This window comes from Alternaria hordeiaustralica (genome assembly GCF_023758085.1).
Source record: "Alternaria hordeiaustralica strain BMP 2776 chromosome Unknown scaffold_13, whole genome shotgun sequence".
In the NCBI taxonomy this organism is placed as follows: Eukaryota; Fungi; Ascomycota; class Dothideomycetes; order Pleosporales; family Pleosporaceae; genus Alternaria; species Alternaria hordeiaustralica.
Window position 1 is genome coordinate 529,384 of NW_026056785.1, and position 205,411 is coordinate 734,794.

Below are 205,411 nucleotides of genomic sequence, written 5' to 3' on the forward strand. Positions count from 1 at the left end.
TCGGCACGGATTCCGCTCTCGCGTTGAATAGGAGGATGAGAATTGAGGTATTTGATCGCCGAAGAAAGCGTCCAAGCTCTTATTCTGGAGAGTTTCTTTAATAGGTAATCGAAACGTCCACGCTGCCAGTTCTCTTTACGATCCCACGATGAAGAGGAAACGAAGTGAATGTCGTTGTGGGTGAAGGCAATGCCACGCGTCTCTTTACTGATCTGTAGATTTACTAACCTAAGACTTAAGTCAATTGGCTGTGAATCTACAGAGACGAGCTTGTTCGTTGAAGGATTGAGAGTATAACCGCCCTCAAGTTCGAAATAGTGTCCGTAAATCTGGTCTCGCAGCTCCCGAGGAATGGTGAGAAGCCCTGGTCCTCCCATGACTGCTATTAGCGACAATGATCGCTCAAATCGACAACAATTGGTTTGACTGTAGATGTCTGTGGTGATGACAGCTAGATGAATATTTTGCAAGACGGGCAGCAGCGCGGGGAAAATTAGTGCATTTCGGGCCGGCCGCTTCGCCACTTAATTGGAACGTGTGCCCCACGACGAGATCCCGTCCCCAGGTTTTGGTGAACATAGAATGTGAACTGGCCGCTACAGCATCTGCAGGTGTGGCGTCTGCTGCCGTTCATCGTGCATTGTATATACGCTCGACGAAATTCTGTACTTCTTATCGCTGTGCGCGTCTAGTTGCGGCATAGCGGCTACAAGATATGATGATGAACTTACTCGAGCTCACCATAGATGGGACCACCCGTGAGAGCACAGTGCGTTATCTCCAGACAGCAAGCCATTGTGTCGCCATTCCGTAGCGCGCAGGGGGGGTTTCTAGGTGCGGTGCTGTCACTATAGCTACCCCTGACATACTCTTATCGCTGTATTGCAGGTAGAGTGAATGTTCATACTCTTTTGCGCTGTTATAGTGTTGATTTGTAACATGGTGACGGTTTGGGAGACGATCTCAGGGGCAAAACAATAACAACGCAGTGTTCTGCTAACACAGTGTTGAAAGCTAGCACAGTGTTGAAAGCCAGCGCTGTCAGGGGTTATTTGATGGGGTAAAGGCCTTGGCAGAGGGCGCTAGCGTGCTAGTACAGTGAATGTTCACTGTACAAGCCTGCAACCATGCTCAGAAGGTGCAGCGCGCTTACAAATATATAGAGGCAGCTACTCCCCCTGCATCTACGTGATGGTGACGGTGAAGGTGGTTTTGGTGGTGCTGCTGGTGCTGCTGGTGCTGCTGTCGCTGCTGCTGTTGTTGAGATGGAAGCCACGGGGCTGCTCTTGCCTCTCCCACCCCTGACATCTTTGGCCCGCAGCACTGCGTCAACACTGCGTCAACACCGTGTTCATCTGACATCGTATCGGCTGCTCACAGAGATATCGCTATATTAGGCTTAACAGGCTGTTCAGGATGGTCACGGTGAAGGAGCTGCCAAGACATTCTATCCTAGACCCCCCCCTGCGCGGTACGGTTTTCTGCTATTAGATCATTAAGGCGATAAGCCACTCATACCTCAAGTAATCCAAACTATAGCAATACGAAAAGGGCCGCGGACGCTACAACATGTCCAATGGGCGCAAATTCCTGCGTCTTCGAACGTACGTGAAATGTCTCTATGGCAAAACATGCCGCCAACGAAGTACATGCCAAGGCAGTAATAGTGCTTCAGTCTGCAATGCGAACGGAATGTGCATGCTCTACTGTATACCCCAATCTTCCGTGCCTCTATTTACAATGACAACTATAGGTAACCTGGGGTTTTTTCTGACCGCTCAAGTGGTCCCTGGATCTTACCATAGATATTGAACGGCGAATGTAATGGGAATCTACATCGACTGGATCGTGGTCTGTGGAAAGTGTGCCTGACGAATGATTTCCGGCAGCTCGCCGACAGAAACTTGACGCCTGGGCGTGTGCAATGTCAGGTGCTAGCGTGATTCGCGGCGTCTGTGGATCGTGCCGCCGGAGCGTTCGTCAACCTTCCGGAATATTCTACGTCATCTTCATATCTACCCGCGCACCTCCCGCAACGCCTGCACACTTCCACGAGGCGTAATATTACCTAGTCACTGTCATAGCCATTACAAAACCTTCTCCAGGATGGACGTCCAACTGTATGTGTATGACCTTTCTCAAGTAAGTGGCTGGAGCAGATGTACATACGCGATCTTTCGCGGCGCTTTGTAGACGTGTTCGGAGCTGACGGCATCTAGGGTCTTGCGCGAAGCATGTCGCAGCAATTCCTGGGCATACAGGTAAGCCGAATATCTCTTGATACGTGGTGCATCTGCTAAGACATTCTTCCGAACAGATTGATGCCGTGTATCACACCTCAATCGTACTCGACGGCGTAGAATACTACTACGGATCAGGCGTGCAGACATGTCGGGCGGGCACTACTCACCATGGCCGGCCAATGGAAGTAGTTAAGCTGGGGCAGACTGTGCTTCCTATGGAGGTCATATTAGAGTACCTAGAGTCTTTAAAGGAGATATATACTGCCGAGGTAGGGTGCCTGTCGCATGCATGCTCTGGCTATGCTAACAATTTATCCAGTCGTACGATCTTTTCGCGCACAACTGCAACAACTTCTCGAACGACTTCGCCATGTTCCTTGTCGGCAAAGGAATACCAGACCACATCACTTCCCTCCCACAGACCGTCTTGAACACGCCGTTCGGACAGATGCTCAAACCGCAAATCGACGCCGCTATGCGACCAATCGTCCAAGCGCCCACACCGCAGCCGGTACAACCGCAACCCCATACGAAAGCGTCGAGCGCAAGTACATCCAATGGGGTCTCTTCTGGGGGCAGTGCTTTGGAAATGAACACGGGCAGGGTCAACAACATAACAGCACTGAAGGATGTAGACCGCCTTCTCGATCTCGCAAAAGACCGTTGCGCCATCATCTTCTTCACGAGTTCCACATGCGCGCCATGCAAGTTGGTGTACCAACCCTACGACGACCTTGCCGCCGAGACTGGCACCAAGTGCGTCTTCATCAAAATCGACTTTACCCACGCCGATCGCTCCATCAGCACCCGCTACCCGAACGTTCGCGCAACTCCGACATTCATAACATACCTTAAGGGCGAAAAGCGAGACGAGTGGAGTGGAGCTGATCCGAGGCAGCTGCGGAACAACGTGGAGATGCTGGTCAACGCCGCGTTCCCAGCGCACCCACATCTCGAGAAGAGCACACCCATGCTGTTGCGGCAAAGTCAAAGGCCTGTCAAGTTCACCAAGGTGCCGCCACTGGAGAAGCTTGTCACGAAGATGGGAGATGCAGGACGGGAGCCAGCTGTGTCGTCAGTTGTATCTTTCATACAGACCCGCGAACAATCTGGGGCCATAGAAGCACCTTTAGGGAATTTGCCGCAGTTTGCTGATTACCTAAGGAAGAGCATCTCAGTACTCCCTCCAGAGCTTCTGTTCATGGTCATAGACCTGCTCAGGGTATCTCTGACCGACGTTCGTGTAGCAGGCTTCTTTGCGGAAGAACACAAAGGAGCAACTGGTACACCTGCTACGATACACTTTCTGCTCGGCCACGTTGACAAGCTCGGCGATTCGGCGCCTTATCCACTTAGACTCACGACATTACATCTCGCATGTAATCTCTTCTCATCGCCGCTCTTCATACCACATCTTCTCTCTCCGCCGCTCTCATCAACGCTAATCTCGATCTTGACAACTGCGCTCCTTGACGAGAAACACCCCGCGCTCAAAGCCTCGGCTCTCAGCCTGGCAATGAACATGACGTCTTCGAACCATCAAGTGCGCATGAAGAAGCACAGCGCAAATCAGACACAGTCTTTGTCTTCGGAGACTGAAATACCGGAAGCGGAGCAAGGCGAGCTTCTAGCTTCGCTGCTGGAGATCATTGGCACCGAAGAGCAGTGGAGTGAGAATCAGAAAATGACTATTATATGTATTGGTTGGTTAGTGTATGCTGCCGACATGCATGGTGAGCTGAGAGATACTTGGAAAGTCATGGATGCCGTCGGTACGATAGGGAAGGTTCTAGCGAAGGCTGGTGAGGATAGCTTGATGGTCAATGAGGTGAAGAGTTTGTTGGAGGTTTAGCGACGGATATGGAGTCTATCGAAATACTTCAATCGCTGGAATGGTTCTCCGTCCAGAGAAGAGTCTTGCTGTTCGCATCTTGTTTGAGTCATTGCTTCGACACACTGCATACACGGGCCTGGCAAATACCACGGAGTGCGACAGGTTGACTGCGACAGGTTGACTGATCATTAACATATATACCGCCTCCGATCTCCTGCAGCGCATATGGGCTGTTGGGAGGCTGTCATTCCGGAGTACCCTGCCAAACTTTCATAGATCATGGTTCCAAAGCGCGACAGTATCTGGAGCTCGGTGATACATGCACGAAACGACCCGTATGCGTGTAATAATTGAGAGGTGTTGGGTAACACGTCCGCATTAGGCTTAGCTCTCAAATCATGTGATGCTGTCCCGAATCGTTGCCCCGCGGTTGAATGGGCGTGTGCCTCGGCATCGGCGCTTACCGCATCGCGCGAATATGTGAGCTTCATTGCAAGAATGCATTTTCCCGGTACTACATTTTTTATTTACCGTTCAATACACGACCCCTATTATGAATGAAGGTCCGTATCTTTGTTGACCTTACCTACGCTGACTAGCTCTGCGCGAAGCTGCAAGCTGGACTCTGAGCTCTTTCGAATGGACCTCGGAGTCGTTGAGATCAGAATTTGTCCATCCAAGACCGCGCAGGCTCGAGTGAGGAGCCCATGAAGTCATCTTACGGGATCCTGCAGTCAGTGAATTGGCATCCTGAAGATCACAGGGTGTACACTATTGACTCGGACTACGTCGGAGGATACACTCCTCCCAGTCTGAAATCCGAACACACTATCACAACCGTAAGATGACGACCGTTAGGATCTTCCAGCATCATCAAAGCAGGCGGCTGACACAACTAGGTATCGACACACGGCTACACAAAAGCCTTCCACACCCTCGTTGGCATCATAAACGAAGAGCGATCTGAATGCTTCACCTTCTTCGGTAACACGGACGACACTCGCATCATACCCCGATCGCCTACGAAACATGCCGTCGAATCCTTCGAGCTCGTGACACCAACCGGCGATAATGGTCACGCGTCCTTGTCTATCAGCACCCGATGGAAGCTGGTCGATGGCAACAAAGAGCTCTACATCCACCGCTACTGTGATGAAAGGCCCTCATGGACACCTGCCAGGCACTGTTTGAGACGGTGTTACGGCGAGACCGTGCGTAATGCTGGCCTCTGGTCGGACTACGTCCGCTTAGGACAGAAGTTTCCCTTCATGCGCCTACCGAAAGAGCTTCGCTACATGGTCTTCGAAGCTCTAGTAGGACCGGTCCTGCGGCCCCGCATCCGTCAACCGCAGTTTAGCTGGAAGCCGATAAAGCTGTTAAGAACACCTGAAGGCGAGCTGATAAATGAGGGAACGTCCACTCCCGACACGTCGCAGGGTCCTATAGATCCCCGTCTCGTTTGGCCTTTGAGGCTGGATGTCGAGGACCCGGAATGGGATAGGGTGTCCCCACGTGCATCCTTCTGTCCGGCCCGATGCCCGTGTACCCTGCAATATCATCAAGCCAGCAGCGTTGTACCGCTATTGCTAGTTAGTAAGACGTTCACGATCGAATTTCAGAACATTGTATGGGAAGCTACCACCAAGCACTTTGACCGCGTACACGACATTGTTGAGACCATCCCGAAGATGCAGGCTCTTCCATTCATGGCCCTTCGCCGGATATCCCTCAGATTGGCAAATCTAGACTACTTCCGGCTACTCAATTACAGAGATGGCCCTGCAGAAGATACGGGCCCACTGGGGCTGGGGCTGCTCATGGGCTTGGAAAATCTGCAGTTTTTGGAGATCGAATTTACGACCGGCCCGCCAAGGTGGCGTCCAGGTCAAATTCGAATTCCGAGTGATGAAGGATGGGCCGATCCATTCTCTGTGTACGAGACCTCATGCCAAGCTGTACTGGTTGACTGGTTCTTCATGGGGCTGTACATGAAGTTCGTAGAGGCGAAGACGGACACTCGCCTCGTCCCGCATATCACGTTCACTGGCCATGTCAAGCACAGTACTCGCGCTATATGGGAGCCGATTTGGCGGGGTTTGAAGTGGGGTGTTCGCCACGACTTCTCACGCAAGATTGCGAGAATCAAGGCGACTCCTGTTCACGAACTGTAAGTTACGTTGTCCTCATCGCATCCATTCCACTGACTTGGATATAGATCACTGCGCTGCGATTGTCCCCGTCGATGCGACTTCTGGAACGGTTTCGGGCAAGGCGTCTCTGAGTTCAGTTGCGGAGACTACCTAGGTAGCGCGGATGGGTCTAACCTTGATGTTTCAGTCGTACCCAATGCATGAAGTACATGCCATGCTAGTAGATTGAATAAGATCGACAAACCCGTTCTGATCGCTCATTATTCCAACCTGGGTTGGGCGTTACATCTCGGCTTCCGCTATGCGGGCTTCCTGGGCGGTGACGCGGTGGTTGGCGCCTGGCTAGTTGCTTCTTTCGAGTATATACACGATTCAATGCCTTCTTGTCAATACGTAATATATTCCTCCGCGTTTGAGAGTGCGACGAATTTCCCGCGGAGTGGAGCTGCGCTCCGAAGGCTCGAATGACCAGCATGGGTCGTGCCTAGGCGGTGTCGGCACGAGATCAGCATCACCCGCGAACAACATTAAAGCTATCGCAATCATACGGCATACCAAAGTACCATCTCAATGACCAGTCCGACCTAGAACCAGACCGCAGTTCGAGTCCAAGGCGCACTCTCTTCATCGGGGTGGGGTCATCGTACGTGAGAGCTGCTGTGAAGCCGAGATGAGCCCGGGCGCGGAGCGGGAGGCGACACGCTGAACCCTTCTGGGATTGTTGCCGCATCAACCAACCTCTCGGACCCATCGCCGCATGTGCTATGATGTCCAACACGACGACACATGATCGCGTGAGACACATAATCGCGTGAGCACCCCATGAAGTAGATTCTGAGCTCATCCGGAGAATTTTAAACATTCCCTGATGCCAACAGAACGTTTCAAAATGGAACATGAGGTGTTTGCGTCTTTTGAAAGCCCAAGAGCCGGGCCATCGTGAGTTGAGCACGGAGCAGAGCGAGGCTTCCGCGCATCTTTTTCCGGCAACAGGGGCGTTCTTCTCCAAATCTGCTGGGCATCTCTGTCGAAAGTGTTCCGGCCTTCATTACGCATCGTTCCAAGGCCACCTGGTTCTCTGCTGACATCTCCGCCCGCCTACTTCACACTTACAGCAGCATGTCTCCTACCTACCAAGATTCAGAAACCGAGGAGCTCAGCGCTCGTCTTCCTTCCGACTATGCACTGCGTAGTCTTGTCGAAGGGCTGGGATCAAATTCGCGAGATGATGACTGGGTCGACGACTATGATCTGTTCGAACTCTTACTTGAGTTTCGCCTACATCAAGATGAGGTCATTAAAGCACTTTATGGGCCCGCGACGCTACTGGTATGTATGAAGTGATATGATCTTGTACTCTTGCTTACATTAGCAGCATCCATTGCTCATTCGCTTACGTTCCATTATCGAGGAGGAATGCAGGCGTAGCCCGACTCTCGCTGCGAACTTCGTTGACTATCTCCTCATTCCGTCCGACGACATCCATTGCGATGAAGCCTCCAACAGATTCCGCTACAGATTGCATCTACCAGCCTGTAGAAAAAGACATATCTTTGTTGTTCGGCGTGGGCCTCTTCAGAACTTATCGGAACTCGAGCTAAATGACTGGGAGGAACACGATCATCCCCCTTACCGGCGAACATTCTCGAGAGACGACTGCTGCTGGCAATCCGTTGGTGGATGGCTGAAGAAGATGTATGGCGAACACGAGGTCCGACAAACTATTCTGGAAGAGTATCACAACAGTGCTGGCATTCCTTTCCGATTATTGGAGCTCCCTGTAGACCTACGATACATGATTTTCGAGTTTGTGGTTGGGAAGCAGATCTGGCCACATCTCCCGTCCCGGAAACACGGGCGGATAATTTCTGCGGACATCGACGACGACTCCGACTCCGACTCCGACTCCTCCGACTCCTACGAGTACACTGGTCCTTACATTCAAGACGACGCCCGTTATCACGCCTACCACAACAAATTGACTCTCGATGGAGAGTACAACCACCTTATTGCCTCCGCCGAGATGTATTACGATTCCATTCATGATGCTGCTCTCGATCAGCTCAGTGCCGCTGGTTACGACGACTACAACTACGCTGATGCTCTCGATGAGTTTAGCGCAGATGGTTGGTATAACGGGATATCAACCGGCGTCTATCCCATCCCTTTCATGTACCGCCAAGGAACCCGTTTCCAAACGTCCTATGAAGGCTCGCCACTCAGCAAGTATATCGGCCTGGGTCCTACTCAAACACAGCAAACTTCGGCAATGAGCTTACTCCGCGTCAGTCGTTTAGTGCGTGGAGAAGTTGCGGATATATTATGGAGCAAATCTATAAAATGCTTCAACAGGTTGAACGATCTGACGGCCGTCGCACGGTATCTTCAGAAGTACTGCGCCCAGCAAGAACTACCAGGACACGTATTCGAACCTCGAGACCCTTGCGTACTAAGACGCGTATTTCTGAGTCTCCCAAACAAAAAGTACCTCCCGTTTGTCGGTTACTCTGCCGAGGACAACGGGGTCACGAAGACGAAGTGCGACTTGCGATCCAGACCTGGCGGTTTGAGGTTGCTGAGCGAAATACGTACCCTGGAGCATCTGAACCTCCAATTCCAGGTATTAACAACGCAACGCGATTCTCTCGAACCCGACTATTTTAACCCGTGGAACCCGTGGCCTCATCATTACAGAATGTATGACGTTTGTTGCCAGAAAAAGTTCGTCGACATGATCATGACTTTGGGCTACGAGTTCCTGCGTGACATCAGAGAAGTCACAATTTCTGGACACGTCAAAAGCTCAAACCACAGGAGATGGGATCCTTTACTGCGCGACCAGACGCGCACAGACGAACCCAGAGAAAGACGCGACATGACAGCCAAAGTTGCCAAGATTTTGGCCGTACGCGATTCTCGTTTGTTGTAAGTCGCTTCCAATACGTAGTCAAGCTCATGTGCTAACCCTTTGTCAGTCCACTGATCTGTCGTTGCTCCACGCCATGTGCATGGTGGGACATTCGATCAGACGATGGTATGCAAGAATTCTCGTGCGAAGATGAGGACAGTGAAGCTGATGAAAGCGACGACGAGGAAAGCGACGACTACGAAAACGAGGACTATGAAAATTTATTCAGGGGCTTGATTGCCGGCCAAAGCATCTAGCGGGCGGTTGATGTAATTGATGTGAATGGATAGTTGTTTCTCTACAAATGCGACGACACGCGCAAGATTTCGTGTTATCTCCAATGGCAATGTCTTCAAGAACCTTTGAGTATTGTTCTTTTGTCATTTTCCTCATCTGGGTATATACCATGGTTTAGAACGGGTGAATGTCTTGAACTCCGTGCCAAAATGGCCTCACAAGCTGTCGAGATGCGAGGCTATCTAAATGCGCGGGGTAAAACCACGTTTGTGCACACGCGCACGGCGCAATCGTGGTGACATAGCCTGAATCCCATTATGAACTTCACCTTCATTATCTCCACCTCCACGCATGCTGTCGAAAGTTATCTTATAAAATACTGCAAATGGAGTAGGTACCACGGCTATAGCAGCGCCTCAGTCTGGAACTCGCGCGGCTCACGAGCTACCCAACCCTCTGGACAAGCGCGCTCACTCCAATAACAGATGCAGGTAGCGACATGGGCTTTTGTCCCGAAGAGGCGTTGCCAAAGTTGAATAGATGCGCAGGTTTTGACATAGCTTGGTGGCAGGTAACTTAGTGCCAACCCGTCTCATCTCAGCATCACCCTAATAGCCGATCTCGGGGGTAAACTTGGAAATGTCCCTGGTCCCTCAGCACCTGGCACCGTCGATCCAACAAATATGTTTCGCCAACCCTTGGATATTCTTACTTTGGTCATGTCTCTTCGCCGAGGGAAGTCATTTGTCAGACGACACGGCCGATACGGTCACAGACAAAATGAGTGGTTTGGTACTTTCACCTTCTACATTGGCGCTGAGAACTTGGAGGTGGTCTCAAAGAACAGCTCCAATTGCTCAATGACTCTTGAGGCGTCGCAGAGGATTCGTAGAATGTGCAGTAATATGTACATGAGGCTAAGTATGTTGATGTCATTCGAAACCACTTTTCCACAATGATCAGTTTTCGCAAAGGTTTTGGAGAACAATGAGCGAATAAAGCATTGCCCGAGTTTAAATTATACTGCATTGCTGCCAAGTCAGGTAGTCCTACTCTGATTTAGGTAATTAAATGATCTCACAAAGCATGCCTATGGCCTCGTGAACTTTTTGACTGAACTAATTGCTGACGATTGCTAGACCTCTGTCGAGGACACCGAAATAACGTCACCTGCATCACTCGCCGCCCGAAACGCGTCAATAACCTCACCAGGAGTATATGATCTTACTTCGTCCACTCCGAATTGCACTCGTCTAGCACCTTCGGCTTGCCTCCCTGGCTGCGCTTCTTGCCCTATACCCAAGGTGGGTTGAGCTGTACTGACTTGCATCGGCTGCTGCGGCGAAGGCTGAAGTGGGCGTTGGGCTGGGGGATTCATCTGGCGTCGAGCTGGTACACCCGCCTGGTGTTGAGCTGGTGCGTTCGTCTGGCGTCGAGCTGGTACACCCGCCTGGTGTTGAGCTGGTGCGTTCGTCTGGCGTCGAGCTGGTACATCCGCCCGGCGTTGAGCCGGTGCATCCGTCGGGCGATGAGGTGGCCCATCACTCATCAGCCTTGGCTTAGGGTACATCGCCTTGTGTTCTTCGATAGCTCGTTTTAGCGCCAGCCGCTCGGCCTTGCTTTTTGGGCGAATTCGTCGAGCAGTCTTTCTGTTGCGCTCGGCAGTCTGAATATTCTTTAGGTTCTTCTGCTGCTTGGCTTCTTTTCGTTTCAAATCCACATCGTCGATAGGCACGAGCGCCTCCTCCCCATTTGGAAGCTTAATCAACTTCTTCCCACGTGGAAGAGGGTTCCAAGCGCTCGACATGCTTGCTGGTTCTTCGCAATATGGTGTGCCATACCGCCGCAACCATTCACGCCTGGTACATATTAGTGACCGTAGTCTGGTGCCTGTATGCAAGACTTTACAACGTACTCTGCTCCCTCTGCAGCTAGTCTATCAGCTGCTTCGTTTCCTGGATAGCCTGAGTGACCCTTGAGCCAGCGGAGGTCCGTCGTTGCACCGGAAGCCTTTCGCAGTACTAGAAGCTGGAAAATCGGTTCGATAAGATCAATATTCGGAACAGGTTTTCCCTCGGGTGTTTTCCAGCTGTTCCGCTTCTGTGTGTAGTACCTCGATGTTGGTGCGAACATAGCGTACTCTGAATCGGTGTAAATGGTGGCATGATCCGTGAATTTGATTCTCGTGAGGCCTTCCCAGATGGCTGCGAGTTCTGCGCGTTGATTCGTCTGAGGGTCGGGGCCTAGCGCGCCTCCGTAGTTCCTATGATCATGTCAGTTGAGCGCTTGCGTTACAAGCAGCACAGAGCAAAGTCTTGTGCAGCATCCGCTTCTTCACTTACCTTGGGTCGTTTGGGGCGAAGAAGACTCCACAACCGGCAGCCCGTTTGCCCTTTTTCTTCGGTTTGCCAAGCGAGCTGCCATCAGTGTAAAACACTATGGAGTTCCGAATCACGTTGTTACTCATATTCCAAATATTGGGGCTGATGAGACCGGCGTATGACTGTTGTAGGGTGCCGTGGTCCTCTCGTGGGATACGTACTGGAGGTAGGTAGAAGCTCCTTGTGACGCGTCGTGAGGCAACGCGACGCAGCGCTCGGCCCTTCCGATTGCCCAACCTCCTCGGACCAGCACCGCATGGGTCTAGACGTGCGAACACGTCCTACGCTGAAGCTCACGTTTCGTGATAAGGGATTTGCAGTGTACCACTGGTACTCAGGTAGCAGAATAGTACGTGGATACCTCCAGCCTGTAGATGTCTTCCCAGCCGAAACAATACCTAGGTAGGCTTTCGAGAGCAGCGCTATCGTGAGTTTTACACCTCCAAGAATGAGGCATTGTATGGGAACCGTCAGTGGGCCCTCCGGTAACAAGCATTTCATCTGAACCAATGCGTACTACTGCGCCTAACACTCAGAGAAGGTTATCTTTCGTCAAATTCCTGCTATGTAGACAAACGCTTACATGCAGCTCCGATGAACACGACTAGTGTTTGGATGATGAAATCCTTGTCCTCTGGTCATCCACTCATTCCGAACGTGCTGGCCAGGTTGGCGAGTCATAGCGTGCGCCCGTTGTCATCGGGAGGCAATGCTTTGGCTTGACCCGGCCTTCTGATGTTTCTCCGCCACCGTTCGCTGAGGCCAAAGCAATAATGTGCGATCTTGCGTCAGTTTCACAATGTCAGTTTCACCATAGCAATAACGATATATCAAGTCAGTTGAAGTGCCAGATCACGTTCATAGTGCAGAGCATTGTACGAGCACAGACAACCGAAAGAGCATATCGAAATTGACTTTACATACAGATCTATCGAAAACCTCCCATAGATGCAATGGTTTGACTTTCATGACTAAGTCTTACTCAGGCTTACAAAATGACGTTACCCCAACGCAGAAGGTGCCATGGGGGCAGCGGCGCCTCGGTCTGGAACTCTTCCGGCTCATGTCTTGCCCAGCCTTCCTTCCAGTCCTGGATGGACCATCCTTGATTCTCCCGTAGTAGCCGCTCGACGTCATATGATTCCGCAGAACCAAGAGGGAAGTTCGTACGAATTGGCGAGCTGTTGGGCGAAAGCGTGCGAACCACTTCAGGCAGTCCTTCATACATGTACCCTTGGTTGATTCGTCGATCAAACCAGGACGGTTCTGCTAGTATACCACGGACGTAGCAGGCGTCGAAGGCGTCTTGCCAGGCCGCATCGCGCTGAAGCGTGCTAAAAACGTGGGAGGTGTGTTCCGGGATAGGGTCGCCATCGAGTACCAACGTGAAGGAATCTTTGGGCATACCCAGTGCAAACAGAGCCATGGCCTCTTTTATCCACATACCCACGGCCTTGGTTATTTCACCAGCAGGGCATCGTTCGTCATCCAACAATCCTTTCGTAACAAGGTCCTGGCTGCCGTATAGGAAGTCCCGCATGCTGGATTTTGCAACAGGAAACACCGTTTCCCAGAGACAGACCAGGCGCTCAACTCGCATTTTCGGATGAGATTGACAGAGAGTGATGTACCCTCTGCCGTGACTTGCGGGGTCCGCAATGGACTGATGGTCTTCTAGCAGCACGATTTTCCTGATAGTTTCGCGGGTAGAGTTGGAAAGAGAGTCGAGGAACCGAAAACTGACTGTTGCTGCCGAGTAGCTGTACTTTGCGTTGGGCCAAGTATAGGGTAGACCATCGCATACGTACGTAACCTTCTTTTGCAGCCGTTCAATTTCTGTAGCGTCCACGATACACCAAGGCTCAAAGCAGGCGTTGTTCAGGTCCATAGCATCATCAAAATCGTACGGTCTCCAAAACTGAGACCCTGCTTTGGCTTTCGCAGCGAAGCCTGGATTTTGGGACACCAGGTTCAAGGTGAACGCCACGAAATCACGCCAAATTGACGGCGCTTCGCCACAGTCTACGTCGCTCCTATCGAGTATACGAAGACCACCATGAGAGCGCCAGATGTCAATCATCGGGGCGAATTGCGGATACTTGATCTTTATTGTCTGTGCATCCTCCGAACTGAGGAGGTCTGGAGCCGACGCATTTAGTAGCGACACTTTGCGTTTATTGATGCTTTCATGAGTGGCGTGGAGCAGACCGGCCTGCACCTGGGTGGCGTCTGAATGAAATGTCGAGAAGCGAAGTGTGTTGATACGTAGCCCAAGTGCGCGTGTTTCGTCGGCGATCTGCCTGCACACAAGCACCAAAGAAAGCTCAATGTTTTGACCATCCGCCTGCCTGAGTTTGTTCGATGCGAAATCGTGTACGTATCCGCCGTCGACGCTGAAGTAGTGATCGTAGATGAGATCGCGTAACTCGCGGGGCAATTCGAGAAGGGTCGGCATGCTCGAGGTTTTGATGCGTATTGAGAGGTCCTCGGCGTGGGCAGCTATATCAAGGGTCAGCTGCATGCTCAGCCAGGCGCCGCCAGAGGCTTTGAGCTCACTTACAGTCTTGTGTGAGCTGACTCTCTGAAGCTTGGTCGAAAGCTTGTTGTCGTATGCGCAGGTTGATCCAAGCTAGGTGAAGTCTTTGGCTTCTGTGGTGTTCAAGCGATAGATTTGGTCAGGTGGATGGCTGGCGGTGGGGGAGTCGCAGTTAATGAAGAAAAATTGGGCGACGCTTTGGTGCGATAGCATGCAAACCAGTCCATGGTACAAGGCGCTCTAGCCTTCGCCAAGGCTGCGGAGTGCGGAGGTCGGCGGGGCTGCCGCAGTCCGCGCCCGGCTGCGAACTGCTCAGCGTGCCAGCCAGCCCAACCGCACCGGCTACAGCAATGTCAAAGCCATCTCGTCACATCACGATGGAAGAGCACATGGAACGAAGTTTTGGTGAGCGAGGATCACCACCGCCACGTAATTGTATTCATCGATCTGGTGTTGCAAGCAACAGTATATAGGTATATAAGGATAAGTATGAGGTGCAGGGCCCCCGCAGCCTGCTCGCGATTGGATGGTAACTGGAGAGATGTTGGTACGGTTCGAAGTTGAGTCGCAATGCGCAAGAAGACTCACATGATGTGGGGCTCGGCGCGCCGAGCCCCGGCCGATATTTCAACATTTTCGATTTTTTGCCAAAGATCACTTTGGTCTGAGATGACGTGTGGTTAGCGACCGATGGCGACATGGATGGCGATACAACTCACACCGCAATCCATCAACGCGACGCCCATTCGTGGGCGTCCGTTGAGACCTCCTGCAGCCGCGTTAGTGGACGCGATGATGATGCATTGGGATGTGGAGCTTACCATGGAGGGTTCTTGGTACCGAAATGCTTGGGTGCGCTGTCCAATAGTCAGCCACCATCCGCAAGCCAGATGGAGTCGAACGTACCACACCGGGCGCGATAAATGAAAGTTCTGAAGGTCTTTGCGGCAAAACGTCAGTGAGTGCGACCACGTCAGCGTTTCATGAGCCTTACATCCTCCTGTCCTCCAACACCCGCTTCGCCCACCACATCAGTGAGTACTGCGCGCGTCAATATCGCGGGCAGCATAAGCGGAGACGCTCAAACTTACCTCTCCTCCATCTACTGTACATCGCTGACTGAATAGCTGTTTAGGCCTTCAGTTAGCTCAGTCCACCGCGAAGCGCACCAGCAAAGTGCGGCAACATGTAGACACACCCGAACGAGACAAACAACAAAGAAACCACACGGCGGCAACGACGGCGCATTAGAGCCCAAGGCAATACGTAGCAACATATAGACACACCCGAACGAGACAAACAACAAAAGAAACCACGCGGCGGCAACGACGGCGCATTAGAGCCCAAGGCAATACGCAGCAAAAGTTACACCACCATGGACAGGTGCAGCGCAGAAACAGCGGAAAGCGCATAATAGCAGCATGGCATCTGCGTGACGCCGAAACACCGCGACGAAGAAACAACGCGACAGAGAAGATGTATCTAGCGGAAGGGAACACACGGTGAAGAAGTCATCGCGGCCTGAGCAGGTACAGCGCATCGGAGAAGTACAGGATAGCCCAGAAGCACGTTGAAGGAGAGCACGTTGAAGGAAAAGTACAGCGCGTGGCGACGAAAATGATACAGCGCATGCGGACAAGGGCCGAGAAAGAAGAACAGGCTGCAAAGAAAAACAGGCTGCAAACAAGAACAGGCTGCAAAGAAGAACAGGCTGCAAAGAAGAATAGGCTGCAAAGAAGAACAGGCTGCAAAGAAGAACAGGATGCAAAGAAGAACAGGATGCAAAGAAGAACAGGATGCAAAGAAGAACAAGACAAAAACAGTAGAGAGGAGACGTACATCATGTCGACACGCTTCGACAACCGCCAGGCAATCCTCCTGGATCAACTCCTCGACGACCCCAACCTATCGCCCACTCCTGCTCTCCTCCTCAACGACAAGACACTGTCCCTATGGTTGCAGGACAAAATCTTTGCGTGCATTAGCATGATGCACATGAGCGAACGGCTACGCTCAAACGTACCAAAGAAATCTGTAGCCACGACATCAGCGGCAACCCTGCGTCCGCATTCAGTGCTGATGTCGCCAGCATTGAACCGGGGGTTGTTGATGATGTAGTCGTGGCTTGGGTTAACGTCAAGGAAGCCTGCGCTGCACACGAAGTTAGATATTTGTCCTTGGAAGAAGTTGATCGAGCGTCGAGATCTTGATGCAATCCAGGTCCTCTGAGTCTGGTACGATACCCAAAGTACTGACTCGACCACCAGAAGTCAAGCTTCGTCCGGGTTTAGCAAAGTGGAACTTACTCGTCTTGGAAACCGGCTGGCTCATCCTTCTGCAGGTCCTTCATCTCAACCAGGGCAACTATAGGGATGGGGTGTTAGAGAAGATCATCGGGCAGCAGCTGCTAGCCCTCAACAACTTCCAACGTGAAATGGGTACAAGAAAGATCATGAGCAAGGGGGATGTGGACTTCATGAAGGAGCTGTTTGGGGAACTAGGGATGTTAGCATGGGGAAAGCCATGTTGTTGGCGACAGCATACGGGAACAAGGCTTGGATGGCCAGGGTGCTGCGTCAATGTGCCTAAGTCTGGCATGGGCACGGGAATGCTGCGCGTCTGTTAACTGTGTGGACCTCAGTGGCGGCGACATGGGTGAGAACGTACGGTGAATGGCGCATGTTGCGCCGGGAACTGTGAGCTGTTAGTAAGAGTCAGACGTTGGCAAATCTCTGCCGGCGCGTCTCGCCGTCTTGCCGAGCGGCAATGAGGGCGATAAAGATGTTGAATCTTGAGGCGACGGTGACGAAGCGGTTCGGGGGCTTGAGGTGACGGCAGTATCGAGGCGACGGCGATGTCGAGGTGACGGCGATGTCGAGGTGACGGCGATGTCGAGGTGACGGCGATGTCGAGGTGACGGCGATGTCGAGGTGACGGCGATGTCGAGGTGACGGCGATGTCGAGGTGAGACGGTGATAGTGATGTGGTGGTAAGATGGTGATAGTGAGACGGTGATATTGCAATGATCGGCGATCAAGTCTTGAGCCGTGGCTGAAGCCGGAAGTGTGGCGGAAGCTGGAGGTGCTCGCGATGTTGGTGCGTCGTGGATGCCAGAGGTGGTAGAGGTATTGGAGCCGGAAGCGTGCGGCATCGGGGAAGCCGGTTGAAGCCGGAGGTGCTCGCGATGTTGGCGCGTCGTCGATGCCAGAGGTGGTAGTGGTGTTGGAGCCAGAAGCGTACGGCATTGGAGAAGCGGGTTGAAGCCGGGGGTGCTCGCGATGTTGGCGCGTCGTTGATACCAGAGGTGGTAGTGGTGTTGGAACCGGAGGTGGTGTTGAGACCGGGGGTGGAGGGGGTGGAGGGAGTAGATGGCAACATACCGAGCGAAAGCTGCAGAACTTGTCAGTCATCGTGAACAGAGCAACAACATACTTTGGGATACCCACAATGTTAGTAATGGTGTAGTGTTAGTCATCAATCGAAACACTGTCGAATAAGTGTCGATTCGTCCCCTGGGGTTCCCCTCAACTGGGCGCCACCACCTAATGTTAACAAGATGACATTGATGAAGCTACATACTTATTCTAGACTATCTGCACCTACTTCTTCCTAGGCTGAACCAGTTGGCGGGGGAAGGCATACTTCTTCTTGTTCTTGCAATGATTGAATTGCTCAAGACGCATGAAGGAAATGGACCATGATGCTGCCATCTCCGTATATTTGGGGTTACTAAGAAACGAGCTGAAGTCCTGGTGGCCAGCAGCTTCAAAAAGAAACGTCCGCTGGATAGCGAGCTGCGAGCACTTCATCATCAGATGCTCGATAGTGTGATCCTTCTTGTTGCATAGCGGGCAGATGGTCTCGAAGCTCTTCGTGGCGAACTGGTATGTTGGATTGGTCCTCACACCCAAATTGCCGGTTCTCATGCCGAGAAGCTTCGTGCCCTGCGCAGCGTCCAAACCCACATAGAGCTTGAGGAAATGATCACCCCAATTACCTTCATGGGCCGCGTGGAAGACTTTGTTCTTGTCCGCTTGTTCGTTTTTCCAGCGCTGCCACCAGCGTTCCGCAAGTCTGAACACGAGGTTCGCAGTGAACTCCTTGACCCAGGCTTGTCGCTTCAGAGGGTCGAACCACAAATCCTCCACATTGTTGATGTCCACGACTCCTGTTGAGGTGCGCTCTCCGCGCTCTTCTCCGCCGCTTTCTTGTTCACCGCCAGGTACATACTCATCGTCCAGTTCGCTGACGTTGATTGTAGTAAAGTCCTCCTCTGGCACTACAAGCGACTCATGCATCTGACCCAGCAACTCTATCTCGTCCGAAATCTTCAACTTCCGCGGCACTTTCGCCTGACATTCATTCCATTTGGCTGCGTAAGTCATGTCGAGGTACTTCTGGGTGAGTTTGTCAAGTTCATTGAAAGGAAAGTCTCCGGATCGCGCTTTTCTTCCACGGACGCGCGCTGCACGCATGATATTGTACTCCTCGGACTTGGCCCATTTGCATCGGTGGTTCATTGCAGTTCCGTGCAGCTGGGCCAAGATCGGAATAACGTGTATCTCTTTCTCAATAATCTCTGAGACCGTGTACTTCCAGGCACCAGAGAGGGTAGTTAGGATCTCGGTTTGAAGTGTCTCGAGACGTTTCAACGCTGTGGCGGAAATCGGGTACTTCAGAGAGTCTTTACCAATCTCTTCGCTTGGATCATGAATGTACCAGCCAGCAGCAGCGTATTGAATCTTGGGCAGCATTTGGCCCCAATAGAGTTGACGCTTTCCTATGACATCAAGGCCATGGGTCGGACCGTTGAAGCGCTTGAAGGCTGCCAGATCTGTACGAACCTTTGCGACAATCTAACAAAGGTCAGTTTGTGATAAACGCGAATGAATTGTTCAGTCACATACGCTTTCCACATGTGCCTCAAAGGTGAGGCGCCGATCGAAGACCACTCCCAATACTTTGACTGTTGGCGCAAGAATCTTGTCCTTCTCCTTCTGGGTAAGACCCCGAAATCCCGGAATATCTGGCAGGAGGCGTAGTTGATCAGCAACACGGGGCTCCTGCTTGTGAGGCCGAAGGAAGTGCATGACGTTGTACTTCGTTGGTGAAAACCGCAGGTTATGTCTCTCCGCCCACTCATGGAGTTTGTTGTGGGTGTCGGCCAGGAGCTTGACGTTGTTTTCGTAGGAGTTGGATGTAGCCACAATGTAAGTGTCGTCGACATAAGAGAATACTACGACTCCATGACCCTGATTGACTTCATCGAGAAGGGGAGCTGCGTATATCAGAAAGAGCAGAGATGAAAGAGGACTTCCTTGAGGCACCCCAACGTCAATCCAATACTCATCGCCTTCATATCCTGGCATGTGAATGTAGCTGCGACGGTCTGAGAGGAACGACCAAATGACTTTGACGAGCCAATGTGGAAAACGCTTGTCGATCATGGACTCCAACAACTTCGTTCGATCGACGTGGTCGTAGGCTCCACTGAGGTCAAGTCCAAGCAAGCTCGCACTACGGTCGTTGTGCCAAGCGGAGTGGATGGTATTCGTAAGGTACTCTACGGCCAGAGTAGTGTTCCGCCCCGGCAAGCCAAATTGTAAGCCCTTGATCAACTTCTGCTCGACTATGAGTTCCTTGCATCGATCGGCGAGGAGACGTTCATAGAGCTTTCCAATCGTGTTCAATATAGCAATTGGTCGGTAAGACGTCGGCTTGTCTGAGGGTTTGCCAGGCTTCTTGATCACGATCGTGATACAGTCCTTGAAGTGCTGAAGGTGGCATCCCAAATCATTGCAGGCCTGAAATATCCAGGTCAACAAGGGTGTGATCTCATCCATACACATCTTCAGTGCCTCATATGCGACACCGTCATGCCCAGATGCTTTACGTAACGGCGCGTGTCTCAGAAGCTTCTTAACTTCCTCCTGCTTGATGTGTTGAGGGGACTCGTGAGGCGGCTCGTCGCGTATCATGCTGGGCAATGGGAAGTCGGGCTTCTCGCTAGACTGAGGCGGCTCATGAGAGGCGGACGGGATGCTCTAAGAGGTGTTAGTGTACCGTGATGTTGCGAAGCGATGATCATGTGGGCAACACCATGGTCATTGTATGGACGTACCGAGTTGCCTGGAGTAGCGACCCCAGATTGTGTAGCTCTAGGTGGGCCTTTGTGTCTTGTGTGAGTCCAAGTCGAGGTGACATAGCATTTCACTTTATCGGGATTGGACTTGATGGGGCCAGTTCCGACGTCGAAGTCCGGAGTGAAGTCCATCTGCCTAGGCAGACCCCACTTACAGGCCTTCTTGGCGACGTGATGAACGGTTTTGGCGCGCTTGATCATTCTTTTTACGGCACGACGCCAAGATCGGGTCTTTTGGGTGGGGGTGGTAGGTATAGGAGATGGCTCTTTCTCCTTAGGTTCGTAGACCATGATAGTGGGGACTGCTTCGTTCACAGCTGGTATGATGGCCCGCTGTAGAAGTTTAGACAGTACAGCACCTACGTTGGCCTCGTCGCGATGTTCTGGAAGTTCGATGTCCTTCAAGCCCTCTTTGACACGTTTGATGTATGCTTCCTTGTCGGTTCCGTTCCAGTCGTGGCGGATCCCGGTCCTTCGTACCATGTTCATGTTGACAGCCAATTCGGAGATAGCATGGTCCGACTCGAATCCACGAATCGCCCGTGGGGGGAAAAGTTGGTAGCGCACCTGGCCCTCGAGTACCTCCCCGATCAGCACAAGGTCAATTGCGGTCTCCCCGCTAACCGCCTGCCCACCCGCCTGCCCATCACCTGCCTGAAAATCCTGGCGTAGACCACTAGCATAAGTATTGACGCCTTTGGTGTTCATGCAAAGTAAAGGAACCTGCAGTGACGCCATTGCGGTGACAAGCTGCTCAGCCTTTGAGTCAGCCGTCACGCTGTCACCGCCCCATAATGGATGATGTAGATTGAAGTCGCCTACGCATACATGCGCTTCGAATTCGTCGCAACAAAGTGCCATGAGAGGGTCGATAGCCAGGTTCTGCAAGTTGTTGTAAACGTTGTGAATTGCGAGGGAACCTTCGCTGGTCTCGAGATGTAACGTAGCAACTATGCCGCGATTAGGTTCATTGGGGTCGGGTTCGGTGACGTGCCATTGTTGGATAGAGCCATGGATCAAGAACGCAACCTTGGCTAGCTTCTTCAAACGCGACAATCCAGACCGTTTGTCTTCCGCCCACTTGGCTATAGCTTCTTTCTCTGCCTTCTTCGGTTGTGGGGGTCTGTAGGGGAAGTAGGCCGGGTTGTCCTCCTTGGTCATCTCTTGTACCTTTCCGTCGTCGCTATCTTCTGCGTGGAGCCAGGTCTTGTATGGTGGATATATTGTGAACGCCATCTTCGGTGGGGGGTCTTGGATCGCGATGACGTCGGGTGGGCGGGGAAGCGCGTTGATGTGCGCGAGGAGCGAGACCATGCGCAACGAGGCCATTTTGGCGTTGACGGCCCAGATAATGCATTCATTGTCATTGAAGACGTCGATGTGAATTGCCTCCTCGTCAATATGGTCTAATGCGTCTGCTTCGTCGGCTGGAAGCAGTTCGAAATTCGCGTCCAAGTCGAACGACTGCTTGAGTTAGTAGACGAGACCATGAAGGCGGGGTGTAACCATGCCTTAACGAATGTCTATGGTAACCTATTAGTCTACTGCTGATGAACAAATCGGCCAGTCCTTACCTTGTTGCTTGGGATTTGATTGCTTGGGATTTGATGTGTATCCGACGGCTTGCTCTGTCTTGTGGACGATGCCATGAAGAGGTCGTTGAGGATAGCGACCCGCTGCCGCTATCCAGCATGGGAACACCTGGGCCAGAGGTGTGACGTTTTGAACGAGGCGCCTCCTACGGCATCGGAATCGTCGTTTGAGGGTGTCGCCTATCCAAAATCGCGTGCGGCGGGGTGCCAGTACAAAGTAGCAGCCCAACGGCCACGGCGTATACCGCCATTTCGCAATGCCGAGGCGCTATTCCACCACCGGCGTGTGAGAAGTGGAGCACCTGCGGAAGAGATTGACATGTTAGCCGACAAGGTGGTCTGAGCGGCCCTCAGGAATCCATACCTATCCTTAGCTCACCTGCCGCCTATTTGTCCTTGCGCAACTTCCAAAGTGTGGGGTGTGGACTTTACCATCGCCATAGCTTGTTGCTACACTCATCAATTGCATCTTTGCTACTCAATCTTTCACCAGCCCAACATGGCTCAGCCATTTCAAACTTTCGGTCATCCAGCGTCGAGTCCATTTGTCTCGGCGGCTGGTCCATACGGTCAATTTTCAGCTACGGCGCCACCTTCGTTTGCCTATTCACCCGCCTATCAACCCGGCTACAACGAACACCACCCTACTTGGGGCCAGCAACCGCACTTTGGGGCAAGCAATCCGATCAATGGCGGGTTCTTCCCGCAACAGTATCTGCAACCCGGTAGCCCGCCCGGCCAACAACCACCTGATCCAATGGACACCCTCCTCCGGCGATTGGACGATGTGATGAAAGAGCGGAACGATGAGATAAAAGAGCAGCTCGATCAAGTCGCGCTACAACAGGAACGCCTTTTCGCACAGCTGAAAAGTCATGCTGTTTCCATCAGCGAGCAAAAGCAGTCGTGGATCAAGTTCCACAACAACATAAACCGCTTGAGCAATATTGTCGACGCCCTAGGAAACCCCACAAATGACGACGGCAGCCGCACCGTGGATTCCATCAGCCCTAGGATCTATGTCTCTCTCAAGAATGAACTGGACTATCTAAGAGTGAAGAACATGCCGTCTCACCAAGTCGTAAATAGTTTGAGAGCGCAAAAGGGAGCTTACTACCACATCCGAGCTAGCCATGTGAACGACAGAAACCCCGGCAAGCGTGAGCTCGTGCTCACCCTGGATTCTTGGACGGCACACGATGATTTCATCAATAAGAATAACTACGAGCCATTGCGGAGGGCGTTAGGCACACCGAAAAAACCTCTAAGCTTCGATTGTAGGTCCGTGGAGCGAACACACTGGGTTTCTTTAACTGGTTGGACTCTTCCAGACAAGACAGTTTTGAACAACTATACTGCCGAGGAGGAGAAATTTTACAAGGCAAAATGGAGCGAAGAGAACGATGGTCTTAAGATCGACAAGCTCAAATTCTCCAATGGAACTTATCTTCTCTGGGGCTTCGCAACCGTCGCCGAGGCCTTCAAAGCCTGCAAAAGTCCCCTATATTTCGAGGGTACTGTTGCAATTGGAAAGTGGGTCGCATCCGGTAATCCTACAATATCGCTTTGCTAATGGTAGACAGACCCATTGACCAGAAGGCCATTCCAGTTACATGCAGAAAATGTACCAGGCATGGGCATGTTGCTACTCATTGCCCGAATTGCGAGGAAGCCATGGCGAATGAACTTTGGCCATGTCTCAACTGCGGCCAAAAGCACAGAAAGCCAGGGGAAAAGGGCTGTCCAAATAACAAGCTCTGCATCACCTGTAATCGAGGCTGGCCTTTGGACAACCCTAATCCTGACGCCCGGGGTCACGCATGCACCGACCCTAACTGCCCAGACAAAGCACTGCAGGACTATCACCAGCGGTGCGCAGATCTGCGGAAAGTCGGACCAACGTGGGCCCAAGGCCTGGAGTTGCCGTCTGTGGTTGAGATGAGAAAACTTATGGACGTACTTGTCAAGTTCAACGACAAATCGAAGACTGTGAGCCCTAACGACAGTTTGTACGACGACGGTAATGGTGGTGATATGTCACTCCCTAGTCGCGGAGCGCCGCCTGAACCGTCTGAGAAACGACCGACCGACACGCCGGGCAAACAAAAAGAGGGGTCTATTCCAGGAACAAAGGCCCCGTCCCGCGCTTCTTCCCAAGGATCAGCGACGTCTCGTAAGACCAAGCAAGCGTTACTTGACGCTTGGGTGAAAGGACCCGGCGGACAGGATTCATCATCGGTGCCACCGGGTTCTGAGGGGGCTGCAGACCCAGCAGAACCCACTTCTCTCGACACAGGTACAGAGGCCGAGATGCAAGATGATGATGATGGCTCAGCCGCGTTTCTTCATTCCACGGCAATGACACCTAACGAGCAAAGTTTGGCCCCTACATCACCATCGGTTCCAGTCTCCGCTACAGAGCCAATGGTACAAGCCGTCTCCGTCTCTAATTCACACGGACCGACACTGCACAGCAACAACGAAGCCCCTCTCGCTCCATCCAATGTCTTCACGTCGGCCCCCAAGTTTGGGCTTTCGAATCCTGGCTCATCGAACGTAATGGACATACGTTCAAGGAGCGCGAGCCCTTCGAAGAGGGCGCGACCCAAGTCTGATGACTTCACACCCCGCTCGCCTTCGAAGAAGAGGGGTGATTTAAATATCTACCCAGTTTTACCCACCCAAACCTCGTCCGCTGCACGCACAGGTCCGTCCAGGGCGGTCTCACCCATGCGGGGACGCCATGGTGACCGAGTACGTGTACCAAGCGCCACTACCAATGCACGAGAGGCAGTAATGGTAGAAGAGACACCAACAAGGGATATGACACCAACAAGGGATACGACACCAACAAGGGATATGACACCAACAAGGGATATGACACCAACAAGAGCGGCGACACTGACAAGGGAAGAGGAAGAGCAAATGGACCACAACAATACTGAACTTGAGGGAGACATTGATCGTTCTGTAAGGTCCAGTTCACTTGATACACTCAGTTCATCTATATTTAACGGCATCGACGATGACGCCGTTAGTACATTTTCTGATGCCATCAGTATGTTTTCTGATACCGATAGTATACACAGCATTATTCATGTCTCGGCAAAGCCCACCTAGCGTATTTATAGCACAATATTCATCTTCCTATCTCTTATGCTACTCTCCAAGTGAGCACCTGAGTGATGATACTGATGAGATGATACTGCAGGTTGTTTTGCCTGATCAACAAGAGACGACTAACAAGCAGCTTGGGTTGTCAAAGTCTTGCCAGTCCCATACCAAGGTAATGGTACACTTCATAGGCTCGTGCATTGCGTATCTAGCGTGATCACGCGTGGTATCAAAGGATATACCTAACCGCCCCGAGCCAGAAGTTTTAGCGAGGCAACAAGCAGAGAGAGAGAGAGAGAGACCTCGGGAGGTGTCATGGGGAGCAATTGAACTAGTTCAAAGTCTATGCTGCCTACTTTGAAGCACTCTCTTTCGTGAGGCCACGGCGCTTCTCGACGCTATCTTGCCGTCTTCTCAGAAGGCTGAAGGGTATGACGGCGGCCATGCTGAACAACGGCTAGCAGCTTCCACGCATCGAGTATGTGCGTAAGTCACTTTCACCAAACAGAGTCATAACACGCATCGGCCTTTCCGGCGCGTATATTTAGACCTCGGGAATCACGTGGGGGCTGAGCAACGGAATGGTGCAGACCCTGCCGCGGTTCATCCCGATCAAGCTTTGCCCAGTGGCCGACCCCGGTTATCATGCTCGCTTCGATGCAGCGGTGTTGGTAAACGCCAGCACGATCATTTTAAATCTCCACGCTGGGCGGCCAAATTACAGTAACGTGATGCGGCTGTGGCGATATGCGGAACGAATATGTACAGGTGTACCCTCATACAATGTTACATGACTAAATCAGAAAGCAAAGGCAGCCTTTTTCCCTCACGCCTGTTTACGTGCCGAAGAGTGACCTGTCTTCGCCGCAGCATGGGTCGTTAGCCATGCCTGACTTGCGAGGCGTTGGAAAGTGCCAGTCTGCTACGCAATGGGGGCCACACATCCGACTATCGGCCCTAGGTGCATGCAAGAGACGCCGTACGTGTCTTCTCATTGCAATAGCTTCGCGTACTAGAGGGTTTAGGCAAAGCTTCAGTTGTTCGCGAGGGTCGAGAACGTAGTAGAAGAGCGGTGAAGAGCTCGACAACAAGACACAATCCCACATGATGCTGCAGAAAGCTGTACGGCATACTTGGCGTGATGTCTCATTGGAAGATTCTGCTTACAGCGAGACCTGGAGGGCCTTTCAATGTCCTGAAGGGCCGCTCAATGAAGTCCTCGGTTCAGCATGACTACGATCTCGACTCAAGTTGTTCCTTCCGATGAGCTCACTATGATAGCGCGTACTCCAGCGACTGGATGATGCGCGCCTTCGAGTTTCCGACTAAGAAGGCGCTGTCATGAAGGGCCGATGCGCGGCTCTCTGGTTGGACCAAAAGAGGATGGCAGAGGTAGCTAGTTTCCATGCACAGTTCGGGGAAGGCCACAGTTTCTCGCGGGCAGTCTGATGCCCAACAAACCCACGGATGCCGGCAATCTGAAAAGGGCTTGCAAAATCATGCTCACCTTACGATGAGTCTGCGGGCCGTCAGTGCGACTTCGTTGATGTTGTCTAGCTAGCACACCATACCTTCATGTGAATCATTAGGTGAGAAACGTGACAATTCACTTGAGACCCGTGCGTATGCATCGCTATCCTTTCGTTATACAACCACAGCATCCGCACCCTGTACTCATATGCTGCGCAGCACCTGTAGTGCAGTATGCTCGATGTCAGCTTCTACAGCGCCATTGCTCCAATATCCCATGCAGATCATCATGGAAAGTATCAAGCTCACTCGTGCCGCTCACACTTTCACGAGCTTCATTGTGCCCAGCCTCTAAGCCAAACTCTGCGAGTTTACAGACATGTCTAACCAAAGAAGCGCGCTATTAAGAAAGAGCGATGTATGAAAGCTCTCAGCACTCGTTGTGGGGCGATGCGAACGTGTAGTGGGGCACAGTCTCGGTGATGGGATACGATTGCATGGACCGATAAACGAGACGATGGAGAGGGGATACGTGGCGGGCGGGGAACCGCTGGGATGGCGAGACAGCCGTGAGGTTGAAGAAGTTCTATCGTGACGATCAGCGACTGCAACATGATGGTGGATAAAGCATGGACATACTGTTACAGCGATGCCGCCTGTGCATCTCGTCTTCCTGCTAAGACATTGGAGCTAGTGACACCGTCACAGTAGCCGTTGTATGTATAACGGTCGGCGGAAGCCTGTACGTATGTAGGCTCAAACCCGAGTCCAGACGGTCGCATGGCAAGCGATGCAACTTTGGCATGCGCCCAATACGAGAGGAAAGCCGACGCAACGACAACCAGACACAGGCTTGATATCCTTGGCGCGCTGTCACTGCGACAACTTTCTGGTCTCTAGTATCCTCAGCTACCCTCTCGTGCCTCGTTCATCGCCATCGTGTCGCGTGCCGATGACACATACGTCAGGACGACAACGACTGTATAAACTGGACGGTTGCCGCTGCGGGCGCGGTCCGTCTTTGCGACACGGGTGGGTACGAAGTTGATGTACGCGACGAAGGGGGCAAGAGCTGCGAGGACGGACACGGTGCGGTCGGCGGTCGGCGGTAGGAGCAGGCGTTTGTACTTGTGCGGGAGCCGGAGGCCGATCCGTAGACCGGAGGATGAAGTGGTAAGAGCGCTCCAAGACTTGACAAAGAATCTGGACGTTGGCGGGTAAAGGGTGATGGTGCTTAGATACGGCCAGCATCACTCTTGCAGCCGGCGAAGTTTGGAGATACAGACCTCGGCACACTAGCCACACGGTAGTTTACTAGCCACATTCCCAGGGTCCATCATCACAGTCCGCTATGTTGCTCTGTCGCCCGCCGTATTGCCTATCCGCGTGCTGCTGAATGTATTCTTTTACGCTGGCGATAGAAGATTAACGCAATCAAAATTTGATAGGTTCTGCAATCTTGCGCTGGTTCTCCCAGCAGCTCAATGCGGTCACAGGTTTCTTCAGCTTCGCTAGATGGCCACCATTATGATCATATGTCCGGTCATAGCTCTGGCAGTAACGACCGCGATCGAATCCTCCAATCCAACCACAAACAGCAGCGTCTCGCATATTCCTACGATGCAACATATGGGTTGGCGGGACTTACCAGACAAGGCTAACACGGCCGATGTGCGGCTCCTCCCGGTTCTGACTTTGGTACTTCGCGCTCGACCCAGATGCCCGCCCAGGTGCGTCGGTTCGCATGTGACTTTGGCTGGGTACGTTGCTGGTCATCCTCATCCGACTCTCCCTTGGTATTAGTGCCTTGCTAATGTGGCATGAATACCTAGATCATCATCGCGGCCTCGAAGACGGCCGCGCGAGACCGACGCCCTCCTTTCCAGTCGACATGCATACCAGCTCGCTTGAATGCCTTGCCCGCGCTCGACGATACTACGACACCGAGACCTCCAACGTGCTACCATCCTCCCTTCGAACGCGACTATATCCCTTGAACGTGATCCCTGCGACCCGCTCTACCCGCGATTCATCACTTCAGCCATCGGGCAAAGGTCGCTCGAAGCTTCCGTCTCACCCTCCCTAGGGACATGGCTAAATGGTTATACACATTCATTGTCAACGGAGATTCAACAGCGGAGTAGAAGTCTACAATGCTTTAGAAAGTTCAGGAAGGCGCAGCCTAGCAGGCTGGGCTGGAGCGTCTCGATTATACCCGCAGCTCTCTGCCCGCGCTTGATGGGTTAGACCGCCATCTGCACGCGGCATACCACTACAAACGGCTCAATAACGCTGTAGGAGGGCTAGCTATCTGGACATGATCCGCTTCTTCAGCACATCTTTGGCCGCCCTGGCCCATGCCAGAGCCAGTTCTGGAGTCAACCCTTTGTCACCCTGACAGTATGAGCTTCGGTGGCAATATGTGCTCGGCTGGGAGTATCAGGAACGTGAGTATTAGGAACGTGAATCCTGGCCCATACACAAGCACGATGCCAATGGAGGCAGGAACTGAAAAGTAAGTGGATACAATGGAAGGAAGTGCTGCAATCACAGGGTCGAATTTCAAGTAGTCACCTTTCTGCAGTCACGCATTTAGCCATTGAGATAAATATATACGATCTACTATAACACAAGCATCTACCAGGAAAAGTCAATCCTAATGCATTCAGTCTCTTCAAGCATCTGCTCTTGGTATCAGAATGCACGCTGATCTCACGAAAAGTCTGCTCCAACGAGTAGAGCATGGAATGGTACATTACGCCTGGTGCTGAGCATTCATCATCCGTACCGCTCCTTCACCATCTTCAAACGCCATCCGTTGTTCGTTCCATCCTCCATTTTCACGTACTCTCTCGGCTGTTGCGACGATAAATAGAAGTTTGAGAGATACGGAAGGAAGGCAAGCTATGTGGAGTGAATGCGAGATGATGCAATGTAATTACACGTCCGAGCTCTGGTTGTCCTCACAGGAGAACTCCCGGCATAGGACAGGGTCCACATGGCACTCGTCGTCGCCCTCGTAGAAGTAATGCCTGTCTCCGTTCCAGGGCAATCCGGTATTCCACCATTCGCATCGTGGGAAGCATTCGCATTTGAGCGGACTAATGTAAGTTAGCATGAAGATAGAGGTAACCAGAGGCTGAACATGTGACACTTACAGCTCATCGGGACGTAGGGCGAGGTATTCGGCGACTTTGTCGTCTAAGTTGAGCATCTCCCTCGTTCCTTTGCCCAGGCGCAAATCCCATGTGTCGTGGTTAGACTTTTTGACATGGCCTGAGATGGTAACTTCGGCAAAAGTCTGGAAGACCTCATAGCCCAAAGTCAGCACCATATCAACAAACTTCTGTTGGCACGAGACTAGTTGACCGTCCTGGTGCCGCCCTTCGACACGTGCTTGCCCGACGAAAGGATCCTGGTTGACCCCTACTACAGGGGTCAGAACCATGAATTCGAGATGCAAGTGCTTCAATGTAGCTATTTTGGATAGCAGATCCAACCCACGTGCATGCGACTGGCCGAGGTATCGTTTGTTCGTTAATCGAAATCTACCGTCCTCGTACGCAAAGCCAACAAAGTCGAGATAGTCGATGTTGGTCATACTCAACCAGACCTTGCTAAGTATCTTTGGGTTAAAGTTCGACAACGTCCCATCCGGCTTTGTATATGGAAGACAGTACAGCGTGAGGCTGTGGACCGTCTGATCAAAAACATGAGGCTTGTTGAACCGATACCAACTTCCTCCCCACAAAGAGTCCTGGAACTCATGCCGAAGTTCTTTGCTAACAAGCAGCATGTTCATTATCGATGTCTGTTCTTCCAGGGTCGGGCCGAGACCAACATGGGTGTCTTCCGGGGCGCTGAAAGCCATGGGGTCTTTTTCCTTCTCGAAATCATAATCATGGTATCCAAAGCCATAAGAAGGCCTCATCAATCTTTCCCTCGTATACAGATGGCGCTCGGGACGGCCATTTGCGTAAGGCGCATGGAACGGAATCGTAGGACCCAAGCTCCTATATGATTCTATGGCAGGGTGAGAGACATCATAGTAACGGTAGAAAGGACCACCAGGTCGATGGGGATTCCTTATATTCCGCTCGTCGCAATGATCGCTTTTCATGTCCTTCCGACAACAGCAGGTGTGAAGGTGGGGCCAGATCTGCCCTCCGATTACATATTGGAAAATCCTGCATCTCAGCTCGGTGGGCAGGTTCATCAGTGAAAAACGCATGTTGCTTTGCTTCCGAAACGTCTCCAGTTGAAAGTGTCGGAGGGTGTATTGACCAAAACGGTCTCTTAGCCAGTACCGAGCACTTTGCCAGCTCGGAGGCGGATTCCGTACTCCAAAACGATCTTTCGTATCAATAACTTCAAGTTCAGATTTGTCATGTATTGGGCCCGGCCGCACAAGTAAAACAAGCTTCTTCCTCAAGACTGGAAGGTAGAACCTGTAACACATCACCCAGCAGTCCCATAGAGCGAAGTTGTGGTCGGTGGGCAGGATGATGAGGTTAGTCAGACTCGCAGCCATAGTTGGGCTTCGTCTGCATTCGTCATCTATAAGAGAGCGCAGAAGAACCAGATGAGGCTGCTGCGAGGGGTCAGTGGCTCGTTCCCGTAACTGCAATAGTGTACGTACCTCAATCGATTTCGGGCCGCGGTAAATTCGAAGTACGTCGTTCTGATCAAGATTGTTGGACAAGATCAGATCACAGACAGAGCCGCTGAGCGAACGAAGTATTCCATCCATGGTTCGATTGCGGAACTCCTCGATGAGCGCCGTCTTGATGGGATGCGTGATATGAGGAAGGATCTCGTCTGGTATTTGTGCTGATACTACTAGAGGCTGCGTGGTGATGATATCGTCTATCATGCCTATCTCATTGGGAGAGGAGTCGGAGTCGGAGTCGGATTTGGATGATGTGCAGGGTTGCGTGCCAGAAGGGGGCATCTCGTCTGATGTTTGTGCTGATAGGGACAAGGACTGCGAGACATAGACATCGTCCCCACTATCTTGATCATCAGGAAAGAAGTCTGAGTCGTAATCAACTGTCCAGGCGAGACCCATTGGTTTCTCTTCCGGGACCTCCTCGTATGGATACAGAGGTCGCGAAGGCAAAGAGTTGTCCATGACCTCGTCTTCGATCTCGTCTATGTTATTCATGTCATAGGGATCAGGGCCTACGGAAGGAGAAGGAGAGGGACAGTAGCTACCCCGATTACGCCAAAAGTCTCGATAGTAGTCGATCTCGTCTTCGATCTCGCCTATGATGACACTATCATAGGACTGAGCGCGTGGGCGAGGTAGGGTATAGTAGTCGTCTGTCAACGAAGGAGAGGGGGCTTCAGGGTCTTTCCACGAATCACGCCCTATGGAAGGAGGAGTACCGGGGGAGCGGCTACTCCGAGTACGCCAATCTCCTTGATAGCAGATGACCTCGCCTTCGATACTGTCTATGATGTCCATATCATAGTACCGAGGGGGTGGGCAAGGAGAGGCTTCGCGGTCTTTCCACGAATCATGCCAATCAGGTTTTCCATAGTCCGAAGATTGAGGCGTACTCGCGAGAGATCGGGGTGTACTCGGGAGTGGAAGGGGCGTACTCTCGGGCTGGACGTTTGCTTGGAATAACATGGTCCGCATCCGATGGGGGTTTCTTGACGAGGGAGGAGTTGAGAGTGGCTTACGTTCTTGCAAGAGAAAACGAAATCGCAAACATGAGATGGAGGCTAGTTGCCAGGGGCAGCGCGCTGAATCCACATATGCTACCTAAACATGCTCCGAGCTTTGCAACGCGTCTAGACTTCATACTGCAGTTATATGAGAACTACAATCTGTCTAAGGGGTCTCTTTTACACCCACTTCGCCTCAAAGCCGAGCAATTTCTTAACACCGAAGGACCTGAAACCAGAGACTGTTACCCGGGGACTTGTGATGTGGTGATCGAGGCTGTATGGACACGATGCCAAAGACGTGCCCACTTGGGCAGGCGGTAATGAGGTGGGAGTGCATGCGCGACGCGTGCCGTTCGACCTTCGGATTCTTGCCTACCTAGACACCCGTGTACTCCAGGGCTGTGTCTCAACGAAGAATATAGTACGCCGTTGACTCCCGAGGTCAGACCGGGAGATTCATATTCAGCGACGTCTGGAGAATCTCAACACTGGCGCTTGGTATGCTCATCGCGCAATGCGAAAGCTCGCAGGTTCACGGCTCTTCAGCGTTCCATATTCGCTCCACCAGGCATTGGGAGCCTCGGTAAGCCGCCCCTGAGAAAATCCCCAGGGCACCCTGCGCTAACCCTTCTGTCGCAATCTCAGCATCGGACCGATTCTCTGGTTTTGGCGCATCACTGGCACGTATCTGAGTAGACGCGGCACGAATACACAAGATGTAGCATACATTTACAGCCTTTGCATGCTTGACCTGAACGTACAGCACGACTGCTATCAGCGTAAGTACATCTTCTCACCGCCTAATCCATCTGCACCGCGAAATTGTCCACCTTCATGCTTCAGCGACACACGAACCATTACATCATCAACGTGGTGAATGGCCTACCTAGGTTCATGACCGTCTCGAATACCCTATGATCACATAAGATTATACTAGTGCTACTTATGATTCTATAATGACTATCTAACGTTGTTAAGCATGTGTTTCCTCTTGACGGAAGCTTTCAAATACACAATATTTCCCATTAAAATGCGGTTGAAGATCCTTAACGCCTTGATTAGATTGGCCTTCTAGCTACGAGCGACAGGTAAGTGCTGTTATTGCTACACTAATAGCTATGTACCGTACCATGAAGCTACAACCCTTCGGTAGAGTATTTTTGTACCTGTGCGACACCCAGCAATGCTAGCGTAGACGCTGTGTCCGAGAGACCACCTGCACAGTGTGACTGATTGTATCGACTCCGACTATTGCTGCTGCGTATTGTCGGCCATGCGAAGCGTGCCAGTACGAGGTAGACATTTTGCCGAGAAGATGTTTACAGCAATACCGGATACACCTACCTATACTGGCCTTGAGGGCAACGCCCAAAAGCCGCACGGTAGGTAGAAGGCCATGTCTTCACAGCACAACGTCGCAGCCGCGATCTTCCCTGCTACGCAAATTGTCCCTGCTTCTGATGCGTGTTTCATCCTCCCCCGCGACGGTGAAGCAAATCAACGACGCCGGTGGCGTGCACCGAGTACCCACAATGAAGGGCCGTCCTACTGCAGTAGGTATTCGTTCTTGAGAGGTGGGTGGGTATACGATCGATCTAGGTAAGGAGGACGATACGGAGGTGCGATGAAAGTTGCTGCGCGGTCGGCGGTGAACTGGCTCGTACTTGAGAGACGATTTGTATGCCTATATCTACTAAGTTGTTGTTATCAATCGTAGCTGTGTGCAGACATGTCCTTGTCAGCTCATTCGTTGGGGCTGCAAAGTACAAAGGAGCTCGTTTTCTTTCAACTCATGCTCATAGTGACACTGAACTACGCGCTTAGGAGAAGCTGTAGAAGAGAGTGCAGTATACAAAGTAGCTTTGGCGCGCCGGGTACGGCCCGGGAGAAACGAGCTTCTTCGTAGATGCCGAAAGCGCGGTTCGTGGTTGGTGGTCCAACTCGCTACATGCGTCGTGACGACAATGCCGGCGGTGAGAAGTGACTCGATTTGTATACATTTCTTTGCGCAGGCAGCAGGGGAGCTGACACTGCAGGGCGCGTCGTATGATGATGTTTGTTGTATTCTCTAAGCCCACGGCCTCGGTGAAGTCTGGCGCCGCGACACGCGTTGCCCAATCAGGGCTAGTGGGCGCGAGGCCTTCATCTACGGGAGATCGAGCCGCCAGGGTGTTTGAACCAACGCGTCGCGCTCTCCTCCGACTCCCTCAATCGAGTACGACAATGGAGCAGCAGCCAAAAGCCAAACGTGTTTGCACCAGCCGCTCGGCGACGACGACGATTATTCCAGACACCAACTCTCCGCCTGCCCTTCTCCGCCTGCCGCGAGAGTTACGCGACAACATATACGAATACTGCGTCAGCGCGGATGGTGGTTACATCTACGACCCCGACACGGATAGCCTTAAGCAAGCCAACGGCTCACCTATATCGCTCTCGTTGGCTTTCGTGAATCGTCAAATTAGATCTGAGTTTGAAGCTCTTCCCCTAAAGCTCAACGCCATTACCTTCACCTCCGCTTTCTCAGCAGCTAGCCGAAGGAGTGCAGCAATCCACAAATGCATCGTCCACAAGACTATTTCCGAAAAAAAGTCTTTGGTCAGTAGCATGATATCGCAGCTGCTTACTCCTGAGATGGCGCAGACCATCGCGATGGCGTTTCCTCAGTTTGCTCCTATTGTCGATGGGTGGATGTCGGGCGAAGATGATGCGCACACAGCGCCAGCCGGAATTCGGTTTAGCTGTGGTGAAGCACCCTCAATTTGGCACGATTTCATCCATTACGTCTATGTTCGGTTGACAGAACACCCCGACTTCGCTTCTAAGACCCAAAAAGAAGACGACCGAGACGACACACTGGAAATATGGTGTTTCCAGGGGTACAAGTTCAGCATAGGTCGAGCATTGGAGTTAAGTAGACATCACCCGGATCCATGGAAAATTTTCAATGACACTGAGCTGAAGAAGCTTGCACCGATCAACAGATTCAAGCCGACCAATCCCTACTATTATCCGCATATGAGATATGGGTATTCTGCCGCTGCCCTAGCACTACGTTTTCTGAACTCCCTCCCTCAGAAGACTCGGCAATTTGTTCGTAACATTATATTGAAAGAAGACCGCGAATCGGTGTCATTCCCAGCCTGCCACGGACGAGGCTTCATCGCACTATGCCAAGAAAACCCCAAACTCCGTGTCTGTCGCTTTGCCGATCTGTGGAAATGTGTTTTCAGTGTAGGAACCTCCCGGATTTCGTGGATTCGTAGTATCTATAAAGGACTAGGGAGTGCTTCCGTCGCCGAACATGAGCACCAGCTTTTATCAAACGACATCACTCAAGACGTTGGCGAATGGTTGACAGAAGCTTCCATACTCCCTTCGCTAGGGATGCCAGAAGGCTCCTACAGGCTTGTTCTTGACGGCGGACCTACACCAGAGTACACTTCCAGTGTTTTCCAGACCGTCCACCGAGACGTGGCTTGGCACCAAGCGCTAGATCATGCATACGCCCGCGGCTATCTTCCTACGCCATCATGGATTACACGGCGCACGTATGGCATCTACCGCTATCAAGATCTCGCCGAGATCGTAGGGAAGATATCAAGGACTTCCCAACTCATTCGGTGTAATTTTGATCCTGGTTCGTCGCAGGATCCCGAGACCCTTGTTGAGGATCATCGCGGGTGGTCTTTCGAGCGTTGGGGTATAACGTGGGAATTGCTGAACACCGAGGTTCCAACTCAAGCTCCGTTGCCTCCATGGCATGAACTCCGATACGACAACGTTCTGAATGAGGAACGGTAGCGACATCAATTTTTGCTAGTCCACCAACGTGCTCAAAGTCAAGCCGCAACCACACCTTCTGCCTGGCCAAAACTTGGATCATGCATGGGCTGCGCGCCGTATGCGAACATCCCCCTACTGCATCCGCTGTTGTCGACGTCACGTTTTCGCTCATCATCCACTGTAGGCCTCTGTATTGGCTTTCAGTCAGACACAACTTATGGAAACGCGCATTCTTGTACACATAGTCACGCATTAATATATTGGAATTCAGAAATATGATTGAACTACATGATTGTAAAAACCCGAAGACCACAGTCGCAATATCAGTTCTCCACTCAATTATACCGCAATGGTAATGCAACTGTAGCTGGCTGTTGGCTAATGTCTCAAATCTGGTACGGTGTACTAACAGCCGAGAACCCAATGCTAGCGTCTTTTCGGTACCCTACGGGCTTTCTTGTATTTCCCATCATTCGTTTCAACACATCTCTGATTCCGCGCTGTGCCCCCGAACATCATGGAAGCCATCGTCGTTGCGGATATTGGTGCCGCCGGTTCGCCGATGTGGCGGACTCAACCAAGTTAACGCCACTAGTTGTATGGCGTCGACCATCCAGGCGGGCGTGCATGAACATGGAAATTCTGCTTGTTCTTTGGGGCTCATGTATTGGTCTCTTTGATATTTATTCGCCGAAATGATGTGAGTACATTGGATGCACCATGACTTAGCATGCTGAGCGTGAGATCGAGATGCGATAACCGCAAATCGTTAGCATATAGATCAAAGAAACCCTGGGAGAAGACATCCGCTCCCGTAACTTGCTATGGGGATCAAATACAACGCCACAGTCCCTGGACATGCTAGTCCGGGGTTTGAAAGACGCCCAGCAGTGGTTGCACTGCCACGGTGCCCACGCGATGCAAACTTCCATCTAGTGGGGTCTGAGACCTGCGCAACGCTTACGAAGTCCAAGAGATGTGAGCGCCTAAGATGTATGGCGACATTTCATCTTGTAAGGACATAGCCCCATCGCAGGATATGCCAAGGAGGGAGTGGCGGCTCTGTCTGGAATTTGGCCTGCTCATAAGAGTTCCAACGAGACACCCAATCATTATCATCCCATCCGCGATGATCTTGGCCCAGCTTCTTGGCGCTGTACGGGGTACCAAGGCTGAAGTTGCATCGAATAGGCGCATCCTTTTTTGAAAGGTTTGCGACGACGTCTGGAAAGCACTCCGTGATGTACCCGGTTTTGAGCCGCCGCTCTGACCACGTGTGATGAGGAAGCGTGCCTTTTGTGTAAGCAACATCTAGGGCTACTTGCCAGGCAGCATCTCTTTGTACCACTTGAAAGGCACGCGAAGCTTGTTCTTGATTAGGTGCGCCGTTGAATACGAGGGTATGCGACCCCTCCGGCATTCCAAGATCTTGCAGCGCTTGCGCTTCCGTCATCCAAGAACCTATGGCATCACTAATTGTCGCAGAGATCAAACGATCTTCGCTCATAGTGTTCGCATCGTCGCCATTTTGACTTTTTCTGATATAGTCGTACATTGCTCTGGTAGACACGGGAAATGCGTTTCTCCACAGGTCGACGACACGCTCAAAGCAGAGTTCCTTGTGTGTCTGGCAAAAGGGAATCAGGCCTCGTCCATGACACTGTGGATACGCCACAGATGGACGGTCCTCAAGTAGAATGACTTTGCGTATCATTTCGCAGGTCGTTGCAGGAATCGATTGTAGGAAGCGGAGAGCTGCATGTACTGCAGAAAAGCAGTAACGGGTACTGGACCAATAATCCGGCCGCTCAGGCTCAACATTCACGATGTCCGCGAGTCGTTCCATTTCGACGATATCAGGAATTGACCACGGTTCTAGGCAAGCATTTCTTAACCCGGGTACCTTACATCCTTTACGCCTTGTGTGAAGATCAGAAAGTGTCTCCAATACTTGGAGGAACTTAGGATGTCTTGAAAGTAGAGTTAAGATGAGCTGCTTGAAGTCTTCCCACACGGAACGGGCTTCACCGCCAGTAAAGTCCCAATTGCGTAGCGCGTCGATGCTTCTTCCAGGCTCCCACTCGTCAAAGATTTGTTCAAATTGTGGAAAAGCTTGACTAGCTTCCTGTGCCATGTCTTCTGTAAACAGAAGTGGTATTAAATGCCGTATCAACCCTCTTTTCGCGAGCGAGATGCTTTCCACGGTGCTATGAAAGACGCCCGCATCTTTGTTTGTTGACTTCGAGAAATACGTAGAGAATGTGATCGTGTTATACCTAAAGGGAAGGCCACGAAGCTCGGAAGCAATTTGTCGACAGGACGCGGTAAGCGCGATAGAGACGGGGCGACCATCGGCTTCCCGGAGTTTGTTCGATGCATAGTCGTATATGTAACCGCCTCCGATGCGAATGTAATGTTCATAAATGAGATCCCGCAGCTCGCGTGGCAGACGGAGGATGGCAGGCCGTACAGTTGAGTTGGGCGGTTGGACATCATCCTTGGGGCTGGGCAGGGCTGCACCTTCCGTAGCGGGCAACCCAGCTGCTTGTCTTGGCTGAATCATCGAGGATGAGAAGTTGCATCAATTGTAAATGCGTTGTGGATGCTAAGAAGACTTTCGCGACCCTGCATCGAGCGCCGGTGTTATGCGGGGTGATGCAACAGCTTTTGCGACTCGGTGGCCACGTACCAGTCCAGCAGGTTGCTGTCTCGTAAGACCGTGTTGGGCAAGCGCGAATGCGATGCGGACAAACAATGAGGTACCCACGATCGGGTGGTGACGAGATGAAGTTCCAGTGGGAACTTTAGGACCCCATACCTAGCGTCATCGCGCACAAGCTATCAACGGCTTACCTCGGTACATCATAGTTTTTCGAAAGCTCCCACAGCCCTGTTGAATGCTCGCGCATCAACCAGTGATGGATATTCACGCTTTTCGTTGCACATGTTGGGAAGTCGATGGGTACGAGCGACGGCATGTGGCTTTTTGCGCGGTAGCTGACCATCTCAGTACTATCTCAATGAAGCCGCCTTGCCGGATCCGGTATAGCTCACTCGCGGACCTATAGATGGCATACTTCTCGAGGCGATGACTCCCCTTTCGCAGACAGTACAGGCGCGAATACTACCCAGTGTCACTGTTGTGAATTGCTAAAATTGCACGGTATTCATTGCGACCGTGAATGGCGTTGCTTCTCGTTAGGCGCCTCCTCTTACTACCTCTTTCATTTGCAACCTCTCCTGCTTCCTATAGATATACAAGTCAAGTATAGTCTTGCATATTCCACTTTCACCCTCCTCTTACTTTCAATCATGTCATCAGATCTACAGTGTACCTCATGCCTCCTTCCCCAGGATGGCGAACACGAAAAGCGACGGAGCATGGCCAACGTCATATACCTAGAATGGGATGAGACTTGGGACAAGCGCTATGCTTCTCAAGGTTGCTCGACTAGAGATGGCTGTCTTGAAGAGCGCACACCTTTCCAAGTATGTTCTAGTGCCACCCCTATCCTCAGAGTACAAGTCTGATGACGCAGGCTTTCGACTTTATGAGACTCCCTACCGAACTGCGATTCACGGTGCTCGAGACTTTGATCGGACCAGCTATCTGGCCACGAGCAAAAGTTGAATGCCGCAATTGCTATTCCGACGACAACAGCAGCGAGCCGTGCTGCGCGCTGCTGAGATCACAAGGAGAACGTAGTACCGTTGACGACGAAACCATCATTTATGACTCGGAAGACGAAGAACTTCCTGCGCTCATGAGTGTCAGCGATATTGAAAAGTCCGAAACTTGCGTTCACGTCGAATTCCTGGAGAACGAGCCTCGAAGACTTGCAAGTCTTGCTATTGAGACCGCTGGCTGGCCCAAGACTATTGGCATTGATATACCCTACGAAGTCACAAAACCCACGTACGGTTGCCGCCAGCCGCATCGGCTGGGACCTGATGCATTTAACACTGATGGGCTGTCAAGGAAAAATGCACATTGGATGAGGAGCCTGCTTCTAGTCAGCCGGCAGTTCAGCTTCGAGTTCCAGAAGATGCTCTGGGAGTCCACCGTAAAGCGCTACACCCGCCTCCACACTATGGGCGCATCTATCCCGCTACTTCAGTCTGTGAAGTCCACAACCGGCTTCAACACCCTCAGTCGGTTAGCACTGAGCATGAGCAACAGCCAGCTATTCCGTCTCTTAGGTTTCCGAAGCAGTTGGAAGCGCGGATTCAAGCCTTGCACTTCGTCTAGAGAAGTCACCCTTGACATCCTCACCAACCTAAACCTTGACCACTTGCATTTTGACTTCCAGATCCCCAAAGCTCCATTCAGCGACGAGACTTTCAGTATCAACGACCCGTGGCGCCATGTTCACGATATGCTCCGCAATACGGCTTCCTGTCAGAGGAAGTTTGTTGACTTGTTCTTCGTGTTGGCGTTCGATCGCCTGAGGAATGTTCCCAAGGTGACCTTATCTGGTTACTTCAAGGAGAGCAACCTAGAAACATGGGAAGAAATCTTGGCGGTATCGCGGAGGACTCTCGATTGCGATATGACTCCGAAGATATCAGCGATCATGTCGATGCCTGCCGACAAATTGTGAGTTCACTACTCGTGAAGAGTATGTCTAATATGCTGACTTGAGACTAGTCCTCTGAGATGCGATTGTCGTGTTCGATGTCATCACTCAGTGCCGGTGGAGGTTGAAGGCCTGGGATACACCGATGGGCTGGAACATATATTCGACGTGTTATGAGTATGTTCCTGAACAGCTTCTCTCGCAATCATCTTGTATTCGGAAAGGCCGTTGAACACTAGGGTTTTGAAACTATGGCGCAAAGCTAGGTACATGAAAATGTTGAGAACTCAGAGATTACTAACGCACGATGATCGCTTCTCTCCACATAGTGATTCCACACCGTAGTTCGATTGCTCGAATCGCCATCACACTACCACATACTGCCATCGTTGCTCATGCCATGGAGGTAGCGAAGCCTCAGTTTGGTACCTGCGTGGGGAATGCGTGTCCCACGACTTTTCCCAGTCCCGAAGCGTCCACCCCCGACGTTCATCCAGGAGCTTGTTGGCGTCGTGAGGTTGGCCGGGATCAAAGTTACAGCGTACGAGCGGGCTGTCTGTCGAGAGCGTTTGGATGAAGTCCGGCAGAACGTCAAAGGTGTATCCAGTACGAAGCCTCCGATCACTCCATGCCGGTGCCGGCAAGGAGCCAGTAGCATATGCAATGTCGAGTGCTGTCTGAGCACAGCGTCACTCAACCACGGTACGATCAGAAGCACCGGTGAGGTGGCCTTTGCAGCAGGCGCTGCGTCGTGCAGTATAACCTGTACACAAGGAAGTGAGTATGTCCAAAAGGTGCACAAGTCCGATGTAGCCCTCGGCCATCATTACGAGAAGTCGTGGAAGAAGTGTGAGTGCAACGTATCTTCGGCTAGGATATCGCACGGGGGGCCTGTGGTAACAATGCAGACACCCGCAATCGACAGCTTTTGGATACTTTCCCGATCTGGACAGCATGCCAAGCAACGCTCATCACTAGCTTCCCGTCTAAGACCCGAGATCAGACCCGGTCTCGCAGCTCAGTGTCATAATGCATCACGTTCAACATTATTTTATTTGCTACTTCATCGTCGTGGTGAAGCCCACGTCAATACTACAGGCTTGAAAGGGACGAATCGGCAAGAGTCCAAAATGATGCTTCTATTACTATGTTTTCGCAATTCCAGCAAGCGCACAGGAGATCGCTCCTTCCACATCCCTCCATTCATGTCTGATGTACATCAAGAGAACATATTCACCCTAACATTTTTCGCACTCGACTGGTCCTCATACTGCAAAGACGTTAGCGCAATATTCTCTCTCTTTCCTTTCTATGAAGATTTCGACAACTTACCTGCAAAAACCCCGTGACATCCACCAAAACCGTCCAACAATCCACCAAATCGACAATATCCTGCTGCAGCTCCTCGCCCATCCCACTACCCACATTAACACTTCTCTTGAAAATGCTGACCATACTATGTCTATTATCCTTCAAGAACTCTCTCGCCTGGAACACAGTCTGGTCGTTTTGCCTTCCCCTCGCAATGACCGCTGCGTTAATAACGCGCAGCACAGCGAGCATAAGCTCGTAGTACTTGCGCAGCGCATTGGAGTCGTCAAACTCGAGACCGATGTCCGGGTCTACGGAGAAGAGCTGCGAGTCACGGATGGCGGGGAAGAGACCGGCGTTGAGGACGTGCGCGGCGCCGAGCCGAGACTGGCACACACGGAGGAGGAGAGCGAGACTAGCGTCGTAGTACGAGAGGAGGACGGGGACGAGGGGTGCGGCAGCGGCGGAGAGTTCTTCGGGGATGTGCTTGATGTTGTCGACGAGGACGCCGACGAAATTAAGCGAGACGAAGCTGTCGAGGATGTATTTAGAGGATTGGCGTGTTGCGGCGGAGACGAAGGCGTTGAGGAGGAGGAGCGCGGAGACTTTGCAGGTTCCTTGGCCGCTGTAGGCGTCGTCGCAGATTACTTCGAGCATGTTGGTGCCGCAGTTTTTGATGGCACTGAGGGTGTGACGGCCGAGGAGGGAGTTGGGCGTTGCTTTGTTGAAGGTACCGTGGATGTAGCGGAAGCAGATTTGGTAGCAGTACTCTCGTAGTTCGGCGGTGGACACGGGGCTGTATATGCCGATGAGTGCCGCGCGGAAGAGCTGAGAGAGGCGGTCGTTTGCAAAGTCTCCTGTCTTGTCGAATGCAGTTGACTCAAAGTCGACCTTTTGGATGAGAGCCTCTGCTAGGCTGGCGAGCTGGAGAGCCGTGAAGATGTCGGAGGAGTATGACTGCTCCAGCTTCGGTATGATGACTTGTAGCGTCTGCATGATAAACGAGCTGCGCGCGCCGTTGTCGAAGTCGCAGCTGTGTACCGCGACCATGACGACTTGGACCCACGACTGTAGAATGTCCTTGTGGTAGCGGAGAAGTTGTGTGCGACGGTTCCAGTCCATGAAGATAGCCATGAGCAATTCGGCTTGCTCAACGAGTTGTTCTTCTTGCTCCTGATCATTCAGTATGCCTTCCTTCCGCCAATACTTCATCTTGAGACGAATGACTTGTTCCAGGAGTGGCAAAGAGTAGAGAGTGCTACCCTCTTTTTCTTCTTGACATGAGGTCAGGTTGACACCTTCGAAAAACTTGTGTTGATCTGGCAGAGCGCGCTCAGGATAGGTCAGCTCGATGAAGTCAAATAGATCGAAGATGTTCGGGTTTGGCATTGCGTCCTCGCCGGGCCGGATCGTGGTACCGAGAAGGACAGATTGGATCCTAGACTTCATAGTCGGCATGCTCTCTTTCACTGTCAAGCGCAGCTCTCTCGACTCATAGTCGAGGAAAGCAGCGCGTCTTTGAAGGAAGCTCTGGAGGGCGAGTGCTGGTGGTCCTGAGAAGAATGGAGAGTAATCGTTAGGCGTGACCTCGAGCCCTTGCGCAAGTGACATTCCGTCCCAGGGTATATCAAGGGTAATGGGAGTTAGTTGCGGAGCCTCCACAAAGAGCAGCTCGTTGTCACGGAGCTCTTCCATCACAAGCGCGCTCGTCAGCGGCGACCGCCAGAGCTTCTGCAAGACATCCCAGCATCGGGTCTTAAGAGCAGACCGCCACGCTATGAACTGATCGCCGTCATTGTCAGGATACTGAACCCCAAGAAGTAGTATGCTGTGGAACAAGGCTTGTCCGTTTGACCAGAGACTGTTTTCGGCAACGCGGACAGTGTTGGGTCCACATGAGAAGCCGAGAAGGATGTGCGCTATGGTGGGCCGGAGGGACACGGCAGCTAGACAGCTGTTCAAGAAGTCCAATACGCGGAGCTTGACAACATATCCGGAAGCATCCTCGCCAGCTTCGAGCTCTTCGGCGCTGAACCGCATCAGACCTGAGAGCGACCGACCGATGCGCTCGGCTTCGTTGTCCTTCTCCAGTATGCCGACAATCTTACTGCGCCCTGATCGTTGTCCGAAGCCCGCAGGCGAGACTGCAAGTTTTCGCGAAGAAGCCATCTTCTCTAGCAGTTGGAGAGAGGCAATGGTCAAGGCTTCGTGGCCGGTACCACAGTAGAGTCCCAGGTCGACGATAACCTGCAAGTTGTTCAAGATCGCATCTTCGAAAGATGCAAGCGACAAATTCGATACGGGAGAATGCTGGAACGACGTTTGTTGCTTGAGAACTGGCTTGACGATATCCAGGTATGTCGCCTGGAGCTTCATCACGAGATCCATCACCTCAATGCTAAGCATCAGGGATTGGATCAACGGTGAGTCAGATGGAGCAGCGTCGACCTCGGTCACGTCGTGATGCGATGCAACAAACAGAGCTTTCAGAACCTTGTCGTTGAAGAGCCATTCCATGACGCGTGCAAATGGGTGAAGCGCAACGTACACAGCAAGTGACGTGGGGTCGATGACCGAATCAACAGGTATGCTAGACTTGTTCGCGAACACGACGAGATTCTCATTGAACGTGGAAAGACATGTTACCATGAAGCGCAAGCATGTCCATTGCATGACGCTGCGTTGTAGCGGATCAAGTACGTCCAGAGAACGTTCTGCAAACACCTGCTGCATGACGAAGTCAATGTAGCTTTCAATACCCGGCATCCTGCGCGACGAACCCAGGCCCTCCGGGAATGGTAGACTGTCGTTCAAGCCTTCGTTCTCCGGATATGGCTCTATGAGCGAGTGAAGGAAACGAACCAGGGCGATAGACTCGTCGTATCCGTCGGCGAGCGTTGGCCACAAATCATCTCTGGGAGTAGCACCCAAGGCGTTGTTTTGCCTGGATCCAGTATAGAAGCCATTAACCGTCCACTCATCCAAGAGACTCCACATGGCATCTGCACGGGTGAAGTCCTTGCCCACAAGTAGAGCTGACAGAGCGTCGTAAGCGGCTGCTCGAAGCCCGCTCTCAACTTTGTCGGTGCATAGACCAAAGCAGATGCCAGCAAAGGAGTACTCTTTGAGATCCAGGATCCACATCCGCGCAGAAGAACTTTGTCGGCAAATGTGTGCAATGAGTCTCAGGTAGCTTTCCAGCATAGTTGCGCTCTCTGGTTCCACAATCTGGTCGATTGGGTTCATGGTCTGAGCGTAGACGCCGCTTTGGATAGGCTTCTTCGGCTCGTGAATGTCGTTCTCGAACTCGCGTAGCTCGTTGAAGATGGTCGTGTAGCTGAGCGAACTCGTTCGTCGGATCTTTCCGGAAGCAGATGCTCCCTCTTCGAGCAGGAAGCGATGCGCCGCTTCGGCATTTGCCTCTCCAGAACCAATGGCGCGTAACATCTCGCAGAACATGGCTATACGGGGTGTAGGTTGGCGCTTGGCTGCCCACTGCAAGAATCCATAGAGGTTGCTCTCTTTATCGCTCCAAAAGTCTTCCGCTGCGTCTGGAAACCCATCGAAGGCGTATGCGACAATGACCATGAATCGTTCGAGGTGGAGCGGATATTCTCCAGTCGAGCGCTGGAAGTGGAGTTGTAATTGTCGTCGCTGGTCGTCCTCTTCCGCTTTTAGTTTACGTAGAGTGTCTGGCATGTGAGTAATGAACGAGTCCACAAAGGTCTGCAGCTGCTCCATGAGAAGCTCCTTGAAGAAGTCCTCGGGCTGTGGCGAATCTCTGCTCAGGACCGCGGTGTCCTGCAAAAGCGTCGATAACATGCTCGTCTTCTGAGGGTCGTACCAGCGCGTGGGGCGCACATCCTGACTGACCGATAGCATGAAATGAAATGCGCCGTCGCCGAGTGCTTTCAGGAAGATTTCAGATCGGGTGTTGGCCTCCTCCTCAAAGTTGATGCCCTGCAAAGCAGCGTCTTGCGTGTTGGGGTCCATGTACCGCCCACTGTACTCCGCCAACCACCACGTCAATGTCGCTGAATGCAGATTCCTCAGCGCCCAGTTGTCGTTTTCCCTTCCGGCCATGAGCGAGTCGTGAAGAGCGCGCGCTTCCCTCAGCATGACGTTGTTGCCCTCGGATGCAACCCACGATGTGAGACGGAGGAGTATCGGGACATAGTGGATGGTAATGAGGTCGTGTCGGTCGAGAGACTTGGCTCTGGTGAGTAAAGCTTTGTAGTTGTCGAGATTGACGTATCCGGGCTTGATCATATGCGTGCATATCGCGGCTAGGTTCTCGTGCTGCCGTGTGAGACTCTGGCGCTGGTAGTCCATGATCTCGACAAAGCCAGGGAGAGGCACTTGGCCAACGACCTGGGTGCTCTGGACGCGTTCGGCGACGGACTGCAGCCACTTCTCGACCGCCTCCATGCTGGTCAAGCACTTGGTCCAAAAGCCGTATGCGTTGGACAGATTGGTTGTGCCATGTACCCCGACTATCATCTGGGCAGCCTCCTGCAGAACGGGCAGTCCCTCCACTTCCGAGTCGCCATTGTCCAGCGCAGTCTTCATCAGAATGCGCACGCAGAGCAGAACATATTCGCGGCGTCGGTGGAAGCGGATCACGGCGGTCTGGAGCTGGGGTCGGTCGAGCTCCTGGGCTTCGCTCTCGGCGCCCAGAAAGAGGGCAGCGGCGTCAAGCTCGTCGAGATTGAGGGCGTCGGCGAGTTCGAGGGCCTTCTGCTTGAAGTCGTCGTTGACCTCATACTCGTTGTCGTCGATCCTGATCTTGCCTGGCGCTGTTAGCACCTTCCTTGTCTACACCTCTGTTTATGTAATACCAGAGCTTAGCGCCTGCCTGCTGGCATCATTCTTGGGCTTCTTGTCCAATAGCGTCTTCAGCTCTTCCAGATGCGCCTCTAGATTCAGCAGCAGTCGCTCCAGGACTGGCAGCTGCAGGTCGATGTGCGCGCACAAGTCGCGGTGTAGGCCCTGGAGGGCGGCGAGGCTGTCTTCTTCAGCCATGGGAGATTCGTGAGGTCGTCGTGCGCATTATACGCCGGGGGAGTGGCGGCGGGTGGGCGGACGTGTTCCGTGTGTTTGGGTGTTGTTTTCTCAACAATGGAGCGAGAGCTTGCTTGCTTGACTTTCGCAGAACGCGAAGGCGCACGGACGTAAACCCTGCGACGCGCTTTCCCGTCACGACTCACCTCCGCCATAACTCCGCATCCGTAGGACCTACACCTACTCCATGTAAAAGCGTTCCGCCTCCATATTCGTCGCGTAGTTGCCGCGACATGTTACGCGTATAAATATTTGGCCATGGGGGCGACCAATATCCAGGATGCAAAGCGTAAGTCCTTGGAGGAACCATACGATGAAGGCGGGAGGTAGTCGCGACCTGTTGCGTTCACATCTGCTAACTCAGAACCTACTGAGCACCTCCCGACTGCACCGCACTCGCAAGCCAACCTGGGAAAAAATTGAACACCCTGGAGCCTACATCGACGTTAGGTCACCTACTTTGCATGCTCTCATGTTGATGTAGGCTCCAGAGTGTTCGGTTTTTTGTCACAGTTTATACAAACGAACTTCGCATAGGCCTTCTACTAACGCTTGACAGTCCTGATCGAGTCCTCACGGGTAGTCGACCGAACGAGCGGTCTCAAAGACCTCATCCACATCCTCAAGCACAATCGCGGGAAGCCTAGTCTGGAGGCTCTTGGGAACAAATCATACCTGGCGCTATGCGAGACGCTTTTCCAGTGCCTACACGATGGGCGCACCGCCTTCTTCCACGGTAAGACCAAGGCGACGAAGGCTGGTTCTACTGCCGCCCTCCTTCCCCTCTCGGCATCGGCCCTGCGTCACGTCATTGCCTCGGGCGTGCGGACCATCAAGAGCTCTACGGTCGAGATGATCATAGACACGATAATTGAGGTGCTTCCCGCGACGACTGGACTGGTTGAGCCGCTTCTGGAAGCCCTCCCAAAAACGTTGCGATCCCTCTTAGAGTACCAGCCCCACGTTGAGCGCCTATCAAAGGAGTGCTGGGATGCTGCCGTCGATTTCTGCATCGAAACTCTGGCCGGCTTCTTCCAAGAGTCCCCCGCCGAAGGTGAGCCACAGAACAGCTGGAGCACTAATGTTTCAAGCCGCGCCCGCACTCCCCTTGAAGCCGACTTCACGTCCTCTAGAGCCTCTCCACGCTTGCAAGTGACCAAGACCAAGTCAACCCCTCCAGAGCACGTTCGCGCAACAGAAGACTTTGTCCATTGCCTGCATCATCTCGTCAAGGCTTCCAATGCGCCATTGCTAGACAAGGCTGACGCCGTTCTGGCTGTCTTACTAAAGTTCTTGCAACAGAGGACTACCCGTGGAAGTACGGGCGTGGCTGCCCTTACCGCTGTCAACGCGGTCCTCGCGCGCATCACATTGCAATCTGTCGAGTTGACCAAGCGTACGGTGCAAACATTGCTCCCGCTCCTCAAGCTTATGTGGTCCGAGGCTATCCTACGGGATGAGATTATGATCAGTCTGATATACACTGAGGCACACATTGCGAGCCTTCTCACTGACCCAGATGACGAAACCACCAGCTCTGACCTGGAAAGCCTCATTGAGACCATATATGGCGACTACCGACGCAGGCAAGAAACTACCGCGCACCAATATCTTGAAGAAGATCATCTCTGTTTTCGACACTTGGGGCCTGCTCGCAACGAGACTCATCCCCTGCACACATGCGCATTCTCCATGGAGACTGAACATCAGCGATATGAAGGACTATGGTCTACAGTATCCACCATTGCGCGGTTTTCATTTATGCTTGATGAGCGAAGGATGTCCATCGCCCACGACCGTAGCGACAGCGAAGAAAGCTTTACCAAACGCGTTCGCATTACTCAATTATTCCCTGAATACCTTCGTCATGTGTCTGAGCCCAGGTCGAATGCCAAGCGAGCAGCACTACAGGTCGTTTCGTTCATGGTTCAGGAAGGACCATATGACGAGGAGGAACTTCAATCGCTGTTGGAGAAACTCACTTCATGCATCTCAGATGAGAACCCAGTACATTCGGTGTGGGCAATGATAGGTTTGGCAGGGTAGGCATATCATAACATTACATACAGCGGACGTAGCTGACGTTTGCGCAGTGCCGCGCTTCAGCAATCAGCATCCCACTCAACCCTTCTTCCCTATTGGATTTCTGCATGGCAAAGCGCGTCCCGCGCAGTCACTTCCGTATCCATATCCCGCGCGGCATGTCATCTCATGGACGTTCTCCTACGCCTGAGCATCGTTCCCTTCTCAGCAGTGTCTGAGACTGTCCAGTCTCTGCTATTGTCGATAGAACTAAGCGGGCCGGCTTTACTCACAGAGAGCAGTTCATCGCTACTTACCACCATTCTTCAAGAGCGAATCAAAGAAAACCCGACGCATTTCAGTTCGACAGCTGAGCGGATCCTTAACTGGCTCCTCACCAAATGGACTCCCAGTAAGCGCTATCAAGCTTTTCCTGAAGCTGAATTGACATCATACAGGTTTATGGTCTGAACGGACATACTCGGCGTTGAATGCTCACCACTGCAACGCTCGTGATGTACTGCGCGTACTCTACACCTGCCTGGACGCACCCTACAGCCCGCCGGAGCCGGCCTCTTATTTGGTACTTGGACCTATCGGGCAAGCTCGGACGCAAATGGCGCGTTACAAAGACCTCGCACAGTATCTCCTGCTTCTTCGACCTGTGAAAGATTTTGTAGCCAACATCGAACAAGGACCACGTCCCTCATCCGATGAGCCCACAGGCGAACTCTCCTCTACACAACTTGGAAGCAGGATTCTTGATTTTTGCGTATCCGAACTCGAACGAGCCCAGCATCGTTGGAAGGATATGGCTACGTCAAACATACAAGGCATCACCTCAGATATGATGCGCATCGTCACAAATCTGTGCATCGTCGCGCCAGCTGTTGCAGCTCTGAGCGATCCTGACGACCGCCGGGTGCGTACTCTCCGATTGTCCGCAGCTGCCCTGATCGAGTCTTTTGCCGCTACACTGGCTAAGCCTCAGATGGAACAATACAAAGTCGATGCAGTCCTCGAGACGTGTGCAAAAGGTCTTCCTGATATCAGCTCTTCAAAGCGAGTGAGCTCCGGCGTATACGAATTGATAGGTATGGACCAGCTGGCTCAGCATTTACCCCGGGCTCTCCAGCAACGCAAAGAGGTCAAACAATCGTTCTACGCGGATGAGGATGACTTCATGGATGTGGACGACGAGCCTGACTCACAGATGACTGCTGGAGCCACAGTTCCTGACATCGACGTACCTCGACATGATGTGCAGGCAGAAACCGACCTATCTTCTCTGCGTGCATGTTGTCTAGCACACTTGCAGTTTATTTCGTCTCTGGCCAAACGCACTGAGTTGGAAACTGGAGCAGTACCCCCGGATTTTGTCGATTACCTTGTCTCTCTCTCGGAGAACGACCTTATTCGTTCGCGTCAATTCCTCCGTTCTGTATGGAACAGCAACCTGACTATATCCAGGAATGATTGCCTCAATCTCCTTGAACGATTCAGCGAAGCTCTTATCGATCCTCGTGCTCGTGAATACAACACCTCCGAAGTCGCCAACGGCATGCTTGTCGAAGTTCTGATTGGAACCACGCTCGTTTGGCTACCTGATGCGGCCGATCGCGAGGCTCAGGATCTCTACGATAACGTAGAGGCCCTGTATGTCTATTACGTCAAAGAGATGGAGAAATCGAAAGGAGGAGTCAGGCGTTCAGCAAACTTGCAGACAACGATAGCAGTCTTTCTACATGGCCTACTGAAGCATCATCCTGATTTTGCGCAAAATCGCAAGGTTCCATCAGTACGGACTAGCCTTTTCGAGCTGCTGTCAACAGGCGAAATGACTGTCAAATATCACATCGCGGAGCACTTGCCAAGAATGTTCGAAGATTTCGTTCTCTCCGAACACGACAAGATTTTGCAGGATGTCGATAGCAGCTTGCCTGGAGACGACGAAGGTCTTGAGGGCATAGCAGTTCGGTTGCTCGTCCTGTCGCGACTGGCATCCAAGTGGCATACGCTGCTGCGTCACAGCGTATATCGAATCTTCGCCACGGCAGGAACTATCGCAGGCGCTACCTACCACGCCGAACGATGCATCTTGAACGTGGCGCAATCAAGAGGTCTCGGTGATTCACAAAGCCTATTCCGGCTTTTTGCACCACAAGTCATATTCACCTGGCTCGACCGAGGCCAAAAGGTCGGCCGTATTCCTTTTACTATCTTCGGTTATGCGTCGCTTTCCGACCTTCTTCGTGACATTGAAGCCGAAGTGGTGGGCCAAGCCATAATGTTCGGGCGCAAGGATGAGGTGGAGTTTCTGGCTGACCATTTGGACATGTCAGCACAGGAGATGCTGTCGAGAAATATCGGCAAAGCAGCCGCATATACAATAGCATGGGACACTTGCAGGGGCTCCGCCCGTAACAAAGCCGACTCCAGCTTCGGCAACTTGCTGAAAGACATGGTTGGTAGCGACAAATACTATGGCCTGGTGCAGAAACATTTCCCTCAGGTGTTGGGCCACATGTTCCAAACCATCGATCACGAGGAACGTTTACCCAAGTCGCTGGAGAAGAAACCGGCCTTCAACCCCGCCGCTGCAGTTCTAGCCGAAATTGCCGAAATTGGCCAATCTGCACAAGGCCTCAACATAGGTATTGAGCCTTCGTTCTCCGCCTTCTATCTGCCTGATCAGCTGGAACGCTTGTGTAGACGGACGGGCGACAGACCGGCTGGCTTCTGGTCACCGAGCACATATACATATGTGATGCGCTCCCTGCTCGATCGCATCCACCCTGCTCTCGGCTCGCTGTATGCCCGGTCAATGATCAGGAAGATTCGAGTCATAGTCGCGCTGGCTGGACCTGTAGCACATGAAGGGTACCCACTGCAAATGACGCTGCAGTCTTTGCGCCCTTTCCTCACCGATATGCAATGTGCTGAAGATACTGTTGGCATCATGCAGTATCTTTTTGAACACGGCGCACAGTATCTTCGTCAACAGCTCAGCTTCGTTACAGGTATCGGCCTCTCGATTCTCATCTCTCTTCGAGTATTCCTAGGCTCCTCTCAGGATAGCACCACACAACAATCCCAACATCTAGCGACTATGAATGCAGCCAACAGATTCCATGCTTGGCTTACTGAGTATCTCAAGGCGCACGCGCAGGCAATCACTGGTGTAGAGCGCTCTTCCGCCATCAAAGCGTTCAAGCTCATCACCGCGACCGCTGCTCAAGTCAATGCCGAAGGCAACTCGTTGCGAGGTAGTGAAGAGAGTAAGCTTCTTCTTGAGATACTGGACGACGCGAAGTCAGGACGCAAGTTATTGAACAAAACGTCACGCGATGTCGCACTAGACTTGCTTTGCCAGAACTTCGAACCAGCTCCAAACGCCCGAGATGACGTCCTCGGCTTGGATCACGATGCTGCAGAGTATGCACCCCTCGTCTGGGAGTCGTGTCGCAGAAGCAAGGTGGGCGAAGGTTATTTGTTATGGACCGCACGGGTCCTAGGACGAGCATATAGCGCCTACGGAGAAGTGAAGCAGAGCTCTGCGCAGGCTCGGCCATGGGCATCGTCAGTGCAGACTTCCAAGTCGGTTCCTGGAAAGTCATCACGAGAAGCTATTGTTAACGAGGTTATCGATCTATTCTACAGCGACGAACGAAATGAGGTCAGCCTTGCGGAGGATGCTGTACGACGCTTGATATCTCGATTGGTGCCTGATTCGCAGTACATGAGCGAGATGCATCGAGTTATTCCGGAGGCCATCGGTAAAGCCCTTGTGTACAAGCCCCCGGAGCCAGATACCACCTCGCCTCCTGTGACGGATGGTCTTCGCGAAGCCGTCTCACCTACACCGGTCCAACCTGTATCTGACTGGATTAGAGACCTCACAATGGCACTATGCAGAGTTGCAATCGACGACCCCATCCTGGGGGCTCTTCCAGACTTGCTCCGCGGTATCAACCACATGGCGGAGAAGCTTCTGCCCTACATACTTCATCTCGTGCTACTTGACGAATATGAAGCGGAGCGCAATGTTCATGACATCGTATCGAAGGCGATGGCCACTTGGTTCCGCGATTGTAGCCCAGATACCGTACCGCACGTCCGCATCCTTATCCAATCCATCCTCTACCTCCGAAGCCAACCAGTCCCTAAGGAGGTTACCAGAGTGGAGCGAGATAAATGGTTAGACGTCGACTATCTAGAGGCTTCACAAGCCGCGAACGACTGTGGCATGTTCAGGAGTGCGCTTTTGTTTGCGGAGACATCTTCTGGCCAGCCAATCATCAAGAGCAGCACCAGGAGATCGTCTGTTAGGGTCGACCCTCCAAAAGTGCCGCTGCAGCTCCAGCTTTCTATCTACAAGAACCTCGATGAGCCTGATTCGTTCTACGGTGTCGATCGGGGTTCCAGCTTGTTGTCAGTGCTAGACCGTCTCGACTACGAGGGTGACGGGGTGAAGAGTCTGCTCTTTCGTGGCGCTCGTCTAGACAGTCAAATGCGCCGGCGCAACGAATTTGAGGCGGTAGACTCCAGAGGAACACTCAAATCTCTCATCATGCTGAACATGAACAGCCTTACGCACTCGTTACTCTCCAACGACCAGTTCCGCGATGCTGGAGACGACGTCGTTGAGAGTACGCTGCATACTGCGCGCAAACTGGGCCAGTGGGATATCAAAGCGCCGGAAGTAAACCATACGGAGGCAAGCACCTTGTTCAAAGCCTTTCAAGGGCTGCATTTTGCGAAGAGCGCTACAGAGGCTCAAGAGAACTTCGACCGCCAACTACAGGTGACGATGAACTTCCTCTGCGGAAAAGACACTTCATCGATATCCACGAAGACTCGCCTGCGCACGCTAGGGGCGCTCACAGAAGCAGACGAAGTGATTACAGCTGAACGTTCGGAGCATTTGTTAGATATTTGGGATCGCATGAAGGCTCGAGAGAAGTGGATGCGGGCTGGCGAGTAAGTATCGCTCAACCTTTCCAAGACCGTATACTTATCATCACTAGATTTAATGACGTACGCCAGCTACTATCATGTCGTGAGACGCTCTTCAACGTGCTCGGTACAAACGCCGCTCTCGTTGACTCGCTACACACCCGGACTGCGACTGTGCGAGGCATGGAGGTAGAGGCTCTAGTTTCATCGTCCAGTCTCTGCAGGAAGCATGGAGCACTCCAAGAGTCGCTCGCAAGTGTGACCTACCTCTCCGACATCGTACCGGAGTGCAAGGCTATAGGTCTTGACATTGAAGCTACAGCTCAGCATGAGGTAGCTAATGTGCTGTGGGAACAAGGTGAAACTGAGATCTCAATAAGGATGCGTCAGCATCTAATTGACAACGCCGATTTCGACTCGCAGAACGTTGATCTCAGTTTGCCAGTACTGCTTGCTCGACTGGTAAGAATACCGAATAGCTGCACACATCTCTCGACTAACAATACCAGGGACATCATCTAGCTGAAGCTCGCCTCGCCAAGCCAGATGCAATCATGAAAGAGTACCTAGAACCTGCCATCCGTGAGCTCAAGGGCCAGAAAGAAGGCTTGGGCCCAGGCCAAGTCTTTCACGAGTTTGCTCTCTTTTGCGACAAGCAACTTCAAAGCCCTGAAGCGGCGGAAGACATGAATCGTATCAAGACTGTGATGGACCGAAAGCTGCAAGAATACCATGACTTCGCGAAGCTCTCGAAGACCGACAAGAGCAAAGGAATGCGCGAGACTTACCACCGAAACGCTCGTCGCGCGAAGACTTGGTACGACCTCGACAATGCGGAATATGAGAGAATGCGCAAAGGCCGCGAGCAATTCCTTCGTCAGTGTCTTGAGAACTATCTCTTGTCTCTTCTCGCCAGCGACGAGTACAACCACGATGCGCTTCGTGTGTTTTCTCTATGGTTGGAATATTCCGATACCCCTCTAGCGAACCAAGCTGTCAAGGCATACCTCAAGGATGTGCCGAGCGGGAAGTTCGCCTTGCTGATGAACCAGCTATCCTCACGACTACAAGCCGAAGAGAACGAATTTCAGCACCTGTTGATGGAGCTGGTCTTCCGCATATGCGTTGATCACCCATACCATGGTAAGTCAAACCGCAGTACCCCATCCAAGTGAAAATCCGAACACCCTGGAGCATACATCAAGATAAAAACATGCAAAGTAGGAGACCCATCGTCAACGTCGGCTCCAGGGTGTTCAGCTTTTCCCTTGTATAGAGTGGTACGGAGTAATGTGAAATGTATTACTGACTTCGTACACCAGGCATGCATCAGATCTTCGCGATTCAAATGAAGGTCGCCGCCACCTCTAGGGAAGATGTCGTTCGAGCCAAGGATGAATCTGCGAAATCCCGTCAGAAAGCCGCGGGTGGCCTTGCGACGGCGCTCAGTACTGATAAGAGAGGTCGATCGTATTGGAGCTCGATTTTCCAGTCAAACGAGGTCTATCATCATCTTGCCATGTTCAAGGGCGAGAAGGAGAGTACTCAGCAAGGTCGTGAGCTACCCCTTGATAGGTACAAGGAGTCACGAGATTTGGTGAACAGGGTGCCGAAGCTTAACGTACCTCCGGCTACTCTTCAAATTGAAGTTCGGCCAAACATGAACTACAGCGATTTGCCAAAAATCGCGGGCTTCAAGTCGACCATGACGATTGCGAACGGACTCAGTGCGCCAAAAGTCATCACTGCTAAGGGCACCGATGCCAAACCGTACAAGCAACTGTTCAAATCCGGAAACGACGACCTACGCCAGGACGCAATCATGGAGCAAGTGTTCGATCAAGTATCGCGACTACTAAAGAATCACACCGCAACCCGTATCCGCAATCTCGGCATCCGCACATACAAAGTTCTACCACTCTCAACACGTTCTGGCCTTATGGAGTTTGTGCAGAACACAATTCCGCTACATCTCTGGGTTATGCCAGCCCACGAGAAGTATTACCCGAGCGACTACAAGCCTGAGAAATGTCGCAAAGAGATTGGCGCATGCCAACAGGACTCTCTCACCACCCGCGTCAAAGTATGGCAGAAGATTGCGGATAACTTCCACCCCGTGATGCGCTACTTCCTACTCGAGCGCTTCGAAGATCCAGACGAGTGGTTTGAACGCCGTCTGGCCTACACTCGCTCTACGGCCGCTATTTCCATCCTTGGCCACGTCCTCGGTCTCGGCGATCGGCATTGTCACAACATTCTCCTCGACGAGAAGTCAGGCGAGGTAGTGCACATCGACCTCGGCGTGAGTTTCGAAGCTGGTCGCGTGCTGCCAGTACCAGAAGTCGTGCCCTTCCGACTGACGCGCGATCTGGTAGATGGCATGGGATACACGAAGACAGAAGGAGTCTTCCGCCGTTGCTGCGAGTTTACCATGGACACGCTGCGTGAAGAGCGAGATTCCATCATGACGCTCCTCAACGTCCTGCGATACGATCCCCTCGTCAACTGGAGCGTCACACCCACCAAAGCAAAGCGCATGCAAGAAGCTAACCAGGAAACGGGCGCGAACGGTACCGCGCGTTCAACTACTGTCGCGCCGGGAGGTACACCCGCGCCATCTGGTCAATCGGCGGCCGAGGAAGCGGCGGCGGTCGCGCAAGAGGACAACAAGAAGAGGGAGAAGGAGGAACAAGCCGGTGAAGCGGGGCGGGCGCTTAGCGTGGTGGAGAAGAAACTGAGCAAGACGCTGAGTACCAAGGCCACGGTGAATGAGCTCATACAGCAAGCTACCGATGAACGCAATTTGGCGGTGCTGTATATGGGGTGGGCGAGTTACGCATAGGCGAAACGACTACATAGGCTCCGTGCAGGAGTGTAGCAAATGATTTAAGGTCATGTAGTCGTCATGCATGGATTTCTTGTTCTTTTGACCGTTCCACATCATACAAGAGAAAACCCAAAGAAGTTTGCAGACTACATTAATATAAACATAGACAAAGTAGGTGACCTGACGTTAATGTAGGCTCCAGGGTGTTCAGTTTATCCCTAGCATGACGTGGTTCTAAAACGTGACCACTGGATAGCCTGCAGCAGCGCAGATGGGCGCGTCGTTGCTGACGTCTCGTCGCGTCTCCATGCTCCCAGACACCAAAACCGCATGTAGGCCAATTCGCTTCGTCACGAATAACTTCCAAGTTTGTATTCATGTAGAGGATCGCTGATTTGACGTTTTCCTTGTATGCAGGCCACACTGATATGCACCCATGCCGCAAAGCCAATTTTTTCGCTCTTTGGGTGGTGCTTCTCGATTGCAAACTGGCTACTGTCTTGCAACACCATGCCGACTACAATGCCGCAACACGAATGTGTGTAAACAACCGCAATGTCATGTATTCAAGAAGATCGTGTTCTCCATTACCTTTGAGCTATCAATGTGTGCCAAATACTGCAAATGAGTGATCAAGAGGAAAGGCTACAGCAGGCTGCACCTCCCAAACAGGCACATTCCGAGAGGGCGTGAATTGCGGAGGCATACCCCGATTGCCCCGGCTGCGTCGACTAGCCAGCGAACGGCGTCTTGCCTGCATCAGATCGATGACCACAAAGCATTTGCTACATGCAGTGTGGAAGCATGTTACACATTTCGATGCTGCTGCTCGCGGGCACACATCGCACACGCATGGCACATCACAACTCCGCGGACGCTCTCAACAACAGCGGTTTTCTCACGCACAAAGAGCATGAGCAAATATTCCCACATACCTACATCTTAAATTACGCCCACATCATGCAGCTCGCCCAGCGACGCTTCCCAAACAAGCAGTTCGAAGGAAGGGTATCGATCTCAGCCAAGACATTCATCGCGACACTTCGCTGTCGCACGGACCCAGTCGCCGACGTAATGACTCCCAATTAGGTAACTTTTTACTCTGCTATCTTGCCGTTGATTACACTCATGCACGCGTACGGCGTATGCCCTGGCCCCGCGTCCAAAATCCCGCTGTGCCCCTCACCCGCGGTTCCCGCCGCCCCACCACACAAAGAATTTCGACCACGTTTCCGGCCACCAAATCATCCGGTACCATTGAACGCAGAGCTTCTTGTTTGTTGTGTAAGGTTATTTACCATGCAATTTCCAATGTTTCCATCAACAACAACTGGCCTAATGGCCCAATGGCAAGGCGCTTGACTACGATTCAGTTCGATATCAAGAGATTCCAGGTTGTAAGTACTCACTACATCACACACTTCGAAACCTGCGACTAACAATTCTGTTCAGCGACCCCTGGTTAGGTCACATTCTTTCTTTTTGAAGTTGTCCAACAATGGACAAGTCTTAAGGAGATTGGATTTTTCTTTTTTTGCTTCACTGCATCATCACATATTTTTTGCGTCCCTTTAGGTCCCCTGCACCTCTCTTCTATATTGCTTGCAACTCCCTCAGGTCTCTTAGATTGTTTGCTAATAAAAGCGTTGTACTGTAGGAAGTAGAATACATGTATCGGTTGTACCACAACCACAGTCGCACGTTCTTCGCATCATACGTAGCTCACGTATACACAAGAGCACAGTCATACAACATAACTCCCCGGTAAATTCAACCCTTAAGGCAAGAAAGGGGAACTGTCATGCGGGCGACTAAGAGAAGAGCTGCCGTACTAGACTTTTGAGCGCGCTGACTTCAATCTGCCTTATGCTTCTCGTCATCTCCTGTTACTTCCTACACGCAACAGTCATAAAAGTCTTGAAGATGGCAGTAGACTGTTTACAACTCTGTCGAAGAAACGCCTTACGCCTACGGCTGCAAAAGTGAAGAATAGAATACGGAGCTAAGGGCGCGGCAAACCGCGACATGAAAATGCAATAAAGTCTACTTACATACTACACCTACAAACTTTACACGCTGTTTTATCTACTGTAATCGTAGAAGACAGCGGATACCTCACGATATCGCATGAGCAGAACAAACTTCGAGTAGAATGAGCCGTGTCGGTATGAAGGGCAGACCTAGAGTTAGCCCATTAGAGTCAATGGGTACCCGCAATATGGGAAAGGGCAAGACTAATGCGCCTCATCAGACGAAGACGGGTACATGGTCATAATTATGATGTTTTGAATTGTTTAGATATGTACTTCTTGTGATGATTTATATATGCCTCGAAGCGAATGCTGTAACCATGCCGAACCAAATGTGTGACTGTGAAGTCATGCAATCTAGATCGCGAACACGCGATACGATACGATGCGATGCGGATATACCAATATGCTACGCGACGCTGAAAATGCACACACTGACTGGTGGACTGTCAAAAAGCAAAGAGAGAAATTCTTGCGGTCAGCGCTTGACCGTCGTATGCTCCCATCGCGCAAACGCCGGTACCCATGCCCCATGCTTCGAAAAACCGCGGAAAGAAAAGATCTGACATGAGAAAAAAGGAAAAAAAGGTCATCTGGCAAATGCCGCGAGGCTCCGCTAATATGCGCACGATAATATAGAGAAAACGAAGGAAAGAAAAAAATCAGCTCATAGCCGCCTCGGAAATGTCTCGTAGGCCTTCGGGCAAGCCATTTGCTCGATACAAACATGTAACACGAATGTGCCGGTTCGTGTACCCCCACCGTGTCGCGAGTCGAACCTGGCGGACGGGCGTCTATCGGCGAGACCCGGCATTGCGGATGCCGGGTGGGGACGGGACTTGCGAAAGTGGCATCGTGAGAAAGGTCCCCAGCTTTTGCGCAAGCGAGTTATCGTGACGGGGACAGGTCATTCACCGGACGGAAGGTGGAGTATGGGCGACCGTTGCGCAGCGGAAAGAGGCGACGCCTGCGTGCATGCGACTTGTGACGTCTTGCTCCGCAACCGTGTGTCGTGTGAGTGTGGAAAGCAGGTCACGGGTCCCGATGAACCACCGAGACGTGCGTATCGCCGAGCGACCTCGCGCGGCCAACCTTCCCATGACTGACCTGACACCTTGGGCGAGAAACTTGCTTTGACGATGTCTCGCGACAGAAATATCCACGACACGTGCGACCCCATGTCGCGAGTATCCGCAGCCAGATCCAACGGTGCGGGCTGTGACGTTGTCCTATACCAAGACCAGGAATTCTGCTCGATTGGCGGCTCCACTAGAATCCGCGAGCGAGCGCGCGCTATGCCAAGGCAGGTGATGCGATCCTCGGAGACTCTGAATCCGGGATCGTCGAGCTCGACAGGGCTGCATGGCGCGTCTGCCAATGACCAAGGATCGAATTCCTGCTGCACATTTGCGATGCGCGCTACGTGAGTGGAGCTCGACACGACATGCTTGCATGCATGCATGCGACATTCTCGGTTCGTGTCGTAGTCGTGGTGAACGTGTCGAGGGTACCGTACCGAGTGCTGCGTGCATGCCCAACCCAGCCTGTTGACGCAACGAGACGGCCTGATGAAATTGCTAGCCGTAGCGCATTCACGCAGCGGTAACGGGAGTCCATCTAAGCGGCACACCGCTTGCGCCGTGAAGGGAAGGTGCTTTGCTAGACCCAGGCTTTCTTGGCGGCAACCAAATACGTGCCTTGCCGACGGCCTTTGTGTCGAGCTTGCCCACGCGGCGCATGTTCATTTCAAGCACAATGACACGTAGAAAGTCGCTATTCTCGCGTGGCTCGCGCTGCCGGACGGTAGGTGCGTCGGTTGACAGGACGCGACCTGCTTCGGAAAAGGGATCCGTGGAGCGACTCCGGCGCGACTTTTGCGATCGCCCTCGGCGTTCGTATGTCTGCATTTGGATCATCGGCGCGTGGGGTTCGGCGTCGGCATCGAGGGTAAGAGAGTCGTGTAAATGCATTGACAACTCAGTCGGTGAGATTGGTGAGGGCTGTGGGTTGAGGTATCGTCGCAATTCGGGTGACGGCAGGCCTTCGACGTGTTTCGGTCGCATCTCGCTTGTGTAGTTGGGTGCCAACAGCGACCGAGTAAGGAAGTCATCCGGCGGAACGCTGGGAGCTGTGAAGTTGGAGAAGGACTTGGCGGCCGACTTGAGTGCTTGGAGTGATGCAGTCAGGTTTGACTTGAATGACCTAAATCGTTCGTTTGAAGGTACTGGAGTGACAGTCTCGTTGATGTCTGTCGCAATGATGTCCTCGCATTCGTCCGGGCCAAAATGGAGTAGGGGATGGTCCAAGACGCAGTCCTCTTTTGGTGGTGAAGAGACAATCTTCTCCCTGCGCTCTGGCAGTGACTTTCTGCCCAGGGAATCTGGTGTACTGAGATTGTCCCAATGCGACGCGAACGAGGGGTCTTCGAAGTCCAGGGAAGGCGGTAGGGTGGATATCGAGTCGCTCGAGATGGACCTAGACGTCAGGAAAGAGCCCTTCTCTTGCTCCATGCTCAAAACGCTGTTGTACTCATCGTCCGACTCGTCCACGCGGCCAAGAAGCAGGTCCATGGGCGAGCCGACAAGCGAGGGCGGAGTGTCGGAATCGTCCTGCTTCCACTCCTGTATCAACTCGTCCATGGATATCCTCCGTTCGGTAGTAGTGCGTGGTCGTCGGCGGGTGGGCATCTTGGGTATAGCGGTAACGGCCAGCAAGGCTGCAACAGCCGGTGGTAGGGCTTTCGCATCGTGGCTCTGTGAATTGCGAGCGGGTCTGCCTCCATTGTGTCCCCTCATTCTCACAGTCTGTGTTGAAGTTGTCGACTTGAGGGGCGTTCGAGGAGGAATAACGACGGGCTGTGACATGGTTGTAGCCTCGGTATGTGAGAGGGACCCGTTCTTATTCATAGATTGCGTGTTGGTTCCCACTGTGACCGGCATGACACTTCTCGGAGAAGGACTGGATCGCGTTCGCGTGCCCATCTTTTCAGGCCTGGAGCGGGAGGTGCGTGAGGATGGCGGAGACGAGTGCTGGAGGTAGGGAAAGGACCTTGGCGAGTACATCATTATCGTCGGCTTGGGCCCTGAAGGCGTTTTCCCCGTGACTAACAGCTGGGACGATCCAGGTACGGCTGGTGCTGGCTAGGCTGGATGTGACGTGCGGCCGTCGGATTTCTTTACGTTATTGCTGGTAGGCGATTGGACGGGTCTGCAAGGGCAAGTCGCGGGCGACATGAGACTACAGGGTTTACGTGTGCCGAAGATCGCCGACGCACTGCTCTGCTTTCGCACACGAGGGTAGGCAGAGTCAAAAAAGGCGAGGATGGTATGAAGAAGTAAATACTATGGTGGTGGACTCGAGGCGGTTCTTCGGTGGTGATAAGGGAGGATGACGACGTTGGGGTCTCAGGGTTATCGGGCGGCGATAAGTAATAAGGGCAGCGTGGGAGGTCTCCTATCGAGACACCAAAAGCACACACCCAGGCCAGCTCGCATCCAGGCACGTTTCTCGGACCAGATACTGGCGGCTGAGGATAAGACTGCGTGGCCTTCTGCCAGCGCCACGCCTACTGCTGCGCTGATCACGCTTCACACGAGCATACCAGCTCTCAGCCCCGGTCGGTCCCGCATGCACAACACTCGAGCAGAGTGATCGCCTTCGGGCATCCCCTGATTGGCCCTAGCCGCCACCTCCGCCTCCGTCAGCCCTGTCGCATCCACGCCCCACGCCGGTGTCTTCTGGAAGCCATCCTGGTGGAAGCCATCCTTTTGGAAACCAGCACGTTGCGCGCCGTCACATGAAGACGTCGAGTCTTAGCATTCACTCAAAAGTCAGACAAACTCACACTAGCGCACGTCCCGTCATCATGACTCCCTTCACCCGCACCTCCCATAGGCATCTACTATGTACGATGACTGTAACGTGGCTTGCAGCTAGGAGTCCGTATGCACGCAGCGCTCCCCGCGGCAAGACGGTCGCATGCCTGTCTGCCTTCCGGTCACGGTTGGCTTGTGTGGAATCGCTCCGGGCCTGTCAGATGTGCTATCCTTATCTCTGTGCCAATATCTCGCTACCTGCCTCTAACTCCATCTAACCACTTCCACCAGGTGTCGTGCAGCCCGGCGCCGTCTCGCACGCTAGGCCGCGGATTCCTGCGGGGTGCATGCCCGCTGCCCTCCACTGTCGAGCAAGAAAAGCATGGTGGATGTGGAGTGGAGAGAAAGTCTATTCCCACTGTGCCACTCTACACACTTCCCATACCGGCCCTTTTCTGGACACCAACTTCGTCATTGTCGTCATGTCGTGGCCTTGGTGAGTAGTTCACGGTAGGTAGAACGAAAGGCACGTGTCCTTGTGAGAAATTAGTTCGAGATTGAGGCTCCCCAACGGCCTTGCATAATAGAGCTCTGTCACGGTAATTGCACCTGCTGCTTCGAGCTTAAGGGATCTCTTGTGCAAAAGAGGAAGGAACGGAGTGACCTTCTATCATGTACCCAAGCTTCCCGGGATCGTCTTGCCCTCGGCACCGACCCGCCATTGTGCGCTTGCATTGTTTCATGTCAATCATCTTTACTCGCACAGGAAGGCACGAGTTGGTGTTGCTTGCCGCCTACGTGACCGCCTTTCGCTAATCTAGACATTGTATACGGGGGTATGTATTCCTCTACGCATAGTATGGAATAAAGTTGATGATATATTACTTCTTTGTAGGCGTCCAATGCATCACAAATTTCAGCATCTTAGTGCATCGGTCACGGCATGGTCGCACAAGTTTTTTGCAATGTTCTGGATTCTGTTCAATCGTAATAGTACACGTCTCCTCGCCAACACACAGATCTGCCTTCCACTCACAGGAAGGATGCCTTATGCACACTTCTCTCGCTTCATCCTCGCACAAGGGAAATTTGAACATGCAAAACGCGCAAACGAGACACAAGCAAGGTAGCGCATGGCGCGCTATCCAGATATACGCTTCCGAGGTCGCCAACGCCGGATGATCCACCACCCTACCGCTGAAAAAGAAGCAAGTGATGTGAAGAAATAAAAGAGCCACCTGGGCAGGTACATGCTGCGTTACCCAAAACAGGCGCCGCACCGGTCGCATTGCGGGAAGTGACATGCAGCGCGCAACCCTGTCCAACGCAGAGTACGTGGCGAGTATCCCAGCCCGCTTGTGCGTGCCGTTGCGGCAGCGAGGATGAGTCGACAAGAAGAGAAAATTTTCAGGGTCCAGTAACGCCGAGCCGCAAAGTATGCACACACGAATTAAGCAAGAGCAATTAACAGGGCTCGGTGAGCCGGAAAGTGATGAACGGCCGTGGCGGTATAAGCGTCGTGGAGCATGAAAGCCATGCAGTCGTGTCGACATGAGAAGAAAGTGTCCAAGTGGATAGGGTACTTCACTCAGTACCCGTCGCCGTCAGTCGTCCAGCCCGCTTCTGAGCCTTCGATAACGCGTACCATGCGACCGTCCTGCTCGGTTAACAGTTCGCCCGTGTCGACGCTCCGTATACCGCGGACCTTCTTGCCTTGGATTCTACCCGGGCTGGCGACATGGCCGCCTTCGGGTGTGTAGCGTTTCATCTGTCGCCGGTAGGCTTGGAAGTCGACTTCTTCCTCCGGTACCTCGTCGGACTGTTCACTAAATGTTTCCCAGTTCTCGGAGCCCGACTGCATGGTCATGCCTGTAGCGGCTGTGCCTGTGGACGACGTTTGTGATATTTGTCGGCTACTGGCGGATGATAGTGATGGCGGTGGGTAGGTGGGTGTGTAGCCTCCTCTCATGGTGCGTCCCATGAAGGAGCGGTCGTCGTATGGGTCCTCTGGTTGTACGTTGCGCACGATGCTTTCACTGCGGTCTCCACGGTTGAACTCGAAGCGGTTCATCGGTGTCTCCATTGGTGAGGGCTCTGGAGGGACGAATAGATCCTTCATACGTGGGGGAGGAGCCATGGGTGGCGCCATCTTGCGCATCGTGGCCGAATCTTCTCGTGAGAGTTGTGGTCGTTTCTCGGGCGAGCTCCTGCCATTTGTTGTGCCATTCAGTCCCGCACGAGAAGGAATCTTGGAAGGACTCTTTTGGGCCGATGCCGACACCGAAGCACCAAAGTTGGGACCAACCGATTGCGCGAAAGTGCTACGGGACATGCTTGCTGCGGATACGCTCTGGCCAAAGTTCGAGACGGGAGTCTTTGATCGGCTGGGTGGCGCACCACGAACTGTTCCGGCACGGCTAGGCGCTGCTGAGGCTCTGCCAACCGTGGCTGGCTTGGTAGGCATACCGCTATTCGAGGGTGTCTTTGCGCGAGGTGGTGGGGCTGCCTTTTGCGCGGCTGCGTATAGTTCGTCGAGGTATCGGTTGCCGTGGACAAGGAAAGGACGGCCGTACTCGTCTTCCCAGCTCTCGAGGGTGACTCTCAGATCCTGTGATGTGTTAGCTCAGTCCTTGCTCCTTGATTAGGGTGTCTTACGGTTTCAATCTTGGGCAGCTCCTTTGCAATGCGCTTTCGCATCTTCTCCTCGCGCAGGAGCTTGCCCGGGTCGCGCCTCTCGCCCTTGTTGCCGCGCGCCATCAGACGGGTCGCGTCCTGGCTTGATTGTGCAAGCTCATCGCGTTCCTGAATCAGCTCGCGGTGACGATCGATCTTCTGGAGTATAGGTAGCCGTTGCTCCTTGAGCGCTTCGAGACGTGCGATTTCGGATTCGTGGGCGGCGAGTAGAGCGTCGCTGCAGACGTCGGAGAAGGCGGGTGTGAAGTCGAGCATCTCTTCTTCGGAGAAGTAAAGGGCGTCCCATAGCTCCTGGAGTTGAACGCGCGCCTCCTCGACGAACAAGTGTAGGTTCTGGCGCTTGAGCTCGTTCAATCTGGCCAGCTCATCCTCGTACTCGTTGATGGTGCGCAGGCCACATCCGCGGTTGCTGGTGAGGAATTGCTTGCGCTCGCGCTCCTCAATACCCAGGCGGTCCCAGAGCTCCTCGATGGTTGTGCGCAGCTGCCCTAACCGTCGTTCGCGACCGCGCTTCTCCTCGACAAGTCGCTCCTTCTTCGCGTTCAATTGCACGAGATCGTCCTTGTGCAAACCGAGTTGTTCAGGCGCGTCGCGATGACATTGCACGATCGCGCTATCCGTCTGCGCTTGTGGTGTGCCGAGTTCTGCCCAAAGCTGGATGATCTCCTGGCAGATGACCTGAACCGTGTTTAGGCGCTTTGTGTATTCCTCGTATACGCGTGTGAATTCGTTGTCGAGCTTGGTGACGTAGGAGGGCGAGATGTCGAAGGAGGGTGAGACTTTCGCGTTGGGCGCCGTGGGCGGGAGTTTGACCTGGACGAAGGACGATTCGAGATGCGACGCATACGATTCCAGGGCTTCGGCGAGTTTCCTGACCTGCTCGAAGCGCTCCTTGTGCATCTTGCTGACCGAGTTGTATCGCTCCTTCAGGCCCTGGAGGCAGCGCGTCAAGGGGAAGGTGATGGCGCGGTCGTCCTGGTCGTCGTAGTTGGGGTTGGGCTTGTTGTCATCGAGCGAAGCCTCCATCTGGCGGATAGTCTTGAGCAGGCGATGCGCCTCTTCTGTCATCTCATGCTTCTCGTTGGTGACCTGTCGCAATTGGTTGTGGAGCGTCTCGGACAGAGCGGAGAACAACTACACAAGTCAGCAATCGCGCGCGCATACACTTCGTCCATCCTCACCTCTGCTTCGCGCGAGTCGCGCTCATGGCTGGGGACGCCAATGTCGTCGAACAAGCCGTGCAGCTGGCCGATGATGGTGGTGACCTGCTGGGCGAGGTAGCTCGTGTCCATGGTGGCTGCAGACCCGCCAGCGAGATGCGAGGCTCAAACACGCATGCAATGTGACCGCGTCCAGTGGGGCGGAGAAACTTTGCGCGAGCAATGGGATGCGGTGTGATGAGTCCTGACTCTGACGTGGTAGTGGATAGTAGTGGGGAAGCGAGATGCAGGCGGTCGCAAAAGGCCGAGCAGGAGGAGAAGGCGTAAAACGAGGGAATGGCTCAAACAGCACTCTACTTGTATGCCAGGCCGGTGCAAGGAAGCAATGCTCGAGATGTGTATACACAAGACGCAAGTGATGCAATGCTGGGGATGGGCCGCAGATCAGAGTCAAGCGGGTGGTCATAGTGGTTTGCGCAACACTATTTTGGAACAATGCGCCAAGGATGCCGTTGGCACAGCGACGTCCCGGGCGCGTCGCTGTAGCGCGCCATCACGAGAACGCCTCGTTTCACACGATCGCCCTCCGCCACTCAGACGCGCGGGGTAGGCGGTACAGCATGGATCATACTGGTAATCTGCATGTCAACATGACCGGTATTTGCTACATTCCCAGCTGATTATACCCGTGCTATATGCTGACCTGGACTACTCGACACTTGTTGCCTCGTTGCCTGGCCGCCTGGTCGCTTTTAGACTTTGACAGGACACCACTACCCTGACGAAACATGTCCAATGCTCGACGAATAACTATCCGGCTTACTGTACTGAGTCTGTGTCCAACATGCCATCGTGAAGGATTTCTGTTGGTGAAGGACTCTGGTAGTAGTGGGCCGATGGTTCCCTGTTTCTTATCCGCTGATAGTCCGGACCCAGAAAATCATCCTGCACCAACTTCAGCTCTGCCGCTTCCCGGCAGCTGAGATTTCTTCTCCATACCCGTTGCTATGTCGACCTCATATAGGCGCGTGTAATAGTTCTTGCGCTCTAACGCAGTTCGTGTACGGGCCTTTCGCAACCTGCTTTGCGCTTTGCTGAAGCCGAGGAGAAGCAAACCTCTCGTGTTCACGGAGGCTGTTCCGTATCAAGATGGGATTACACCAGGGTGGTAGGTATGTGAGCCGCGTATCGTCGCACCGACCATAAGCACACTATAGGCGGCTCAATCACTCATCTTAGTACCACCACCCCGACAGGAATAACGAAACACTAACAAGCGAGGTTAACTTTCACAACCCTACAACGTTACAACAATAACAGATTTAAGAATAATAACTCTATAGGAAAGAATCTACTCTATATAAAATATAGTGTAGAGCTTCTCTAAGAAATCTAGGGCTTCTTGTTGTGTTGTGCAGCGTATGTAGAAGTTATCCCTTAGCAGTAAGTGTTCGATTTTTCCCGTCGGGGTGGTGGTACTGTATATGTGGGACATTCAACGATCTGCATTCATCTACAATCTTCAAGTACACCTAAACGTAGCCGTCCACCTCCCACCCCTGACATCCTTGACATCCACATCCCCCTGCCCAGCCATAACCTCAACAACAACATCCCCACTCAACCCCTCCATTCCACTCATAACCACCCGTCCCGCACATTCCAACACCGGCATCCTGACCTCTCCCACCGTCCCCTCCGGCGCCTCAAAGTCCAACATTATACTATTGTCCAATACTTGCGTCCTCGCGCCAAAGAAACCCAAACTCGTCCTGAAGCCCGCATCCGCAAACTTGAGATCACCAAGTGAAGGCGCAATGCGCCATGTTGCTCCACCCGCGGTGAGTAATTGTACACCGGCTACGTATTGTGTGAGGCTGGATGTCGGTCCTGTTGCCCATCCGTGTGCGTGGCTGATGCGTGCGTCGTTGTTGTAGGGCGCGTAGTGGAGTTCGCCGGTCGTGCTGTATCCTTCGATGAAGGTGGAGTTTGTCATGCGTGGGTCGTCGAGCATGAAACCCCATTGTAGGCGCATCAATTCCAATGCTGCGGTAGTATTCTGCGCGAGGAAGTGTGATTGCAATTCGAAGCCAGAGATGAAGGGTGAGATGGCATCTGCGGCTTCCGGGGCAGGAGCGCCGTACGGTGTCCATCGTGAAACCAGGTTCTGTGAGATCATACTCGTTTGTGTGCTGTTCTGCGTGAGGTTTGCGACGACGGCCCAGGCGTTTCCGTCTTGCGGCATGAGCGTCGTTGTTTCATTGTCGCGGTACATGCCCTCTTGTTCGTCCCAGAGAAGTTCGTTGGCGGCAATCTTGATACCATCAGCGGTTTCTTGCCAGGAAGAGATGTTGGCTGTGTCGTTCAGAGCTGAGGCGAGGTAGATGCCCTGGTTGATGGTGTAGTAAAGGATGGCGTTTGCTTCGATGTTGTGGCCGCCCATGCCGAAGCGGAGCCAGTCGTTGGGTGCGGTGACGTTCATGAGGCCGCTAGAGTCGATGTTGGAAAGTGAGAAGGAGAGGGCAAATTTGTACTTGTCCCATAGGGATTTGAGGTAGTTCATGTCGCCCTGGAGAAGTGGTCAGCGAGTGGGAAGGATTTGATCGGGATGTCTTACAGTGTAAAGGAAGTGGTCTGCGACACCGATCAGAGTGTAGAGGTGGTACGTGAACGATATCGCCTGAGGAGGGAAAGGCCTTCCAGCATATGGGAGTAGACCGTTCGACGCGTTCTGTACCGCGAAGAGCGAGTCCAATGCATTCTCAATGGAAATGACATCGTTCGTCGATACCACGACACCAGGGACTGCTATCGCCATGTCTACCAACGTCTGTTAGTATGTACTCGGTGATGGGGGATGTATCAACGTACCGCCAGCCCAAACAAGTCTATCCCTCTTTGCACCATCAACCAGCGCACTCTTGCCACTAGTAATGGTATAGTTGTTATACCAAGTAACATTAACCGGAGACTGGTCGTCCTCACTCGAGAACCCTTCTTCGCGCAGATGAACAAGCGCATTCCCGGTATCTGGCTCGATAGTACAGATCTGGTTCGTGTACGCTCCGGCATACCATACGCGATTGAGCAGCTCATCTGCAATACGTTAGTCTTTCTACCCAAGCGACAGAAGCAAGCAAATAATGAATGACATACCATCGCAATGGAAATACCCCGTATAGTTCCCCAACGCATCACCCTCCCAATGCGGCATAGCAGTATAATGAACTTCCGCGCCCGTCACCTCCACACTCCCCGTTCCGTTATGAACCAACGTCATATACCTAAACCCGCCCCTCACCTTCTCCTTCGGCGCTGTGTACCTTCCCGTACCATTGACATGGAACCAGAGGGTCTCGTCCTTTCCCGCATCGGCCGTCGCATCGCTGCTCCGGTTGCTGACCCATAACGAGCTTTCGGAGAAGGTGACGCCGATGTATTCGGAGGAGGACGAGTTGACGGAACCGATTGTGACGGTGACGAGACCCGCGATGTTGATACCGAAGTCGTAGGCAGTTGCTGCTTCGCCGGTGAAGATGGAGCTTCCATTCGCGCTGGTAAGGCTCTCGGGGTGGGTAACGGATCCGTTTGTGCTGTGCACGGAGACGGGGTGGAGGGTTCGTGATTTGGGCGCGAGGATGTATTGCGAGTAGGGTATTGATGCGAGCGCGACGGGTACGACGGCCGCGAGGCTGACTAGAGAGTTGGAGAACCTCATGTTTGCGTGTATGGCGATCGAATCTGGATATCTCCAATCCTACATTCCATTCAAGCTCTTGACGATCGAAGGCTTATGTACCTTTCCCTCCCGCCGTCTCCCGGCACCACAGCCAAAGCCATGGCCCCGATTCGATTCCCACACTCATTTGCCGATTTCGAAGATCTGGAGGCTGTTCGGATGAGTACACACCGAGATGACGACGTCGAGCGACAAATTCCTCATTAGATCGCGGAGCCTGCACCTAGCCCCCGGCACCCACCCTAGTCATTGCGGGGAAGCGAGTCGTTTTCGCAGCCACTGCGGGTCGGTCTTCTGCACATGGCTGACGCTAGTGTGTTTTTCCCCCCGAAGAAGTAGCGGTCCGGGGATTTGCCGGGTGTGCCTGCCTCCACGTCCCGATGTCTTGGAAAGGGAGCTTGGAAACGGGGAAAGAGGAGGCTAGATGGCCTGCTTCCAGAAGATAACGATGATGGATACAACCGAGGAAGAGCGGGATAACATGCTTCTGAAAGTTGACCGTGACGTATACAATGAGGCAATTGAGCAGGAATTGTTGAAGCTTCTGGTAAACTACAGTCTACAACAAGCCACAGGAAGAGAGTCTAGAGAGCTCATGGGCATTGTATCCTCCTACCTGTTTGATGATATCGAATTGTCTATACATTTGACTGGATGTAGCCTTCTACCTGTATCATGATGCTCGCCTGCTTATACACTCAGCTTGATGTAGCCTATTAAGTTATCCGTATCGAGACGGATTTCTTACAACACTTGCTGTGGCACGCTGAGAAGAGGAGCCAGCCAAGAGTATTTCGCGCTTAATGCAGGACATGTCAGCACCAATCCAGACTTAACACACGTGAATGATTACTATACACCAGCCCATGTTCATATCCACCACTGCGCCATTCGTTTACATAGCCCGAATACAGAATCAACCGCCTACCTCTTCCCCTGCGGCAACATACCCAACAATCTCTCCACCTCCATCGCCGTACTACCATCAGCCTTATCCCTGATCTCCTGCAACAGCTCCCTATCCTTCGCCTTGAACGCCTCTTCACCGGCCTTAACCATCAACCCACACTTAATCCACATATCAACCCTCTCCGGCACCGTAAGCGTTGTGCATTTGGGGATGAACACACTCGCCACTCTAGTGTTACCGGCACCGAGAATTTCGTTGAAAAAGGGCTCCCAGCCAATCGGGCTCTTCTTCTGCTTTGCGAATTCCTCGAGCTCGTTCCAGTGCCGCGCTGCGACGAGGGCGCGGAGGCGGATGTATGTGTATGTTTTGTCGTTGATCTTGAACTCTGACTGCACCTTTTGGGCGCGCTTGTAATGGCCTTGGCGGATGAGTTGGAAGATTGTCTCGTTTGCTGAGAGGCCGATGTATGTTTGGCCTGGTAGCGAGCCTGCGGGTGTTGGGTCTCTCGGTCCATTGAGGTCTGTTTCGAACTGGTGTTGGAGACGGAGCAATTTGGCAGCATCGTCTATAGCTTGACGCTGGAAGACGGCCGCGCTGTCGCGTGAATCTTGGAGGTACTTTGACGCTAGTTTCAACTTGTCTTGCTGGGCTGGATGGCTTTCCTGTGCGATTGCTTCTGATAGTAAGAGGTTCGAGCCGTCTAATCTCCTGTCGTCTTGGTAGTACAGATCTTTCAGTAGCTCGCGATCCTGATCCCAGGCTGACGACTCGACCAGAGCTGTGGCGACCGGACGGCTGTTTATGACGCGGAAGAAGGAGGCAAGAGGTAGCTTCTTGCGTAGGTGTAGGAGAACGTGGAAGATGAGATCGGTATCGCCCGACTCGATCGCCTTGTCAAGCGCAATATTGTCTTCCTTCATGTTGAGTAGTAGCGGTACTTGCTTGCCAGCTCTGGGTTCGTAATTGAGAAGCTCCGTCGCCAGTCGCACGCGACCTTCATCGTAGGCTGCCCGTGCGATCTCTTCGAATGAGACACCAGGCTTGCCATGCAGTTTCTTGACTATAAGACTGCAAATCTCCTCTTCTGGTTCCGTCGAGACGCGCACCTTCTGTTGCGCCCAGTGTCCGTGAATCTGGTTTGCTGGCAGATGCAGATACTCGGCTATGCGCAATGCAAGAAGGTATTCGCTGCGGTTCGTGAGACGCTCAACGAGCTTCTCGGGCGTCATGCGGCGATACTGGTCGTAACTGAGCGGCAGGCCAACCTCATAGAAGCGCACGGCGTTCAGAACTCGAAGTGTGTCGCACGTGTCGACAAAGTCGTCGGACGAGTACAGGTCCAGTACCGACTTTCCGTACGAAGCCGCTTTCAGCAGCGACTTCTGCCAGTGGATGTTGTACTCGTGCGCAGCGGCCTTGATGCATGTGTCCACTGCCTCTCCCAGACTCGGTCGTATCAGCTGTATGAGGTCGTCGGCCTTGGGGCTCTTCTGTTCTAGGAGCGAAGACGCTTCCAACAGATTTGCAGCAGGCGAGTCGGAGCCCAGCCTGAAGACATCCACCGCCTCGTCCGGCACCTTTTGTATGAATTCGCAGACGTCGTTCGTGAGGAGCCGTATGCCATCAACGTCCGGCAAGAGATGCACCCAGGTGTCGTAGTAGAACTTGGTCGCGGCACTTCGTGGGCCGATAAGGTGTACTTCGTCTTCCCAGGCTAACGCGACGGCGTTCGAGCCGCACCATTCCATGTCTTTCGGCACAGTCTTGATCTTGCTGTCGTACTCGCTGAGCTTGTCGTTCCAATCGCCGCTGACAACCCACACCTTTCCATCCTCTGTGTAGAAGGCCAGGAATTCTGCGCGCGGACTGACGCTGATGTGCCTGAACGGTCCGGCATCGAAGTTGCGATCTTCCGCCTCAGTCGCGTCGACGACATACAGCGTAGACCCAATCGCTAGTATGACTTCCACCGACCGCGAGAGCGAATAGGCAGGCGGTATGATGCTCCATGATATGACGGGCTCGGTCGGCGGTATAGCGAGGAGTTTGGGGCGCGGTTCGGCGTACGAGGTGACAGAGATGAGATGGTTGTTCCCGAGAAGCGCCACAAAGCCGGTGTTGTAGAATTTGCAGGATAACACACCGTATTCGTCTGCGCCGTGGCCGAGGGTGAAGGGCACGAAGTCGCCTTGGAGGTCGTAGTAGCAGCGCACCGTTCCGTCCGAGGTGATGACTAGCAGCTTCTCGTCTTCCGACCATCCCAGGCCCTTGATTGTGCCTTTGTCCCACTATCGCCTGTCAGTATTCCGTCCTTCATCTCCCGACACGTAGAGGAATGCATACGTTGATGCTGCGTATCAGCTTGCCCGCGCAGCTGTAGATGTCGATGCTCGATTTGGACGCGCCAGGACCACGGTAGGTATGCAGCTTCTCTTCATCGCGGTAGACAGCTGCAGAAATCAGTCACCTGGTCACATGTTCGCGCAGTCGTCGGCAGACGGTGGGACGTACCTACCTACAGCACCGCTATACGGCGCCCCCACCACATTGTAGTTCTCGAGCTCGAGGTCCGCGTCGAAGACAGCCTGGTAGAGCTGCACCTTCCTGTAGAACTTGTCGCCGACCTTTTCCCAGTTGGCTGTTGGCTTGGACATGGTTGGGCGCGACTATCGGGGTATCATCGCGCGAACTTGTCGGAGGCTTGGGGTGCCTGCATGGAGCTTCGAGTTGAGGTCATAGCTCTGCCGCCGAGGCTGTCGCGCCTGCGAAGGTTGCCTTTGGATAGGGCGCCCAAAAACCAAATTTAGCCAACATATGCTTCGTTTCCTAATTGTGTGATTTTAAGCATGATATGGCAAGGTATACTTCAGCGTCTGTTGTTATGTCATTTTCGACTCATGTCAACTCTCCGCAGAACTCGTCGAGACTCATGGGATATCTTTCATTTCTTGGTAACTATATACTGGTATACTAATCTTGGGTACTGCCAAATCCAACTTGAAGAAAACGCCGTCGCTCATGCATTCGTAACCAATCTGTGCGCCTCGAAGTCCAATATCCTCCCAACCAAGTCGCATAATCAACATCAGAGCATATCTGCTCAATGACCTCCGATGAGCTCAGCCAGTGTCTCGCGGATACCGAAGCGATCGACATCGCTGCCGACCTTCTTGCGGAACATGCCCAGGTCCTGGAGGAAGGCCTCTGCCTCGTTGTGCAGCTCCTGCGCCAACTCATCGTGGTCGCCCTCATCGTAGCCTGAGTCAGAGTCATCATCGCTGGCCTCGTCACCAGGAGCAGGGACAGATCCTTCTTTACCCTCGCCCTCGCCAAGCCACGATTCGTTCTCAAAGTCTGGCGTTCCAAGCTCCCGTGGCGGTGGCAGGACGATAGGGTTCTTAAGCTCTCCTAGAGCGAGCTGGAGATGGCGACGCAATGAGTCGATCTCTGCGCGTAGAGCTACGTTTGTGGGACGAAGCTCCTCAACTTCCGAGGTAAGTGCCTTGATCTTCGCCGCAGAGACTTGACGGTTCTCCTCCATGAGGCGCTGCATGAGTGCGACCTGCCTCTGGTACTCATCCAGCTCGGTGGCTTCCTCCCTCTTACGCTGGCTGGCGGCGTTGACACAGACTTGTAGACTGCGGATCTGTTCTGACATCTCTGCGATCTGTGCGTCTCGCTGTGCAGCCGACATGCAGTCCTGGTTGACCAAGGCACGTGTGCGGATGCGCTTTGCCTGGTCGGCGTAGCGGAGGGTGGAAAGAGTCTCATCATAGTCGGCCGGCGCAATGCAAGCAACCATCGCTGTCTTGCTGTTACCACCCAGCGAGTCCTTTAACAGCCAGGTCAAAACCGAATCACGGTACGGCACAACCTCCCGTGGTCGTCGTCCCTTCGCACCGTGTCGTCTTGGGTCTGCCAGTGCAGCAATGACGCGACCAAGTGTAGTAAGAGACTTGTTGATTTGTCCTCCCTCCTTCAAGCGAGCTCCCGTAGCTTCTGTCGACTTGGCGCGCTCGGAGCCAGCGAGATCGACGAGACGCATGCGCGCGGTGCGTTCGATGGTCTCATCGGAGAGAAGCGAATGGGTGATTTGCTTGAGGCGGATCGTGAAGACGGCGTGGGATCGTGATGAGGTGTCGTTCATCTTGGTTGAGGCAGTCGTTCGGCTCTACGCTTTCGTTAGTATGTCGTCTGAAGGGGTATGGGCGGTATGCCTACCATGTCGCCAATCTTCATCAAGCGCGCAACATCAGCGTAGCTCTTGACTTCAGCCTCCGTCAGACCCTGCACATATACACCATCCTTCTGGCTCTCGCGAATCTTGAGGTAGATGGGCGGGGTCGTCCTCGGGGTGAGCAGATCCCGCACGTGCTCGTTGTAGACTTCGAAGTAAGAGACTTGGACGTGGTAGTTGGTGTTGGGCGACGGTTCGTGTGCGATGCGATCGAACAGCTCCTCGCAAGTTCGCGGGATCAAGCCTGGGTTGTCTGGTGTGCCCATCATAGTGTAACTCTTTCCCGATCCCGTCTGGCCGTATGCGAAAATACATGTGTGGTATCCTCCGAAGTTGTGGTCGAGGAACTCCTCACCGAAAGAGCGGTAGACGTCTTCTTGGTGGGCGTAGTGCGGGTCGGATTCGTCGTGCGACCAGTATGAGCGATCGAATGTGAATTCCTTGTCGTCCAGAACACGGCGTCCGCTGTTCCCACTCTCTTCTGGCGCATAGAGTGTGGTCTTTTGCGTCGCTGGGTCCATGCGAATTAGGCATTTTGTGCCCTTCTCTTTCTCTATAACCTTTGTCAGTCTCTAAAAACATCAATCGGGTACTATGATCCTACCTCTCGGCACAAAGGCCCTACATCGCACTACCACCTTGACATTGCCGGGGTCGTCGTTCATGGGCGCGGGTGATGAGAGCGCCTGAAGATACGATGCGTCGGATGCGCGCATGGAAGGCGCAGAGGCGGTTGTGTGTAGAGGATACATTCTGTAGTCCAAGATACCGTCTAGTATGAGGTAGCAAGAGTCCAAGAGCTGTTGCAACCGGTGAATGTACAGCAGGTGCATAGGCGGTGTTGAGGTGGAGCACGGATCGCTCTGCCCATGACTCGTCGGCCATTGTTTGGGCCGTGTCAACACGCGGTTGCCGTGTGCGATCGATAACACGTCACCGCCAAGCACCCCACCGACGCGCTCGCCATCCCAGCGCGACGCGACCAGACTGAAGGGGCTGTCTAATAGCTTCCGCGATCTGCTGGGGAGATACTGTGTGGTCGGATCAGCTTGGATCTGTCTCCAGGTACACACTGACGAGTACCCACAGCAGCCCTCGTCTCCCAACACGACGCGACAGGACGACCTGGCCAAAAGCAAGAGCTAGCTGACCTGTCCATGGCATCAATAGACGGTGAAGCTGTCTAGACGCATGCAGTGCTGCTCTGGCATGAGCAACCGGTGAAGGATCAAGGACTCTCAGTCGGATACCTTGCAGTCACCAATGACGGCTTTCGTCCCAGCGCCTTCCACTCAACATGCTTCAATTCAAGTCGCGTTCTCTCGTCGACACGAGACATTAATCTATTGCCCATTGCAATCTTACACGGCTTCTTGTTCGTTTCGTTACGTTGTTGGACTTATGTTGTCAGTATCGCAGTTTCGGCCGGCGGTGCATCGCAGTAGCGACTAAATTTTCCATCTGAGGCGGGCGCAAAATGTGACTGGCGTCGACCCTGCGACGTGAACTCTAACAGTGCAATTAGCAGAACTCCGCTCGACCTAAAATTCACACGCGCGCGACTTGCTTACCTCTACTCATTTAATGAGAACAGGCATCCAGCGGTCAACTTTAAGGTCAGAATACCTGCAACGGCCTGTCGACACCTCGCTTGAGAAGCGCACTACCGTCAAGGCCTATCACGCCCGCGCAAGAGTTACTTGCCGTCGCCAGACATGGCCACCGCTGCAGTACTAAGTCTCTTGGACGAACATACCCGACAAGTAGCGTTTGATGGTAGCCTGGCGAGATTAAGAGCTGCACCGGGAATCGACAGCGGCGCGCTCGATATCTGCGTGCGACTGTTGCCCAGCGGAAGCGCCCATGTAGAAGGTGGAAGTACTTCGCAGCATGAGGAACTATGGAATACCGTGTTGGACCGTCTAGTCGACCAAAGGTCACCGGAGAGCCTCTACGAGATTGCTGAGATATGCTACACCCACGACTCGCATGCCGCATCTCTTCTCAATTCCAAAATCAAGCAAAGCCTTTCCACCCTAGCCACGGATCTATCGGCTGAACAAGCAAATGGGGACAACATCGAAACTGCAAGAGCCTATCTCGAATTCCTGAAATGCTCCTTTTGGGTACCGGCCGCGTCTTCGTACATGGTTGACTCGCAATCTCTCACTCTGCTTTCGAGCTTCGTCGGCATCGAAGGGTTAGATGATACTGCACACGATACTTTGTCCGCTTTATGTTCACTGTTGAAGAGCAAGAGAGAGAACTCGCCCACCAATCTCGATGAAGTCATTGATCAATCAATATGGAACCGATTCAATGCACTCGACATGGCAAGGTTTGCTGCTCGGTCTAGCAAGATATACAGGACCTGGTTCCAATGGATATCGCTCGCCGCTTCCGCTGGGCTCAAATTCGCATGTGTGAGCAACGAAAAATACTGGAGAAAGCTCAGGTTAGGTCTTGTCAAAGGCCATGCGGATCAACGCAAATACTGCCTCGGTATCATCCGCCAGTCTTTTCTTGCTACTTCTGACCATGTCGATACACCTACGATGCGATACGATGCCAGTGGCAAAGACCGGGAGCGGTATGATCTATATACGACCCTATTCGAGACCATCGTGCTTCATCGGTATTCTGGCCAGGTCGAGGACTGCCTGAAATCCATGACGACGCTTCTTGGCTCTTCTTCAGCAACCAATCCTTCCCGGATTACTCCCGCGATGACGACAACTCTACTCACCGCAGCCTTGAACCCGCTGATACAGGAGAGCGTTAGGAAGATGATCGGCCGCTGGTATATGGACTTTGTTGTCGAAGTAAGTCACATGTCTTCCATCCTCGTAGACGACATCGTTTTTATCGTTATTGTACTATCTACGCAACAAAACAATAGTTTAGAGCGAAAGCCATGGCCTGCTAGAGACTGAGTATACCGATGCTAACTTTGACATCGCAGCGCCGGGGTGACTTGAGCGGCCACATAAACTTCCTATTCGAGGGATTTCTGCCTTGGGCAACGGATGGTAGCCTCTTCACATCGACCCTTACTGCCACACGATCATCGACAACGTGCGCTCATGGAGACGCACTCGCTGCAGTCGTCTCTCGCTTTGTATCCGATACAGAAGAAAGCCCATCTTTTATCCCTTCGGTCAACTTTGCCGTCTCCGAAGTTGGAGTAGACAACCGAAATGGCCGTGCAGTCGTGCTTGGTATCGTTCGTTACGTTCTGAACGCCGGCGGGAGGATGTTCCAACCAGCAATACTGTATCTCATGCATGGCCTCGTTAAAGGCCTGGAGACGCGACACGCGCGAGGTCCACCGCATCACAAACTGGAGATGTCGGAAATTACCGAGATCCTCAGCTTGTCACGCTTGCCTGGGCTGCCTGAGGTAGCAAGCGACTTACACAGCATTCACTGTCAAAGGCTCTGTGGTCTTCTTGATCCTGATCTACAGTCGAAAGGCGTACCAACTAGCGAAGTCCTGCGAGCCAAATGTCAAAAATTGGAAGATCCAGTGGATCAGTCTGCGCTTCAATCGACCTTTGGCACCAGAGATGGCGGGCTACCCACTTTTCGGTCTTTCATCAACGACCTCCGCGAATCGAAACATAGCTGCATACAAGGCTCAGCCTTCGCGCCCGCTTGCAAGAGCGTGATAGAGCTCCTAGATCGTACTGAACCAGCCGATATCGACCCAGACGACTTGCACACCGTGTTGGCAGCGTTGTGGGAAGAGGCTGAGATTCGCGACTTCATCAGACCATTTGCTATGCAACTACCTTCCCTACTATTCCATCCGAAATGCATATATGTCAGTGTTGAGGAGGGTTTGAATCACTTTCCTAATTGGTGCGACATTAATACTCTGCTCTCGAGAGCCATGAAACGACTTACGAAGCTATCCAAGGGACGGTCCTACATTCTTGCAGTACTTGCTCGATCGCTACGCAAAGCTGTGTTTGCACACCCAAGTGCAATCAGATCAACGCGGGGAGGCCTCCCCTTCGACGACTACATTATTGATTTCATCAATAATCCAGCATCCATCGGAACAGAGTTTTTGTTTGAGGTTGTCGCTGCCGACAAGCTTCAGCAATACTTGCCGCATCGAACATATGCATCCTACTACGGTATGCGAGAATGGCATGCATACGCAACTGTCATAGATATCCTACACCGTATCCCGAATGACCCATATATCTCATATGCAGAGACTGCTCAGAATATACTGGATGAGTTGGAATTACCCTGGGGGGATCAGAAACCACCAGTCGCAGTCAAATGTCCATGGAAGAACACTTTTCAACTGCAGGCAATGCTATTGATGAGTCACTACTGTGCCGATGACATAGTGGTGGAGAGTCATCTCGATTATTTCACTCGTGCCTTAGTGGTAGAATCATGGCCACGATACCGCTACCTGCTCGAATGGGCCATAGCTCGCATTTACCGTCGATTCCCGGAATTCACTCAGCGCATCTTGATAGAGCTAGGAAATCTGGAAGAGTATAGCCCGATTCATATCGCCAGTCTGATGAAGATTGGTCTTCTAGTCGCGCCATACGAAACTCAAGACTTTGCAGTAGAGTTCATCACACACCTGAACTCCTACTCTGCCAGCCCCAAAGTCCAGATCCGCCACGAAGCAAACTTTGCGTTTCCCATCGTGTTTGACATAGCTGTTGAGAAGGGCTGGAGGAGGATTACCGAGAATCCCGCTTTCAAAGGCATGAACGCTTTCATCCGCCGGCTGGACAAGTTCAACGCTTCTCCCTGGACGATAAGAACCCTGAAGGTCGATATTGAACAGGATTTTACCCTTACAGGCATCTTCCAAGGCCGATACCTGTCGATCGAGACACCAGAACCAGAGCTCGTCACACATGAAGACTTCGAGGCTCTCGAGCGTGATGATCAGTCAGATGGGTTCAACCCGCCACCTGCACGCATAGCACTTGGAAACAAGATCAAACCCAGCTTTGACGTCGTTACACCAGCTACAACTGCCCCGGTACCCACCACCACCACCACCACCACCACAGAACCGACCGGCCAAATCACCCTCCAAACCAAAGCCGGTATTGACCTCGACAACCTTCACCCACCTGGCGGCCCACCAAGCATGCAAAATGCCCGTCCCGCATCCGTCATGCTCGTTGCCTCTCTCATTGACAATCCGACAAACCTCGGTGGTCTCTCCCGCATATCCGAGTCTTTTGGTCTCGAAGCCCTTTACATTGACGACCTCAAGAAGGTTGCGCACAAAGACTTCAAGGCTACCAGTGTGCGATCGGAGAAACATCTTGCTATCAATGAGTTGAAGGAGGTTGGCATACCGGCGTTCTTACTCGATGCCAAGAGTAAGGGGTACGAGGTTGTGGGCATTGAGCAGACGGATCGCAGCGGCATATTAGGGACTGAGGATGGTAAGAATGATGTTGTGGATGAAGGGACGATTAGGAAAGAGGCCAGAAGTCAGGATATTGGTACACTACCCAAGAAGTGCTGTCTTGTGCTGGGTAGTGAGAAGGAAGGTATCTCCGCGGAGGTGCTGGCCGTCATCGATCGCAATGTCGAGATCAAGACTGTGGGAGTAACTAGGAGCTTGAGTAAGTTTCGATTATATTGTCCGATCAAGAACAACGCACTAACTTTGTCAACAGACGTTCAAACTGCGGGTGGTATCGCACTCTACGAGTGGTGGAGAGAATGGGGCAACAGCAAGGCTTGAGCTGTGAGAAAGGACTTTGTCTTCTTGTTCTAGAGACTGGTCAATCATGCAGCGCAATAGCCTGAATACACGCATACCCTTTTTCACACCTAATGAACTCCTACTATTCGTGCAATGCTTCGCGTCTGATCAATGACAGTCTGATTTGTATAGTCCGCATCCTCCTTGATTTGAGTCGCGGCCCATTTGGTTTCCTGGGGATGACGCGGGTCAGCGGTGCACGGATGCCAACATCACGACGCGGGGATGCGACGCGTCTTCGATCACGCTCCAACCACCCCATCCACTCCATCACCAAGCCATCCTGCGGCACCACCCGTCTCTACGTTAGGCCACGCGCAAGGAGATGCCAGGCTCGACTTCACCGCCATGAAGATCTCGTGCGAGCCAGATGTCGGCTGAGGCATGCTTTCCCCGCCAAGCGTCATGAAACGGCTATCAAACTCATCCTCACCCGCACGACTCGACAAGACCCCTACCTCGTTCTACGATCGCCCAGCTGAGCCCAGCCGTCACTCGTTCCTTAGGGCCTGTCGGTTTCAATTAAGCTCAATGTCACCCCGCTTAAGCCTCTACGAACAGGGCACAGAAGCTCGTACAAGCATTCAACCGCCGCAAGGTCGAACGCCAAGATGCATCTGTCACGATTGCTGAAACTGAGCTCCCCGTAATACCCGGGCTGGAAAGTAGAGATATAATGGCGACAAAGTCCACAGTAAGGCGACAATGAATGGAACCTGACTACCTACTCAAAATGCCCTTCATGCACTCAAAAGGTGCTACTACGCTTGGACACACGTTCAGGTAAGTACCGTCATTACATTCAGATTCACCAAGCTGAACGCTAACCAGAGGCAGAAACTTCGATCAGACGATCATCACAGTTAAAGTCGGCGGAAAAGACTACGCCGAGTCTTTCAGCTGCCACCGCGAACTCCTCCGACGATGCTCCCCATACTTCAACACATGCTTAGAAGAGAAGAGCAATTCGCCCTACGAGAAGTCGGGAACTACGCTAGACCTCGACGACACAACGCCTGACGTGTTTGACGCGTTCATGCTATGGTTATACACAGGCTTCATACCACACCATCTCATCGAGGGAGGGAAGGAGGTCCACCCTCCGACTCATGCAGTCAGTGTCAATGGCGGCGACAGCTCGAGCACCACCGGCCAGGAGGAGGGCGATGATGTGGATACTGCGTCTTGGGGCATTGCTCTAGAGACAGACGATACGGAAGCGGACGCCACGCCGGCCAACGCAGCAGCAGCGAGCAGCCCTGCACCGAGTGCGGAGAAAGTGCCTGGCGATGCCGAGCCCGAAAAGGCTGCCGTAGTACCGCCTCCACGAAACCCAGCTGAGAAGCCCGAGATACCCAAAGAGACGCTGTGCCCATGCTGCTCGAGGCCATACAAGTGGAGAGGGCTGGAAGGCTTCTTAGAGCGCCGGTTCATATCACTCTACGTCTTCGCACACCGCTACGCCATCCCGAAGCTACGTCGCGCTGTCATCCTAGCATGGCAAACGAACGACGAGATCCTGCAAGTCATGCCCGACCATAGCAACGTCATCGCCGCCTACGAGAGCCTACCACCTGACGCACCGCTGTGCCGCTACTTCCTCGATATGTACTCCGTGTACTGGAATCCCGACCGCGACGACGAGCGCACGATAGCTCTACGCAGCCAGCTTCCGCAAGCGTTCCTGTTCGAACTGGTAACAATGTTGGCGAGGGGAGAGAGACCAAAGATGGAGAAGGAATGGTGCGAGTTCCACGAGCACGAGAGCGAGGAGGAAAAGAAGGCTTGCTTGGATGACTTGGCCAAGGATCCTGTTGCGAGCAAAGCACTCCGGCGGATCAAGGATAGTAAGGGCTGGAAGGGGCTGGTGCTCAAGAAGGGGAAGAGATGAGACAATGACAACTAGTTGCATACGCATCATGGCATGGCGTTTTGGAGTCGCATAGCATTGGCATATCCCGGTTACACAATTAACAACATCTGTTCTCATCGCATTCACACACCTTCGCACGACCGACCAATCTCAACAAGATGTATCTCATCCTAAGCCGCTAATGTTCGTGTTACCGCTTCATCAGCAAGCTGAGGAATGCGGGGAAGCAACACGAGATCTCCTAACCGCGCCAGACATATCATCAGATGGTTGGAGAGGTCATGGATGATCGAGCGTCCCAACTGACCGGGGTAGGCATCTCGGTGAGCGAGTTGATGGAACCTTTCCGCTCATGCAAATGCGGCGCGTGTATAAAAGCGGGGTTTGGCGAGACCTCAACCATGAAGCCCGGAGACGATCGAGGAAATGCGGTGAGCTGCCTTTTGGAAACGAGCCGCACTCGTTTGAAGCTTCTCACGTCCTCTTCCTCGCGCTCACTGAGCTCATGTATATCTCGTTTTCGACTACCGGTGGCTGTACCTCCTGGTCGCATTTTGGACTCTCGTGTATGCTGATCCTTTTGTAGCGGAGATTCGTCGACTTGAATCACGGTGATCCTGCGGAACCGGAGTTGACAATTCGTGCATTCTATCTCAGCGTCGCTGGAATACGTCGATTTAGTCAAGCATCCTGGACAGGTAGTGCTACTGCTCTCGCTGGAATACGTCGATTTAGTCAAGCATCCTGGACAGGTAGTGCTACTGCTCTCGCTGGCATAGTCCTGACTGAAAATGAAGCTCATGTCAATTCGCTGACCAGGTATAAACGCAGCGTGCCATGGATGCGACAACTCGATCTCTCTTCCCGTACCGCTGGCTTGTAAGGCGTATTGCCTTCGTCCCATCTTGATCTGACCTGGCATATCCTGGAAACGCATTTCAAGGACAGCGTGGAAAGCATCCCAAGAGGTGATGAATTGCAAATGGACAGGCGCAATGCGACCCATGGGATCGTCCAGTATCATTGGCTCTTCGAACATGCTCCGCTCTAGGTGGCTAGGGAGTGAGTTCTGCAGACGCATGATAGCACGGTAAGTCGCAAAGTTAATCGTCATCGCGCCTCGTATCATGCCTTTGAGCTCAGAACCAAGCTTTCGGAGCCAATCTAATTTGAGTGCTTCGGACACATTGTCCAATATTGAGTTGGCAGCTTCGATATTGCGGTTAGCATTCTCAATGCCGTCTTTGATATCTACGAGTGATGCATCATGCGAGAGCGTGACCGTGTCGTTCCTGCGCTTTGCTTCGTCGAGCTTGTCATTCGTCTCCTTTCGACTAACTCCAATTAACGTGCTACACAGCATCAGCATCAGCTCTGACCAGGACAAATGTACTACTTACACATTGGCCGTGATCAACAACATCTGGAGGCTTGATGTAGTCCCCGCGATCTCTGCGCGAAATTGCTCCAGCGCTTCTTTCTCTCCGGTCCTCCAACCAATCGCTCTTCCAATCTCTCTGACCCTGTTCACTTTGCCGACTTCAAAAGCGCGCTGGTATCCCTGGATGCGCTTCTTGTAGGCGCTAACGCGGTCATTGCATCTAGCTACAGCTTGCTTTGCTGTTTCGCAGAGACTCCGTAACTCAGGCGTAGCTCCATCCCCATGCTGTCTAGTAAGCAGATCAATTTCGAGGAGTGTACGGTCGAGAGTCCAAAGCTCGCGTACGGCGCCCTGGTATTCTGCTTTGGAGCCGCGAGCCTCGTCAAGCGCTGCAACTAGATCTTTCACAAGCAAAACGACGGAAATGATATCGCCTACGGAACCGAAAGTAACTGGCATAGTAAAGAACAACGAAATCTTTGGCGAATATGATGATGGTGGTATGTTGAAAGTGTTGGAACTTCTTGAGAAATCGCACCCGACCCCGCCTGAGTGAGGCTGCACCAGATGGCTGAGTCGCTAAGCCTCCACGAGGTCCAACCAGTAACATGTCACACACACCACGCTACTTCATATCGCGACTGCCTGCAGATGCGGCACAGTTGCCAAGACCGCATCCTTCTAGTTCGACCTCACCTCACTCTGAGACGAGTAACCACTCTCAGTGTCCGACTTCTTCTCATCAGTACGCACCTTGAAGCGATCAGTCTTTTCATCAGCCCAGTGTGGGCGTGCATCGAACGCAAACTGCAGAATCTCCGGACGCTGGTAGTGGCCCGCCGCATCGATCCACACCTTTACCGACCCCATGTGCGAGAAGTCAATCTCGCCCTGCACCAACTTCTCCTCTCCGCCCGTGTGCGGACCAGCGATGTACGAACAGAACGGATGGAGGACAGAGGACCAGCCGCCGCCGGCCTTGACAAGGTCCTGCTTTCCAAGGTTCTCTTCCATCCAGTCGAGGCACTGTTGGTCGACATAGTTGGAAGCAGTGATGACGAAGACTTGGGCAGTGAGGGCATGGGCCTTCATCAACGCCTCGATCTGTGCATCGGCAACGGCTTCGAAGCCGGCCATGGTGGACAATGCCGGCCAAGCTCCCGCATGAATGTGCTGGTTCTGTGTGATAAGGGCCTGGCGTGCGCCGTTCATGGTATGCTCCCAACACGCGAGACCTCCGAGGTTGTACCCGAGCGACAATGGCCAGTTGCGCAATGTGCTGCCGTTGCCCTGAGCCCACACCATGCGCTCGACATAGGTTGGCTGGAGCTTCCGATGAACACCGAGTATAGTGCCGTCACTATCGATAATGACTTGGGTGTTAAACAGCGTATAGCCGTTGGCGACACGTTCGCAGACGCCCAGGTTGATGGCTACACCGGTCCTGCGACAGGCATCCTGGATGGCACTCACATCCTCTCCGTTCGGCTCCACCACGACGCTCTCTTCGGCGTATTTTGCCAAAGCAGCGACCTGCTTTAGGGGTGGGTAACATTCAATCCAGTACTGTGGTAATGTTAGCATGAGCCCCATCATACAAAGTTTGAGATTAACAGCCGATGCACGTACAGGATAGCCAGGAATGAAGGTCTCGGGAAACACCAAGAGCTTGATGTCGTCTTTCGCAGCCTGTTCGATGAGGCGGATAGTCTTCTTGATGGTGGCGGCTTTGTCCATGAAGACAGGCGCCGCGTGGGCGGCAGCCACCTTGAACTTGGTTTCCTTGGGCGCCATCGTGTTGCAGTACGATAATGGGTGTTCCTAATCGATGGACTGAGTCAAGACTGACAGGCTGTTGAAACTGCGGAGAAGATGACTGTCGTGGACCCAGATTTCTTTGTTAAGGTTGCTTGCTGCCCGCCAAGATCGCCGCCTCCGGCACAGTCACCGTACGGCAACCGCTGCGGCACGTCGTTATCTCCCGTGTCGTGTAAAGGTCCGATTGCTCAACTGCCAGCCATTCCCGCATCGCAAAACAATGCAACTCCACGCGAAGATCGTGTTTGTCACAGGCTAGTGCGCATCAGGTACCCGGCTAGTCACACCACGCGTTCTCGCAGCCACGAGAGCCAATACAGACGCGGCTAGCGTCGACTCCATTCCTCACCGAAACCGGCACTCCCCCCGAAAACACTGGCATTCACTCGTTGCACAATCGGCGCGATTACGATGGAAACTAATCCGAGTGGATATAGGGTTGCACGGCCTTATGGGTTCACTGCAATAAATGCATTTCGTGACACAGAAATCCGCCGAGTGAATGGGGGGTGCAAAACCCAAACGCCTGCACGGCGATAATACAGCTTGCTCCTCTGCGTGAAATCCCGTTGTGCGATTCTCTGACACTTCGCAACTCATCCTGCGTGATCCCGACGACAACCGGCTTTCGACATGGCGTTCGATTACTTTGCAAACCCTCCTCCCGGACTAGACTTGACCGAGTCCCGCACTGCCTCCAATAATGCTATCGGCGTTGTACTTTTCGTCCTTTCTCTCGTTTTCGTGGGCTTGCGCCTCTACACTCGCTTGCATGTAAAGCGTGAGCCGCTAGGTCTAGATGACTATCTTATGTTTCTCGGTTTGGCGCTGAATGCGGGCAACCTGGCATGCTGCATTGCAGGTAGAGCAATCAATCACGCGAGATCAACGATAGATGCTAACATCTAGGTTAGGCGGCTTCTATGGTCTTGGTAAGCACATATGGTCCTTAGGACCGTATGAGATGCGACAAATCACGATAGTACGTTGTGAAGTCCCCAACCACACGCGTGACGCAGCGCTGACTAGAGCAAGATCACATTCGCCTATGTCTTCATCTACGCATGGAGTGTATGCATCATCAAGTTTTCAATTCTGGCGCTATACCGCCGCATATTCGGCCTCTCATACTTTGGCTACTTCTGCGTCGCTCTCACTACAGGTTATCTCATCACCAACCACATCGTCCTGCCGCTCTACACGCGACCACTGCATTATTACTGGAACCAGTGGTACGGAGATAAAGGCGTGGTCCAGGTAGACGAGGCAAAGGTGAGACCACGACAAGACTGATCTGCAAACAGCGACTGATTAAAATGTAGTTTTATCTCGGTGTTGGCATCATCAACCTTTTCGGCGATGTGTGCATCCTTACGATACCCATAGCGAGCGTGCTCAAGTTACATATGGGCCGAACCCAGAAGGTTGCGGTCTGTCTCACATTCCTACTCGGTAGCTTGTATGTCGCAACCCAACCTCCGTCCCTTCGACGAAGTTTCGCTAACAAGTGCAGCGTCTGTTTTGCTTCGCTCTACCGCATCATCACCATTACCCACCTCGTCCAGTCGAAAGACATAAGCTGGGCAAAGAGCGACGTCTTCATCTGGTCTTCCGTAGAGCCCTCCATCGGTATCATATCCGGATGCCTCCCCACCCTGCGGCCGCTCATGATGCAGGTGATCAACGCACTCTCGACCCGCCTGCCATCCTCCTTCAAATCATCGCAGCATTCTCAATCATCCGGCCCTTCGCTAAACCCTCTGGAAACGATATCCAAAAAGCGCACGCGCAAGATCAACCTCAAGGATACGTTGGGAGACACAATTAACAATGACACTCGGAGCCAATGGGGCAAATCGCGATTGGATGAAGACGAAATGTGTCTCACGACAACGACTGTGCATGGGGAGTGCCCGGGTACTGCCTTGTGCAAAGAAGGCAGTGTGACTACGAGCGAGCTCTCGCAGAGTATGAGGAGAGAAAGAGGGATTACTATGACGAAAGAATTCGCATGGGATGAGGGGACGCATGACCAAAGCCCAGACAACAAGGTCTAGACATGTAGTAAAGCGACCGCGCATTTCTCTCGGCTTTTGACCGTATCCGCACCAGGTAAGGGAAGCAGGACTTGGACCAACGTGAAAATCCCACCGAAGCTTTGCTTAGGCAGTGTTAGACAACGAATCGACGCGATACCCCTCACGAAGCCATCCCACCATCCCACCATCGGCAAGGTCGGATACAGTCCGAGTAATGTTGCGTTACTAGAATGCGACGCGGTGCGGCCTCCGTGAGGCCGATACTACAGCCAACGGGTTGGGTAGAGCTCATCGCGACAGCCTGTCCTGGCCCACGCGTGTGCTCGACCTATCGCATGCGCTAGAGTGTCTGACGAGCTCGGAGTAGGTGGTGAGAGACGGGAACGGATTGGGAAGGAACGCGACGAATGCGACGGGACGGGACGCGTAGCTGCACGGGGAACATACTAGCGTGGCCGATCTATGAGCAAGCGCGACTGGGTAATACCCTAAACTCATGTAATGCATCATCCACATTGTCTCGATCTTAATGTCTAGCGAACCTGACGTGAATTATGATAGCTGACTTTGTTCAGTCTTCGAGATCTGTGCCTGCAGCCATAGTTCTGTCTCATGGCCGAATGTGGTATAGCGTTTTTGCACTCCCGTCGATCATCCCGGCGTTTTGCACGTTGCGGCCACACATCTTCCCGGCGGAGATAGCTATCGCACCACCACCACCTTGAAGAAGCGCCACAAGAAGCCTGCCTTTTCGTCCGAATTGAAAAATGGCAATGGTGCGCCAGGTATATAAGAAGCACTGCGCAACTGCAGAAACTGAGACGTCCATATCAACGCACCTCGCGACTAAAGCCTCAACATGCAAGGCTTCAAAGACTTCGACCCTGCAAAGGACATTCGAGACCTTTCCGGAAAAGTGATCTTGGTGACTGGAGGTGATTGAACTTGTTGCCCGTCGTTGACATTCTTCTGACAGTCATATTAGGCACCGCAGGATTAGGAGAGGAAAGTGTGCGAGCACTGGCGGCGCACAGTCCATTACACATCTACTTCACAGGCCGCAATGTCACTGCAGCTAATGCACTGATCGCCGACATCAAAGCCAAGCACCCGACGACATCTTTGAGCTTCATCAAGATAGATCTTTCGTCCCTTCGCGCAGTCAAAGAGGCCATCGCTCGAGACTTCAAACATGACCGCCTCGACATACTGATGAACAACGCCGGTATCATTGCCAACCCAGCAGTTTTGAGTACTGATGGTTACGAGATCCAATTCGCGACGAACCATCTCGGCCATGCGATGCTCACCAGAGAGCTGATGCCCATCTTGCTCAAGACAGCCAAAGAGCCCGGGGCAGACGTCCGTGTCGTCAGCAACACCTCCGCTGGTTACGAGTTCCATCGTGCCATCAAAGGTGGTATCTCCTTCGATGAGCTTGATGCTGGAAGCACGATGTCTCGAATGATGCTAGGCGCATGGATTCGTTACGGCCAGTCCAAACTCGCAAATATCCTCTTCGCAGCGGAGCTCGTACGTCGCCACCCCGAGCTGACGTCTGTAGCCATTCACCCTGGACTCGTCAAGACGCCCATGAATACCGAGATGGCGGGCTGGAGTAAGATGTTCGTCAACGTAACGTCGCGGATATCGGGCGAGAGGTGGCTTGAGCCACATGAGGGCGTTTCCAATCAGCTTTGGTGTGCGGCCGGAGCGGAGAAAGGAGCATTGCGGAGTGGAGGATATTACACGCCTGGGGGCGTTGACTCGACGGAGAAACTGACGGCGGAGGCTAGAGATGAAGACCTGGCGAGAAGGTTGTGGACGTGGACGGAGAATGTACTCCTAGGATATTGTCGTTGTGATTAAGTGCGTCAGTAGCTCTCTGGACGTGCGGAGCATGAATCCCTTCCCAGCGCCTGCTTAGTTCAGCCTTCCTGTCTCCATTGACAGTAATGATTTTCTTGTCAAAGCCTCCAGCCCACAGTTTGAAGCCCACGCCGTCCAGTTCCGACACTTTCATTTCTACTGAAGGTAGAAAGAAGGCCATTCGATAGGTGAGTAGTCTCAGGGCTAGATTCTGGTTGTTCATGACATCTTCTTGGCTCATCACAGGACGCATGTCCTGCTGTATAAATCTTGCCCTCCACCCAACCCAGTCCAACTGCACAGTACTGACGTGCGGGGCTCGCTCAGTTACATTTGGTGTAAGGAGGGTTCAAACCAAGTTTCCTAAATTGGTGACCAGGGCAACAGACATCAACCATGTATTCGAAGAGACTGAGAAAGCAAGTTTTTTCGAAAAGAATGTTGTGAAGCCGCTTCAAATAGAGATCCGGACTATCTCTGGTTTCGCGCACGTTTATGGAAATGGAATCGATCGGCTCTTTGCTTCGAGCTGGACAGCAGGTCCATGTGAGCCAGAGCTCTTTGTCGTTGACCATCATGAGGTCAAGAGAGTACGCCGTCGGCAGGCGGCGGAGACAGGTTTTGGTCTCGTGGTGCAGTTGTTTGTTCGTGAGGAGCAGTCCGTAAGTAGCATATTGCTCGGCAGGTGGCAAGACGGGTATGCGCAGGCAATTCGAGCCTACTGAGGCCTTGCGAGGGGTGTCATCTGATGCAGGGTGTCTTGGAAGCTCGACGTGCGCACTGATGACAAATTCGAGGATTATGTCGCGAAGTTCGCGCGGTAATGATAAAAGATGGCTAGACATGATGAGATGGACAGCGTGGAGGATAGGTATGAAGGCAGAAGAGTCGATCCCGGGGGCACGCGCGGGGACCTGAGCTAAGCGTAGGCGCTAAGCTACATCGATCCAAGCCTCGGCAAGACCCCTGCAGCTACTGTTCGCAGTTGCTGTCTTTACTTACTTACTTTCGCTACATAATATAGTAGGTTATTAGTACTTTCTACTTAAAATTACTATTTTAAAGCTTTTAAAAAAACTACTAATAAAAAAAAGTTAAAAAGCTTTTAGTTTTTTAGTTAGTTTATTTACTTATAAGTAATACTAACTAATACTATAGTTTTTTAAATTTTAAATTTACTAAAAATAGTAAAGTAAAAATAAAAAGTATATATATATATAGTAAAAGTATTATTTTACTTACTATAAATTATAGTATTTATTACTTTATAATTTTTTAACTCTAAATAAATATTAGTATTTATAAAATAGTTACTTTACTAGCTTAAGTTTTAAAAGCTTTAACTATATTAATAATAGTAATACTAAAAATTAAAATATTAGTTTACTTAAAAAGAATTTACTTTTTATAATTTTTTTATTAATACTAGTAATAAACTTTTTATTTTTAAACTAGCTTAAACTATAAAATTAGTTTACTAATAAGAATACTATAGTATATAGTAAGTATAGCTAAGTATCTAAAAATAAAGTTTACTAAAATATATTTTAATTAATAAGTATTTACTTATATAACTACTATATTCTAAATAAAACTAAGCCTTAGTTAATAATGTTGTTAACAGAAAATTTGTTTATTACGCTTGTTAAGGCCGTCGAGCTGATGTCTTTTACTCTCATCGTTTATCTCGACGCTACTCATCAATCCGCTTGATCCTGTCTCAGCCATTGCTCTATTACAAGGGTTCCGTGTACTTACAGCTCTGCGGTAGCCGACAGCCGACAGTCTCGACTGCGCGCTCACCCCTAGCGACCAGCTGCCGCCGTGACCTGACAGCGTACGCCATTATGTCTCGTCTGGAAGCGCTTCCGCAGCACGTCCTTCGCGACATCCTCCGCTACCTGCTACTTTCCGATTGCGTTCGCGGCCCACCGAACCGCTATCTCATCGAAGACTATGACTTCCAGGTCGCCGTCCTTCGCACTAGTAAGGCCATCAATCAGGAAGCTGCCAAGGTCTTCTATGGAGACAACAAGTGGATCAAACTTCACAATGGCTACGGCACGACGATCGAAGACGCCCTTCTCAACCATGAAGTACCCTACTTCAAGTTAGGGACGAAGAAGTTTGACAACCACGTTGCCGAAGTCAAGGTTGATCCTAACTACCAGCGGAAGGCGACCGGGAAGTATGGTAAAAAGACGACAGTGGGAGTACTGCTGTTGCAAGACATGCCAAAGCTTGCTCGCGCTCTGCGTATCCTGGACTTCGCCAACTTTATGGGCTATGACTTCAAGTTCGCACTGCACAAGCCGCCTGGTACTGTCAGCACTCTGGGCAGGGAGGATCAGGAGAGGTTTGCCCTACCCATGGGAAAAGGTAAGCTTCGCCTTTGCGAGTCATATGTGAGTAATCTACTAATTCTACCCGTTCTATCCTACAGTCAGTGGATTAGCTTTCCGACAGAAGGTCACCTTCACCACTGGGTTCGATGCTGCCCTTGTCGAGAAAGTCACGCAAACCATGACACAGGGAGTCGCATGGCTACGAGCCGTCGCTGTCGAACTCTACGAACTCGCCCTTTCCATCAAATGCGTGGGTGACATGGCGTTCAACACCGGAAACGGCGACATGGCATTCGCGAGGTGGCTTGACACCTTCATGTTCATCAAGCATTCATTGGAGAGGAACGAGATGATAGGTGCACGTCTCGAACCAAACTTCCTGTCACCGATCTATGCGTTACAGTGCGTCGCCTCGCTTGACAAATCTATGCTCATGTTCTCGAACATGGCCGCTGGCGAATTCCGTGGCGAGTTCCGACACGAGTGTAAGGGTGAAACAAAGAAGGTTGGCAATGCAAAGGAGGCAGAGCTTTGCAATAAGATCTCGGGATACGAGGTAGTCCCTGCTTCTGCTATCGCTCGCTTCTATCGCTTCTTGGGTGTCGCCGAGCTTGGCGAAGATCATCCTGTCAAAGCAGCGAAAGCTTTCGCCAAGTCCTACAAGATCATGTCTCTTACGGGAACCAAGGACGGCTACGACATCGCGAAGTCATGGAAAGAACTAACGAAGGCTGAGCAAAAGTTAAGCGTGGTCTCTCTTCATACCGCTCTCCCCAAGAGGCCGCATACAATGCCGGAGTTACAAGTCTGGAAGGGACCTCAAGTCGCGTCAGAGCACTGGGTCATGCGCGAGCTGGGCTTTGAAGGTGAGATTCCTTACGCTGACAAGATTATCGGTGTATTCGGACTGTACCCAGCCAAGAACCCGCACCCCAATCGTTCGCTTCCAGGACCACGAACACTGCGACTTGGAGCCGTGAAGCCAGAAGTACTGAGGAAGGCGGTCGAAGATGCTCGCGAGCGAGTGAACATTCCCGGTATACCAGGCATTGAGCTGGTCATGAAGTGGATTGCACTTGGAACGAATCAGATCGGCGAGGAGAGTATCCAGGATGATCCGCAGACTGCAAGGATGCGGGAGGAGATGTCTCTTCTTGGTAATGGAGGCTGTTCAACCCAGTGAAGGACAGTTCAATTCCTTGTGTGGTTCTATCTACATGTGCAGTCGAGGTGAAGGGGATCTGGGATACTCTAGTGAAAGAGGCTGTTATTGTTGATGCATGAGCTGTTGTATCTATAGACGCACTCTCATTCACTTCCACTATAGCATGTCCTAGGTAATAGATATCAAATGATGTCTTCAAGTCTGAACAACACCCTCCTACCTCCCCAAACCACTTACCTACTACCACCATCCCTACTGCTATCATGACATATACATCCTCGAAGCGTGGAGCAGACAATGAGCCGGCCTCATCACCACCAGCCAAGCGATCGCGCAGCGAGACGCTGACATCACCTCCAGCATCCTCGCCGCGGCCCTCGTCACCAAGGCGAAGGACTCTCCGCCCAGCTATCCGCGAACCCTCTACCTCCCCAACACCCTCCGTGTCCGCCTCGCTGGCCGAGGCAACCGCCACCTCAGAGACAGACCCCCTCCTCCACCGCATACGATCCGGTATCACCTACACCCTCTCCACCACCACCCCAGCGCAAACAACGCGCTTCACCATCCCAACCGCCACCAGCAAGCCCACTACGCTCGCCGCCCTAAACCTTCTCCGCACCCACGCCACACTCATAGCCTCATCACCCTTCTTCGAAATCTACGAGTTAGGCATCCCAAGACCGGATTGGGTGAAGCAAGGGGGTTGGCTGGGCATTCACGATCCGCAGTGGTGGGTGGGGAGGAGTGGGGCGGAGGTGAAAGCGGGGCCTTGGGCGGATGAGCTTGAGGTTAGGAGGGTTGAGGGGAGGATGAGGGGGGTGGAGAAGGGGAGGGTGAAGAGAGGGAGGAAGGGGATGGGGAAGGGTGAGAGGGAGAGGGATGGGAAGTTGAGGGAGGGGTTGAGGAGGCAGAGGGAGGGGGTGGGTATGTGTGATTAGAGATGGATAAAGTATTGATGCAGGATGACGTATGGGAAAATGGGTTGGAAAGATCACACGAGAAGAGCATTTCAAGATCGAACTTCAAAGGACACATGACATGAGAGAAAGACATTTCAAAGTCAAGAATTAGAGAAGACATATCACATATAAGAAGAGCATCGTTAGTTCAAGATTAAGAAGTAGTTTATGCTATAGTATAAACTACAGAGGTATCATTCTCCAGCCAGGCATCTATCCATTCCGTGTCTTTAGTAATATGCTATACTGTACTGCATAGCTAGAACCAAACATTACATCATTCAAAGTGACTCATTCGTGTCATCAAGACGTGAATAAAGCACTACACCATTAACCATCTAGTGGACGGAAGCAGTGCGGTGGTTCTTCTCAGTGTCAACGACAATGGAACCGTTGCGCTCGATCATGGTAGAGCCACCCTTCTGGAGGGAGCTCTCAACGAAGGTGTGGGTAGGGCGCCACTTGGCGGAGGTCCTGGGAGTGGTCTCGGCCATCATCTGGTCGACCTGCTCGAGAGACAGACCCTTGGTCTCGGGAACCAAGAAGTAGGTGTAGATGAAGGCGATGGTGCAGAGACCTCCCCAGATGAAGAAGACGGAGGACTTGAGGTTACCCTGGTCGGTACCGACCATGTAGGGGGTGATGACGGCGATGATGGTGTTCCAGAGCCAGTTGGAGGCGGTGGAGAGGGCAACACCACGCGAGCGGATGGGCAGAGGGAAGACCTCACCGATGAGGACCCAGGCACCAGGACCCCAGGTGGTAGCGAAGAAGAAGATGAAGATGGCGATGAACGCGATCTGGGCGTTGACGGCGGAGATGTTGTTGGCGCGGGTGGTGCCATCGGCGAGGGTGGTGGAGTTGTTGAATCCCTGAGTGACACCGATGATGGCAACCAAGAACTGGCAGATCAACATACCGAGAGCACCGAAGAGGAGGAGTGTGCGGCGACCGAACTTCTCCATTCCGTAGAAGGAAAGAGGGGTGGAGCAGACGTTGACCAGGGTGAAGACGAGCGAGATCAAGAAGGTGTTGCTGATGGCGCCAGTCGACTCCAAGAAGGGAGTGGAGTAGTAGAAGATGAAGTTGACACCAGTCCACTGTTGCATCATCTGGAGCGAGGTACCGAGGATAGTCTTGCGGAGGTTGGAGTTGGACTGGAAGAGAGAACCCTTGAAGCAGTTGGCCCAGCCAGAGATCCAGCCACCGGCGGGGATAAGCTCGCGCTCGTACTCCTCGTTGGCAATGATCTCAGCAAGCTCGAATTCGACCATGGACCTGAGCTCGGCAGCCTGGGGGTCGGTGGGGTGGACACCACGGATCTTCATCAGAGCCTTCTTGGCCTCATCGGGACGGCCGCGCTTGACGAAGTAACGAGGAGAGTCGGGAAGGCAGGCAATACCACCACCGAGGATAAGACCCCAGGCGAACTGGATACCAATGGGGATGCGGTACTCGCCAGTGTCACCACGACCCTGGACGCCGTAGTTGACACAGGCGGCAAGCAGGAGACCAATGGTAATGCAGAACTGGTAACCGGAGACGAGCGCACCACGGACCTTCTTGGGGCAGATCTCGGACATGTAGAGAATGACAATGGCAGACTCGAAACCGACACCAATACCGGCGATGGCACGACCAGCGACAAGGAGGTCACGGCCAGAGGCAGCCATTTGCAGAACAACTCCTAAGTGGGGGTTAGTGGCTTGTTTCATAAAGTAGTGCAAGCGGGGGAGTTCGTACCGATGATGTAGATGAGACATCCCAGAACAATGGTCCACTTGCGACCAATCATATCGGAAAGATCACCAGCGACGAGAGCACCGAAGAAAGTACCAGCGGAGAGAATAGAGACGATGAGCGAGGTGTTGCCAGAGCTGATCTTGCAGAGGCCATCGGGAGTGTTGAGACCCTGGGGGCAGATGGGGCCCTCGACCTCCTCGATGAAGAGAGGCGAGTTGAGCACACCGTTGATGTATCCGGAATCGTAACCTGAGTATGCGGTCAGCCACTGTCATTGTGGAGATTGTGCTTCGTTGTTGTCTTACCGAAGAAGATACCACCAAAGGAGGCGAAGGCGCAGAGGAGGTAGGCCTTCCAAGTGACAGGGCACTCAGTCATGTTGACATCAGTGGTAGCTTGGATGCCCTTGGGGTTGGCGGCCTCGTCGGCCAAGTCGTTGTTGTGGCTCATGATGGGCAAGTGCGTGGGGGTTGTACGCTGAGGGAGTTGACGAAGCGCGTTGCTTGAAGCTGTGCAGGGTAGAACTCGCACGCGGCCTTGGACGAAGAATCGGAAACTGAGATGCGGGTGAGTTGAGGGTTAATAAACAGAGCTGGAGATTTGAGATCTAGTGCAGTGCGGAACAAGTGTACCGCAGAAATGGCTAGGTAACATTGCGGCGCGACTAGGAGGGGCCCGTGCTTCCCTGCTATTGGGTGCATTAGCCTGGAACCCAGTGAAGGGTGCGCGCCACCAGCTCTCTGGGGAATGGTCGCCCGCGTTTTGCCTGCTCCAGCTTCTTCTCCAGGCCCGACTGGCCCGACTAACCTGGTAATTTGACAAGTGTCGGACCGGCATTTGCACCGGCTGTGATTTGACCTTAGCAGGTGGAGCACAGACGATGCTTTTACCTGTCTAGAACGCTTCTAGGTTTTCAGAGCCGCACGTGAGGTGCTCCCCGACCAAGGGTTCCCACTTCACTAGACTCCACCATCGTGGCCCATGGAGTCTCTCGTGGCCCATGGAGTCGGCTAACGTGTGTCTGGAGCAGGCTGGTAACGGCGCTAGCCCCCAATACCAGGTGCGCGGCGCCCTACACTCGGCTCCCTCCGCCTTCTACGCCTGCTTTCCTTCATCACGATGATGCGCTGACGATGCGCCAATGGCATGGCCTGTGCTATGCTTTTCACCACTGCAGGCGTCTTTCCCCAGACAACACCATGTGGCTGAACGCTAATGCAACGGCGGTCAAGATGAATGTGAACTGCTGACGCTTGTCCGCCATGGACGCCTAACGGCCAATACGCGACTTTGCTGGCCTTCGGAGCTCCTAATTAAGCGCGCAGTGTGGCACGAGTCACTCTCATTAGCCCAACACCACCAACCCCAGCCTCCGCTCCTGTCCCGACGCTGGAAACGTCCAACCGGGGCCGCCCTTGATTAGTGCATGTGGTCACGATGCACGGTCAGGATGCCTGACCCAGCGACCGCGAGAGATCCAAATCCAGTCCCTTCGCTGCGGGAGGAGAATGTGGTAGCGATGATGGCGAGAAGGCTGTCGCTACCGAGGTGGTTCGTTCACGTGGGTCGCTCGGTGTCAATCACGCGGAGGTCTCCCCATGGTTTCGATCCGACGGCCCACAACCCTGATTGGCCATGCCCTGCGCTAGTGGCTACCCCGACGAAGCTTGACGCGGAAAAGAATTCAGCCCCGACATAGCACGAATCGCCGAAGAGAAAATCTTCAGGCGCGGCATCTGAGCTCTGAGGTACATGACAAAGCGACATCGCGTACCCCGACATTCATCGTCCGCATGTTCTTCTCCACATTGTCGCCCAACGCACTGCTGCTGCTTCGCTACCATCTTTTCTCGCGTCCCCGCTGAGATGTCACCACCCCACAACTCGTACCGACTATGCAAACTTTGTGCGACAGTGGTGGCCTCAGCCGCAGCTCTCCTTGTGCAGGACTTCATTGTTACACGAGAAGCCTGTCAGACGCCGGGGTGCAATGCCTCAGTTCGTCACGATGCTCAGCTGTCATGTGCAAGGCGGCTCCTCCAGGCCTCGGGACGGGAACTGGTCTGAGGGTCTTGCAAGTCCTCCCTCCTCCAGTGTTCTGGTGGCATCTGTCAGGAGACTTGAGTTGGGTCTCTCAAGATGGTCAACATCGTTGGATTTGGCTCTGAACGCTTCAGGCGGCTCTTGTGGTGCCATGGTGTAGTACTATGTTTCCTAACAAGTCCTTGGGGCTCCGCGAGCGACTGCAGCACGTCTGCAAAACTGTGGGTATCGAAGACTGATCTTGTAGGAGTATTGGATGCTCATTTGCCTATCTTCAGGGTCGACTTAGACCCCTGCCTTGTCCCCAGAACGAGGTGTCGATGCAGCAAAGCTGACCAATAGGCGCAAGCTCGGCGGGGTAGCCTGCATTGCTTCCTCCAGCCTTGCGCAACTGCCTTATCGCCATTACATCCTACACATCCCTTATCCACTTCGCAGAAGTGAACTAATTCAGCTTCATGGCATGGCACGATGCGAGCTGCGCAGACCTGCATCTGGAGTGGGAAGACGGACGGCCTGGGTGCCGCACTTGCCAGCGCAGGGCGCCCGAGCTAACGCCTATCCATCCGATTTCACCGCCCGCGCCTCCGCTACATACTTCACGATCACAACTGGTGTGCACATGGCCCCCACGAGTCTTTTCCAATCTCATTCGCGACGAAGACCAGGGCTACGCTGCAGCGTCTGGTCATGACTATAATGAAGAGCAAAAGCTGCGAGCATTCATATGTGCCAACATTGATGAATGGACTGCCAGCCATGCGAACCAGGGACCTGAACCCTCGTTTCCGCAAAATCAGGAGAGCTTGCAGCAACAGATGCGCCCAGAGCCGATGCTACACAAGATCTATTCCCGCCTTCTTGCGACTGATTCGATTCGTCTTCTTTGCCTGCATGGCAGCAAAATGAAGAGCGACCCCATTCATTGCGAGCTACTAGTCTATGGGCTTCGCGATCAGAGCCGACCAATCTTCGAGGCTTTATCATACACCTGGGCAGACTCCGATGGCAATTTAGCCCTGTGCGAGACTATCTTCGTCGGTCCAAATTACGACACTTGTCTCGTGACGAAGAACTGCATGGCAGCACTACAACGTTACCGGATTGCTGTCGACCGGCTTATCTGGGTAGACGCCATTTGTATAAATCAATTTGATCTGGAAGAGCGTGGGCAACAAGTGTCACTCATGAGGGAAATCTACGAGTCCGCGTCGAGGGTTCTTATATACGCGGATGATGAGAGTGCCAAACGTGTCCCCATTCCAGACTTTACTGATGATAACCACATGACCTCAGTGGATCCACGACACATCTTGCAGATACCCTACTTCTCACGCATCTGGGTAATCCAAGAGGTCCAGCTTAGCAACAAAGCCACCCTCACCATTGGTGACGTCACAATCGATTGGGACCAGTATTTGAGATATCTAAGCAAGTACAGAAATAAGACACTCGAGGGTGTGGGCGAATGGAAGCCTGGGGATGGGAGCGAGGGGAAGTACGAGAATGGGCGCGACTGGAAGCGCGAAGGTGAGGGCGAGGGTAAGCGATGGGTGCAGCATTGGGTGGAATACCTCAATATCGAGCAAAGCGACATGAGTATCATATCGCTGCTCAGAGCTACACTGCATTGCCGATGCGGTGATGCACGGGATAGATTATATGGCTTGTTGGGCCTCACTGGTAACAACGAGCGATCCGATCTTCCTGTCGATTATGGCATCACCATTCAGCAGCTCTATACAGGCTTGGCAACGTACTGGCTTACCGTATATGGATCCTGGCCACTTCAGTCGTACATATTGGATCTTGCCTTTTTTCCCAAAACCACCCCACTGCTGCCTTCGTGGGTTCCTGACTGGGAGTCCCTTTCCAATATAGAGACGAGCCACAAGCATACCAGTTTATCATCTGTAAGGCTCGGCTTCAAATTTACAGATCAGGGAAGATCTACGTCAGGTCTGGCTTGGCTTTGGCCCAAAAAACACAGCTCCCAATATGGATGGACACTAGACGATATTTGCAGACCACGGGGTACAGCAAGACCACTACAAGAAGCTGGTATAATGGTGGTCGACGCTGTCAATCTACTGTCTGTTTCGGAAGGCGAGATCCAATTCACTGACATCAACGGTAATCCATTAGATGGCCTGGAATTAACGGACCCAGAGTATTTTCGTCGAACAAGGCATCGCATGCCGCACAAAGACGCTCAATTGCATATCCTGGTTAACTGGCATCGAGCCTTTCTCTTAAAGTTGCACGCCAACAAGGTTTATAGCTTCGACAGCCCGTGTGAAATATTATCCGGTCTACGAAGCATTCCGACTGGTGATCCAGGGACTATCGGCCAGAACTTCACCGATCACTCCCATCGCGCAAAAATAATCCACAGTGACTATCTCTCAATGAGAGATGTAACACCCGCAGATTACTCGCTCATTCCGGGCTTTCGTGAACATGGAAACATATCTGCAATATCTGGGCAGCTAGCTGGCCTTGAAGTAGATATTGTGGAGCGTTGGCTGATCGATCTATTTTTCTTCAGTACACGTGCTGGAAGCGCATTCGCGGAGTCACCACGCAGCGCCATCATTCAAGATTACTGGAAGCAACAATTTCCTTTAGCGGCCGCTGCTACCCAACAATCGGATTGGTTGTCAGAAGCACAAGTATCCGAAAGCCAGGAGCCGGTCGAGATGGCGGCCATCAGGGAACGGCGTGAGCGTATCATAGCTTTTGCTTCTGAGAACTCAACACTCGGCTTCGACATTACTGGATCCGCTCATACAGAGTTAACCGAGTTGGTCAAGAAGATCTACAAGGTTCCTGACTCGCGTGGTATCAATATGTTAGACGTAAGAATCTCTTTCCACATAGAGCGAGTCCGAAAAACATGGTACTGGAGGAAGATAAAATCGATGGGAGGAATGCTCGCATATCTAGATGGGGTTGTGCACCGCCATACGAACGCCTGCAAGGACTTTCAGTCTCCTTCCCTGGCGATATTGCAGATAAATCCCTTCCTACTACCTGTAAGTGTCCGTACCTTGGGCACGCTTGAACGGATATCAAAGACATCAAAGAAGACTAAACAGGAAACCGTACGTGTCACAGTGGGTGACATGATTCGTAATGCTGTCACGCTGCTAGAAGACCTCAAAATCGATGAGAAGTTCACGCTCGAGCAGAACATCAACATACTCTGGATTATCGTGTTGACGATGGAGATGATTGCGCGGCTGCGAGGTGTACTACAACAACGTCTTGTTATGAAGGCTATTGCGGAAAAGATGCACAAAGTGCAAAAGATATACCTTATCTAGTGAAGAAGCGTCGGCTCCGTCTCTCCGGGTGTCGCAGCAAAGACATAATCGCAGCTAGCCAAACTCAGATTACAACATCCAAGCCCGCGCAGTCTAATACACATTGCTGTAAACGTGCTTTTTACGAAAGCTGTTGGTCAAAGTGACGACATGATGAAGACATGAGGAGACACATTGTAGAAATGTCACCATTATTGGAAGCCTACATGCAATTTATTCCATAGGACAACGAACGACTGCCACAGTGCACTTAGAATAAGATAGTCTGCTTTAGCAATACTCATTGTATTCCTCATTCAGCAACATCTACAAGAAAGCGCAGCACGGCTGCGCCTATCAAAAAAGTATATATACAAAAAGTTGACTAGACTGTTCAGTCCAGTCGTTCGTCGTTCCAATCCTCCAGATCATGCAAAACATACACACCTTACTCCTTGCGGAGAAGGGCCTCGCGGAAAGCACGGCGACCACGCTTAGCCTTGCCACCCTTGCAGTTCTCAGAGTTATGCGCAACAGCTTCGCTGCTAGCAGCAGGCTCCTCGGAAGAAGGAACAGGGGAAGCAGCGGGCGAAGTCTCCTCAGCAGGCTCCTCAGTAGGGGTCTGAGCAGGAGACTGGGCACCACCGCTGGTGCTGGCATCCCAGACAGCGGGAGCAGGGAAGGTGTAGTCCTTGTAGCCGCCCCAGATGCTGAAGTTGAACTCTGGGTCGTCCTTCTTGTAGGCGCCGGGGAACTTGACGGTGGGGCCGGGGGTGCCGCTGCCGCCGCCGGTGACCTTGACTTGAGCGCAACTAGTATGTATTAGCCGATGTTGTTGTAGTAGTGAAGAGAAGAACTTACGCGTAGTAGAACTCAGCCTGGCCATCGTGGGCACCGTGAAGACCAACGTGCTCAGAGCGGATCAAGTACTCGCCCTCTGGCACCTCAGCCGGGACAGTGAACTCGATCTTGTTGCTGTCCCAAGTGCACCAAGCATCACCAAGAATGTCCTTGTCGGGGTGGCAAAGACCAGACTCGAAGATCTTGAACCACTCGCCGTCACCCTCGTACTCCTTGACGGAGCTGGGCGCCTTGGACATGTAGACGAATGCGGGGCCGGGGTGCTTCATGGTAGCGCCGTAGGCAAGCTTCATGGCCATCTTGGTGCCGGCTGCGACCTCCTTGACGCCGGTCTTGCCAGCGCTAGCGAAGGAGCCCTTGTTGCAGCGGAAGTCGTCCATGTCGGGGGTCATGTTGTCGAGGGGGTTCTTCCACTTGGTGGGGTTGAACTTCTCCGCACGAGTGTTCTCGCGGATGAACTCGTAGCCCTTGGACTCCTGGCCGTCGGTGACGAGGACATCGAAGGTGTAGTGGGCAGAGGCGATCTGCGCAATGGCAGCTGCGGCGATGATGGAAAGCTTCATGTTCGAGGTGGGTAGTGGTGGTTGGTTTAGTGTTTGGTAGTGGGTTGGAAGATGAAAAACGATTGTATAGTAGGACTAGCCTGTAGAAACGAATGTAGTAGCGAAAAGCTGAAGAGAAGCGAAAGACAGTGTGCAAAAGTGTGCTGATGAGCTCTCCATCGTCGTGGTGATTTGCTTCTTATGTATCTGAGCATGCGTTCCTATCTGAGCGCCGTGGTCAACGTCGCTAACCGTTTCTAGTGACCAGAGCTGGTCTTTCCACCCATCCCTTGCAAACCCCTCTTCGCCGACGTTGGTTTGCACCATGAAACAATGCCTCAGGTGTTTCCTCCCATCGACGCATGAGGCCGAGATCTCTTGGCTGTGGCCGTATTTCCGCTATCCCGCACAGCTGTGGCGAAGCGAGATGACCATACGAAGGGATGAGAGCTGTCATTGTGGTATTGACCCCCGTAGCGCCCGCTTTTTCGATCCTGGGAACCGCGGTGGTGGGCCTGTCACCATACGGGTGCCTGTTTCAAACCATTATCTTGGCAGTAGGAGACTTGGCGGTCGGAGGTCTCATCAGTTGGTGAGGTGCAGGTACCATCCTCGACGGAACTTCGCTGCCGGTGCAGACTATGCACAGTAGTACAGGAATATGTGAGCAGACTTGAACATTCGGTCAATAATGGATTGACACTCATGAGGGAGTCGCATAATGCTGTTATCATCAGTGTTGTGATGTCTCTTTCCACTTCCAATATCTCAGCGCATGAAAATGTAGCAAGATTATTTCTCCGCCTCTTCAACGTGAAACGAGTAATGACGGAAAGGGGGGCACGGCGGGATCGCACATGCTGAGGGACGTGATGATCGGGATCCAGACACAACCAGACTGCAAGCCCACTCACGTCTGAGTTCGGGTGAGCTACTACCTACCATCTAACGCTCGCTGTGCTCGTACCCACTGTGCCAAAGATAGAGACTGCATACGGGTCTCGGGGGTAGAGCGGCTACCGAAGTCGGTGTGGTTGTCGAGCAGAGCGATTCCAAGGCAAGACTCGTGGAGGGTACCAGTCTACACCATTATATATATCGGCCGCCTTCAATTGAGCCTGTTGTTGCGCTTATTTGAGCTGTTAAGACTCAATTTACACGATGAAGGCGTGCATCCAGGCTGGTGGGTTCGCGAGATGGAGCACTCCTGAGTCAGTAGTGGTTCACTTCAACCTGCACTTTAGCCGTAGGCCTATCACGAACAGCCCTTTTCCGATGTATCCACACCGCAATCTCTGGTGGAGAGACAAGCTGTAGCGTGTTTCTGTTTCCGCCTGTGGCTTGTTTCAAACGTTGGTGTTGTTGCGGAATGCTACCGAGTGTGACCGCATATGTTCAATCCTGTTGTTTCCTTGACGCCATGGTGGGGAAGCCTGCAAACCACGAAGGAAGGCGCCTCAGAAGGTTGGCAATAACATCGTGCATAGGCTTGTATTGGCGCATAACAGCAGTTATCTCGTCGTCGGTCGGCGGCTCGAACTACCGAGAGCGTTGGGCTCTGCATAGTATACCGGATTAGGTCCGATGGGATTTCGCTCCACAATCCGATGCAGCAGAGGCATGCTTCCGCAACTAAGCCAAAGACGATGGAGGTCCACTGAAGTGCAGTAGCGGTGCGGCATGATAGTTTCTTAGCCTCCTTGGCGTCTGTCCCCTGGGTTCGGGAGTTCTGGAGGGAGGTCAGAAAGTTCTCGACTCGTGGTGTGAGGTTCCTTGTCGGCCGTTGAGTCAAACCCGATTTTCTACCGACACCGTTGGGCCTAGCGTGAGAGCCTAATTCGACAATACATTCCTCGTGCTGGATGTGTTGCTGTAAGCTTTTCGTTGTTGTTCAGCAATCGACGCGTTGCGATGAGATGGTGTTGTGGCAGTGGTCGTGTGTTCACGACGTCGCAAGACGTCCCCGCATCGCCTGACCGTCATACGTCATCACTAACAAATCATGTGGCATTGTTTCCCTGCATGTCTTTGATCCGCAATGCACGACAAACGCTTGTTGCAAACTTTCAGACGGGGAAAAGCCATGAAACCATTGTTCTTGACATTCCAATATCCAACTACTCTTCTTTTTCCACCCGTAGAATAATTAGCGGGCCGTCATCGCAAGGACACCCGAGACAGTACCCCAAGCATCGATCAACATGTCAGCAACCAACGAGCAACCGGTCGAAGCACCACTCAACAAACTCAACGCAAAGCAGCAGAACCGCATCCAGAAAAGACGACTAGCTCGCCAGCAACTCGACGCGCACCTCGCTCTCGTACGCAAAAACAGCAAAAGACACGACTTTTCACACGCGCCTCCCAATATTCATGTATGCCTACGCTACCCACGCGGGCCAGACGGCCGCTTCCCCCGCTGCGAACACGTCGTCACAAAAGCAATAGAGAGTCTCAGCATACAAGAGACGACAGAAAAGCCGGTAGAAAGTGTGAATGAGAAGCCAAAATCCTGGACGCCATGAGTAGTCCCGTCTCTCTCCAAGACACCAAAGGCTTCCCGACTTTAGCTTCATACAAGACCGGGGAGGAGTTCATATCCCCATCACCCAACCGTCTGAACACCGCGGACACACCGAATACCTCCCCGCCCCCTCATCTCCTCATAAAACGAAACCGTCATGCTCCCTGTCAGCCTCTTCCTGCGCCCTGCCAATCGGATCATCCATGTAAAGAACCTTGACTTCCCACATACTACTCGCATTCATACCGATCAAGATACCCCCTCCTTTGGTCCCCTTCTCCCATCTCTTAGTCTGCTTCACGTCCTCCGTATCGAGGAGCAAGACTGTGAAGATATGTTCAGCGTCTTCCTTTGCATCGGCGCGGTCGACGTAGGAAGCGTGAAGCTTAGTTGTAGCCGCGTATCCTTTTGGCTTGGAAGCCTCGAATTTCGAAGACAAGGAGGTAGAGGAATGGTGTTCAGCATGGGCAAGAGGGCCGGCGGAGATGATGGTGTAGACGGGCGCGGGCAGGATGTCAAAAACGTCCTTGTTGATTTCGCGATGTATTTTCAGTACAGTGTAAACGCCGCGTTGGCCCTCGACAATGAATGTGTCAAAGCCTTTTTCCAAGAACTCTTCATCAACCTCCTTCTCTTCATCTTCGTCGTCGTCAAATAGGAAGTCGTCGTTTGGCTTCTCTTTTATGACGGCAAGCTTGTCGATTGCGGGAGGTGAGTTGCTGACGACGTCTTCGATTTGAGGGAGGAGGTGGCGGAATGCTTTCGCAGGGCCGATGAGTTCATAGGAATCGATGTGCGGTCGGATGATGCTCAAGTACCAGATTGTGTTGGGTTCGACGTCGATGAAGGCGAGCTCATCGACTGGCTTGTCGACTTTGGGAGTGGGGATTGGGGTGGACTTGTTGAAGGGCATGACTTCATCGTCGCCTTCGAAGTAGATGCCTTTGTCCATGGTGGGATGTAGGGATAGTCGAGGACCTGTGATATCGTCGAGTATCGTAATGTCGGTGCGAAGGCAATGTAGTCGGGGGTGGTGCTTGGGAAGTTTATTAAGGTGAGAGGGATGGGCAATGTATGCGTGAAGAGCAAGCACGGACGTAGTAGCTTGCGAGCGTTTGTGAGATGACGTCGTCGCTTGTGGTTTGCGGTATCGCGGTGAAGGCGGGACTGGCGCCTGGAGCTATCGGGCTCCAATATGGGGCGCCGACAGACCGTTACAAACAGTCCTGTATACCGCTACGGGGGTTGATGGCGTGCGATATCGCCCAGACAAGGCGGTATGTAGGCGCCAACTCTCTCATCTGAAAACGTAGAATCATATATCAGCGGCAGTTCGAAGTGACTCCAGACGTTCGTAGAATTGTGCAATGGTATCTCCTAGCAAAGTAAGAAATTCCGCCTCTTAGAATACATAATGTGCTTTTAGACGCAGTCCCTGAACGCCAGAGCGCCATACGCATGCAGAACGTGACATTTGATTGTCATTCAGCCTTCCATACTACTACACCACCTAGTGTCTCTTCGCTCTCTTATCCTTGCCAGGCCTTTTGCTTGCACCACCGCTGGGCTTGCCCTTCATCCTGCGAGCCGAGAAGCCGCTCCCGTCCGCGCTGGATTCGGCGGTGTTACTCTTCGCGTGACGCTTCTTGCCACCGAAGCCGTACTTCGAGTCCTTCTTCTGGCGCTTGTTGAAGTCCTTGCCGCCAGCACCACCACGACCGCGACGGTCGGATTTGTCGTCGTCAGCGGTGGCGGCGACGTCGAAGAGGTCTTCCTCGTGGGTAGCTGTGATGTCGGCTCCTTGTCGCTCTGCATGTTTGTCAGTATACTGTCGTTCAAGTTCTCAGATATGGGTGGAACATACTCCTCTTGAGAGTTTGGATCTTCTCAATGGTGTCCTTCTTCTCCTTGGCGCGCTCCTGCAGCTTCGCGACTTGAACCTGCTTTCCGAACTTCTTCAAGTCTCTCTGCTTGCGTGCCTCAGCAGCGGCCTTCTTGCCTGCCGCGGCATCGATCAGCTTTTGCTTGATCTTGCCCATGTGCTCGTCGCTCTTGACCATCTCTGCAAAGTAGTCGGCCGGTCGAGAGAACGACACGCCCTCCTTCTTCAACTTCTTCCGCGCATCCTTGACCGAGGACAGGCATTGCTTGTAAAAAGCGAGCTCACGGTTGAGGTCATCCTCGACGTCGGCGATCTCGACAGGTTCGTCGGTGGTAACGGACTGGTATTCCGAGAAAGCGAGTTTCGAGTAGGGGAGTTGGATGCGGTTCAAGGCTGCGGTGAGGGCGGCGGTGTTGTTGATGGTAAGACGCTGGTGCGGGATAATGTCACCCTTGTCCTCTGAAGCGACGGAGTCGAGATCAGATAGCGCAATGTCATCCTCGTCATCGTCTTCGTCCTCGTCATCTTCAGCGTCTTCATCCTCCTCTGCGGCCTCATCAGCCTGTATCTCCTCCTCGTCTGAGCTGATGTCGCTATCGGTGTCGTTGAGGTGATCAAGGTCTACTTGAAGTCCATTGGGCGCGTCTTCATCGTCGCTTGCGTCATCGTCGTCATCCTCGCCCTCGGTCTCCCACTCGGGTTCCTTGACTGCTGGCGCAGCCTTTGCGTCGGCCTTCTTGTCCTTCTTCGACTTCTTTGTCTTGCCATTGACCTTGACCTCTACCTCATCCAGTGGCACAGGTACGCCGCCCTCCTCGGTATCCTTCTCACCCTCCTCCGCGGCCTTCCTGGCCTCGCGCTTTTCCTTGCGCTTCAGCGCTTGCTTGACGTACTTCTTCTGCTTCTCGCGCTTGATGTCGCGGCCCTGGTAGTTGTCGAGCGCCGACTTGAGCACGCCTTTCTTCGCCATATCGTCTGAGTTCGAGGGGTTTTGAAGGTGTGGAGTATCGAACGTCGCAAAAGTCAAGACGTCAAAGCTTCCCAGAAAATAATTCGTGAACTTCCAAGTCTGGGCGCAGAAACATTTTAGCGCGCACGCTAGCTTGACCGCCTACGAAACGGGCAGGAAGCCGCGGCGAAGACCACGTGCTCCGCGACCTTACATATCCACCGTATGCGCATCTCTCCTGTTGTATTATAGCAGACAGCTTGATAACCGCGTTGTGAGGTGCTGAAACTGTCCCGAAACCGCAGACTACTCGTATCGTTCTCCACTTCCCTCACAAACACATTCAGTCATGGCGACACCGCAGCCACTAGCAGACCGCGCGCAAAGCGACACTGCGGTACGTGCTTGCTACATTCACGATGCCCCGCTCTACCTAACACGCGCATAGTCCGCCGTCTCAAAAGATGCCGAGAGTTCTGGGGAGCTCACAGCAGTTGTCGACGATCTCCTAAATCAGCTCAACACCAAGTTCACCACAGTCAGCAGCGAGCTGCTTGCCAAGAGTAAGTACGAGCATGTCTATGGCAGGTACATCGAATGCTAATAATGCGTAGTGGATGACATGTCACGGCGACTGGATAACCTCGAAGCAACTATCCAGGCTGGAGATGGCACCAAGGGCTCAGGGTCTGGCAAATAGCGTTACGCGGAAGGCATGGTCAAAAGCAGGCGGTGTGCATCGCGCATGTCTCAGTCATTGGCGTTTGGTGTTAAATTACATAGATGGTAGGCAATCTGGGTATTGACTTTTGTTTCTCTACTACTTGTTCCTCTTTCTCATTGCCATGATCACGTATGCCTGTCGCTCCTGCGCCAGGCCTCTTTGCGCCCCCAGCTCATCGTATCATCTTAATAGTGTTGATGGTATGCCTCATTGCGGAATCTTACTTTACGCACGGGTCGTCTACAACTCAGACTTCTCCTCCTCAGCATCACCCATGAACTTCCTCAAGATGTTGCTCCTGCTCATCAGGTCATCCATCTTCTCGGGTGCCAGGTTGCCCTTGGCAATGAGTCCCTGCAGACGCTTGAGCTCCTTCGCAGCGTACTCCTGGTTGGCACCGATCTTGTTGAAGACCTTGACGTAGTATTCGGCGTACTTGTCCTGCAGAGTACCGGCGAGGGTCTTGGCCTCCTCAGCACCGCCGGCCCATGAGCCCTGAAACTTCTCAATGAGGGTGTTGAAGGCCTCGATGGTGCCACCAGTGGCGTCAAGACCACCACCTACAGCACGGTGGGTACCGGCGTTTGCGTTGATGAAGTCGACGAAGTCCTTCTCGGCACGGGCGCCGTTGTAGGGAAGAGGCTCGGTGGAGCCCTTGGGGAAGTATTTGATGGTCGGGTAGGATGACACGCCTTGCTCCTGTGCGAGGGCCTTGGAGTTCTCAGCTTCAGCGTCGACCTTAGCGATCAAGACACCGGGTTCGGTAACGAAGTCGTTGGCGAGGGTCTCCCAGACGGGGGCGAGGGTCTTGCAGTCTGTCAAGATGTTAGCTATGAGACATTCCTAGAGAGGGGGCTAGGAGGACATACGTCCACACCATGGAGCAGTGAAGGCAACGAGCACATCCTGGTCCTTTCCAACCTTCTCCTTGAAGGTCTTGTCGTCCAAGTAGACGACCTGGCTAGGCAGCTTGCCCTTGACCTTAGGCTTGACCGAGCTCTTCTCTGTGATGAACTTGCTCAAGCTCTCGAGGTCACGTCCGCCGCTGTAATCCGTAGGCTTGTCGCTCTTTCCGTCGAACCACTTGAGGGTAGGGAAGCCTGAGACACCGAAACGCTTGCCGAGCGACTTGTGGGCATCGGCGTCGACCTTCGCGACGCTGACCTTGTCTCCGGCGTGCTGGAAGACACCAGCGAGCTCATCGTAGACGGGGGCGAGGTTCTTGCAGTGGCCGCACCAGGGAGCGAAGAACTCTACGAGGGCGGGCTTGCCGGACTTAAGAACGACATCGTCGAAGTTGGAGGGTGTGAGGTCGATGACGGCCGATGCCGAGGCAATTGCGGGCAGCAGCGCAATGGCTGCGGGTATCAAATTGCGGAAAAGCATCTTGAAGGTGTGTGAAGCTCGAGGATGAGTTGAAGCTCCAAATGTGTGTTGAAGAGCGGTGGGAAATCTGGTGGGGAGCTAGAGCAGCACAGCGGCTATCAGGGTCCCGCGGTGGCGATCGCTAGTCTGAAAGGTGTCCTTACGCGTCTCAACTTTACAAATCCAACACCAACGCGACGGGATGACGTACACTGGATAGTGATCACGTATACTAATCACCGTCTTAATCGTATACATAGCTGCTGATAAATATGTTTACTGCAATATGCATCCAATTCCTGGGTATCACAAAGACATCGCCCTCCAGACCCGCATGTGGCTATCTCCCCCCAAACCTTCCATATCTAATGCAACGACATCTTCCAGTTGTTCCCTCCAGTCATCCCATAACTCCCACTAACGGTATTCTCATCCTCCTCCTTCTTGCTGTCCTCCTTGACCTCTGGTTTGACCTCAGGCTTCTTCACCTCAACCTTCTCCTCCTTAACCTTCCCCAGCTCACCAGCAACCTTCTCCACGGCAGCCTTCAGCGACCGCACATCCGCACCCCTGATCTCCTCGATTTTCTTCCCGTCCTTGAAGACCATGAACGTCGGCATAGCTGTAACACCATATTGCCCTGCGATCTCCCTCTGCTCATCTACGTTGACTTTTACAAATGCGAATTTCCCTGGTGAGGTGTGCGTAGTGGAGAGTTGATTGTAGATGGGCGCGATTTGCTTGCAAGGCGGACACCATGTTGCGTAAAAGTCGGCAATGAGATAGATGTGGCCATTTAGAAGGGTGCGGAAGTGCAGGGGTGCTGAGATTTCTGTTGGCATGGTTGATGTTGGGGTGTCCGTCAAGGCGGCGTGCTGAGGCTGCGTGTCGAGTGATTTGGGTGTTGTGTTTTGCTGCAGGGTTGTTGAAAGGCGGCTGTAGTATGTTGAAGCTGTCGTAAGATCCAGGTCGCACTTTTGTATTTGTTGCACTGCGATGGCGCAACCTTGTGGAATGTTCTTTCCAATCGATGCGCCATACCACGAATGGTCTGGCCAATCAGCATTTGTCATCAGCATTACAATCACGTGTCGGTGCGCTTGCCGCATCTGGTAGTCGGTGATAGCAGTTCTGCGCGGGAGAGGCTGTATGTGCTGGCGCAATGCGTATACGAAACCTTTGAGCGGAGTCATCAGTTATGCAGATGGGAAGGCCTGTCCTGAAATGATGGAAGGTCTCGCGGAAGTTGATTCGACAGTGCAATCATGTACATGCTGACGCACAGCAGTCTTGAATTCCAAAAAGTCCACAACGCCTCGCTATGCCATCATGAGCAGTTGAACAAGCTGCTTTCTAAGAATGGAACGACCCTTCAAAGCTCAGCCCCCACCCCTGCCCAGTATCTCCTCCCTCTCCAACACCTCAGGCTTGAACTTGATCAGGAAGACCGTCTTTCCCGGCCACAGACCCTTGCCCTCTTCGTCGCCCACACTATGCGCTGTCACGCCCTCAGTTGGGAACCCCGCACCGTCGCACACACCCTCAATTATACCCGCCACGAACGCCGCGCAATTCAAACTCGACAATTCTTTGGGCAAACTTATGTATTGGTTCACCATGGGGTCGTTGTCGAAGAGCATGTACTGTCCTGGGTCGGTACCAGACTTTTCTAATGCATCCGCGGGTCGACCGAATAGGTAGCGGTATAGCTGTTGTGCGATGAACTGGAGGAGAGGCAGGATACGCGTGGGTCGGATGCTCGCGAGGGGGTTGGCGGTACGTGAGAGGAGAAGGTCGAGTAAGCGGAGGCCAATGGGGTAGCCTTGTGTATTCAGTCTAGATGGTGTCAGAACACGTTCAGCTGGGAACCCAATGCGATATGTCGCAGTGCATATGTGAACCTCCGCAGCTGCACATATCTAGCATACCTCTGCTCCAAGTCCCCCACATCCTTCGCGCCCTTCTGCGCATACGCAATCATCTCAATGAAGAGGTACGCAAACGCCGCCCTGCTAAGCTCCGCATTCTTGCTCCGGTTCAGATTCCTGTCGTATATGCTCTTTTTGTTCGACGGGTACCGCAGCCCAGGCCCTTGACTTGGGGTGCCGCTCATTGCGATGTGCTGCCCTTGTGGTTGCGATTGTGTGCCGGGTTGCGGACGGATCGTGGCTGCAGAGGAGGACGTCGATGACTTTTGCGCAGTGTCTACGGACCGCGAGAGAGACGACTGGCGCGAGGGGTAGTACGAGTGGTGCAAGGGCAGGATGTTGGACATGGTTGCTATTGAACCCTGGCGGTGTTGTTTGGCGGAGTGATGTGGGTCGGAGGGTCGTGCGTCGTGCGTCAGACCTGCCGCGGGTCGAGGATGCTAGCGATCATCTTTGGTGCTTAGCTAACACACGACTTTCACAATACAACAACTCTCCGGATTCTCAAACACTTTTACTCGACAATTTTAGTAGTGCATTCTGTTTGCCTCACCGGACTGAAAAGCTCAGCGCCTGCACATGAAAAGGCGGAGTGAAGTCAACCTTGGAATCATGGAGCAGCGAGTTAGGAAAGCGGGCTATTTGTGAGGCCGTGGACAATACGTCGGATTCTTTGATAGCGTGTGGTTCAATACTACATATCAAGTAGGAAAGCAGACGTAGCAACCCGTAAGAATCCACCATGCCCAACATCTACATCCCTCCGTTGTGTCGCGCTTCAGCGTGATGACAAACCGCCTGAATAGCGCGCTTCGAACGCCAACCGTCGTGCTCAGCAGCAGTCTCCATGTGACCATCAGGCATCTCAACCATATCCCCATACAACTTCTCGAGCTTCTTCTTTTCGTCATCCACACCTTCTGAGCCGACTACTTTGCGTACCTCACCAGATGATGCCTTCCTCCAGTCCTTGTACCACTCTTTGAACCTTTCGGTGAGATTCATCTGGTGCCACTCAAGAACCCTCATCATCGGCTGCACATCGGTGCGGCGGATGTCAAACTGAATCGGGATGATGGCATTGGTGTTGTTCGGGTCCGCAGCAACATCGCGCATGTGAGGTGCACCAGACTGCTCGACCTCAAGCTCCGCACGCAGGTCACCGTTGAGCTTCCTCTGTTGCTGTAGTGCAGCCAAAGCATCACCGCGTTCCTTCTTCATCTTGCGTTCGGATGCGAGGTGGCGCTGCTTATCACCTTGAGCGTCTTTGGCCTTCTCTTCCTCCTTCCCCGCCATGTCCTTAGCATTCCTGACCTTCTTATTGGCACCCTTCAGCTTCCGCGTCTTTCCATCGTTCTGATTGCCCAGATTGACATTTTCGTACTCGATGGTCTTGAGTGTGTCCTTCAGCTGCGTGTTCTCTGCTCGCAGACGCGTGACCTCACTTTCGAGGCGTTTGAGATGGCGTACGATGTCAGTCGGAAGGTCAGATGCCGCGGCAGCTTTCGACGTCTTTCGATCTAGATCCTCGATGGCCTTGCCGCGTTCCTCAGCCTGCCCTCTCCAGTATTCGCATTGCTGACTCAAGGTTGCGATTGCAGCTCTTAGACGAGCCTCTTCACCGTCTTTCGCTCCCAGGTCTTCGTCGACTGCATTCTGTTGCCAGAGGCCTCAGGAGGACTCTACAGTAGACGCTTTGGACACTGACACACTAAGCGACAACGCCCCGGAATGCAAGTCATCAGGGTCGTGGAAGAGTGCGTCCAGATTGAAGCTCATCTGTTGTGGGTCAGTATGAGCGCAGGCTTAGCTGTTCTTCGACTTACCTTGGATTGTACTTAGGTAGCTACACTGTCTCGACGCGAGAAAGCGACGACTTGAGGTTGCAGCGTAGTTGTCACGCCAAGCATTCATACCCTGGCGAGGTGAAAGCCAAACAAGACGAAACGGGAAGGCGCGCTGGTCACCGCTTCACCGTAAGGCATCCCTGGTCCGATCACTCAATTCTCAATTGCTCTATAACAGCTGCGAGATCTCGCACGCGGAAGGGCTTTGGGACTGCGTCGTCCATCCCAGTCTCTCTCGCGCGCTTCAGTTGCTCGGGTCTTGCGTTGGCGGTAACAGCGATGATGTGTAGATGCTTATCGATTGACCCGTCTTCCTGCGCAGCGCGAATCATACTCGCGCACTCAAGCCCATTGACAATGGGCATCTCAATGTCCATAAGAATGACGTCGATACGTGGCTCATCGCCGCGTGGTTGCGATGAGGTTGAGCCTTTCCAGTGTTGCGTAGTTTTGATGAAGTCGAAAGCTTCTTGGCCGTTGTCGGCTGTGTAAACGATATAGCCCTGGAGTTGCAGCTGTTTCTTGAGCACCCGTTGATTGACCATGTTGTCTTCAACAAGCAGGATGCTAGATTGCGTGGTCGGCGGCGCATCCGCAGCGGTACCCATCGCATGAGGCAGCGACGAGGTTGGTCCTTCGGTAGTGATGGACTTTTCGGAGCTCCTGGTAGATAGAGACGGTCTCGGTGGTAGAGCCCTGGAAGCTTTTGTATAGAAGGCAAACGTCGACCCGATATGTTGCTGAGACTGGAAGCCAATCTCGCCACCCATCAAGCCCACCAATTTCTTGCTAATGGACAACCCCAGCCCAGACCCGCCGTATTTGCTGTAGGTCTTGGGCATGTTCTGGGTGAACTGGCTGAAGACGCGCGCTTTGGTCGATTCATCCATTCCGCATCCTGTATCTTCGACTTTGAACCACAAGAATATTGACCCGTCCGACGGTTCGACGTCGAGTACCGGTTGATCGGTTGGTTCACTCTTTTGGACTGCTTTGATGAGACCGTCAAAGATAGCAGTGGGTGGCCAAGCTGCTACTCCGATGCGAACAGTGACAGCTCTTTCGGCGGATCTATCCTTGGTGAACTTGATTGCATTGGCGACCATGTTGAATAGCACTTGTGTCACTCTGCCCGGATCAGCATCGATCCAGTCAACGTCGAGTTCGCTCAATGAAGCATCAGCTACAGCTACAAGCTGAACTCCAGCCTGTTCAGCCTCAGCTCTGAAAGTGCTTTCGACTTGATTCAAGAAGGTCTTGACGTGAAAGACTGTTGGACAGATCTCCAACAAATTCGAATCCAGTTTGGAGAGCGAGAGGATGTCATCGATGATACGTTTCTGATGCATGGTGCATGCCATGATCGTATCGACAGCATCGCCAATACTGCTGTTCAAATTCCGCAAGTCGTCGGCGGTACGGGAGTTGTCATTGTCGGGTGCGCTTCGCTTCTCGCACTGGTTGAGGAGAAGCCTTACTTCAGAGAGCGAGTGGGCTATGGAATCCGCACAGTGCATAACAGCACTAAGAGGATTTCGAATCTGCGGTATGTTAGGACATGCAACGACCCGTCCGGAATCCAAAGCGTACTTCATGGCTCACCATGTCAACGAAGCTTCGCCCTGTTAGCACATGGAAGCACACCCTGAGTAGGTTGTCATTTACTTCTCTTGTTGTCGTTTGGCCTCCACGGCTTCTTGCAGCCGCGATTCGCTGAGATGAAGCTGCTCCAGAGCTGCTGCGCGAGCAAGCTCTTGTTGTTTGAGCGCTTCTTCTTTGGCGAAAATGTCATTTCCTATGGCAATGCTTTCTCTCCGGATTTTCTCGGTACGGCTCCTAGCTTCAATGTTTGCCATCGAGATCACTTCGTGGGAGAAGTCACGATGGAGTGTCTTGATCCAAGTTTGGTAGGAGCGGTCGTAAGGTGTACGAGGTGCCAGACCGACGATTAAGACAGCATGAACATTGGCAGTCCGGTTCGAGACACTTGGCAATATAACCGCCTGGTGGCAGGTGTCGCCATAGCATCGGTTCGTAGATGCTTCGCACATCTCCTTGGGAAGAGTACCGTTCTCAGCTTGGAGAAGTACCGGCGAACGAGAATCGACACTCCTGAAGAAGCTTTTCACCCATGCTTCATCCATACTTGGCTTGATTGTGGATAAGGGTGCGGCTGGGAAGGAGCCAACGGTGCCGGAGAGGGCAAAGGCTAGGGAGTTGGCTTGGTTGTTGGAAGGACCAATCTCGTTCACACTGTCTTGGTTCGTCTCGACGCGGTACAGAGCAGCGAACGATATGTCCCCATCTCCGTTAGATATGCCCTTCAAAATTGAAGGCCATAGCGTCTCCAGACTCGAAGCAGTCTCGCAAGCATTGCGGAACTCGTCTAGAGAACGCTCGCGGCGAGAGTCCAACACGTCTCGGGTAACGTTGTGGGTTGTGGCATGGAAGCCGCCCAGGGTCGGCGGTAAGCCCGTCGTGGTGATGGACAAGAAGATTTCCTCAAGGCGACCATTTCGGGAGAAGAAGAATGGTGTATGTTGGTCGCTATCAACTCCAGACTTTTCGCTTGCGTACCCGCTCAGTGTGTCGCCTTCGGGCAGCTGCTGAATTAGAGCTGTGTTGAGACTTATAGGTCGCCCTTGGTACAGCGGATGGTGGTCATGCAGCAGTCGACCATACGCTGTGTTGTAAAGGACGGTCGAATCCGAGCCAAGTAAGAAGAGCTGTGGTTGAGGAGAGAGCATGGCGACATGGATGAGTAACAATAATTCGCGAGGCCACGATGAAATGAGTCCGGCGGCGGTTCTGGCCCAGTCCAAGTCCCGAATATACTGCAAGTCGGCGTCGATGGCTGCGTCGCCCGTCGGGCTCGTGAGGAAAGAGAGGTGAGGCTGCTCAAGCTCTACCGCCATAACGATGTCGATAGCGCGACCAGACAAGAGAAAGATGTTATGGTACGGACCCGCGGGCTGCTGCGCCAGTATACATCTCAGCCACAATCCGTCGTTGGTGCCGGTCCCGGGGTCAACGGCTTCATGAGTGGCAAGCCAGACGTCTCGTGAGAATCTAGACCGCGCAGGCCATGCAGATTGCTCTGTCCAGAGTCTGGACTATCGAACCCATGGACCCCTACACTGTTCTCCGGAACATGCCGTTCAAGGGCTAGGCACGACGCACTGTCTGGTGGGGAGGAACCTGCGAATACGTTTCAAGTATGCAGGCAATGGCTTCGCGATGCCATACAGATGCCGCCTTAGAGCGCTGAGTCGCTGACGCTCAACGCAGCGAGCTGAGCCCATCCCTGAAAGTGTTCCGCAACCACGGGGCACATTGATGTGAAGGGCATAGCCAGCCAAAAACAAAGACTAGCATAGATGAGGCATCACGGCAGGAATGCAGTGGATTGGCGTGCATAGCTCGCCTGTCAAGCCTCAAGCAGCGTCGTGGCCAGATCTCTGCAGGTGCTTCAGCCTAGCCGACAGCGGCTAGTGCACCCGCCCCTTCTGCGATCTCGAGGCCCGGGACTATCTTGCCGCCCGTTGTTTTTTAGCCACAGCTGACCTTTCTTCTGCTTCGGCAGGAGCGATAGGTTAGTCTATTCAAGCATCGTTCAAAAGGAGTTTCAAAAGCCTCGTGCCTGGCTTCCGACTGGTTTTGAGGCAGTTGTGGCTCCAATAGCTGCCGGCACTCCCTACACCTCGCTAGCGCGATCGTCGATCTGTTCACACTACGGATTTTGCCTTGGAGAGAGATTCCATTCGTCCAACAGCGGAATAGACCTTAAGCTCGAAAGTTGAACCTCCGTTTCGCTTGACCATCTCAGCGAAGAATCCAAAAGGTTCGCAGTGTGAGAGGAAGCGCTCCCTAGACGACGCCTGCGACACTTCACAACGAAAACCTCTCGGAAAACCTCAGGTGCGCAACCCACAATCATTCATGGGTTTTAGCTATGAAGGGGCTGATGTATCACGGCCTCGCGGGACGCCGGTCGTCCTTTCGTAAATCGTTGGGCGGAAGGAGCACACAGGCATCGACTCTTGCACTAATGTTTGGCAGATCCGGCTACTCCACCAGCGTGTTCAAGTCACTTCCACCCTGTCTGGTCTGCCGCCTGATCACACGTACCATTATTACATCCAAAATTGTATGCAGTCGTAGCGCGTAGTCACGCAGTGTGAGCAAAGTCATGATGGATGGGGTCTACTGACGACATGCGCGGGTCGATGCCTGTTTTGGCGAGAGCCCCTGCACTAGCAGCATTGTGGTTCGCACCGCCAACACTGCGACTTCTTCCATCACGCATGCGCCACCCCCATTACGACTTTTGTTGATTGTCGACACTCGAGTCCTCCTATTCAGTGTCTCTTATACTAGGCAGACGCGGCGACCGGGTCACGCATGTGCCGCTAATGTGGCTGTGGGAAGATCCTGACGGCCCTCAGCCACCAATCGATTCCTGTGGCCCCGAAGACTCAATGTACTTCAAGATGATTACAACTAAGCTTTCCAGACTTCTCTTTTATTTCGTGTAAGCATGGCTGTACTTACGTCAACCTTCCTCGTTCCTTGGAATACCACCAACTTATGTGCCACCTGCCGCCTAGTCGCGAAACATGACACAACACAACGGTACTACGCGAAACCTCTAAAGATAGCGGCTGCGCGAGGCTGTACTCTCTGTAGATACTTCTACGAGGAGCTTGTCGTTGGCTTCTTAGGACGCTCCGTTGGAGACGCCCATCTTGAAGTAGCTCGGCATGGACCTTGTCTAGCAGTAATCGACTTTAGCAACACGTTGCATCGGTTCGAGATATTCACTGAGCGTAGGTAGCAGCGATAAGAAGCTACCGATAAGAGGCTGACACTGAACAGGTGAGTACCCAAGCAACCAGACTTTCTTCAGACGGATCCACTCGCATGCCGATTCCGAACCGTGCTGGGATTTGATACATACATGGCTCGACAGGTGCACATCCACTCATGCATGCTGTCATCAAGAAGGAACACCGTCCATGCCAAGCATACTGCTGAACGTGGAGACGTTGAAGCTGGTACATGGATCGTCCTGTAGAGGCGACAAGCGTTATGCCGCACTCAGCCACTGCTGGGGCGCTGCGGGCACTATGTCAGCCACCTTAAGGGCAACCGTGGAAGGGTTCAAAACTGGCCTGGACACCCATTACCTCCCGCAAAACTTTCGAGACGCCATCTACGCTACCCGAAGGTTGGGCCTCAAGTTACTTTGGGTCGATGCACTTTGTATCGTACAAGACAATGCTGCGAGCCGCGACCTAGAAGTCAGCAACATGGGAAGCTACTACCGAAATGCTTTCGTCACGCTCTCCATACTGAGCGCACAAGACTCCCATGTCGGCTTTCTCAAACCCCGAGAGTCAGTATCAACGATCAGTCTGGGTGAGAACCTTCATCTTCGTCGAGCGCGGCCCACTTGGAGCGAAGTGCTTCAGGAATCCCCACTGAACAAACGAGCGTGGGTATTGCAGGAACGATTGCTGTCAAGGAGAGTCGTGCATTTCGAGAAGAACGAGATCTTCTGGGAGTGTCTCGAGACCTCTGCAAGAGAAGGTAGTTTGGAGGAGAACCCAGAAGCATGGCAAGAGGGCGAGTGGTCCAACGAGAGCTTCAAGCGCTGCCTTACTTTCGCCAACAATTCGGCCGTGGGGGAGTTTGGCAGACATGTGCCGGAAAGCGAGGCCTTTATGATGCAATGGTATCGCATTGTATGTCAGTACTCTCGGCTGAGTCTCACATACCGCAGCGATGTCTTCATGGCGATTGCTGGCATTGCGCAGATATTTTGCGAAGTCACCCATTTTACATATAAGGCTGGCTTCTGGAGAGAACATGTCCATGCTGGCCTCCTCTGGTATGCCGACGGATCGCTCATGCCCGTGCGACGGGTTACCGCTAGCTCCAGTCCACCTTCTTGGTCGTGGGCTTCTCTGGATGGCCCAGTAAACATGATCTTCAGCCGCGAATCAAGGACGATCGACACCCAACTTGCAGCCACGGTGCTTGAACACCAACCCAAGCTCGAGCGAGCCGTTACTTCCTTTGCGCATATTGGGGATGGCGTTCTGATGCTGGAGGCCTATAGCCTCGACGTTGTCTGCCGCTCGTGCTCAGACGGAAGCGCTCCATACAGCGACCCTTATCTTCGCATGGTGGTCGAGATTTTCGACGAGCGTGGTGTCTGTATCGGTACAGGCTACCACGATCGCATCCCAGAAAACTGTAATACCCAATGCATGGCTCTGATCGTATCGCAGAGAGTGAACACAAACTTCAGTAGCACTCCCATTACTTACTTCCTGCTGGTTGTTGAGTCGCACCGCTTTGCGGAGACCTGCTACGAGCGAATAGGCATCGCGCAGACAGCCGATAAGACTTACGGTCATGTACTGGACACGTTGAACATCAAGCCTGAGCAGAAGAAAAAGGTTATACTTGTCTAAATACACATTCCCAGCATGTCTTTATCTCCTAGTTCTTCCTGATGCTTGCGAAAGCTTTCATTCCACGCCTTCATTTGAGTCCACCCCGCGTATCCTCCTCCTCTCACCAACGACCCACCGATCAAACAACATACCTTCAATCTTCGGCCCAGGGTGAACATCTAAAATCTCATAAAACATCTCATAACCTCTTGGTCTCTGCTCTTTCTCCAGTCTCTCAAGCAGAGCAAAGTCCCTCAGGTGGGGAGTCATTCTGTACTCATGTGCGCGTAGACGGTACCTCAGTACCACCTCTCTAAGATCTGCGAAACCCCCAAGCGACGCATAAAGGCCCTCACAGTGATCGAAACTGCCAACGCCGCTGAACCAAGACGAAGACCATGTATCATCGATAACAATACTTCGGACCCGAGCGAGGCGTTGCGGCAGGACTGTCGACGTGAAAATAGACAGCATCTTGTTATTGTCGAATTTGAACGTGTTATTGGAGTAGAGCACCGAAATGGCCTCGCGGTACCTGTACCTTTTGTAAGTCTTCTGCTCAAAGAGACTGCCCGAAAGCGAGGCAGAAACAGACATTTTCTTGCAAGTTCTCAGCATCTCCACGTTGCAGCCCGACGCCGCCTTTATCCTCCAAAGATCCCAAAGTTGCTCACGATTAAACCTCAACCCCACTTCCTCCTGCTCAGAGAGCACAATCGCATAGATCTGCAGTCTCAACTCCGCAGGCAACTTGGTAAAAAACAAACTTTGCGATTGATATTCCGCATGCTTCCTCCATACTCCCCGGGTCCTATCAACCGAAACACTGCGCTTTCTCTTCTCCAAAGCACGCACGCGTCTCCGATGTTCGATGTTAGCCAAGGCGTCGTATCGCCTTTGCTGTGCTGTGGATGGACGGCCGGGGGGACGTTTAACACAGGTGATGGGTTCGATGGATCTGATCCAATAACACAGACCACAGAGAGGGCAAGTGATGATTTTGCAGCAGAGGCGCAGGATGGAGTTGGTGTGCCATGTGGATACTATGGCATCTTTGATGGGTTCAATGATTGGCATCGTGTTGTCTGAATGTTGTATATGTTGAGATCGGGGGTTGTTGGCTGAAGATATGTGTTGTGGGTGGCCTTGTTTGATCTTGCGAAGGAGGCACAGCTGGTGGGGCCCGTCCCCTGTCGTGGCTTCGTCAGGCAACCATATCCTTGACGGTGAACACACAGCCTATCTTCCTCCAGATCGTGCTTGGCATATGCTCAATCTTTGCCTTTTTACTAGTGGTGCTATTCGGGGGAAGTGGTGTCATCTGGTATATACATAGCTCTAGCCAGGCATGTTGGGTGAGCCTGACAGCTACCGTGAAGGTATTCGCAGTATCGCAGATCTCAAGCGCACCACCGCAACTCGCAGCGATTGCCTCCACGGCAAACTATCAAAGCATGCAGCATGTTTATCACATCACCGTAGACTACACCTCTCGCCAACTTCCCACCTCGTCCAGCCCTCCAGACACCACGTCCTACGATCGTATTCCCGTTCCCGGAACCTCTCTAGCCCCTCCATTGATCCAACAATCTCATACCAAACCTCCACGCCACCCATATCATTCCTTCTTCCCATCTCGTCTAACAATGAAAGCTCGCTTTGTAGCCAATACGGATCGCCACCGGCAGATAAGACCTCGTAGCTCATGACCAGAACCTTCAGCCTCGGCAAAGAAGTGATGATTGTGAAGAAGTCGTCGTATGTACAGTTACGGCGATATCGTTCCTCCTCGGTCTCATAATCGGTTGGGCCGTCAACCGTCATTGTGCTTTGGGCGATGGTTATGTGCGTGAGGTTGGCTAAACGCGGTGGTGGAATGGAGCGGGTGAACATGACGAAGCCACGGTAGGTTTTGAAGCTGAAAGTATTGCCTGAGTAGAGTACGTCAATGGCTTCGCGGTAACTGGTGGAAAAAAACTCAGCGGGTGTAGATGTAAGTGTGGGGTATACTAACATTCTTTTACAGGCACGCAATATGCTTACTGAGCATCCAAGTTCAGCCTTGAACTCGAACACTTCCTTCCTGCCATTAGTGTCTGCCTTTGCCTCTGAATCCACAACACTCATGTTCCGTTCGCACAGAACCAACTCATAGATCATCACTCTCAACTCTGCAGGTAATCTACCAAAGAGATTGCTCTGCAATTGCTCCACGGTTTTCCTCCGTCTCGTAAACGGCATCTTGGTGTGCTTCCCGTCCACAGACACACTTCGCTTTCGGTTTGCCACGGCCCGCTCTCGCCGCGCCTGCTTTACCTCGCTCATGACGCGGACGCGCTCTTCTTGTTTTCTTCTCCGATTCCGCCCAGTGCAGTCGCGGAACCCAGCGGAGTGTTTGCAGTAAGGATAGCCCAGACATGGGCATGTGAAGCGCTTTACCCAGCGACGAAGGCGGGCGCTGTCGTTCCAAGCGTACAGGACAGACTCATGGATATAAGTGAACGGTCGCATCTCCAGCCTAACAGAATTTTGTGATGATGAGTTAAGAAGATTGTTTTTTTTGAATGACCTTGCGGATTGAAATGTTGACGGACGCTGGTGAGGCTGAGCATCGGGTGGCTATGCGGGGCCCTACAACAGGCAACAACTTTGTACCATGCCGTTTCGAAGGAATGACAAAAGTAAGCGACCTAGAAGTCTGCATCGCTTTGGAACTTTGTAGAGACCTGTTTCAATACTCATGTAGTCTGCAATCATCTGTCTAGGTTGTTGCTTGTGTACGGCAAAAATGAGGAGAGGGAACGAATACGCGACACTCTGCGCAATCAAGCGCGACTGCGCATACATGTTGTAGCCAAAATACACTATGCGGCAAGCTCCTCAGGCCAATTGGATACGAGAAAACTGATAATGTGTATACTGAGCATTCAGAGCTGTCTGGAGTTTCTACGAAAAGTCTGAAGCTGTTGTTTCACGAACGGAAGGAGCACAAGAGCCAAGTCGGATCAACAAAGCAAGAGCCCAGCATCCGGGTTACCAAAGTTAGTCATTCCACAATTTCCCCGCCCCCGCAAACCTAGCCTCGCGCCAACTCCACCGAACCCATTCGCATGGCACCACTGGCAGCCGGGTATACGGGACTCACGGAGACATCTCCTGATATCGTGACTATGCCAGCCCCGCTCCCGTTGATACCCCAGCGTGCAAGCGGACGCGGCCCTCTTGTGCGAGCCGCGTCGCCTCACGATGCCCGCAATCCGGGCTTGGCCATTCGTCCAGAACCCTTAACATACATAGATATGTAGGGCGGCACGGCGGCAACAGTGGGTACCCTCTTCTAGATCACATGTACACCTGGGGGCTGTGCGCATACGTTCCGAGAAGCGGAACCGAGGTCGCTCCTTTTTAGAGTTGGCAAAGCGGAGGCGCAGATCGTGTCATGTCATCCGCTATTGAAAGCGCATTCGTAAATACGGTCGTTGATCGAGAGGAATCTGAGTTATGGGACTACCGAACTGGGGCGATCAAGACCGGGCTTCTACATTCACCATGCGCGCAGCAAGATACTACGGCAAAGAGGACATCAGGATTGAGGATGTGGATGAGCAGAAGTGCGGGGCGGGGCAAGTCAGGGTATGTGCTTGAGGCTTGGGAAGCGCATTGTGCGATGACTGACAGTGAGTAGGTCGCACCGGCCTTCGTAGGCATCTGTGGTACAGATCTCCATGAATACCTCGGAGGACCCAACTTCGCGCCGACGACACCGCACCCGTGTACGAACGAAACGATCCCTATTACATTGGGGCATGAGTTCTCAGGGACTGTAACGGAAGTGGGCTCGGATAACTCGAGCTTTACGGTGGGCCAGAATGTCGTTGTTCAGCCGACGATATATTGTGGGAAATGCGAGGCGTGCAAGGCGGGCTCAGAAAACGTATGCGAAAACGGTGGCTTCATCGGGCTCTCGGGAGGAGGTGGTGGTTTGAGCGATTCAGTCGTTGTGCCTGAAGGCGCAGTGTTGAACTTGCCCACCAACGTACCGCTCGACGTCGGCGCACTGGTGGAGCCACTGGCTGTTGCGTGGCATGCTATCTCAGCTGCCCCACTGACACCCGACTCCGTTGTCATGGTCCTGGGTGGTGGACCGATCGGGCTGGCAATCGTCCAATGTCTCAAGGCCCTGGGTACCAAGAAGATCATCGTGAGCGAGGTGTCCGGCGCACGACAACGCTTCGCAAGGGAATTCGGCGCGCACCATGTCCTCTGCCCCAAAACATACGATGTTGCGAAGATGAGCAAGGCTCTGAGTGGAAGAGATGGACCGGACGTGGTTTTCGACTGCGCTGGCGTTCCCGCAAGTCTCACAACGGCTTGCACGGCGGTGCGCGCTCGAGGGACGGTCGTCAACGTCGCGATCTGGGAGAAGGAGGTTCCGTTCAACCCGAACATGCTCGTGTTCCGGGAGGCGCAATACACAGCCGTTTTGGGCTACCAAAGAAAGGACCTCGAGGCCGTTATCGAACATCTAGCTGCTGGTAAGTTGTACGGTGAGCGAGAACTATTACCTCCAGATGCTGACTTGTCCTTAGGTACTCTGAAACCCATGAAGATGATTACCAGCAAGATCAGCCTAGAGGACCTGGTCGAAGGCGGGATCAAAGCCCTGATCAACGACAAGGAGAACCATGTCAAGATCCTGGTTGAAGTTGGTGGTATGAGTCGCGTGGATTCTGCCATACACTGAAGTTGTCGTGTTCATATAGATCGAAGATATCCAGTAATGCTATGAGTGGGTTATGGTTGTAAAGCTGGAGTGATGTTTTGCAGTTGACGTATCGAAGCGTGACCATTTGGGTTCGCAGCTCCACCTCGGCCCTGGGCAGCTTGCAGGGTCCAGCATGCCGTCACTTCCGCAAAAGTAATCTACGCATCTGGGCGACACCAAACACCCCACTACCTGCTATCATGACTTTGATAGACGCATTAGTTCATGCCTTCATAATCGTCCACATATTTCCATCACCATACTAACGATAATGTCTTCGCTAACCCTAGACTCAATGGCTTGTTGCCAAGCGCCGTATACGGTGCGGCTGATGCTCATCTGCGGTAACGAGCTTTGTGCGCTGCAGTGTGGTGCCTCTGTAACGACAAGAGAGCGTCTTATGCTCGCTATAGAGTTCACTGATATCGCGCTGTAGGCCATGTCGCAGTACAACTCGATGCCGTCCCCGGGGGTTTACGTTCCCCCATCCCAAGGTTCCCCAGCGCAATCGCAAGGCGTCCAGCAGCCCTCGAGCTATCAGCCCAATGCCACGAACTATGGAGCACAATATCAGTCTCAGAAGGGAGGAGGCACGTTTGGCCAAATGATGAATCAGCGGCTTGAGCAGGCGGTTACGACAGGAAAGCCAATGTTGAACAAGCTGGGCAAGACTATAAGCTCAAAGCTAGGGAACAAGCCTTCGGGAGGCCCGCCGCAGCATCTCCAGAGCTATCAGAGTTACCAGACTCACTTTGGGCAGCAGGGCCAGAATCAACCATACCAGCATCCTCAGGGTCAAGCTTTCAGCCCTCAGTCGCAACAGCAGCAGTGGACACCACCGCAGCAGCAACCCCCACCTCAAGCGCCGAATGCCTACCCACCTTCGCAGCAGTCTCCGTACCAGCAACCCAGTTACTCTACACCCGCTTCCGGCCACTCGGGGCAGACCAACTACTTCCCACCGCAAACCACCCAAGCGCCCAATACACAGTCTCATACGCCGCAGTCGCCGTTCACGACCGCAGGACATACTTCATGGCAATACGGCCAAGGCGGCGGGATAGCGGAGCATACACAGACACACGGATACAATGGGCAGAATCAGGCGCCACCGGGTCAGCCTCAGGCGCCTGTCCCGCAACCGACACAGGAATCTGGCCAATATACTGGACAGCAGATGGGAGTAGTGGGAGACTACAATGCTGTGCAGCATACACCACCACCCCACACTTCGACTATGTCTCCAGGGATACCCGCCCAGCCCATGCAGCCACAATGGGAACAGGCTACCGGGCAGCAGTCGGGTTCCCCAACAAGTTCCATACAGCAGAACACCACTGCGGCAAGTCCACCACCTCATTCACAGCACCAGTGGAATAGCCCGTCTCCAGGTGGTGCATACAGCCAAGGACAGTCGCAGGTGCCCGCCCACTCCGTCAGCCCTCCGACTACACAGCCGATGACTACGGCGCTCCAAGTGCCGTCAAACAAGCCTGTACCGTCAAGTCAGTCGTCAACGCCCGGACCGCATCAGTCTCGATATTCTGCGCCACACGAGTTCATTGCGGAGCTTCCTGCAGATCTTGGAAACTTGACTATTGCAGAATCGAAGCCGAAGGAACAAGAATCATCGGTCTCAGGCTCGCAATATCAAGCCTTCCACCCTTCGCTATCTCCGACTGGATCGCCATCGCCTGGCTTTACCATTCCTCGGCGGTCGTTTAGTGTCAGCACGATTCCACTGGCTGATCCGTGGAGGTTTGCAGATGCGGTCACTGAAGTTCCAACACGCGAGTTCTATATTCTGGCCGATTTGCTTTTCGACGCTCTGGACCGGAAGTTTGAGCCAAAGAACACGGGCCTTCTAGAAGCACCAAAGATCATCGGAAGCTGGGTGAAATTGACCGAAGACGCGTGTCGTGAGTGTCTGAAATGCCGACAGATGATGCAAGACTAATGTGAAGTCAGGTCTTTTTTCCTACAGGTCCTATAGCGCTTTCGCAAAGCTGTGGAGTCTCGAGGGAATCCCCCACATCATGGTGCCCTGCCAATCCAACCTGACACCAAACTGGAACTTTAATCAACATTCGCATGCGCAAGATGCAAAAGTAATCGCTGATGCGCCAACGCCCATGACGGTGTACACGACCTACATGCCAGCTCTGAACCGGGCGGGATGGTACAAATTCTTCTTTCTTGAGATGATGCACGCGCCAGAAGATATCGGTGATTTGATGGCACTGTGCGCAGACACGTATAAGCCGGGGGTGCTGAACCATCCCGACCTCAACAAGCGGGACAAAACAGAAATGCCAGCACTGCAGGCCAGAGCTGCAGAAATCCAGACATTTGCAATCGGGCGCGTGTGTGAGGAGACGAAGGCTGCGATGGCAGTCGACCCCGATGTTCTTCCGGCGCACACGCACTCTACCGCACCTACCTCGGGACCCACGCAGACTGGGGCAGGTATGACGCCACAAGACATGACGGTGAGAGTGCACAAGATCCAGGCAGAGCGGCAGTTGAATGACATGGCAGCCTGGAAGTGGTAGGTTTGCAGGCGAGAGGTTATGGGGAAGGCAGTTTCGTGTAGAATGGGCAAACACAATGCGATGACAGCAATGCCGTGTAACCGTAAACGCTGCGCTGGCCATGGTGCGACGGAATTGAATGCCGATGGCGATGTTTGCCCAGATCTTGTGCTCGAGTGCCCAGAGGGCTAGCAAATTAGTGGGCAGGCGTTGACAGGCGCAAGTTCCAACGTCGGCGCGGGTACCTGCCTTGGTGCCGGTGGCGGTGTGGGTGTAGAAGGCGCTGTCGCACGCACACGATGCGCTTTCCTGTGTCTCTACCATGCCCTACGTGGACGGCCGTGGCTCTCGTATTGTTCCCCAGGAGTTCTACGGGCGTCATCCCTATAGGGTGCATGGTCGGCCATGTTTCATCTCGGCAAGCGGTTATGATCTCAACGATAAACATGCAATCTACGCATTGACGTCCACGCGTTGGGCCTTGCCCGATTGAGCGTCGATCTGCAGGTACACCTTGCTTGTTGCGCCTTGGGCCTTGCTTTGTGTGGAAGTCGCGCGAGGGTTGCACCAACAAATAATTCTGGCCGGCCTCGCGTCCAGCCTCTTATCTTGCACCCTCCCATCGCCGCTCTTCTGCTATTCTTCACGACTTTGACGCTGCAAGCCCATATCACGAGTATCTTCTATCCCGCACTCTTCATATCATCACGAGTAATACGATACGACACTCCTATACTTGTGGGTCTTAGCTTGTCAGGGATCCTCGACCGTCACCATGCGCACTTCCACCATCCTCGCTCCGCTTTTCCTCGCGGCCACTGGCCTCGCCCAGGCCGTCGAGGAGGGCATTGCTCCCGATGCCTCTGCGCCCGAGGGCTGCAAGACGACTGTTACGACGCCCTTCCGAATTGGCACACTCGAGAACCCCAGTCTCAGGAGGCGCGAAACTGCTCAAGAGGTATGTGCTCCCCTGGACTCTTACTCATAACATCGTACTAACACCATCACCAGGCATCTGACGGCGACCTCCTCTGCACTCTCGAAGACGGTATCCTCCACGACCAATACGGCCGCACCGGCTCCATCGTCGCCAACCAACAGTTCCAGTTCGATGGCCCTCCCCAGGCAGGCGCAATCTACACAGGCGGCTTCTCAGTGTGCGGCAACGACTCGCTCGCCATAGGAGGCAGCACCCGCTGGTGGCGCTGCATGAGCGGTGCTTTCGGCAACCTGTACGACTCGTGGATTGGCGACCAGTGCCACGAGATCCGCATCCAGGCTCTCTTCGACGAGACTGCCTCAAGCATGAGCAGCGACATGAGCATGTCGATGAGCAGCACCACCTCGAGTGCCCTGTCCGGATCTACTAGCATCATCTCCGCCAGCGAGACCAGCGGCCTCACCAGCGAGAGCAGGAGCATGCACTCCATGTCAACCGGCTCTGCTTTCTCCTCTGCCACACCCTTCTCCAACAGCGCGACTGCCACTGGCTCTGAGGGTGCCGAGGCCAGCGAGACTGGTGACGCCGCCGCTCCCCCCGCCGACGGTGCCGCTTCGTCCATCTCCATGGCTCCTTTCGCCATGGTCGGCGCGTCCATGGTCTTCCTCGGCGCTGCTCTCATTCTCTGAGCATGGCATTACACCACCGCGTTACTTCGAGAAACTTCTTCTTATTCCCGCGCATGGCATGTCAGGCTTCACATTACCCCTGCATGTCCACCGCCTCGCCTCGCATTGCATTACTTCCACCGCATGTCTTCCCTGCATTAGCGAGCATGTCGCCCGGCGCTTGTTGTTACTCTTCATGTTGATAGCTTGCGAGCGCAATGATTCGATGAGCTAGCTTTGGCGCATTTTTTTGTTTATTATGGTTTGATGCAGCGCATGGTGTTTTGAGATATACACATTACGCATTCGGCATACCGAGCTTGGGATAGATTCCAGGCCTTAATCATAATACTTTGGAACACTTCATCTTCAGATTGCTGGTTGATTGTGATGTTGTGTGATGCTGGATCCTTAAACATATAAGTAGTGTGACGGAGGTGTTGTCACATACACATCACCCTCGTAATACACTGGGCGTACTAAAGCATTATCGAAAGGTATAGATGGCTTTATGGCTTGGCATCCTATACGGTTGGTAAGACAAACAACAACGTATGCCTCGATTAAGAGTACAGAATACGGATTGAGAATACCTGATCTCCTTGTAAGGATCTGAACTAACACAGATGCTTCTCTTGATCGTAGTACCATCGCATTATTCTGTGTCTACGAAGAATATAGAGGCCATAGCCTCGAGCTGGAAACCTCGAAACACTATTCAAACAATCGGCAAAATATTAAAAGTATATCTCGTCCACCGAAGATCACTCTCACATCGAAAGAAGATAAATCATCCATCATGCCAGCCCGCCCGCAGACCCATTCCATCCCACATCTCAATCCTGCCATTAGATCCCGTCCCATCATCTGCCACCATCTCAAAAATCACTCCCCAGCTCATCAAAGCTATCATCCGGCACAGCCATCGCCACATTACTACTCTCCAACAACCCCCTCACCCTCTCCACCACATCCCTCTGCCCCCGCCACTTCTCCACCATGCCCTCAATCTTACTCCTCAGCTCATCACTCCACGCGACAGGGTTCCTCGGTATATTCTTCGCATTGCGAATCACAGCCGGCAGCAGGATATTCGTCTGGAAACCAGGCATGTTCATGTAGGATTTGAATTCAGAGTATGTTTCGTCTAGGTCGCGGAGGGCGGACTCCATGGTTTGGTAGGAGGAGTGGAGGGTGTGGAGGTAGGTGAGTTGGGAGGAGGTGAGGGAGGCGGCGCGGCGGAGCAGGAGGAGTGTGGTTATGGCGTCGTTTTCGGTGGGCGTGAGGCTTAGGGGTGTGTGTTTGGGGGATGGGGCGCTGGCCCAGAGGGGTGGGAGGAGGCGCATGTGCCAGAGGATGCGGCTGTCGTCTTTACTGTCGGTGAGGGAGCGCATCAGGTGGGTGCGGCGGACGGAGCGGAGGCAGTCTTCGTGGTGGGAGAAGGTGTAGGGTGAGTCGGTTTTCTGGGTCGTGGTTGTTAGCATGTTCATGCGAGCTGTTTCGAAAGCAGACCTACTTGTTCTAGTAGTAGCCGGTATTGTCGTTCTGTCTTGAGGAAGCGGATGAGCATGTCTTTCCACGCAACCCGTATCAATCCCGTTTGTAGTGTGACATCGACGTCGAAGTGCATGCGCCGCCATTCGCATGGGAGATCCAAATCTAGGACCGCATGGTCGAGCCGGATGCACCAGCGCAACGTCCCGAAATATTCTTCCCTGCGACGCAACTGCAGTCGGTCCAAGACACTATACCAGTCTGAGTCCACGTCGAGAATGGCATCGCCATCATGCGCTGCCGCACCGCCTACTTGCCAGAATGCGTCATACCACTCCTCTGCGATCTCAAAAACGGCGTGCGTCGCGCTCCACGCGGGTCGATTTGTCTCCGGATCTGCAGCAGTATCCCACTCGACGTGCGAAAACCCCGCTTCGAGTAAATGGACCGACTCATACTGTTCGTCGTCCAAGTCCACCATGAGTCCAAAATCTCTCGCCCCCATATACCCCACCAGCTCTGTCCTCTGCAGACAGCGGTATAGAACCCGCCCGTCGATCGCATCGCGAAAGCCACGGCAGACTAACCGCCAGTCGAGGATATAGTCCACAGGGACATGTTCGAGAATCTGTAGGAGCAGTTCTGCGGGGAGGTGCGCTAGCGTCCTGTTCGTAGAGGAGGACGATCGGTCTTGGCTCGAGTCGATGGCGGTGATGAGCGCAGCGACATCGTCGGTGGAGAAGCCGAGCTGGATATGCCGGGCGAGATACGAAGGTAGGGGTGCGTTATCATGGTTGTCGTTGCTGGAGGAGGGGGCGTGGATGGGGAGGCCAGCGGGCGCTCTAGCGCGCCCCGGTGACTGCGACATTAAAGTTGATCCCAGGTGTGGAGATGCGGGGATGCGCGATGGTTAGGGGATGGTGTGTGTTTTAGTGTCGGTCCGACTCGGAAGGCACGTGGTGTGTGGCACAGCGCTCCAAGGGATTGCGAGATGTGTACGACGACGCGATTCCGGTGATAGTAACAGCGATGGCATTATTCCTGAGCGCTTACTCCCAATGGGTATATAGATGTGAGTTTCACGATCGGTGACGCGGGTCTTGCCGCTACTCTCACGCTGGCCACCTGGGCATGCTTGCTTGATCACCGCAACACTCCCCCACCACATTCGGGAAATAGTAAACTTCAACATTCTGAAGCCTACATTAGCGTCAGGTCCTCTAGTTCGCCTGTTTTCGTTTACATGTAGGCTGCAGACCTGTTCAGTTTCATCCTGTGAGGTGCCCCGACAGCCCTCAACCCACAACCCGCCCTGGAACGCGCACACGCGCGACATGAGTTAACGATCTCGCATATGTTCGGCAACTCGAAAGTGATCCTTAGACTCCAGAGCGGAGTCAGTGGGTCGGACCTTGGCTACTGATGGTTTAGTCCCAGCGGCTTGCCCAAGTGGGGTACATGTCTGTCCTAGTTGTCAACGCGTATTCCGCAGCATCCTACGGATATGAACAGCCGTTCGACTTCCTACACAGAATGCAGGTGCATGAGGGAAAGCTGTCCCGATGGTGCAGTCATACATCTCAGCATGGCTTCCAGTCGATCTTTCGCTCGCTCAGCGCCTTCTACCCGCCATCCTCATCATACCGACCAACTCCTTGAAACGATTTCAAGATGGCCCCCGCAGTCCGCCGACCCGTACGCGTGGGCGGCGCCTCAGGCGGCTTCTCCGACCGTGTTCGAGCCATTGCATCTCTCGCCAAAGACGACGTCGATGTCATAGTAGGGGACTGGCTCTCCGAAATGACCATGACCATGCATGGCACCGGAAAGCTAAGGAACAAGGAGCAGATGCTGCAAGCTCGCTCATTCGAGGAGAAGCTCAACTATGCCATGTTCGCTGAGAACTTTATGGACTGCTTTACTCCTGCAATACAAGATATAGCTACTCGTGGTATCAAAGTCTGTGTCAATGCTGGTGCATCGGATACGGAGCTACTGGCTAAGCTTGTAGATAAGACGTGTAAGGAAGCTGGGTATTCAATGAAGGTTGCTTGGATCGAGGGTGACGATGTTACGGGTACTGTCAAGAGTATGCTGGATAAAGGCGAGGGGTTCAAGAGCTTGATGCATGATAAGTCGGTACCCGAGTGGGGTCTTGAGCCTGTTTGTGCTCAATGTTATCTTGGTGGTTTGGGTATCGCTAGAGCACTGACGGAAGGGGCTGACATTGTCATCGCTGGTCGTGTCTCGGATGCTTCGCCCATTATTGGTGCCGCTGCATGGTGGCACGAATGGACGAGTTATCAATTCGATGAATTGGCTGGCTCTCTAGTCATTGGTAGGTCGTTTACAATCACATGTGTACGTTGTACTGATATTTCCAGGCCATCTTCTTGAATGTGCCGCGTATGTATCTGGTGGTTACTGCTCCGACTTTCGTAGCCTCCTAGCTCAAGGCAAGCATATTAACATGGGTTTCCCCATCTGCGCCATCGACAACAAAGGCGAGGGCGTAATGTACAAGGAGAAGAATACCGGTGGCTGCATGACAGTCAACTCCGTAACATCTCAGCTTCTCTACGAGATCCAAGGCCCACTATATTACAACTGCGACGTCACCGCAGACCTGACCGACATCAAGATCGAACAAATCGGCAAAGACCAAGTCAAAGTCTCCGGCATCAAAGGACTGCCACCACCCCCAACAACCAAAGTCGGCATCACAGGCTTCGCGGGCTGGCAAGCCGAATACCACATCTACCTTGTTGGCCTGCACATGGAAGAGAAATGCCGATGGATCGAAGAGCAAATCCGGTACGAATTGGGCCCAGAGCTGATCAAGAAGTTCGACGTCCTAAAATTCATGCAAAACGGTTCCTCCGTCATCGACGCTCGCAACCAAGACGTCGCCACGGTCGACTTCCGCGTCTTTGCCCAGTCTCGAGACAGAGAGCTGCTCAACATGCGCAACCCCAAAGGCTTCTTTCGCATCTCCATGGTAAACTTCCTCATGTCGTGTCCGGGGGCGTCACTGGGTAATGACGTGCGGCAAGCAGAGGGGAAACCATACTACGAGTACCATCCCTCGCTTCTTCCGCAGTCAGCCGTCAAACAACGCGTACATTGTATCTGGGAAGGTGAAGCAACCAGCGGGTTCGCGGATGGCAAAAACGTAATCGACATGCCCCTCGCACCTACATTCCGCGAGTACCCGCGCCAACAACCCTCCTACGAAACTACATCACCCATCCCACTCTCCCACTTCGGTCCCACCATCCGCCTCCCCCTCGGCTCCATAGTCCTCGGTCGCTCGGGCGACAAGTGCTCAGATGCCAATGTCGGTTTCTTCGTCCGCCACGCCGATGAATGGGAGTGGTTGCGTAGTTTCCTCACTATCGACAAGGTGAAGGAGTTATTGGGGCCGGAAGAATACAAGGGTAAACCGATTGATCGGTTTGAAATGCGGAATGTCAAGGCGGTGCACTTTTTGTTGCATGATCATTTGGATCGTGGGTATGATGCTTGTAGTACGTATGATACGCTGGGTAAGAATGTTTGTGAGTATTTGAGGGCGAGGAGTGTGGAGTTGCCGGTTAGGTTTGTGGAGAGGGGGGTGCTGTAGATTGTGATAGAATGTAATACACGGTGCTGACATATCATGGTGCTTTCAGCTTGTTGATTGAGAATCGACATATCAAGGCTATGGAAGAATTTTGACTTTGATATGTCGACTCTGTATCGAAACGCTGAAAGCAGCATAAGTGAGAAGAGCGCCATTGCTTTCGATCATAAAGCCAGGACTTGACTATCATGATTTTAGATTTCAGGTATTCTGTATCGATTTGAGCCTAGTCCAGACACATGGTATTCGCCCCTGGCGCTTTTGAAGTTTGAGAGCATCTTCTAAATCTATTTGCTCACATGCAGCAGTCGCGTTGGCTCTTTTGACATGTTTTGAATAGGTGACCGACGCGCTCACCCCATGAAGTAGTCTGACCATCGTTTTTGTGAAGTCGAGAAAGCAATCTTATAATTCGGAGCGATTGTAAAACTGCAGAAGTCACTCAGACTTTGCTCATTAGATCTTGAGTATGATCCTTTTCGAAAGGGCTATACGTTGAGCCGAATTTATCGTCAAGGGAAGCACGAACGCCATAGCCTGCAGGCGCAAGGATTTTTCGTTTGGGGAAGGGAGGCTACAGGAAACATGATATCGGCGCATCTAGTTTTTTGGTAATATGGTAAAAAGGAAAGGCATAGATGCAGGGAGAGAATGTGCCGTGCGAATACAGCATTTGTACAGACCGCAGTGGCCCTAGCTTTTGGATACATCGCCAAATACCGGTATCGCAGCCATGATGGGTGATCTACTTGCTTTAAGTAAAATCGACCCTCTCTTTAACTGGCGGAAGCCCGAGAAGACGCCATGTTTACGACTGTGTTTAGTTTTGTAGTCACATGAAGGAACATCTTGTCGATTCTGGGGTTTTTGATAGTAGGAAAGATTCCACGAGTAGCGGGAAAAGCATGAGAGGTGCTTGTGACGATGCTTGGATATTGGATTGACATCAGAGACTCAACCATGTCTTTTCGGGATTGCATGGACTGTCGTGAGGACTATAAGTACAGTGTTTGCGGAGAACCATTTGTAGTGAACGGGAATGTCTTCGGCAATGCGAGAGGTCTCATGTAAGCTGGTCAGTGTTCATTATTTTTAAGAGAAAGGCGCAGAGCGCAGCACACATCAAATTTCTCATCGCTTTTTTGTTTTTGGAGGCTGCATGCGTAGTGTCTCTGGACGATCATGTGTAGCGACGGCAATATTTTTTGGAACCTCGAGAGGGTCTCATAGTAGCTCTCAAAATTCTTTTGGAAGAAAGGCGCCGAGCGCAGCACACATAAAACTTTCTCATTCCAGTTTTGGTTTTGTGGAGAGAAGAAGTGGTGATGCAGAGACTGGAAAGGAATATGCACAAGGTCTGACTTTATATGAGTGTTTGTGGTGGGGCGCATGTAGTCCTGGCGGGAAACTACATCTACGGGCTGGAGCTGCCGCTCATCATCACCTGTGATGCCTTCAAGAGGACATGACTTCCAAACGATCAGATTCTGTACATGGAGGGATTAATTTTGCAATTTTACTCATGTTCGCTTTCAGGCATGGCGATCGTGCGATGGGGTCAACGGCGCCAGGGCTCAACCAAAAGAGCCTTTGGTAAAGTCATGGAATCGTCGCAAATATGTTTCGTAGTGACAGGTGCCTGATCAATGCCCATACACACAAAGACATCAATACTCGTCAAAGTCGCGAAAGGCACAAAGTAATAAGTCGTGACGACAATATGACGCGCACATGATGCAAGCGAGAAAAGCGCACTGACCTGCACCATCTACACCATCGTCCCTGGATCCTCGTCGACTATTGAAGGCAACGAAAAGTCAACCGAGGTTCGTTTCGAGTCCAAGCCACCAAGCAATCTCCGAAAAGGCTGCTGAGCCACGGCAACCCGTAGGAATGGAGCCCAAGTCACCGGCACGGTTGTCCCCACCCACACATTACTGTACCCACCAACATCGACATCTCAATTCCCATTTGCACGCACAAATCCGATGCCGCCTACCCACTCTTCTCGGCAACGATACCCAGAACCCCTGTCCCGTTGACTCGAGATCGGCACTCGATTCGCACGCGGCTCACTTCGCCGCAGCACCCACTCCACAACACTGAGCATCCTTATATCCGACTACCGCTTTCGGCACGTCTTCGTACCAAGCACCTACTGCAGCGGTACTCAACGCCAGCCAATGTATCTTTGCTGAGAAAGATAATCGTGGTCGACGGGACGCCTAGCGGGTTGTGAAATATGCTGTTTGCGGTAGGTGTAGAAAGTAGGAGGATTGCAGCGGAGAGAAAGACCGAGGATGGGTTTACTGCTTTGGGTAGGAAGGGAGAGGGTGTGGAAATTAGGAGGGGCCCGCGGAGGTTGAGGCCGCTTTTGGCTTGCTGCTTGGAGTAGGAAGAGGGGAGGTGTTGAATGTAGTGAAATCGCGGTGTTTTGCTCCATCCAATGGGTTTGGAGTCCGTCGATGAGCGATGCGGTTCATGTCATGGTCGGTTCAACGCTTTAAGCGATGGACTTGATCATGTATCTTGGCACAATGCTGTTTTGAAGGCCTTGTGTGCTGTCAAGATCATCATGTTGCAAGACGGTTTTGGAAGAAGAGCGCAGCACTCCCATGAAGCGAAGGACATGCTTTTTCGTGATCAAGGCGATGATTAATAATATAGGACAAGAGACATCCTCAAATCGTTTACATGACATGCAAGCAAGCCTTGCACATGAGTTTGCGCATACCAACTTTTTAGAATATCCATGGGAAAAAGTACGCATTGAACTTTCATGTGATATTCGAAGATTTTGAAGGCCCTCGGGCGTAAACAAGATAACACCCTCTGTCCAAAGTCGCGATCATAAATAAGGCCAACAACTACATCACATTTGTATCAAAGACTTTGAAACTCAATAGGCTCTTTGACTTCTGCACTCATGCAACTGTGGTGATGTAAATTCGCTCAAAATCTCATGCATCTGTCGAGTACGGACTTTTGACCACCAGCTCCATCATTCGCCACTGGCGATTTTTGGGAAACAATGAATCATTGGGAAAAGTGGCCCTCCAGGGAGACATTCAACGGCAATTCGGCAGTTTTGAAGTTGAGCGGCAGAACAGAACATAGAACTTGCCATCTGTTGTTTTGGTAAGGTAAGGTGAAAAGTGAAGTTATGGAAGCTCTACCTTCCATCTGCGAGATATTTATATTGTCAGAATACCACTAACGTTAGAGTGGAGTGACGAGTACAGCTTATGGACAAGGCAGAGAACCGAGAGAACACATGGATCCAATCTTGCTAATTTTTGACAAATAGTGCAGCAATCTTCCGCCCGCAGGACTTATCCTAGCCTCGAAATGTCTTTTTGATCTACATAAGAGCAAATATCTCATATGGCTGCCGATTGATGATTTTGGACTTTGGTCGAGCACTGAAGACTACATGATGTTCTCAAAAATGGTACAAGAGATCCGAAAAAGACGGACATGTGTACCCAGCGATCTTGCACTTTTCCCACATACCGCCTGCATTCTTTTTTTTTTCTGCAAAAGCGACATATATTCGATGAATGCGGAGCTTTGGACGTTCTCAGAGAGCAGAGGTCATGAAATCGCCCGTGGCGATTTTGAAATGATGGAAGAAAGGCGAGCTGCCGGGAGACATATCATGGGAGTAGCCGAACTTTGGAACGATCGAGACAGCTCCATAGATCTCGAGGGAATGAATTTTGGAAAGAACCAGGAAATCCGGACATAGTCGTGTTGTCTCGATATTTTTGATAAATGAAAGGTGAGGATATGGAAGAGAAGTTGGAGGACATACATGAGAGGTGGTATTTATACTCGCTAGTCTCGTCCCCTCCTAAGGATTCTGGCTGCGCAGCCGGTGCCGGAGGAGTTGACAGCCATCACATGAATCACAACTTCGCGCTTGCGCCCGCATTCGGCGCGGACGCCTGCTCGATCAAACATCCCGCAAAGAAGTCCGCAACACCATCCAAGTCATCAAGGCTCGTCACTTTGGATGCATCTAGAGCTGGTTAGTATTTCTCTTGCAGTCTCATGATCGCGCATCGACTGCTTACATTGATCAGGTCTCACGATGACGACTGCGCCCACGGCGGGGCTCACACCGTACTTCTCGTAGGCATGTCCGTGACCGGAATTATAGTGGTCGTCGTCGATGAAGGTCTTGTGAAGATCTGTCGCATTGTCAGCGCGATGATAGACAAGATACGAAAAGGCAACACACCGCGTATATTCCACTTCCCGCTCTTTGGCCAGAAGTAGTCGGGTATGCTTTCCTGCTCCGTTTCCGGGAATTTGCTGCTCAACACAAGGAGCGTCTCGATGACGCTGTCGATGTGTTTTTCAGCAGGTGTATATCGGCTTGCGGTTGCTTCGAGTGTTTTTGCCAACTGAACGGTGTTAGAATACGAAGACTATGGAAGCTGGGCGCGCATACTTTGGCCAGTCGCTCGCGATGCTGCGCTTGGTTGACATCCCCCCCAAAGACCACGACGCGCCACCTCCCATCACTCCTCAGTACACTCATCAACTGCACGGCCTTACAGTCGCAAAACCGTATCACCTGCGCGCTTGGAAAGCGCGTCCCCACCGTGACCGCCGTAGCCGCACTCTTCTCCTTCTCCATCCCCTTGGTAATAACGGTGTCTTCGTACCTCGCCGTGAACCCCGCCATATACCGCCCGCTCTTCCGGAAGTAGTCCGCAAACTCGCCTTCGTATCGATCTTTTCTGCTGATCATCTTTGCTAACTCTTTGTCAAAAGCAATGAGGTCAGCTGCCGTCTTACTGCGTTCGGTAACGTATGTCGACAGCAGAGAAGGCGGCGAAAGACCAGACAGCACGGAGCCAAGCTTCCAGCCGATGTTGTACCCATCCTGAAGCGATACGTTCATTCCCTGACCTGCTTTTGGTGAGTGTGTATGACACGCATCGCCCGTCAAAAAGACGCGATTATGCGCATGGAAGACTTCCGCGAGGCGCTGACCGATGCTGTATGCACTCCACCAGAAGACATCTGCAAAGTCCATGGTATATGGCGCAAAGATCCTGCGAGTCTGGTCTTGCAAGTCGGCCAGTTTCACTGTCTTGGGCTGCGTGCCGGCGGGAAGCTGGATGTAGAAACGGACTAGTTGACCACCCTCGCGGGGAATGATGATCAGGTTGCCAGCGGTGCTGTGTATGGTGCATTTGCGGCGGATGTCGGGGAAGGTCGTAAGTGGGTAGATGTCCATGACACCCCAGACGGTATCGGAAGAGTCGCCGAGCATGCGGATGTCGAGGGCTTTGCGGATGGTGGAATGTGCGCCATCGCAGCCTAAGACGTACTTTGCTTCCCAGACATCTTCTTTGCCATCTTTCTCAGCGGTCACTTTGACACAATGCGCGTTTGGGTCGTTCTTTCTCTTCTCGTCGATTTCCACACTCTTAACGGCCCAGCCATACTCGATCCCGTTGCTCGTGCCTTCCTTCCATCTTCCCTGCTCTTTCAAGATGGTCTCCATCTTTCCCAGCATCAGTCCGTTCATGCGCGCTTGATTCAGAATCACATGTGGCAAATGACTCAGGCCCTTCTCCGTATCGATTGATCTGCTCTTCCTCTTGATACCGCCTTGCTCATTGCTATTGCCATCTTCGTCCACGCCCCAGAAGCATACCTCTAAGATATGGTATGCCTCTCGCAACAGATCTTCCGATAGACCAAATGACTCGTAGATCTCTACTGTGCGCACCTGTACGCCATCTGCTTGGCCGATCTTTAGTGGACCAGGACGTCGCTCCAGAATCGTAAATGGGATATTGTAGATTGCTAGCCAAGTTGCTGCGAAGACACCAGCTGAACCGGAACCGGATATGAGAACATCCGTTTTTGGCATCGCGTCAACGTAGTATATCGATTCGTTATCGAATTGCTGGAGTTTGGCGCACTAATGGGTGAGCCAGTAAACGGTAAAGATGAGATGGAAGGCGATTGTATGCGATGATTGCGATAGTGCTACTCCCTAAAGCGACGGTCAATGATACAGTAGCAGCGAAATTTACATCGCGAGATGACAGCATTCCGCGAAGTTATGCCTGCCGAATGAAGCCCCGAGGGTGCATCGGACATGATGCGGGGATGAACATCGACCCGCTCACTAGCGTATCATCAATGCAGCGAATCCGGGGAAGGGGCCGGAGTAAGGTTCTCCCAAACTTCGAGCGGTGAAAGTACATACGACAATCATGTGAAGGCAGTGTTCCAAGGATGTCTTCAGCAATGGTATTCGCAGTGCTTGCCAGATGGAGATGGGATGGGTTGTGCTGCTGCGGCGCTTTCCACGCGTCCCCAAGAAGCCTCGGCTCCGACAAGACCCCATGTAAAGAATACATCAAGACACCCACCTACAGGAACAGGACTGTATATGACCTAGAAGTCTACATCGCCTTGAGATCTTGTCGTAGTTTTATCTCTAAACTAATGTAGACTGTAGGGCACCTGTTCGTTCCCTTCCTTGTATGAGACGACGGTGTGCGCAGGGAGGACTTCGGTCGATTGTAAAGAGTTGGTATTACTATATAAGCGCTAAATATGTCATGATCTCGTCTGCAAAAGGCGGCAAAAGAGCACATTACCCTGTGCTTTTGCAGGTCCTAGTTCCTCCAAATCCGAAAGGCTACCGTTCACAAGCAGTAGTACAGTGCTGAAGCATTTTGCCGAAACTGATATGCGCCATAAACTCCACCCAATGCCGTAAAATGGTATGCGCAAAACAAGTATCATCGAAAGTAAAACAAAGCGGGATGTTGTCGTGAGCCTAGTGGCCGACGGCGGAGTAGTGCGAATTGCGCGTGTACGGTTGTTGGTATAGCGATGGTGCGTCGTAGTCGGAGTCCTGGTACATGGTGCCACGCTTTTGGTCTTCCTCGAGGAAAGGCTCCTTGACCTCCCAGTTGTGTTGCTTGACGCCGACGGAGAATTCGAGATCTTCGCGAGTGATGGAGTCCCAGTACTGGAAGTTGTCAGCGTTGTTCGATTGGATGATGTTAGTGATAAGCGTACCTTGTAGACCATCATGACAGCAAGCAGGTTGCAAATAGTTGCGAAGAAGAGGCCGTCGATGTAGTGTTGGACCTGGTCGCAGATGGTGTCGCTGAAGACGTATAGAATGACCTGGCCGATGACAAAGAAGAAGATGCCGAAGGAGATATCACCAAGTGGCCAGCGGTCCTCCAATGTTCCAACAACCAAGATGATCTGGCTGACGGTGTATACGAAGAGGCAGATGGCGTTGACGATGTAGGTAACGACAAAGATGCCGACGGGGTTGCCGGGTTCCAGTCCAGCCCAGCCCTTGAATGTCAGGAGGTTCACGGCACCGCCGACGATGAACATGGCCAGCGAAGAGAGGCGTAGGAGCCAGACGGAGAGTGTAGTGCCATCCTCGTAAAGTTGGAAGCCGACGAAGCCGTTGATGAGCAGACAGGTGCATAGCGCGGAGACGAGGCCATTCTGGGCGGCGGCGAAGTACGGGTAGGCGGCAGAACCAGGAGCAGCGACACCGGCGTCGAGGACGAGCGATATGATGGTCAAAAGGAGGTAGATGTAGAAGAAGGATGTGATTTCCTTGCGGCCTGCTGTGCATTAGTGAACTGCCCCGGCTATAGACGGCAATGCGCAAACGTACCGACAGCTGTGAACTTGGAGCGCACATGGATAATCATGACGACGGTCATAATCATGGCCAAAATGTGCATAAAGTCATTCGCCGCCTCGAAAATGAGGGTATTCGCAATCTCAATGGTGCGCGCATAGCACTCTGTCTGGATGCCCACGCCATCGTTGATCTCCTGGTGGCCGACAAGCGCGCATAGTGGTATCGGTGCCTTTTCGCATATCGTCTGGAAGTCGCCGAAGCCCATGATGGCGGATTGCGAAACGTGTGGTGTCGCTCGGGTTGCGGCGGGTCTGGCGCGGTGTACGGCGGTTGCTTGGTGTGGATGACGGTAAGTGAGTGAAGTGTGATAGCGGAGGAAGGTGCGGACGATTAGCGAGTGAATGTCCGCAAGGTAAACAGAAACGAGAGAAAGCGCGGTGGGGTGCGACGAGGGTCAGGGATACTATGGGGGCGGTTGTCAGGAGTGAATGCGCACTGTTGACACTTCCCGAGCCGCACTAGGCCCACCCTGCAGGTCGTATCCACATCCAGGCTAGTCCGTGCTATTTGCGTCTCCACGATTTTCTCCGGGCAACGAAACGATACAACCTCGTGATGCCGCCACTCGCACTAAAGTCGCGATCCTCCTCTTTTGTTAACGTCCTTGTGGAAGAAAATCGTCCCTGTCCATAACATACTATGTCCATAAAAGACACCGCAGCGGCTCGTAGTGGCACATAAGAGAGCATGCTCGAGCACCAATTTCGGGAAAACTTGGCCCTTGGTGAAGTAGATAACATAGATGTCTACATTGCCTCAGGGTTCTGTCATCTGTTGGCTTTATCGCTAATGTAGGTTGCAGAGCACGCGATTTGTGCATATGTGGTTTTAGAGCGACAAGACACATCGACAAACCCGCCTGATGGGAGCTGGTACTTGGAAACTAGATTCCTTGCGCCGCTCGGGTCCTAGGGCAATGCACCTCGTTCAAGGAAAAGTATGGACGCCCTAGAGCCTACTTTGACGTTGAGTTACATGCTTTGCATCTTTTCAGGTTAATGTAGGCTCCACGGTGTTCACGTTCTTTGTTGAGTGAGGTGAATCTGTAAAACCGTGTTCTGTCGGAACAGGCGTCAACATCCTGCTAAAACCACATTGTATAGCTTAACCTCTGGTATTTGCACCGAGACGAGATGGTAGCCTTCCGTGATTGGGATGTCACTATGGAAGTCCCGCACGGTCAGGCAGTCGTCAGATATGAGCAAGTCTCTTTCACTCACATTCCACTCTCACTTTGCACCCGAAATCTCTTCTCGACGAGCGCGACCCCAAACCATCGACTTCACTAGCAATCACCGCCCACTTCTGCTTCCTTCGACCGCTTGCCCTGATGATCTGAGAGCTTCCAAGTCCTGAGTCGCCGCTCTTAACAGCCGACGTCCTCTACCAAGAACAAGTTCCGTCTCAACTTCATATCACACACGATGGCCGACTATCCTCCTGATTTCTCCCGCACCGCCAACGACGCAGTGTCGCGACTGCACGACTACCAGGCGCAGAATCCTCTTCGCGTCACGACTGGACCAAGGGGCTACTCAACTTCTCCGTCGCCCGGTCTAGCCTCCCCGTCCATGTCTCCAACCACGTCCGTACGCCAGCTATCACCGCCTTCCCCGAGGGTTCCCAGCTTCCAGCCTTCGCGTATGGCTATACCACCGACCGCGTACGCTCCTTCCCACACCACCGCGCAGCATGCTCCGCCGAAAGCTCCCCTGCCCATCATTGGTACGCAGTCGAAGTCCCCTTCCCCGCCGTATGCTTCGCCAACAGGTCACATACCCATCATCGGTACACAGTCGAAGTCGCCATCCCCGCCGTACGCTCCGCCGACAGGCCACATGCCCGTCATTGGTACGCAGTCAAAGTCGCCATCCCCAGAGCCATCACCAGGACCGTATGTGCCGCAGATCTATCGCGAGCCGCTTGAGCGTCTCACTCGCGAGATGCTCTACGATCGCATATATCTGGTCCTCCGAGATATCTTGGCTATCTGGTGGGCGGAGAATCCGGACGCAATGCATCGTCTAGTCTGTAAGTTCTCTTTTCCGCTGCACCACATAGTTTCTCCTCCGCTGACTTAGGATACTTCCAGACTATCTGTCCGACTATGTCATCAATCTTGGTGTCCACGGTATCTTCGGTCCTAATGGTATACAGTCACTCTGGCAACTCTGCATGTTCATAGGACATGAGGGTAGACGTAGCTACATGTGTTTGGCCGTCCATCCGGAACGCGGCCGCACTGGGGCCCCCACGATCGTTCTCAAGGGCGACCTCTGCGAGAAGGAGGGGAATGACCCGTTGGTAGACGAGGAGGTCTACGGATTGGCCAAGGACGGTTTTGAGAAGGCCGCTCTGGGGTTGCATGCAATGATCCTCGCCAAATCTCCAAACATTTAGCGGTGGGAAAAGTGTGTTGGGGCGGTTGGTGCTCCTCAGACAAGGAAGAACCTGAAGAGACTGAAGAAGTGTGCAACCTACGATAGGACAATGAGAAGCAAATGGCAAGCGTAGCGTGGATGTAGGCTCCGCGCGGCGACATCTTGTAAGCTACCTAGGTATCTTAGGTAGTTTCGACTCAGTAGCTGGCATGGGAGCGCGCGGGCATGTACATAGCTGTATATAAGCACAGGCACATATCCCGTCGATCAAAAGATACAATGCCTCATCTGGATGCTGCACTCTTCGCTATACCAGTCGTTGCGCGCCTGATCTGCAACGTCGACGGAAGTCAACATAGGGAAAATCTGAACAGGCCTGCAGCCTACATCAACATAAAAGCATACAAAACAGGTGGCCTGGCGTCGATGTAGGCTCTAGACCTGTTCGGGTTTTTTCTTGTATGAGGTGGTCGGACATCTGCGGGTTCGACATCTCACGATTGGTCGGCTCGTAAAAGCACGTGATGCTTTCCGGGCGCTGATGTCATGATTGGCCGTCTTCCATCCGCCACACTCGCACCTTCGTCGCGTGTCCTATCCGACTATACTCACGCGTCTCCATCATGCAGTCACGCCGTACTCTTACCGCCATCTCTGGCCTGCATCCAGGATGTCTTCGACGAGCGAGGCGTCTTTCCAAGCCCGCAGACGGGCTCCAAAAGTGAAGACAGGCTGCAAGACGTGCAAGTACGCAGCGGACACCTTTGCATGTGACAAAAGGCTGACACATCGATACCAGAGTGCGACGCGTCAAATGTGATGAGAAGAAGCCAGAATGCCTCAAGTAAGCATTGACTCCCCGTTCTCGCGGATCATTCCGTGAGCTAATGCTGTTAGGTGTGTGCGTACTGGCCGCAAATGCGATGGTTACACTACAAACGACGCGAAGTTCCAAGTTCATGTCTGGACTCATGGACGAGCCTCCGATCCGCAGAACGCCATCTCTGCCTTCAGTGGCCTTGGAGATAGTGCACGCTATCTGGACTTCTACTATCATTGCGCCTGCCCTGCACTCTCCACCAACTTCGACAAAGAATTTTGGTCCCGTATCGTACTGCAGATGGCCCACTCGGAACCGGCCGTGCGCCATGCCGTGATAGCTCTGGGAGCTCTTTGCCAAACTGAGCCTGGAGATATGAAGCATGCATGTGCGGGCTTCATTGCCAATCACGAGCGCAAGGTCATGTTATCTCATTACAACAAGTCCATTGGCTGCTTAGTCAATCGAATGAGCGATGCCACTTACTCGCCGGAGCTTGGACTCGTTATCTGTCTTCTTTTCGTCTGCATTGAGTTCCTCCAAGGCAACTACCATGCCGCCTTCACCCATTTGAGGAACGGCTTCAAACTAATGTACGCGCCCCGCATGGCACTACCGAACTATCGGGGCTCATTACAAACCACGTATCCCCCAAAGGTAGCATTGGACGGGTCCGGACCTTCGAGAAGCTCAACAGAAGACAAGTTGATGTCCATCTTCACCCGCGGCATGGCGCAAGCTTTGCTCTATGGCGCCAGAATTCAGGAAGATTTGGAGATATTGCAAGTGATGCCTGCTTCGTACTCCAAGCGCTCATTTGCGAGTCTCTCCGAGGCGCACCAGGCCTACTTCGAGCTTCGCAATGCATCTATAACTCATCTGTATATTATGGGAAGAAGATCACTCGTTCGGCAGGATCCTAGTCTTGAACTGTATCGAGAACGCGACAATCTGTTGGCGTGCCATCATCTCTGGTACGAGAACATGCAGCGCTTCGAGAAGTATCATGCGCTCTCGAACGATGAATTAATGGCTGCGAACGCCCTCAAGGTTTCGTATCACACGACGTTTGTTTACGTATCATGCTCAGCAACAGTCATCGAGAAGACATACGACAACTATCTAGATCACTTCAAGAAGATCCTGCATCATGCCCAAGCAATCATCGACTCGAGGCCGCCCACGAACCCCAACACCGCTCACTTTACTTTCGACATTGCGATAATTCCTCAGCTCTATTTTGTCGCAACTCGATGCCGCTGTCCCGTTACCCGACGAAAGGCAGTAGCGCTTCTAGAACGTAACCCACCACGCGAGGGCCTTTGGGATGCGGGGCAACATGTGGCGGTGTCCAAACGAGCGATCGAATTGGAAGAGGCCCAAGTAGACCAAACCACCGGCTGGCCGGTAGAAGAAGCGAGATTATGGAATTGCATAATCAAGGCTGGGATGGACGAAAAGGGTGGCTTCTCTGCGACATTTCTACCAGCCGCATGGATTGGGGACCTTGATGCGAACGGGAATCAGAAGATGATTCGCGAGTTCTTCGTTCTGTGAGTGTGGCGCGCCACTGCATGTGGGTTTTACGGACTATGCCAAACGTCCAGAAGGGGGTCTCCACTGGCACGGTGACATCGCCTTCATGCCGCGAGATGATACCGCTACAATTGGTAAAGTTCTATCTTCCATTGTGACAGCAGCAAACGATCAACAAGCCGGATACATGAGTAAAGCATCAGATCAAGCACCGCGCCGACCACATAAAAGCCTGGTCCCGCCGAAACATAACTCGCAAATATCTACACTCCAATCCAACAAGTACAACTTCCAAACATGACTTTCAACCCAGTACGACACGCTTTCCAGACGATGCTAGCGGACCAGAAGTACCGTGGTCTCCCGCTTCTCACCGCTTCAGACTACACACCTTTCCTCAGTAAGTCTAACCCTCTTCAACATGCTGATTGATTTGCTAACACATTACAGAGGCCATTGAAGCTCTCCTCGCGAACCCAACCTTCATGCACGACCATGCCTGGCAGACAGAATCACTCGAGCATTCCATCAGTCGCCCAGCCTTCAGCGCCAAGAACCGTGACGATTGCAACAACAAGTTGGATATTCGACGATACGAGGGCGCGGAGAAGGACTCTCGTGGAGCGACGGTATTTGAGGGCAGTGTTGTTCTTATTGTCGTTGATGGGTATGTGATGGCCAAGGGAAGAAGTACCTCCTCGCCGACAGATGCGCTGCTCGATGTGTTTCAGAAGGTTGTTACTTTGGCACGAGAGTATGAGTGATGTGGCTCATGGCGATCATTGAGGTTATGTTCATGGCTTGTCTGTATTACTAGTGCCCTGTGCTTCACCTCTTGGCCGCGGCGGATTGTTGCTGGCGGCCATTTGTTCTATCATAATGTATACTAGGCTTGTACCAAACTATCAACGGTACCATTCAATCATCCAAGGCTGCCTGACTCTGAGTGATGCTTGTCGAGACATTGTGGATATGCAGCTCGATTGCTCGAAGCCGCTTTCGCAAACATGCGGGAAGGTATGATCAGCCAAGCTATCTTGCGCCGCCACAAGTGGTAGCCAGACTTCGTGTCGCATCCTATAGAACCGTGTTTAATGTACAGGTATACATTACCTTAAGAGGTAGCTACTGATAAGACTGTGTTTAAAGTAGAGACATACATTACCTTAACAGGTAGCTACTGATCATGACTTAGCGACATGTATGCAGCAACATGCGACACGTGTCTAGCCACCTCTCATGCTGCGAATGGGTAGCAAGCCAAAACGTCGCCCACATCGCTGAAGAAGTTTGATATCAAACGCATGTACCATATAAGATGCTGTTTCATGGCCAGTCCGTAACTTCTTCCACGTAAAGAACACATCAAGACTACTGTAATCATGGACGAAAAGAAATGCGACCCGAACTTCAAGAACCAGGTAGAATACGTCATAACGGACAAGAAGCTAGGAGTCTTCACTTCTACGGAGTACCAGCCTTGGTGTAGTAAGTGCCACCTTTTCCATCGGAAGTGATTGACTAACATAAGTCAAGAGGACATCATCTATCTTCTCGACGTGGGAAGAAAACATCTACGAAACTACACGTGGGAGGGCCCGCAAAATGACAAAGACGTAGAACTCCATTCCGGTGCAACGACCCTCGTTGACGGCGGCGACTCTAACGATTCACTTGACAGTATGGCGCGGTCTTTTGATTACCCACCTGGATTCGATGCGTCAACGATAGAGGGTCAAAAGTCTCTCTCAGTCAATATCGCGTGGGAATTGGAACCGGAATCCTGGATTCCTGGTGCGGTCCGTTGGGAGGGTCATGTTGCGCGCTTCTTGGTTGGCGAGTGGACGCTGGCGAAGGGTAAGTCGGACGTGAGTGAGAGGGAGGCAATGATAGCGCTCTTTGACAGGGTGCATATGCTGGCGGAGAGGTTTCGTGAGATGGATGAGGAGAAGCGTAAGAAGGATGAGGCGGAGCGTGCAAAGAACGAGGAAGAGCGTATAGCGAGGGAGAAGGAGGCTGGAGAGGCTGTTGTCGAGTAGCGGAAGCCCCATAATGACGACTCCGTGGGTTCGATATGTGGTGGCAGGATGTAATAAGTCTCCGTATAGCGCTTGCCGTGGGCACCTTGCCGATGGCGGTAGCTACCAGCCCACTCTAGCCAATTATCAGGTCGTCGAGCAGATAGCATTCCTAGATTGGTACCTCATCCAACGGAAACCTAAAACTCTAGAGCCTTCATTAACGTTGGGTCATCTACCTTGCATGTTTTCATCGTGATGTAGTCCGCAGGCCTTTTCGGTCGTCGCCTTCACTTTGAACGATCGACAGGCCCATGATGACTAACCACTGCGCACGAGGACTGTTATGGGTTGACGAGTGAGAGAAAGTCAGTCCGCGGTCTAAGGCAATAAAATCACTAAGTATGGCTCGACTTATATTCCCTATCGCGGGAGTCTCACCATTCACAACCTTGTGACCTCTCACGCAGCGCGACCTTCGGGACAGATACAACACGGCCTAAAGACCACCAGCAACCCGTCTTTTGAACCGCCACACAACCGACAAGAGCGATGAAGCTAAGGCTCCGTCTTGGGCCGCCCAAAGACAGGCTGCGCAGTCATCTGCAAAGCTCATTCGACGACTCTTTGGGCAAATTACCGTCGCACGATCGAACACAGCTCCTTGGTAAGTAGCCAGGCCAGTATAGCTGCAATCAACTAATCGCGAGCATCAGACGACCTTTGCTTCTTGTTACGCAGCCCTCTCTTCCTCTACACCATCACCCCACGCATTCGCCGCGCGACAGCCTCATCGCAACGCCATACAACCGGCCTTATGACGCCGAGTTCGCTAGCCGACGAAAGCGTAAAGGGAGAAGGCATCGATACATCAGCGCTCAACATGAAAATCGGATGGGATGGCGAGAGCTGGGCGACCCAACTCCTCTACGACAACATCTCGCTCATCGAAGGTCGAGAATACAACACCACAAAAAAGGCCGGCTACGCTCCAAGTTTCCAGTGGTTCTGCGAAGAGGCAAGGTTCTTAAGCTGCGAGTTCCACGCTCGTGAACAACTCGCGATGGTGGCGCCGAGCGATGCGGTCGATGCGGAGCCAAGGGAGGTGGAAGGTCGCCGGACGCGCGCGAAGAGTGCGGGGAAGAAGGAGCGTCGCGTCGTCAAGTTGAGTATAAGGTACAAGATGGTTCGTGGTAAGCCGACGCTTACGAAGAAGGCGAGTTAAACGAAAAGTTATGCGGTGTACCAGGGGGGCGCGAGACGGACGGGTTCGCCGAGATATGGGGGTTCGGAAGCTGCGCAGTAGTATTATAGTGCGAGAGATATGATGCTATGGAGCGTGGAGTAACTCGCGGTGTGCATGCGTTCGAGAGAGTGGCGGAGCGTTCTCGTATTCTACAGGCAGCATTGCTATTCCTGCGCTATCAGCATAGACGAATGTAAATGTACCCGTATGCGAAGATGGTTGTTCTTGATGAGTTGTAAATGAGGTGTTTCCCTTACGTATACATCACCGTCCTTACATGGGGGGTGCAACTTCAAGCACGATGTATATGCTAACATTGTACCCAACTCGGGATAATCAGGTCACTTCGCGACGCGTCTCGATACGCTCATGCAACGCCATCCTCAGACGAAGCACGATGGCCATCGGGGATGGATCTCGCCACAAAGTCGATGACGTATCTTGACAGTGAAAGTGAGTCTGAAAGCCGCTACGCAAAGGCGTACGACGTGTTTGAGTAGGTAAAGGTGCTGCGTAATACTGGAGCCTGGAGACTCACCATCACAGGCAATGTTTTGCAGGCGCCCGGACGCCGGAGTTCTCCCGACAGCAGGCAGAAAAGGTACGTGCGACGCTACTGGACCTCACGTGACGTCTAGCGCGCCAAGGCCAGGGCCAGTATATATCTCTGCCGTCCCTCTGCCTCCTCTTCTGTTCCTTAGCTCTCTTTGCCTTTTGGCTTAGGTACGTCCACTTTACCCTCCAACTTTGAACCCCACTAACATCCCCTAGATCAAGTGTAGTATCTGTTCTTTTCAGTTTAATCTCTGAAACTCTCCCACGGGAGAATTCTTGATTATTCCTATTTTTGAAACCAGTCGAGGAGGCTCTGGGCTTGCTCATCTTCCTTGACACAGTGTCGCCAGTATTTCACTACCTCTGGCAGACGCGACTTTTTCATTAAGACTTCTGGCTTGCCAGTCGCTTGAGGAAGAAGCCTGATATTAAGATTGAAATGTGCTGGCTCTTTGGAGACAGTTGACGACTGAAAACATAATCATCTGTATGCAACGCCGTTATATGATACTAAATGCTTGAGCGTGATATGCCCTCCATTCCTCGTTATCAAGCATCTACTCGCATGATCCAAGGCATCTCTACTCGCCATTTGCATGAAGGTAAAAGCAAGGGCGGTACTGTGTTCGTCTTGTGCAATCCTTGGCGGTAATGTACATCTTGTCGTTGAAAGCAAGCATTAATCAAGGTCATTGCATGACATGAACTATTGTCATGAAGTGTTGTCTACAAGTGCTTGGAGTGAGGTGGTGGTTGCCATGTCACGCAGCATTTGGTGGCGCACGCCTGTTACCTCTCCTTGAATGTGCTGCATGTCGATGGTGACACCTGCTTATATGGCCCATTTGACGCGGGCGAACCGTACATGCACATCTCGTACAAATGGTAGCCTGATTCGTGTGGTTGCAGCTTAATAAAAGCAACTTTGCGCGGTGAGTAGTGAGAGACCAAAATTTCGTAGCTTGCCGTGACAAACAATCGTCAACTCAGCCACCAACACGAACTTCCTCGCAACAACGCCTCAATACCATACCACACGTCAAAATGGCAGCGAACTCAGGTATGGTCAACCCAGCCATTTTCCAGGACCTCCAGGCGCGCGTAGACGAAGACACTGCTACCCGGGATGTAAGTGGCGGCCGATGGAGCTGCACGTGATAGCGTACTCACAACGCGACAGGAGCTGCGCGACATCATCCAGGCGCTTGAGAAGCACAGTGAGTATTCTCTACAAGAGCAGCGGACTATACTGACATATTGTAGACCGCAACGTCTCATTCGTGTTGTCTAGAGCCCACTCGACACCTGTCAGCGAGCGTAAGTCGCTCTGCACAGGTCTGGTGACACCACAACTAAACGAACTGCAGTGCCTGACATCCTCAAAGCGGCACAAGAGCCTATCGGAAATGTGATCGACACCGTTGGCAACCTGTCGCAGGCTGCGTCCAAGATGCCGTATTACAAGTTCAACAACATGTGGAGCCGTCAGATGCAGGGCGCAGTAAGCTCATCAACCACACGATATCGCTATCGCAATACTGACAACACGGCAGTGCGAGAGCGCTTTGTTCTGGGGCTGGCTCGGTGGTTACAAGTACGACGGTGGTGAGGTGCAATGCGGCCGTCTCTTGACCATCGAGGAGCTCGGCGAGATCTTCAAGAGTACGTTCAAGATTACAATGTACATGCTCATCACTAATTCTACCAGTCCCCGTGAACCTCAAGGACCGCGATGAGTTCCACCTCTCGCTCGAAGAGTACCTCCATTCTCTCATGACGCTCGTCGAGGAACTGGTTCGTTGCCTCGCTCAGCTCCAACCCGCATCAATGCTGACAATGACAGACACGTCTTGCACGTAACGCAGTCACTCTCGGTGATTACGAGCGTCCGCTTCTCATCAATCAGTTTGTCAAGGACTTGCACGCTGGTTTCCAGATCCTCAACCTCAAGAACGACAGCTTGCGCCGCCGCAGCGATGGATTGAAGTACCGAGTCAAGGATGTGGAGGACGTTGTCTATGATCTGTCTTTGAGGAACTTGCTACCGAAGAAGGGCGAGCAGAAGCAGTAGATGTCTGCAAGGTGATGCTGGAGGAATGCTACTACCCAGATACATGTCGCACGAGAAACACGCTACGAGATGAGCAAAAGCGAGGGCAAGACAAATAAGCAGTCGATGAATTCCATTACCGTTCACACATATTTACCAATTCGTTCAAACCATAGAGGTGCTCGAAAGGTATCCGCTGTTGAACCAATGAGCGAGCAGCACGGACATGATCACGAAACTTTCCGATGCGCGACATTCCTCCGCAACACCCGCGACTGCAACACACCAACAGGCCAGGCGCCACTTCCGCTCCTTTAGACGCCGCTCACACTACCTTGCGTCGCCAATTGACATATCCATCCCATTGACGGCAGCGTGCATCGTTGTTCTCCATCTCACTCGTAAACATGGCCAGCACAACTGTCATCAACGCCAACGCGACGGCAAAGGTTCAACCCTCCACGGCGCCGCCAATTGAGCCATTGAAGAACGATACTGCACGACTTTACACGCATATACACCCGATACTCGTCCTCTCGGTCTATGCCTTCAAGTTTCCTGCATTGGTCGCGGACCCGGTGCCGACGCTCCTTTCCACTCTGGCGCCGCTCGCCGTGCTGCAAATCGCCTTTGTGGCAGTATGCCTTCCGCCAACAGGAGGGACGCCTTCCTTGAAGAGCAAGAAGCCTGGTGAGAAGAAGGGGAAGGCACCTGGCAAGCTGGAGCAGGGGCTCAATTCGAAGATTGTCGTACGTCTACACTCCCACTCGTACAGCCTACATTAGGCTTTCGACAGCATACTCGAAAGAGACATCACTGACTACGGATACAGCCGGCATTCTTATCACTCCTCCTTACCACGCTCGCCGCAACACCGCTCCTCACCGCGACCCTCGTTCTCTTCGGTGCGCCTGCCACCACGCATCACATGCACACCCTCCTTGCTGGTGCCCACATCGCGCTGCTCAGCACACTTCCTTTGGTATACGTGCACGGAGTAGACGGCGAGACTTGGAGGCAGATCATCGCGCTACTTCTGCCTATGGATGAAGTCTACGGAGGACTGATTGGTACCGTGCTCGGTGCATGGCTGGGTGCTGTACCTATTCCATTGGATTGGTAAGTACTCGACGGAATTCAGCGTTGAGACTGGAGTCGACAACGTATTTGCAATGGGCATAGCTAACGAAACGCAGGGACCGCGAATGGCAGAAGTGGCCCGTCACTATCGTTACCGGCGCTTACATTGGTTACGCAGTAGGCAAACTGCTCGGTGGCACACTGTTGAAGGGCAAGAAGATCATATTTGACTAGAAGCTCATGTGGCGCTATATGATCATGCTTGACGAGCGGGTCATGGTCCTGATTGGGATCTTTCTTTTCCTGAGTGGATTGTCCGGTTGCTTGTCATGATGTGTGGACACTGGACAACGGAGAGTTGTGGGTGCGACGCTCTGTTCATTTGCAGGTATTGAGAAGCGATCGATCATAGTCCGCTACCTTTTGCGGCGATATCAATACGATCAGCTCGCCTACATGCTCAAAATCGAATTTTGACAGGGTTACACTCGTCTCTTACAAGGTACAAAATTATTCCGCAAGGTCACAAGTTGATATGAACCGCACGGATACTGCAGGTATTACAAGCGTCTCGTCGCGAGACGCCGACCTAATAGCTCTCGGAGCTCCGACCGATGCGAGCTTCCTCCACAAAAGCCAAGCTTCCGCCCGGCATTCCCAAAGCGGCAACCCCGGCGCAAACACGACCCTCTCTCCAGCTTCCTACTGCCCACTTATCTGAATGCAGTATACCCAAGCCTAGCATATCATTCTGACATCGTTTCGGGCTAATTTGAGCTCGTGTTTAGGCTTCTAGACGCGTGTTGAATACCTGGCACCGAAAAATTGAGTTGACGGGGTGCCCACGAGCGGGGTTCGTGGTCATGATGTTGATCGAGGCGGGGGATGCGGGGGACTTGTTTAAAAGGCACGATGTCCGGCTGAATTGGCGGTACGCCGCGTGTCTTGATTTCTTGGATTCAATTCTGCTACTTTCGAGCTGTGTATACGTTGGCATACTTGATTGAATTGAGGTATGTTCTACAGCAGTCTCCGGATTCACACTATTGTAGACAAACACATTACAGTCGCTAACAACCTTCAGACTTTTGAATACTACACGAATCCATACCAAGCGTAACAATGTCGAGAAAGCATTTCTTCCCCAACCCGGAGGGCGTGGTCCTACACAACCTCCGCTCCCTATGCACACGCAACTCCCACATGGCGCTCGATGAGGCCAACCGCGTCGTTTACAACCTCTCACACCCTCCGAATCAAGTCACCATCGTATCTGGCGGTGGCTCAGGACACGAGCCGGCATGGTCCGGCTTCGTCGGCGACGGCATGCTGTCAGCTGCCGTATGTGGTGACATCTTCGCGTCTCCCAGTACCAAGCAAATCATGGCCGGAATACGGAATGTACCAAGTAATGAGGGTGTCATTTTGTGCATTACCAACTACACAGGAGATATGCTACATTTTGGTCTCGCGAGAGAGAAAGGGCAAGCACTAGGCTACAAAGTCGACGTTGTGTGCATGGCGGAAGACGCTGCCCTGGGTCGCGAGAAGAGCGGCAAGGTGGGAAGGAGAGGACTGGCTGGTAACTTGTTGGTTATCAAGCTTGCTGGTGCTGCATCACAGAAAGGCTGGGCTTTCGAGCGGTGTAGGAAGATTGGCGAGTTGGGCAACTCGCAGCTGGTTACTATTGGTACGAGTCTTGATCATTGCCATGTGCCGGGCCGAGAAGCATTCGAGAGCGTGCAGGACGATGCTTGTGTGGTTGGTATGGGTATTCACAACGAGCCTGTAAGTTTCATCAGCTCAATTCTGCCGTCCCAAGAGCCTCAAATTGACTTTCGCCAGGGTTTACGAACCATCTCTCCGATGCCCAGTCCCGAAGACGTGATCAAAGAGATGCTCCGCTACCTCCTCGACCCCTCCGACTCTGACCGCGCATTCGTCACCTTCAATCCCAACGATAACGTCGTAATGCTCGTCAATAACTTCGGCGGTCTGTCAAACCTCGAATTCGACGCCCTGGTGAACCTCGCCCTGATAGCCCTGAAGCGCGACTGGAAGATCGTACCAACACGCATCTACGCCGGCGTGCTGGAAACGTCTCTCAATGCCCAAGGCTTCAGCATCACACTTGGCAACATGAGCGGAATGGCAAAGGCCATGGATCTCAAAGATGAAGACGTCATGGAACTGCTAGACGCACCCACAAACGCCCCAGCATGGCCAAAGAATGGCTACCAACCCCTCAACATCAACAAGGAAACCGAAGAGCTCCGCAACAAAGCCAACGCCGCCGCCGCCGACAAATCCCTCCTCCACAAGGGCCCCGCGACGCCACCATCCCTCATTCCCGCCCTCCGTCAAGCCTGCAAAGACGCACTCGCAGCCGAACCCACAATCACACAATACGACCTCCAAATGGGCGACGGCGACTGCGGCGAAGCCGTAGCCGGCGTCTGCAAATCCATCCTCGCCAACATCGACGCTGTAGAAAGCAGCCCACCACCCATCCTCGCCCTCCTCGAAAGCATAGGCGAAAACGTCGAAGACGTCGGCGGCTCCCTCGGCGCCATCCTCTCTATCCTCGTCACCGCCTTCACGAACGCACTTTCAAAAGCCACACTATCGCAGAACGCACCACTAGATATCTCCACACTCGCATCCTCCGCGTCCGCTGCGCTCGAGAACCTCAAGAATTATACCAGTGCACGGGAAGGCGATAGAACGGTCATGGACGTTCTCATCCCGTTTATCAATACATTGGCTGAGAGCAAGGATCTGAGCAAGAGTGTGGATGTCGCGGAGAAGAAGGCGGATAGCACAAAGGATATGAAGGCCAAGTTTGGGCGCGCGACGTATATTAGTGAGGATGGGAGTGAGAGGAGTAAGATTCCTGATCCGGGGGCGTATGCGGCGGGGATTTGGCTGAGGGGGTTGGAGAAGGGGTTTGGGGGGTCGTAGATAGTAGAAAGGGTTAAGTTGTCTATATTAATTGATACATGTTTCGTTGTGGAGTACCTAGGAGTGGTGATGGATATTCCCGGCATCGCAGAAGGGAAGGACGCGGTAAGCGTGAAGTCAGAGGGCGAGCGACCACGGTGCGCTGTCATTCTGGTCGCTGCGGCCCTGAGCAGTGCGCATTTGCCCTATAGGTAGTGCTGTTCACGGGATGCGACTGGCGCGATGGTTGCCGCGGTTTGGGGCTGAGAGGCAGTACCGATGTTTACTTTGCCCCGCCCGATCTGAATTTGTCCGGCGCGCGACGCGCCTCCCTGCACGCATTGGCACAGCTTGGCTTCGCCTCCACAATCATGAGCTTTACACATATACTTGCCCGGTGAACAAGATGCCAGCCCAATGCTCTGCCTTGTGGCTGACATGTAGCCATTCGTGGCGTCTGCTTGCTGCATATTGCATGTCGCGCGAGGTGCTGCGTTGTCAGGCAGCATCTGTCGCAACATTGGACGGCGTCCAAAGCAGCCGCCTCGAGTCAATTAATCCAGCATACCTCGCTGTTCTCGTCTGTAGCAAGTTGATCAACGTCTACTCTCATCTCTTTTTGTCGAAAATTGAAAGGGAAAATAAGTATCGCATCGACTGGTCGTCATGGGGAGACTTTCCGACCTGTTACTTCCAGTGCTCACATGGAGTTATCACGGAGCCTTGCAACATTACACATTACAGCCCATTCATCAGATATACCGCGATCAACACGAACCTCAACTTCTGCGCATTCTGTTTGTCAAGTTCAGATATTCGAAAGAAAAAGAGACTTCATTTGTAACAGCAGCCGTGAGCTACATCTCGATTCTAATGTACAGGTCTATTACTAATTTCGTCAATCAGGCTATCATGTTGACTGCGGTCGACGTTGGCATATTCTCATGGCCAGAGGTGACCACCACAATCTGGGCGGCGCGCATGCTCTGGCACTCCAGTCTGTGGTTGGCCGTTACCGCCCTGATCAGCTCGACGCAGCTACGCATGCTGGAAGATCTCCCGCACTCGCTTACGGATGCGCAAACCCTCACAAACGACCAAGTCTCTGCGATGTTACACATTGTTCTCAAGGAATGCAAGTGCGACTCAAGCGAGCAATTGGGGAGTAAAGACGTTGAAAGTCTGAAGCCCGACGGACAAAACGACCCGCAAGACACTCTGCGCCGTCCCGCTTTGAAGCAGTTCGAGAAATGCTTTTGGTTGACGTGGACATGGCAGGTGCCACTCATGCTTATGAGTCAAGGATGGGTGTGCTTCATCTCCGGGTATGCGCTGCATCTGCTGTCGCCTATCATTACTCGTCAGTCGTGGTCCACGGAATGCACGGTATATATGCACCTGGAAGTTTTGCTTATGCAGTAGAAAGTATTTAGCTTACGATTGATCAGGGTAGTCTCTTCGCCATTCTAGTAGGAGCTATCGCTGCGGTCAACTTCGCGTTGACGAGCCGCGTCGGTAGGAGCGCCACTGCGATAGCGATGAGATCGTCTCGGCAGAGAGAACTTGTTGTGGACGCTAGATCTAGCGGACTGAAACCTGTTGCGAGTGCTGAACAGCTCAAGCTGTAATCGACGATTCGACCCTTCGTTGGGGTCTTGGTCAAGCGACGCGACGTCGAATAGTATCTGGGAAAGGCCGATGGGGAAATAATCTCTACATGGGAGGCGTTCTGTCAGTACATGCATCGTGTTTTCTTTAGAGGGAATGATACGTACAAATTATCGATGCACTTATATTCTATGCCGTCGAAGTGTGCGTTTGGGTGCTCTGTGTCGAAATCGGGTGATTGGTTTGTTCAACTCAGATAGTAGACTGACCCCGCAACCAACAATGAACCTCGCCAAATCAGCTGGAACAGACCCATGGCGTGTTTTGAAAGTCTCCAGGGCAGTATTCACGTTCTTGCGATTATGCTTGTTCTTCAGCAACTGCGTTCGCTCCTTTTGTGATCCCAGTCTGTGACTGGACAGGTGCTTAACAACGGAGAGTTTGACAAACTCTTTTGCGGCTGTCTGGCAATTGTTGGACGCGGTATATTTCGAGCCAGAGATGGATTCGGCATGTTTCCGCGCTTTGTTGAAACGATTCTTGTTAGTGTAACCCATCCTATGGGCACTCAGATACGGTCTTTCCTTTCCGTCCCTCGTGAGCTGTTGCCAACGAGTGGCGTCCATTTTCCGAGCGATCAACAGCCCATCATCGCGGATGAACTCCGTCCCACCAAATGGCGTCCATACAGCAGCGTGGTGAAGGTAATCGTAGTTACGGAGTGGTTCAAATCCGTCGATTGATGATTTATAATGGAAGACCGGGTATAAGGATAGAGGAGAGCGTGATCTTGACGGACTATCACTCGAAGTTTCATCGAGAGAAATAGTTGGGCTTAACGGTGGAATAAGACTTGAGCGACGCGAATTGCGCGAATGATGCGGACGCCAACGATAATGCGGAGCGTTTTTCCGCATGATGGTGTAAACGATGATAGAGCTGCTGTGCGGGTGTGATGAGGATGGCTATGCGATTTGAAACCTTCCGGGTTTGATGGCAGAAAGGTAAGACTTGTACCGTAGTGTTTAGCGAGGGTAGATAGATACTAAGGATGTTGGAAAACAACAGGTAAATTTGATGGATATTTATCCGTGAGTTCGTTGCCGTCGTGCTATCTTGCGCAACGCCAATCTTGTTGTCGTGACGTAGTGCCTTGAGATGTGGGGGCTGTGCTTACAACACTAGGTTGCTTGTCGAATCACCTTATGAATAGCATGGACCGAAATAGCAGAATGTGGCTGCCACTGCCTTGCACGCTGCGCATCGAACGAGGAAAACGTTTGCCAAAATAAATCGTAAGCTGCAGACATGAGCAAATATGCGCAGCCTATGGTCTCAGTCATCCCGAGAGCCCCCAACTACTAGAGTCATGCACCGCGCAGTGTGCGCCAAACTTCTCGTGCTGCCAGTAACCGTCCCCCCGATACAGCTGTTTTGGATCCACAGAATCGCCCATGTCAAAGTCACACTTGATGCTAGAGGAACCGTCCGATATATCCTGCAGTGCCTGCCAGGCCAGCCCGGACGGGTCCCAAAGGTATTTCGAGTAATCGGAACTCACAGCATGCCAGCCGGACTTTGAAACTTCGCCGAGCGCCTTCTGCCAGGCCGCTGCCTCTTGCATGAGATCGAATATCTTTCTAGTGTCTTCGGGCGATGCGTCAGAATAAAAGGTGAAGTTGAACGCTTCCTTGGGTATGTCAAGTGATGCCTGTAGTGCTCTGACCTCGGCGATCCAATCCCAGAACGTCTTAAGTACTGTGCGACGTTTAGTAATGATCTCGCGCTATAGATATACGTGCCACTTACTGTCCGCATGATGCGCGTGCTGCCGATGCCAAGCCCGTCTATCAGGTTGACGAGCTTCTTCGACAATAGTATTCATGAGACTGACGCGACGATTGATGCGAAGCTTGGGGTTCTCTCGCCACAACGGGATGAAGCCCTCCGCATGACACATGGGGAAGAACCTGGAGCGCCTATCCTCGTCTACATCGAATCGTCGGATTTGCTTGCGGGTCGTCGGGTCGAGGGCGTTCCAGAATCGTATTGCCACGGCCGCTGCGGAAAAGTACGATGACGGTTTATCTTCAACCATAACAGGCCTTCCATCGATCCGGCTGAAACGGATTTCGAGAGGGTTCGTTTTCCTCTGGAATTCCCAACAGGGCGCTTGCTGCTCCGGACCGGTGTTCAAGAGCGACAACAAATGTAGACGACTTAGAGTACTGAATAGTGATCCGGGGATATCCAAGCGCTCGTTCATTATCTTCACGGCACGGGAGACGAATCTCTGCTCCGTAGACCAGGCCTCTGTAGCTGTGGGAGGAGTGCAGCGCATGTATTTCCTACCTGGCCCCTCCCTATCTCTGTTTGCTATCAACTCCCGCAGCGCGTCCCTATACTGAGGGAACCCTTCCAGGATCTCATCGGCTACACTTGGGGTAATGCATCTAGAGAGCTGCACCAGAGCCCTGTGATGGTCGAAGGAATGCCCTTTTGTTACTCTCAACGAGTGGTAAGCTGCCCTTATGAAGCGCTTCTCTTCGGTAGTCGTGGCGTGGATGGTATTGTATTGGAGCGCTAACCCTTCCGTCTCTTTTGCGATAGCGTGGCATGTTAATCTCAATGATAGATCAATGGGATTTCCATCAACTGCACGCAAGGTGTTCGTGGTGGGATCGATGAGATAGCCACCACGCGCCGTGAAGTAATGCTTGTAAACCTCGTCTCGCAACTCCTGTGGTAGCCTGCCGAGGTAGCTATTGGAGAGCGAATCAGACGCCTTGACTCCATCGTCTGCGTCAGATTTCGAGATGTTTGGTGCCGTGCGCGACGTGTCCGGTTCCGACATTGTGGGTCGTGGCCCTTCCGAAAGCCAATGGGCTAGGGCTGGTTCCGCGGGCGATGATCTCAGCGAAAGTGTGTATAGTCATTCGCATTCATCGACCCTTGCGCTTGTATCGTTGCCTGTCCTTATAGTCACAGTACGCAAATTCGTAGCGAATGCAAGTATGCGATAAAGACGTGAGGCCAGTTGTGAGGTACAGTATTGGAGGGGTCTCGGCAGGTGTCTACCCCTGGTAAGTGTCCGTGGCGCATGGAACATGAACACGTGCACGGACAGATTATCGTAGATGAAGGCAGCACGAGACAGACATCGTCAAGGACATGAGGTTCTAAAAAGTAGTTGATTCGCGCTATATACTGCTTTGGTGACAATGTTGCATTCGATGCGAGAGAAAGTCGTAGTAATATAGTTGAAAGAAGCGAGGATGTTAAACACTAAGCACGTTGACTCTCCATCATTGCGACCCGCATCACCAGATGGAGCCCTCGTTCTGCACGCCATCGGAAATCAGATTCTTCATGCGCAGCGACAGCCACCTTTTCAAAGGCTCTTCGGTGTCGTGGTCGGCGCCATGGTTGTTCTTTTTGAGGAGTGCCCAATCGTCGAAAGAAGGAAAGTGTTGCCAGACAGAGGGCCATTGTAAGGCTACAGGATCGAAGACGGGAGGAAGGGGTGGTGGAACTGTGAAGTTGCATTCCACACTAACAACTTTATCGTCGAGGATATCTTGCATGGCCTGTGGAAAGCCCTTCATGATATAACATGGGCTCTTCCTGGTCTCATACCACCGAACAGCGCTGGGCTTATGGACCCAGGCCTGTGGGTTGGCACAGTGGAGTTCGAAGGCTTTCTGGCACGCGATATCTACCTGTACAGTCTGGAATACATGGAATGTCTTGTTCGGTTGGAGAGCGCCGTCGAGGATTAGCGAGAACATGCCCACTGGCATGCCTAGCTTGATCAGGGCGAGGGCCTCCATCACCCATGCTGCAATAGCTTCAGTGACATGCTCAGCACGCAATTTCCGGAGACCCGGGTCTGGGGATTCTCGATAGGTGGAAACAACCTTGTAGAGAGGATCGGAGCGTGTTTGCAACACGTTCCCCCAAAGGTCCACAATACGCGCGATACGCAGTTGTGGATTTTCTTTACAGAACGGGATGAGACCCTCCGCATGGCACTCTGGTTGCCCGACAGAAACGTGTTTCTCATGCAGGGTGATGGCGTGCATTCGCTTGCGTACAGCGGTGGGTAGACTATCAAGGAAGTGGATAGCGATAGCAGCGGCAGAGAAGCGATACTTTAATCGGTCCCAGTAACGTCTCGGATAGTTTGCCGATGCCGGCTGGAGTGAGTCGGGTACTATACGGCTAATCTCTTCGACATCGTCTTGGCTAGGAAACGACCATGGGTCGACATGAGAGTCCACGATGCGGCGAACATCTGGCACCACATCAGTCCAACAGTCCTGTGTCGTTGAGAACTGATCGAAGTTTGGTAGTTGCGCCAGGTAATCCAGTACTGAGGAGGTGAATCGACGATTCTGTGAAGCGGGTTCACCCAACGCCTTGATCCAGTCCATAGGCCACCTCGAAAGTGCCGCGATATGTTTGGGAATGATGCTTCGGTATAACGGAAAATGCTTGGCTACATGGTTGTGAGCACTATCAAGTTGGCCTCCAAATGCGGCGCTGCCGAGTACCAGGTAGTTCTTGTTTGCGTCTATGGTCCGCAGCAATATGTCGAAGTGGCCAGCTCTCTCCGAAGTAGATTCGCAATAGCTTGTAGTGAAACAGACATCGTTCAGCTTGAACGGAAGTGAGCGGGTTTCGATGGCGATCCGGCGACATACCAGGCCAAGTTGGTAGTTGACGCAATCTCCGCGCTCAGTCGTGAGTGTGTTGGTGGTATAGTTGTAGTGGTAGCCACCTTCCATCGTGAAGTAGTACTCATACACTCGCTCGCGCAATTCGCGAGGCCACTTCAAGAACCCCTCCAAGTTGTTCCTGGCAGGGATGGAGGGCGAGTGGTCGCACGCCGCGCTGTGCTCGGTCTCGTCGGGGGCAGCTTGAACATCAAGGGCGCTTGATGTCGAGGTTTGAGTGTGTGGACGTTTCGATGGCTGTTCTTCGCTAGGCGAGCCGGAGCGTGAGCGCTTTCGGGATATCGAGGGCGTCATCTTGAAGCTAGATGCCTGAATGGTTGTAGGCGACGGTGGGTGGCTACTCGTTCGTGAGGATGGGGGGTGTGACGACGTGAGATAAGCGGCTATCTCAGCGCAATTGGTGGCGTGTTTTTCCGAGTAACTGTTGCTGATAGGTAGCAAGTGTGTATGGAGAGATGGAGGCGTCACAGCAGGTCTGAGGGCGCAATGGCTGTTGGACGTCAAGCTGAGCGTACCTAGGTAGCTTCATGTCGCGTCCGCACGCGTTGAGATACGGCCTCGGGAACGCCGCAGTGTACGCGACGCTGGCGGCCCGACGTCATCGATAGAACTACCGGCGACCTGGAAGCTCGAGCGCGGGCTATCGTTCATCTGTTCATGGGCCGGTGCTGTTTGCCGCTTCAGGGGATGTGGTTGTGCTAGTTGCGTGGTGCATGGGCAAAGGCGGGACGGGGAGCTGCAGGTGAAACCCGCCGCCGATGGATGCTTTTTACAGCTCAACGGCACGCCTTGAACTACCCACCTTGAGGGACTTCGTGCCCGACCTTACATCAACAAAAGCAAATATTTGACTTCATCACCCTAGAAAGCAGTCGGTCAGATGTATCAATTCCAAGATTGCATGGCGTTGGTGGCGCGGCTCAAGAAACGAGGATCATCTTCCATGCCGCAGATGGCACAGCGCTCCGACGGTTTGGGGGTGAAAATACGACTATCGCAAAGCCTGCAACCTTCTCCTATCTGGCTTCAAGACTCGGGGTCGCAAGGGGGGAGATGGCCACCCCTGCATTGCCACCAAAGTTTGCTGATCACAGCAGACCATGCTTGGGAAGTCGAGGCGGCAAGGATGTGTACCCAGCAGCATCGCATGCGATGTCCTCGAGATCAACATTGCTCATCTGGAGCTCACTTGATGTCAATCTCACGCGCTATGAGCAGCAGGAAGTCGAAGAGGGGGACAGACATCCAAGAGCAAAGACTTTGTATTATGTAATAACTAGATACATGATGAAACGAATAGCGGCATATCAGCCAACAAACCGAAAGACATGTCCCAAATAAACTGCAAGGAAAAGTAGTGACACAGATAAGCTGTCACGGGCAAAGCTCATCGACGCATATCCCATGGGTTCCGCCCAGTCCGTCGCTTCTCTTCCCTCCATTCTTTTCTCTGGACTCTGAGCGCGTGTTTCCCAAAAGCAGGCGCCCCGTTGGAAGCAGAGTACACTCGTTCCGCATGTAGCTTAGCCCACAATCTTTCCTGCTTCTCTTCCGCTGTTTCGACCGATCGTCCAGCTGGGTATTCGGATGGGCGTTCGATGGACTCGTATGGCTGCGCTCCGCCTAATTGAACGGCCTGCCGCTGTCGGTCCCTCGTTCTTCGGTTTCTCTGGCGTTCTTTCGCTCGCTCTTCTACCCTTCGCTGGTGGAGACGCCTTCCTTGCCATACGGGCTGCCACACATCTCGTGGAGCAGGGTTGCTTGTTGTCGTAGTCTGTTCGATAGCAGTCTCTTCCATAATCTCTTCGCTACTCTCCTCGGCTTCTTCCATGTCAATTTCAGACCACCACGCGAGCTCCTCACCGCTCTCTGGCTCAGGCCAGATGATCTGGGGCGCGAACTCTGTCTCAGTGTCGTTGGGGTCGATTGGGACTCGAGCTGTGTTCCCCTCGAAGAACGGCAATAAATTGGTGTAATGAACCAGAACTACACAACCTGGATATGGCGGCCCCTGTTTCCGAAGCCGCTCAATGTTGCGATTGTCTAGCTCTTGTTCTTCCCACTCGAGCCACCAAGTTTCCAAGTCCCAGTGAACATGGCCATAGGGCACCGGCCTCGCGTCAGCCAAATTCTTAATGGGAAAGTTGCACTTGACAGCTGACGTTCCATCAATGATGTCGTGTATAGTTTCAACGAAGCCTGCCATGATAAAAGCTGGACAAGTTCGCATGTCGATCGACTTGAAGGGCCCATCGGAACCGGTCGATGCACACTTTTCAAGTGAAGACTGCCAGACTGCGTCATCCACGGCCACGTCAAAGATCTCCGAAGCGAGTGATGGGTTCGTACTTTCTGGTACCGGGTCTCCATTAAGAATCATCGTGTATGCGTCTTTGCGCATGCCTAGATGCGGTAATACAGACACTTCTTGAATCCAACGCGCGAGAGTAGAGCTACTGTACGTCGGCATACAGGCATGATTGTTGACGAGAATGTTCCTCCAAATGTTGACATGGCGCTCGATCTGCAGGTGCTCATTCTCCCAGGAGAAGGGTATGAGCCCTTCAGCGTGACACTCGGGCCAAACAATCGAGGTGTCATCCTCGTGGAGGACGATCTTTCGGATCATTTTCCTGCTTGGCTCAGAAAGTGAATTCATGTACCGGATAGCAACGGATACAGCTGAGTACCGCCGCATCCCCTGACACTGGACCTGTGGCAGCTCTCGTAGAAAAGCATCTTGATACTGTGGTATCGGCCCGTTAGGCAACCGATTGATCTGGGCATCGGTAGGAATGCACCAGGGTTCGAAACCTTGAGCTTTGGAGATGCAGAAAAGTCTACGTGCATCGAAGACCTTTTCTGTGGTCACCTCTGCCTGGAAGGCCGGTCTGGTGAGGATGGATTCCAGTGTTGATTCGACAAATTTGCGAGTAAGCGACGGAACCTCCTTGTACCCGAGATTGAACCTGAAAGCCTCGGCGTAGCTGAGGGAACGAGTGTGCTCAACGACAGGTAAGAACCGAGCATGGTTGTCTCGGATATGAGCAAGGGCTTCATCGTCCAACCATTCCGACAACCACTCCGTTCCTGTCACTATGTCTAGCAACGCTGTCGACTTGTCTTTGATCATGTCCTTCAGCAGACGATTGATCCTCGAAAGATTCGGGTTGGTAGACGAACTTAGAACCGTAGAGAAATGGAGGTCGTTGTACTTGGCGACGGCGTCACGCGTCTCCTCGGCGATGAGCTTGTTCACCCTGCTGAGCGCCAGCCTGTTCTCCTCGTAGTTTGAAGCGACGAACTTATTGGTCTCGGGATTGAAGGTATACCCGTCTTCAAGCGTGAAGTAGTATCCATAAATCTCATCCCGAAGCTCTCCCGGTAACCGCAGGAAGCCGCTCTTTGGTGAGGTTTGAGCGCTATCTTCCGACATTGGAGTGGAGATGGTATCTTCCGGCACCGGAAAATGACTGAGGTCTTCCGGCATGGGAGAATAAATGACATCTTCCGGTCTGGGAGAATAAAGGATGTCCTCCGGCAAGGGAGAGTAGATGAGGTCTTCCATCATCGGAGAGTAAACGAAATCTTCCGACATTGGAGAAGTGGGTGAAAGCAGTGTCGAAAATGCGTAATGATCTTGACGTTGCTGGGTGTCACTCGAGTCGGCGCTGCTAGTGGCACAGCGGGTAGGTATACTTTCTGGCGTTCGCGGAGGCCATGCCGTGGCGCGACGCTACAATGATGTTCGTTGCTTTTGGATACATGCGCTAAGTAGTTGCATGGGGTGAAACACCCCGCTGTCGGTGCGCATCGATGCGTCGCTCCAGAGCGCAAAAGCAACCCACGCCCATCGTAAAGGCAAAACGAGGCATTTGCACTGTACCATACGTAGGTTGTTATCCGCAGGCAGGTGCATGCAGAGTGCATCGTCGTAGAAAAAGAATAGCAGGATACTGCACTGATTGCAGGTACCCGTCGTGGTATCCAGATGGCGCTTGCATCATCGGTCGGGAAGTGGAACGCCAGATATACCTTTGCTTATTGCATTGCGCGTTCGCTATACGGATTATATGCATCGGCTGTTTCTTCTTCTGGGTGTTGCAAGTGGTGCTGCGAGGCTGAGATTGGGAGGCAAAGATGCAAGCCTCTTCACAAAGGCTGGCATCGTAACATCATTCAGGCATCCAAGCGCGCTGAATATGCGCTATTGTGTTGCGGGCTCTTCGTATGATTGTTGATCGTATTTCTGTCGATGGAAGTGGGAGTTCGGTGTTGCAACGTAGCTTCTTGGATAGGCGGGCTGGATGGGCGGGCGGGATAAGCCTCCCGAGGTCATACGAGATGCGCTACATGCATACAACTCGAGCCTCAACGCATGGCCCTCGAGTTGCTTTCTATGCTGCGCGGACGCATGATATCCGTTACTGCTATGCGCGCAGTCACTTCATAAGCATAGACGAGCAAGCATATGGTGAATGAGGCGACTTTTAAGATGTCTATTGTATTGAGCGTGTCAATGCCTACCTAGGCAGGTATGAACGTGAAGAGGCAAGAAGTGAATCAAAGACATGTTAAGACTCGTTCGAACACTATGAAAGGAACAGCTGCTTTATGCGACCACCCCACCAAGACGAATAAACTTACACGCGCTCAACGCCCTCTTCGTCCAGTAGATCTTCCCTACGAATATCAAGCCAGCTCGGCAATGGCGCACTGGTGTGGATGTCAGCCTGGAGCTCCCCCATCTCTCGCCAATTGACCAGCCACTCCGCATCATTCCATGAGCGCCCTTGAGCCACAACTTGGTCGACATCCTGCACAAGACCAGGGCTGAAGTTGCACTTGACCGACGACTTGTCGTCGGTTATGGCTTGCAGGGCTTCCGAAAAACCTCTCATAATGTACGCGTTATTTTCCCTGGAGGCCAGCCAAATGGGCGCATTTTGGCAGTCGATCGCATCGATCACGCATCGCTGATAAGCCTTCTGCCACGCCGCGTCTCGCTGTAGAACATTAAAGATCTGGGTAGAGTTTTCTGGCACTGCCGCACCGTCTATGATCAGGGTGAAGGACTTCGGGGGCATGCCTAAGCTCTCTAATGCCAAGGCCTCCATGATCCAATCAGCCACACCGCCGTGGCCCATCTCCCCTCGGCTGACGATGCTCGCAGCGATCCGATCATACTTGTATTCTCGTAAGTATGCAAGCGCCCTACCCGTGATGGCATGAAGGGGGGTGGATGCGGAGGGTAGGCAGGCTCTCCACAAGTCAACCCTACGTTCTATGCGTAGTTTGAGATTCTCTTGACAGTATGTAACCAAACCTTGGCCGTGGCATTCGGGCCATGCGACACTAGTGTGGTCTTCAAGTAGTAGTATCTTACGTATACTAAGTCGCGTTTCCGTAGAGATAGAGCCCAAGAACGCAATAGCCATAGTCGCGGCTGAGAACCGGTACTTCTCTCCGGTCCAGTAGCTTCCTTGTCTACGGCGACTGAGTTCGACTGGGTAGGGCGACATAGTTTCGCGCATAGCAGAAATTGTCTCGCTGCTTGGGAGTGTCCATGGCGAATGCTCGTGCGATATCACTGCCACTGGATCAGGACCTGGCTCAGAACCAGGCCTCATCCAGTAGTGATGTCGCTCTATAGTGTCTTTAAAGCAGGGCCGTTTCGCTACAGTATTCAGTGTGGAGGTGATGAATTGACGACTTCGCGATGGTGTCTCTTTCCAGACGTTGCTGTTGCTGTTTGCGACGTAAGACGTCTGCAATGCTTCGACGACGGGTAAGAACTCGGGGAAATGTTCTTCTGCGTAGTCGCGTACTTCCTTGTCGACGAAACCAGAGCGCGATGAGCACCGTAAGAGATACACAGCTTTGAGTTTGGCAATCATCTCCAGGAGGGTGTTGAAGTGCCCGGCTCGTTCGCGGAGATCCTCATCGAACACTGTCGAGAAGGTGATCGTGTTTACTTCGAGTGCAAGGCTGCGGGTTTCGGCAGCTATTTGGCGACTAACGAGCCTGATGTTGAGGTCGATGTTCTGGCCCTTGGCCGTAATTAACCTATTTGTTTTGTGGTTGTGAACATATCCGCCTTCGACCGCGAAATAGTCCTCATAGATCTGGTCCCGCAGCTCTCTGGGCAGACTGTTGAATCCTGACAGCTGAGACATAGTTGTCGTTGTAGATTTGACTCAAAGGGCTGTGCGTTGAGATTTGTGTGTACCCTTAGAGAGAAGGTAGAAAGAAGGGAGGGCGTGAGCACTTATGCAAAGACGCTGAGGCCGTGTAGGCAGCACCCTACCCGGCGGTTCCGCGTGCAAAGTGGGAACCTTGGAACCAGGACAGCAGCCACCCGTTCGTTTGCGATGCTTTATTCGAAATGTATAGATTGTATGCCTGTGCTACGGATGTCCCAAGTTGTGAGTGGCTCATGAGCGATGGGTCATCGCAGTACCGTGGTTGTCGTAACGAGCGTTCCCCGCGCTGACGAGCGAAAAGCAAAAGCGCCTCTGACGCAACCAAATCCAGTCTGCCGACCTTGGGAACAATGGTTAGCATCTCTCCACATTGGATTGCGCTGAAGCTCAGACAGGATAAAAGCGATACTTTTCCATGTGTTCGCGCTTGACGTGGTCCCATTCCAATGCTCTCTGAATGACCCTTGAGGTGTTGCGCCACGATCGGCGCTCAATTTGCCGCCGGCTATCTACGAAGCAGGGTGGCAGGCCCGCAGGGCAGGTGTCAAGCTGCTACTATTACCGCATCGAATCCAGCTGAAGCCAAGCTCAAGATCTGAGTATGCAGGCCATACTCGTTCCAGTGCACGAGCGCATCGAGCCAGCGAGGCTAAGAATCAGCAAGCTGTTGTGTGCGGCATTTCGATGTCAACGATCCGCAGATGATCGCGCGAGCTGGCGAAGGGCGAGATCGAGCATGCGCACCATTTCATTCATCGTGAGAGCGTGTTTTGGTAGGACTTTTTTATTATGGTGAAGTGTTGATGCAGAGCAGGGCAACAATACGCAGTCGGTAACTCTATATAGTGATCTCATTGCAGGTGTATTTCCTAAACACCTTGTACTCGCTGTATGCAACTGTAGGAATCGAAACTAGAGGATAAGTCAGCATTGCGGACATTGTTGGGAGTGGTGCTGGCTTGGTGGACACATACAAACTCACCTTCTGACGTTTGCCGTGGATGTGGACGGCGACGACGTGCTGCAGATAAGTCAGGCGATGCGATAGTAGCGGCGAACGGATGGACTAACCTCGTAGGGGGCAACAGCAATAGGGGCGTGTCCAGTGGACTCAGGGGTGGACTCAGGGGTGGCAACGGGCGAGCTGCAGGGCTGTAGAAATGTCGAACTGTAGCTGTCAGATCATGCGAAAACGGACGGCGAAACAATGAACACGTACATATCCCCAATCCGAGGACTGAGAGGAAGCTCTTAGCACCTGGGCAGCAGAAAGGGCGGAAGTCAGGATGGGCGGAAGTCTAGACGGCCCGGCTGCTACGCATTAGTTGGATGACGTGGAAGGGACGGCGAAAAGCTGACCGTGGGTAAACTTCGGGTCCAGGGCGGCTGCTACGCATTAGTCGGATGACGTGGAAGGGACGGCGAAAAACTGACCGTGGGTAAACTCCGGGTCCAAGGGCGATGTCGAATCGTGGTACTGTACCGCTGCTTCGCATCCGTTAGATCATGGGCCAACGACAGCGAAATGACGGAACGTACCGAAATGCGAAATAATGTTCGCGCAGGTAAACCATGGTACTGCACATTGGTCAATATATGAGCAAGGCGGCGTGAAAGTGAGTGAACGAACCGGAGGATGGCAGCCTGGAGGGGATTATAAAACACTTCTGCCAAGAGAATGTTAGTAATGTTGGAAGCCAGTTGTCGCGTGGTTCAGACCTACCGCACACGGAGGATACTTCTCTTCTTCTTCTTTTTTTCTCCATCCAACAACTTTCCATCTTGAAGAACTCCTCACATCTCCAAGAACTCCATACACCAAGGTACCACTCCAACCCTGTGAAGGAATTAGCTTCCATGCACCTGCCCAAGTTGCAAGCCATCATACAAACTTGATACCAACACTGACATTGACATCACCTTGAAGATGTCCCTCCCCACGATAAACAACGTCGTGATCGGTACTTCCGACAACCTCCCTAGAGGTGAGTCAGCGAAAATGCCCCCAAGCGTCGCGTTGCCGTCTGTAGAAAGCTTACCCGAGAAGCGTCTCGTCATCGAGCACGCAACAGCTCTTGCCGTGCCGATCGCGGTGGTGAGCGACTACGAGAACGGCTGAACAAGGTTAGAATTGATGTCGCAACAGGCGCAGATACTGACTTCGAGTGCCGTCCCAGGTGAGACTATCCTTCTCATCAAGAACGCGATAACGTTTGCCGTTCGAAACATACAAGGGAACCTAGGTACTAGGTTCAACCCAGAAGCACAGAGCATACTAGAGATGCTTAACACCACCCCTAGGGTGTTGGTTGCTAGGCGGGTTAGCTCAGTTTGATATGATGAGTAGATGAGTATTATACTTACTCCTCCTCGTGCTGGGTGGGCTGTTCATGAAGTGGAGGCCAGACCTCTCACGCGCTGAACAGAGATTTGCAGACATGCAGTATGTGCGGCTGTAAAGATAGAAGGGTAGAGTTAGCGTAAAGCTCACACGAGTGGCATAGAATTCTTCCTTACCTCCAGCGGGTGGAGGTCAAGTTGTTCAGGGTGCCGCCGGTAGCCCTGACAACGGAAGAACGCGACTTTGTCGAGGCTGCGTCGCATAGCCTACGATGGTTTAGTCGAGGTCAATAAAGTGGAGTCTGGCTGCGTACGTATACGATGGGTGGAAGGTGGAGATCCTTCGTCGTCTCCGTCGGGTGTACGATCATCGGGCTGAGGTGCAGGCAGCACGTCTTGAAGGAGACCGCATTGGGCCTGAGCAAACAAGTCAGCTGAGTTCATCAAATCGGGATCGGTATGAGGTGACTCACGGGCACAGCATGCTGTCGCGAATGACCCGAGCGTCATCGCAAACTGGAAACGTGTTAGTGGTTGCAACGAAGGTATAGGCGCAAGAACAAGGTGGGGAAGGATCGGGCGACGTGAGGGCGTTCACTTACGTTCGGACCGCAGCCGTAAGAGCTTGGGAGTTGTTGGCATGGACGCTGTGGATGGTGAGCTTCGTGTCGATGAGCGGAGAAGATTGGATGTGCGTACGAGGACAGGCGGGCGGGCGGGCGGGCGGGCGGGCGAGGGTGAATGTGGACGGTGAGTAGCGGTTGCGCAATGTGGCTGTGTTTGGATGAGCTGAGTCCTGGAAGAAAGTCGCGAGTGGCGTCGCATACCTGATGTGGCCGGCTTGTGGGTGATTGCGCATGGGATCTGTTGTTTGCGTAAGTCGAGAACGGGAAAGGCGGCGTGGATAGTCATGGCATACATGGGTTGATCGTGTGGGTGTCGTGTAGGTGTCTTGGGTCGTCTTGTGTCGGGGGCTTCGTGCCGGCGATGGGCTTGCTGTCACTTGGGTAAGCTTAACACCGGGAAAGCAGCGCGTGGTGCGTCGCGTACCTTGGTTTCTTTTCGGTGTTGCGCGATCGCATGAGGCTGGTGCCGGTGCTGCTGCTGGTGTAAGCTTGGTGCTTGTTGATGATGCTGGTGGACTCATGTATACCTGGTCGATGGTCTGGATGGCTGTTAGTAATGTGTAATGAATGTGAAGCAGTCAGCCCGTCGCACTGCCAGGATGTTAGTAGAGTCCAGAAGTTGCGATCAATTCCAGGCCTGCATACATTGCGCGTGTAGTAACTATCGTGTTGGTGATGGGGGTGGGGGTGGTGCAGGTGTGAGTGTCGTGAGTCACAAATCTACAAGGCGAGCAGCATCAGTATGGGCGCGGTTGTTGGTGGAATCTGCGAAAGACTCACCCAGGCTTGCGTCAGAGATTTTCGAGTTTGCTATCGGGTCTCTTTCATCTGCATGTTAGCAACAGCTTGCGACACCAACAATACCCAGCCTAACTTACAACACGGTGACGCGTCATCGCGCAATCACGTGATCACGTGATCACATGATCACATGATCGTTTGATTTCAAAAAAAGTACGCTGTAGGCCCCGTCCCTCGGGCCCGGGGGGATGCTAGTTATAAAGCTCTAGCTGAGCTGGGGTGGGTAGAAGCGCTGCGTCTCGACCGCGGTATATCGAACCAGCGGCGGGGTGGAGGCAGTGTCGGGAGCTCTAGCTGAGCTGCTATTAAGGCGTAACGAGCCAGCAATGTGAAGAGAAGAGCATGGCTAAGAAGCTGGGGTCGGCGGCGGTAGTGGTGGTTGCTGGATGCAGTCGGTGGGAGCGGCCGGTTAACAGTAGTGATCAGTGGCAGTGGGGAGTTGGTGAGAAAGCCGCGCGTGTAAAACTAGACACGAAGAGTGGGATAGCTATGGGTTGCATGTGATAGCGGGCGGTGGAGGCGGCAGCAGTGGCGTCGCGCGTGCTGCTCGGCATAGAGCGACATCATAGGTATGGCTTGATGACCGTGGTGACGGTAGTAGTAGTGGTAGTGGTAGTGGTAGTGGTGGGAAGGTGCGGAGGCGGCGTCGCGTGCGTAACTTGGCACGGGCCGTGAGAGAATTGTAGGGTGAAGATGGGGCGGCGTAGGTGGTGGTGGTGGCGGTGACGGTGGACGGAGATGGCTGCGAGTCAAGGTTGATGAAGATGGCGACGGGCCAAGGCAGCGATGGGCGGACATGGCGGCTGACAAAGACGGTGAGTGGTGAAAGCGGCGGTGGTGAGGGCTGTAGAGACGGTGTTGTGCTGCACACTGCAATCAGGTACAGTGCGAGAGGATGGCCAGGCGGCGACGAGATGAGTGCGCGCATGCCAATCTTTGCGATGAAATGCTGGGAATACGACGAGCGAAAATATCGATGTTGCCAATGTGCTCCACGAAGACGCATGACGGTAATGTGGGGAGGACGTGGGTGTGGGTGTGGGTGCGGATGTGGAAGCGGAAGGCATGGTGTGGAGGCGGAAGAGATCGGATAGCAAGGCTTTGCAGCGAGTTTGATTGAACTATGTAGATTGATCGTTGCACCAATGAGTAATACTAAGATGAAGTCGTCACACTAGCAGTAGGAGCTGCTAGCCCCGGGGGCGCGACACCTCCGGCACCTCCGCCTGGCTGGCTCTTGTCCTTCTTCGGCTTCTTCTTCTTCGGCTTCTTGACATCGGGAGCTTTCCAGTTTGGCGCCTCTCTTTTGGCCGAGCGCCACTGAGCAAGATCGAAGTGCATGATGGCCCAGCGGGTTGCTTCAAAGGCGTCCTTGGTGAGCATGTCCTTGAAGCTGAGGTGACCGAGCGCCCTAGCAAGAGCGGCACGCTGCTTAGACAGGAGACGGCAGTCGAGGAAAAGATGTTTTGCCGTGTGGCGATCTCCAGAGCAGGTACAGAATGCGGTATCGGAGAGCTGTACAGACATGTTAGCTAAACAGATAGTATTGGATGAGCCTCGAAACGTACCTTGAGCTTATGCAAATGTGCGTTGAGGCCGATGGTTGAGGTCCGCATATGCAAAAGCATCGTGCTTTGAGCACGGGTAAGGCCCTTGTAACAGTTGAGACTTCGGTCGTCCCATTCAGCGTAGAAGTCAACGTCGAGAGCGGGGCAGACGTCTTTGCCTCGGGACAAGCGTGCTGCTCGATACGTGTCCCAGTGCCGTCGGCTCTGGTCGAAAGACCACTCCTTGAGGTAAATGTCGATGGCCTTCCTACGCTTAATGGGGCTCCGCCAGTCTTTCTCAGCCTGCTGCTCTGACTTCCTGAGGCAGAGGTGCTCAATCGCAGCCTGCTCATGCTGCGCGGCTTCTCCATCAAGTATCACGTAAGGGTGGCTCACCAACTTGATAGCCTTGAAACGCTCAGTGCGCGCGCTTCGCGCAAGCGCTGTGTCTTCATGATAGAAGGCTCGGATGCGCTGTGCTAGCGAAAGTCTCCGAAGAGTGATGACGACGTGCTCGATGAACAACTCCTTCTCAAGGACTACCCTGGCAGTGCGATCGAAAGCCCCAGAGATCTGCATCAAGCATGAGTACTGTAGATCATTCAGCCGCTTGATGAGTTTCTGCGAAATGTTCCACTTGATGTCCTTATGGTCAGAGTCGTTGTACCAGGCTCCACAACCGTATGCGATGATGGGGAGAATGGAGGTACGATAGAGTTCGCGCATCTCGTGCAGCGTCCTTCCCCATGTCGATCCAGTGATACGTAGAAGAGCACGCAACTTGCGTGCGACACTTATCTCAATCTCGGCCACGTGCTGGTCCCAGCGCAACATAGGGTCCACATGAACTCCGAGGATATTCATAGGATGAGTTTGAGTCCTCAGAACCGGGTTGCCGGCATCGCGGCCTTCTCCAAAATGTGGAATCTTGGTGGGAAGCAACGTGCTGATGGTCGAGTTGTGGTGCTTGCGAAAGTGCATGAGTGAGTACTTGTGCGCACCAAACTCGAACCCGTTGTTCGTTGCCCAATCGAGAAGCTTGATGTGCATGTTCTCAAGGATCTTGATGTTCATCTCGTAGGAAGGAGAGGTGACCATGAGATAGGTGTCGTCGACGTAGGCGAAGCAATGGACCTTGGCCTTGCTTGTGAAATAGTCCTTCTTCCCGAAGAGTGCGAGTATGTCGGCAGCAGAGAACAGGAACAGAATGGGTGAGAGGGGGCTTCCTTGAGGTATCCCGATATCGATCCAGAAAGGGTCTGACATGGTGCCCAGCATGTTGAGTGTGGTGCTTCGCTCTGACAGGAAAGAAGCAGTCAAGCGGATCAGCCAATCAGGGATGCCTTTGTCCACCAAGATCTGGAGAAGTTTCGCTCGATCGACGCGGTCGAAAGCACCCGTAATGTCCAGGCTCAGTAAAGACGTGTGCTGGTTGGTACACCAACCAGTGTAGACTGGGCCCAAGATTGCTTGCAAAGCCTTCGTAGTGTCGCGTCCAGGGGCACCAAATTGTAGAGTCGGAAGCAGGTTGTGAGTCTCTGCAAGAGACCTGTAGCGATTGGCAATCAGCTTCTCGAAGACCTTACCGAGACAAGACAGTAGAGCGACGGGGCGGTAGCTCTTAGGGTGATCTGGAGACTTGTACGGTTTGAGCAAGAGAGTCGTGATTGCGTGCTTGAACTCGTTTAGATGGACAGACTGCTTGAACATATCGGTAAAGAGGTCCGCAAGAATTGGTGCAAGCTCCTCGCTACAGGCTTTGAGCAGTTCGTTGCTGATCTGATCTGAGCCTGTTGCTTTGCGATCCTTCAAACCCTTGATGACTTCAAGGACTTCTTCCTTCGTGACGAATTGATCGCATGGGTGCTGAGTCCTCTCAAACAATTCGGGCATTTGAGGCGACTTCCCGCTGCTACCTGGGGTCTTGTTGAGGACGTCGGGCCAGATGGTACGGGCATACAGATCAGCCTTCTCCTTCGAAGTCGTGAAAGCTTCGCCGTTCACGGTCAGAACAGGTATTGTGGGCGACTGTCGAGGCTTCATCCATGTTGACGCGCGTCGAGCGTCTTTGTAGTGCTGGTATCTCGTCTTCGTGTTGGACCGAGTAAGGGAGGTGCGGAAGGACCTGCGACGTTCGGCTGTCATGAGCATGTCGGTGTTGCGTCTGAGATGGTGGAAATCCTGGAGCTTTCCCACTGTAGGATGCCTCTCGAGCGATATCAGCGCCTTGCGCTCCTTCTCCAGTTCGACTGTGATGTGCTTCGGAGTGCGTGACGTCGATGGTGGAGCACGGCGTTTGGTGGGTATACGTTCTTCTGCTGCAGCACAACAAAGGACCACGTGTGCGCCATATGCCTCTACTGATTCGCCAGGTGTTCGCTTGAAACTCTTGATTGTTTGGACGAGCTCGTGCTTGAACGCTGCATCAATCTCGTCGTAGAGCTTCTGGACTTTGGGTGGAGCAGTGTTCGGCTGGACGTCAATAGTCATCCTGGTGACGGCGTGGTCTGACTCGTAACCTCTGACATCGACGATGTCACAATTAGAAATACGCCACGCCAAATTCTCGCTAGCAAACACGATGTCGATGGATGTCTTTCGTTCCGACCACGTTCGGATGCCGGGAGAATAGGTGTGGGTCCCACGTGGCAGACAGGCTTCCATACCGCACTCCCTCAGTGCATGTGCTAAGGCGATGGACTCCGCAGTCTGACCAGTGACGTTGTCTCCACCCCAGAGCTCGTTATGGAGATTGGAATCTCCAAGGAGGATATCGTCGCCTGAGAGCATGCACTTTGACTTGAGATCGCCGATGTCGATACTGGTGTCATGGTTGTACATGTTGTGGACGTAGATTGTACGGGAGTCCGTGTCGAGCTCGAGCGTGGCAACGTACGGTGAATTGGGGCCTTGGTGAGACACGATGCGTCTGCGAGGAACTGTCAGCCACTGGGATGTGTAATGAGGGTAGCATACTACTCACGTGTCGCTCCTTGGTATGTCGTCGCGTACAAAGAAGGCCACTTGGCGCAGTCCCATTCGGGTAGCCAGTTGTTTGTAACTCTTGGCCGTGCTCGCTTCACTGAGCTTCAGCGCAGCTGTCTCGTTCGCGCGCTGCGTGGACGGACTGACCGACGAAGGAGTCGGGGCCTTCGCCGTCGCCGCCTTCCTCGCAGCTGCCTTGTCGCGTGCCGTCCCTTGTCTGCGGTCGAGATGTGTCTGCTTAGCCGAAAGGCTATACAAGCTTCGATATTCTTCAACATCGAGGGCCTTGCGAAAGTATTGCTCGCAACGATAACCGGCTATACCGTGGTAGGCGATATGGGGTGGCGGGTCCTGTACGCAGATGACGGCCGGCGTGCGCTTGGGCTTGGTGCTCTCCGGGTCCTGCCTGTGTGCCTTTGCGTTCTGATCTGCCTCGTCGTGGATGTACTCGCGGAGATAAATGAGTCTCTTGAAGGAACACTTCATGTTGACTGAAACGATATCGCTGGAACGGTCCGCCGCGGTGAAGTCTCTACCAGCCGAGTCATGGCGCTTGGGGTCTGGATCGAGTGAAGTGGACGCCCTGCGTTTCCGCGAAGGGCTCGGGTTGACGCTCGGGTTGACGCTCGCATCTATAGTCATGATTAGCACTGCGACCACCACATGATGGGCATGTCTTGCTTACCTTTGGGATCAGTCCCGAAGAACGCGACAGGCGGCGGTGACCGGCGTGAGCGCGTGGAAGCGAAATAGGCACGCAACATATGGGCGTATGTGGGAGTATGTGATAGATCGTGAACATGTGCGGAATCTGTTGGAGTTTGTGCAGGGCGATTCTTGAGCTCGTGGATGCAGTCGTTGATCCAGCGCAAGCGCGCGCGCCGAGTAACACTGCGACGCCCGCCATGCGTCGCATCACTGTGTGGCTGACTGCTGTGCGCGCAAAGCCTTCGTATGACGCCTGGTGGGCTCCAGGGCTGCCACGCTCTAGTGGGATCCCGTGTCCTCGCGTAGGCACGTTGCCGAGGCGCTCGCGTGCGTCTGAGTTCAGCCGCAATACGCTACTGCAGGCGACGTCCCCCGGCTGTCTCGGGCCCATCGCCAGCCTCTTTCATCCCACGTTCTAAGCTCGAGCCAAAAGCAACACTACTGCCAGTACATATTCACAGAAGCAATTCAGAATGTCGCCCATCACGACGCAGTATCACGCACCGCCCCCTACGCTAACGGACCAGCCTTGTATGGACCGAACAGACCATAGGGGGGAGTTATCAGACACCCGAAAGTCATAGTACCCCGGCACAAGTACAGAACAGGAGAAGACTGATACACATAAAGAATACTACCGTTTAGATTGACCTGCATGAGCTCTGAGCCGTGGATGCTGCAGGCGCGACTCGGTTACGAGCACCCATGATCCCGATCGTGAGGCATGAACTCTAGTCGAGCGAGCTAGTCGCGTCTGCGACAGCTGTGATCTTGCAACTCTGGCAGTTGTTGAAAAAGCTCAGGCTGACGTGCACACTGCCCCGTTGGATGCTCGCAACTCCTCGGTCACGTCTGTCATATTCGTCCTCTTTCTCATCAACTCTTACACCCAATCATGAAGTCTTTATCAGATCTCTACCCAAATGTATACAAGCTACTTGCACCTTTCTTGAAGTTCGAAAACGATGTTCAACAGTTCGAAGCCGCCTTGACTGTCGACCATGCCTTGGTCACAGCACAAGCATCCAGCGGTGTGTCGCACCGAGAGCTGTCCAGACTGGACCGCAAGATCGATCAGCTTACCACCACGATGAAGATCTCCAACCAGGCTCCGCCGAAGACCTCTCACCAGCAGTTCTACGAGATCAGCTTTGCTCTTCGCGGTCGGGAGGCACAAGCACACATCAACGCAATGGCGAACCTGTTCCTCGTCAAGACGCTTGAGAAGGCTATGGCTCCTTTCAACCAAGTCAAGGCATGTCGCGTGTTCCCTACGAAGTTAGTCCTCTGTGTCTCCAGTGCCGCGACCGAGATCGCCATCCACGAACAGCAACAACACCTTGGACCAATCCTGGGAATACCCACTCTGGATTGCTTCCTACTGCGACAAACATACGAAGTCCAAATCATCAACTTGAGAGTCCGATATGATGGTCAATTCGCGAATCCCAAGGATTTCATCGACCAGTGGTCCACCAAGAACGGAGTCACTATCGCTGCCGCTCGATGGACATGGAAGAAGCTTATCTGGAGTTTTCACAACCTCGGTGATGCACAGAAGCTCGTCGCCGGAAATGGAGTAACCGTTAGCGGTATTCCAGCACACGCTGTACCTTACGACAAACGCTCGACGCTGAAGTTGTGCCATACATGCGGAAAACCCGGTCATCTCAAGAGACAGTGTCCTGACTATGACGATCCTGTCTGTCTACGATGTGGTCAGAAGGAGAGCACGGTAGAGCACACTGCATGGCGCACTGAGAAGGTCGCATGTAATCAGCCTGAGTGCTGCGTCAATTGCGGGGGACCGCATCCTGCCTGGGGCCCACAATGTCAGGCGCCGAAGGTGAAGCTAGCGTTTCAGGATGCTCAGTTCTACGCTCAGAAGAAGGTCTTCTGGGAGTGTTATCCTCGCGTCGAGGTGGAGCCTGCAACCGTTCCATCACCCACGCCAGCAGAGTCGGTCGCACGTGAACCTCTACCTGTCGTAGAGCACTCCGCATCGCCAGCTGAGGGTGATGTTTCATCTATCCATGACCGTGCGGCTGAGCCAGTTGCATCGTCCGGTTCCGATTACGGGGACGCTGCCTACGACGAGGAGATGTTCGGTCTTGTTGCTGAGTCCGCTGAAGAGTCTTCCATATCGATCACTCACTCTGCCGAGGACGCCATCATGCCGCCAGCTCCTCCGAGCGTTACATCGGAAGATGATCTGGACCTAGCCATACCAAGCTTCACACCAGCTGTGGTGAGGAACCCCTCGACTCAAGCTATTTTAGAACAAGAAAGATACCCAAAGTCAGCGGGTATCTTGGCTGAAGATGCCGCTCAACAAGCCACAGTGCAGGACAGTGTGCCAGCCACCACGACGCCAACGACATGGTCTCTCAGCTCACCACAAAGAGAATCATCAGCACCAGCAGCCCCAACTGCAGTCGCAACCGCAGCCTTCACGGTCCCTTCTCAACCGTATCGCGGGAAGGTTCCTCTACCGGATTGGGAGACCTATCCAACGAGGCCCGTGGGACCGTTCCCGCAGATCAACAAGCCTGACGTCGAAGATCGTCCTCAACCTGAGTGGCGTATCTACGATAGCCGGAACAGAACCCGTGGTGGACCAGTAACTCGTCGTCCGCGTGGTCCTGCCAGCGGTAAGATCAAGCCGCGTGGAGGTGGAAGACATTCGTCGATCCGAGGTTCAGTGTCCACGTACTTTGCGCCGGCTGGAGACAGGAACAGCTAAAGCAAGGAACTGTTATAGATGCCGACGATGTTTTGTGCTGACGAATTCATCTTGAGATCATTCGTGTCGCCATTCGACGCTCACTTTGTCGATAGCCTGCTTTCTCTGCGAGGGTATAGGCTGCATGTCTGCTCTTTCTCTCGCGTGTGTCTACTTCTTTCCTTTTACTATAGTTGGTTCTCTGGAGTTGGAAGTTTGTTTGGTCGCGTTCTAGCTTAGTGGCCAGTGTGAATACAATTATTGCCAGTCGCAATCTTTTCAAAAATGCATTTACATTCATGAACCATGAGCATCACTGCACAAACGTCGTCTTCATCATCGCCTGTTGAACAAGATGTACGCTTACCCAGATAGTTGACTGATGCATTGATGATGTGCACGCCTTTGGTGTAATTCTTGTTCCTACATCCGAGGTGTTGCTCGTGTTGCGCATCACCCGTAGCTGCGCATATGTCCAAATCGCCTGCAAGGTAGATTGATCTTGCTTCAAGTCACCTCCCTTTGTTACCTCCGGTCTCTACAGTGACGTAGCTGGCACTGCATCCGTTCAGTGTTTCCTACTCATGAGAGGCTGAGGTCGCACCAGCGAGCTAACCACATGCGGACTTATCAAGGCGTCACCCCGAAGCACTCCTGGAAGGTGTCAACCACGTCAATACCAGATTACCACAAAAGCTGGGAAATCGCTCTGACCCTGAGAAGCTGCTAGACAGGACCAGCTACCACATCAATATGCCAGCCGCATAATAGCACTAGGAATACGAAGCTGTGCCGTTGTAGTCCTAACAAGCAACCATGACCTTTCTTTTCCTACAATTATACAGAAGCCACCTGCATGGGCCCTTGCAACACTACTGCAACCACCATGGTACGACGTGAAACCGAATGCATGGTCACAATCAAGATCTCACAACCCTGACGGCTTGACTATCCACATTCGACTTTCATGACACGCCGCGGTCTAGGGTCTCTACCAACCTCTCTCGTCCCAATCCGGACATGATTTAGCGACGCGCATTCAGATCACACGGTCTTGGCAGGAAAGGCGCGCGCGCGCAAGATTTTGCTGTTGATCTGGAAACGAAAAGCGCGCGCAGAAAGAGTATGAAAGAGCGGCGGGTCGACATGTATCGATCATCACACAGATCAACATCAGCATCGGTTTCGCACCTCAGTCTCTGAACAGCATTTGTATATCGTTTCTCCACATCGAGCATCTCGACAAGCGTTTACATCTGTCCTCTCTTCTTCCAAGACCAATCAACCTGTTTCCATCGCACAGTGAGTCTCATAAGTGCTTCGGCTTCCTAGGTCCTTACTAACAGCTCCAGAATAGGCATAGCGCTTCTTGTCAACATCTTCATCCTCAGCTTCACTGAGCATTCAGTCGTGCTACGCCATTTTCTCAGCATGTCCGGTTCAGTACAATCCCTCGCTGGTGGGGAGGTCCACGATAGTCTCATGGATGGCCTCCTGGAGCAGTTCAAGCGCATGAGCGACAAACAGATGAGCTTATTCAGATCCCGAATTGACGCAGAACTCCCGGTGGATGACTCCGCTGGGTTTACGAACATCGAGGACATTCCTTGTGAGATTCCAGTCGTGCCGTCCAAGAAGGTATCGGCTGTACCATCGACCGCGGCACCCACTACGATGTTTCAATCCTCCTCGTTCTCCGCACCAGCTGATGGACCGCCGACCAAGAGAGCGAAGCGGACTTTCGATGATTACCAGGGGGTGAAGCACACGCCGAGTATCTTCGGCGGCGATGCCATGCCAGTTACTCAGGAGACGAAGAAGGCTGCCAACCAGTTGCGCCAGCCCTTCGTTCGACCGTCTTCTAAGACTGGCGATGACGACCTGCCAGTGTTGCCTAGTTCCTCCCAGGCCAACTCAGGCGATGAAGCTGCCTCCTCTTCCCAGGCTGGCTCTCAGTGGGGGTCAGACTCGTCGCAGACCGTCCCGTCTTCTCCACCTCCTTCGAGGCTGTCTACACGCAGCAAGCCGTCAGCTGCAGGCACCGCTTCGCAGTCTTCCGCTTCGTCATCTGCATCTGCTGTTGAGCCAGTTCGCGGCCTGCAGGCTTCCAGATATGCTTCGTCACCCGCGCCATCACTTGCATCATCGCCGCCTCCTTCTCCGTCCCCGTCCAACCAGCAGACGTCTTCTACCAGCAGCGCTTTAGGCGCAGCTATAGCTCCGATGGATCTACCTCGGAAGACGTACCAACCTATCACCAGGCCACAATTGCGCTCCAACATGAAGAACTTCAGCTGTGGTGATCACAAGGGAGCCCCATTCTTGGAGATGATGCACCAGCTCTGCGCTACGCGAGACGATTATCTCAGATTTCTGTATCATTACGGTACGATACAACTGGGCCACGAAAGGCAAGATTATGACGCCATGAACATCGTCGCCGACTACGAAGCTGGTTCCGTAGCTAAGGGGGGTGTTGGACTCGGAAGAGACGGCGCTAGGATATTCCCCCCCGAATCGTTTGTCGTCTGCTATGGCAAAGCGCACAGGGGCACGCCAATGCATCTGCTGCCGCCGGATTACATTCGACACCAGAGAACAACACTCCCGACAACCCCGCGTCCATGGTTCAAAGAGGCGTCCGATATCTGGATGGCTCAGAATGAACCCCCTCCTGTGCAGCAGCGGACCCAGTCGTACAGCAACTTCCAACAGTCCATCAGCGATCGCCCCAGGAACAATCGTGGTTGGAACCCAAGGCCTCGCCAAGCGCTGCTCTACCAGCCGAGATACGGTGGGCCGAGCAGCTCAAACCACTCGCTCGGCGCGAATTCCTCTCCTGCGAACAGTCGTGATACCTTTTCCGAGGGCTGGCGCACCGTACACGGTGCAACCGAAGAGCTTACAGACGTGAACCCTGACCGCCGCCAGTTGTTGTTGGAGGCTGGACAGCCCAGGCTACCCAGCGCTTATACCGTAAGCAAAAGGGTGTCAAGCTCAACTCCTGCGACGGCAGAGTGCATGGATCTGACCATGTGAGTGGTATGGTGCGGAACGTCGAGATGCAGGTGGAGACGAGGTCTGTAGACTGCAAGGCTGGCCTGCAATGTCAGGCGGGTTGGTGGCGTCCTTTCTTTCTTTTTCTTGGTGTACTCAGTTATCTCCTTTGTTTCATTTTCCATGCTATCTTTTCCTACGTAGTACATAAATTGATGCTGTTGGCGAATATGCTCCGAAACAGTGTGTGGTGACGTCTAGTGAAGAGGAACTTACCCGTTGATGCGTTCGCAACCGCCCATTCGGGTCTGCTGTCCGCTTCATTGTTTCCAAGACTGCAGGTGTCGACTCCTTGGCACGCTAGCATCGCCGTGCCGCGGCTGCGCTAGGCACCACGCGGCGTCTGCGGCTGAACTCCAGTTCCTCGCAATTGCGGCCAACCCCCCCTTAGCCCCCAGACGACGCTTTCAAGTGGGCATGAGTTAGCGCGGTGAACCCTGACTACAACATGTCTCTAGCTATATCTATCAGGCACTCCATCATGGACACGATACACCGACCACACCGAATCGTCGGCCTTCCACAGATTCACAATGTGCACGCCCTACGGAAAGGTGCTTGAGCGATACAATCTCGCGCGGACTACTGGATCGCCCGACTCTTCGTCCCTTCGACGAACCCTTGGCGCGGGTGAGAGGGATAGCCTGAAAGAAGAGCTCTTTCTGAAGTATCATCGAGGAATTGCTGGTTGGTTACTCCCCTCATCTGTACGACCTCACTGACCCCAATCATAGAAAACCGCACCTCACCGAAATCGCCATCCGCCATTGATGTGTCGGGTAACACTCATGATGAGACATCACTCCCCGCCTCCCAAGCCCCGAAGCTCTATCGCTCACGAATCACTGGCCGCATAATCCCACGAATGCCTGACCCACATCCTCGTGTAACCTACAAACAGATCTCGGAAAGAGAGCTTCGCATGAATTTCCTTCATCGGATCAACGAAATGGGTTTGGATTTGCACGGAAGATCCACCATGATCCGGAACCTTGAATGGGAGCTCTACGCGACAGTAGTAGAAGCGAACGATAAAGAGTCGGTGATTGATCGGCTTACCCAGGACAACGAACGGCTCCAGGAAGAGTGCGATAAGAACGTCGACATGACACGCGAGATACAACGGCTCAACGAAGTGAATGAGATGCTCTCCGCAAGGCTCATGGAAGGATATAACAAGGCGATGGCTGACAAGGGACTGCTCATGGCAAGATGTAATGATCTAGGAACATTGGGTCTGGAAGGCAATGAGGCGAGCGGGCGTTATGGAACGCAAGCCCAGGAGCCAAGTTCATCTGCGTCCTCCGCGACCCCACATACTACTAGAGTGGCAAAGAAGAGAAAGACCTTCAGCCCTGGATCGCGAGTACCGAGAATGCAAGTGAGCTCCAAGGTCAGGGCCAACTACACGGACTCGGATGAGTAGTTTGGGCTACGCAGCCGAAGGGGCACGAGAAAAGATATTTGGAAGGTCGAGACATGTGGCGATGTGAGAATTAGGGCTGCATGGTAGTGTACATAGATAATGCATGGTTTCTCCTTATTCTTCTGACAAGCTTCACCTGAATGATTAGTCGCATAGTACAGAGCCCGGGATCCCACGATGAAGTCGATGATACTTTGGCACATAGCTACCTAGGTATGTTTAAACATGAACAGCGTCTTCCCATTGCAGTGCTCAAGGGTCTTTCCATACATGCCTGCCGAAGCTGACTCTGAGCTTATCGATAAGATATCCGTTTCCGCTTCCTTATCGCTGCACGGACATGCTGCATGCCTCGGCACAGACAACGCGGAAACTTTCCTCGGCTCTGTCGGAATGTCCAACCATGAGCAAAGTACACCGCAAAGCCATCTCACCCCAAGAGACTATCAACATCACGCAAGTCTCATCGCTCATAACGCGCATCGTTCAATTCGATGGAAAAGCCAATGGTATTACTACATAACGAAGGAAGACAAAAAGCAACAAGAGAGATCCGTATGTACCGGGCGGCATAGAGGGCCCAGGTCCCTGGAGGTCTCTGAGTGTCATCTGGCATCTCACATCCAGGAACAACCACCAGCTATGCGCCTTCCTATTGAACGACTGTCTAACCAAGATGCTCTTCGCGCTCGACATCCATGATAACGTCCATCATGGATTGAGCGTGTTGAGGCTGCACCGCCCTTAGGATGTTCATCACTTGATCTGCGATACGCACGCGAGGCAACTGCTGAGGCTCAGGCTCGATAGTGACTACCGGTCCTTGTGGCTCCATCTGCAAAGGTCGCGCAGGTCTTCGACGAGGCCTGTCGTGCCCGCGCATACGACGTGGTATAGGGCCTTGCATATTCCCGTTCCTCCGATACAGGGTCCATCCCCCAGTCATGGTTCCTGGGCTCCATTTCGGGGATCTATTGACATGAGCGAGCCACTGTTCTTCCCACCACCGGCCATCCCAGCGCATCAGGGATTCCGGGTCCGCGACCGGTCGCAGCTTGAAGGTGCACTTGATTGGCGAAGAGCCTGCAACCATGTCTTGAAGGGCGGACTGCAGCATCTCGTAGTGAGGCCAGAGGTAGGGTGTGTGCTCTGATTGATCTCGCGATATGTCGTTCGATAGATCGCGGTGCAGGGCCGCCCGGCGAGCGCACCGCCAAGCGACGTCTTGCTGCATGTAGTCGAATAGCTTACTCTGTCCTAGCGCATCAAGATCTCCATCCACGAACTCGAAGGTATACTGCGACGGCGACATGCAGCTGTTCTGGAGGGCTAAGACTTCCCGTATCCACGGCCAGATCGCGGAAGTCATCAGACTAGGCTCGTCGCGCCTGTCGATGTTTCGCATGCCAGACGCGTTACCATCCGCATCCAGAGTCGGCCCCCTGTAGTCGCGTTGAGTCACATAGCCGATGGTGGGAAAGATGACCTGGTCTATGGACACCTTCCGATGGATGCGAAGCTTCGGGTTGACGCGCAAAAACCGTATGAAGCCCTGAGCGTGTCTCTGGGAACGATGCAGAGGCCCTAGTTTCATTCACCTGGATGTTGCGAATCTGCTTGAGGGTCTTCCGGGGCAAGGTTTCGATAGCGCGTATCGCGAGCGTGGCGGCTGAGAAGTGCTTCACTCTCGCACTATCTCTAGAGTTCTCCAAGGCGACCACGTCGTTTACATCCAAATGTCGAAATATGTCGTCGTGATAACTATGGTTTGGAACGTCCCAGAGGGGTAAGGTCTTGAGCCTGGACATGTAGCCGAACGATCTCTTCGTACGCAGTATGTCCCAGGTTCGAGAGAGCTTGACCTCTCGCGCAAAACTTGGTTCATGCTGAAGGACATCCAGAGCTTTGACCACAAAGTCCCGTCGTGTGGACATCGCGTCATCCTTGCGGCCGCGGAACATGTCTAAGAGATCTTCGTTGGCGATGGCCTGCGCCATGGCACCACGGTATTGAGGGAAGTCGCGTGTAATCTCCTTAAACAAGTCGGGGGTGATGATATGGCGAGAAGCCATGAGAACGCGTTCTTCCAAACGCACCCTGAGATCCATGCTGACGCCATATTTGTGAGGGTCTTCCCAAAACCTCACATCGGCTTCCGCCGGATAAGCGTGGATGGTGTTGTACTTGAGGGCGAGACCTTCGGTCTGCTCCCGTATCCGCTTCGAAACATAACACAGTGACAGGTCGATCTTGCGCTGGTCAGACGCAGCCACGCACATCCCGGATTTTGGATTGATGCGATATCCTCCCGGAAGCGTGAAGTATTCTTCGTAGATTCTGTCGATCAACTCTTGTGGTAGGTCCATGAGCTTTTTGGGTGGTCGAACTTTGAGACCATCTGTCGACCAATCTAGTCTAGTTTGGCGCATGGCCATAGGGGCAGCGCCAGTCCGAAGTCCTTCTCCACGTCGACGCTCCATGTAATAGTGATGGATGCGGGGACTGGGGTGAGTTCTTGCCCGCTGCATGATGTAGGTGTTGGAACGAAGAGATTGTGGAGGCACTCTCGTTCTCTGGCTTGTAAAAGCTGTACAGCGGTTCAATCATTATCGATATATCATTTGTGCAATTATGCAGTCGCAGGCGTATCGGCATGGTGTCTCCAAGCATCCGCGCTCTTTTGTTTTCTCGAGTTACACCCTACCCTGCAAGAGGCGCCACGGCCTAGGCTTTCGTGTCTACCCCTGCGACCCCAGCAAAACAAAAGGATCCCTCCCGGAGAGAACGCCTTAGATAAACCGCTAGTCTGGCGCGTCGGAGCAGGTAGCCGCTCAGCCACTTGCTTTTCTACAATTTTTAGATGATGGCGCAGGAGACAGCCCGCGTCGTGGAAACTTGCAAGCGATGGATTAGATGAGTGCTGGTAGTACGTAATTGCGCGATGCAAATCACATTAGAATCATGGGGGTCGTCACACGGCAGATACTCATTCGCATACTAGCAGTGACAGGATGTTTCCAAACAGCCATAAACCGGCTTGATGATGCGCGTGTGGGTGTAGATACAGCAGAATACCAAGGGGACGAGAGCTTTTGACAAGAAATAAAAGAGATAGATAAATTGATACAGATAACTGATCACGCGCTTCAGTCCAGTCAGATGGATGAGCTGGAAAGGGCCGCGTATTGTGTCATGAGAAACTTGTCTACCGAGGCAGCAGGTGGCAGGCGCGTTGCGAAAGCCTCATTTAGGCTTAATAGGTAAAAAGGCATGACGAGCATTAGAATGGAGACAATGGCACACCATTTCAACAGCTCAAGGGCACACCCGCATGTCTCCCTCCAGCAAGTAACTGCCGCCGGCATCATTGTCCAACACCCTGCTCTGATGTCTTCTGCTTAGCACGTTGCCGCCTTCTCCGTTGACTAGCTGCTTTCCCTGTCCCGACGGGTACATCGTCATCCAAGAGGGCTCTGCACGGGGCTCCACCCTGCATGCACAATCCTTTCAGCGCTTTGTTGCCACGTCTGTAGAACTCTGGATCCCACGCACGAAGAGCCTGTATCGCGTCTGCAACCACGTCGCGGTGATGAGTATGTTTACCCGCACCTCTCTGTGGAATTTCCATATGATACTGCTCTTCCCCATTGTGTTTGTACGAGCAACGGGTGCCCCGATCGCAAATGATCTCTTGTGCGCAGATCGCATCTATAGGAGGCAGTACGATGTTGGGTGAGTCTGGCTTCGGGACGGGACGAACGTATTTGCCTTCTCCATGATACACAGCGAGGAGGGCATCTGCGTCGCCATCCTGATCTTGGCAGGTTCGTTCAAGGATGGCGCCAGTTGGTTCCAGCCTAGCGATCATATTGGGATTCGTGTCTTTGGCGAAGACCATCGCGCGAAGCACTCGAGTGATGTAATAGGCATCTCCAGGATTCAGACCGCGGTCCGCCATGAATTTCTCGAGCCATTCCAAATCGACTTCCATGAACTTCTCAAACTTAAGGCGCTCATCGGGATGGGAAGGGTGTCGGTAAGCCTTGTTCAGTAGTTCGATATGTTTCGCGAACAGCTCGAAGGAAAGATCGTCCGGCTCAGCACGATGTCTCCACCGGCTCCCATTCGGCGTCGAGGTGAATGCACCCATGTTGCTTGAAACAACGCGATAGAACGTTTCGATGACGCTGATGATGATCTTGAAAACGATTAGCATGTGAACCTAGCCGTTATTCTTCAATTGGAAATTGCGTACAAAGGATACCAATGAGATTCGCAATGGCGGCGCTGTATAGATGCATACAGATAGGTCGAGGTGATGATCGAGTGGCTTCTGATGGCGCGCATCTGTTATCTATGGTTCGTCCGACGGTCGAGGCTTGCTAGCGCTCACCCGTTTCGACTAGAACTTGGCAACATGGGCAGGTACGGATCAGGCCCACTAGGCGCCAGAAAAGCAACGAGCCCCGGTAAAGGGTCAACCGCCATCTGCGGGGTCGTTTTGATGATCTAATTGATGAGTGCTTAGGTAAAGTAAGGCATCCGGATCCGATATCTTCAAACAAATGTGGCAATAGAAGATCTTTCAAGAACAGCGACAGCAACATACTAGCATTACAGGATGATTTAACAAGAACCAAAAGAATGACAAAGAAGGCTTAGCCTTGTGCTTCAGTCCAAGATGATCGGATCACCGAAAGACTCTCCCGCTGTTTGTGCCCTCCATGTTTCCGCCCAATCGTTGGAACACATGAACCGCCGTTGGTAAGACTGCCACCACTCTGGGTCAGACCAATCCTTCTCCAGGATAGACTCGCGCAGCTTAGTGTCTATCCCGTAACTGAAGTTGCAAGAAAACAACGACGGGGGCTTGTTCATCCGGAGTAGCTTGCCATCGAGCAGTCCATGTGGATCCCACAGAAACCGGTCATCATGCACCGGATCGCCTAGCAGACGGGCCTTCCGCAGGGATTCGCCACACGCGTATTGCCATGCCGCATCTTCTTGCATCATGTCGAATATCTCTTTCGCGAAGTCAGGCATGGCGTCGCAGTCGAACTGCAGACGAAAGACCCCCCTGTCACGGCCAACACTGGCCATGACTTGCTCGGCTTCAACCATCCAGCGATAGATTGTTTGAGACACTTGGAACGAATTAGTACAGCTTTTCGCAACGTATCTCATAATGATGGCTTACAAATCTCATCCACTCGCCCTACCCCGTTACTTCTTTCCTTGCATACCGAAGCCCAAATGTTGCGCCACAAGCTAACGTTGCGGTGAACTTTGAGATTCGAGTTGATCGTCAAAAAGTCCACAAACGGCTCTGCATGACATTCTGGAAATGCTGCCGATGGTCGATCTTCATGCAAATGTACATCTCGAATTTGCATGAACACAGGGTGCTGGATGTACCGCGCTAGAAAAATGATCATGACTGCGGCAGCTGAGTAGCTATTACTTGTATATCCGGCAGGTAGCAGCGTACTACCCAGTAGAGGTAATTCGATCGGGTTGATTATGGTACCAGGTTCGTTCGTCATGCGCCAAAAGTCCAGGCTTGATGGGCCGTCCAGCTTTGCCTTGATTCTCAGCTTGAACAAGTGCCTTGGGATCTTTGCTGCAAAGCCAGGTTGCTGTTGTAGGAGGTCTAAAGCGTAGCGAAGGAATTTCCGTTCCGTAGATGGGCCTTCGGTGGCACTCATCATCGATCCTGAGGAATAACGCCACATGTCGCAATATTTGGAGTATCCGAGAACCCTGTCGTATTCCGGAAAGTTTCCAAGAATGTCGTCGAGTACGTTGTCGGAAATGAGCGAGCGAGTAGCGAATAAAGTAGCACAGTCCAACAAGTGATTGAGCCGAACAGCTTGACTCCAACGCTCCGCAGACGTTCTGAACTCCGACTCTGGTGAGGTAGTGGTAGCATGAACAGCGTTCATCTCGAAGGCCAGGCCGTGGGTCTGTGCTCGAAGATCGAGACAAACTGATCCTAGTGATAGATCTATGGGGTTACCATCAGCTGTCCTTAACTTGTTGGTGGATGGATTGACAACATAACCGCCAGGAACCTCATAGTAATAGCGATAAATCTCGTCCTTCAACTCCGTTGGTAGTTTTCCGAAAGGAGTCTTGTTAAAAGGAACACTTGGTTTTGCGCGTTTCGTTCTGAGGTATTGTGATTTCCAGCCCTGGTAGGTCGAAAGCTTTCGCTGCGTCATAGCGGACTTCAGGGTAGTTGTTGTGCAGCTCGAGTCGGAATCGATGAAAGTCGTCGTTATAACCTGCACCCACCAAAGGCGAGAGACTTACCGGTTTTTGACTCGCGCTTGAACATCCTACATTATCTCATCCAGCCACCTATGGAGACATAATATCACATGCCATGCACATGCGACGGGGTGGAGGCTGGCATCTGCAGGTGCTAGTAAGGTGGTACTTGCGTGTTCGTACCTAGAAGTAGCTAGATAACAAGAGCCGTGGCAAGCCCAAGTTTCGTATGATACTGGCTTTGGATTCACCAGAATGGCTAGAAGCTTGCTGGTGGCCGATATCATGGCAGAGTATAGAAGCGGGATGAGTCGAAACTGGATGTGGAGATTACCCAAGCAAAAGCAAGCTCTAGCGCCAGAAGTACGAGCGAAAAAAGCAGCATCCACCAAGGGCTGAGAGGGGTAGGGAACTAGGGTGAAGAGAAAGCCTCAAAGGCTATGGCGCGTATATCGAATGCGGAGTCGATGCGCGCTGACCTCTCGTCAACAATCACAACCCGCTGGTCGCCCAGGGCAATAGGGGAGTCCAGGCCACCAACGTTGAGCGCATTGCGCAAGCCTTCTGCGCCGCTGCGACAGGCAATCAAAGAGGTCTGAAGGCTTACGATGCTGTTGAACCAGGTGGGCGGAGCGGGTGTTGAAGCTTGCGTTGGGAAATACGTGACGTTAATTCCGAACGGCAAGCCCTGTGTTTCCGCCGTCTCTGAGTGGTATTCCGAAGGCACGCCTTTCGTAAATGGCCATCTTTCCTAACGCCAGATTGCACGATTACCCATGCTCGTAGCGATGATGATGACGATGAAATCGGTCGCGCAGCTCTCGTAGGGGGTTGGATACGCTTGCTTGTGCCATTGTGTCAGTCCGAGATGGTGCCGACGGTATCTTAGGAGGGTAGGAGGACGAGTGCAACGGGGAATGCAGTGGCGCGGGCGGCTGATGAAGTGACTTCAACGTATGGATTCGTACGGATTAACCCCAACCAAGACAAAGCAGATGCCTGAATACACCGCGCATGCTGCTCGTCGTAAGGAGTGTCAAAGGTGAAATATGTTGGGACCTCGGCAGGCATCAGCCCCGCCCACCCCAAGTGACCTCATGACCAACAGCTTCCGAAGCCATACTTGGTGGCAGGCAATAGGTGGTCTTTGAAAGCTGCCTCTGTGATTCTTGTCGGTGCAGCCCAAAGAAGGGGAGAAATGGAGCCGCCATCAAGAGGATCACGAAAATCGCGCGTTCATTGGGCGCCAAGACGCTAGCTGCCGAGGTAGCTAGCTTAGGTGGACCCCTATATTCGCGCGTCACGATTACACCGGGTAGCCGCCACTTTAGAAAAGAGGTAAGAAGGCTACGTTGCTACAATACTATACAAAGATCTATCCTGAATCGAATGTAGGCTGCAGGGCACCTATTTGTTCTTCCCTCAAACGACAAAATCGCCTTCTGGTGCCTACGGGCGAGAGCTTCTTATATATCATCAGCAATATTACTCAAAGCCGCCCTCTACCTGTTGGGTAACCATCCTATTCGTCACCACAGCTTGCAACTGCCATCTCTAAAGCCGACTGGATGCGGAATGAGATGCTCGCGCCTTTTTGCGCAAGGCTGTTACCCGCGAGGCTCGAACCTATACTCCAACGACTTCTTCCGCATGTTTAGCGAACCCCTCGGTCGCTGATAAGTTCTCACAAATCTCACGAAGGCAAACCCCCATCTTCATGGCACTGCAACATCAAAGGTACGAGGTTCGTGCTTACTCCATTGCTCCTCCCATTCCTTCATCGACCATCCCTGAGCAGCCTGCCTTATGGAAGACGAGTAATCGACACTAGCGAGGCTGAAGTCACAGCTCACTATAGAAGTACCGTCAGCAATCGCAGCGAGAGCTTCCGAAAAGCCTCTCATCTGGTAGCTGGCGTTGCGCCTCGTTTCGAACCAGCTCATCTTGTTGTGATGATCTGCGCGATGCTCTTCGAATACTGTCTGCCATGCGGCATCTCGCTGCACGATCTTGAACACTTCGGCGCTCCTCTCAGGTATTGGCTGCCCGTTGAACACCAACTTGAAGCATTGAGGTGGCATGCCTAGATCGTCAAGGGCAAGCGCCTCCATGATCCATGGTGCTAAGCACGATCTGGTGATATACTCAGCACGCAGCGGACGCAAACGACCTTGGCCACAATAAAAGCCGTTCATTCTGGAAGCACCGGCAGGAAGCGCGTTTCTCCACAAATCCACCCGTCGTTCTATTCGAAGTGCTCCATTCTCTTGACAGTAGGGAAGCAAGCCTTGGACATGGCACTCGGGCCAAGCAGCAGCTACGTGGTTCTCATCCAAGAGCACGCGACGAAAGCGGCATCGTATAGATGCAGGCATTGACGAGAAGAAGCGGGTTGCGGCCGATGCCGCGGAGAAACTGTATTTAGTTCGTTGCAGGCTTTGGAGAAGGTGTAAGTTATGCTGCAGACTGCGCCTGATATCAGCTATGTCGTTGCTGTCCGGTATAAGCCAAGGTGAATGTTGCAGTGAGACAACCTCAATGGTTTTGTGGTTCGAGCCTTCCATGTTCCAATCAGCATCTTCAAGAAGGGCCTCTAAAGCCCGTATGACGAATCGGCGATAGAGCGACGGAGCTTCACCCCAGGAGTCATCGGCAAGACCATCGACACTGATCACTCCCATGCCGCGAAGTTGTCTGATGACGGGTAGGAATTGTGGAAAGACTGCCTCCAATTTGTTGCAGCTGTCTTGGTCGATGCATCCACGGAACGCTCGTAGTAGGCGTGACCTGCTGCCTTCATCCCTAAGCTGCATGTAGTGATACTGTCCTGCATGATCTGATGTAGCTTCGTTGTAAAACGTAGAGAACTTGACGGTGTTGAGGGTGAATATGAGGCCGTGCATTTCTGCAGCAGCAAATTTGCAGGTAGACAAAAACTCAAGGTCGATGGGAGTGCCGTCCATCTCGGTCAGTCTGTTCGTCTCATAACGGTAATGATACCCGCCCGGAGCTGTAAGGTAGTAGCCATACACTAGATTGCGCAGTTCGGAGGGAAGTGAGAACAGTTTGGACTGCGACTGTCGGTTGGGGACGGAAACGTCATCCATCGTACGCGGCGGACTGGGTATGGGGTGCCGCGGTATTGAGAGATGTAATGCAGGGTATCTGGGTGTTCTTGAGGGTTGTATTTGCGAAGTTTAAAGGAAAAGATTTTTGGGGGTTCGTGTCAATTGGTAGGAGAATGCTTTAAGTAGGTAGTACCTTCCTCATCTTTGGGAAGGCAATCCATGGTACTGCGGTGACGCGACGCCGAGCGACTCACAACTTCCGAAATCCATATGTACCCATCCAATCAGGTCCTCTCGAAAAGAGAATTATCGTCCACACAAGAGCTTGGGAAGGCAACGACCCAGTCACGTGAGTCGCAGCCTAGGTAGCGCATGATCTCACCAACGAAGTAATGTACCCTCATCCTAAACACCACACTGCAATCGAGCGAAGAGACCCAACACATGTGTATATACCTACAGCAACGTAAAGTAATCAAACCACGCTATGTCCGTAGATCCCGCTCAAGCCTTTCCAGCAAACGGGTTCATCCCAGTCGCATCCCGGGTCGCGGTCAGCTCCAAGCCGGGTCAATTAAACCTTAGCATCGCCTATGTAAGCGCCGAAGCTGATGGTGACTTTGAGATCTGGATCCGCGATTCAGATATTCCATGCTTACACGCGTACGCTCCACAAGAGAAGAGCGGGTTTGTAAATGCGATGTGTGATTACTCAACCATGTGTGTACCTGGATATAGTCCCCCGGCGGCCCAGCCATCATCGTTGATCACGCGGGAACGTATAACGCTTACACACCTTTTCAAGCGCTAACGTCTGGCTCGAGCTAATTGCTATGTCGATGCACATATCATAAGCTATAGGATGGGAAAGTTTAGAGCTGGCTTACTAGCAAATTCGCTTGCCTGTTACTCATCCTCTTCATCCAAAGCCCACATTAGACACGCGGATATCCAATCTTCCATCCCCTAGTCAAACGATACGCCAGCTTCAACGATGGGCATAAAACTCGGTCCCATAACAGGCGCCATCGCCGCTCTCACCACTCTGACATCATCCACCTCCGCACTCCCCTTCGGTGTACAAATCTACTCATGTACAACGCCCGGAGTCATCGCCCCCGCTTTCGACGACGGACCAGGGGTTTACTCCGCAGACATCCTCGACAGGTATTATCCCATTTCCATCAGACCGCATGGCCTGGCGTGCGTGTCTCACGCTGACATATTCATCCAGGATGGAAGTCGCGGGCTTCAAAGCGACATGGTTCATCAACGGAGAGAACAGGGGCACCATATACGATCACAACGCGACGCTACGCCGGATGATCGATATGGGTCATCAGATCGGGTCGCATACGTAAGAAACCTACCTTATCATACCACTTCATTCCACCAATTGGTCAGTCATGTCCAGGTAAACACGCAACTAATCGAGAGTCAATCTAGATGGAGCCACGTGGACCTCTCCACGCTCTCCCCCACCGCCATTCGCAGCGAAATGATCAAACTCGAAGACGCCATGATGGATATCCTGGGCTTCTTCCCGTACTATATGCGCCCGCCCCTGCTCTCTGTGAACAGCCAGGCGCTCAGTGTGCTGAAAGAACTTGAATACCATGTTATTATCGGGGATTTGAATACGAAAGACTGGAAGTATCAAGCCAAAGATACGGTTGGTGAGGCCAAGAAGCTTTTTGTGGAGGGGCTGGAGAAGGGGTATAGTATTGTTGAGGCGCATGACCAGGAACTTTGGACGCAGGGTGAGCTGATTGATTATATGATTGCTGTTGTGCAGGAGAGGGGTATAAGAAGTAAGTCTTCAATTCCACCCTCATGCATCTGCAAATGCCCTTTGGCTGATGGTAATCCTATAGCCGTGACCGTCGCGCAATGTCTCGGCGAATCTTCACCCTCACAATGGTACCGCACCGCCCGCCTCCCATACCCCCTCACAAGATCTGAAGTGAGCTGCCAAACACCCTTCGCAAAGTGCGACACCACCGACGATAGTATTCCATGGGAGAGAATTACACCTGATCTGACGTGTGGGAAGAAGGCGAAGGGAAAGGGGAAGGGCTATCTCTGTAGGACTGGACAGTGTTGTAGTAGGCATGGGAATTGCGGTATCACGGAAGATTATTGCGCGGTAGACAGAGGATGTCAAGAGGAGTTTGGTGTTTGTAAAGGTTGAGAAACTATCGTTGGATAGCGTTCATCTAAACGCACGATCTTCACCTGTATCTTCGAGCCCACTGGCTGGAGGGCTTTGATAGCCGAAGGGTGATTCAGGGAGTTGTCGGATCCAGCCGTCAACATCCCGAGCGGGCACACCATCCGCATCATCGTCGCCGTCGTCATCGAAAGCTTCTTTGCGCCAACCAGCCGCGCCAGACATCGCGAGGATACGTTGGAGGTGCCACTGCAAAGTGAGCAGGCCTAGAACATGAGATTACGAAGTCAGTGTATAATTCACATGCGTTTTGTACAGGTACAGGTCTTACCTGTGTCCGGCAACGGTTTGTTGACCGGGTCGTCGGTAGACATGATGAATCTATGTCCGCTCTTCAGGAGCTGGCTGCCGTTGGGATCCCTTCGTGCAAACGGGCCGTAGCCGTCGCCAGACTCTGTCCGGTCTTTGGAGGACTCCGGTATATCCATGAGCTTGGCCTTGGTACCTCTCTCGCGCTCCTCTATGATCAACCAATGGAACTCTAGTTCCAACTGCTTCTTGTCGTCGGAGATTTGTACAGGGCGCAGCGCGAACGCACCTTGAGTGTGGAAGGTGTGTAGTGTTGAGGTCAGCGAGATCATGTTGGCGACGTTCTCTGTGCCTCTGGAGCTCGCATTGTTGTCGACAAAGATCTGCTCGCGCCATGCGTCTACGTCTGCCTTCTTCCAGAAGATTTTCATGGTAGCCCAAAACAGCTCCAGTCGCTCCGGGCGCTCTTCTCTAAACGCGCTCCATGGATAAATGTGGGCCTAAAGATCGGTTTACAAAGTCAGTTGTTGTCTCATATGCAGTTCGTACAGGGAGTTTACTAACCACTTCTGCACCCTTTGTCCTTGATACGGCACAAAGGTTGCCGTCTCGATCTTTACAGCGAGCTGCGACAACCGCTGATCTTCCAAGGCTGGCCTCTTGGCCGCCCTCACTTCGTCCTGATCTTGTCCGCGATGCTTTCCCGGAGGCGGTATGGGGGCGGGAGACGGGTGCGACGGCGTTGGAGAATGCGACGTCGTTCTTTACTTCTGGCTTTTGTTGCCAGAGCCTTACGGCATCCATAGCAGCGCTCGTGCGCACAAAATCGGTCTCTGCATTCCAAACAGCATCTGACGCTGCCAACGCCTCCACAAAGTCTAGTCTGGCGAACTGGCAGAACGCCCAAAGCACGCGATCGATCTCGATAGTGCTATGCTCGGCTTCGATCTTGTCGAAGGCGGTTTGCCGTTCTTGCGACCGCATACCGAATCGCTCTTCATCGCTCTCCGGTCTCACGCTCGTCCATCCATTCTTGGTGGCGTCCATAGCGATACGTATAATAATCTTCTTAAAAAATAAGCAGACTTAACTGTGCTGTGCAGAAAAGCTTGCGTCCTAAAATTCGGGTACCAAAAAGATTAGCACAGTTAGGTAGTAGCTTCAAAGGTAGTGCCAACCATGGTACCTCATTTCATGGACTTGATGATATGAAAGCGTCTGGCCGAACATGCGAATCGCGGCAGCGGACCAGGCCACCAGCGGACGTGTCGATGGCCCGTCGCATTGTTTCTGTTCGTAGAGTGTTGTCGTGGCGGTGGACAGGTGAGTGAGTGTTGTTATGGTTGTGGACAGGTGAGTTGGACGACTGGATGGCCGGGGAAGGCATGTTATAACGCCATGACGCCATCGCCCTGAAGGAAGCCGCCCCTGGTACGTAGGTAGTAGCAACGACCCGCAGACACACTAGAATACAACCGCGAGCGTGAAACAGGGTATCTTCTATACAGTCTATCAAGGTAATTCGCAAAATGCCAGTATGCAAGTTTTACACAAAAGCCCGCCGGTACTCGCCCAGAAAGGCTCACCCATTCCACATCCTTCCAACACCGAAAATGACTCCATGCCAACAACCTAAAACGACCCAATATTCCCCTTACTATACATAGTCTGCCTCCTCTTATGATGCATGCCCTGCTGTCCCCTAACCCCATTACTCAACCCAATCCCATCACCCAAAATCCCATTCCCACCAACCTTACCCTTCCTAACCGCCCGTCTCTTCGCCTCCCTCCTCTTCAACTTCCCACTCCAGTGCCTAATCTTGCGTAGTATGCGATCAGCCATGAGCACCAGTAGTGTAACAACCATAACCGGCACCGCAATAACCCAAAAGAAAGCGTCGGAGTGGTGTTGCACGCCGTTGAAGCGCTCGAAGTTTTGTCCGAAATATCCGACGAGGAAAGTAAGCGGGAGGAAGAAGATGGTTACGGCGGTGAGGATTTTCATGGATTCGTTTTGGAAGGCACCCATCATGTTGAAGATTAGGTCGATGAGGTTGTCGGCTGCGCGACGCATTTGGTCCAGGGAAGCGGTGATCATGATGCAGTGGTCCTCCACATCACCAAGGTACGTGTGTGCGAGGGGGCTGATGTTGATTTGCGTCATGGTCTTGCGGGTAGCGAGGTTAGCGGTACTCTGGCTCATCATGGTGGCTTGGGCCATGGGGTCGGCTTTGTGATCACGCAGAGAGTTGATCAAAGAGACGATGGGCTGGATGGTGTTGCGGAGGATGGAGAGTTCAGAGGTGAGCAGGTAGAGGAGTTGGGAGTGGTGCAGCTCAGGATCTTCGAGGACATCGAGTTCGAGCTCGCCCATGGCGTCTTCGTAGGCGGCTACAACGGGAATGGCGAGATCGACTATGGCGTCGATTATGGCTTGGACGATCATGCTGCTGTCTTGGCTGCGGCGCAGGATGGTGTCTTCGGTGCGGAGACGCTTGAGTATCATGTCTTCGACGTCGTCGGCGGAGTGCTCGAAGAAGGAGATTACAGAGTTGTCAGCGAGCAGGAAGATGCTGACTTGCTCGACGCTGACGGTCAGGTGCTTTTCGGTGAGGGCAGAGTGCTGCTCTAGGTATACGATCCGATCTAGATTGTAACCGCCACGGTAGCGTTGGAGGGTGCGTACGGCGGTGGTGGCGGGTGGGGTGGATATCTTGACCTTCTCGAAGGGCGTGTCGTCGAGCTGCTTCTCTAGATTGTCCAATGCGCTCATCATCTCATCCTTGCGTACCTGCTTCTTGGCTTCGCTCTTGGGGAAGAGCAGGTTCTTCGCTTTCTTGTACAGCGACTTCTTCTTCTCCTTCTTCTTCTGAGGGTGCCGCGAGCGGGAGCGGGAGCGAGCCTTGTGCCGTCGTCGTTCGCTGTCGTCGGAATCCGAGTCGGAGTCGCTCTCGGAGTCCTCATCCATGGGCGTCCGCACGAGTTTGGACAGCGTCAGGAGCAAGAAGGCCTGATCGGAGTACCAGTCCACCTTTGTCCTACTCTGGGTGCTCATCAAATCCTCAATGGCCAGCCTGTGCAGATTCTTGTGGTTTCCCAGGGAACGAATCACGTCCCAGGACAGGCCATTGACATTGATCCACCGACAGGCCACCCAGTCTTCCTTTGGGTAGTTGAGGAAGTCCTCCAATGTATCGTTGTCCAGCTCATGGCACTCGACCTTTTCGTCGGAGAAGTCTACGACGGTAATCTGGCATCGCGCGTATAGGTGGTGGTAGTTGGCGCCATCGGTCTCGTTCTTGGTGTCGACACCGGGCTCCGCACCGGGTTCCTGGTGCTGGTACGGGCGCGTCGGGGACTGGTAGTGCTTGACGGTATGCGATCGCGTTATGCGTCGGCGCAGGGTAGAATCAACTGAGAAGCGGTCAGGGGAGAGGATGTCTTCCCGGTTCGTCGATGCTGCAGTCGCCGTAGTCGCAGTTGCCGAGCGGCCGCGACTTCTCTGCTCGTTGAACTGGGTATCGATAGTCAGATGTGGAGGGGCGGCCGAATCTGAAGCAGAGCGCTCTGGCTGGTCGGGCGCGGGTGGAGCGGATGCGAAGTCTTGGACTTTTGTCTCATGGGGAGAGGCGGCCATCGCGTCCGAAATCCGAAACTGTGGAGCAATGGGGTTGGGTTAATTATTCAGGTTAACGAGAGTGAAGAATAGAATGCTGCAGCCATTGATATGGCAGGGCGTGGATTGGCTGGTGGTTGGCGGTTCTCCTGTGTAGCTCACGTTGTGAGGTCGCAACCTCTGAGCTTCGCGCGAGTTTCATGTGCCCAATGGCCCTCACCATGACGGGACAATGTGTAAATACGGGACTGCAACGACCCTGTGCACCCCGCAGAACTATCCGGTACCCCTTCACTCCCGTCACAACGTATTTGGGCCGTAATGCGTGAATTGCTCGCACGTTGAGTCAGATGCGTCGAGTCCGTAGTGGTGACACGGCATGGGAGGCCCAAGGAGAGGGCCGCCTTTGTCAGCGGCCTTGGTGGCATCGTGCAGCAGGCCGGCGCCCCACGCAGCCCTCGAGTGCCGCCGAAAGATGCAGGCGCCAACAGACGCAGCTTCAGTAGTCACAGTTCGCTGGCAATGCAGTGGGGAGACAAGTTTCAAGGGTTCACGGCATTGGCAGAGACAGAGGCAAGGGCGCCACCTGTGGCGTGGAGACGTGTGAGGGAATTTGGGCGGTAGAGGGACTCGTGGACGGCGGGGACAGGCGCCCGTGACATGTCGCTACACGTGCTGACGGTCCTCGAGGAGGGTACATTTGCAAGCAGCCATATTGCTATTCAACACAGCGTGTGCAAGGTGAGGGCAGTCATTTCGGTGCTCTCTTTTGCCCGTAGCGCATGAAATTAGCGGTTCGAGGCTACCCTTCTGGGCGGTCGGTGCCAATCCTTAACAGTGGGACTAGCTGCTCCACTGCCCATGACCTCTCACCCGAACCGCCTCTCTACATCCCATTCATCGCCGACAGCCTCATCCAGCATACCATAGCCCAGCCTTAGCACCACTACCCGTAGAGCGACACACGAGACGACACCAGTGTTGCGCGGCCCCACTGCGACGCCAGAGAGCGCTCTTGCCTGCCAGCCAGCGGCAGCGAAGCCATCCTGGTCCCCCTAACAACAGCAAACACGCCTCATCTCCGCCATCACCATCCCTTTCCACCGGCCTCTGCTTTGGTTATTCCCCCAACAGCCGTGCCGTGACAGCCTCGTCTCGTCCGAGTCTGGCTGTGGTCCGTCGTCACCGCGTTGTCGGGTTCCTTCCGCCCTCGAGCACACGTTTGCTGTGAAGCGCCGTCTGAGCACCGCTGAGCACACCACCACACGGGCCCCTCTATTGCGTCCGAGCCTGAAGCATCAACAAACAACTGGCTGCTTCTCCTCTCACCCCAGGCTCCGCTGTTTGCTCGCTCCCAGCCTGCAGCCAAACCCTCCTGCTTGCTGCCCACCACATGCGACACTAGTCCTGCACCTCTCCACCACCCAGCTCCCGCCCATCCACCCAGCCACGGCACCACACAGCTCCAAACATGCGCGAAGTCAACTTTAGCATCCCCAACGCCAACAAGGCGTCGGTCGGCATCACCACCGCCCTCTACGACCGCCGCGCCCTCGACTGCACATCGACGCTCCCGCTCATCAACTCGCTCAACCACCTCGCCTACCTCACAACCTCCTCGGCCCGCATACGGGACATTCTCACCGTCGATGGCGGCATCGAACGCCTGATATGCATCCTCAAGGAGGGCCGGAGCAAGGACATGATGGACATGTGGAAGTGGAACCTCGCCTTCCAATGCATCTTCAACATTGGCGTACGCGGCTCCGAGAACGTCAGGACGCGTGTGGTTGAGGCCGACATGGTGCCCGTCATCGCCTCCATTCTCGACAACTACATCAAGGTCATCGACAAGATGCGGGCACGCGCTGAGGTTGAGTTTCACAAATCTGCACGTCTCGGTGCATCCAGCCGACACCACTCCTCGCGGACCGGCGAGGTTGCGTCGAGCTCCTCACACCGAGCCGATCGATCACGGCGCATCATTCCTCCTCCCATTGAGATACCCCAGCCGACAGACGCACCCTTGGCCGACGCGACGCCCATTCCCGCCTTCTCCCTGAGCTCCCCTCCTGAGCGGACGACATTTGCACGCGGTCGACCTCCCCACCACCATCACCATCGCAGCCACGAAAGCCGGGCACAGCTGTTTGGCGCTCCCGGCAACAACACCCGCAACCTCGGCCAGCCATTGGTCACGGCGCTACCCTCCATGGAAGCAACACCTGACGCGTTTGCGCTACGGCCGGTGCGAGATGCGGATCGCCTTCCTTCCATGCTCCCCGCCCTGCAAGGGGAGATCACTTCCCAACCAGAGTCACCGACAACACCGAGCGCCCCACAGGCACGCCAGACGAGCCCAAGAGCGGGGCTAGCCCGGACGCGCCGCCGACCCTCCATCCGACACCAGCTGTCTGTATCTGGCGAGTCGGACCTCGAAGCACAACAAGATGACATGTCTGCAGAGGCTGCAACAGCGGCGGGTCCGTCTGTGAATGAGCCCATCGTCGGCATCCAGAACAATGAGATCAACATGGCCGACATTGTCGACAACGCAGAGATGCTGGATGCTGGCAACACACCAGTCCCCATCGCTGCTCCGTCGGAAGGCACAGACGAGAACAACGAGACGTTCAACATTACTCACCGTCCAGCGCTCGATGGCAGTCTAATCAACCCCACCAACACCCCGCCGAACAACCCCATCACCGGTTTCTCTCCGATGCCACCGACCATCAACGTCGTCAACACCAACCCACCGCCTCCCTGGCTACCAAGATACCAGCAAGAACGCAATGCGTCAGCTAGCGTGCTCGCAGCCATGCCTCGGGACGAAGACGTGCTCATGTCTCTACAACTACTCGCTTACGTGTCGAAATACTGCAACCTCCGATCCTACTTCCAGAACTCGCATCTGGTGCCCAAGCTGAAGATTGGCACCGAGATACTTGACGGAGAAGCCTCGACACCCAAGGCAGAGGAAGAAGAGGAGGAGTTGGAGGAATACGAACTTCCAGACGATTTTAACATCTTCCCCCTGGTTGAGCAGTTCACCGTACGACATCACTCGTCCGACATGCAGTACTGGGCCAGCGTTGTTATGCGCAACCTATGCCGGAAAGACGACTCTCGAGGCGGCATCCGACAATGCGCATACTACAAGTGCGGCAAGTGGGAAGAGTACACCCGCCAGTTCGCCAAGTGCCGTCGGTGCCGGCGGACCAAGTACTGCAGCAAAGAATGCCAGAAGAGCGCGTGGGTTTTCCACCGCCACTGGTGCGTTGCTGCATCGTAGGACACGCGAAGCAGTCCTTCTTCTCTAATCCTCTTTTACCAATCATCATCGCCAGTTTGGTTCTTCATCATCTGGCTGCATATTGCATGGCGCTGGGCACACTGCTTTTTTCTATGTCTTTTTCTTATAATCTTTCAAAGGTGCAATACTTAATGAGCGACACGACTACCGGGATACCACAAAGCAAGTTCCTACTACTGCTACTCAGAATGGCTTCTTCTTTGGCAAGCGGAGGAGGAGGAAATCTAAGGGGGTTGGAGACTTGTGTGTGTGAGAGAGAGAATGAGAGAGAGAGTTGGGCCTGCAAAGGCGAAAGCGAGAGAGCGAGAGAAAGGGAACGAAACTATACCATATCATTTGGAGCGAAGCATTATTAGCATATTGGTCGTCAAAAACCAGGGTTCTGGAGTAGTGAGTAGAGTGCGTTTTTTGGTGCAATTGAATGGCAAAATGCATCTTGGATAGTTTGCATCTGTTCTTGAAGCGAGTCCTTTTGTGAGCGAAGTTACCTGCATCTGTAAGCGAGATAGAACTAATACATCATGAACTTCATACACGGATTTTGATGTTGTCAGCGATATTGTGAGAGATGACTGATGTCGTTGCGTGAGCTAAAGCCGATTGGCGGAACGTCAGCTGCGATGTGTTGCATTGGCGCCAGCCGCACATGCGACCCAGGGCTGCGGGGTTAGATCTTCCTTTTTTGCTGATCGATGAACGGCAAACTGCAGAAGAAGCAGACATACCGTGACCCCTCATGGTGG

The 205,411-nt window shown here is 52.9% G+C and overlaps 58 protein-coding genes across 58 annotated transcripts; 27 read left to right on the forward strand and 31 right to left on the reverse strand.

The window, feature by feature from the left end:
* Positions 1-2,234: 2,234 nt before the first annotated feature.
* On the forward strand, positions 2,235-4,095 carry J4E84_006738 (uncharacterized protein; the record flags this gene model as incomplete). The annotated part of the gene is made up of 3 exons (XM_049389325.1): positions 2,235-2,261; positions 2,318-2,512; positions 2,563-4,095. The coding sequence occupies 3 exons, from the start codon at positions 2,235-2,237 to the stop codon at positions 4,093-4,095; spliced, it is 1,755 nt and encodes a 584-aa protein (XP_049243034.1).
* Positions 4,096-4,921: 826 nt separating this feature from the next.
* Positions 4,922-6,248, forward strand: J4E84_006739 (uncharacterized protein; the record flags this gene model as incomplete). The annotated part of the gene is made up of 2 exons (XM_049389326.1): positions 4,922-4,930; positions 4,977-6,248. The coding sequence occupies 2 exons, from the start codon at positions 4,922-4,924 to the stop codon at positions 6,246-6,248; spliced, it is 1,281 nt and encodes a 426-aa protein (XP_049243035.1).
* Positions 6,249-11,241: 4,993 nt separating this feature from the next.
* J4E84_006740 (uncharacterized protein) lies at positions 11,242-11,839 on the reverse strand (the record flags this gene model as incomplete). Its single annotated transcript, XM_049389327.1, has 2 exons — positions 11,242-11,635; positions 11,715-11,839. 2 exons carry the CDS (start codon positions 11,837-11,839, stop codon positions 11,242-11,244), a joined length of 519 nt encoding a protein of 172 aa, XP_049243036.1.
* A 902-nt stretch (positions 11,840-12,741) lies between these two features.
* Positions 12,742-14,516, reverse strand: J4E84_006741 (uncharacterized protein; the record flags this gene model as incomplete). Its single annotated transcript, XM_049389328.1, has 2 exons — positions 12,742-14,308; positions 14,509-14,516. The coding sequence occupies 2 exons, from the start codon at positions 14,514-14,516 to the stop codon at positions 12,742-12,744; spliced, it is 1,575 nt and encodes a 524-aa protein (XP_049243037.1).
* A 1,390-nt stretch (positions 14,517-15,906) lies between these two features.
* On the forward strand, positions 15,907-16,961 carry J4E84_006742 (uncharacterized protein; the record flags this gene model as incomplete). Its single annotated transcript, XM_049389329.1, has 3 exons — positions 15,907-16,351; positions 16,557-16,794; positions 16,829-16,961. 3 exons carry the CDS (start codon positions 15,907-15,909, stop codon positions 16,959-16,961), a joined length of 816 nt encoding a protein of 271 aa, XP_049243038.1.
* A 5,819-nt stretch (positions 16,962-22,780) lies between these two features.
* Positions 22,781-23,596, forward strand: J4E84_006743 (uncharacterized protein; the record flags this gene model as incomplete). Its single annotated transcript, XM_049389330.1, has 1 exon — positions 22,781-23,596. One exon carries the CDS (start codon positions 22,781-22,783, stop codon positions 23,594-23,596), a length of 816 nt encoding a protein of 271 aa, XP_049243039.1.
* A 6,165-nt stretch (positions 23,597-29,761) lies between these two features.
* On the reverse strand, positions 29,762-31,771 carry J4E84_006744 (uncharacterized protein; the record flags this gene model as incomplete). The annotated part of the gene is made up of 2 exons (XM_049389331.1): positions 29,762-30,493; positions 31,247-31,771. The coding sequence occupies 2 exons, from the start codon at positions 31,769-31,771 to the stop codon at positions 29,762-29,764; spliced, it is 1,257 nt and encodes a 418-aa protein (XP_049243040.1).
* Positions 31,772-39,526: 7,755 nt separating this feature from the next.
* Positions 39,527-40,670, forward strand: J4E84_006745 (uncharacterized protein; the record flags this gene model as incomplete). The annotated part of the gene is made up of 2 exons (XM_049389332.1): positions 39,527-39,532; positions 39,570-40,670. The coding sequence occupies 2 exons, from the start codon at positions 39,527-39,529 to the stop codon at positions 40,668-40,670; spliced, it is 1,107 nt and encodes a 368-aa protein (XP_049243041.1).
* Positions 40,671-41,865: 1,195 nt separating this feature from the next.
* J4E84_006746 (uncharacterized protein) lies at positions 41,866-46,979 on the reverse strand (the record flags this gene model as incomplete). The annotated part of the gene is made up of 3 exons (XM_049389333.1): positions 41,866-41,916; positions 41,979-46,747; positions 46,796-46,979. The coding sequence occupies 3 exons, from the start codon at positions 46,977-46,979 to the stop codon at positions 41,866-41,868; spliced, it is 5,004 nt and encodes a 1,667-aa protein (XP_049243042.1).
* A 297-nt stretch (positions 46,980-47,276) lies between these two features.
* Positions 47,277-56,838, forward strand: J4E84_006747 (uncharacterized protein; the record flags this gene model as incomplete). The annotated part of the gene is made up of 7 exons (XM_049389334.1): positions 47,277-47,307; positions 47,578-49,060; positions 49,112-49,452; positions 49,499-54,020; positions 54,068-54,458; positions 54,506-55,139; positions 55,319-56,838. 7 exons carry the CDS (start codon positions 47,277-47,279, stop codon positions 56,836-56,838), a joined length of 8,922 nt encoding a protein of 2,973 aa, XP_049243043.1.
* A 3,607-nt stretch (positions 56,839-60,445) lies between these two features.
* On the reverse strand, positions 60,446-61,918 carry J4E84_006748 (uncharacterized protein; the record flags this gene model as incomplete). Its single annotated transcript, XM_049389335.1, has 1 exon — positions 60,446-61,918. The coding sequence occupies one exon, from the start codon at positions 61,916-61,918 to the stop codon at positions 60,446-60,448; it is 1,473 nt and encodes a 490-aa protein (XP_049243044.1).
* Positions 61,919-64,256: 2,338 nt separating this feature from the next.
* Positions 64,257-66,654, reverse strand: J4E84_006749 (uncharacterized protein; the record flags this gene model as incomplete). Its single annotated transcript, XM_049389336.1, has 3 exons — positions 64,257-65,276; positions 65,324-66,496; positions 66,544-66,654. The coding sequence occupies 3 exons, from the start codon at positions 66,652-66,654 to the stop codon at positions 64,257-64,259; spliced, it is 2,304 nt and encodes a 767-aa protein (XP_049243045.1).
* A 1,390-nt stretch (positions 66,655-68,044) lies between these two features.
* On the reverse strand, positions 68,045-70,240 carry J4E84_006750 (uncharacterized protein; the record flags this gene model as incomplete). The annotated part of the gene is made up of 4 exons (XM_049389337.1): positions 68,045-69,091; positions 69,140-69,342; positions 69,394-69,618; positions 69,679-70,240. 4 exons carry the CDS (start codon positions 70,238-70,240, stop codon positions 68,045-68,047), a joined length of 2,037 nt encoding a protein of 678 aa, XP_049243046.1.
* A 945-nt stretch (positions 70,241-71,185) lies between these two features.
* Positions 71,186-73,825, reverse strand: J4E84_006751 (uncharacterized protein; the record flags this gene model as incomplete). The annotated part of the gene is made up of 3 exons (XM_049389338.1): positions 71,186-73,459; positions 73,515-73,621; positions 73,687-73,825. The coding sequence occupies 3 exons, from the start codon at positions 73,823-73,825 to the stop codon at positions 71,186-71,188; spliced, it is 2,520 nt and encodes an 839-aa protein (XP_049243047.1).
* Positions 73,826-74,271: 446 nt separating this feature from the next.
* J4E84_006752 (uncharacterized protein) lies at positions 74,272-76,124 on the reverse strand (the record flags this gene model as incomplete). The annotated part of the gene is made up of 3 exons (XM_049389339.1): positions 74,272-75,342; positions 75,393-75,961; positions 76,013-76,124. 3 exons carry the CDS (start codon positions 76,122-76,124, stop codon positions 74,272-74,274), a joined length of 1,752 nt encoding a protein of 583 aa, XP_049243048.1.
* Positions 76,125-77,123: 999 nt separating this feature from the next.
* On the forward strand, positions 77,124-78,341 carry J4E84_006753 (uncharacterized protein; the record flags this gene model as incomplete). Its single annotated transcript, XM_049389340.1, has 1 exon — positions 77,124-78,341. The coding sequence occupies one exon, from the start codon at positions 77,124-77,126 to the stop codon at positions 78,339-78,341; it is 1,218 nt and encodes a 405-aa protein (XP_049243049.1).
* Positions 78,342-78,754: 413 nt separating this feature from the next.
* On the forward strand, positions 78,755-81,151 carry J4E84_006754 (uncharacterized protein; the record flags this gene model as incomplete). Its single annotated transcript, XM_049389341.1, has 2 exons — positions 78,755-81,029; positions 81,084-81,151. 2 exons carry the CDS (start codon positions 78,755-78,757, stop codon positions 81,149-81,151), a joined length of 2,343 nt encoding a protein of 780 aa, XP_049243050.1.
* Positions 81,152-81,905: 754 nt separating this feature from the next.
* On the forward strand, positions 81,906-83,063 carry J4E84_006755 (uncharacterized protein; the record flags this gene model as incomplete). Its single annotated transcript, XM_049389342.1, has 2 exons — positions 81,906-81,955; positions 82,004-83,063. The coding sequence occupies 2 exons, from the start codon at positions 81,906-81,908 to the stop codon at positions 83,061-83,063; spliced, it is 1,110 nt and encodes a 369-aa protein (XP_049243051.1).
* Positions 83,064-83,726: 663 nt separating this feature from the next.
* Positions 83,727-84,885, reverse strand: J4E84_006756 (uncharacterized protein; the record flags this gene model as incomplete). Its single annotated transcript, XM_049389343.1, has 3 exons — positions 83,727-83,761; positions 83,808-84,397; positions 84,446-84,885. 3 exons carry the CDS (start codon positions 84,883-84,885, stop codon positions 83,727-83,729), a joined length of 1,065 nt encoding a protein of 354 aa, XP_049243052.1.
* Positions 84,886-85,107: 222 nt separating this feature from the next.
* J4E84_006757 (uncharacterized protein) lies at positions 85,108-86,220 on the reverse strand (the record flags this gene model as incomplete). The annotated part of the gene is made up of 2 exons (XM_049389344.1): positions 85,108-85,992; positions 86,056-86,220. 2 exons carry the CDS (start codon positions 86,218-86,220, stop codon positions 85,108-85,110), a joined length of 1,050 nt encoding a protein of 349 aa, XP_049243053.1.
* Positions 86,221-87,139: 919 nt separating this feature from the next.
* Positions 87,140-88,301, forward strand: J4E84_006758 (uncharacterized protein; the record flags this gene model as incomplete). The annotated part of the gene is made up of 4 exons (XM_049389345.1): positions 87,140-87,226; positions 87,280-87,516; positions 87,567-87,703; positions 87,758-88,301. 4 exons carry the CDS (start codon positions 87,140-87,142, stop codon positions 88,299-88,301), a joined length of 1,005 nt encoding a protein of 334 aa, XP_049243054.1.
* Positions 88,302-89,142: 841 nt separating this feature from the next.
* Positions 89,143-90,877, forward strand: J4E84_006759 (uncharacterized protein; the record flags this gene model as incomplete). The annotated part of the gene is made up of 3 exons (XM_049389346.1): positions 89,143-89,218; positions 89,269-89,901; positions 90,540-90,877. 3 exons carry the CDS (start codon positions 89,143-89,145, stop codon positions 90,875-90,877), a joined length of 1,047 nt encoding a protein of 348 aa, XP_049243055.1.
* A 1,122-nt stretch (positions 90,878-91,999) lies between these two features.
* J4E84_006760 (uncharacterized protein) lies at positions 92,000-93,680 on the forward strand (the record flags this gene model as incomplete). Its single annotated transcript, XM_049389347.1, has 2 exons — positions 92,000-92,531; positions 92,596-93,680. 2 exons carry the CDS (start codon positions 92,000-92,002, stop codon positions 93,678-93,680), a joined length of 1,617 nt encoding a protein of 538 aa, XP_049243056.1.
* A 1,282-nt stretch (positions 93,681-94,962) lies between these two features.
* On the reverse strand, positions 94,963-96,817 carry J4E84_006761 (uncharacterized protein; the record flags this gene model as incomplete). Its single annotated transcript, XM_049389348.1, has 3 exons — positions 94,963-96,311; positions 96,368-96,616; positions 96,673-96,817. The coding sequence occupies 3 exons, from the start codon at positions 96,815-96,817 to the stop codon at positions 94,963-94,965; spliced, it is 1,743 nt and encodes a 580-aa protein (XP_049243057.1).
* A 5,346-nt stretch (positions 96,818-102,163) lies between these two features.
* J4E84_006762 (uncharacterized protein) lies at positions 102,164-103,139 on the reverse strand (the record flags this gene model as incomplete). The annotated part of the gene is made up of 2 exons (XM_049389349.1): positions 102,164-102,527; positions 102,577-103,139. The coding sequence occupies 2 exons, from the start codon at positions 103,137-103,139 to the stop codon at positions 102,164-102,166; spliced, it is 927 nt and encodes a 308-aa protein (XP_049243058.1).
* A 2,642-nt stretch (positions 103,140-105,781) lies between these two features.
* On the reverse strand, positions 105,782-106,594 carry J4E84_006763 (uncharacterized protein; the record flags this gene model as incomplete). The annotated part of the gene is made up of 1 exon (XM_049389350.1): positions 105,782-106,594. The coding sequence occupies one exon, from the start codon at positions 106,592-106,594 to the stop codon at positions 105,782-105,784; it is 813 nt and encodes a 270-aa protein (XP_049243059.1).
* Positions 106,595-107,152: 558 nt separating this feature from the next.
* J4E84_006764 (uncharacterized protein) lies at positions 107,153-108,494 on the reverse strand (the record flags this gene model as incomplete). The annotated part of the gene is made up of 2 exons (XM_049389351.1): positions 107,153-107,451; positions 107,507-108,494. 2 exons carry the CDS (start codon positions 108,492-108,494, stop codon positions 107,153-107,155), a joined length of 1,287 nt encoding a protein of 428 aa, XP_049243060.1.
* A 328-nt stretch (positions 108,495-108,822) lies between these two features.
* J4E84_006765 (uncharacterized protein) lies at positions 108,823-109,173 on the forward strand (the record flags this gene model as incomplete). The annotated part of the gene is made up of 3 exons (XM_049389352.1): positions 108,823-108,870; positions 108,922-109,036; positions 109,088-109,173. The coding sequence occupies 3 exons, from the start codon at positions 108,823-108,825 to the stop codon at positions 109,171-109,173; spliced, it is 249 nt and encodes an 82-aa protein (XP_049243061.1).
* Positions 109,174-109,437: 264 nt separating this feature from the next.
* J4E84_006766 (uncharacterized protein) lies at positions 109,438-110,583 on the reverse strand (the record flags this gene model as incomplete). The annotated part of the gene is made up of 2 exons (XM_049389353.1): positions 109,438-110,012; positions 110,067-110,583. The coding sequence occupies 2 exons, from the start codon at positions 110,581-110,583 to the stop codon at positions 109,438-109,440; spliced, it is 1,092 nt and encodes a 363-aa protein (XP_049243062.1).
* Positions 110,584-110,927: 344 nt separating this feature from the next.
* Positions 110,928-111,321, reverse strand: J4E84_006767 (uncharacterized protein; the record flags this gene model as incomplete). Its single annotated transcript, XM_049389354.1, has 2 exons — positions 110,928-111,213; positions 111,317-111,321. 2 exons carry the CDS (start codon positions 111,319-111,321, stop codon positions 110,928-110,930), a joined length of 291 nt encoding a protein of 96 aa, XP_049243063.1.
* Positions 111,322-111,941: 620 nt separating this feature from the next.
* J4E84_006768 (uncharacterized protein) lies at positions 111,942-112,837 on the reverse strand (the record flags this gene model as incomplete). Its single annotated transcript, XM_049389355.1, has 2 exons — positions 111,942-112,398; positions 112,491-112,837. The coding sequence occupies 2 exons, from the start codon at positions 112,835-112,837 to the stop codon at positions 111,942-111,944; spliced, it is 804 nt and encodes a 267-aa protein (XP_049243064.1).
* A 406-nt stretch (positions 112,838-113,243) lies between these two features.
* Positions 113,244-114,400, reverse strand: J4E84_006769 (uncharacterized protein; the record flags this gene model as incomplete). Its single annotated transcript, XM_049389356.1, has 2 exons — positions 113,244-114,146; positions 114,392-114,400. 2 exons carry the CDS (start codon positions 114,398-114,400, stop codon positions 113,244-113,246), a joined length of 912 nt encoding a protein of 303 aa, XP_049243065.1.
* Positions 114,401-114,486: 86 nt separating this feature from the next.
* Positions 114,487-115,932, reverse strand: J4E84_006770 (uncharacterized protein; the record flags this gene model as incomplete). Its single annotated transcript, XM_049389357.1, has 2 exons — positions 114,487-115,861; positions 115,928-115,932. The coding sequence occupies 2 exons, from the start codon at positions 115,930-115,932 to the stop codon at positions 114,487-114,489; spliced, it is 1,380 nt and encodes a 459-aa protein (XP_049243066.1).
* Positions 115,933-115,998: 66 nt separating this feature from the next.
* Positions 115,999-117,252, reverse strand: J4E84_006771 (uncharacterized protein; the record flags this gene model as incomplete). Its single annotated transcript, XM_049389358.1, is given in 2 exon segments — positions 115,999-117,231; positions 117,247-117,252. The coding sequence occupies 2 exon segments, from the start codon at positions 117,250-117,252 to the stop codon at positions 115,999-116,001; spliced, it is 1,239 nt and encodes a 412-aa protein (XP_049243067.1).
* A 7,095-nt stretch (positions 117,253-124,347) lies between these two features.
* Positions 124,348-125,542, forward strand: J4E84_006772 (uncharacterized protein; the record flags this gene model as incomplete). The annotated part of the gene is made up of 2 exons (XM_049389359.1): positions 124,348-124,431; positions 124,484-125,542. The coding sequence occupies 2 exons, from the start codon at positions 124,348-124,350 to the stop codon at positions 125,540-125,542; spliced, it is 1,143 nt and encodes a 380-aa protein (XP_049243068.1).
* Positions 125,543-125,696: 154 nt separating this feature from the next.
* Positions 125,697-127,520, forward strand: J4E84_006773 (uncharacterized protein; the record flags this gene model as incomplete). The annotated part of the gene is made up of 2 exons (XM_049389360.1): positions 125,697-125,701; positions 126,098-127,520. The coding sequence occupies 2 exons, from the start codon at positions 125,697-125,699 to the stop codon at positions 127,518-127,520; spliced, it is 1,428 nt and encodes a 475-aa protein (XP_049243069.1).
* Positions 127,521-128,869: 1,349 nt separating this feature from the next.
* J4E84_006774 (uncharacterized protein) lies at positions 128,870-129,723 on the forward strand (the record flags this gene model as incomplete). The annotated part of the gene is made up of 2 exons (XM_049389361.1): positions 128,870-129,052; positions 129,106-129,723. The coding sequence occupies 2 exons, from the start codon at positions 128,870-128,872 to the stop codon at positions 129,721-129,723; spliced, it is 801 nt and encodes a 266-aa protein (XP_049243070.1).
* Positions 129,724-130,580: 857 nt separating this feature from the next.
* J4E84_006775 (uncharacterized protein) lies at positions 130,581-131,373 on the reverse strand (the record flags this gene model as incomplete). The annotated part of the gene is made up of 2 exons (XM_049389362.1): positions 130,581-131,214; positions 131,369-131,373. 2 exons carry the CDS (start codon positions 131,371-131,373, stop codon positions 130,581-130,583), a joined length of 639 nt encoding a protein of 212 aa, XP_049243071.1.
* Positions 131,374-132,867: 1,494 nt separating this feature from the next.
* On the forward strand, positions 132,868-134,818 carry J4E84_006776 (uncharacterized protein; the record flags this gene model as incomplete). Its single annotated transcript, XM_049389363.1, has 2 exons — positions 132,868-133,534; positions 133,581-134,818. 2 exons carry the CDS (start codon positions 132,868-132,870, stop codon positions 134,816-134,818), a joined length of 1,905 nt encoding a protein of 634 aa, XP_049243072.1.
* A 3,908-nt stretch (positions 134,819-138,726) lies between these two features.
* J4E84_006777 (uncharacterized protein) lies at positions 138,727-140,711 on the reverse strand (the record flags this gene model as incomplete). The annotated part of the gene is made up of 4 exons (XM_049389364.1): positions 138,727-138,839; positions 138,895-139,011; positions 139,062-139,227; positions 139,428-140,711. 4 exons carry the CDS (start codon positions 140,709-140,711, stop codon positions 138,727-138,729), a joined length of 1,680 nt encoding a protein of 559 aa, XP_049243073.1.
* Positions 140,712-141,632: 921 nt separating this feature from the next.
* CHS7 (Chitin synthase, class 7) lies at positions 141,633-142,737 on the reverse strand (the record flags this gene model as incomplete). The annotated part of the gene is made up of 3 exons (XM_049389365.1): positions 141,633-141,827; positions 141,878-142,449; positions 142,503-142,737. 3 exons carry the CDS (start codon positions 142,735-142,737, stop codon positions 141,633-141,635), a joined length of 1,002 nt encoding a protein of 333 aa, XP_049243074.1.
* Positions 142,738-144,547: 1,810 nt separating this feature from the next.
* Positions 144,548-144,932, forward strand: J4E84_006779 (uncharacterized protein; the record flags this gene model as incomplete). Its single annotated transcript, XM_049389366.1, has 2 exons — positions 144,548-144,554; positions 144,625-144,932. The coding sequence occupies 2 exons, from the start codon at positions 144,548-144,550 to the stop codon at positions 144,930-144,932; spliced, it is 315 nt and encodes a 104-aa protein (XP_049243075.1).
* A 1,407-nt stretch (positions 144,933-146,339) lies between these two features.
* J4E84_006780 (uncharacterized protein) lies at positions 146,340-147,290 on the forward strand (the record flags this gene model as incomplete). Its single annotated transcript, XM_049389367.1, has 1 exon — positions 146,340-147,290. The coding sequence occupies one exon, from the start codon at positions 146,340-146,342 to the stop codon at positions 147,288-147,290; it is 951 nt and encodes a 316-aa protein (XP_049243076.1).
* Positions 147,291-147,566: 276 nt separating this feature from the next.
* Positions 147,567-148,033, forward strand: J4E84_006781 (uncharacterized protein; the record flags this gene model as incomplete). Its single annotated transcript, XM_049389368.1, has 2 exons — positions 147,567-147,669; positions 147,720-148,033. 2 exons carry the CDS (start codon positions 147,567-147,569, stop codon positions 148,031-148,033), a joined length of 417 nt encoding a protein of 138 aa, XP_049243077.1.
* A 618-nt stretch (positions 148,034-148,651) lies between these two features.
* Positions 148,652-149,308, forward strand: J4E84_006782 (uncharacterized protein; the record flags this gene model as incomplete). Its single annotated transcript, XM_049389369.1, has 2 exons — positions 148,652-148,757; positions 148,806-149,308. The coding sequence occupies 2 exons, from the start codon at positions 148,652-148,654 to the stop codon at positions 149,306-149,308; spliced, it is 609 nt and encodes a 202-aa protein (XP_049243078.1).
* Positions 149,309-152,132: 2,824 nt separating this feature from the next.
* Positions 152,133-153,159, forward strand: J4E84_006783 (uncharacterized protein; the record flags this gene model as incomplete). Its single annotated transcript, XM_049389370.1, has 7 exons — positions 152,133-152,216; positions 152,269-152,305; positions 152,352-152,405; positions 152,456-152,589; positions 152,642-152,750; positions 152,797-152,882; positions 152,932-153,159. 7 exons carry the CDS (start codon positions 152,133-152,135, stop codon positions 153,157-153,159), a joined length of 732 nt encoding a protein of 243 aa, XP_049243079.1.
* A 386-nt stretch (positions 153,160-153,545) lies between these two features.
* On the forward strand, positions 153,546-154,452 carry J4E84_006784 (uncharacterized protein; the record flags this gene model as incomplete). The annotated part of the gene is made up of 3 exons (XM_049389371.1): positions 153,546-153,887; positions 153,971-154,257; positions 154,335-154,452. 3 exons carry the CDS (start codon positions 153,546-153,548, stop codon positions 154,450-154,452), a joined length of 747 nt encoding a protein of 248 aa, XP_049243080.1.
* An 888-nt stretch (positions 154,453-155,340) lies between these two features.
* Positions 155,341-157,179, forward strand: J4E84_006785 (uncharacterized protein; the record flags this gene model as incomplete). The annotated part of the gene is made up of 1 exon (XM_049389372.1): positions 155,341-157,179. The coding sequence occupies one exon, from the start codon at positions 155,341-155,343 to the stop codon at positions 157,177-157,179; it is 1,839 nt and encodes a 612-aa protein (XP_049243081.1).
* Positions 157,180-160,105: 2,926 nt separating this feature from the next.
* On the reverse strand, positions 160,106-160,584 carry J4E84_006786 (uncharacterized protein; the record flags this gene model as incomplete). The annotated part of the gene is made up of 2 exons (XM_049389373.1): positions 160,106-160,552; positions 160,576-160,584. The coding sequence occupies 2 exons, from the start codon at positions 160,582-160,584 to the stop codon at positions 160,106-160,108; spliced, it is 456 nt and encodes a 151-aa protein (XP_049243082.1).
* Positions 160,585-162,086: 1,502 nt separating this feature from the next.
* Positions 162,087-163,570, reverse strand: J4E84_006787 (uncharacterized protein; the record flags this gene model as incomplete). Its single annotated transcript, XM_049389374.1, has 2 exons — positions 162,087-163,546; positions 163,567-163,570. The coding sequence occupies 2 exons, from the start codon at positions 163,568-163,570 to the stop codon at positions 162,087-162,089; spliced, it is 1,464 nt and encodes a 487-aa protein (XP_049243083.1).
* Positions 163,571-164,889: 1,319 nt separating this feature from the next.
* Positions 164,890-167,070, reverse strand: J4E84_006788 (uncharacterized protein; the record flags this gene model as incomplete). The annotated part of the gene is made up of 1 exon (XM_049389375.1): positions 164,890-167,070. The coding sequence occupies one exon, from the start codon at positions 167,068-167,070 to the stop codon at positions 164,890-164,892; it is 2,181 nt and encodes a 726-aa protein (XP_049243084.1).
* A 1,075-nt stretch (positions 167,071-168,145) lies between these two features.
* On the reverse strand, positions 168,146-169,678 carry J4E84_006789 (uncharacterized protein; the record flags this gene model as incomplete). The annotated part of the gene is made up of 1 exon (XM_049389376.1): positions 168,146-169,678. The coding sequence occupies one exon, from the start codon at positions 169,676-169,678 to the stop codon at positions 168,146-168,148; it is 1,533 nt and encodes a 510-aa protein (XP_049243085.1).
* Positions 169,679-182,865: 13,187 nt separating this feature from the next.
* J4E84_006790 (uncharacterized protein) lies at positions 182,866-184,473 on the forward strand (the record flags this gene model as incomplete). The annotated part of the gene is made up of 1 exon (XM_049389377.1): positions 182,866-184,473. The coding sequence occupies one exon, from the start codon at positions 182,866-182,868 to the stop codon at positions 184,471-184,473; it is 1,608 nt and encodes a 535-aa protein (XP_049243086.1).
* Positions 184,474-185,470: 997 nt separating this feature from the next.
* J4E84_006791 (uncharacterized protein) lies at positions 185,471-185,917 on the forward strand (the record flags this gene model as incomplete). Its single annotated transcript, XM_049389378.1, has 1 exon — positions 185,471-185,917. The coding sequence occupies one exon, from the start codon at positions 185,471-185,473 to the stop codon at positions 185,915-185,917; it is 447 nt and encodes a 148-aa protein (XP_049243087.1).
* Positions 185,918-189,281: 3,364 nt separating this feature from the next.
* J4E84_006792 (uncharacterized protein) lies at positions 189,282-190,067 on the reverse strand (the record flags this gene model as incomplete). The annotated part of the gene is made up of 1 exon (XM_049389379.1): positions 189,282-190,067. One exon carries the CDS (start codon positions 190,065-190,067, stop codon positions 189,282-189,284), a length of 786 nt encoding a protein of 261 aa, XP_049243088.1.
* A 7,657-nt stretch (positions 190,068-197,724) lies between these two features.
* On the reverse strand, positions 197,725-198,538 carry J4E84_006793 (uncharacterized protein; the record flags this gene model as incomplete). Its single annotated transcript, XM_049389380.1, has 2 exons — positions 197,725-198,234; positions 198,530-198,538. The coding sequence occupies 2 exons, from the start codon at positions 198,536-198,538 to the stop codon at positions 197,725-197,727; spliced, it is 519 nt and encodes a 172-aa protein (XP_049243089.1).
* Positions 198,539-199,366: 828 nt separating this feature from the next.
* Positions 199,367-201,373, reverse strand: J4E84_006794 (uncharacterized protein; the record flags this gene model as incomplete). Its single annotated transcript, XM_049389381.1, has 1 exon — positions 199,367-201,373. One exon carries the CDS (start codon positions 201,371-201,373, stop codon positions 199,367-199,369), a length of 2,007 nt encoding a protein of 668 aa, XP_049243090.1.
* Positions 201,374-202,823: 1,450 nt separating this feature from the next.
* On the forward strand, positions 202,824-204,647 carry J4E84_006795 (uncharacterized protein; the record flags this gene model as incomplete). Its single annotated transcript, XM_049389382.1, has 1 exon — positions 202,824-204,647. The coding sequence occupies one exon, from the start codon at positions 202,824-202,826 to the stop codon at positions 204,645-204,647; it is 1,824 nt and encodes a 607-aa protein (XP_049243091.1).
* Positions 204,648-205,411: the final 764 nt, after the last annotated feature.